The sequence below is a fragment of the Pollachius pollachius genome, assembly GCF_949987615.1.
Source record: "Pollachius pollachius genome assembly, chromosome: 1".
Classification (NCBI taxonomy): domain Eukaryota; kingdom Metazoa; phylum Chordata; class Actinopteri; order Gadiformes; family Gadidae; genus Pollachius; species Pollachius pollachius.
Window position 1 is genome coordinate 11226572 of NC_136934.1, and position 211470 is coordinate 11438041.

The window sequence follows — 211470 nt, forward strand, 5'->3', positions numbered from 1 at the left end:
GGGCTAAGGGTTTGGGCTAAGAGGTGAAATCGGATTGAGCCTTGGAGTGAATTCACACCCTGCTGGTGGACTCTACAATGAGCTTCCTCCCACAGAGAAAATAGTTGCTAACACTTTGAATTAACCACTGTGTCTAATGGTTTCAAAATAAATATAATAATGAATAATAAATGTGTTAAACAATAGGCACAGTTATTGTTTCATTTTTCTTCACTCTTGTTAGTGATCAAAGACTCGAACACAAATCATTCTGGGAAACAAAATCCAAATAGCCTCGGTGTGATTGGCTAGCCCAAGCAGAAGTGATGGAATTGGTGGGTGATCTAGGGATCTAGGATACTTGGGAATGAGCTTAAGACATAGGGTCTTTTTTTATATGAAAGATGGACTAAAGGACATACAAGTTTCTAAATTTTGGTTCTAGCCCAACCAGTAGTGATGTAATCCCTCCCTGAGAGGTCATACGGTGATGTGAAAAAAACACACCATCAATCGGGGCCTCAAATGACTTGTGAATAAGATAGAGACGTCTGGTCTATTTATATGAAACAGGGCATTAGGTTTCTGTTAGAATATAAATATAATATGCCATATAAAATATGCCATATAAAATTCTATTTCATGTAGGCTACACGTCTAGGCTTTGTCTTATGGGCTTGTCCCTTGAAAGAGCTCGCGCACACTGAAAGTTTCATATTTACCACGGCACCGTGTATGTAAGGCTGTGCACAACCCCATTCGCCCTCCGATTTCTTTCAGCCTTTGACTGATTAAGAACTAAACCTAGCATTATCACTACTTCAAGCAGTGGCAGCGGCATGGCTGAGTCAGCACAGAAACTGCCCTTTTCAGGCCCTCTCTTCTCTAATAGGAGAGAAAGGCCCTTTCAGGGCCTCTCTGTTCGACCTGCCCGGCTTCCCTAGCTCCAGGTGACGGGCACCCGGCGTGCTTCCACTGCCTCGGTGCGGAGCACGCTGCAGTAGCCCTGTCTACCTCCGCCTCTTGAACCACCTGCTGAGGATTGCCTCGAGAGGGGCTCCTTTCATTGCTTCTTCAACCCGTTGGTGGTTCACGAGGAGGCTATCAACGTCTTTGACGCCGTGGCGAAGCCAGACGACGACGAAGAAGACGACCACTTCATTGACGAAGAGGATGACCTCGACGACTCCACGTCTGGGGTCTCCCGCTCCGTGGCGCCCACGTCAGTGGTTGTGCCGCCGGAGAAGCCACGCCGTCTAGCCTACCTGTTCGGCGACATCATGGGTGAGGCGGCGGCCATCAAGGGCATCACCATTCTTGCCCCGCCTCCCGCTCCGGGGACGGACGACATGGAAGGGGAATTCTTTAGAACCTCGTCGTCCTCCCGGCGAGCCCCCCGGTGTCCCCGGTTCCCACCCGTCCAGCATCTCTTCACCGCTGCGGCTGGGTAACCCTTCCACGCTGAAGGCTCCGGTGAAGGCGTTCTGTAATTTCACCTATGTTGAGGGACGGGCTGGCACAGGGGGATACCTCGCCTGGCGACCCCCTGGCAGCGCTCCTCTGCTGTCCGGGCGTCTGATGGCGTCCTAACGAGAAGCTGCGGCCCCCCGACCACCTTCAGAAGCAGATCGTCGGCCTGACGGACAGTGTTCGTCTGTGCCTCTCAGTCTGCGGTGGCGGTCAACAACCTCGCCCTGCTCTCTTTTGCCCTGGTGACCATGTCTGCGGGCAGAGAGGCGTTCGGTCCGGAGGAAGCGGAGAGGTGGCTGAAGGACTCCGGATTCTCCAGCGCCATCCGTCAGCTGTGTCAGCCGATAGCTGTTATGGCCGCCCGACATATGGCGTTGCCGAATCTACTATGGTTCAGTAGGCCATGTGGCTCTCCCACATCGCCGTTCCCGACCGTGAACGTACGAGCCTCATGCAGGGCCCACTAGCCACGGATGGCCTTTTTGGGCATTGCTTGTTTGAGTTGCTCGCCCACCAGCGTCAGTCCGAGAATCGTTCCCGGTTCGGGGCGCTTCTAACGGGCTCCCCCCGCCAGCATGGCGGTCAGTCTGGAAGGAAGCGGGGTCGCGCATGATCCCAGCGAACCAGGGCGCCGCCTCCGACCCCGATGCCCCCGCAGCAGCAGCAGCGAGGGGCCACAAGTTCCGGAAGCTGGCTCCAAACTTTTCTTATCCCCTCAATAAAGATTATAAAGTCTGTTCGACCATAACACGTCGGTTTTGACGTCTCTGGTATTTCCACAACAAGACTGTAGTTGGGGTTATCTCAGCCATGGTTGAGAAGGAATTGGGGGAAAGGAACTTTGTCTTTGACTCCCTGAAGTACATGAACTGCGACATGGAGGAGAAAGGGATTGTTGCCCGCGGTTGTCTCCTTCCGGGGTCCTGGTGCCTGCCGCCCGCTGCCACGAGGCACAACCGCCGTGAGGCACCACCGCCCGGCAGCCAGCGGACAGCAGCGGGCAGACGGCCGCCGGCAGAAGGCAGCGGGCAGCGTGCGGTTCAGTCTACTTCAGATTGATGTAGAAGTGGAAGAACAAGAGACGTCGGAGAACGCGACGCAGTCGTTTGTGATTCATAATATCGTCTGGATGCGCACACAGCTTTTGGCCGTGATAATATGTATTATAAGATATCGATATATATGATATTATTTAGATAAAGAGCTCCAGGACTGTAAGGCAAGTGTTGTACACTTTTGTTATTTTGATAATTTTTCTGCTGCTGATGTTATGGCGCATAACACGTCAGACTCTCGTCTCTGGTTTTTCCACAACGAAACTGTAGTTGGGGTTATCTCAGCCATAAGATGGGGTTAGTTATGTCAGCCATGGTTGAGAAGGAATTAGGGGAAAGGAACTTTGGCTTTGACTCCCTGAAGTACATGAACCACGACAATGAGGAGAAAGTGATTGTTGCCCGCGAATGTCTCCAGCTTGAGCCCCGCTTCCCGCTGCCTGCTGCCCACTGCCGTGGGACCACCGCCTCTTCGCTTCCCGCTGCAGCAGCTTCAGCAGCTCGCGGATTTCACTTTATCTCCAGTTAGAACTGCTCATGATACCGGAACCGTCACATTTACATCAGACTGAAACCCAATGAGTGTAGGGTCCGGGAGGGTAAATTGGGCTCAAGCAGGCAATTTACCTCGGGCAGTGTAAACCGTGCAGCGAAAAAGGCGTGCATAAAACAGCATAAACCCTGCCAAATATGCCGACATGAAAGAAGGAGCGGCTCATATTTAGGGTTAGGACTAAGAATTATTGGGGGACGAGATCAGCAAATAGGCATTCAAATACCAACGGGATGTCCCCCGCTCGGCTACGTTATGAAATAACTTTTTTCTTTAATGCAATAATCACAATCGCGTTTGCTGTTTATAACGTGATCAGGGCATACACTTGTTTATGTACGTCTTTTAAGAGTCATCTATTGCTTGGTAGGTATATGACTAAGCCAGCTGACGGTCCTGCGTCGTAGTTCCAGATGCACTTTCATTAATCAATTCATTGAACTAGCCTTTGATAATTTTCTGGCCCGCAACCTACTGGCTGGAAAAAAAATTGGCCCGAGGCCAAACTTGGTTGCCGACCCCTGGACCGTCGCGATTCCCATTGAAACTAGGGCGCTGTGATTATTCTTCAAATCAAGAGCTGGTAAATTGTGAAAAATGAATTAAACTGTAATCAGACAACGTGTTTATATGCTATAGACCCTAGAGCAGGGGTTTTCAAAGTATGAGAGAGTGAGCCCCCCCTCAGAACAAAATTCAGCTGAGCCCCCCCCCCCCAAAAAAAGTTCTAAATCCGTTTTGAAAGATCTTTTAATTATTTTACACATTTTAAAACATCTCTGATCATATTTTACACATTTTAAATATCTGATCATATTTGAGACATTTTAAAGATATTTTTGAAACATTTTAAACATTTGAGACATTCTAATCATCTTTGTGCGTTTTTAAAACATATCTTAACACATTTTAACATCTTTATCTAAGCATGTTTTTGCTTAACTTTAAATACATTTGAACAGCTTAATCTGTAAACTGCCAGTTTAGCCTCCTTTTTAGCTTACCTCTACTTTAATAGGAGCAATGAGTTAGCGTCTTTAGCTGTGTTCGAAATCGTTCCCCATCATGGATATAGTGCACTATATAGGGTGCTCGCCATTTTGTTCTGGTGTTCGAATTCTCAGTGGTAAATTTCATTCACTATAAAGTGGACTTAAAATACCCAAAATTTGAGTGAACATACGATGTTCCCTACATGTTACTCCCGTATACCACAATGTAATGCAGTCGTGTTTTTCCGGAGAAGAAGCTGAATAACCGCGAAAAAGTATACATTTAATGATGGAGTCTCCAGCTTTCGTTTAGAAATGTCAACAATTTATTTGGGATATAACATAGAAAATGTTATTCAAAATTAATTTAAAAAAAAAAACTTGATCAAGGAAATGTTACACTCAACATCAATACAACCTCCAGCTTTCCTCGTGAGTGCCCGGTTTGTTTGTTTACATGATGTTGGCGCATCTGTCTGCGTCACACAAATACCCGGTGCATTTACTGACGCAAATTATGTTTAGAAATGTTCAGCGTAGTGTCCGAATTCTCGTTTGTTCGCTCCCTATATAGTGCACTATATCATAAACACTATATAGGGAATAGTGAGTGAGTGAATAGGGAACGATTTCGAACACCGCTTTTGACTTTGGGTCTTCAGGGTTTTTTTTCTGTTACTTTTCCTGGTTTATTTTGTCTCACGTCGCGCCCCCCCTGAATAACTCTGGCGCCCCCCAGGGGAAGCGCGCCTCACAGTTTGAAAACCACTGCCCTAGAGCAGGGGTTCTCAACTGGTCTCACTCTGGGACCCAAATTTTCCCATAGTCATTAAGTCGCAACCCACTTTTATAGTCCTTCAAACCAAGCAAATGTATTTTTTTAAAGGCTTTGAAAACTCAAGTCTTTAATATGTATACTCTTTTTTTATTGAGCAAAGTCTATTTCAGAGCACCAGAGAACCATGACAACTGCGTACAGAAGTGAATGAAATAAGTATCAAACATGAAGTAACAAAATGGAGACCAACAAAATGAGATATTTGACTTCTATCTCTGCATTCAAAGAACATTCAGAAGAACCTGAGGAGGACCGTGCAACAGCATGCAGACAAAAGTGAATATCAAATTGCACAAAATAAAGACCCACAAAATAAAACAAGGTCATTTCACTGCATCCAGGCCACATTAATAAGAAACTGAGGAGTACCATGACAAGTGAATGAAATAATCAAAAGTGTACAAAGTAATTATGGTCACAGAATTATATATTTCACTTCTATGTAGGCCTATTCAGAAATAATAAGGAACTTAGGAGGACCATTACCACTGCATGGACAAAAAGTATAATAAAATAAATAACAAAAACAATTAAAGATCTACAAAACAGATATGTTCACCTAACCTGTCATTTGGGGAAGTCAGTGAGACAGCTGGGCATGTGGTTTGTTCTTAATGAGAGTTTCAAAGTCTGGGAGGACAGTAGACAGAGTTACCCTCAGATCATGCTCAGTGTCCAGTCTGTTTCTCTGCTTTGACTTGAGCTGCAACAAGGTGGAAAAGCCACTTTCACACAGATAGGTTGTGCTGAATGGTAGGAGCGTTTTGACTGCAAGAGTCGCGAGGGATGGATACTCACTCATCACATCGCTGCACCAGAAGTGGGAAAGGGCTACCTCGCCAAATCTCTTTTTCATCGTCTGGTCACATGACAGCTCCACCAGCTGATGCTCTTCGTTGCTCGGCAACGTGATGCTTTCCATGTCAATGCGGAAGGGGTCGCGTATCCAAGCATCATTATCTCTGTATTTCTCAGGGAAGTAGTGGTCAAACCGAGCTTGAAGTTTAGTAAGATGCGCACTGAGGGTTTTTTTTAAATCACTTGTGGCCGCGGTTTCCAGCTGCTGTACTTCATGGCAAGCATTGGGAAACATGTCCAGTCTGTCTTTGGATAAATGATTTACCCACAGTGTGATTTTTTTCTTGAACGCAGCGATTTTGTCGGACTGTTCAAAAATAATGTGTCTTCTTCCTTGCATAGAGACGTTTAATGCGTTGAGGTGCTCAAACACATCAGCAAGATATGCAACTCGTGCCAGCCAGATTTCGTTGTCAAACAGTTCAGCATATGGGGAGTTATTCTCTGAGAGGAAGGTGGCGATTTCTGTTTTAAGTTCATAAAAACGTGACAACACCTTACCCCGCGATAGCCAGCGGACTTCTGAGTGATACAACACTTGCATGTGCTCGGAGCCCAAATCTTTACACAGCTTTGAGAAGCAGCGGCTGTTTTTTGCACTACGTTTTATGTGGTTCACCACTTTGATTACATCTTTCATGGCCTCGTCGAGCACCGGCACCTTATCCTTGGCCGCCAGCGCTTCACGGTGCAAAAAACAGTGGTTCCACGTCGCATCAGGTGCTCTCTCCAGAATTTGCTTCACCACACCGGAATGTTTCCCGGTCATGGCAGCAGCGCCATCAGTTGTGATTCCCACGCAGTATTCCCAGCTCAGGCCCACTGAGCTCAAATACAAATCCACAGTGTTGAAAATGTCCTCTGCCTTTGTAGTGGTAGGGAGATCTCTGCTGCAGAGAAACTGTTCCTGCACATCACCATCCCATACGTGTCTCACATAAACCAACAAAATAGCATGGCTAGCTATATCGGTGGATTCGTCCATCTGCAGGGCATAGTAGGGGCTTGCTTGGACGCAGGCTGTGGTCTGTTCTTTAATATTACAAGACATGTCCTGAATACGTCGAGCTACAGTATCATTGGACAGCGGTATGGTTTTCAACCTGTCTGCCGCTGATTGACCCAGCACCTCTCTCACCATATCCATGGCTGCAGGTAAAATAAGCTCTTCGGCTATTGTGTGGGGTTTCTTCGCCTTCGCAATACGGTGAGCTACGTGGTAAGAGGCACGGAGAGCTTCCTCTTGTTTGGAGCAAGACGCTGTCAGACACTTCTGTGAACTCTTCAGCTTCTGGAGGTGTCTTTGAAAAAACTCCACCGGCTTGTCTTTACATGCAGGATGTTTAGTATCCAAATGGCGCTTCAGTTTTGATGGTTTCATGCTCTCATTTGCAAGCACTTCATTACATATAACACACTGGGGTTTCTGTCCCTTATTAGCCTCAATGAACGAAAATCCGCATTTTAAATACGCCGGGTCATATTTACGCTTCGCCATCGCAACACAAATTTAAAGTGAGCGTCAATCAAATGGCAGTTACCATGGCTACCGCGCCTAAGCGGCTGCACGTGTCTGACGCGTGCCTTTCAAAATAAATAATTTTCCAAAATAAAAGACATGTCACATCAGATGCGCATTAAATATTATTTACTTTTTTTGACCAGCTGTCCGCGACCCATCCAGAACGGGTCTGCGACCCACTTTTGGGTCACGACCCACCAGTTGAGAACCACTGCCCTAGAGTATAGGTTGGTTGGTAAACGTTGGTTACGTATGTTTTATGGTAGCCCTGTAACCTTGTTATTTGGAAGTTCAATACGTTCTGAAAATGAAGGAAGACATTCAAAAATTTGCATGATTTTCAGTTAGTACAAAATTTTATTTCTTTAAAAAAACATTGATATCGGTAAATATCGGTTATCGACCATAACAGCAAAAATATCGGATATCGGTATCGGCCAAAATTTCCATATCGGTGCATCCCTAATTGGGTCTTTAAAAGGCTAATGTCACTACTCATTAACATAGAATACACATACATGACAGCACACAGCATTACTGGAACAGTCACCTTATTTCCTCTTTTTGCTCTTTAAGTACCTTAAATACTAAAGTAAAAACTAAAAGAATTAAAATATTTTGGTGTGGATGACACACTCCCAGTTACCATTCTTTTGGGCAATGACACTAGCCAACAACCCGTCACAAATAAAGTGCCATGACTTTGAATAACTTAAATCTAGTCTCATTATCTTACTTAAAGACAAATAAATATATGGTTGCGGTATAAAAGTTATTCCACAACAGTATAATTAAACACAAAACAAAACAGGTAGATAAAGAAACATACAATTAAACAGTGGTTCTAACCCCAAACATCTTGTCAGATAACACGGGCCACAACTTTTTTTTTTAGCTTTCCTGCTAGAATAACATTTTTATCAAACATAAATAAAAGATCACTGATCGTTGTCTGTTGGTTTAGGAGCCTGCCTCTTCGCAGCTATTCCGCGGTTTCTCACAAAGTCCCTTATATTCTGGAGTGTTCTGTGTGTCAATGCAGGACCTTCTACCTGCTTACAGTGACGGCACTCATTTATTGAAGCCGGTTTTCCTTTACGTATCGGATCTTTGAAATGCCGCATTACTGCAGCAACCTCAACCTTGGACCACACTTTCTTTTTAGCTCTTCTGGACCCATGTTCTTTGCCAGAATCTTTTCCTGGAAAATACGCAAAGTAGAAAATAAATCACACAAACTGGCCAACATATTTAGTTTTCGTTTTGAGTTCAACCACTGCCACAGAATGACAAGAAGAAATGGTCTACCAGTTTCTGTGATGACAATTATTTATAACATAATATTATTTTATATAAGGTTTTCAGTTGATTGCTCACTCAATTACACACTTTTACAAAATGGTTGACAACCTCTTTGCTGTCAGTCTGCAGTCAGTTTAAATGTCACTACATTTACATCCACATTAGATAAACAGGATAGCAACTGTGCATGAAAGGATCGTACAACCTTTTTTCTTCTATATATTTAGTTTATATTTACTCTTTTTTTAACACTGTATAGTCTATCTGTTGTGTTCTTTGTCTTTTCATCCTCCAACCCTAACCCTTCGGATCTGTTTGCTTGCATGCTGAACAACCAAACACCGTAAGCTGATAAACACTGCTTAAAAAGTGAGTAATTCACTGAGGATCATGTTTTAGACCCGCCAACCCAGCCTCTCCCTCCATCCTGGAGCCAGGAGGCCTGGGATGCTGCCTTGACTGGCAGAGGTGTCAGTGGACTTGGCACTATAAAAGCAATAATTGTGCTTTGTGTTCAAACTTGGCATACCTTCAGAGGGAGGGGCAGGCTCACTCACTGTGGAGGACAATAATGGCACTACTACTTATGCTCAACACATAAGAAAAATACACGATCATTTTTATCAACAGAACACAACCAGAAGTGAGATGACTCAGAGGTGAAGTTACCTACCAATATATCCAATGTCATGGAGCTGCTCTGTGATTGTAGAGCCCGATGCAGTCTCCACAGGCTCGCTAGTCACACACTCCGACGGCATGTCTGCGGTGTCACTGCTATCATATTCACTCCCACCGTCATTGGCCTCAGCATCACTTAAAACCATTTCATCTAGGTAAAATAATTAGAGAAACTCACTTGAATACTTTGACATTAAAAAAACAAGAACATATTGGCTATAAATAGTATTTTTTTTCTTAATATATTAGGAGCTTTATTTAAGTGGTATAGCTAGTGGAATGGATATCAGGACATCAGGGGCTCTGTTGTTTTTGATTAGTTTACTTGGACAGTCATTTTATTACACAATATAATATTATCACAATGAATTTCTACTGAAACTTGATTACCCACAATGCTACCTAGTACTACTTAGGGCTTTTGATTATTGTATTTCTGAACAGCAGACATGAAAATGAAATCTATAGGAAGTCTAGATGCCTTTGACATAATAAAAATAAACGCTACACGTCCCAAATTCTACATGTCCTAATTTCTGTACAAACCTTCAATTTCAATCTCATCCAGGGATTTCCCCTGCATGCCGGAAAGATGTCCTTTCTCCATTGACAGAAGCAGTTTGGAAATCTTGGCCAGTTGTGTTGTGGGAACTGGTAATCTGTAGAAATCGCCGTGAACACGGATGTCAAGACCCAAGAGATCTGCGACCTGATCACGTTCATTGTTTTTTAAGTTGAGGACTTGGGACAGTGTGGCGACATGTTTCCTGAGTTGTGTTGACCTGAGGTGCTCAGGGTGCTTTGCGCCACACTGGCTTGCATGAACACGCAAACAGTCCTGTCCTCTGTAGTGGCTCATTGCTTTGGGTCTTGCAAAAAGAAAGACGTTTGTTGCACAAACACCAGATTCAGTTCTGTTACTTGCAAGTAGTGATAGAGCATCCACTATGCTCGGTGTGAGCAGAACTGCAACCTTTCTGCCCCCTTTTCCCATAATTTCGACATGGCAGAAATAGTTGCAGAGCCTCTGTTCAGTCGTTGACAACCCCATGGCAACATCTTTATGAAGCTTTGTGTTGTCCCTTTCAAGAAAACTTTTGAGGCACATTTTTGAAACCTCCCCAGCACGTCTCCGATTCAACACAATGATTTGTGCAAGTGTAACTTTTGCAAGTTGAGCATAGTTCTGGGAGGTGGCCACCTCTTTCAAGTTGCGAAAGGCTTCTTCCGCAGATTTGTCAAGGTATCGATGAAGGATCTGGACATCTTCGGTGAAGGGTAATGTTGATGGCTTGTTGTACTTGGCATCACTCGGTGTGTTCAGGGCACTGTGTGATACCAACTCCGACCACTTGGAAGTGTACAACTTCTTGAAAAGGTCAGTGGACCTGATCCGATCTTCATCTTCTACCATGAGTGCTCTACAATGAATAATGTCACAGATTTTATGTAGCGAATGTCCCAGTTTCAGCGCAAGGCTTGGTGTTAGGAATGAATGTTTCTCTTCGTCAAAACCGGACACTTTCTTTACTGCTCGCATAACTCTCTGGAAGTTAGCAGGTTTAACAGCCTCCTCCATGTTATGTATGGAGAATTCTTTCTGCAGACACAACAACAAACGCCCCACTTCACGAAGCTTCTGACGAATGTAGTCATACTTTGTAGGGTCTTCTCCATGTTTGTTGTAGAGTGATTGGGCAAACTGAATAATCGAGAGGTCATTTCGCACAACTAAGGCAACCTCATCCTGCTTCATGACACCAAGGAGCTTCCACGCTCCACTTGAGATCTGCTGACAGGATGCAGACTCTCGTGCTGCAGCCAGACCAAGTACTTTGGTTCTACCAGGTTCTTTATCCAAACCTTCTGGTTTACAGGGGCATCTGCGGACATGTCTCCAAAGCTCCTTGCGAATGTACATACCTTGACAGTACATGCAGTGAATATACTTTCCTGCCATTATGTTAGTCTTCGGTTGTCGTTTCACTTTCAGTGGTCCTTCTCCAGCCTGTAAAACTGTCGTATTATGTTTAAAATTTCCCTTGTTCCTAATTTTTTCTAACAGGATCATGCGCTCGCTAGATTTTTTAGGGAGGGAAAACACATGAACTAGTTCAGCATGTGTCCTGTGCGATTTCAAGTGACGGGCGATTTTACTCTGTGGCTTACCACAAACGTAACAGTAATTTTTTATAGTCGTATTCTGAAATGTTACTTCTTGTTTGTGTCTTTCAGCTTCTGGCTTTTCCTCTGACGGGTTTGAATCTCCTGACTCAGATGCAACAGCAGCAGTGGGAACCATGGGCACATCTTGGACACTGGTGTCTGATCTAGATTCTCCAACATCAGGCATTACTGGTTTAACTTTCAACCGAGGCATGAAGTCTAAGCTTGCATCTGGATCTTCGCCATCATCCTCATCTGACTCTGAGTCAGGTATGTATTTCTCATCGGATATTTGTTTAATTTCAGATTCTGGATCATTGTCCTGGTCTGAAAGCAGGTTATCTCCAGAAAACTGCTCCTGAAATGGGGAGAAAGCAAATTATATTATGTGCTGGACACTTAGAGACAGTTTAAGAGTCCAACAAACCTTAAATGGATACTCACCTGGGATGGGCCTTTTGTATTTTGTCTGAGGCAGGATTTATGCCAGACCCTTAAACAAACTTTAAGGACACACAATTAGAAACATACAATTTTTTTTACTATTTAAAAGATACTTGATTAATGTTAATTCACATCAAAGTGGAATACAAAGATTGATTCAGATAATCCTCAACCTCATGACACCAACACAGATGTCCGTGTCAATGAGGCAAAATAAAATATCTTTAAGTAATTTGAACGATATGCCATACTCGGCAATCAATCTCCCACCGATAAAGTGAGGCATCAGTGTCCAATTAATCATCAGGTCACATTTTTGCTCAATGTTAAAAGCTGAAAATAGTTGGTGTAATAGCCATAGTCTTTATAAAGTTATTAATCAAACATTAGAACACAGCGCCTACTATATCCATCTACTGCCACTACTTTGAAACACAATGTACCAATTTAATAAATATCTCACCTGTGCATTGATAACCAATCCACTTGAAGGAGGTAATGGGTCCCACACACTGAACACACTTGTCCAAGGATGTCAAGGTAGTGCACACTAGGCGATGTTTTTGACACTGTTGGCAAAATTGTATAGTTAGATTTGTACCAGAGATTGAGCAGCTAGATATTTCACATTGACAGGTTTGTATCTACCAAGTCTGAAGAGGAAATCCATAAAATCCTATATCAACATGAGATTCGATTGACTTTTTCACTGTAGACACCTGGATCGATTTCACTTGGGTGGTTGAACTGATTCTGGGTATTCCCAGTAGCAATTTATAATAGATTATAAGAGCAAATGGGTTCAAAATTAGCAGAGTGTTATGCGTCTATTTGTTGGTTTTGTTTCAGATGTTTGAACTAGAAAGTTTCAAATGTGGCAAGTCAGCTTTCCAAGAATGAATGTTGTCATTTGACTAATAAGAAAAGTCCTAAAAACAGAAGACAGGATTAAACATACTATGCTGTACTTGTGTATGTACGCCTATGTTATTTGGCAAAATGTTGCAATGTTGCATTGTATAAAAAAATGAACACACAAACCACATGCATATCTAAGCTTTATGCACCAGGTCAAGATGACAAAAATACAAAAAGATCAAAACATGATTGAAACATCTTAAATATAAACGGCCTATACATGTCAAGTTGTGGAACGTTAGAAGACCTGAGATGGAATAATTTGCCATTGTGGTGCGTATTAAAAAAAATATATGGCTTATCCCATACATATATGGTAAAGACAATGCCAGACCAACCACTTGTAACCAGAGAAAAACTCAGAAAGCAGGTCAGTGTGTACCTTCTTGTCTACCTTCCGTCTTCTTGTGGCAGACACCTATATGTTTGCTACAAGATAGCCAGTCAACTAGCCAAAAAGGACCTCCATTACTCTGTTTACCTTAATTAAGCAACAGAAAATACAAATATTCTTTCAAAATAAAAAGTGGTCAAAACCTCGCCAAAAAGTCCAATACATGTTTCAACCTAATAGAGTGGGGCAAAAAAGTATTTAGTCAGCCACCAATTGTGCAAGTTCTCCCACTTAAAAAGATGAGAGAGGCCTGTAATTTTCATCATAGGTATACCTCAGCTATGAGACAAAATGAAAAAAAAAAAATCTAGAAAATCACATTGTCTGATTTTTAAAGAATTTATTTGCAAATTATGGTGGAAAATAAGTATTTGGTCAATAACAAAAGGTCATCTCAATACTTAGTTACATGCCCTTTGTTGGCAATGACAGAGGTCAAACGTTTTCTGTAAGTCTTTACAAGGTTTTCACACACTGCTGCTGGTATTTTGGCCCATTCCTCCATGCAGATCTCCTCTAGAGCAGTGATGTTTTTGGGCCTTCGCTGGGCAACACAGACTTTCAACTCCCTCCAAAGATTTTCTATGGGGTTGAGATCTGGAGACTGGCTAGGCCACTCCAGGACCTTGAAATGCTTCTTACGAAGCCACTCCTTCGTTGCCCGGGCAGTGTGTTTGGGGTCATTGTCATGCTGAAAGACCCAGCCACGTTTCATCTTCAGTGCCCTTGCTGATGGAAGGAGGTTTTCACTCAAAATCTCACGATACATGGCCCCATTCATTCTTTCCGTCACACGGATCAGACTTCCTGGTCCCTTGGCAGAAAAACAGCCCCAAAGCATGATGTTTCCGTCCCCATGCTTCACTGTAGGTATGGTGTTCTTTGGATGCAACTCAGCATTCTTTCTCCTCCAAACACGACGAGTTGAGTTTCTACCGAAAAGGTATGGTCATCTGACCATATGACATTCTCCCAATCCTGTTCTGGATCATCCAAATGCTCTCTAGCAAACTTCAAACGGGCCCGGACATGCACTGGCTTTAGCAGGGGGACACGTCTGGCACTGCAGGATTTGAGTCCCTGGCGGCGTAGTCTGTTAGTGATGGTAGCCTTTGTTACTTTGGTCCCAGCTCTCTGGAGGTCATTCACTAGGTCCCCCCGTGTGGTTCTGGGATTTTTGTTCACCGTTCTTGTGATCATTTTGACCCCACAGGATGAGATCTTGCGTGGAGCCCCAGATCGAGGGAGATTATCAGTGGTCTTTTATGTATTCCATTTCCTAATAATTGCTCCCACAGTTGATTTCTTCACACCAAGCTGCTTACCTATTGCAGATTCAGACTTCCCAGCCTGGTGCAGGTCTACAATTGTGTTTCTGGTGTCCTTTGACAGCTTTTTGGTCTTGGCCATAGTGGAGTTTGGAGTGTGACTGTTTGAGGTTGTGGACAGGTGTCTTTTATACTGATAAGGAGTTCAAACATGTGCCATTAATACAGGTAAACAGCCTCTTAAAGAAGAAGAAGTTACAGGTCTGTGACAGCCAGAAATCTTGCTGGTTTGTAGGTGACCAAATACTTATTTTCCACCATAATTTGCAAATAAATTCTTAAAGAAATCAGACAATGTGATTTTCTGGATTTTTTTCTTTCATTTTGTCTCTCATAGCTGAGGTTTACCTATGATGAAAAGTACAGGCCTCTCTCGTCTTTTTAAGTGGGAGAACTTGCACAATTGGTGGCTGACTAAATACTTTTTTGCCCCACTATACCTTTTCAACCTAGTGAAATGGAAACACTGGACTCGTCTTTATCGGGTCGTTCACAACATCAAGAGTCTGGTTATTCTCAGTCAATCTGTAGCAGCTAAACCAAAGGAACAATCAATACAAAGATACTGGGAAGGTACCACTAGAGGATATTTGACCCTTCAATAACTAAAAATAAACTATGGTAGATGAAGAGAAAGGGGAAACGTTGATTTGAACCTCACTGTATACTTTTGTAAGTTATTAAGTCAATGCAAAATTCTAATGAAAAGCATTCTTTAATGAAGACTTACCTCTTCAATATCTTCATTTAGGGATGAGGAATATGTGGCCTCAAAACCCTTCTGAGGCACTTCCTCATCAAGACCCTATAAAAAAAAAAGGAAAAACATAACCATCTTGAAGACAGGATGTTCGCTGTGTGACATCATGTGAAAGGCACCATGGCCGTGTTGTTGCCATTATGTTTTGTAAGAAACAAATCCACTCTGGAACTGCTCTACAGTCAATCTACAGGTCAAACAACTACAGTCTGTAGACAAAAACTATAATCTTCTAACTTATGGTTGACTTATGAGTTCAGTATTGATTATCCCATTGTTTATCTACTGCCAACCCACCTGCTAGAATGATCACATTCCACCGCAAGGCTTTTTCTCTAAGTGACATTGTGTCTTTATAGTTCTTAGATTTGCTGTGCTTCATTTTAAATGAGATCTTGTCTTGTATTCCACTTTGTAGTGACTTGGTCCCAATTTATCATGTGTAACTGAGCAACGTACTATATACATTAAACTAACAAACGGATCAAATGTGAAGGTGATCCAAGTATTGATGGTGTGGTCATTCTGCACTCCACCTAACGGCAGGACCCTGTAAACACTACGGTCCTCCCAAGTCACATCTGGGTGTGCTACACTGCTCAACACACATACACTCATAATATACTGAGCTGGATGCAGGACCCTGTAAACCCTATGGCCCTCCCAAGTCTCATCTGGGTGGGGTGCACTGCTGGACACACACAGACTCATAATAATATACTGACCTACGGTTTGAAAAGCATCTGATAAAAATTGTTCTTACATACCATTGTCCACATAAACCATAAAAAGGCAGGTGACTATACACATACACAGCACCCATGTTGGTAGATTTAATGTTTTGCCACAAGAAACTTCATTAAAAGCAACACTTTGGATTTGATTTACCTTTTCAACCATGGCGGGTGGACCAAGGACTAGATTCGTCGTCGAGTCTGCCATCAGGGTCTGGTCGCTCTCAGTCAACATCTGTAGCAGATAACCACAAAGGAAAGGAAGAATCAATACACAGGTACTGGGTATGTAGCAGTAGAGGATATTTGGCCCTCAATAAAAATTTAAATAGATAACGGTAGACAAAAAGAAAAAAGAGGCAAACGTTGATTTGAACCTCACTGTATACTTTTGTAAGTTATTAAGTCAATGCAAAATTCTAATGAAAAGCATTCTTTAATGAAGACTTACCTCTTCAATATCTTCATTTAGGGATGAGGAATATGTGGCCTCAAAACCCTTCTGAGGCACTTCCTCATCAAGACCCTATAAAAAAAAAGGAAAAACATAACCATCTTGAAGACAGGATGTTCCCTGTGTGACATCATGTGAAAGGCATCATGGCCGTGTTGTTGCCATTATGTTTTGTGAGAAACAAATCCACTCTGGAACTGCTCTACAGTCACTCTACAGGTCAAAAAACTACAGTCTGTAGACAAAAACTACATACCACTGTCCATATAAACCATAAAAAAAGTCAAGTGACTAAACACATACACAGCACCCATGTTGCACGTTGATAACTCAAACGTTAACTTGTGCACGAGCAACATTAAAAGATGACATTGACAATTTAGATTTCAGAAGAAGTTCAATACAGCAACACTTACCATCCATAGGTTGTTTCAAACCTATTCATACAAATGATGTAACACATTAACTCACCTTATCAAAGGTTTTGGGCAGAGCAGTTGATGCACCAGCAGACGCCTTTTTTTGCCACCGACTTGTTGACGCCTGTTGAGTTCTTGTAGTAGGCTCCACTTTGTCACTTCCAGCACCAACATAAAATTGTGCATCTTCCGTTGGATTAACACGTCTTCGCCTTTGCATTTGACCTAGCAGGAGTCGAAAGCATGAATTATCAAAGAGGATTGTCATTATTATGTTATTTGTAGGACAGGCATGATGAAAATATATACCTGTGATAACCAGTAATGTAGAAGCAACATTACATATAAAAAAGGCCTTTGCCATCCCGACATAACCAATTATTTTTGCCTTCAGGAAAACAAGTTTGCATTTGAGGAAAAGATAACATTTTGTTTGCTTGCATTGTGCATGTTTCTCTCACAGCCCGGCTCAAGGGAATGACAAAGAGGAGTCCACACATAGCTTTAAGTTTAATAATAGTGCTGTGTGTGGATGAGTGGAGAATGTGGTGTATGTGCAAAGCAAAGCTAACCCAAAAAACCTAAACAAACCATACGTCAAAGGAGAGAGAGCCCAAGTGGCTGATTCCTACAGTTTATATAGCTGAGCAGCTCAGCCCGCATGAGTGTTAGCCATTACACTGATCACTCATTTAGGAGGGGCCAGAGGGCTGTCACATAAAGTGTAGCAACACCTTTCTACCAGAGAAATAGGCTGGTAGGGGGAAATCAGATTCAGATCCGATTCTCTGCTACCTGTACCATCATTCTGAATCATCTAATCCATCTTCCCTCACCATCTCTCCTTTCACATCAGCCTATTTCAATACAAACTTTACACTAATAAAAGGATAAGCAGGTGTGACACGTAGTCACAAAAATCTTTTTAATTTCAATATATTGACCAACTGAAATATATTTATTAGCCGATTTATTTATTGCATAGCGTGTTTCCGCAGATAGGTAGCAATGTGTGGTGCCCCCCTGGCGCCGGTGGGGGAATCGACTGTCACGGTGCCGTGGCGGTCGGTGGAGTCGGTCATCGGGGTGTATGCAGAGTGTGTGCAGCGGGCGGCGTTCAAACACACACTTTCTGAAGCTGCCATGTTAAATATACACCTGTATGCTTATCTATTGTCACCTGATGAGGCAATTTTAAAGCTACAAGAAGCATTTTAAATTATTCAGATCTGTCTTAATTCTTTAAAGTAAGTTCTTTAAGAGAAGACAACTAAAAACATTTGACCAGAACCCTGCCTGGTTTCATTCCTTTCCCCAACTCCATACATTACAGGGCAGGTCAGTAGAATTAGTTTGCACATACAAAGACCTGGACTTTATGTTGGAGGAATACCTGTAAGTTAAGTTTCATGATGAGAATTATTTACCAAAATTGATGTTAAAGTTTAGTTTTTACCTAAATGTTTGCCTATTTTAGTGGTTTTTATTTGAAAAACTGAACTCAACACCTACTCAAACCTGTTCTTGTATTAAACTTTTTTGGCGAAACAAAATCAATAGTATAATGTAACAATACAAATATAATAATAAAAATAATAAACGGGCTGGGGGTACCCAGTCTAATACTGTAGCCTATCTCAACTATAACTGCATTTATATTAATCGCATCGTTTGCTGCGTTACCAACGTTATCTATGCTGACTTAGGGTGCGGGACGTTGAGTTCATAAGGGCTAACATTATCTTTTCTGAGTTAACAATAATTTTGGACAGGGGTGTTTGAGCACAATATATCATACTAAACTTTGGTGTGCCAAATAAACTAAACTTTTGTGCCAAATATCCCACTGCTTCGGGTTTTCCTTTGATAGGCGCGTTGAGAGGAGGAGCGGGCGAATCAGCTGTTTGAAAGTGTACCCGCGCACCACTGGCATGAATGCGCGTTCGTCTCTGTGTGTGTGTTCGTGTGGGTGTGTGAAAGAGAATGACAGGGAAAAAGAGTGCAACGAGAAGATGAATGAACGTAACGATATTCATATTTAAAAATCTCAAAAAAATAAAAAGAAGCGGAATCAATTTGTGGCGCCTGGTGTTGATTCTGTGGCGCTGCGCCACATATTGGTCTATGCATCTGAGAAACAATCATATTTATATCTTTATTTAATATACTTTCAACTAAAAAGTGAATACATGTTATTTGGACACTAACAAATGCAGCTACATTCATAGTCCTGGTAATACCCTTAGGTCTGGGGAGCGCATGAGAAGTGCAGCTGTCCGTCTATACCATATAAACACACACATACACACACACTTGGCATGCACATCGTAATACCCTTAGGTCCGGGAGCCCGGGTGAGAAGTACAGCTGTCCGTCTATACCATAAAAACGCACGCGCGCACACACACACACACACACCCCACTGCCCAAATATTATACTTTTTAATATTGACTGAATAGCATTAAATACAACTGCCCTTAAATTTAAATCATAAAACAAATACCCCACCCTTCTTTTTCTCCGATTGACAAACAGGAGATAACATTTAACAGACACTGGCGTAATTGAAGCGTCTGCCGCTACCAAATAACTGGTCACATCTGACCAGTGATATAGCACTATTCACAATTAATATACTCATATCCTCTTCTTCCAAACCAGTTCGCCATACCTCCCGATTTTACTCGGTTGCTACTTAATTAACTATGCAGAGAAAGTTAATTTGACTTTATTTTTCAAAAAAAAAAGATGTTTTATACATTACATTTTACACAAAAACACATTTATAAGTTACTATTACTTTCTCACGCAAAAAGCAGCTGTGTCTAGTTCACCATCATGCAGGTTGTGTTCAGTAAAATAAATAAATAGCAATCTGTTTTTGGCGCATGTACGCCTACATCTTCCTAATCCAACGTTGAACATTTTTCGATGTTGAATGTATGGTGGTATGGTGTGCTTTTTGCATTGGGAAATCACATCCGTCTTAAGACGCAATATCTGATAAAGGAATTGCCACGACATTACTCACCTACAGCAGGCATGCCACCACCAATATCCTTTTCAACCTCGATTGAAATGGTGTCTGGGGTCTGCTGCTTTCCACACAAAGAAGGAAACACACAAGACATATTCTTTCATTTGTACAGAATAATTGTCAATCCCCACTGACGACACATTAGGCAATTTTTCAATGCCAAGCCGTGCAATTTCACTGGCTTGCCTGTGTAAAACCGACGGGGTAAAATCCCCCTTCGTCACAGAGCCGGCTTTCTTGGTTCACTGGAGAAGGCGGGGCAACGCACGGAGATTACACCTTTTTACAATAATTTGCATACTCTGAATGTTTTCGTTTTTTTATGATTCAAGACACTCGCATGCAAGAATGATTTCACACTTCACTTCTGAGTGTAGCTACAAACGTGATTAAATATTTACAAGTGCAAAAACGCAACATATTCTTTATTTTGCTGACCACTTATTTTTTTATCCCGACAAAAGCATCGTATGGAAAGTTCTCCTGGTACTTTCTCCTAGATCGCACCATCTGTCCCTGTCTTCATTAAATGCGACTGCATCACCATCTCTCCCATGATGGTCAGTAGCTTGCGGATTTCACAGTCTCCCCAGTTAGAACAAATCATGTGGATATCGCTGCGTTGTCTCGGTTGTGGAGACAATGCAGCAACACCTCTACCGAAGTCCTTACCCTGGAACCGCATAGCTGTCTAATCAAATTTACATGAAAATGAAACCGTATGTGTAGGGTCCGAGAGGGTTGATTGGGGTGCGAAATCAAGCCGGTAAATTACCTCGGTGAGTGTAAATGTGCGGACCATGCAGGGAAAAAGGCGGGCATAAGACGGGCATATTTGGCATTGTAAAAAAGTTTACTGAATCATAAAGGTGTGGGCTTTCTAAGGGTGTGTTCTGGAGTTGTAACAGAGGAAGCCTCTCTTTTGGATGGTGAATGAGAAGATGATTTTTAACCTGCACACTCAGCTCCTCATGGCGGACCAATCTCTTGCTGCGCCGCAGGCCCGTGGCCACGCTGCGGTCCGCAGACAGCGAGCTCGGGGCCTCCACTTCGGACGCTGTGAAGAGGGTGTCATGGCCACCCACCGCCAGTGGGCCCTCCCCTTTTCCGTAGAAGCTCAGTATTCTCAGTTCCTCGCTGTGACTGGACATGTGGGAGGAGCCAGCGGCGTCCACACGCAGACTCTCCGAGGCGGCGCCGCGCAGCGTGCTATGGTCTCGAAAGGCTTCGCAGTCTTCTGCAGAGGGAGAAAAAAAAAGACAAAGTAATTGTTTTGATACATTATTTGCATGAAAGGAGGAAGTGTGTATTTGTACAGGTGAAAGAAACTAAATGTATGTGCATTGACACAGAGGGTTTAAAATGTGTACTGCAGACACAGATTCACAGTTTTGGAAAGGGATGTCTCCTCCAACCCCTCCTTCCTAGAATCAAAGCTCAAGCGGGTGACTGGACTCGTGTTTTAGAAGGGCGTTGGTCATGATGCTTTTCAAAAGAGGACCAGGCTTATTAGCGCAGTAAAAACAAGCACATTCTCAGTTGATCCAGGTTGTTTGCTTGCATAGATGCAATGTGTATTACTAACTTGCCTCCACCAATATCCTCTTCAACCTTGATTGAAATGGTGTCTGGGGTCTGCTGCTTTCCACATGAAGAAGGAAACACACACAAGACATATTCTTTCATTTGCACAGAACAGTTGTTAATCCCCACTAACGACACATTGAATCATAAAGGTGTGTGCTTTCTATGGGTGTGTGCTGGAGTTGCAACAGAGGAAGCCTCTCTTTTGGACCGGAATGAGAAGATGATTTCCAACCTGCACACTCAGCTCCACGCTGCAGACCAATCGCTCGCCGCGGTCCAGGCTCTTGGCCACGTAGTGGTCCGCATAGAGCGAGTTCAGGGCCTCCATTTCTGATGTGGTAAAGAGGGTGTCATGGCCGTCCACTGCCAGTGGGCCCTCCCCTTTTCCACAGACGCTCAGGATCTTCAGCTCCCTGTTGTGATTGGACATCTGGTAGGAGCCCGGGGCGTCCATACGCAGACTCTCCGAGATGGCGCCGCACTGCATGCAGCGATCTCCAAGGCCATCACTGTCTTCTGCAGAGGGAGAAAAAAATGACAGAAAGTAATTGTTTTGATACATTGTTTGCATACAAGGAGGAAGTGTGTATTTGTACACATGACAGAAACTATTTAAATGTATGTAACATTGACAAACAGGGTTTAAAATGTGTACTGCAGACACAGATTCACAGTTTGGAGAGGGATGTCTTCTCCAGCCCCCTCCTTCCTAGACTCAAAGCTCAGGTAGATGACTAGGAGGAGGACACTGAACGAACACTAGCGCAAAATGATCGTAGCACAACATGACATGCGAGGCAAGTGCAAATATTCAATGACAATAACAAGCGACAACGTGTCCTTTCCTATAAGCTGATCAGCTACGTTTTATACATTTTGAATTCATGATGCTCGAGAATGATGAACCAGCTCATGTGGCCTCCGTCTAGAAACCCTTCTGGGCTCTAGACTGATTCCATCTTTGAAATGCAACTCCCAAGTTTTACTTGTGTTTTATCAGGGCGCTGGTCATGATGCTTTTGAAAAGAGGGCCAGGCTTTTAAGGGCAGGTAGAATCTAGCATCAGCCTAGAATCTATGCTCCCTAGAATCAACTACATCAAAAGTAAAAGTACTCAAGGTGGAAAGTACATACCTTCACTTTTAAAGTGGGGCCGCGTAGTCTGTAAGGATAGCTGTGTGCCTACAGTATATGATTCCAGGTGGTCTGTCTGGCAGGCAATATCCCTTGAGATCAGCGGCTGAAAGTAATCACTTGATGTGGTGGTCTGTGTAGAGACAACAAGGTCAAATTAGTACTCAATTTATTACTTTGTATATATTCCAGGTGCAAAATGTAAGAAGATGGAAGTTAAGCATGTTTAGTGAATGACATTAGCCTAATACTTAAAATTAGATCTATGAAATTATAAAATGATATTACATTATTTATTTGTTTACATATTTTATATATCTTAAAAGTTCAACTAATCATCTCAATACAAGTACATCAAGCTCTGCAGAAATCTGCTAATAACCCATTGATTTGAATCTGGTTTGAAGAGGAAATGAGTATGTATTTAGGAAGAGTTAACAGGCCATAATCATCTCATCAGTAAAACGCTAGAACTACTGCGGTCACGTAGCTGGTCAAAGACAGTTGTATCCGTTTGTAGTATGGCGAGCCGACATTCGAATCGGGACATTTCCTTGGTATCCAAGTAGTAGAGATCAGTGCCTGTACCCCCATTGTTGAATTGTGCCCATTCTCGTGTGATCCCCCTAGTTTGCAGAGGTGCGCACTCAGTCAGAACGGTTAACCAAATAACAAGTGTACAACCTCGCGTTAGTGTGTGTATTCACACACATACCTGATGCTATCTACCTTTACATTAGAGACAGTAACTGGGCTATTAGCTGTAGAGCTAACGCTAAAGCCAAATTATAAGGGTAACAAAAGGTAACCATATACAGTAAAGCAACACAATGATATAGCGTTGGTTGACTTACTTGTCCGAGGTTTGTAGCTGAGCCAAGGAGGGTTGGTACTGATCTAGACTTAAGTTTCAGACGTTCAGCAAGCCCAGCTCTGTATTGGCCCAAGTTGAGGAAGCAGTCGTCGGTGAAATGTTTGGCGCAGACTGTCGCATTTCCAGAGAAAATAAAATTAACCCACTGGTTCTTCAGAGGCTCGGATGAAGGAACTAAAAATAGAGTTTTGTGTTCATTTGTACATCCAAACACAGAGCAACTGTCATGCTTCGCTCGCTTGCAAGCCATGATGTCTCTCCAGGAAAACACAATGTGGCGCTCACAGGGTCGTAGCTTAATTATATTCATTCCGGGCCAAATTCTCTAGGCGGGGCAAAGCAGAGAAAGGGGTGGTAACCTTTCCCAGTACTTTTTTTGTTTTTCTTCTTCATCTTCTTCTTGTAAGATTCCGGCAGTTTAGACGCTGTTTAGCATATTACTGCCCTCTACAGGTCCGACGTTGAACTAGATTTTAACATAGTGCTGTTTTGTGCAGGAATTGCAGAATTTATCAATTTGTGGTGTCCAAACAAAGAAAAAACGGAAAAAGCCTCAACTCAAAGTCCTAACAGTCTATCAAACAATATATATCTTTCTGTCCTATATTTTCTACCCTCGAGAAAAACATGTTTTACTGTTTCAGAACTCCCCCATTCACATAAACAAGACACATTTTTTTAACTTGAGATTTTAAAGAGAAATAGTGTGCCCAGCTTTATTTTTCCCAGCCTCTCTGCCATTCCTTCATTAAGCCCTCTTTAATGATTTCTCTCAGCTCCACTCTCCCCCAGGATATATGATTATCTACCTCTCTACTCAAACTCTGTTTTGCAATCTGATCCACCTGCTCATTCCCCCCAGCGTGTCCCCGAACCCAGCAAAAGATGATGTTAGATCTAAACCCGATTCTAAAAAAACACAGTTAGAATGTCAATAATAATATCAGGTCAAGCCTTAGATTTCCCCCCTCTTAAGGCTTCCAGAGCAGCTCAGAGTCAGAACAGATGATAACCTCTCTAGGTCTGGTTTTCTCATTCCACCTTAAAGCCCATAGGATTGCCATTAACTCAGATGTGAAAACAGAGCTCCCATTAGAGATGCGCCGGCCAATCTTTTGGATTGATTCAAACTGCATTTTCTAGTTTATATTGTTAATAGAAGTTGTGTCATATATTCTGTGTGTGTTTTTGTGTGTGTGTGTGTGTGTGTGTGTGTGTGTGTGTGTGTGTGTGTGTGTGTGTGTGTGTGTGTGTGTGTGTGTGTGTGTGTGTTTGTACAGTGTTTCATATAGTGTATAGCGTTGTCATCAGCATGGTACGTTCCTTCTTTCCTGACTGCAATCACCATGTAATAACTTTTATTATTTATTTAATACATGTGTACTCTAACTTTCTATTAATCCAAGGAAAATCCTGGTTACTGTGGTAAACAATCAAATTCAGTAGCACTAGCAGTCATCGATGACTTGAATTTCCAGGGGAGGGTAAAAGTTTCCATATAACAGCAAGCTCCATCAATCAAAGACATCATGTTACATTTTAGGATTATGGGTAGTGTAGTGGTTTCAAATGACATCGCGGATAAACCTCTTTTTTTTAACCTAGAAGCTCACGTCTTTAACTTGTGGCTTCTACAGGAGCCTATACCATCGTTTCACAATATAACAACGCACGGTAAATATATCTTGGATGGTTTCGACATTATGGATTTTAATCAAAGCCTCGGGAGAAAATTAATGGGATTTTTACTTCCAAAACCACACTGTTGCGCTCGATTGGGAATGTCCTACCCTGCGCGTGAACACGCAAAAGCAAGGGATAGGGCTAAGGGTTTGGGCTAAGAGGTGAAATCGGATTGAGCCTTGGAGTGAATTCACACCCTGCTGGTGGACTCTACAATGAGCTTCCTCCCACAGAGAACATAGTTGCTAACACTTTGAATTAACCACTGTGTCTAATGGTTTCAAAATAAATATAATAATGAATAATAAATGTGTTAAACAATAGGCACAGTTATTGTTTCATTTTTCTTCACTCTTGTTAGTGATCAAAGACTCGAACACAAATCATTCTGGGAAACAAAATCCAAATAGCCTCGGTGTGATTGGCTAGCCCAAGCAGAAGTGATGGAATTGGTGGGTGATCTAGGGATCTAGGATACTTGGGAATGAGCTTAAGACATAGGGTCTTTTTTTATATGAAAGATGGACTAAAGGACATACAAGATTCTAAATTTTGGTTCTAGCCCAACCAGTAGTGATGTAATCCCTCCCTAAGAGGTCATACGGTGATGTGAAAAAAACACACCATCAATCGGGGCCTCGAATGACTTGTGAATAAGATAGAGACGTCTGGTCTATTTATATGAAACAGGGCATTAGGGTCTGTTAGAATATAAATATAATATACCATATAAAATATAAAATATAAAATTCTATTTCATGTAGGCTACACGTCTAGGCTTTGTCTTATGGGCTTGTCCCTTGAAAGAGCTCGCGCACACTGAAAGTTTCATATTCACCACGGCACCGTGTATGTAAGGCTGTGCACAACCCCATTCGCCCTCCGATTTCTTTCAGCCTTTGACTGATTAAGAACTAAACCTAGAATTATCACTACTTCAAGCAGTGGCAGCGGCATGGCTGAGTCAGCACAGAAACTGCCCTTTTCAGGCCCTCTCTTCTCTAATAGGAGAGAAAGGCCCTTTCAGGGCCTCTCTGTTCGACCTGCCCGGCTTCCCTAGCGCCAGGTAAAGGGCACCTGGCGAGCTTCCACTGCCTCGGTGCGGAGCACGCTGCAGTAGCCCTGTCTACCTCCGCCTCTTGAACCACCTGCTGAGGATTGCCTCGAGAGGGGCTCCTTTCATTGCTTCTTCAACCCGTTGGTGGTTCACGCAGAGGCTATCAACGTCTTTGACGCCGTGGCGAAGCCAGACGACGACGAAGAAGACGACCACTTCATTGACGAAGAGGATGACCTCGACGACTCCACGTCTGGGGTCTCTCGCTCCGTGGCACCCACGTCAGCGGTTGTGCCGCCGGAGAAGCCACGCCGTCTAGCCTACCTGTTCGGCAACATCATGGGTGAGGCGGCGGCCATCAAGGGCATCACCATTCCTGCCCCGCCTCCCGGCCCGGGGACGGACAACATGGAAGGGGAATTCTTTAGAACCTCGTCGTCCTCCCGGCGAGCCCCCCGGTGTCCCCGGTTCCCACCCGTCCAGCATCTCTTCACCGCTGCGGCTGGGTAACCCTTCCACGCTGAAGGCTCCGGTGAAGGCGTTCTGTAATTTCACCTATGTTGAGGGACGGGCTGGCACAGGGGGATACCTCGCCTGGCGACCCCCTGGCAGCGCTCCTCTGCTGTCCGGGCGTCTGATGGCGTCCTAACGAGAAGCTGCGGCCCCCCGACCACCTTCAGAAGCAGATCGTCGGCCTGACGGACAGTGTTCGTCTGTGCCTCTCAGTCTGCGGTGGCGGTCAACAACCTCGCCCTGCTCTCTTTTGCCCTGGTGACCATGTCTGCGGGCAGAGAGGCGTTCGGTCCGGAGGAAGCGGAGAGGTGGCTGAAGGACTCCGGATTCTCCAGCGCCATCCGTCAGCTGTGTCAGCCGATAGCTGTTATGGCCGCCCGACATATGGCGTTGCCGAATCTACTATGGTTCAGTAGGCCATGTGGCTCTCCCACATCGCCGTTCCCGACCGTGAACGTGCGAGCCTCATGCAGGGCCCACTAGCCACGGATGGCCTTTTTGGGCATTGCTTGTTTGAGTTGCTCGCCCACCAGCGTCAGTCCGAGAATCGTTCCCGGTTCGGGGCGCTTCTAACGGGCTCCCCCCGTTAGAAGGCGGTCAGTCTGGAAGGAAGCGGGGTCGCGCATGATCCCAGCGAACCAGGGCGCCGCCTCCGACCCCGATGCCCCCGCAGCAGCAGCAGCGAGGGGCCACAAGTTCCGGAAGCTGGCTCCAAACTTTTCTTATCCCCGCAATAAAGATTATAAAGTCTGTTCGACCATAACACGTCGGTTTTGACGTCTCTGGTATTTCCACAACAAGACTGTAGTTGGGGTTATCTCAGCCATGGTTGAGAAGGAATTGGGGGAAAGGAACTTTGACTCCCTGAAGTACATGAACTGCGACATGGAGGAGAAAGGGATTGTTGCCCGCGGTTGTCTCCTTCCGGGGTCCTGGTGCCTGCCGCCCGCTGCCACGAGGCACAACCGCCGTGAGGCACCACCGCCCGGCAGCCAGCGGACAGCAGCGGGCAGACGGCCGCCGGCAGAAGGCAGCGGGCAGCGTGCGGTTCAGTCTACTTCAGATTGATGTAGAAGTGGAAGAACAAGAGACGTCGGAGAACGCGACGCAGTCGTTTGTGATTCATAATATCGTCTGGATGCGCACACAGCTTTTGGCCGTGATAATATGTATTATAAGATATCGATATATATGATATTATTTAGATAAAGAGCTCCAGGACTGTAAGGCAAGTGTTGTACACTTCTTTGTTATTTTGATAACTTTTCTGCTGCTGATGTTATGGCGCATAACACGTCAGACTCTCGTCTCTGGTTTTTCCACAACAAAACTGTAGTTGGGGTTATCTCAGCCATGAGATGGGGTTAGTTATGTCAGCCATGGTTGAGAAGGAATTAGGGGAAAGGAACTTTGGCTTTGACTCCCTGAAGTACATGAACCACGACAATGAGGAGAAAGTGATTGTTGCCCGCGAATGTCTCCAGCTTGAGCCCCACTTCCCGCTGCCTGCTGCCCACTGCCGTGGGACCACCGCCTCTGCGCTTCCCGCTGCCCGCTGTAGGAGGCTGCTGTGCCTAAGCGCTGCTCGCTGCCCGCTGCCGAGGCGGTGGTCCCTCGGCAGCGAGAAGAGGGCCTCAAGCGGGAAACAATCGCGGGCAACAATCCCTTTCTCAGGTTCATAATATCTTCTGGAGGCGCACACAGCTTTTCGCCGTGATAATATATATTATATGATATAGATATCTATGTATAATATGATATTATTTAGATATAGAGCTCCAGGACTCCCGCTGGAGCACCCGGAGTGTTCTAGAATATTACAGAACACGGCCAAAGGCTGTGTGCGCCTCGCCATTGCGATACATCCACTGTAAACAGAGCGCATGGTACCGAAGCCGCAAGCTCCTCAGGGCCACACCCCCACCCTCCTCCTTGACCCGCCTCTTTCCTCCTCATTTGCATTAAAGCTATAGACACCAAAACGGCGCGTTTGGGGAAAGCTCAATGTGCGACTGGCTCGTAGTGTCTGTAATTCTGCACCACGGCTAAATTTTGGGTACTTCTTCAAATACTGTGTTAGGGGCCCACTAATATCTATATTAAAGCATCCATAAAGTAGCATGCCATGGGACCTTTAAGTTTTCTTTGCCGAAATTTACATGACAGCTCAGTAGGCCTATTTCGGAAGTTGTAGAAGAAAACGCTATTCCATGTGTGAATTAGGCCGTATTATTTGGCCATAAACTGAGCCATTTGAAGTTTGAAATTCATGTGGTCATGCATCTGTGTCATCGGAGATTCCAAACGCGCTGTCAAATTATCAACTCGTCAGGTTAAAATGCGCTGATGGCTCTTAAAGGGGATGGGAGATGATACTCTCATTGGTTTATTGCACGTTATGCCATACCACACCTACGGGTAATTAGGCTACTTCAGGGCAACCCTTTTTAAATTTGCATCGGGCGCAAGAGTCATTTATCCGCCGGTATAATAGCAACAGCGGAAGGACCCGCCCACAAAGCTACTTCCGCTTTGCGCTTCTCACTTGCGGTTCAGACAGTTAAAATAGGGCCCATTGTATTTCTGTCCAACGCAGTGCAGCAAACAGAGCACAGTCCTATTCAAAGTGGGGAATGTTTGAGAACCACTGGTGTGGAGTGACTCGTTAAGCTCTTTTATTTGGACCTGGGGGATGCTGTTCTTTGTATAATGGGCCCTTTTTCTGTATTTCCTAGTGTCACAAGATGATTGCCAGCAAGAGACACCCTGCAATGAAGGGATGTGTTCTTCTGAATGTAAGCTAATCAACATGCAGACACAGAACACAGATCAGAGTCTGTAAAACTACTTTGTAAGTAATTAAAGCTCAGGGATGCATGGTGGCTTTAAGTTTAAAGACAATGTTTTAGGCTGAGATAGAGATTGCACTTGGTAGTCAAAAGAGGAGCTGGCTAGGTTTGCCCGATGGACAATATCATTGAGAGCCACTATCGTGACGCCACGCCCCCACCTGACATGGAATATCTGAAAGAATCATTCATCTTTGTTTTAACCTTTGTTAATCTTTGTGTTTCAAGTGACAGTGCCGAAGTGCCGCAACACAAACATGCCGCTCTATGAAACCCCTCTATCCCGCCCAGGGCTCCAAAAGAGGACTCCTCCAAGTAAAACATATTTTGGTGTATGATGTGTTTTATGTGTCTGCACTTCTTACTCAGTGTTATGGTAGGCCATAGGCTGAGGCACTTGGTAGTCAATAGAGGAGCTGGCTGCCTGGTTTTGGCTCAAAGTTGGGTAGGAAGAAAAGTCTCACTCATTCACTCACTCACACACTCAAATTTGACGCTGGAGAACTGCAGCTGAAAGTGCATTACATCATCAAACTTGTTCAAATAAATCATTCTGTGCCTCGTGATGATGTGAATTTGAACATGCTACCTCTCACTACGATCCAAGATCTGGAGAATTTTGGCAAGCAACCTCGGTCAGACAACACCTTTAAGAAAAATATGGTATGTCCAATCTGTGTCTATCTCTATAGCACAAAAGCCCTGATTTATCATCTGATAAGACACCTGCCCCCTTTCTTTGATTCAGTATGTTCCTTGAAAATGAAGGTCAAACTTTGATTTATTTACTCATATTCATTTTTAATAAGAGTCAAAGTGTTTCCATGGCAAACTATCACGAGAAACAAAGTTATCTTGTTTGTCACGTTAGCCAGCTACACTGTAAAGAAGAAGTAATTTCAAAGGCAATGTAATACGGCAGGTTGTGAAATGAGATTAGTCTAGTTTATCTTTTACTTTACTGTTAACTAAACTGTCGTCGTCTGGTGGCAAGAATATAAAATAAACAGTTTGGAGAACATGCACCAAATTGTTTGGTCAGCAGCTTTCAACCCGGCTGAACTGGTGCGGTACAGGGCAGAAGACCGGCCTAAAATCACAGCCTATTCACCAGGTACTCTTGAGTAAGTCCTACATTGTGTTGAAGCAACATTCTGTCACTATTCAACTCATATGTGGTGCAGGGGCGTAGCCATCATTTCAGAAGTGAGGGGGACAGAATGTTCAGGAGTAAGCCGACTTCTATTCAGTGATTTATCATCCTAACATTAAATTGTACCTCTCCTTAGTGGCTGAATAACCAAATAACCTCGAACAGCTACAGTACGGCATAGACTCAAGTAAAATGAGCAAAATCAAAAGTTTGAGCTGCCAAACTGTGGTTGAGTTGACACAGAACGACCCTCAGTTTATGTCATGTTTCTCAATAGTGCAAAAAATGGCATGGAAGTGACAAGGTAACTGGGTAATAAGCCACATAATTTATTGGCATGAAAACAAAAAGTGACATAACACTGAAAACACTGCAGCCCACTGCATTCTGCAGGTTCTCCTGATGAACTATATTACATTACAAAAATAATATTGTGACGAAGGGCGACCTCTGAGAACAGGAAAAGTGGCTGTCTCAGAAGCAGCCAATCAGAACCACCATTCCTTACCCTAGTAAGGAAGCCCCCCGTACATATAATACAAGCATGCACATCTAGCCTAAGTGAAGCACCAAAACGTGTTTCTGCGCCTTTCATTAGCCACAATGAATTGCTGAGCAATTTGTCTCCTTAGTGTCCAGTTTGTCTTTGTGGATATGAGTTTGACACACAGCAACGCTGCGTGTTATATCCAAAACCGTGCAATCCGAAGGCTCTACTTTACCACTCCCCTTACTCACTTCCACCAATGCAAAGCGAATAGAACTGACTAGGGGAGGCCGCAGCGTAACTAGCGTAACATGATTGAGGCTTTAATAAAATCCCGGACGATTTTGAAATTCCGCTCGGACACATTTTTAGGTCTCAAAAAGAGGGCACGTCCGGGCAACCTGTTCCACTGTTATAAAAAAAAAATAGCGGCGCAACTTGGTGGCCGTTATCCTGTGTGGCGTGTGAGCGTGTGAATGGGTTGAAATGCGTGTGTCTGCGTGACACTTGAGAGCCCTGCCTAGGTTTTAAAAAGTTCTGGGGACAGAGGGAACAGATAGGACGGTGCGGGGGACACGTCCCCCCGCGTCCGCGACGCGCCTTCTGTGGTGTCTCTATTTTGATGTTCTCGATATTTCGTCCCCTTAGAATTACAAGGTTCTATCTGACATTTTTGTCAAATTTGACTTAGGCCTACGATTCTTATTCTATGACAGCTTATTAAGGTCAAGTGAGATGTTTCTTGAAGTTGTGTTCACATTTGGACTTTATATGGAATGTAAAGGTATTCCAAGAACTTTCAAGGTCAATATCTCACAACTACTGAAAACGCAGATAGAAGCCTGTAATTCTAAGGGGACAATTTAGGCCTATATACTGTTCTCGCACTATTCTCAACCTTTTTAAAGTATATATATATATATTTTTTTTAAATGCCCTGACTTTTCTGAATGGTCTTAAACATCGCGGCAACGCATGTATGTCTGGCAGGCACACGCTGCCCCGACATCGGCAAGATGTTCATGTGCGGACTGGGTCTGTTATATTCTCATTTGAGTACAATTTTTGATCGGCCGAAGATTTGTTGGATGAAGTCATTCTGTTTTTTTCTCATGTTCTTCCAAATTACAATAAGAGTAGGTTTTGTATGCTAACGTTGAACAATCACCCCATATAGAGTTTTGTTTTCATAATATAAGTTTAACTCAACATAATATAAGACAACATGACACAACATAATATCTGTGTGTGTGTGTATAGTGTAGTAATATAATACACTATCATAATAAAATATTATATAACGATAAAATACAATATAATATAGGATAATATAATATCATAATATAAAATAAAATATAATTCTGAACAATATAATAATCATATATCTCACATCATGAAATATCATAGTATAATATTAGCCACCAGGGGTCGTCGTCGGCCCCTGCCTCTCGTGTGCCTCGGCAGAAACTCCACCTTTCCGGGAGTGACTCACAGGGAGGAGGGTGTGTTTCGCCCAGAAATCAAACTCAAAACAGCAGACAACTCAAGTTTGAAGCTCCTTCCCCAACTTTTATCCGCTCCTTACTTACTCACTCCGCCTCCTACGGACTTTATATCGCCACCGCCCGTTCCAAGTCGTCACTTGGCGTTATGTTCTAGGGCTAGGCTAGGTCAGGGTGAGAGGTACACCCGGAGGTCTGACAGCCAGAGAAAGGAACTGAGAAGAGTTCTCCTGGGTTCTCTCAGACTGCACCGCTTTTATTGGAATATTTTTTTTGGGGGGAACGAGGGTGTGTTTTTTCTTTCCTCACAATGGGAGACGTCATATCGAGCCACTTGGATGAGGGCAAGCGGGAGATCATCACAGGTGAGGGGGGGCATCACCTGTGCGACAGGCAGCTCACCTGGATAAATTGGTTGCCTACGAAATCAGTACCCTTTCGTTAAAAAAAACAACTATCATGGTTGCACACAATAAGGTAGCCTGTTAGAATGCCTTATTTTTAATGGGTTCATTGCACGTGAAGTATTTGTATTTTGCATTGCAAGGAAAAAAAATCATAACGTTTTAATGCTACACAACGTCATACAAAGCTGCAAGTATACCTTAATCCTCCCCACTAGATGGAACTAATTAGGTTTATTGATGAATTGTCATCTGGACTATCAACGTTTTAACAAGCACACACAACAGCCCTACTAGTGTCAATTGATCTATTTGATCATGGTTGGCATTAAGCAATGGAACCGATCCCCACTTCCCCGACATGGTCTATCGATCCTGTTGGTCTGTTTAGCTAACAGTGCTGTTTATGTATCGTGATAGGACATAGGATATATTGGTAAAAGCATTTTAAAACCTTAATAACCGCTATTGATAATACCGTTGCCAATTGCCACCATGCCTCTTTCCGACCCCTGAAACTCAACTGTGGGTACAATCTGATCCTGATGTTTACATCCCGCCTCACATTTCCACAAGTTGAGTTAAGAAGGCAATGGTCTGGGACTCTAGGTCATTGTGTTTTAAACCCCGCCAGACAGTGACCAGGGGGAGAGAGAGCGACGTGAGGCCAATAGATGATCGTAATTTATAAATTCCCCGAGCGGCCAGTTCGGAGTGAGACACATATCAAATGTGGAATCCGAGGAATGCATGGAAAAAGCACGCGTGGCCCTGGCCCCTGGTGAGAGAGTATCGCTGCAGGTTTCAGCTCAGTTAGAAAGTGGGTAGGAGCCTTAGCCCCGGGCCGTCTCCCCAGCTACCAGAGTGCAAGAGCCTGTCTTCTCCCTGGAGCAGCCTGGATTTAGAGCCAAGCCGAGCCCATTGACCCACAGCCCCCATACAGACTCACCCTTGGAGCCGATTCTCTACCGGGACTTGACAGGCGTGTTACTCCACACAATGACCAATCCGTAGAATAGACATGCTTTCGATATGTTATCTGAGATTAGACAATTGTGTAATTGAAGGTTTCTGTGATTTGAGTGCGCAGACTTTCATTTTTTGTTTATCTCCTGCCATGTGAAGTACTTTGCCTTGATAAGAACAATAGGTTAGGTGATGGTGGGGGAGTGGCTGAGGATGATGATGATGATGATGATGATAATGATGAATTAGCTTTTGTTCCCAGAGATGAGGTCACACGTTACACCGGCCTGCTGCTGCCTTCTTGCATGAGGTCATCAGGTGCAGCCGGTTACTTGCAATAAGTCTGTCAGGGCTATGCAACCACCACTATGAACCCAGCCAGGCAGCAGCCATGTCTAAATAAGTGGGTAACCTAATTTTAGTGTGGTTACACGCAGAAACACATACACACATACGCACACACACACACACACACACACACACACACACACACACACACACACACACACACACACACACACACACACACACACACACACACACACACACACACACACGCGCGCGCGCACACAAACACACACACACAGTCTGTTTATATAAGATGCTTGAGGAAGAACGGGTCATTGGCATTTCAGGCTTTCACATGAGAGGGTGATGGGAACATCTTCTGAACCTGTGTATCAACAAGCGGAACTTCCTTTCAGGGGTATGTTTTGGTAGGTTTCGCTGGGGGGGGGGGGGGTAGTAATCATTCTAATGTGGTATGACTAACTAGAAACCCCTCTCCCTCTCTGTCTGTCTCTCAGTACTCTAGCCATTAGAGGCGTAGGTTTAGTGTCTGTCTGCGGTCACCTGGGGGTGCTCCCTTGGCTGAAAACTCAGTCTGCTGCTTCCAACCCCGGCAGCCCATAATGAACGGTGGCGTCTGTCAGGTGACGCCGTTGCTGTGACGACGCAGGGCCACACGCCAGGGCATTCATTATAGCAGGGATAGAGATGGACTAAGCAGGGCTATACTCACACACGCACGCACCACGCATTCTTAATGATGCTTGGTTTAGGGCTGAACCTAAACCAAGAATAACCACATATATGAATATGCAATTGCACTTTGGTATTCACATGAATTCCTTTTTTGGGTGCTTCACATGCCATTGCTGAACAAGAAAGGCGAGTTAATGATAATGTCGTCTTAGTTCAGCTCTAGTTGAACTGAGGCACATTGAGAGTTTAAAACATGCTGACAGAGAAGATATGATAAGAACGATTAGTCCAATATGTATATCTGGAACTGTCAATTTAAGATAAAAGCATTCTTATTATTTAGTTATTCCGCCTTAAGTATTCACTTCATTCCAGATTTCTGGAACATTCCTAACCATTGCTGCCTCTGTTCTGATTGGATGTGCTTTTCTTTAATATACTCCACTATAAATCATCTCTGCTGTCTACCACACAGACCAGATAAGCTTGTTAATGGTACTAAATAAGGGTAGGTGTCCCTTGTGGTTGGTTGTAAAAAGCACATTTAAAATTAAAATTCCTTAAATTATCGGGACTTGTCTAAAAGGGCGTTGTCTATTGTTAAATAAGTTAAAACGTTTGAGGGGTCAGTGCTAGTCCTGACATAATCAGAGAGCTTGGAGCTTTTGGAGTTTGACAATTTTATTTGAATCTTATATCTATTTTAAAAAACTTGAATTTCTATTAAAGATCCGTCAGGGGTTCTTCTTTTTGTTTTAACTAACCCTCATCTCTTGATTACTGTCTTAAAACTGATGACAGACAAGCTCAAATCCGGGAGAATGGGACCATACACTTTCTATCGCTTCGTATTTGTTTTGACCAATCTGATGCTGGAGACTCGAGACAAACTTGGCCAGCAGTAGTAAACTTGAAGCAAATCCTCAAATCAATGTGTCACTATGTAGTCTGGTCGCTGTAGAAATGCAATTTCAATCCCCTTCTGAAAGCTTCACCATTTGAATGAAGGAGTTTTCCTCTGTACAATATCTCTGTACTGTAACAGGTAACAAGGTGCAACTCCTGTCGCCTGCAGTTTTTGGTTTCTGGCACAGGCTCGATGACATAGAATTGCTAAAAAAGACTGAACTAACCCTAACCCTCCTTAAAAACAAGAAGCTATGTTCATGATAATGACCTCATGATCAGGCCTTGAGTACAGTGTTTCAATCTTCCAAAGGCTTTGTATTAGATACATAGACGGAGCAAGTGTCAAAGACAAAATGTTTAAGTGTGTGAGTGCATCCTCTGTCTCTTCTCCCTGAGACGAACCGAAGGGATTAACCGCAGAGTCTTGTGGACCCTCCCCTTCTGGAAGTTACACTTCCTTCTGGAAGTTACACAATTTTTTACCACAATTGAAGTTACCACAATTGTGTTCCACAATTTGTGCAATTTTATATTCTGTGTGGTTTAACTTTCAGGCTAAAGGTCTGCCATTCTTTTTTAAATACATAGTGGGTGCAAAACGACTTGATCAATACACTTCTGCGCCCTCTGTAGGACGGTACTATTATTGACATAACTTTTTTCTTTTTTTTTTTTCATTATAAGTTTTTCTTTTATCAAATTTGAATCAATCAGTTATTGTGGTGTTGAGTGGTCAGGGTGCTGTGGGTGGGTGGGGGATGTTGGGGGTCATGGTGGTTGGGTGGTGTTGGGGGGTCATGGTGCTGTGGGTGGTGTTTGGGGTCATGGTGCTGTGGGGGATGTTGGGGGTCATGGTGGTTGGGTGGTGTTGGGGGGTCATGGTGCTGTGGGTGGTGTTTGGGGTCATGGTGCTGTGGGTGGTGTTGGGGGTCATGGTGGTTGGGTGGTGTTGGGGGTCATGGTGCTGTGGGTGGTGTTGGGGGTCATGGTGGTTGGGTGGTGTTGGGGGTCATGGTGCTGTGGGTGGTGTTGGGGGTCATGGTGGTTGGGTGGTGTTGGGGGTCATGGTGGTTGGGTGGTGTTGGGGGGTCATGGTTCTGTGGGTGGTGTTTGGGGTCATGGTGCTGTGGGTGGTGTTGGGGGTCATGGTGGTTGGGTGGTGTTGGGGGTCATGGTGGTTGGGTGGGGTTGGGGGGTCATGGTGCTGTGGGTGGTGTTGGGGGTCATGGTGGTTGGGTGGTGTTGGGGGTCATGGTGCTGTGGGTGGTGTTGGGGGTCATGGTGCTGTGGGTGGTGTTGGGGGTCATGGTGGTTGGGTGGTGTTGGGGGTCATGGTGCTGTGGGTGGTGTTGGGGGTCATGGTGGTTGGGTGGTGTTGGAGGTCATGGTGGTTGGGTGGTGTTGGGGGGTCATGGTGCTGTGGGTGGTGTTGGGGGTCATGGTGGTTGGGTGGTGTTGGGGGTCATGGTGCTGTGGGTGGTGTTGGGGGTCATGGTGCTGTGGGTGGTGTTGGGGGGTCATGGTGCTGTGGGTGGTGTTGGGGGTCATGGTGCTGTGGGTGGTGTTGTAGGTCATGGTGGTTGGGTGGTGTTGGGGGTCATGGTGGTTGGGTGGTGTTTGGGGTCATGGTGCTGTGGGTGGTGTTGGGGGTCATGGTGGTTGGGTGGTGTTGGGGGTCATGGTGGTTGGGTGGTGTTGGGGTCATGGTGCTGTGGGTGGTGTTGGGGGTCATGGTGGTTGGGTGGTGTAAAGGGGTCAGGGTGGTGTTGGGGTAAGGGTGCTGTGGGTTGGGTGTCAGGGTGCATGGGTGGTGTTGGTCGTCAGGATGGTGTTGTTGGTTGGGGGTCATGTTTGTAAGAAAGTGGGGGGACCATGTAGAGGTAGGGCTGCTCGATTATGCAAAAAATCATAATCACGATTATTTTGGTCAAGATTGAAATCATGGTTATTCAAACGATTATTTTTGAGTTTGAAAACATGATGTATTTATTCAGCATGTCTCTCCCAAAAACACTTTCTAACTGAGAACTTTGAAATTTCGTCTTAAGAAATTACACAAAATGGTCAAAAAAAATATGTTCAAATCAAATTAATGTACAGAAATGTATCCAGCTGTTTTTTATATATTTTTTATAAAATATATAAAAAAATATATATTAAAAAATATTGAAAAATCGATTACATTCGTCTTCAGGTCTCAAACAACAAGTTTTATTTCAGGTTATTTAACTTGGTTTCATCCCAGGAGAAGTAAAGAACTGCATAATGACGTCAAACACAGCCCATATTGTTATTTCATTTCCAATCATGAGATCTATCATGATGCAAGGCAAAGGTTAGATGTTTGGTGATATTATCATAACTTGACACACACATGCTCAGAACAAGAGTTAGTTCTCCAGTGTGTTCTCCACTGTGTTCTCTCGTGTGTTCTCCACTGTGTTCTCTCGGTGTGTTCTCCACTGTGTTCTCTCTATGTGTTCCTCACTGCGTTCTGTAGTGTTCTCCTCTGCATGTCTCCTCTGCATGTTCTCCCCTGCTTGTTCTCCGTGTGTTCTCCACTAGGGACGGGAATCTGCAATGACCTGCTGATAGGATTTTTATATCATTGACTTGAGCGCAGATTCTGTAAACCCTTCGATTCTGTTAGAAATCATTTTCTTCCCTGTTCTACCAAGTCCATCACAGCAGAAGCCATGGTCTTATGGTCAGGACTGACACGCAGGGGAACAAAAAACACAGCTAAACATCAAAAAATAATCACCCCATAGAAGTCATGCAAGACTGAGAGTTGTAGTGGGACTAATTGGTAGAATGGCCAAGGAAAGGGCTTGCCCAAATGAACGTCCCAACAGGGTCATTAGTTTGGACCTCTTGAAGACTTCAAGGATGGAGGTCGGGGCAGCCGGAGGGAACCCAGGTCTATCCGGGATGGATATGGTCAACAGTCAGCCTGTTGTCTAACGTTGATGCTGACCAATGAGACTTGCAGAAGCCCGTTGTTGTCAGAGGTCGTAGTCAGAGGCGATGAGGAGAGCCTGACGCTGTGTGACACACGTCTCGGTCACACAGATAGAGCATGTCATTGTCTGGTGGGGCTCGGAGACGCGTCACTTCTGGAACACAAAGTGGTTTACCTTCCCCTTAACCCGCAAACCTTTCTATTCTGGTCCTGTAGTACGGCTGGCCCTCAGAAGAACCCTGGTTGTCCTGTATAATGACTGTTGTGTTGCTAGAGTATGACAGTATCACTTGAGCATGACAGTATCACAGTATCAGTGTCACTTATAAGTGCCTTTAAAAAGTGCACTTATTATTCCTCTTAACAGGAGGAAGACTCCTTGTTAAGAGGAAAAAATAATTTATCGTTTTGAAGATTGTTTTTGTCCGTGTTGTTTTTATCTCGTCTATCCCATAATATCCCTCTGTGAGAACCTGCCTGCAGCGCATCTCCTAATTTCAGCGACCTGTTGCGGCGTGTTCTGATTTCCATGGTTCTCTCCCCGCTATCTAAAGAGAAATAACATGGAAGGGTTCAGTGATCCACGGTTACTAAAGTAAAGCAAACTAAGCTTAGTAATCAGGTGGTTTTATTCAAACCCAATTACCAGCCTAGATGCAGAAGTCTGCTCTATAAGCAGAGATGGAAAGCAATGAATCAATCCTCCCATGTATGAATGATTCTTAATTAAGGGAAGTAACAGGACATTTCTCATTTACAAGTTAAACAGCCTTGGTTAAAAAGACAATTGTAGAGGGATCATGTGATACTAAAGCATCAACTGTGTATTTGTTCTCAGGGAATTCAATGTCATCAGGCAATCCCAGGAGGACTAGGTTTCCCTTCAAAGTGGCCTTTTGGCAGTTGGTTGCGCAGCAATTTATTTCAGGGATCACTTGGCAGTCTTCTCTTAGTATTGTATTAAGTTGAAGTGGTTTATTGGATTATTTTATTAAAGATATAATTTTGTAAAATAGTATACATTAAAATGGTGTCTTCATTGAAAGGGTAGAAAAGTCTCTTAAGATAAACTCTCTTCATTGAAAAGTCTCTTAAGATAAAAATGTCTGCTAAATTACTGAACAGTATTGTCAATGGAAAGTATTGATTGTATTATGAACAGTTTTGTTGACCGTGTTTGTGTGACGGGTAAATGTGTAACCGGATAACTTGACTCAATTATGTTTAAACAACCCTCTTGCTCCATCCACCAAGAGTTGTATCTGGGGGTGAAACACTGTGCAAAGTTTCTCCTTAATTTTCTCTCTGACTCCCCATGCCCCGCCCCCAGTTCCAGCGCTAATGGTCGCATTCCTTAAGACTTCCTCTCCAAGGGGCCATCTGGCAAGAGAACACATTCCCCCTGGTTCTATAAGGACATGTAGCCTTACCTTCCACTGAAAGTAGCATGTAGCACCCGCTTCAATAAGGACTTGTCGCCTTACCTTACACTGAAAGTAGCATTTAGCAACAGGTGAAAGACATATAGCCGGGTGTACTTTTACAGAGAGTAGCAGTAGCATTTATACCCTGTATGCCTCCTAGGGGCTCTATTATCTAAATCTAGGGTTTCCCAATCTTCTCGGTCTCCTGTACCACCATAGCCCAATCCGTATGGTTCAAGTACTCCAAACCACAAAGGTTTTCCTTTTTACTAATATTATCATTAAGAATCATTATTATATTGGGAATTTAAAATGGAAGAGACATCTTTTTATTTCTGGTATTAATTTATCGGCAACAACTAATATCTAACATTTAGACTTCACAAATTCAATTTAATATTTCATGTTGTCATTTTATGGGGAATCACTGATCTAGAAAGTGCATTGTTAGGACAAGTCGAAGATCCAAAGAGCAGGGAAGAGGTCTGTTGTGGCCTTTCTGACGAGTTTACAGCAAAGCCATGTATGAAGCCCCTAATTTGCTGTTTGCTTTGACTCTGGTATTGTTTGGAAGAAACTCTTCTGAGGCCAAGATGTGTATTTGAGTATGCCAGAGGTTTGGTTTGTGTTGAACTTCAACCCCTTCAGTACGTGGGAGTGATTGGCTGACCCTCTCAACTGTGACTCGTTGGATCGGAATTTCACGGCGGACTAACGTGTCGTTGTGGTTTCCTCTGTGGATCAATTAATCATCGCTGTGAGGTCTGGTCTTTCATGCATTGCCCAGGGTCTGTCTCCTCAGCAAGCTCGTACTTCACGAGTAGTACTTTAGTACTAGCCTACACCTGGCTTCACTTAGCAACCTGTCACCAACTCAGTATCGCAGAACACGACTTGACCGAATCCTCTCCACCAGTCCCCAGAAAGTTGCTTGTTTGCGAGTCTCATTTTATGCACGCCTTCCTGACCCCCACTAAAAAAGGATGCCTCCATCTCCTTATGTGCTGTCCAAAGCTCACAAGCAATGTGTCTTTACCCATGATGCCGAGCAGATGGGATCAATGCGTCGCTCCTCCTTCCTCTCCCGCCAACTGAAATTACAAACACGTGTCCGCATATTTCCCACGGAAACCCCAGCTGGATATCAGCAGACACATTTGAGCTGTTACATAGTTTAATCATGTTTTATCACAAATTATTGTTTATAAATGATTCTGCTTGATTTGCGGTGACACCAGTGGGTGAGCAGATTTATTACAACATGCCAATTTGTTCTGGAACTCGAGGAGTCACTACACAGTACACACACAAATCGAACAACAACATTTTAGGTGAAAGTAGTATTTGTAGTAAGTAACTCTTTCTAATTGGCTTGCAATGGTGCCAAACAAACTCGTGGCATGTCGTAGCAACAATTTTATCAAGAAAGGAGCTTTGGTTGACCCTTGCTTTGTATATAATTCTTTTATATTTATGGACATACTTCTAAGCTGTTATATGATGAACTATCTTACATTCTCAACTGTTCTTTGGTGTGCTTGGGCAAGTTACTTTAAACTGAATCTATCCATCAATGTTTGACTTTAGTGTATCGTTCCATTTTTGGTGGGCTGTCATGTTGCAGTCGAGGTACTATTAGTGTAGTGCTGAAACCTCTGTTCCGACAGCTACTTAAACAAGAGAAATGTATGTCCCCTTTCATGAGGTGAGGGCATTTGTTCACTCTCTCCTGGCCGTGCCGTCAGCACCCATAATGAGCTGTAAAACGTGTCAGGGCGTCCGCTAGGGAGGGGTTTCTGTTGCGCAGGTTTTTAAAGGGTGTTCGATGAATAACGTCAGTTCTCACAAACAGGTGAGGGGGTGGGGGGGGGGGCAAAAAATGTTTGAACAGAAGCGTGTGAAATTCCTCATTCAATAAGGGTTATGTTTGACTTTCCACCAGGAAACATTTTCTCCACCCAACAAAACTCAACTCAATCTAAGCTCAATGGATGTTTCCTTCTATAATGGTTCCCATGTGCTCCAACAATAAAGGCTTTGTGTTGTTTTTGAGTCAAATCTGAAATGCTTGCGAAACAACACTTTTGTCAGTGCTCAAGACAATGACTCACTTTTCCTCCCAGTGTAGATGTATTTGCTCTGTTCATTTTGAGGACACTATAATCCAAATGGATCTGTGTGTCTCCGTAACTCATGTTGAGCCGGTTGGGCTTAGGGAATACTTCTCAAAGTTCCACCCCAGTACCTTTACCGCGTTAACTTGTCTATCCTAACCGCTAGACCACTGGTTCTCAAACTTTTTCTAATAGTGTATTCCCACTAAGATATTTTTCCAGATGAGTACCCCCTAAACAGGCAGAAAACATTTTTGGGAGAAAAATACAAATACAATACAAATAAATAATGAACATAAATAGAGAACTAGACTAGAGAACTGTGCTAGACTATCCCCACTCTAAGACCATGACTAAACTGCCGCCTTGTTGTGTATATGGACTAGCTCTCACTGGGATGTTGTGATGTGTGTGTTTCTGGGCCAGCCCGTACAGGGGAGGTGATGGGCCAGTTTGACGCTCTCTATGAACAGCAGTACGGGGTGGCGCTCTTCAACAAGGTGCGCTTCGACGTCGAGGGAGGGGGCGGTCCTCAGCCTCAGCTGCTCCACCGCAAGGTAAACCCTACACTGTCTTCTTCTGGTCTGTGTCATGTGATCCGAGAGAGTACGACGCCAGCCGTTTTTACATTCCTCCAGCAGTAAGATAAGATTCACTTTATCGTCCCGAAGGCTAAGTCGGTTTGGACCGTGTCCACGGAATCAAATGGTTGACATTCCAGATAGCACAAAACAACAGAAAGGAAAGTTTCAGTTTAATCCAAACTGACACTGTATTTTATCAACTTTTGGGTTCAAATGAATAGTTGGCTGTCATGACCTATGTTGACAGTTCCCTTGTAACCCTTAACCCTTGAAACCCTGGGAAAGCAATTGGACCATAGCTGAGTGGACGGTATTCACTCCAAAACTGTTCCATCCTCGACAAAAACTGACAATTTCCTGGCTTGATCTCTCCTAGATGGAGTAAAGCAGGATTCTTGCCAGCTACTGACATAATATTTATAATTATACTAATTATTATTATTATTAGGTTTATTATTATCATTGTAATTATAAACTGTAAGTTATTAAAGAGCACCTTTCATGCTGAATCTGCAGCCCAAAGTGCTTTAGGGAAGTAATAAAAGTAATTTGAAGGACCAAGTAATATCACAAACAGAAATATATATTACAGAATATCATATATAACAAAGAAAATAATTCCTGGAGATTCTTTTTTTCAGCTGAAGAACTTCTTTAGGGACAAACTTGTTTTATACTCTATGCAGTTTCGCTTTGGTCACTGAACGTTAGTCGGAGTCAGTGGGGTCTCCATAGAGATGGAAAATCAGAATACAGATCGCAGAAATTAAACTGAATAAATCACTCCCATCTTGAAGTTCGTTCCAAAATCTTTGAGATGCAAGACGTTCACAAAAATATGTTTGCTGAGGTATGCATGTCTTTCTTCTGCATTATGCTCCCAACATTCCCAATCGTATTTTCTGCAAAATATATGCTACCCACCTTTGCCATTCTAACCTAGCCTTTTGGGACAACATCCCTCTGTCTTCTCTAGAGCTGCTGCCTGCTGCCATGGTTACACATAACCCTAAAAAAGCACACCAGTTGAGGGGAGAAAAGGGGGGAATTACCTCTCTATTTACTTATTCTTCTATTGGGTGTGTTTATGTGGTTCCAGGTTTTCCCCAGTTGGTTTTAAATGTGAAAAGGTCCTGCTGGTATTCACAACCCCTCTCCCTGTGTCAGTGCAGAGGAGCAACGGGCTGTTTATAATGGTCATGTTTTAAGAGGGGTGTAGGAACACAGCCTGCCAGGTCACAGCTATGCTAGCAGGATATCATGTTAGCAGCTAGTGTTCTGGTGGGTCGGTTCAGATATTTGGTTTACCCACTGGTTGTGATTCCAGATTTTTGTTACTTCTCACTATACTATTTTCTAATTGTGAGTGTGTGTGTCTGTGCTTTTGCATGTGCAGGTTCCTCTGGAGAACCGGTGTATCTTCTCCGGGACGTTGTTCCAGTACCTGGAGGAGAACAGGAAGTGGAGGAACCGTTTTCTCTTCATCCCAGACTCCTACAGCATCAACTACTATGACAGCAAGGCGGTGAGCGAGCTCAACACCATGTGTTTTTAGTGTGTTCCTTATGGGATCAACACAATGCGGGTTGTTTGACCGCTTTTCGGCTGCCTGAGTGAAAAATTCCTGTTTGTGGTCAAATGTTTCCAAAGTCAGCCAATAAAGGAACCGCCATTTGCAAGCATACCCAACAGAGCCGTATGGTCTCAACAAAGTTTTAGTGATTTGACATGCATTGGCCCTTATGCACCTAGCGGGCATATCGGTTGGTTGGGTGGGTACACATTCTAGAATCTTTTGAAACCAGGTTGATGCTTTATTTTTAGTTCTGCATTCTGTTTTCTCAGCATTTAGAACACATTTCCATTGAGTTGTCATGGTGTTCTCAAAGATTCTAGAAGGTTTACCAACCCAGCTAAGCAATATGGTCGCTAGGTGACAAAACTCTGTTCTTATTGGCTGAACTCTCCCCTCATATCTCTCTGTTCTTATGGCTGACCTCTCCCCTCATCTCATTCTGATTGGTTCAGCTGTGTCTCTGTTCTCTCCCAGTCCCACGACCGAGGCCTGCAACCCAAGGGGACCCTCAGCTGTGCGGGATACAAAGTGCTGACCTCCATGGAGCAGTACCTGGAACTTGTGGCCAACAGCCTACCAGGTGAGACCTGGGGAGGGGTGGGCGGGAAACGGTCTACATGCTGAGACCTTTGAGAGTAGGTGGGTGAGATGGGTGTCCCTGGGATGGAGAGGGGATGGGTTGGGGGGGCACTTCAGGTGTGCTTGAGTACCGTAGCATGCCGGTCTACGAATAATGGAAGCAGTAATATTATAAGCAATATACGTTTTTCTTTCGTTTTCTTTTTTTTCACTTCTTGAGCGGACTTTTTAGAGAAGAGTGTACCGAAGAGATCACAAGTGAATCTATTGAGTACAAGGACACCAACTGCTCCAGTAGTTTCACGTACAGTACTACCTGCAGCCCATGGAAGTAATCAGGAAGCGAGAATGGAAGGAAGGTGGTTGGAAAGAGGTGATAGGGCTCAGAAGAAGCACAAGTTAAGAGAACGAAGAAGAGAAAAACAGGGCGACAACGGAGGGAGGATTACATAACAGGTCGATGAAGATGTTTCTTTAAGGTGTGTGTGTGTGTGTGTGTGTGTGTGTGTGTGTGTGTGTGTGTGTGTGTGTGTGTGTGTGTGTGTGTGTGTGTGTGTGTGTTCTCCACGGAACAAGGGAAGACAGGGAGGAGGAGGAACTGCGGGCCCCTCCTCTGGGTGACAGCCCTTCTAAATGTCACGTCTAATCCTCTGAACACCATTATGGAGTTCTCTCCGCCTGAGGCTATTTTGTTCACCCTGACTACGTGTGTGTGTGTGTGTGTGTGTGTGTTGCATGGTATACCGGTACTGTAACCGTATCACAATTCCCTGCCATTGTAAACTGTACAATACCCCATTTTTAAGCACTGGGACCTTAAGAATGAGTCTGTCTTAATCTCCTATGAGTGGCTTCGATGTGCGACCAGGACAGTGGTGTGTGCTGCGCTTTGTATCCACTCCCTGCAGGCATTGTCGGCTAACAATTGTCATTAGTTATGTTTTTTTCTCATATGCATGCTAGCTTTCTTGGGGGTTCAAGAGGCATTTCTGCGGGGGGGAATTAAAGTTGAAAGAAAGCATGTTCCACCATGACTTTATTTTACCCAATCAATGAAATCGAGATTCAAAAATCTCTTTTCAAAGAGTAAACCTGGCAGGAAAGCGGAATTACAGCAAAAACTAAAGATAAGCAGTAAACACCCAACGTTATGCGTTGTGAGTCTTTTCCTTGCCCCTCATTGTCAACAAGGTAAAAAGGCATTTATTGTGGCTTACACATGTTATAATATTTACAGATGCTACAGTACTTCATTCTTACTCTTTAATAGATCACCAATAGACACCAGTACAGATTGCGGCCAAAGCACAGAGAGCGCACATTTTGGTGCTCATATTTGTAGTGCGACCAAAGGAAGAAATGGAAGTGTATATTTTCAACATAGCAAAGCACACAGTGTGTTAACATAGTCAGCTGTATTATTTTTCTCTTACTCATGAATATTACCATAATACATTTTTTATGCAAAAGAAAAACACTATTTTGTGCCTGTGCCGACACGTCTGTGCTTTTGGCTCGACTCCGAGTCAGAGCACACTGTGCAGGTGTTCAATATGTTTGTATTGCTGTTTGTCTCCAGGCGTGAAGGCCAAAGTGGGGAGCGCTCCCTTCCTGAAGGTGGCGACTCAGTTCCCCCTCCCCCTGATCCTGTGGCATCCGTACGGACGCCACCTCTACTTCTGCGTGGCGACGGAGAAGGAACAGGATAAGTGGATCGCCGTCTTTCAGGACTGTGTACGACACGCCAACGATGGTGAGATCAAATGCAAATGCATTTGAATGTTTTCAAATTTATTTAAAGGTGCAGTGTTTAGGACTTAGTGGCATCTAGTGTTGAGGTTGCAGAATGCAACCAACTGAATACCCCCCCTGCCCCCCTTCCTCACCATCATCTCCCTTCACCTCACACATGAAGTAGAACAAGCTCGTTGGCCTGTAAGGTGTAGGTACTTCCAAAATGAGGTCATCGTCTATGATAGCGCAGTAAGCCAAGTGTCCAGTGATGAGGTTCCTTGATGGATTTATACACACATTTAGATATTCAGCCTGTAATACTGTTAGTCATGCTTTACAAGTAAGAAAGCATTCCTAAGATGCGATGAGATGGCATACTCTGTAGAGTCGTTTGTTCGTTCTTGGATATTTTAGAAAATTGCAACATGCAGCAGTGTAACATGCCATTTGAACAAAGGGAGAGGTACGGGTCGGCCAGCATGTGTATCAGTTATACGAGGTGCTTTTATTGATGACATTAGATAAATCACTATTGATCAGCATTTAGTACTCATATGTCCAGGTCAATTCTATGCTAGGAGGTAGTTGAAATGTTATGCATTGCAACTTTTATTTTGCTAAAAAAATAAGTGCATAACGACAAAATTTGGATTGTTGGTATACTGCTCTTGGGTCATAGTCAGATCCTACATCCGCTTTCCGATATTCCAAAAACAGTGACTTCATCTCTTTACACAAGTTCCGGTTTGTTCAGCATAACTAAAAAATGCCCATTGCGCAATTTCATGTTCTAAGATTAAAAATTTATGTTAGCATTGTAAGCCTACTGGGAATAAGTGGAGGGTGTGCAATTTTGTGAGGGCAAGAACCTACATGTCTGAAACATTTTAAAGTTCTGTGAGGTGGTTGGAGGAGAACGGGTAGAACTGTCTGTGTTTAACTTACTGACTGGCATTTTATTTTATTTGTTAGGATGTTAAATCCGAATTGCGGTTTCGCTACAAATCAAGGTGACATTTGTTGCAGTAATTCCACTGTGACGACCCGGCCCAAATATGTCAATGTGGCTTTATGCTTTCCTTGTGAGGTTTGCTCCTTGTAGTTCCTCTTTAGCTGTTTAGGTTTCCATCATACTCCCTCCCCTTCTCCCTCACCTCAATCCCGCACACATCTCGAGCTCCCTCCTATACATCACATGGATTAAAGTACACTGAGGGCTAGAGATGTAGATGTTTTTTTTAATGCAGCCCTATAGAGGGTTTCATTCATGCTTTCTCAATCTTCCTGGCTCTTAATCTGTATCTGTGTCTCTTTCGTTCTCTCTTTCTTCTCTTCTCATCTTCTTCTTTCTTTGCTGTGTGTGGTGTGTGTGTGTGTGTGTGTGTGTGTGTGTGGTGTGTGTGTGTGTGTGGTGTGTGTGTGTGTGTGTGTGTGCGTGGTGTGCGATGGCTTGACCAAAGATGGTGAGCAAGAGGGGATACCACCACCTCCCCCTCTCTCTTTGAATTGCTCCTACCTCCTCCTCCACCACCCCCAAAGTACCTTTAGCAGCAACACCACCAACTACTCAAATACCACCTCTCCCACCTCCGCCTACCCTGCCTCCTTCTCCTCCATTCCAACGTCACACTTCCCAATTAAATGGCTTCATTCCAAGTGTATCATAAGTCACCCAATCCGGGGGTTTGGACGAGGCAGCAGGGAGGTAAGACAGAAAAGGGAGGGCTACCTTTCAACACATCACTTTGTCTAGTCATTCCTGGTCAGCGATGGGCCCTGATTTCTCCTGCTCTTAAAAACGCACTGCAATTGTCTTCTGGTAGTTCTAAGCAGTCATTGTCTGCTTTTAAATACACTGAAGCAAGTAATGGAAAAAAAGCCCTGTAACTATGAGATAAAAATGACTCGTTTTAGTGGTACACGCTAACCTTCTGTCATGCTAAGTTGCTATCCGGTTAGCACACTCTCATCCCTGCTTTCCCTGAAGCTAAGCGCAATAACAATGTGCTACACACAGGACAGGTTTTGGTAGAAGCCATTGACACACACACACACACACACACACACACACACACACACACACACACACACACACACACACACACACACACACACACACACACAGGGTGGATTTCTGGTCCACCCTCTGGTGGCGTACTTTTCCCGTTGTTACAGTTGTTGAAAGATGTTTAAAGGACATTGAACTATGTTTGGGTGAATGCAGCAGAAGTACTTTTCCATAGTTTTGATAGTTGGTTTCCTCTGTACTGAAGTTGTTATACATGTAATCATGTTAAACAGAACTGTTAGAGAATGCAGAACAGTTAAAAGGTGTGCGAGAGAAGCGGAGCCACGTTGTGACCGACCTGACATAATCACCATCTTTGTTCCCCACGCGGAGCTGGAGCTCCTTGCTAGAACTGTTTACTCTGCAACAACAGAGGGCTTACTTAGTGGCTCTGGTGCCTCCTGAGAGTTTCCTTGCAGAACTGTACTCACGTCCTGCCTCCCTCCCAGCACGCAGTGGGACTTAAGGTTGAATCCCAGGGAGATGGTTTGTATTTCCCTTCACCAACTATGCTCACAGAACCATAAATGCAGGCAGCGGCAAGACCCACAGCGTTCTTCAACACTTGGCATGTGATGTACTGTAGACGTGTCTATTTTTATGCATCGTTATTTCATCTTTGCTTCTTTCAGAAAATAACTCTTACAGAACACATTACCTTTGTTGGCAGATATTCACTTGAAAAGGTTACAAATGCGACACTACAAAAGACTTTTTTTGCCAGGAATACAAACTCTGAATATCATTTTAGAATGTTAATGATGTAATGTATTAACATTTAAAATGATCTGTGTGTGTAAATACACATTATGTCCTCGTGTTCTAAATGGAATTACCAGTGTTTAGAAACCTCACTTTAGATTAATTAGTGAGTCTTTGGTGTGTAATGGAGCCCGCAGAAAGTTACTCTGGGGCTCGTATTAAAAGCCTTCAGACAGCTGTGGAGCAGTTGCTTCAGATATTTATAAACATCTGAGATGTAACATCTGGAATGACAATTGGCAACACATGATAAGAGGCAAAACCTTCTATATACAGTAGGTTTCTCGAGAATAATTGGTGTCTTATCGGGAGATCGGATAGTTGTATTGTTTGGGTTTCACTCGTAGCTCAAAGGTTGTGGGTTCGTACCCCAATCCACTGGGAGTCACTTTTACTAACTTTCTGCTGAGGTCGTAAACAAAATGGAATCATACAGAATGTAATAAAATTCTCTAGCATTGCTCAAAATACGTGTGATTGTGACACAGAGGGTGTGATTTCAAATGCCAGAGGTGTCTTTATGCCGGGAGTAGCTTATCACATATCCGGCCAATCATTTAGAAGATAGGCAGGGTGACTGGCAGGTAAAAATGAGGTCCCCATGAAGGCACTATGTGACTCATTATTCAAACACTTGCTAGCAAAGATCTCTGGCCAGAGTTCACTATTGAGAAACTATTTCACAAGTGATTTCCAATTTTTGTTAATCATCACACACACTTATTTTGAGCCTGTTTTTCGGGCCGAAAGGGTGAAAAGAGGAAGTGATCCTTTCATTAACCAACAACACAGCGTTTCATTGACCTTGATAAAGTGTTGGAGGACCAAACAGCCGGCGTTGCTTGGGACAACGGTTCCTGTGTTTTGCTGGTACTCACGATGCATGTTTGGTTATTTCAGCGTGTTATGATGTCGTGAGGTGTGCTTTGGGAGGGGCTGCTGGAAGTGTGAACAGTCTCGGACACTGAAAAACTCTGTGTGCTGTTTAAAGTTCAGGTACTAAAGTAAGAGTTGGTCACAATTGTATTGCTAGAGATCAAACCTAAAGAAAATTGCATTCTGATCCAGAATACTTTTTTAAAAGTACCAATCTCAAACACAAAGTACAGCAAGGCAAGAGAACATGTAAAAAAATATACAAACAGTACAATATATATAAAAATATATACATGTGTACAACATAATGTAATGGCTAGAAACGGAATGTTCTTATGAGTGGGTTAGTTGTAGAGAACTATAAAGCTTTCAATTTGGTAGGATGCATATAACATCTATTATCCGTATTTCCTCTTTGTCCTTAACTCCAATGCGCACGCACTCACACATATATGGAAGACCACACACACACACACACACACACACACACACACACATACACACACACACACACACACACACACACACACACACACACACACACACACACACACACACACACACAATCACACACGCAGTGCTATCTTAAGGGGCTACGATTTACTGTCTCTGGTCCATAACTGCCCTACTCAGAATGCACACAGGCTCATACACTTACTGGCTTTGTCATAGCTATCAGCTTTCAACCCTCTCTACCTAATGTAGAGTCTGTTTAGCTTTCTGAATCACAGTTGTCTATTTGGAACTCGAAAACACATTTGTACAAACATTATAATTGAAAAAGCACCACGGAACGAACTGTTGAAACATCCTCTTAAGTGTTTGACTTTGTTCTCTTTAACTAATCTTTACGTAAACGATGTGCCCAAAAACGTTAGCGTGTTTGTACAGCAGACGCAGAGCAAACATCACGCTAATTTCATATGACGTGGTTATCACTTATAATCTAATAATTTTAAGGAAGAACTTTTGAATCCACTTCCCCTTAAACCCACATTCATTGCTGTTTGTAGGCGTCTCCATGTTAACCCGCTAAAAAAATAAGTTTCCCTAAACCAGTGACTGTACGGAGCGGCACTGTATACTTATGATGGCTAGTTGTATTCTATGGCAACCTTCAACACAACAGGCGTTCACAGATTACATTTGCAGAAAAAAGCATGTTAATTTAAATTAAAAAAAAGAAAGTTTAACTTAAAGTAACAAAGGAGGGTAAATTCAAGAACAGAGTCGGTGGCAAAGTCGATTGATTAGTGATTATGTGCAGTCCCACAAGACGTGTCATATGGTGGCAGTGTTGGCAGTTTGAAAATGGTCAGATAAATCCGTAACCAGCCCAAATTAAGGCTATTAAAAAGTAATAAACGTCATCTGACGAGGTATTAAATTTCCAACAAGGCCTATGAGTTTTAAAATTAGTGTAATTTACGTGCAGGCCTATCTCCTAAAATTAATAAAACTTGCGTGGATTTATTATTATGTTGCGAGTAGGACCTGAGCGATATCAATGATGTCACGTGGTGCGTGCGCTGAAACAAACTGGATATTGGCAGGCTTGCTGCCAAACCACTTCGCGAGTTCGCTTCCGTTAGTTGAAAGACAATAATAGGGAAATGCAATTTTTCGGACCTCTGGCTGGAGGAATCAATATTTAAAGAATGAGACCAAAGGGGTTTCAAAAAATTGTTTGATCGATCGTAATTAAAGGGGACTGCTTTTTGAGGGAGATGACCTCAAACAGAGTATACATTTAATGAGCATGCAATACCAATGAGAAAAAGCATAATTATTAAAGTATTTGAATTGTTTTATTATGTTGGCAAGAAAGAAAGAGAATAAATGGGATAATCAGTCTTATTTAAACGGTTTGTGCACCAACCGCACAACAAAACTTGATTGCGGCTCCTGTAGCTCTCGTCTCTTTCTGCATATGACATGCTCTTAGAGCGGGGAGTGACTAGACTGATAATCCCTCTATAGAAAGTACACTGGTGTGAATTTGCGCTACGGTATGGATTTTGACGGTACCGTGAGACCGGTGTGACCGGTAGACAGCCGCGTTTACATGGACACTTCTGATCCGATTAGAAGTGGAAGAACAGCTTAATCGAAATAAAAAATGATCATATATACGGCTCAATCGGAATACAATTCTCTGATCGGAATATAATTCCATGCGGAATAGAAGAGGTGGTGTAGTCCGCTATAATCGACATGTATACACTTGTTCCGATTGGTTTGGGGTGGATGCGGCTACTTTCTAACTTGGAGTGATGGGATCAGCAGCTGCAGTATTTCGCAATTGGTCAGTCGGTACTTTTTTGCATACCGAACTTGACCGCTGTCAAGGAAAGTGAATTTTTTGCTTGATTCACATCTTTCTTCAACTCCTTAAGTAGTCCGGTAACTTATCAACCCCAGCGCGTCCGGTTTCTAAGCGACGTCAACGTCTTTGGCAGACTATTTCTCTGCTGTTTTGGCAAGGAGCCGTGTAATAATGTATAGAACGTCGCCGGTCATTATCGAAAATAATACCCTTCAGGGCGAAGCAAAACACCTCCGCTTCGCACCGCGGTCCGGTTCGCCCTGTCTGGGCTTATTTACACGATAATGACCGGCGTTCTGTAATACAACATTATCCTTTACATATATCAGATAAGTCCAGACCAAAATAACGGTTGTGCGCGAGAGACATACGAACGTAAACTTACCACTTTTGTAAATGCCATAGGCCTATATACAGTACATTCGGATTGCATGATAGGAATAGATCTATTCCGATTATAAATCTAATCGGATCAGAAGTGTCCATGTAAACGCGGCTAGTGTTGTGTGTAAGGCGTTACTACGAGGTACTTTTTCATGTAAAAACCTTTACACTGTAATAACAATATTAACGAGGTAATTATAACTTAACTTCAACACTGGACACAAAAACTCTCTCTCTGGCACTCTCTGTCTATGTCTACTTTGTGACATATTGATTACAAACTATGGACCAAGTCCCGTTGGGACATCTTGATTAATCCAACTCCTATGGTCTCTCTCTTGAAGTCGTGCTGGTATCAAAAAATATGGTGAAGGTATTAAAAGGTAGTAAATTCAACTTAAGAATCTCTGTATAAACCCTGGTAACAGAAAAAGCTTAATCTTTGCTCATGAAACCACAGTCCTGCTTCTCTTTTCTGCTGCTATCAATCATGTTGGCTGATGGAACTGCATGGTTGAGCAGTGCACCTTTTTTTTTTATTGTGGAGTAAAGCAACACATGTTGTTTTTTTTGTTTTTGTAGTTGTTAGCGGGGATCAATGGGTGAACCTGCTAGGGCGCTAAGCGCATAAGAGATACATCCTATAGTGACCATGTTTAACTCTGACCTGTGGTAATACCAGCTTTCCCCATCTGTTTCAACCCATTTTCCTCCGGTCATGTCCAAAAAGGCCAAAACATGTCTTTATACATATATAAAGATATATACATATACAAGTGTTTGAGCAGACAGAAAATGGGTCACATAATAGGGTTAGGGTGTAACTTTGTGTTTCTTCTCTCTCGTCAGGTTTGTCAGAGGAGAGCAGGGTTCAGACTCCAGCCTTCACTGACTCTGTGCGTCTCTACCGGCAGGCCAAGGGTCAGTACGGTACCTGGGATATGATGTGCGGCGGGCACCCGCAGGTGAGCAACTCGCCCACCTCCAACCGTAGGGTCGCCAGTTCGATTCCCCAGTTGTGTGTGTGTGTGTGTGTGTGTGTGTGTGTGTGTGTGTGTGTGTGTGTGTTCAAATATAAAAGAGACCAGGATATATGGTCATACATTTTACTAGATTCCATATTACCGTATTTCCCGCACTATAACGCGCACCGGATTATAAGGCGCACCTTCAATGAATGACCTATTTTAGAAAATTTTTCATAAATAGGGCGCACCGGATTATAAGGCGCATAGCATAGAAGATACTGCAGTCAAACGTTTGACTGGGGATGCGTTATGCATCCACTAGATGGAGCTGTGCTAATTGTATAGCTCGTCACGCGCAACGCAACTGTGAGGACGAGTTGCTGCATTTAGCAGATATAAAACTGGAACCTTTATGACAAAAAAGTAAAACACAATTACGCAGTTCCAAACCTTAGATTTTTTTAAATATCTTGCAAACGTGAATGATACAAAGTAGAGCATCGCACCCTCGAGTCTTGTAGTGTGGCCAGTCTTCCGCCCGATTTCCTGGCTCTGTGATCGTATAGTGTGACCTTCCTAATAGTGGAGGAATATCTGTCGTGTGGTCTGAACCAGCCATAAAGGGAATGTCAACAAAACAGTCAGACAAAGTCAAACTTTATTAAGCGTTCTGACAACTTTGTTCATTTGTAAACACGAAACAGAAAAAGAAACAGTCTTATACCGCTAATTCAAACGTTAGCATAACTCAAAATTGTTCAGTTACTTTTTCCAGTTCATTCCACAAATCCCTCGAATTCTTCCCCTTCAGTGTCCGAATTGAAGAGTTCGGACATACGTGACGTGGTGTGGGACTGTGAGTAAGCGCAGTAAAATGCTGTGTGCACTGACTACGATAGCCGTAATGCTGCAAGCGGTGTGGCTTTATCGTAGTCGTAGTGAAACATTTTATTATTATTATTAAATTGTTTTTATTGGTTTTTCATACTGAAACATTTTGACAGAGCGCCGTTTACAACCAGTATGGATCAACCAATTAACCAATTGATCCATATATAAGGCGCTCCGGATTATAAGGCGCACTGTCGTTTTTTGAGAAAATTACCGGCTTTTAAGTGCGCCTTATAGTGCGGAAAATACGGTAAATATAGAATCTGACCACATTACTGAGACGACTGATATGTTTCCAAGGTATCCACTGGTTTCACACCTTCACTTGTTTATGCCCTCTGCGTCCTGAAGGGCAAACAGGGATTCCTGAATAGTTTGGGATCAGTCAGGTAGAACCAGGTAGCACCGCAGCCAGGGTGAACAGGGATGCCTGAATAGAATGGCATCAGTCAGGTAGCACCACAGCCCCTAGGAACACACTGCTGCCTCTTCCCGACCGGTTCACCTCGCTCCTCAATCTCTTTAATCCATGGAAAAACAAATGTAAAGATTATTCCACCTGTTGTTGGCAACAGCCTGCGGTATCTCTATATTGTTGGAGCTTGATATGTTATCTACGACTTGTGTTTTCTACAAATGAAGGTGATGTTTAGGTGGTGTTTAGTTTACAGTCCTTGGGCCGTGAAATGGAATTACTTCACATGGCCGTCTTTGAGTGTGCTGTTCTAAATGACTTGAGTGAAGAGGTCAGCTTTTGAGAAGCATCCAGGGAGTGGACACTGATGGAGCTAATATATAAAGATTAAAGATAATTCTTCTCACATGTTAATATAACTTTTTCAATATATTTTTTGTGTAGAAGTTTATAGATGTGGATGTGCATAACTACACAGTCATGCAGGTGAGCACCCTTGCATTGGCATTGGTTTGGTCGGTTATATTGGTTTGATCTCTGTGAGGCGCCTTTTCCACAGGGAGCTGTCATGTGTGCAAACATACACACAAAGCCACACCTAGCTACACACACACATAACCACACCCACCCCCGTACACGCCTACGAACACACACCAAGCCACACCTTACTAACACAAACACTGTTCAAATCCCGACGTGTCTGTGTGTGATGTTCATTGCCAGTACTGTATATGTGTAAATGCATGTGTAAATGTTTGTTTAATACTACGGGATGTGTCCACTTGGCTTGTGGATCGTGTTGATTTGATCGACGTATGTGTGTTTGTATGTGTGTGTTTCTGAATCCCGTGACTGTCTGTGTCTGCAGATCCTGTCCAACCTGGTGATGGAGATCCTCCTCCCAGAGCTCAGGGACCTTATCTCCCCGCGCCTCAAAGGGAAGATGCACGAGAGGCAGCGCAACTGGATGTTGGTGAGGAAAGCCAGGGCCATAAAAACCTGCTTCATAGTCACACAATTAGGCCCTGTCCCGATTCTCCCCGTTCCCCTAGATTTGAGCCCTAACCCTAGATTTTGCAAAGTCCCACAAAGTGCTGTTTTTCCCTTAAAATCATCCCTTGAACGCTACCCAGCTCGGTAGCTGACTTGCAGCTTAGGGAACACAAAGCAAGTGTTCTTGTTAAGGGAAGAGAAATGGGACTGTGCCATAGTCTGTCTGTGGGTGTATGGGAATGTGCAGGTTCTGACAGAGGTGTGTGTGTGTGTGTCCAGATCAGTGACGCGGTGTACAGCCTGGTGCAGCGACAGTGTGAGGCACAGTTCCGTGCGCTGGAGCAGCGGTGCGAGGCGGGGCGCCCCCTGCTGGAGGCCTCCATCCGCACAGACATGGACCAGATCATCAGCTCAAAGGAACACGTCACCAACAAGATCAGAGGTAAACACCTGCAGATTATGTAGCGCTACAGCTAATGCAGCATTGCTAGCTAACTCAGTCCTGCAGCCAACGCAGCTAATTCAGCACGGTAGCAATCGCAGCTAACGCAGTGCTGTAGCTAATGTCTCAATGCATTGCTGTGCTGCAGCTAATGCAACGCAGTTTGGAACCAATTCCGCGCCCTGTCAATGTTATGCTTTCTTTAAGGCAGGGGCCTGCTCTGAGTGGATATCCTTCCCTTCGAATCTCAATGTGTCTCTGTGTGAATAACCAAATGTTACCTCATCTAACCCCAATGCCAGGTGTCAATCCTTTGTTCTGGTTGATTGGCAGATGAAACTGGCGTTGCACATTCCAGTATTAGTTCCTGTAACCAACTTTTAATACTTTTAATAGTAGCCAGACATTTTGTGAGCATGATCAGAATGTGATCCTTAAAAAACACAATACCGCACAGCACAAGCCCAGCTTTAGAAACGATGCTATATAAACAAAGTCGGCCTGACATACCTCGGTCATGCCGCATGGTGAGTCATAGACATTCGATTGGTTCGTCTTATTTTTGATGCGAGAGTCCGCCATACTGCAAGAACATCGTAAGGCTGGAAATGTCAGAATGCAGCAGAATCGGGAATGCGTTTTTATTGCAGTTCATATGCAAAATTGCAATTTGAGATTCATCCCGGTGCAGACGTGCAAGCATAAAAAGCAACTGTGCAGGATATGAAATCCATCGTCTTATGTTTCACAAAACCCACCGCCCAGAAGCGCCAGCAATGCCGGTGTTCATGTAGAGGTTCACATGGGAGAGCCAGACCCTGACCCCAGCTCCTCTCCCCCTGTCCCCCCCAGGCGTGGTGCTGTCCAAGGCGGACAAGCTGCTGAAGGTGAGCATCCAGCCCTACATCAGCTCCATCCTGGAGGCCCTGATGGAGCCTACCAGCAGGGGCTTCTCGGAGGTCCGGGACGTCTTCTTCCGGGAGCTGGTGGACATGAGCAAGAACGCCGTCAACGACGGCACCAAGGAGACGGTTGCAGAGGTGTGTGTGTGTGTGTGTGTGTGTGTGTGTGTGTGTGTGTGTGTGTGTGTGTGTGTGTGTGTGTGTGTGTGTGTGTGTGTGTGTGTGTGTGGTATTGACCAAGGATCAAGTGTTTCACAATACTGGGATATAAGGATCTGAAACCCAGCGAGCATCATGCTAATGTGCGTTGCTTCAGCATTGTCGTTATGGCTGGGAAACGTAAATGAATGGAGCACCCTTCACTGCCTGCGCTGCAAAAACTGTACCAAACTGAGAACCGCGAACGCAAGACTGTGATACATCCTTGTCACCAAGGAGAATAATTTCCATTCGTACTTTACCAATTGCGTACATGTGCATGACTCATGGAGGATTTATAACAGTTCCTGGTAACTAAGCTGGAGACATGAGTCACTTACGTATACAGCCTACTAATATCTTAGTCCACAGTCGTCAGTATTGTTATGTTTCACATGCTGGGAACTGGTGACCGAAAGCATAATTGGACACTAGGAAAGGTTTGCTTTAGCCAGGACGGCTTGGTACAGATGCCTTTTCAGTCAGCAGTTGTATCTAATGTCTAGATCCATCTCTAGGATGGAGGTCATGCATTAAGCATTTATTAAGTAACTGACCAGACATTTCTATCCAAAGCGACACAGAGCGAATCCCACATTTCTAGTCTGGGATAGACAAAGCACCATCTTATCTTATCTTCATTATCCACCTCTTCTCTCGGCCATCCAGCACATGGAGAAGATCTCCATGCTGGCGTTCCACCCGGTGAAGATGCAGAGCTGCTATGAGAAGGTGGAGCAGCTCAGTCTGGACGGCCTGCAGCAGCGCTTTGACGTCTCCAGCCCCTCCGTGTTCGTCCATAGAGCCCAGATCCTCATGAGAGAGGTGAGGAGATCCGGTGTCAACTTGAGGGCTTTTCAATGGGTGACATTTTACTTTGGAGCAGCCAAATATCCAATGCTATTAATATTAGGTGAACAGCGCCAACGCTGGTGAGCTACTACAATTACACAATGTGGTCACTGTTAACTACCTGGGGTAGTCGTTTCTGTTTGTTTGGACCGGTTTAGTGGGGTTTGGGGGTGATTTTAACATGCTCAGACACAGAGAAAAAAACTACAAGAACAGGTGTGTCTCTGTAACACAGTGTCATTGTGGCTTCTTTTTTAGACTCTATCCCTCTAAAATTTGTTTATTTAATTATTTATTATTTAATATGGCAAATTGTATCAAAGGAAACTTGACTTGCATGTTTGGAACTCATCCACGCTTTTCTGTTTCAATCTTTAGGCTTCCTCAGGGAAAGGCTTTCTCCCTAAAGTGCTACTTTGCATAATTGTCTGCTAAGTGCCAGACATTAGTTCTGAGCCGGACAGCGAAGAGCTTTAATGTGTTGCTAAAGCGCATTGCCACGACAACACTCCTTTTTATACTTTTCCAGATGTTTAGCACCAAGGGCTCAGGCATTCACTCACAGACACACACACACACACACACACACACACACACACACACACACACACACACACACACACACACACACACACACACACACACACACACACACACACACACACACACACACACACACAGAGGAGTGCAACCATGGCTGGCTCCTTTCTTTACAGAATGGAACTTGTCTGCGTGGATGGTCTAGATAGGGGGGTGGGTGTCCAAAGTCAGGGTCACTCAGAGTTCATAAACAATGCTTGAACAGGAAACCGTTCAAGGACGTTTACCACCACTTCCTGTCAGGAGAACGAACTGACAGAGACAAATTGTTTGATGCAGAACTAAATATTTTGCGCTGTGTTTCTCTATCAAGTGATAAATGTTCTTTTGAGGGGAAAAGTTTGTTTTCACTAGGAACTTTAAATTATTTCAGAAAATTTTCATGTGGTCTTATTGTGACATTGGACAACCAAGAATGGAAAACAATCAATCCAGATTTTTCGGGGGAAGTAATTAGATAGTTTGTTTTTAAAACCATGTGAAGAAAGAGTTTGGCAGCACAACAGATGGTTTAGCAGCGTCCTCTTGTGGCTAGGTGAATGTATAGCAGCCACATCATCTACATAAGTGCTGCTTCTGTTCTGGGAAGTCATGGACATATTGATTTGAAGGCATATCCAGAACTACTTCAATCCAAGTATAAAGAATAAAGTACACCTGCACCAAACAGAAGGATGCTTGAAAATGTATTATTTACAAAATGACTGACTCAAATTATCTCCAAATGAATATATAGGGACCAATATGTTGTGAATTTTAAGTGGTTGACACTGAATCAGAACATAATAATAATTGCAATTGTATAATTATAAATAATGTAAGTACATGTGTTCTGGCATGCCTGCATTTACTCCGAATAGTATTTTATCCATAAGATCTTCAATATTCCCAGTCGTGGAAAACAACACCTGAACAGGGACTTGAACCCTGGACCCTCAGATTAAAAGTCTGATGCTCTACCGACTGAGCTATCCAGGCTCTGGAGGCATGGGATTGTGTATGTGGCTATGTTTGATCTGGTTAATTAACAATGACTATCTCTCTCTGTACCCCTGTACCCCCACCCTCTCTGTGTCCGTCTTGTGTGTGTGTGTGTGTGCGTGTCGGTCTGTCTCCGTCTTTGTCTCCCCAGCAAATGGATGATGCTGTGTATACGTTTGAGCAGATTCTTCACCAGAGTCTGGAGTCCCAAGGTACAGAGGGTCTCTGTAAGACCATCCAGCGCTGCCAGGACCGCGTCATCAAGGTACTGAAGGAGCCCTCACATGACTAAGCCCTCAATCATTGCGCCATTCATTCATCACCTCATTCATTTGTTAAGTCATTGATTAATTCAGTCGTTAATCCGTCCATTCATTCATTGTTGTTTAATGAATGAATTATGAATTATTTCAGTCACCAATTACTTATGGGATTAATTAATTCCCTTATGACTCACTGTTCTCTGGATTCTTTCTTCTTAACCCAACTTCTTTCTAACATCTGTAATCTGTGTGTTCTATACCAAACTTCTTCCTTACATCTGTACAGCTCTGCTCTGTACACTAAACATCTGTGTATATGTTCTCTGTTCTATACTATTCAACATCTGGACATATTGTGTGTGTGTGTGTGTTGTCCTGCAGAAGTTTGACTATGACAGCAGCACGGTGAGGAAGAGGTTCTTCAGAGAAGCTCTGCTCCAGATCTTCATCCCCTACATGTTGAAGCAGCTCACACCATCCTGCTCCTCCGTAAGAACCCTCCTCCTCCTCTTCAGAGGAACCGGCCTAAGAACCACATTAATCTTTTTTTAATCTGTCTTTCCGTCCATTTGTTCATTCCTTTGTTAGTATCTTCATGCTTTCCTTCATGTGGTCAGCCTGTAGAGCTTTGGCACTGGTAGATCTAGACTAAGGGCCTCATCCTAAACACTACATGTCCTCACTATAGTGATTTCAAACCATGGCTATATATGGTTACAAAATGATAATAATAAATAAATTAAAGAATATAGACAGAAACTACACCCACTGGATCATTGTACGCTATTTTCATTGCCAACATCTCAGTATATATGAGCCATGAGTCTATTTTAATCCTCCATTATCGCGGCAGTTTATTTATAAAGCTCTTTTCTGTGTCAGAATGAGGTCAGTGACATCATCGCTGTGTAATGGATCTACGGGTGCTGTAGTGGGACACAATATGCTACTCAAGTAGAGGAGGCAAAGAACTGCTTTCCCTAGAGTTACCTGATTGTTTTTTTAATAAGGTATTACAGAGTTCTGGTACTCGGTAAATAACTTGGGTAAGAGGTGGTATAGTTCAGAAAGCTAAATTTAAACTCAAAACAACACTCTCTGGGTTATTTTGGGTTATTTTAAAACAAGCCAATATCATTAAAATTGCATTACAACATTTAAAGAAGCTGTAGCTATGATTTAAGAGCTGTACTTTGAGTGTAATTTGTTAGGAATGCCATAGTCATCCGTGAGCTATTGATGAGTGAAATGCACTGTAAGAATTTATTTTTGAGATGACTGTGGTTCTATCAGGACTGATTGGTTCTGGGAACCAATTGCCTTTCAATCAATAGTGTGCAAAATGCAACACTTGTCAATGGTGCAGAAACATAGGAAGGAAGGGAGCAGAGAGGGGGGGGGAATGTTTTTTTATTTTTTCTTCCAATCTTTTCTACTCTCTCTCTCTTGACAACTCTGCAAATTGGCAAGATTAGCCGTTTTAAAAGCACACAAATAAATACGAAATGGATGATGGTTCCTTCCAGGACCTGCCGCGCTTCCAGGAGCTGATTTTCGAGGACTTCACACGCTTCATCCTGGTGGACAGCATCTTCGAGGAGGTGGTGCTGCACTCCGTCATGAAGGACATCATGACCGGTGAGTTCAGTTTTACGTTTTTACATGACCTGGCCGGTAAAAAGACACGATGCGGTCTTCACAAAGCTGTGTGATGTCTGGAGGAGAACCCCTCGCATCAGGACTATAAGATCTACTGCTATGATGTCAACGGAATCAAAACAAAGAGAGGGAGAAAAATTAAGAAAAGAATGTCAATTTCCCCGTTTCTTTTTTGTTCTGTACACCAGACCTGTGATCTTCTAAATAATTCAGGCGGTTTACACCAAGTGACCTGCACATGTTTTATGTGCTAGTAAATGATCGGTGGTAGTTGACCGTTGGTTCAGTCAAAAGGTAAAAACAATGATTCTAGCTGTTTTTTGTGTAACTAACTATTCAAGCTAATACCGCTAAGGTGTACCCATGTAAACATTCTGACGGAGATCATGTCAAACTCCTTGTTCTCCGGTCTTCCCCTCCCACCCCAGCTGTGAAGGACGCGGCGGTCCAGCGCAGACACAACCTGTACCGGGACAGCATCGTGCTGACCAGCAGCGACCCCAACCTGCACCTGCTGGGGGACAACCCCTCCATCGACTGGGCGGAGGAGTACGGGGCCCACGAGGAGGAGCAAGAGGGGGAGGGGGAGGGGGAGGCGGGCGGAGCGGACGCTGCCGACGACGGAACGGAGGCCCCGAAGAAGAGGAGGAGGATGAAGCAGGTGGTCTCCATGATCCAGGTGGAGGGCTCCCCCACACTGGCCAACGCGTCCTGCCTGGACGTGCCGGGGGTGGACGGAATACCAGAGGAGGAGGAGGAGGAGGAGGGGGAGGAGGAGGAGGAGGAGGAAGAGGGAGATGACGTGGAACAGAAGGAGGAGGTGGTGGACGAGAAAAAGGATAAAGAGGGCGGGGTTCCTGCTGGGTCACCTAACAGCGGCTGCAACGGCACCGCCGGTGGTCCGGCAGATCCGGGCGCCCCCCCCTCCGAGGAGACCAGCAGCGAGGAGGTCATTCAGAAGGAGACCCCCCCCGCTGGGGGGGAGGAGCAGCCGCCTGCCACCCCGGCCCAGAGTGGGGCAGCACCCGCCCTCACAGCAGGGGGCCCGGTGGCGGCGGTGGAAGGGGAGGTGGCGCCCACCGCCGCCGCCGCCGACAACGCCGCACCGGAGTCGGCCGACGTCGAGATCGTCACGGAAACGGTCGAGACGGCCCCCGTCACCAAGGCGCCAGAGGAGAGTTCGGAGGAGCCGCCGCCGCCCCCGGCACCGATGACCGCCGCCCCAGAGTGTGTCCAGGACACGCCCCCCTCGAGCCCCAAGCCGACGCCCCCCGAGGCCGCCCCCCCGTCGACGGACCCCGAGCCTGCGACCACCGCCTCCCTCCCACCCCTGCCGGCGGCTGACGGCAAGGAGGCGGAGGAGGAGAAGGTTGCTCCTCCCCCCGAACAACCGGACACGACGACGACGACGGCGGCGGCGGCGGCAGCGGCTTCACCAGCCTCCCCGCCGCCGGCTGACTGCGAGGAGGAGAAGACGGCTCCTCCCCCGGAGCAACCGGACACGACGACGACGGCGGCGGCAGCATCACCGCAACCCCCGCTGCCGACCAGCGAGGAGGAGAAGGGGGCGGCGCCTGAGTCGCCAAGGCAACAGTCAGAGATGGAACCCACGCGGCCCAGTGACTCTCAGAGTGCAGAGGAAGACTCTTCCGGACCCTGCAGCCAGTGAGCAAGGCAGCGGCCCCCAGCCTGGGGAGGAGGAAGAGGAGCCGGAGATGATAAGATAAAGATAGATTTTTTTTTTTTTTTATAGCATTTTTCAGGGGGTAACAAACAACTCCTACATGCACAGCTTGGTTAATATGCACATGCACTTCACCCACACATCTGCACTACACCAGCGGCCTTACTGAGGAATGCCCAAGCCATTTATTTCTCCTTTTATTTTTTTATATACTACCACACACACACACACACACACACACACACACACACACACACACACACACACACACACACACACACACACACACACAAACATACATTCTACCCTATAGAGGCGTGAGCTATGCGATGCTGTTTTGATTGGCAGCGGAGGCTTATTATGAAGAAAATTACACAACAGAAGCGTTTACATGTTTCCACGTGGTGGGAGGACGGGCTGAGAGCGTGCACGTGGTCTTGGGTTCTTTAGGGTGTGCAGGAAAAACGTGCAAATAACCCTCCAATTTGTTATAGATATTCTAGTTAGTTTGACTAAATTTTCATTGAATTTCTTCTCTTGCCTCTCTTTCTGTTTTCCTGTCTCACCCCCCTTCTGTGGGAGAAATTAAATGGTGTTGGAACACACGCAAGTAATCAATGTACAATGCCTTTCTCCAAATCATTGTCTGCATCCTCGGTTTTACTGAACTCTTCATCGATGTCAGCACGACAAAGAAGACAAATAGGTCATTCAAAGCCTTGTTCCCGACATCAAACCATTTCCCCTCCACACGCATGAATGACACTATTTTACCTGAGTTGACCCCTTTATCGAAGAGATGTTGTATGATATGTTTAAATCCCTGGACTGGAACTACAAATCCTTTTTAAAGTCCCCCCCCCCCCACACACACACTCTCTCCCCTGCTCCTGCTTTATTTATTGTTTTCAAGTGTATTCGTCTCCCAATCCTTTTCGAAAAGCCTACTTTTTAGATTTGTTTTACGCTGAATTATGAATCACATGTTTATTGATAATAAATAATTATCGATTAAATATAACAGCATGACTGCATTTGTATTTGTTCTTCTTTTGGTTCTTTGCAGGCTGTACTGTAGTCAACGGATGATGAACCTTGTTCGAAACATCTTGTTGTTCTGTCGCTCCACAAGGAGTCAACTCAGTCTCCTTTGTATGTTACTTATCAAGGCTTCTTCCTTCCCCTCTGGGTTTAGGATACTTTTTTTATTCCTCCTAGTTTTTTTGGAGGACATGGGTTTAAGAGAGATCTGTGAAGCCAGTTGAGAGTGTAGTTGTCACAGAAGATGATAACAGACATTTGACTTTACCCCTGTCCTATGCAAAACAGACGGTTGATAGCAATATTACTATCAGAAGTCCAGAGTGTTCCAGTGTTGCAGGTAGTAGTCGGCTGTAAGCTACACATATAATAAAGTTAGGCCTATGTGTAGTTGCGGTATGGGATTAATGTTTCACGTTTTTGTATACATTTCGTAATCTTCATTAAGGCTATTGCTATATTTCTAATTTAGAAATGTGCTAAATTAATCTTGTTTCATGTTTTGTTGCATTCGATTCCATTGTTGGTGATTTTTTTTTGTAGCCGTAGTTTTTTTTGAGGTACCACATTGGTAATGATGACTTCGCGGATGGATGGACACGCCCACAGCTCTCCTCTCTGCGTGGTGGAGATAAGACGTCGTGACGACACAGTGACGTTTCTCCTCTCATCCAGCCGGGCAACAGCAAAAACACACACACACACACACACACACACCGTGTGATCAGAAGCACCTCATCCACAACCCAGCGTCCGAGCCCCATAACCCTCACCATGAATCCTCCAAGAGCCTGCGTGTCCGCGTTGATTTAAAGACTGCTAAACAGGTCTACACCAAGAGGCTTTTGTAAGGACGCTCTTATTTATTTTTTCTTCACGGGGGGTACGCGGCGGAGTAATGGTCCCTGGTGTCCGTGCGTCGCTGCCATGGTAGGAGAGCTCTGCAGGATGCGGTCCTCCGGAGCCGTCCGGCCCGCACTCCTCTCCCGCCTCGCCTTGCTGGCAACGCTGATCCTGGCCAGCGACTGTCTGACGGGTAAGGGAACATATGACATTAAATAAAAGAGAGTTTGGAAGGGGGTCTAGAGGGAGAGCAGTGGGAAAACTGGGAGAAGTGAACATGTGAGACTTGATTCAGGGGTTACTGTTGGAGACTATTTCTGTCGTCATTGTTTACAAAATGCGCACCAATAATGTGTCGGGCCTGAAACTGGCTTTTTGTCTTGAACATGCCACTCTTAAGTGTTGTTAATGTAAACATGGTGTCGTGGTGTCTTTATATAGCCCCCCCCCCCCCCCCCCACCCCCACCAAGACCATAACACCTGCCCTCCCGTGATATTTATGAATGGCCTCGTATAGTAGCCTGCCTTATTTGGCGCTGTTGCCAAGACATGTGATGTGTTATTGAAATGGGATACTGTGTTTATTTTTAATCTAAAACGTTGATGTTTGATTTGCCTTTTTCATTGGCCTTCACTTGAGTAGGAGGTTATTGATTTGGTTAGATGGGTTTGAAAAACACTTGTTCTGCGTCATCGGTGTTTGGTCTGTATCTGGTGGAGATGGTTTTTATTATGTTTGATGGCTAAATGAGATCACAAAACAGCTCAAATATCCTGGGCAAAATCCTGCATCATTATCGTGAAAAACACTCAGCTCAACAACAACAAAATGCATGAGTCTGTTTTTTATCCTGTTCCCTGAATGACTCATGATCAATAATTCATCCGTATATTTTGTCTATATACCAATAGTTCTGCATAGGGTATGATGGATTTAGAATGTATGGGTACATTGAACAGGGTGAATCTCCAGCCAAATCAACCCTGATCCTGCTCCAGTATTCTGTCACAGGACAGACTTCTGGTTGGGTCTCTGGGCTTCATCCCCAGTAGGTACAGACTACCTGTAGCCATCCTGGAACTGGATGCCTTAACCCCACCTGCTCCTTCAAGGACATTTATTAAAAAAATTTTAAGTCACTTTGGATGAAGGTGCTGCTAACTGATTAACCTCTTACCATACTAACAGAAAGGGATGGTATTCTCACCTAATTTTACTTGTTGCAACAACAACAACAACAACATCTCTGGAACACTGAAATACAGGGGGCAGAAACTTGTTACATGGCACTTAATGAACCAGAAATCTCCATTTGTTCAAGAATAATATTTCACCCGTAACATCTTCAAGATCTTGATTTTCAGATATTTATACCGAAATACAATAAGGATATGTGCCAATAGACTACTTATATTAAAGTTCTTGGAATTTTCATTGCAGAGGCAGATGGATGAAGTAGTGGTATTCCAGACGGCCCTCTGCTATTATCAGAGCTGGAGGACTGTAGTCTCGATGACCAGAACTTTCCGACACATTCCCCCTGTCAGCTCAAGAGCCCGCTCCCTCTCGTCCTCTCCCCTCCTCCCCCTCTCTTCCACGCCCCTCCTCCCTGCTCCTCTCCTCCTCCTCTCTTCCTCTTCTCCTCTCCCTCTCCTCCTCCCCCTCTCTTTTTCCCCCTTACCTCCACCCTCTCTCATCCTTCTCAACTTCCCACTTCCTCCCCCTCCCCTCTTCCCCCTCTCCTCCTTCCCCTCTCCTCCTCCCCCTCTCTTCCATCCCCCTCCTCCTCCCCCTTCTCCCAGCTCCTTCCCCTCTCTGCCTCTCCCCATCCCCCCTCACCTCCACCCCCTCTCCCACCCTTCTCATCTTCCTACTTCCTCCCCGTCTCTTCCTCCCCCCCTTCTCTTGCTCCTTGCTTCTCCCCCTCTCCATGTCACCCCTCCTCCCACCTCCTCCTCTCCCTGTCAACAAACTATTTTGGGAGGAGACCAAAGCCATTCAACCACTTTCATATTTAAAAACAATACTCATCTTTCTTTTCCTAGCGGGAAAAATTGATGGGAGGGAGGTGGAAACATTGTTATTGGGCTGTTGGTTACAATCTCTCTCTCTCTCTCTCTCTCTCTCTCTCTCTCTTATTTTTATATATATATATATATATATATATATATATATATATATATAAAAATAATCGGCTGGAGAGATGAAGCAGGTTCATTAACTAAAGCCCAGTCCCTCATAATAATATCATCTGGAAAATGTCTGCCCTGTTATATCTGTTCCAGCTGAATTCAATCCCCAGCTGTGTGTGTGTGTGTGTGTGTGTGTGTGTGTGTGTGTGTTTTCCTTAAGCACCTCTCTCTCATTCACTCCTTTCTTCTCTATGTCCTTCACTGATTACACTCCAGTGTGTGTGTGTGTCTTACAGAGAAGATAAACTTTGTGTGTGTGTGTTTTCCATAACACATATTGGTATCTCAAGGTGTGTGTGTGTGTTCTTGTGTGTGGATCTGTGGACCAAGGCAGATTGCAGATTTTTCTTCATATAAAACATTATCTTGTAGTGTCATAGCTTAACGTCTGCATTGAGAGATGGAACAGATTGTAGTTTATTGTCCCTGTTTGTGAAAGAAATTGGATCTTATAGTCTAGCCAAAAGATAAGATAAGAGAACGTTATTGTCCAATTAATATATTTAAAATCTACATTTGTCGTCAACAATCTGGCAAAACAGTAAAAAATGAACAGGCAGGTAGTACACCGTTTAAAGAGGTCCACACAAATCATACAAAAGAAAGTACCTTTTATAAAGCAGAAAGTAGCTTGTGTTTTTCCTTCCATTGTATGCTCTCCATGAGCTCTGGGTCCTTAAGTTTTAAATGTGTGCATGCCTTCTTGCATGTGTGTGCTGACGTGTGTGTGACAGGTGTGTGTGTGTGTTTGTCTTAGGTGTGTGCTTGCATACGTGTGTGCTTGCGTGTGCATGTTTTTCTTTTGCGTGTGTGCGCAGAATTTTGCCGTTTGTGTGAATGAGCTCCGTTCCAGGAGGCAGTAAAACAGGAGACCTGATTAAACTGCTGTTTGCGGGAAAGGGCCGCTGTTGCCACGGGTTACGCCGACTACCTATGCAAGAAGAGAAAAAAAACTCCCCAGGTGCTATGCTACGTTTAATCAATGCAATATTAATCATTACAGAGACTATGGAAGAATGTTTCCGCTGAAGCAGTCCATACACAATGACATTTCAGTTGCGGTGTTGCCAATGTATTCCTGGGGAATTTAACTTCAACCTAGCATTGACGCTAGCGGCTAGCCAGGGCCTAGCGGAAGGCTTGGAACCACCCCCTTAAAGCTTCTGTGCTCAATGTTCAAACTTAATATTTAACACAGACCCATGTTTACCCTGACTTCTTGGTGCGCGTGCGATCAGATCACAGCTTTATTGACAACCGCACCATTGTATGTCTACACTCAAATAGGATTTTATGAGTTAAAAGTGCTGAACTCGCGTCTACTGGACGGCGTTATGGAACGCCCTCGATAAAAGTATGCAGCACATGATGAGTGTCCAGTGTAACTCTGGACACTCATCATGTGCTGCATACTTTTAAAGGAAGGAGGAAGATGTGGGACGAGTCTCCTTCATTACACTAGTTCTTTGCTGCCCTGACACCATGGTAGTCCATCATGGTGTTATGGCGCCCTGGTGGTGTGTGACTACATCCCACACAGAATTGAGCGTGGACATATTCCACTGTGTTGTTTCATGTCAGGCATTTGTTATTTGAATCTCCTCCGCACAGTATTTTCAGGCCTAGGTTGTTTTGTTCCCGGCCCAAAGGTACTGGGTTCGATAGCAAGTGTCATCAAGTGCCATCAAACTTTTCATTAGCATCCTTGATCTCTCTCAGTGTCTCTGTCACTCTCTTTCTCTCTCTCTCTCTCTCTCTCTCTCTCTCTCTCTCTCTCTCTCTCTCTCCCTTTTGGTCTATGCCTCTCTCTCTCTATGGGATCAGTGTATCTGTGTGCCAGACGTGAGGTCAACTGTTAAGCCACAGTCAGACGGGATGAGAGATGGGGATAGAGAGGGCAAGAGAGAGAGCTGGATTAGGTTAGCGTGTGCTCTGTAAAGCTGCTGGTCTGGTGGTCTGCCATGTGTTGATGTAGCGGGGGAGTGTATGTTGCTGCCTGGTTCTGTTGGACCTGATGCCAAACTGAACCCGGGTAACATGAGGACTTCAGGACCCTGGGGCACGCCTCAGACAGCCGCATACTGCTCCCTGACATGAGAGATGAAAGAAGGGTGTCTCTCTCTCACACACACACACACACACACACACACACACATACACACACACACACACACACACACACACACACACACACACACACACACACACACACACACACACACACACACACACACACACACACACACGCGCAGTCCCCCTCTGTCTGTCTCGTGACGCACACCCCAGTCATGACCTTTCCGTCCTGACGGATGGAGACAGCACCAGCCACCTTCTACTCAGCAGGTGGTTTGATGTTGGAATAGGAAAGAACTGATCTGACATTTTGGACGACAGAAACAGTTGTTGTTTTTTGACAATGTCCGTTTGAGTTTGAACTTTTGTATGCTTTTCTTTCTGTGGTCTAGCAAGGCGATATGGTTTATTGTTATAGATGGTTATATATTAGTAATCCTGACATTCACTTCACATTGAGAAATGTTTGAATGATATAATGCCTGCAGTAGTAGCAACAACAACTATAGTTGGAAATTGAACAAAACAAATCACTATGGCAACTTTTAAGATAAGAGATAAGATGAAGGTAAGGAATATTGAGGTATTACGCCATCAATTTACACAAAATTACGGAGGAAGACTCTTTAAACACAGGCCTAGGACACTATTGAATTATAATATTATTTCATTGGAAATAGAAAAATAGTGGAAAACAAGGCAGCATAACAAGAACAATACAATACATGGGACACACCGGGTCTCGTAGAGATCTCTAGCAGTTCTTAACTTAGGTTAGATGGTTAGAGAATAAAAAATGGAGGAAACATCTTTAATGATAACTGATAGTATTCAGATAAAACAATGACGTAGCAGATAATAATAAGTGAACCTGGGTTCAGTCGAGGATGGAAAAACCAAATGTGCGCACACTGTTTTGTTTCTCAAGTGTTTGAGCTCCACCTTTTAAAGGGGAAGCTTCTCCTGATTGGCTCTGGTGGGCTGACGCTGGCAGACTTATCCAATGGGTGTTGGTGGGAGAACTCCTTCCATGGTTCAATTTGGTCTCCCTGGATACTGGTTTCCATGGGTACTATCTGCTCGTATGGACAGTGGTCTCAGTACCACGCCTGAGGCCTTTGGTATGTGTATGAGGTAGTTGTTTCAAGGAACCCTGAGTCTGTTCTATGTCCACCTGTCAACAAACCTCTGGTTTCACAAAACCATGTCCACATAGGGTTATACAAACAACTAGATATAATAGCCTGAGTTCTTAAACTTGCGATGGCATTATAAATATGGCACATAATAATAATAATAATAATAATAATAATATTAATAATATATACAGTGGGGCAAAAAAGTATTTAGTCAGCCACCAATTGTGCAAGTTCTCCCACTTAAAAAGACGAGAGAGGCCTGTAATTTTCATCATAGGTAAACCTCAGCTATGAGAGACAAAATGAAAAAAAAAATCCAGAAAATCACATTGTCTGATTTTTTAAGAATTTATTTGCAAATTATGGTGGAAAATAAGTATTTGGTCACCTACAAACCAGCAAGATTTCTGGCTGTCACAGACCTGTAACTTCTTCTTTAAGAGGCTCCTCTGTCCTCCACTTGCTACCTGTATTAATGGCACCTGTTTGAACTCCTTATCAGTATAAAAGACACCTGTCCACAACCTCAAACAGTCACACTCCAAACTCCACTATGGCCAAGACCAAAGAGCTGTCAAAGGACACCAGAAACACAATTGTAGACCTGCACCAGGCTGGGAAGTCTGAATCTGCAATAGGTAAGCAGCTTGGTGTGAAGAAATCAACTGTGGGAGCAATTATTAGGAAATGGAATACATACAAGACCACTGATAATCTCCCTCGATCTGGGGCTCCACGCAAGATCTCACCCTGTGGGGTCAAAATGATCACAAGAACGGTGAACAAAAATCCCAGAACCACACGGGGGGACCTAGTGAATGACCTCCAGAGAGCTGGGACCAAAGTAACAAAGGCTACCATCACTAACACACTACGCCGCCAGGGACTCAAATCCTGCAGTGCCAGACGTGTCCCCCTGCTAAAGCCATTGCATGTCCGGGCCCGTTTGAAGTTTGCTAGAGAGCATTTGGATGATCCAGAACAGGATTGGGAGAATGTCATATGGTCAGATGAAACCAAAATAGAACTTTTTGGTAAAAACTCAACTCGTCGTGTTTGGAGGAGAAAGAATGCTGAGTTGCATCCAAAGAACACCATACCTACAGTGAAGCATGGGGGTGGAAACATCATGCTTTGGGGCTGTTTTTCTGCCAAGGGACCAGGACGTCTGATCCGTGTGACGGAAAGAATGAATGGGGCCATGTATCGTGAGATTTTGAGTGAAAACCTCCTTCCATCAGCAAGGGCACTGAAGATGAAACGTGGCTGGGTCTTTCAGCATGACAATGACCCCAAACACACTGCCCGGGCAACGAAGGAGTGGCTTCGTAAGAAGCATTTCAAGGTCCTGGAGTGGCCTAGCCAGTCTCCAGATCTCAACCCCATAGAAAATCTTTGGAGGGAGTTGAAAGTCCGTGTGGCCCAAAAACATCACTGCTCTAGAGGAGATCTGCATGGAGAAATGGGCCAAAATACCAGCAGCAGTTTGAGAAAACCTTGTAAAGACTTACAGAAAACGTTTGACCTCTGTCATTGCCAACAAAGGGCATGTAACAAAGTATTGAGATGACCTTTTGTTATTGACCAAATACTTATTTTCCACCATAATTTGCAAATAAATTCTTTAAAAATCAGACAATGTGATTTTCTAGATTTTTTTTTTCATTTTGTCTCTCATAGCTGAGGTATACCTATGATGAAAATTACAGGCCTCTCTCTTCTTTTTAAGTGGGAGAACTTGCACAATTGGTGGCTGACTAAATACTTTTTTGCCCCACTGTATATATTCCATTCTAGACACAGCCACACCTCACTGGTCAGTTAGTCATCACAGAAGTGCAGATTCATCACTGTCATGGTTGCCATCTCACTGGTACGCATCAATTCCTGTCCTCTAGTAGTGTAGTACATCCCAGTGTCATATAACGGTAGAGAACACAGTGTACCTCAAACTAAGAGTGCAGTGTATTTTTTCCCGCATTTTTATGATTATATTTATCAGTGTTACTCTGTGGACGGCCTAATGAGAATTATATCGCCAATAAAGCATATATATTAAAGTTTATGCAGGGGGATGATTGGAAGTTCTGTTGGATGTTCTCTGCTCAGAGAGAGAGAGTGTGCGTGTGTGTGTGTGTGTGTGTGTGTGCTTGTGTGACATCTTGGCAACATTAGGAGCCATAATGTTGCGTTGTAACGGCAATGCGGAAGACATTTAGAGGAAATCTCCACAAAGTAGCTGCCGATGTGGCATCTGTGGCATCATTTATTGAGACCAAACATCCCTTGAGTTCGGAGAGATTTATTTAGACTTGCAGCAGAGATGGAGGTAATGAAATGTTTGTTGTTTTCAATGTTTCATGTTCTTGACTCTGTTGTCCATCTGATGGCTTCGCGTTTTGATGGCGCTGTCTCATCTTAGCTGAGACATTGAGGTTCTGATCAACAAACTCTCTTTAATTGTTTTCAGCTTTGCTGTTTAAGTGAAATCTGGAGTGGGAGCTAAAGAGTAATCTAAAAGCATTCTTAAAGCACAGATTTCTTATTCTTCATGTCATTGCCATCTGTGAGAACAGTCTTGGTAATCTCTCGCCAGTAAAGCCACCCAGACAATGTAGAGAGGGCTGGGTTAAAATATTCTACCAGTAAACTCATTCATTATTGATGAATCCATACATTTAATCAATGTCTCCCAATACGGACTGCTGGGTTGTGTTTACAAAAATGCTCCCTCAAAAGATAGCACAATGCACTCCCAAACTATCTTAAGTGTTGGTTGAGGGTGTGTCTTATAAGACAAGATACGATTGTAAGATGGGAATTTATTGATCCTAGACGGGAAATTCAGTCGGGTAAAAATCCATCCAATATTAATGGTACTATTCACATCTGCATGTTGTCATGTACAAGAGTTACTCTAGAAACGTAGAACCTTTGATAGAGGGAGGAGCTGGTCAGCCTTGAGAGAGAGAGGGAGAGAGAGAGAGTTTGTGGAAATGCAGAGCACACAGGTTGCTAGGAAACAGACCAAACCAGGGATAGGTGATGGTCTTTGTTGGAATGTCAGGGTTTCAGTTTCACTGTAAAATGGCAAACCGCAAATCTTTGGACAAATTTAATCTCTAACCCTTCTTTCTCTTGTCAACACAATACACAAACAATTTGGACATCTGCACTGCTGTTAGTTCCATTTTTTTAAAATTGTAATTGCCCTCGAGGTACTTATATACCAGGGGCCGGCAACTAAGTTTGACCTCGGGCCAATTTGTTTTCCAGCCAGTAGGTGGCGGGTCAGAACATTATCAAAGGCTAGTTCAAGGAATTGATTAATGAAAGTGCATCTGGAACTGCTACGCAGGCCCGTCCGCTGGCTTAGCCATATGCATACCAAGCTCTAGATGACTCTTAAAAGAATTACATATAAACAAGTGTATGCCCTAATCACTTAAATGTCATGCCTGACCACGTTATAAACAGCAAACGCGATTGTGATTATTGCATTAAAAAAGAAAAATAAGTTATTTCATAATATTGCCTAGCAGGTGGGACATCCAAATTCATTCATTCAAATTGGTATTTGAATGAATTTATTTGCTGATCTTGTCCCCAAATAACTATTAGTCTAACCCTAAATAAGAAGATAAAATGAAAAAGTTGTGCGGTTGTCAGCCTGGTTCTCCAGTGGAGTCTGGCAGGTAAAAGTGTACGTAGAAAGGGTCTCATTATATGCAAAGACCATGCGTAAAGCCGCTCCTCCTTTCCTGATGGCATATTTGGCAGTGTATATGCCGTCTTATGCACGCCTTTTTCGCTGCACGGTCAGTGCGTTTACACTGCCCGAGGTAAATTGCCTGCTTGAGCTAGCACCCCAATTTACCCTCCCGGACCCTACACATATTGGCGGTTTATTGGGTTTCATTCTGATGTAAATGCGACGGCTCCGCGGTTCTCTTCACAGAGACAACGCAGCGATATCATCATGAGGAGTTCTAACTGGAGAGAAAGTGAAATCCGCGAGCTACTGATCATGTGAGAGAAGGTGATGCAGTGTATTAAACAAAGACGTTGAAAGATTAAAAGCGATCTACGAGACAGACGCAGAGGAACTGTCCTTACGAGGCTTTTGTCAGGATAAAAAACAAGTGGTCAGCAAATTAAAGAATATGTTGGCGTTTTGCATTTGTAAATAGTTAATCGCGTTTGTGGCCTACACTTAGACGTGAACTCATTTTTGCATGTGGGTGAATTCGCCGGGCGTGCCAAGCCTCGACCGAACCGGCTTCTCATTGTAGAAAGGCCTTATGCTGTAGAGAGGGCAGTAGTGTGCACCTAAAAAAGCAGCCAACCACTCTTTAAACACTTCCCACAACACAACACACACACACACACACACACACACACACACACACACACACACACACACACACACACACACACACACACACACAGAAGGGGCTGCTGATTGACTGCCCACACGCACATATACGCACACCATGGCGGGTACTGACTGACTGCGCACACACAAACCTCCGTTCCTAGCCTACTCACCGTTAGAAGAGCTGTAGGTGAAGTAGCCTCATCAGAGACTCTACTTGCGTTAAACAGAAAAGTCTCAGAGCTTGGCGTCTTAAATCTTTTGTGGACTTTTGTCAACAGCTCCTGCCTTTCTCTATGTGCAGTATCACACAAAAATAAGTAATGTCGGGTCGCCATGGTTGTTGTATATAGGCCTATAGAGGGTGGTTCCATTTCATTTAATATTGCATAATTCCCAACAGGGGCGTAGGAATGAGTGACAGATCCGTTAATGGTTTGAACAGAAATATGTCATAAATTAACAACACTGAAAAAATTCACAAATATACTTTATTCTACTAAAAAGATACATTTGTAAATGTAAAGGAAAACACATTTTGAATGGCAGTAATGAACTGATAAATATCAAATCAATTATTTAATTGCACACTCAATCATCCAGTTTTTTAGAATAAGAAGCGGTGACAAGACGCTGTGTTGCGCTTTTAAAATAAAATAAAATATTTTTCTCCCCCCGGTATAATTTTTAGGTGGGACAAATGCGCCTGTCTCCAATATTGGAGGGGACACGTCCCCTCTGTCCCCCTTGGTTCCTACGCCCTTGGTTCCCAATAACTCCCGCTCAGCCCCTCGCAGCTTACGCGTGACCGTGATGAATGTGTCTCTAACCTTCCGGGAGTAGTAGCAGGATTTGTTACATTTAAATTAAAAAAGCGGTTGTGAAAGAAAAAAAAATACACGGCCCTTTACATTTACCGTATTTCCCGCACTATAACGCGCACCGGATTATAAGGCGCACCTTCAATGAATGACCTATTTTAGAACTTTTTTCATAAATAGGGCGCACCGGATTATAAAGCGCATAGCATAGAAGATACTGCAGTCAAACGTTTGACTGGGGATGCGTTATGCATCCACTAGATGGAGCTGTGCTAATTGTATAGCTCGTCACGCGCAACGCAACTGTGAGGACGAGTTGCTGCATTTAGCAGATATAAAACTGGAACCTTTATGACAAAAAAGTAAAACACAATTACGCAGTTCCAAACCTTCGATTTTTTAAATATCTTGCAAACGTGAATGATACAAAGTAGAGCATCGCACCCTCGAATCTTGTAGTGTGGCCAGTCTTCCGCCCGATTTCCTGGCTCTGTGATCGTATAGTGTGACCTTCCGTGAGTAAGCGCAGTAAAATGCTGTGTGCACTGACTACGATAGCCGTAATGCTGCAAGCGGTGTGGCTTTATCGTAGTCGTAGTGAAACATTTTATTATTATTATTAAATTGTTTTTATTGGTTTTTCATACTGAAACATTTTGACAGAGCGCCGTTTACAACCAGTATGGATCAACCAATTAACCAATTGATCCATATATAAGGCGCTCCAGATTATAAGGCGCACTGTCGTTTTTTGAGAAAATTACCGGCTTTTAAGTGCGCCTTATAGTGCGGAAAATACGGTAAGCTAACAGATATAGATATTTGATATTCAAAAATTAAAAAATTTAAAAAATCATATAACTTCAGAATAATCTGGCGCCTGTTGCCAACCCCTGTTGTTTACCTTGTTAGAGCTTGGTCAGGCCACCCTGACTCTTCAGGGAAGTTGTTGAGCTGCTGGATTTCCATACAGACTGTGTTCTTGAGTTTAACTCTCATTCCCCTGGTTGGAAACCAGCAGAGAGTCACTTGCTGCTCCTGCAATTTCCATTTCATGAAAGTCAAATTACCTGTCCAACCTTGTATTTATTCATTTATTTGTGCTTAACCTTCCACCTTCCAACCTTCAACCACAACCAACATTCCCTAACCCTATAACCCTTACCCTAACAAGTAAAATTCAAAACCACCAATATTCCAAACCAATAGTTTTCTAACATTCACTACCAGTAACTCAGTAACAGAGAGAGCAGTAATATTCGATACTTGTAAAATCCCAAACTATCAACTTCCCCTAACCCCTTCAAACATTTGGGGGCTCCACCTCTAAATAATTACTAGCCTCCAGCTGCTGCAACCCAATCTAAAGGCAGTATAAAAGAGCGATAGCCTTATTAAGCTAGACCCCCCCAACATCCGTTCCTGACGAGTAGTGAGGGAATCGGTAAACAACGATCCAACCACTCCAACGACAGCCAATTTGGTGTACAGAAAAGAAAAGCGGTTAGAATGGGATGTGCTAATCTAATGGTCATAACTCAATATAAGGGGGAGAAGAAAATAACATCTGAAACTAGTCCAGGGCCCTCTCACTCGCTGTTACTCTCTCTCTGTCTCTGCATCTCTGTCTTTCGCTATCCCTTTGTGTCTCTTTTTCTTGCGCTCTCTCTCTCTTTTTCTCTCTCTCTATCTCTATCTCTGACTCTTTGTGTCTTTTTTGTGTCCCTCTGTCTCTGCATCTCTCAGTCTTAGTCTGAAAAAATAATGTCAGGAACAAATGCAATGATTGACGTGTGAGCACATGATATTGTGGCCATGTGGTCAATCTGCTGTGTTGACATTGACGGATGTCATTGTCATTGACTTTGACCTGTCTTTGACCACAATCCGAGCAACTTCGGGTAACCGGGCTGACGCCCTTCCTCTCTCTCTCTCTCTCTATCTCTGTATGTTTGGTTAGACTCATCGTCCTAGGCTCTGCTCTAATTTCCTGTCACATTATAACCTTCCAACCCCCCCCCGTTCCACCTGATGCTTTAGTCCAGAAGCCTGAGGACCACCGCACCCCCCCAGCCCTGCCCCGCCCAACGTTGTTAATTTGTGCCACGATGACTCACCAACCCCCTGGTGACGTCACGCCGTCTCTGGTTGCCATGACGACGTGCACATAGCAACCCATTGTCTCACATAGTTGAGGTTAAGATGATGATGATGTTGATGGTGGTTCAAAGGAAAGGAACATGAGATTGCTGGCCAAACTGCAATAACTTGAATGTTGTTGTTTTTTAAATGCTTTGTGGCTTGCTGTAGGCTCTTGGTCTGCACAACTCTTCCTGTTTACCTTCTCATATCCCCTGTGACTTCATGTCCAGACCTGGACTATTTCCCTCCTCCGCCAGATGAGCAAGTACAATGTCAGACCATCACATAACCATGTCATAATCTCCCCCTTACCTAACTGTGTCACAACAAGAAGATAAATTCAGACTGGACTTTCCTCAATTTTCTAAGGTCATTCACGCCATTCAGCTACTCCGGTTTATATTTGATCAGTGAAAAAAGATTGTTAAAGATCATAATATATATAAAATATATATCATTAACCTGAAAACAGAAAAATGCTAAGATACTGCTTTTAATGATTCTTTTATCAGAAGTATGTTTGGTTGAATAATAAAGTATACAACGTACAAAGGTACGTGTAATTCATAAAAGCATGGTAGCAATGGTAGAGTTCCAAGTGTGGTCTAGTGTGTGTGTGTGGTTATCGGTGTGTGGGTCCCAGCTGCTCCTCTATCTAGGAGAGGGAGATGAGCGTCATCACCGCCTTGACTCCATCACTCCCCGGCAGAGCCTCTCTGGAGAGCCATGACTCTGCTGTCCATCCTCCTCTAGTCTACCAGCACCCAAACACATGGCTGGCTGAACTTAGCATCGTAATGACATAAACTCTGCATACTATAGTAGTGAATAGAACACTAACCATGTGTACATAAGCTCCATCTACAACTACTGCTACTACTACAACTTCTACTGCTACTATTGCTGTGACTGCAGCTGCTACTACTACTACAACTACTACCGCTTCTAGTACTGCTTCTACTACTATTACTACTGCTACTACTGCTACTACTAGTAGTCGACTACTACTAGTAGCCTACTACTACTACTACTACTATACTACCTTGACTACTGCTGATGCTGCTGCTAATACTGCTAGTACTACTACTACTACTAGTAGTAGCCAACTACTACTAATACTACTACTACTACAAGCACCTTTTAAAACGTGTACAATGATTGTTGTTATCATCGGATGTTTACCATACAGTATCTAAAGCAGGATCGGGCAGGATACGGAAGTGGCTAGGGTGTTGAGCGACCATCCAAAAGGTTCTGGGTTCGAGTCTCAATGTCTCAATGCAAGCCTGCTAACCCCTACCTGCTCCTTAGTGACACATGAACTTATCAAAATTCACTGTAAGTCACTCTGGATAAAGAGTCTGCTACACTCCTAAGAAGCAAATCATAGTAAATCCAGATCAAATATGGTTTGGGAAGTTTTCCATTCTTGTGCATAATGTAATTTATGTCACATTTTTTATGTAAAGTTATGTAAAGTTTAAACTCTGTGTCAAGGGATACCTTTGTGTCTTTGCGTGCGTGCCTGTGTGGGTGTGGGTGTGGGTGTGGGTGTGTGTGTGTGTGGGTGTGTGTATGCGTATGTGTGTGCGAAACTCATGTTAAGATAACAATGTGTTTTGCATCATGAGAGGTGGAAAGCTACGTTCTTTTTATTCTCTCCTCCAATGCTCCAAGTCTGCTGTTGACTTGTCACATACGACCACGTAATATGTAGAAGTGCATAGAAGAGACACTTTGGAACAGACCGTTAATCGTAGCATTAATAACTCCAACTTCTGCATTTGCTCAATTCACGTTTAACTAACCTTGCAGTCCTATGATATAGGCCACGGGAAGTGAAACACCCCATTGACCTATATTTGAGCTTGGCTGCCTTCAGACTTAAGACATAAATCTCTTTATCATTTGATTTTGAGATCTTTCAACCACAGTTAGGGCCTATTAGACTGTCCTTATGTTTCTTTGTTTCTCTGACATATGGTGCCTCTCTCCCCCAACCACCCCCAGGCTCATGTCCCAGGAGTCTGGACTGCGCAAGGGCTGGCCGTCACTTCTGTCCCCTGGGGGGAACGCAGTGTGGCCCCTGCCTTGGGCCCCTGGTGGAGGACCCCCACGGCCGCTGTATGGTCAGGGGACGTAGGGCACACCACAATGGTAAGCTGCGCTGGTTAGCTGTTGGTCTGAATATTTCCTGATTATGCTTACATCCAGGGCTAGGCTTTGGTGCCAGCAACACATGGCACTAAATAATTGTAATAATTTACAAATGCATTTAATTAATTTTTAATGTCACAATTACATTGTAAAGATATTGAAAACATGAGCCTACCTTGTTTTATATTATTAGACTTTTTTTCAAATCAAATGATTTATTAATAAACCATTTGATTAATGAATATTTGCTGTCAATTCATATATTTATGAACATATGTAGTCTATATATTAGTACATATATGATATGTATGCAGGTCAGAGGATACTACGCTCTGATAATCAAATGACCCACTAGCAGCACACACAGAAACACACACACACACACACACTGACAATCAAATGACCCTCTACCAGCCTCTGTCATCAGCATACCACACACACTCACTCACACAAACACACACATACTTTACCACATGCTCTGCAGATTATCTTAACACTCAAGCATACACTCTCTGGGCCCTATCTTAACAGTCTGAAACGCAAGTGAGAAGCGCCAAGCGCAAGTAGCTTTGTGGGCGGTTCAATGGGGATGTCGCTATTTTACCAGCACAAAAATGACTCTTGCAACCGGCGCAAATCTAAAAAGGGTTGGTCTGAAGTAGCCTAATTACCCGTAGGTGTGGTTTGGGCGTAACGTGCAATAAATCAATGAGAGTGCCAGCTCCCATCCCCTTTAACCCATTTGTGCCGGCTGCTGCGCGGCGCAACATTGTATCTAGTAGATACAATGTTGCGCCGCGCAGCAGCCGGCACAAATGGGTTAAGAGCCATGAGCACATTTGAATCTGACGAGTTGATATTTTGACAGCGCGTCTGCAGTCTCCGATGAGACAGATGCACATGAATTTCAAACTTCAAATGGCTCAGTTTATGGCCAAATAATATGGCCTAATACACACATAGAATAAGGATTTCTTCCACAACTTCAGAAATACTGAGTCCTCAAAAAAATTTGTTGGCAAAGAAAACTTAACACACATATGATATGCGGTAAATGTGGTTCTATTTAATGATATACGCAATACATTATAAACATCGTTTCTTATCAGTATTGTATGCATTATCGTTATCGACTTGTGTTCCTAATATGCATGTGTCCCCCCATTAATATACATTGCCATGGACTGTATTATGAGTTACGTGTTTAGTTTGCGTGTGTTTAAACAGATGGACGCATACACGCGCGCCCGCATTCATTAATTATTTTACAGATACACACACGCGCGCCCGCATTCATTCATTCTTTTTAACACTCACTCGCGGTAAAACAATGTTTTCTCACGATCAAATACTCATCAATCCTAAAAGTTATGGGCATGTACACGATGTCTGTGTCAAGAAAATATGTGTTTGCTGTACGGTGTTTGCAGATGCATTGATTTAAAAGTACAGCTTATTACCGCTGTATCAGCTGTTCTTTCCCAAATAATTTACCAAGAATGTGTGGCTAGGTAGATGAGAGAAGCAAAGTGTATGCGCGAGGTGCACAAGCAACATTATGCATGCGCCCTTAAAATAGCGTCTGAACAAAGCGCCACTGACTTTAAACCAGGTATTTCCTGGTTTGTGGCGCAAGTGATTTCTGAAACTCGCTCTCGCTCGCTCTCTCTCGCTCTCTCTCGCTGCCCTCCACCCACACAGTCAGAGCAGCCCAGTAACTCAGTAAAGCTTTTCCATATCCACCCACACACACACAACACACACATACACAAACACACACAGACACACATGGCAGCACATTCATTCACTCAAACTAATTTCATGAAACTCTCTCTCCATCTCTCATTCCCTCTCTCTCACACAGACATACACACTATAGACACACACTCATCCACCTACTCTAAATAATGAATATTACGTTTGGGTATGCACACACACACACACACACACACTCGCGCACACACAAACACTGCATCACTGTGTCAGCTCTTTCTCCTTGATGACATGTGACTACAACTCACTCCACCCACTAGAATCATGCTCTCATTACCTCATCCTATAATCCTACCATAGCCTCATGTGCACACCCTCTCATAATCTCATCCTCTCATAGCCTTCCTCATGCCATCATATCATCATGTTCTAATGTTCTCATTTCCCTCAGCCTCCCTGCACTCTGCATTGCACAACTTAACACACAGCCTACCGTGGTTGGTTTTTAGTGACTATTTCCTGATGACTGCACTTACCATCTCGAACCACTAGAGGGTAACAGCCTCAGCGGGGGGATGGTTTGTTTGAGGGTTAAAGCAGCTCGTAAAACTGTCTCAATTGAATAATGTATTATCTCAAAAATAACGGAGATGTCGAGATATGAATGTGCCACCCTATGAATACAAACAATTGTCATAAATCCAACTGGGGTTCAGCATATGACGTACTACTTGGACCAGCGGTTGAAGGATGTATGATTGTAGTACATAGGGCATGTCTTAAGTGTGTGTGTCTGCTTGTGTGTGTGTGTGTGTGTGTGTGTGTGTGTGTGTGTGTGTGTGTGGCTCACATGATGTGTGTTTATGTGTTTATCTACAGGTAAGAAGACTGCATACCCTGAGCTAGATGAGGAGATAGATTTCCTGTCCACCATCGTCACTGAACAGCGGGTAACCAAGTCCAGGAAGCCAGGTATCAACCAATCACAAGCCAGCCTGAAGTCGCATATTAATGCAATACAGACAAATACATCAGTTCATTGCTTTTCCCAATCTTGGAATATAGATGCACTTTTGTTATGTTGTGACTGCAGATGTGTTCTTGTAACATGACACAATATAAACAGTTGTGAATATTTATCTCTCTCTCTAGAAGTGTGTCATTCGGGTGTGTTTCACAAAATGTCTTTAACATTTGTTAATCCTTGTCCACATTGGAAGAAAATTATCAAAAAATATATAAATATGTATTGAATTATTTCTTGCACAGCGTCAACCCCGGTGCAGGAAGCTGCGGTCGTCAAGGAGACGCTGCCCCTGGTGGTACCCAGCGCCACCTACAAGCCAGTTGCTACTGCAGCACAGGCAGCCAATCAGAGCACTGCAGCCACCCCCTCGGCCCCACTCCTGGCGTCCAATCACACGGCAGGTCTCTCTGGGGCTCCTGTGATCACCCCCTACGTGCCCAATGACCACGTCTTCGTCGGTACGTCACTGTTCACCGACATTCACTGATATTCAAGAATATTCACCGTTTTTGTTTTGTATCAATTGTTTACTCCAAACTCCCATTTCCCAGAATTTGGGAAATTCCAGCTATAAACCCCTGCTCCTTCCTTTCCAAAAGGATTTATATTTAATTTTCTCTGAACCTCGAGACCGGCCTGCACAATTTGTGCTGGCAGGCAACACAAGCAGTCACTTATTGACAATTAGCTCTGCCACGCCATGTTAGTGCTCATCAATGCCATGGTATATGAGCCGCGAGCGGGTGCAGGGACTGATTGACTCCTGCTCTGGTGCAACCACAGCTCCACACAACCGGATCCCTCCAGACCACTCCTTTCCCTAGCTCCAGACACTGTAAGCTCTCTCTGAGACTCCTAGGCCAGTAAGTGAGGGCCAGATCTAGGATGTACCAGTTCTCTCTGAGACTATACCGGTGAGAGTGGGCCAGATCCAGGAGGTACCAGCTCTCTCTGAGACTCCTAGACCAGTGAGAGAGGGCCAGATCCCGGAGTGGCTGGTGTCTGGTGGTTCCCCTGTCCTCTCGGTGGGCGATGTCGACCTTCGGAGCGGTGCGGTTGGTCCGTCACTCCCTCCCAGTCACCCTGGTCCTGTCTCTGTTCTCAGTGCTCAGCAGCACCTTCATCGTGGCTGGGTCCCTGGCGCTGGTGGCCGCCGGAGTCTGCTGGGTCAGGTAGGAACCCTTTGTTTGTTTGTAAAGCTCTCTTTACTTCAGTTTTTTAATCCATGTACTGTATGAATGTCATGGTTATGTCTTGGTTATCATCATCATTATACATTATTATACCAATATTGTACTGAGTTAAATATGAAAGTAGGCCTATACTTGTATGTGTATATTTGTATGTATATAATGTTTATTTTCGCTCTTGATTTTCTATCTTAAGTAGGGCAGCTGTGACAATTTCCTACAGGTTTAATTAAAGGGGACATATTATACCACCAGGTGTGAGTGTGATTAGCCTTACAAGCCGTTTCGAAAAAATCTGCCCCATATGACATCACTAGTGGGCGTGTCCACCTAGATCTGTGCTGGATAGATACTAGCCTACTAGCTTAGCCTACCCAGTGGACTGAAGTAAACGTTGCTCATCCATGAACGGCTGGTAGTGAACGGCTTGTAAGGCTAATCACACTCACACCTGGTGGTATAATATGTCCCCTTTAAGCACTGTAAATGTGAATCAAGGTCAATCACGGCAATCAGCAGTAAACCGCTGCTATGGATAACAAACCATTGCTATGGATACTATCAACAGCAATGGATACTACTTCTAAGCGATAAATAATGTTTTAGTCAATACAACCTTTTTTGGACAAATGATTGATTTCTCTCGGAAGAAGCCATAAATAGCTGTGTAATACGCAGCCCTACGCCTCGTGACGGGGTCCTGCATCTCCCTGCCAGGGGCCTATTTTGCGAGGTTGACCAGCTCGCAGTACAATATCCTGACCTATTGTACTGTAACGTTGAGTTGGTGTGCATGCCTATGAGTATGATACCAATGAAAGTTTATGTTACGTTACCCTTGTTTATTGGGCACAAGATGAGAGACCTAGAGGCCAATGTTGTGTGTGTGTGTGTGTGTGTGTGTGTGTGTGTGTGTGTGTGTGTGTGTGTGTGTGTGTGTGTGTTTCAGGTTAAAGAGAGGTGTAGGTCTGTCCCAGAAGGTGGAATACCCCACCTACGGACTGATGAGAGGTCACTCCTACGACAGCTCTGTGGTGAGCACCATAAGTCTGCTTTATAGATGCACGTAACAGACACTTTTTGAAAAGAATGGTTTGTTAAATTATAGACTCTACAGTCAGTTACTCTCACAAAGCAAACTGTATTTTTCTGTGTCTGCGTATGACACAAATCATTCATGCACATGTAATGAGTTATCGCTTAGCTTGGAGCTAAGGAGCTAACATGGCTTGTTGTCTCGGAAACAGTCTAAAAGTTTCTGTTTCCATGACAACTAGCCACGGTACTCCTTAGCTCCTAACTGAACATCCTAATGACAACCTCTTATTATACATCCGTGATGGAAAAGCAGTGTGTGCAGACACAATGTTACAGTTTTGTTGTAAACGCAACCTACCCTTTTTTCCGAAATCAAATGGTCATTTTGCAGTTGTCTCCTTCAGATCCTCCTGTGATTGGTTTGCTGGTAAAAAAACAACTCTGAAATTATGAAGAAATGTCGCAAATGCTCTCTCCTTAAGTATATTGGGTTTCCTTTTATGACATTTTCTATTCATTTTGCTCCCCAGCCAGGGGATAAGAAGCTTGCCCACAGTGCCCAGATGTACCACTACCAGCACCAGAGACAACAGATGCTGTCCCTGGAGAAGTGAGTAGCAGCTTGGTGAAGTTGGATTAGCATCAATGCTGATGGTCAGGTATTGCCATATTACAGTATACCTGACCAGTGTTAATGTATCACATTGATGCTAATATATTATTTAATTCTTTATTAGTTAATTACTTTATTCTCTCTCTCTCTCTCTCTCTCTCTCTCTCTCTCTCTCTCTCTCTCTCCCCCCTCTCTCTCTCCCCTCTCTTCCTCTCTACAGACATCGAGGCGAGCCAAAGATACCCGACTACGCAGCAACGTCGGACGAGGAGACAGAAGACGGGGACTTCACTGTCTACGAGTGTCCTGGTTTGGCTCCGGTGAGTTAACAAGCATTACAACTGTGCACGCTTGTGTCACCCAACAACAGATCGGTTCACAAGTGAACAACCATTTTGTCCGCAGACCTAAGAGTAAAGTGAAGTAGCACTACTTATTAAACTTTTATTAACGGCTCTTGTTTTTAATAATGTGTTAGCACTAGGAAAGCTTTTCAATTCCGAAAAAACCTGTTTACTGGGCGTATAATGAATACAAAACCTAAAAAATTAAAGAAAATGTATTTTGGCCTTGCTTTGTTCAATAACAGATTAGTACAACTGGAAATGTGCTAGTGATTGCTATAAACAATTACTTTTACATACGTTTGCGTTGTTTTCATGGCAAAACAGTGGTTGAATTATTTCTAAGTGATCAAGTTAACTTAATGGAATTGCGTACAGAACTATGGTGTTCCAGAACGGTGTTTAGTCAGTAAAAGCTGACTAAACTTTATTTCCCTTCTCTCTTCAGACTGGGGAGATGGAGGTGAAGAACCCGCTGTTTGACGATTCCACCCTCTACCTGCAGAGGTTCCCCCAGTAGCCTGGACACACACACACACACACACACACACACACACACACACACACACACACACACACACACACACACACACACACACACACACACACACACACACACACGTGTGTCTTGGGGTGATGTACATGATGCAGGAACTTGAAGAAGCAGGAGGAAGTGTGTAATGGAAAGAGGAGAGCAGGGAAACAGGAAGTAGAAGAGTGTGATGGTTTAAGCGTCCTGCAGAAGAGACATGATTCGGTTTGCTTCTGACTTTCCAACTGTCCCTCCGGCTCTCATACGACCAACCCTGCCTATCAGTGGTTCCCTACCTCTCTTCTCTGTGTCCACTGCTTCTGCCGTGTGCTATTCTTTATTTCATATTGCTCTTTAATTCCCTCTATGAGTCATTCTGACAAATATCACCATCCTAGCCATTTACCAGGCGCTTTTATCAACAGCGGCCCTAAATTAATTCAGTTGCAGGTCATTATGGAGCAGGGAGAGCACTTCTGGGTGTCATAGCTCAGGAATGCCTACAGGTTATTCTGCGGACATCAGGGTTTGAACCTGGTACCTTTCGGCTGGGAGTGGAACGTCCTAGCCACTACACTATCCTACAAAACACTCCTTACCGTATAATCACACAGCTTTTATTTATTTTTGAGACTTTATCACTTTAAGGTAGCAGACATGTTTTTATTAGCATAAGTATAATCAGGGAGTCGCAACAAGACGCTGAACTCTGGGACAGAATGGGCTTTCATTTTGAGTTTTATTCTCTGCTTGGAGCATTGCTCCAAGACTGCTTGTGCTTTCGGCTGCAGACAAATATTCACATTAACTGAGATTAGAGACGTTTCTGGGTTAAATCCTTCTAGTCGCAATCCTTTTTTAAATCTCCAATGCGCCTTTGGTTCGTGTTTTGAACATTGAATGGAAATGTTACACGGCAACACACCCAAGCATCGTAACGTGTAACCGTACGTTGCAATCGTAAGTTTTAATCGTTCGTTTTTTGACACCGTATCGTCCTTTGCTCTTGTTCCTCTATGCATGATTTTGATGAAGCTGTGCTATGGCAAAAAAAATAAAAGTAAACAATGAATAAATATGCATTTCCTGTACAGTTCTCGGCAAGTTTACTGTGTGAACATGCTCACTATAAAACTCAATATAACTTGAATGATTTTGGAGTCCCTTTGAAACAGTTGTAACTAGCGCTCTGACCCGGTGCTGACCCGACCCTCCGCTCTCTCTCCTGGTGTGTGTTCCTCTGTATACCGCTGCTAACGTGGAAGAGGCTGATGTGTTGCTGGTCTAACTGTACCACACACCTTCCTCGTCTAGATGTTTATTTACTTGAGAGCCCGAGCAACTACTGAACTGTTGTACTTTGTTTACCTTTTTGTGTTGTTCCCGTTGAATACACAGGGCGCCTATAGGAACCAGCGTCGGCTAGGCTTCAGTTTGGTTTCTTACTCCTATCCATCTGACTGTATGCAATGTCCATGCTACACGCCTAGAAGCCTAGGTGGCTTTTCTGGGCTCCTCCATAACCAAGGATGCAGGGTTGTGATGTTGGAGACCGGTTTATTGTAGGGTTTGCAGACATTGATACATGACGATGGCGCTCCATGCAGGAGATCGCCCCGAGTGTGTGTGGGGATGGCTGGTTTGACCTATTGCCCATTGATGTCTCAGCGGGCAACATGTGTGCAGCCTCACCCAGCACCAGAGTCCAATCAGTCCGACTGAGGCCAGGTGACGCTGCTGAAACCAGCCATCATCCACACACACTTGAGTTGAATTGAACTGTAAATGTAGAATGACATCCAGATGTTATGGTTAGATCAGCTTACCAGCTGGTACAGTCCATCGGATAGGCTGGTAGGCTGATCTATCCCTCATACATCTGGTTGGACGCACCCACTAGTGTGGTGACAAATGGATTGCTTTTTAAATGGCTTGTAAGGCTGATAAACATCACAGCATTTTTGAAGGCCCCTAAATGTTACGCCAACCTTAACAAATCCTCAGATGTTTAAATGTTGTTATCTGGAGCAAATTGAACTTGTGAATATCTGCTATGGCTGGTGTATGGGAACCCTGTGTTGTATTAGAAAGTGGCCTGTTGTGGTTGACTCTCAGGAAAGCCACTTCCTGTGGCTCCTCTTAAAAAGTTGTGACACTCGACAGTTGTGATACTGGACCACATTTTGTGAGTTTGCAGTTATCTTAATGTTAAAAAAAAAACATTTAGTTTGCACCAATAACAGCCAAGCTCATTCTAAAGTTTTAAAAAAACACTAGCTCATCATAAATCATAAATCATCAGCAAGAATAAGTAATGAATTCATTTTTTATTAATTTATTTTAATTTATATGGCAGTCAACTCACAGAGATGATATCTGGTAGCTACTGTTATGCTCCCATTTAAAACCAGACTCTGACTGTATCACATTAGTTCCTTCACACTGAAGTTTTAAAACTACAGCTCGACAGTACTACTGGTCCAAACTACAGTTCCATGGTTAAAACTGGTTATACTGGTTACAACCACAGTACTACTGCTAAAAACTACTCATGACTATTAGTAGTTGGTTGGAACTACAATTTTGTGAAGAACTACAACACTTCTGGTTGAAACTACAGTTCTACTGGTTAAAGCTACAGTATACATGGATGAAACTATATATTTTACAGCTTAATGTTGGAGATTTTTTTAACCGATTTTTGTGGTACTGTTTGAAAATGGTTGAGCCTACCGAGCAAACACATATGTTTCGGTATCAATGATTTAATAAAACTTTTATGTTTTTATTCAGTGTTTTCTCAAAACCTCTGCTCTTTCCTTTCCTTCCAATAAGTAATTTTACCCGAAAACTGGCTTACTTTTGGCTCTATCTTTCTGTGTATCTTGTTGAAGAAAGCTTTATGTCGGCTAGACACCCTTGTTACATACTCATGTCTGTACAAGGGATGTACCACTCTTTAGAAGGTTTGGCATGCATGTGGATATGCTGACGCTGGGGAAAAAGTGAAATAAATCAATATTTATATTATGTGAACTGAAACCTTGTCCGTTGTTTTCGTCTGTTCACCAGTATAATAGATTTTATTGTTTTCCCGTCTGGGATCAATAAAATAGGACTTTGTCTTATCTAAGGTATACTGAAGTATTTGGCCTAGTAGGTAGCCTAGTACCCAGTTAGGTTTTATTATTTATATTTTATTTTAACACCCTGTTTTCCATTTTATTGGTTGGGGATTCATAGACCGTATTGGGCTAGTACATTGCTACATCACATCACATCCGGACGTATAGGAATGTTATTGCTAGTAATTGTGATTTGTTCAGTAATAAGTAATTCAGTAATTGGTTTAGTAATTAATCAAAAAATATTCTTGATTCTTGATTCTTGAATCTCAAATGTGTCATAATGGGGAGACATTGCTGTTTTTGAAACTGCCACAGCGTTTCCCATGCGAGACGTGGCAAAACTAATTTTGACTAGCCTAGATAATTCAGGATTTAACTTGAGTTGACCTGTCTTGAGAGAAAAGGCAAGGACCAGATTACCTGTTGATTTACGCTTTTACATTTACAATCAATCTAGAGCCAATCAGATTCAACCACCTAATGACAGTTAGGGAATCCCACGATATTGGCCATTTGGCCCTATGTAGGCCTATTTGTAACTTTTGCAAGAATAATTTGCCTGCTAACTTTATCACGGCTATGTACTGGATTTGAAAAGAATAATGATTCATATAAACTCTGAAAACAGTCAAGTAACTTTAATGTTTCACTGCAAAGATTGCCCAGTAACAAAATATGTGCATCATTTCCTGCTCCTACTACAAATGTAAAAACACGAAGCCGTTAAAATAATCATAAAAAACAGTTCTGTTTTGCCTTTTGGAAAGGTAGAGAAGAAAGCTTTATCAAGTTATCAAGTGTGAACGCAGTGTGACCACAAGTCGAATGCGTTCAGGGACTGATGCCAAGCAGTCTGTTTTCGTTGGATTTTGAAACTCTTCATCTCTTCTTCTCCTTTCATCGTTTAACTCCCTCCTTTTAAACACCAAGAGCCAGCGCATTGTTATTAATAGAAAAACCTCAAGCATGACCTGAAAGTGTGGTCAAGCATGACCCTAGTCTTATTACGTTCCCACTGCATCACAACCCAAGGCGCTACCACTGCTAGTATCTTTGACTCATAACTGGCATGTGGGTTGAATGAGTCAGGCTGAACATGTTCTCAGAAACCATTCGAGCGTGGCACGGGCCCCCCTAACGGCCCGCCCAGCCAGGCGTCCAGGTCGTGGTACACCTTGTGCCGGGGCAGTCCCGGGTAGCGCACGCAGATCTGACACAGCCGCTCTCGCCAGTCGCCGTACGTCTTCACCTCCTGCGTCCGCCGCCAGCCGAAGTACTTCCCGTACTCCTTGCCGTCGGCCGCCACTCTCCGCAGGTGATCCGCCAACGCCTCCACGCTGCCAAAGTCCTCCACGTGGATGAATGAACCGCGCGGTGCCAGAGCCTCGTAGGTGGCCCTGCTGGGGCCCAGCACCACGGGCACGGCCCCGGCCCCCAGCCCGTTCCTCCACAGCTTCTCGCTGATGTAGTCGGTGGCGTTGGAGTTCTCCAGCGCCAGGTAGAAGTAGCAGCGGGCGATGGTGGGCAGCAGTTGCTCCGCTGCCAGGGGCTTCTGCACCCACAGGCCGTACACCTCCACGGAGACGTGCCGCCTCAGACGCCGGAAGACCTCTGCCCTGGCTTGGTCGGGCTTGTACCGGCTGACCACCCAGCTGGCCAGGCAGGAGCGGTTCCGGGCGAGGGGGGGCACGGCAGCGTCGTCGTCGCCCCGGCGACCCTCCGCCAACCGGGGCACGGTCCGGCCGTAGGGGATGGGAACGTCAGCGTCGCGCCGGTAGCTCACGGTGAGGTTGAAGAGGCCGTTGAACGGGGTGAGGTCTCCGTTGTTGACCGGAGGTTCCAGCGACATCCAGGCCCACCGCTGGGAGGGCCGCCGGGGGAGGTGTAGGGGCAGGGAGCGGGAAGAGGAGGGAGGCGCCCAGCGGAGCTCATGATGGTGGAAGACCACCACATCGGCGGTGGAGAAGGCGGAGCGGTTGTCGCTGAGGAAGCAGCCGGTGATGTTGTACATCTGGCGGCAGGGGTCACCCTCCAGGGAGTAGGAGCGTCCGAAGGGCCAGGTCCAGAGCAGAATGCTGAGGTTCAGGGGTCTTGGGGGTGGGGCAGGCTGCAGCCAGGGGGAGGTGTGAAAGAGGAGGCCCAGGTGGAGCAGGTAGGTGGAGAGGCTGAGCAGGCAGAAGAGGGTCATCAGCTTGGAGATGGAGGTCTGCATTTGGAAGGGGTTGGAGGGCCGCTGGGCCAGAGATGCAGGGGAGAGGTAAGGAGTTTAGAGCCTGCAGGGAAATTCAGGATGGGTTAGAGGGGATTTAAGACTTCTCACATCACTGCAGCAAAAGAGGATGTGAAAATATGACGGGGTTTTTTATGTTACGCTCAAAGTGTTAAAGGAACAAAGGATATTGCAATTGTTGAGCAACTAAAGATGAATCAGCACTTATTTATAATAAGCTAAAAGCACAGTTCAAGTTGAGATTAAGATGAATTGGGAATGCTTTTCTTCCTCGATTCAATCTAGCTTGCAAACTGCATTTGCAGCCAATGATGCATGAGCAAAAGATGAAAAGAGACTGAGATGGAGGATTCATATAATCCAATATATAATTAAGCAAGCTACTCAATGAATATAAATATAAGGGAACCATTTTCTATTTAATACAGATGTTACTTCTTAACACAGTAATACAATATAAATTGGTCACCCCTGTCTTGTTTTATATTATATTTATATAATAATGCCTTTAGATTTAGAGCATGTACAAACTACAAATGTACAAGTATCAGCCAATATTTTAAAATGTCTTGAAATTGTTATTCATTATTAATATCATTATTAGTAGTTGCTTTCAGGCAGATGTAAAAATGTGTGCTTGACAAGTATAAGACTCACAGAAACTACATGCCATGCAAACTAGAAGATCCATCAATTTTCTCAAAATATTTTAGAGGTTCATCTTCATCCCTTGTTACAAGTTCAGGTCATAAAAACCTCCAATCTTACCTCTGTCCACAGGTGTTAATGTGGCTAGATCCACCGCGTATAGTTCTGAGAGCCTGTTTGCAAAAGGGTTCCATCTCTCTCTCTCTCTCTCTCTCTCTCTCTCTCTCTCTCTCTCTCTCTCTCTCTCTCTCTCTCTCTCTCTCTCTCTCTCTCTCTCTCTCTCTCTCTCCACACACACTTTGAAATATCATATTTGCCACACACTGCCCCACCCTTTTCGCCCATATACCCTGCTGGTTTCTTACACACACGCACGCACACAAACACACACACACACACACACACACACACACACACACACACACACACACACACACACACACACACACACACACACACTGCAACACTTCTACCTGTAGGTGGGGCAGAGTAACATGTTGGTTGAGGGTAGGAGGCTTCTGACTGTTTTCAGTGTAAACGTTTTATAAACCACAAGATGGTCTTCCTTCCTGTTGCGATGGCAGAGGAAGGAGCCCCGGCCCTGCCCAAGTGATGCCTACTAAAAACAACCACCCACGTTAACGGTTTGCTGTAAATCTCTTGCTTTTGCTTGATTTGTTGACGCAGAGTTCCTTGTAATGCTTGGATAGCTGCTGCGCATCAAGAGGTTTCCAAGAAATGTTTGCGTTTCTATTAGTGAAATGTTCTCATCTAACCAGCAATTTCCGGTTTCTTTTTTTAGATTACTAAAACAAAAACAACAAACAAGCAAAAACAATTTTATATTGCATAGAATTGTATATAGCCTTTATATTTTTGAACATTTAACATTATGTTATTATTAATAAAAATCATAATTATGTTGCTAACAACAATTATATAAACATATTTGCAGTCCAAACTGTAAGTGTGTAGTTTGAGTTTGTCAGTTTGTTTTTAATTGTAACTAATCAAATTTCAGCAGGCAGAACAGTAAACCCCATGTCCACTAGGTGGCAGCAGTAGCTTTCTCTCACTACACTTCATGTTGCATGTGCTAATGCAGTTCGCTTTGGAATACATAGGCTAGTGAGTTCATCGGTTTTGCAGTAAATTCGCCGTTGTAGGTCGTCATAGAGTCATAGGCCTGGACTGCGGTTCATCAAAGTAGGCTACATAATTGTATTTAATACATTATCAGATAAATGGCCCTGTGTCATCTATCCCATTTATCTTCCCCACGGTCAAATAAAATGTCTGTTGTCAACCATTTACAAAAAATGAAAATACATCCACACAGGAAGACGGAAGTATTCGGGATTCATTTATGGGTTATCTTTATTTATTTATTTTGGTGCCTAAAAAATGCATTTAAAAGCATTTAAGGATTTAGTTTTAAGGTACATTTATCATCCCAAAAAGTAGATCCAACACTCTATTATACTTTATTAAACCAAAGGCCAGCTTGCAGGAGCTGTGAGGTCAATAAGTGGGTCTCCTCCCACATTTCCAGCCCGACACTTGACATTCTCCTCCGTGGGCTCGAGTCTCACCGCGTCCTGCGTGGACCTGAACCGCTCCTGAGGATTATGCCTCGGTTCATCTCCAAGTAGGATGACAGAGCACACACACCGTGCGGACAGCTGGCGGCAGGGCTTGGCATTGAACCGGCGACGCTACCGCGAGTCAGTCGCAAAAAACACTCGTCATCCCTTCCCCCGAGTCCAGAATCCGGCAGAACCACAACAATAAAAAAAACTGAGACCTGCGAGACGGTCGACACGAGTGGGCGGGAGCTGCGATTTTATAACCTGACGTGACGCCGGGATGCCACCGGAGAGGATTTCTTACGTTTTATTTCAACTCGGGCGCAGGCCGTCGGTATCGTATCCATAAATAGGACGCCGAGACACCGAGTCACGAACATGGGGTTTCTCCACCAGCTCCATCTCCTCCTCTGGAAGAACATCTCCTTGAAACGGAGAGGTCCGGTAGGTGAAGAACCCCATGCATGTCCCGTGTGAAATTAGGGTTAGGATAGGGGGATAGGTGTGTGTGTGTGTGTGTGTGTGTGTGTGTGTGTGTGTGTGTGTGTGTGTGTGTGTGTGTGTGTGTGTGTGTGTGTGTGTGTGCGCGCGCGTGTGTGTGTGTGCGTGTTGTTTGGGGATGACTGCTCCCATGGTCGGGACACCAGCACACCAGCTGGCGGACGGGCGTGTTTTTTTGTTTTTTTTTTAAAGGTCCGTGTAACATTTGGGACTGCTGCATTGCCTACAGGTTGCAGTGCGTTATTTCACCAGATGCACATGTACTTAACAATGCACATGCTGTGCTGTTTGATTGAGATGACAGAGCTCAAATAACGTCCACAAATGGGGATTTTATAAGATGCTGGCGCGGGGACGCGGCTTTGTGCGCGCACCTCGTCAAACAGGTTGCTGGTGTGTGTGATCATCAGCAACTTCTGCAGCCGAACCATCCCTTGTTAAGGTCAACTTCATCTATCTATCTTGGACCAATATGAGCTCATAAATTGGCAAGCTGTGGCGGTCGCACAAATCCGTTGTGGGCTGTGCCCACAAGTGTCGGAGCTGATTCATTGTGATATGATATCCATTTTTGGAGCTGTCAATAGAAAGAACACGAACGACTTAAGAGGATTTCTGGAAGTCCAAAAGATATAGGTCTTCTCAGTCCTTGGTAAACGGAGATCTGAATGTCTTATGATTTACAATATCTTCAACCTTATCTGAAGGGCCAATGACCATAGGTGCACCAGTGTCAAGAAACCCCAACAGGTGTATGATTCATATATTTTCTTAGTGTCATATTTTGTCTTACTAACTTACGTTCATTGACAACAAGGCTGGTGTGAGTTTAAGATCTAGTCCCCAATGGAGAGAAGCCAGAACAAAACTTATTTTAGGTTACCATAATATGCATAAATGTCATTGTCCACATTGTCCATGCTCATTGCTGATAACTATGGTATCAGCAATTGGATGGTATGGGATTTACATTTGAATATTTGTGGTGGGAGAAGTTGTAATTTGCTGATCTCAAAAGTAAAACCGAGAAAACGGTATGGAAGTACGGAAGTACGTTCACAACTATTCGACTAAACTCTGTTGAGAATGTTCTTTCAGTTGTTAAGTAAATCTTATTTGGTATGCAGTGTAGTATCTCAATGTTTTCCCTTTGCTATTTAGGTCTATGCACTCAAGTCAAAACAGTTCTCTTGTACTTTTCATGCCAGAAGCTTGGGTCACTACCAGCTTAATGAACAGTTGCATGTGGTGCATGTGGTTTCTCGTCCAACATCAACATCCCAGTGTAGAATCCTAGCAAAGGGTCCAGATGTAGAGTCCCGACTTAGACGTAGTGTCCCGATCCAGGCGTTGAGTCCAGACTTATAGCAGCCAGGTAGAGACCCAGGGAGGTAGAGACCCAGGGAGGTAGAGACCCAGGGAGGTAGAGACCCAGGGAGGTAGAGACCCAGCCAGGTAGAGACCCAGGGAGGTAGAGACCCAGGGAGGTAGAGACCCAGGGAGGTAGAGACCCAGCCAGGTAGAGACCCAGGGAGGTAGAGACCCAGGGAGGTAGAGACCCAGGTAGAGACCCAGGTAGAGACCCAGCCAGGTAGAGACCCAGGGAGGTAGAGACCCAGCCAGGTAGAGACCCAGCCAGGTAGAGACCCAGCCAGGTAGAGACCCAGCCAGGTAGAGACCCAATGACGTCCAACAACATCTCTATATTCCTAAACTTAAACCCTTTAAATATTAAAACCTCCAGATGGTACGATCAAACCTGCCAACTAACAACATGGTTTGCCCAAACACACACACACACACACACACACACAGACACACACACACACACACACACACACACACACACACACACACACTCTTCATAAACATACACCCTTAGAACAAACAGTCGGTTATATTGGCTTAGCTTGTGTGCATCGTGTGATACCATAGCTCTTAACCCAGCTAGTACAAATCTAGTTTTAATACTAATGAATAACCGTTTTATGTATTATAAGATTCAATGTGAAAGAGTGTATGTGTGTGTGTGTGTGTGTGTGTAATAATAATAATAATAATAATACATTTTATTTGTAGAGGTTTTTAAAACATATAATACATATACAGTAAAAGAGAAATTAGCAAAAGGCTTTTTTAAAAAGATAAGTCTTAAGGTTTTGTTTAAAAACAGCTGTAGTCTGTGTGTGTGTGTGCGTGTGCGTGTGCGTGCGTGCGTGCGCGCGCGACTACCAAGAGTAGTGTGTGTTCTTCTTTCTTTAAGGTCCACTATAAGTGCTAGGATGGTATAAATAGCAACAGTCTGTATTCAGGTCCATCTCTGTTCGGGGGGGGGGGGTAAACTGCTGAGTCAGTCTGTGCCAGCCTCAGCACCTACCAGCCCCCACCTCGGATGAAGATGATCAGATGAAGACTTTTGAGTGAATATCTGATCTTGCTTATCTAATGAATTTATTGTGATTATTATTATGTACATCCCTGAGCGAGATGTACAAGCCATACCGGCTTCTGAATTCGCAGTACGTCGCTTTGGATAACAGCAGTAAATGTAAATGGTAAATTCCCACTTTGTAAATAGTATTACTCTTATTCAAAGCTCTTTATTTGGTTTTGTTGGGTTCTATGCAGGCTTGTTGTTTAGTCAGAGATACATTTGAATCTCTGTGGGCTGATCATTAATTTAACAGGTACGCCTTTGTTTCATACTTCCTGGAAGGAGGAGGCAGATATGGAAAGAGGGAGGGAGGGAGTGAAAGGAGAAAGGATTCTGGTTTGCATGTGTGGTTCAACTCCGACGCTGTTCTTGGCATAAATATCAAACTGTTGAGTATCCGTTGAAGATTATCTAATCAAAATCATGATGTCACTCAGTAGCCTTGTTTGGCTCCCTCCTCTGTCCACTCCCTCCTCTCTACCGCCCTCACCTGATGCCTGCTCTATTTTCAATTTGGCTGGTCACAGGAATCATTTGGCTGGTCATATTGTGTCCCAGGTGTCTGATTCCTCATCAATGGCAAACGGTTCACTGCTTTCACATGAAAAGAACAACAAGCAGCTGTTGAGTGCATGAGTGCAAACAAGTAACCTAGATACATGAAATAGTAAGGATGTAGGCCAAAACGACAAAAATGGAAAAAATAATCAATAAAGGTATTCAATCTATACAGTGCTGGCGGATATTTCACTGTTTATATGGGTCGGAAGATGCTATTTATGCCCTCATGCTTTAGTTTTAACATTTATTTTTAGATATTGTATTCTTGTGGGGTTTCCCTTCTTTGTTTTTCTTGGTGCTTTTTTGCACCAATAGTGCAGTATAAATAACATTGGATAGATTTATTGGTTGATAACTAAACAGTCCCATCACTTCTCTTTTTATAGGTTACCATCCCAAACCGCACAAGGCAGTGTTACATATACCTACATATCCTGCCGTGTTTGGCTGCTAGCACCTGAAGAAAGTGAACTGTCTCAATGTCACAAGACACTAGCCCTGCAAAGGCTACAGATCAGAGTGGCAGCAGAACAGCTGCTCGTCTAACCCAGATAGCTGTTACCTTCAGCCAGGCCTTGCCATTGGCTTACACTGGTAAAAAAAAACACTGCCTGGTATCTATGACGATGAGGGCTAGAAGAGGAGAGAGTTGAAGAGAAAGAGTGGGTGAGGGAGAACTGACAGGGTGGGGAGGGAGATGGGACGAGGGAGGGCAGGGAGGGCAAATGAGGAAAAGGCAGAATTAACAGGAGGGCCAAGAGGCATATATCCTATATGTTTTATCAGGGAGAGAAATGTGATGAATAAAAGATTTTCAGGAAGATTTGACAGGAGTAGAGAGGGAGCCAGGAATTGAAAGGGGTAAAGGGACTCAGTAGAATGTAAACGAGTAAGTAGCAGGGTTAAATGAAATGCAATAAATGCATCATCGAAACTTGTAAGGAGGAGGGTTGCAAAGGAATGGCTAGCTGAGAGGAGTAGCGGTCACGTACTTCAAAAGAAGTCCATCTTACTTCAGCTGGCCGAGACTGCAGAAGTCCGTTGCAGAAAAACTTGTTTTATAGTAAGTAGCAGGGTCAAATGAAATGCAATAAATGCATCATCGAAACTTGTAAGGAGGAGGGTTGCAAAGGAATGGCTAGCTGAGAGGAGTAGCGGTCAGCATACTTCAAAAGAAGTCCATCTTACTTCAGCTGGCCGAGACTGCAGAAGTCCGTTGCAGAAAAACTTGTTTTATAGTCAATGCGTTTTCGTATGGTCACTGAACTTTCCATTAGTTAAGATCACTGGGGTCTCCATAGAGTAGGGGAAATAAGATTAAAATAAATCCTGCCTGCCTTGTTTTTCTGACTAAGCACACACAGAATGTTCGCATTGCCATAATCTGTGGAGATTTCAAGAAGTAACAGAAGCTTGGTGGAGCAGGAAGTGGTGCAAAAAAAAGTTTGGCGAGGTATGCATTGTTGGTTCTCTCCACAATCACGTCATCGCCCCTTTTCTGTATTCTGAGTCGGTCAAAGGAGAGGTGACGGGGACAGCGAGTATAGTCCGAGAAGGATGACCCAGCACACACCAGGAGAGAGACAAAGACATGCATCTTGAGCAGAAGTTTAACTGACGGCTGAATGAATTATAAATGTCACCTGCGATGTCTAATAGAGTAGCCTGGCCAGTAGCGAGGTCTAAGCACTAAGACAGGGTGTTCGACAGCAGACCCGGCAGGGCATTTTGTATACGGATGTGGAAACCCGAGCCATTAGATGTTCAGTGGTGTCGAGGGCAGTGCTGCGCTTTACTAACCTTGAGATAACAGACGGCTAATTCACAATGTTGTGCAGGTTTAGGCTGACCCTGTCAGCAAAGAAGCTAATCACTGCTACAACATGAAGCAGACTCTGAACTAATCTATATGTTCATACCAAACAAATGTATATCATCCGTTGCAGTCTAAATTAATCATGAACATTTCAAAAATTTGATATGGTTCCCTTTTTGGGAAATAAATGTCAATATCAGAAGGGATGGTTTATGATGAGTTATTAATAATTTAAGGTGCTAATAATTCTGAACAGGAGTCTGAACAAGATTACTAGTTCGAACCCCGGCTCCTCCTAGCTAGTACATTGAGGTGTCCCTGAGCAAGACACCTAACCCTAACTGCTCCTGATGAGATAGATGTCACCTTGAATGGTTGACTCTGCCCTTGGTGTGTGAATGCTTTAGGTAAAAGCAAAATGTAAGTAATTATCGGGATTCTTTTCTTCCACAACTACAGTGTATTTGCGATAGTTGATTCGCATTAACAACGTCCTGTTCTGTCCCGTCATGGTCATCAATGGGAGAGATCGACGAACCGGTAGTAGAACCTTAACACTAGCTTTATATCCATACGTTAAACCAAGCAAATTATACATTCAATCAATATTCTAAGCAGCTGGTCTATGCCTTTCAATCCGTCCTGCTTATGACTTGAGAAGAAACCTATTCATCATCCATGTTAGATTTTGAGGAATACAAAATGTTTTCCTTTTTAAACACCAGTAATTACATTTGAAGTAATCCTTTTCCAAAATCACTTGAATGCACCATTTGGGATTCGGCCACAACATTTTAAACAATGTATTCCTGATCATCAGTTATATCAAGAACAGGTTTGAAAGTTACAAATCATAATGTTTCAGGTTAGCCTCGCATACACAGTGAACTACACTATAACTTTAAACTGGCTGAAAAGCCTTTTTTAGTAGTAATTATGACTTATGCACCTACACATTACCTTACTGTGTGCAAACTGTTGATCGCTGTTTGTAAACTGTTGAGTATTAAACGCTATTAATACCCAATTATTTGCTCTCCTGAACACTTGTGCGTGAATTCACGGCCCTAAACAACTACATTTTATTTTAAGCAAAAATAACATTTCAGGATTTACAATATTTAGCAAACCATATCAGACAGACAATTTCACCAATGAAAAGTTTAACCAATACCATTTGCAGACGCCCTCACGAGAAAGACTTTCTGAAACTTCCAGAGAGGGGGGATGGGAAGGACAGACAACAGTGAAATATTGAGACGCCCACATGCTGACTTGCAACATTTGGCATGAGGTAAATCATTTAAAATGAGCAACAAGCAAATTAAAGGTTAACTAATAACCCTGATATGAGATGTAGCACGATTTGTGGACCAATTCAGTTATTCTAGCAGGTTGGAGCAGTTTGGCTCCGTTGCTGTGTGTTCTTCCGATTAAATAATGATTGACAATGAAGTTCTGTAGGACTATCCTCTCTGCCTTAGGGTCTGGCTGGAGGGAACCTGAAGGCACTGTCTGCTGACCGCAAAACGTCATTAATCATAATGTGCTCCTCATTATCCTCTACATCCTCATCTCCTTTCTCATGAGTAGTAATCAACCCTATTCTACCCTGTATCGTCTTCTTCCTTTCCTCCTTATTTCTCCCTTTATCTTCTTCTCGTTTCCATATATTCTACTCTTAAACATTCTGATGAATCCACCCTGATAACAAAAGGCACATTATTAATGTGTGTGTGTGTGTGTGTGTGTGTGTGTGTGTGTGTGTGTGTGTGTGTGTGTGTGTGTGTGTGTGTGTGTGTGTGTGTGTGTGTGTTGAGGGACAAACAATATGCCATTCTCAATTTTGAGAGAGAGAGATAGGGGGAGAGAGAGAGAGAGGTCCTTGCTCTCCCTCATCCATCATTACCAGTGGCTACTTTGACGTGTCCATCTGCCCTAATGAAAACAATCGAAAGTGCGTGTGTGTGTGTGTGTGTGTGTGTGTGTGTGTGTGTAATATGCCGGTAATGCGTGGCCACGCACACATTTCAGAGTAGTTAATAGAAAAGTTGACGCTGTTATAAATATCCATCTGTGCAAGGACAGTCGTCCTCGACAATAATGGTTGCCTGGCAACAAGCACTAACAAAGCTTTGCCACTTCGGTCGAGCGTGTAACAGTGATGGTGAAATATTCTGGGGGTTTGTGTTGTTCCGTGCATATAAGCGGCGCGGAGGCCAGAAGCCGTAAGCGGTAGCATCAATCTGGACTCTCGGTCTTTTACAATGGAGTAGGTAGCGAGCTGCGCCTCAGATACTGTAGAGAGGGTACTATACAGCCGGCCGTCGCTAAAGGCTCTGCTATACCCCTGTACTCCTCTGCAACTGCATGAGCTGCATGAGAAATATATAAAGGCTTTCTTCCAAATAATAGGAATGTTGATTCAATTGACATTATTATTTATTACATGTTTCACTGTCATTTAGTAGACTTACAGTGAATCCTCACAAGATCCATGTCATTAAGGGGCATATAGAGATTAGGGAATGTTGCTCAGAGATGCCTACAGACTGTTGATAGGCTTTCAAACTCACAGCCTTTCGGCTTGGAGTCGAACACCTGTTTCTTTGTTGGTGTTTTACTGTTCTCTCTCTCTACCTCCTCTTGCATACCTTTTATCCCTCTTTCAGTCTACTTCGGCCATTCTCCCCCTTTCTCTCTCTAACTCCTGTCTCCATCTCAGACTTTATTTTTTTGTAGCTTTCTCTGTAACCCCTCTCTCCCTCTCCCTCTCTCTGCCACTCTCACCTTTTCATTCCAACGAGAGGGAAGTGACTGTACTCGGGGAGGTCAAGAAACTAAACTATTTAGCGATGGAGAGTGAAGGAGATAGGCGGTGAGCGAACCTGTCACATCATTTATATATTAAGGTGTTGCCCTAGATACAAGCGACAAAGTGGAACAGACTGCATTTTAGAGTGGTCATTGGGAGTTAAAAATAAAATAAAAAATGTACAAAGTCATGTTGTTTTTCATGCACATTGTCGAAACCCAATTAGTGGTAACGGACAGTTATGAAAGACTAGCTGTCAAGCTTAGACTTTCTTTGACTCACACTGTGTGTCTGTCTGTCTGTCTGTGTGTCTGTCTGTCTGTCTGTTAACACGCACGTGCGCCATTCCCGAATTGCCACGGTTACGTAGGTAGACAGCCGATGATGTCACCAATGTACCACAGAGTCAACAACAATAACAACAACACCTTGTTTCTCTGTGTGTGTGTGTGTGTGTGTGTATCCAAAAATACACAATGGCCTGTTTCCCACTGCCTCATGTGGGCTTCCATTGACAGGAAATGCTTACTGTCCAAAAAAAGCACGCTCATTAATTAAGTTATTTACAGTCTGACCCTTAAAATAGCATCTGTTCTCCTTTAGCACCCACATAGACATCCCCCCCCCCCCCCCCCCCCCCCCCCACACACACACACACACACACACACCCAGGTTTGTGTAGCACACATCTAGCCTACATTTACATACTGCAGCAGAAGCCTAATCTTGAGGCATGCAGGCTTGGATACTTCAAGGCCCCAACAGGTTGTTCTATAAATAGCCGCTCCTTTTCGCTGATGCGGGTATTAGCGGAAATCTGTCGGCTGTAAAATTAGGGCTCTGCCATAATACGAAAATATCTGTCGTAGCAATTCAGCTGGAAATTTTGAAAAGCAGTTCTGTTTTCTTATTTTACATTGCAGAGATTTTCAGTGGTTCGACCGTTCAACCGTTGATTCTGAAAACAAACATGACACGCATTAGATGCGTTATGGGTTGGCTTGCTTAATTTCGTAGTAAAGATAAGATGTATGTTGAGTCATCCAAATTTGGGAATTTAGTGATGTGATTGCACTAGGATGGTGGTAGCACTAGCACGACAATGGCACTAGCAGGCTATTAGCACTAGCATTGTGATAGGTCTAGCATGTTGGTATAACTAGAATCGTTTTTTAGCTATTGTGTGGAGGTAGTTTGAGCATGGTGTTAGCATTAGCACAACTGCAGTTGATGTCCCAGATTCAAAGTGTACCGCACACACACGCCCACGCCACACACACACACCAGCTAACCATAACGCGCTATGCGGCATGATGTCGACTCCGCATTAGGTACCAGGGGTGTGTGTGTGTGCATATGTGTCTATGTGTGTGTGTCTCTTTAATGACTCCTCCGGCAAGGTTTTATACACACACTTGCACACACAGACAGACACACACACACACACACACACACGCACACGCACACACACACATACACACACCCCTGTGTAAGTAAATGCATGTTTACAATATAATACAGGTCAGTATTCATATCTGCCCTATGTGTTATGTGGTTAGTTATTAATGTGGCATTTTACACATGTTATCATTGAATTGTTAGATTTACTCTCTTGCACTCTTTCTCTCTCAGTCCATGCACAGGTGATCTTTTCCTGAATCCTTTCTCTGGAGATGTTGTTAATAATTAAACTGCTAATGAGTAGCAAGTCAATCATCAATAATATATCAGCTTCACAGGTCGCTAGCTACAGGTCCTTTTTATTTCGCTTATGCCAAAGGAGCCTTTTTAATTATAAAAACGTCACAACAATACCAGAAAAATGACAGAAAATCACACACCATTTATTTCCATTTACACGACATTGGCAAGGTAAAAGCGAAACTAACAATATATTAATAAAATGGAATTCAAGTATTAATTTCTCAAAAGATATCAACATATCCTTTTAAAACCAGCAGTTTGCACTTTTCATGTGTTATTCTCTTATTTTATGATTTATCTTTGTGGCTATCTTAAATCTGTATATTGTATCTATATATTTGACTTATCAGAAACAACCTGTTAGCACACCTGTTGCAAAGGCCCAAGCAATCTGTCCCCATGGCAACGTCCTATACTACCAGGAAGCAAGGATTTTTGTGTCTCGTGTGAATGTGGTTTAAAGGCGTCGAAACGCCATCATTGTATTATAATCCAATTTGTTTTGCCAACGTCCAGTTCTGAAAACAACAGGAAATTCATGTTGCGTTTTCATTTTCTTTCTCTCCAAGCTTTGAAGCTATTCATGGTAATGATGATCATTATATTAATATAAACCAAAACAATGCTATATGATATATAATATATTATATATATATATATATATATATATATATAATATAAACCAAAACAATGCTATATGATATATAATCTATATATATATATATAATGCTAGTATTTATACTACAGCCTCTAGCAGAGAGCTTGGTATTCCAGGTATACTGTGGGCGCCTGAGGACTGAAGAATAAGTCACCATATCTCTCCCATCTTCACAGAGTAACTGCATTGTGTGGATACGTCCCTGGTCCGACTTCACTCCAGAGCACCCTGCCCCACATGTGGTTGCTAAGCAGCCTTATCGAGCTGTCCAAATGAAATTTAAAGCACTGCTGAAGCTAAACAATGCCCATCCCTGTGTTTGTCAACTTCACAACAGAATAGGTGTGCCAGCGTAGTTAATGATTAACATGCAGTGGTGGTGCTATGATGATTATCAGTAAACCATAGCTCCACCACAGGTGTGTGAATGTAATGCCAGAGAAACGTTGGGGAGGGAGCAGAGAGGGAAGCTCAGGGGTTTATTTTTTTGGTTGTTGATTATTTTCAAAATCTTTCCCTCTTCCGCTCTTTTCTGCTCTTTCTCTCTTTACAATTCTCATATCGTACCTCCAGCAGCAGCTTTGAGCACACAGTCCAGCGATGTGTCGGCTGCGTCGCTTTAATGATGACCAAGTGCTGACAGCACAGGCTAGCATCTGGTGAACGAGGTGGGTTTATGTAATACCAACACTGCTAGCCCACTAAACCACACTCCCTTAAAACGTCTGTTGGCTTGAGTCGTTGCCAGGTAATTCTCTCTGTACGGCTAAATTCAACAACATTTAGTCAAACACACCCCCGCCGTTTCCGCCCTCCTATATTTTTCTTTTTAGTTTTTTTATTTATTCAACCTTTTATTTATCCAGGTACAACACCGAATCAAAATAGAATTTTTTTTAAACCACAAGGCCCGTAGGCCTAATGAAGTGTCCTCAAGGATTCATAACCATGGTGGATGGCTGTGGAAATGATATTCCTTAATCAAAATTCACTTCACTACAGGAAGCTAGTCATGAGAGCTGGGAATAAACCACCTCCTATGATCATAATATCCACTCATCTAAGAAACAGGTTGACACCGGTGATTAGTACACATTGATAGACATTTGCAATGATTTCAGATTCCGATTACTTTGTTTATCCTGGGGGAAATTCAGTCTGTTTCCGTTGTTCAGCTCAAGATAATAGACAGGAGAATACATTGAAGTAAACAAATAGATAGAAAGTACAAGAGTCCTGTATGGCAATGAAACAACAACACAAACACTGTTGCTGTTCAGTGTATTTTATGCATCATCATTGGAGGTTTACAAGTAAATATAAAGCGTTGAATTCAATTTTGACATATGATGACTTTTAATTGGCACTTGTTGGTACACATTAATTCCTTATGCATGTCCTGAGTGACATGCTGTAGGTCTATTTAACAAATGTGTTTTGGTGTGGGTGAGGGGTGGTGTGGTGTTTGGAGGAGTGAGCGTAGCGCGGTAAACAAGCAGCCGTTGGTCTCGGATGTCGCAGTGATGAGTCATGATTGATGAATAACCATAAACTGACATTTTCCGACATCGTCGTGTCTTTAGGGAGTTTCTTGCTTTTTAAATTAGTGTGATGTGTCAAATAGAGAGTGTGTGTGTGTGTGTGTTTTGTTTGTCTCATGCAAGCACCATTCATGGGATGGATGGTCTCAAATGCTCCATTTGTCTGCTAAAATGTGTGTGTGTGTTTGTGTGCGAGTGTTGTTGTCAATTGGTACAACATAAAGTCATGGTTTCTGTATGGTGCTTCTGTCATCGAAGACAGGAGGCGGTGGGCGGGGGGGGGTCTTTGTGTATTGTCAGCGCTGTCAGTTTGAGAAAGGGTCTGTTTGTCTGTCAGACCTCATGCCCTTGGGTGAGGGGGGAAGGAGTGGGGGCAGAGACTCAGTTTACATCACTCTTTTTGTACTATCCTTCTGTCTCTTCTAACTCTTTATCTCCTATATGCCTCTCTCTCGTCTCCCTGTCCATGTGTATCTCTTTCTCTCTCATGTCTCTCTTTGCCATTGGTCTGTCCCTCTTTTCTCTGTGTATACGTATCTACTCTATTATTCTTACTTATTCTTTTGGAATAAAGTTTTTAAAAAGTTGCTTAAAGAGCCTGATGCTGATGAGTCCATTGTGAGGGATAATTAGTTTTTTATGCTGAAATGTTCACTTTTAAAAAAAAATCGGGCCATGATATTTAGCCACTAGTGGCTTGCTTTGTTTAAGTGCTAATTAAACTGTCAATAAAACGGTAGTCCATGAGGTTTTACACTTCTCTTCCCATTTATTATCTTTTCTTTGCCGTTCCTCTCCTCTTATCTCTCCTCTCTTCTAGCCTCTTCTGTTCTCTCTTAGCAATTTGCTGACCATCCATTTTATTGATTGGCTAATTGAGATTGGCTGAGAGTAAGTTTCATGGATTGTGTGCGCGGACATGTGTTGTGTATTAAGCTCATTTGATTATTTTACTTGCAAATCTTTACTGCAAAAAGGATCCGAGTGTGAGTGAATGAAGTGTGATGCTGGGTCGTTGGGCACCTGTGGTGTCTGAATGTTTGAATTCGTGAGAGTTCTTTATATCGATCCATATTGGATGGCGACCGATGGTTGAACCTGTAAACACAAGATTAGCATTTATTTATTCACTTTTGTTGGCAAGCAAAGCGTAAGGAAGATACTGCATGTTCAGCACAATGGACTGGTTTAACTGATCAATACATTTAACATATCAATACTTGACTCCTATGTTCTGTTGAACAGGCAGGGGTCTTGTACCGTGTTTACTATACCTTACTGTCTATACTGTATTCTGTCTATGTATATACACTTATATATCATATTGCTTTTTTCCATATGTCATACTGTTTACCACGTACCGTATATAAAGTACTTTATTTGCAAGTCAAATCAGTGCTAGCTTCATTGTCCACCATAAAGATCACATGATTGTAGTCGTTTATCCAAAGCGATGTAGAGCTTAACACATTTCAGGTACATTATCATTACATCATCATTAAGGAGTAGTGTATCTTGATCAAGAAGGCCTACAGGCAGACTGTGACAACGTGGGATCGTGGGATGGAACCCAGGCCCCTCCAAGTTGAGCTCCAGTACAGGCTTAGTAAATGGGCAGGTTGACTCAACTGGACAACGCAGACTAACTATGGTCTCATTTTGTTTTTCCCATCTTTCTCACCTGGCAAACCTCCCTCCCTCCCTCCCTTCACCCTGCCTTTCTCATTTACTTTCACATTTACACCCTTCTTTCATCCACCCTTACCTCCTTTCCTCCTTTCCTCCCTCCCTCCCTCCCTCCCTCCCTCCCTCTCTCACTCCAGTGGGTGCTGGCATTTGAGATCTTCATCCCATTGGTCCTCTTCTTCATCCTGCTGGGCCTGAGGCAGAAGAAACCCGCCATCCCCGTCAAGGAAGGTAGGTGGTCCTGACAGAAAATAAATCACCACACCCACAGAATTAAAATGTCCTCCAGCAAAGACCCTCCTCTCAGTGTCCCCACTGGGCCAGCCCCTCAGCTCCACCGGAGATGTCAGCGTCGTGTTTTATGAGCAGTCCTTCAGCTTTCCATTCGCCGGGGAATGGCCTGGATAATATTCAACTGATGCTTCTCAAAGAGACCGGCTTCGTCCAAACTAAAGAAAGCTTAAATTCTCGATCGCAAAAGCTACAGCGTCAACACACAGCATATTCTCATCAAACGATTGATTTTCTGACGTTGTGGAATCAAATGTAATTAAATCAAATATAAATTAGTTTAAATGCAAGTTGAAGCAACTTGTTGAGAAATTTTCTACGGAGTGGTGGTGCTTGTTTTCTTTTTGATTATGCTAAACCGAATGCTACAGCGCTCGAGCCTATATTGGCCTTCCAGTACTGGGAGAGATCAGCTCCTCGCGCTCAGCTGCCACGGTATACAGATATGTGGCTTTGCTAATCCACAGCCGTAGCTTTTTTCATTTGTGGTTATTTTTCTATTTCTTTTTTTTCCTTGTGGTCTGGGCTATGGTGTGTCCTTAGTTGCCTTTATTTGTCATGAGTTGTCCTGAGCTGATGTCTGTATTGAACCATTGTATTATTGTTGCTGCCTGCTCCTAATGTTCTTTCATTTTTGCATTGAATTGCATCCAATTTATTTTAAAACATTTTTTCTCTGAATTTGTTCTCTCCCAAACTCTTTGTCTTTCTTCCTGCTGATGTCCTTCTCATGTCTCCACTCTCGGCCTCCTTTGGTCTGTGCATGATGCATGTTTCTCTGTGTCTTGGATACAACAGTGTGTAAGTTTGCCACATTACTTTCGTTTTTTTGTCCTTGCTTTTCTTATGACATCCCTTCTGACTAACATATTACAAACATGAAATTATTGGTTTACCTCAATGGGGATGTCTTGATCAAATTTTCAAGGTGTGTGTTTGTGTGTGTGTGGCTGTGGATGTGGATGTGTTTGTGTGTGTGTGTGTGTGTGTGTTCCACTCTCCCAAAGTGCTGAAGGTCCCATACTGATCATTGGGTTTCGCTTTTTGTTTGGCAGGGGGAAATCAAAACCTGCTAACGCCTGGTAGATCCATGTAGTGTACACTTTCTTAGCTAGAAGGGCCCGGCGATAATCCTACACAGCACATTGGTTGGGTGAAAGGCACTGGAGACAATCTGGGAGCGGTTGGTTTAGAAAAACGTTAATCCTCCCCTTTTCCCTCATCTTTCATGAGTAATCACAGTGTATAACCCAGCACACAGCTATGGAGCAGCCCAACATAGACAGTTGCGAATGTTTATGGGGCCTTTCTCATTATTTAAATGGCAATCCTAAAGTTTGTGTTAAAATAACATTCATCATGAAACTGAATCACAGTAAGATCTGTGCATGAGCGAAACACTAAGCTTCTTAAATTATAACAAAATAAATACATAATTATGTGCCCTCCTAACCTGTGTGTGCATGTATCTCTGGTGTTAATCTTTTTTTTTTTTAAACTAAAGCCCTTTCTCAAGGTTTCTGATCGATCACAACGCCATGCATTCATCATTCCCATATTATGTTTCGCAATACACTCCTATGCTTCTTGATGGAAAAAAACTCTAGATCCCCTAAGCATATTGGCAAAACAGAGTGGTCACGTGACAGTCACAGTCACATGGGTGTTCTGCTTGAAGGGTGCTCTGGGAAGCGGGTGATAAGGAAATTAGACAGGGACGCAACCTTTAACAAGACAAGCACACTCAACCAAGACAAGCACATTACTTTAGAGACCCTTATTACCCATAAGCCTGTCTGCCTGCCTAGAGCAACGCCCAATGCACCAGACGACACTCAGGGAAAATGTATTCGGGCAGAATGAGATGAGGTTACATTCGAGCAAAGTAGTGCAGATATTGGTTGGCTGCCAAGACAGGTATTTAGTTAAAGGGCCAGGATTATAATGCACTGTTCACATGAATTCAGACCGAAGGTAGATGGCAGACAGACAACACCTTCTGGGCTAAACGGGGAAAAACAAACAAATGTCAGGCGGAATGGCAGGAGAGCTAATCGAAAAACAAAAGCCGATAAGTTGCTATGGTGATTGTTTACAAAGAATATACTGTCGCAGATGACAGCAAAAAGTCAAAATATTGTAGCTTTGGAAAGCAATGCTGTCTACCGTTATTGCTGCAAGGATTTAATGCCAGCCTAACCTAATTTTATCATCCTGTTATTGTCCAATAAAACAATATCCAGTTTGCCGTCTCCCGTACGCCTGAATCCATGTGAAAGCAGTATTAATCTTGGACTGAGGAAAATGGACAGACTTTTATTTTTATATGATAAACATTAAGAGGCATCAATTTACATCTGGAGCATCGTGAATGCTGGGCCAGGGAAGAACCGAGGGCCCGGCCGTTATTAAACACATATTGTTAGGGGCTTCTCGCATTTATGGACAGGGGAGTGCAGTGAGACACTAAAGTCACTAAAGTAAAGATTGCGGAACAGGGGAAATGACGTGGAGCATAGGGCAGCAGGTTGGTAATGTGCTGTCTACATGGTGAGCGATTCAGTGCCGGTTCCCTTGTCTTATAGGGAATGTAAGACGATGTGCTAAACTCAGGATATGATAGACGGGGACAGCTAGAGTCAGCATTTCAATCCCAGATCCGGTTTCAGCATACAATCTATTTAAGGTACGGGATGGCAGTTTGTTTTATCCTAAATATCCTGTGGAAAATCTGTTTTTTATTGTCCGAGCAGAGAGAAAGTATCCACACAGCTGAGCAATAAATGGACAAGTTAGGCTGCAGTTGGTTGTATGTATGGTAGTATGTACATTTATACGTAAATAAATTAAAGTCTGCGCTAGTTGTGATGGAGTACAGATCGGTGGATTGAGTTACCTAGAACACGGTGAACAAGTTTGTTCACCATGGTCATGCGAAACATGTGGTCACATTAAGCACACATGCACCGGCACATCCTTTATCACACCTCCTCCCCTACTGAACAGCTCAAAGTGTTTCAGGGTCTTTACCTCAACCATTTAGTGAGAAATTACAGAAGGATAAGAGAGAACACTAGATCTCTCCCCATTCTCTGGATGGATAGATCCACTGTCCACATCCCATAACCAAACCACTCTGGATGGCTGATGGGCTTTTCAAAGAGGCTTGGTGGCCAGGGGAATTTTGGTCATTAAGCAGCCCAAACTGGCAAACTGTACTTCCCGTTTACCTTCCATTTGTCGACAGCTGAGGAAAATATGAGGCCATTTTGTGCAACAGAAAGATGAAAGCAGGTCGTTATTACTGACATCTGGCCATCCGCTCTGACTATTAGCTGATTCACCCGCCCTCTCACTCTCTCTCGTTCTCCCTCTCTCACTCGCTGGCTTCCACTCTCTTTCGCTCTCTCTATAGCTCTCTCTCTTGATATTGCACTCTTTCTCTTTAATGGTTCTTCACTTCCAACTCCCCCTTTTCAATTTGTCATCCTTTTCATCCATCCACTGTTGCGTGTGTGTGTGTGTTTGTGACGGAGTTACTATCATCAATGACTAATGATTCCTGTTTTCTCTGGCGAGCACTTCTATATCATATCATATCTCTCTGTTCATCACCTAGAACCTAGCCATTTTATTTCTTATTTCTCTTTCTTGTTGACAACTTCTACTGTCACTGACCATCAAAATGGCCACCGTCCTTTCCAACTCCTCTCAAACCATCTCTGACAACTTTCTACTTCCATGTCGGTTGGATGGGCCTTTTTTTCAATCCCCTCTCTTCTTCCTAACCTTTAACCTTCAACCTTTAACCCCGTCCCGCGACCATGGGCAGCCTTCTACAGCGCGGCGCCCCTTACCTCGGCGGGCATCATCCCCATCATGCAATCTCTGTGTCCTGACGGACAGAGAGATGCCTTCGGCTTCCTCCAGTACAGCAACTCTACGTGAGTTAACCACACACTGAGTTAGTTAGTTAGTTAGTGTACCTGCATAACAACTACTACACGGCTTAGTTAGGTTGTTAGTTTGTTAGTGTTCCTCCGGTACAACAACTCCACGTGAGTTAACCACATAGGTTGGTTAGGTAGTTAACATGTATGTTCATGTAAACAGACAAGTATTAATTTGTTTGTAACTGACATGTTTCGACTACTTCCTGCAGTCTTCTTCAAAAGCGTCAGCTGATGCTATAGACATATGACGCTTTTGAAGAAGACTGCAGGAAGTAGTCGAAACATGTCAGGTGCAAACGAATGAATACTAGTCTGTTTACATGAACATACAAGTTAATATATCAAGTTAGACTAAATGAACTTTTTGGAGTTATTAGGTGGTTTGTTTGTTAGTGTACCTGCATAACAATAACTGAGTTAAAACCACAGGTTGGTTGGTTAGTTAGTTACAGGGACAGTAAGTGTCCCTGTAGTACAACAACTCTGCTTGATTTAACCCCACGGGTTAGTTTGTAATCCTGTAACTCCACGGGGACTAGTTCACTGAGAGACTGTGTGTGAAAGACAAATGAAGTATGTGAGAAAGCAAGTGGGCTGAGTAAGTAAGTGACCGCCTGTTGCAAAGTCACCCAGCCGTTGAGGGAGGTGAGTTAGTTTGTAAGTGTAGCTCTATATGAATATCAAACTGACCGCCTGTTGCAGAGTCACCCAGCTGTTGAGGGAGGTGAGTTAGTTTGTAAGTGTAGCTCTATATGAACATCAAACTGACCGCCTGTTGCAGAGTCACCCAGCTGTTGAGGGAGGCGAGTTAGTTTGTAAGTGTAGCTCTATATGAACATCAAACTGACCGCCTGTTGCAGAGTCACCCAGCTGTTGAGGGAGGTGAGTTAGTTTGTAAGTGTAGCTCTATATGAATATCAAACTGACCGCCTGTTGCAGAGTCACCCAGCTGTTGGAGCGGATCAACGAGGTGGTTGAGCAGAACCAGCTGTTTAGCTCCCAGCGCCCCGGTCTGGTCCAGGAGATGGAGGCTCTGCAGCAACACCTGGACAGCTTGAGGACCTCCCCCCCCGACCAGGACCGCAACCACACCCAAGGTCAGCTATCACCATGGTTACAACATGTTACTGTTAAACCACAGCCAAACCCAAGGTAATCTCCTTCGGGGTCGTAGCCGTTGTTACATCTTAGCCCCCCCCCGCTGTTGTGTGTTTTGCCTCAAACTTTCGAGCCAAACCCTCTGACCCCGCCTGTAAAAACCAGCGCCCCTTCCATTCAGTTCAATAGGTTTCATTAGTAACAGGTGTGTTGCATCAATGCCTAATCAGCAGGTGATAGGCTAACCAAATCAGCCAATAGGTTATGCACACAGTAGCATGCGTTTAGAGAGTCCCCTAATGTAAACCAATGTACAAGTGGTGTTGGGGTGTGGCTCTCCTTTTAAGACAACATCTTCTGTTCGGCTGTGGCTGTTTAGGTTTTTTGCCTGTTGCCCCTAGCAACTGGCCCGCCTAGATCTGTCTGGCACTGTCACTTCTGTGATTCGGTTTAGCTCAATTGTTTTTTTTTATTTCATTTTAAGGCCCGTTCATGAGCGTCTGGGTTTGAGTCCAGCTCCATAAATCTGATTCGTGCAATATCGATGTGTACTCTGTACAGCGATGTTGTGTTGTAGAAAGTGAGGGAGGGAGGGATGGAGAAATTGAGGGAGAAAGAGAGAGAGCGAGACAATCAGATGGATTAGAGTGAAGTGGAGAGGGTGAGAGAGAAGAGATCAATTTGTTGGTTAAACAATGAACAATTTACAGTCAATCCATGCATTTAGGATCAACGTATTATAACTGTGTGTGTGTGTGTGTGCGCGTGTTCCAGGCTTCACTCTGTCCAGTGTTTTGCGGAACCAGTCGGTGTTCCAGAGATTCCTGGTGAGGAACCTTTCTCTGCCAGAGGACGCCGCCCACCTGCTGCTGACCACGCCCATCAGCCTCCAGGAGGTCAGCTGACGCACGCCTCATTCACTCTCCTCACCATCACTCACTCTCTACCTCCACCTCAACACTCCCTCCTCATTCACTCCCCTCACCCTCATTCAGTCTACCTCAACCTCAGCACACAGTCCTCATTCAATCCCATCACACACTTTCTCTCTCCAAGATAAGATGTACTCAATTGATCCTAGGCAGGAGATTTGGGTTCAACAGCAGCTAGTGCAGTACCGACAAATTAATTAAAAACATACATCTGACTACCTTCACTTCTAGCTCTCTATTTTGCTCGCTCTCTCTCTCACTCACTTACTCACTCACACACTTTCTTCCTGCAATCCAACACAGACTCTCAGAGAATCAGAGACATTCCTCACTGTTATCCACACCATACTGTAGACCAAACCCTACTGTAGTCCAAACCCTACTGTAGACCAAACCCTACTGTAGACCAAACCCTACTGTATACCAGCTCACTACTGTAGACCAAACCCTACTATAGACCAAACCCTACTGTAGACCAACTCACTACTGTAGACCAAACCCTACTGTAGACCAAACCCTACTGTAGACCAACTCACTACTGTAGACCAAACCCTACTGTAGACCGAACCCTACTGTAGACCAAACCCTACTGTAGTCCAAACCCTACTGTAGTCCCAACCCTACTGTAGACCAAACCCTACTGTAGTCCAAACCCTACTGTAGACCAAACCCTACGGTAGACCAACTCACTACTGTAGTCCAAAACCCTACTGTAGTGCAAACCTTACCGTAGACCAAACCCTACTGTTATCCACATCCTACTATAGACCAAACCCTACTGTAGTCCAAACCCTACTGTAGTCCAAACCCTACTGTAGACCAAACCCTACGGTAGACCAACTCACTACTGTAGACCAAACTCTACTGTAGACCAAACCCTACTGTAGTCCAAACCCTACTGTAGTCCAAACCCTACTGTAGTCCGAACCCTACTGTAGACCAAACCCTACTGTAGTCCCAACCCTACTGTAGACCAAACCCTACTGTAGACCAAACCCTACTGTAGTCCAAACCCTACTGTAGTCCAAACCCTACTTTAGACCAAACCCTACGGTAGACCAACTCACTACTGTAGTCCAAAACCCTACTGTAGTGCAAACCTTACTCTAGACCAAACCCTACTGTTATCCACATTCTACTATAGACCAAACCCTACTGTAGTCCAAACCCTACTGTAGACCAAACCCTACTGTAGACCAACTCACTACTGTAGACGAAACCCTACTGTAGTCCAAACCCTACTAAAGTCCCAACCCTACTGTAGACCAAACCCTACGGTAGACCAACTCACTTCTGTAGTCCAAAACCTTACTGTAGTGCAAAACCCTTCTGTAGTCAACTCACTACTGTAGTCCAACCCACAACTGTAGACCAAACCCTACTGTAGTTCAACTCACTACTGTAGTCCTACACCCTACTGTAGACCAAACCCTACTGTAGTTCAACTCACTACTGTAGTCCAACACCCTACTGTAGTCGAACGTCCTACTGTAGTCCAACTCACTACTGTAGTCCAACTCACTACTGTAGTCCAACATTCTACTGTAGTCCAACTCACTACTGTAGTTTAACTCACTACTGTAGTCCAGCTCACTACTGTAGTCCAACGTCCTTCTGTAGTACAACACACTTCTGTAGTCCATTATGTTGAAATAAGATGAAATTTATGGCCTGCCTTCCTCAGATGGCCATATAGTTGTTGGTGCTGGCAAGGAACTCAGGGTTACACGCACACACGCGCACAGGCACACATTTTAAATTAGGATAATAGATCTTTAAGCTCATTCAGCTTTAATTCTTTATTATTACTTGGCTCTGGGCCCCATATAATATCCCTTCACACACACACACGAGTATAAGAGATAGTGTGTTTGTGTGTGTGTGTGTGTGTGTGTGTGTGTGTGTGTGTGTGTGTGTGTGTGTGTGTGTGTGTGTGTGTGTGGACAAAAATGCAGAAGCAGCCAAGCACTCTATATCTCTCTGTCCCTGTGCACTCGACAGGTCTACAGTCTTGTCTTTGGCTCACATCCCAGAGACACTCGCACCCAGCCCCCGGATCAGCCCCAGACCCAGGATCAGGCCCAGACCCAGACCCAGGGCTCCAAACACAGTGGAAGCAAGGCCGGGGAGGGGGTCCTACACCTGGAGGTACTCTAAATGCACTCACTCAATCCAAGGAACCGACAGATTTTCCCTCTCATAAATGAAAAGCACACATAATTGTGCAGCTCAATCATGGCTGCCAACCTATAATTGATTGACATCAAAGCACCACCGATTTTGCACAGACAAATTGTGATCCCATCTCCCTCTCTCTATCCCCCTCTCCCTCGCTCTATCCCTCTCTCTACCTTATTCTCTCTCCCTTCCGCTCCATCTATAACTCGCTCTATCTGTCTCTGTCTCTCTCTTTGTTCCTCTACCACAGCAGAGGTTGCTGGGGGGTCTGCGGGGTCTAGACGGGGGTCTGCTCCACAAGGCCCTTAGGGACCCGTCAGGAGGGCCCCGCGATCGGCAGGCTCTGGTCAGGCTGCTGTCCCAGACGCTGGGCCTGGTGGGCGGGGAGGCCCAGCGCTACGCCCCCCAGGAGCTCCAGCGGGTGGAGGTAGGGGCAGGACCATCTCAGGTCCAGCGGTCTTACGCGGGGGCACACCTTCCGGGGAGAGCCGGGAACCGAGGGCTGCGAGGGGTGGGGCTGGGTCTTGTTTCTGTTTTGTAACGGACATGTTGTACCAAAGAGAAGCATTGGAGCAGTGGAGGAAGCTCTCCAAAGGGGATTTTAGGGTGTGTATTTCTTGCACACGCTGATTGATTTGAATCTTTTACAGAGACTCTTTCCTCTGCTGGCTACGCTGTTTGTCAAACGCGTGCTTAGAGATCCTCGCTACGAGCCACAGCAACGCCTCGTTCAACCAGATTTTAGATTCTATCCGATCAGGTATTAGTCGTCTGACTTGTGAGTCTACGGGCAGTATTGTGTCTACCTCTGCATGAGACAATTTGATATCGGAATGCTCCCCGCTCATCTATAATCAGGAAGTCCCTTCCCTGATTGGTTCGGGGAATCCGTCTTGCGTGTCAATCTCATGCCTGTCCTGAGAATCATACAGCGGGAGGGGGTGTTACTTTGGTTGCTAAGTTTTGGTTGCTGTCCCTGTAACTAAAATCATACACTCTCTCTCGCTCTCTGCAGCTCTCAAATCCTAATGACTCTAACTTCCCCAGGGTGTGATTCTCACCGGAGCCATTCTGGAAGTCCTGACCTGCGGGGAAGGGGGAGGAGGCGGGAGCAGTGAGCTAGCCAGGCTCCTATTGGTCCCTGAGAAGCAGCAGTCGCTGCTGGCAGACTATCGCAGCATCCTCTGCACCGGAGGGCCGGGGCAGCGGAAAGAGCGGTTTGGAGCACTTAGCCAGGTCCTGCGGGAGCAGCTGAAGACTCAGAGCGTGATTGACAAGGTAATGTTTGTGTGTGTGTGTGTGTGTGTGTGTGTGTGTGTGTGTGTGTGTGTGTGTGTGTGTGTGTGTGTTTGTGCTTTTGTGTGCATGTTCATTGCAATTTGGTTTTCAATTGCAACTATCAACTCTCACTTAATGTAACTCTTCCAATAGTCTTATTTAACCAACTATACAAGAGGTTCATGATTGATGAAGTATACTAGTAATGAATGATTATAATACTTCAATGTTGTATGAGTCTCAGGACATTGAAGTATACTTCCATTGCATAAAACGAGGCAGAAACGAGGGTTGAAGTAACAGTCCAGTGACCCTCCACCCAGCTCCACCTCTTCAACTCCTCCTCGTCGCTTCCCTACACGCGGCTGGCCTCGCTCCTCAAAGACCTGGCCTATGTGGAGCAGCTCCTCAAGGACGTGGCCCTCCTCTCCGGCCTCGCCCGCCTCCTGCCTCAAGGTGCCTGTGCGGGCCGCGCCCCTCCACCAGGCCACGCCCCTGCCTCCAACGTCACCACCTGGCCGCCCAACTCCACCGCCTGGGGAGGCGGGATCGGTCCTAACGCCACAGACACGCCCCGAGGCGACGGCGGAGAGGCGGAGGGAGAGGGGAAGGAAGGGGACAGCAAGGGATCAGAAGGTGGGCCAGAGAAAGGGAAGGAGAAGGAGGAGCCCCAGGAAAACCCCAGGTCTCAGTTCTCGGCCTTCGTGCAGCTGTGGGCGGGGCTGCAGCCCATCCTGTGTGGGAACAACAGGTGAGGAATGACAAGGTTGCACATTTTTTAATCAACATGAAGTCTGTGATACATCATTTCTGATCCCTATGGCTACTTTGACCTGTTTTATTTTTTTAGATTGCGCAGCATTGGAAATTATTTGTAGCTACTCGCTTTTTCGGTTCCCAGCCTCCCTTGTAGGTCGCTATCAATTAAAGTCTACTTCATGACATTTAAGTAAAACAATTTGGGCTGTTTACTATTTAGGCAATTATTTGAAGCCACCTACAATGAATTAGAAACATGTCCCTAAGGAGCAGGTAGGAGAATCTTGCTCTAGGATGCCTACAGGTAAACTGTGTTGCTGTAGAAATATAAACCAGTCCATTTCGGCTGGAAGTCAAACACCAGAGCCATGACACTTTCCTGGGCCACGGTCCAAATATCAATCATGCCCCTCTCTGATAAGCAGTTTATGTGCAGATCTGCTGAGACACATCTCAGAGGACAAAGAGGATCAAGTTTCAACGCAGAGTGCGCTGAAAGATTACTCCTGGCAACTCCAGGTTCAAGATGAAAGCCACACAGTGTTTTACCTCCATTGATGAGTGATTTCTTTTGCTTCTGGATTGCGTTCATTAGCAACATGGTTGTTTTGGAATACTGGGGCTGGGGTTTCTGGACCCATTCTCTGTGTGTATTTCATCCCTGCTTTAACGAGGATCCATAAAGACGGGGAATAAAAGGGAGAGAAATTGAGCCAATTGGACCATTAACATCCTCTCCTTCTCTATCCACCAGGATCATCGAGCCCGAGGCGCTGAAGCAGGGGAACATGAGTTCTCTTGGCTTCACCAGCAAGGAACAGAGGAATCTAGGCTTACTGGTGCATCTGATGACTACAAATCCCAAGATCCTCTATTCCCCCATCGGTTCTCAGGTGGATAAAGTCATTCAGAAGGCAAGTACGGGCAGTGTTGTGGGTGCTCCGGCAGAGCTCTTTGCTTATAAAGCCTCTATCACACATAGTTCCAGGTCAAATACTGGGATAACCTTTCAGGCACCACTACTATGTTTTTTTAGCATTCACACATGCAGTTACGTTCTGGAAAATGTCTGTCAAGCCCCTTTCACACATGGCACAGCAGTGCCGGATTGGATAGGAAAAGGGAAAGTCCAGCAGATGGGGGTAATGCAACACTTGTTGATGCCAGCCACCATTCAAATCTCAGAATGAGAGAAGCGCCCTCTTTTCTAAATCTGCTTGTTCACTTGTGAGCAAACAAAATAAACTGTGTTGATGAATCACTCGAAAATCATTGACACGTTAAGATTAGGATCAGGATTCCAATACATAATCAGAGTCTTGGAATTGGTTTGTTTGCTCCACTTACGTCAGACAGACCGAACACTTTAAGTGCCTCTCCTTGCAATCTGACTGCTTTCATTCACCACTCAGCTGTACCAGCAGTGATCCCAAAATGTCAGAAGAATCTCTGATTTCCTCCATCTGATTTCAGTCCCTTTTCTCATTCACACATGAGCCCATGCAGGAAAAGTTCTGGAACATTCCCGGGATAGACATTCCCGGGATGCATGTGTGTTTGTTTACACCTACAGTACATTTAAGCTGTACTGTCTAATCAGACCTTATGGTATGTACCATTGCATCATCATTACACCACATGGAGACCTAAATCCTCTGTACGTTTGTAACCCATGCCAGGCCAATGAGACGTTTGCGTTCGTGGGGAACGTGACGCACTATGCTCGGGTCTGGCTCAACATCTCTGCCCAGCTCAGGACATTCCTGGAGGACGGACGTATGCACGACCACCTGGCCTGGCTACAACAGGTGAACACTCCAACCCAGTTCAGATCCAATGTATTTATAGAGCACATTCAGAATCAACCAGCAGTGACCAAAGTGCTGGACAAATTCATGAGGTAGCTAACTGCAAAAATAAGCTAACTCCTCCCCCATGGTAACATCTCAGACATGGCAATTACTCCGCCCACATGGTAACTCCTCCCACACGGTAACTCCTCCCACATTATAACTCCTCCCACATGGTAACATCTCAGCCATGGAAATTACTGCTTCCACATGATAACTCCGCCCACATGGTAACATCTCAGACATAGCAATTACTCCTCCAACATGGTAACTCCTCCCACACGGTCACATCTCAGACATGGTAATTACCTCTTCCACATGATAACTCCTCCCACATGGTCACTCCTCCCACACGGTAACATCTCAGACATTGCGTTGTAGATGGATGATGATGTACTGGAAATGTACTGCGTTTAACTCAATTTGCTTCACTACCAACCCACCTTAACCCTCTAACCACCTCCCTTCTCCCCCCAGCTGACCCAGGAGTTGCAGGGCAACCCAGGGTTGCTGAACTCGACGGACAGTGAGCTGATCCAGGGTCTGCTGGAGGGAAACTACACCCTCCCGAACACCACCACCCTCGTGGAGCAGCTGGACACTATCGACAACGCCGCCTGTGGCTGGACGCGCTTCATGTCAAAGGTCAGTCCCATCCATGGCCAGTACACCGACTTTGTTTGTATAGCTCTGAATGGTGGTCTAGGTGACAGTCCTGGGCCATAAAGAGAGAGAAGAAGAGTGAGCATTTTTTAAACTAACCAAGCTAACAAAAACGTCCCATCCATAGTAACAGTCTCAAACCTCCTTTACCAGACAAATTTATACTATTGTAATATACTGTACTGTATATACTTTATTATTCATCTTTTAATATATCGTACAGAATTTATATTGATATTACAGTGTTGAAACTATAGCGCTTGTCATCTCAACCCCCAAATGCTTGTCTCAGTCTGTACTCTTTAATAACTTACTATTCCCTCTGAGGTCAACGTGGTAATGAAGCAATAATGCTAAAGACCGCCCCTTAATGACCTGTACTGTGATCACTATACGGCTGGAGCCCACTCAACTTGACATTATCATTATTATAATAGAGAATCAGGTCATTATGTGTAGAGAAGTTGGAATTTTAATCAACAAAGTGTAGTTGAACATTTAAAATGGCGTTGTTTAAGGTCAGCAATGCTAACAGGTTGAGTAAGTAGGCTAATGCTAATGCTAATGCCGACCACAAGCCTATCAGTGCTGCGGGTGGCGAGGGTGGACGCTGACAGCCCCCAGACATTCAAGGTCATCTCTCCCACTCCTGCTCACTGTGTTGGGACTGACGCCAGTTAACTCTGTGGCCAGGGTGGGACTGAGCAGAGGAAAAGTGTCCTATTAATCCAGGGGAGAACGGCTAGCCGCGTGCTACGACAATACCCACTCTGAAGAGTCTCAGGCAGCAGCTCAGCGTTGAGCTAAAAATAGCTGCTCTGGTCTTCAGGAGTCAATGTGTGTACCTCCCATTTCCAATACACATACGCACGCTCATTTTCACATATGTATTAACGTATGCATACGTACACACATACACATACATAAACACACACATATATACGCCTACACAAAAACACACATACACAAAAAAAATATACATCCAAACACACACATAAACACATGCACACATGCACACATAAACATACACACACATGCCTGCAGGTGAGCGTGGACATCTTCAAAGGTTTCCCTGACGAGGACAGCATTGTGAACTACACCCTGAACCAGGCCTACCAGGACAACGTCTCCGTCTTTGCCAGTAAGTCTCATGACCTCCCACTCTCTGGTCTTGTGGTCATCCTTTTGAATTTAGCCTCCCCATTCCAATGAGATTTGAACCCCTTCACCTCCCTTGCCGCTAGGTGTGATCTTCCAGACCAACATTGACGGTTCCCTGCCCCCCCACGTTCTCTACAAGATCCGCCAGAACTCCAGCTTCACGGAGAAGACCAACGAGATCCGACGTGCCTACTGGCGGCCCGGACCCAACACCGGCGGGAAGTTCTACTTCCTGTACGGCTTCGTCTGGATACAAGGTGGGTGGTGACCGCCCTCAGATGTTGAATAGGGTTCAATAAGATACGACTTTAGTGGTTTGTTCCTAGAGTGGAAAGACTTACACGTCACAGGGGTATTGCGCCATCAAAGGAGACCCAAAAGTGACTTATGAAACTGCTAAATAGTAAACGGGTGTTTCCAAAGCAGCTTGCCGTGTGTTTTAAATGCATATAATAAAGAGGAAGGGATTAGGTTGAATTGCTTTTTCACCTTTAGAGGTATTGGCGTTAGGGGCGGTCATATCATGTGGAGCTGTGAAGCCCTTTAACACTATAGTCATGTAATAAACAAACAGACCCAGATGGAAAGTGTTTTTGATTTATATGTGGTAACAGATCTCATGAAACCCACCTGCTCTGCTGATAAAAATAAATGCTGTGCGGTTGAACGTGAGTTATTTTTTCAAGTCGACTGGCTGTTGTTTTAGATGCTCTCTGCAGGTGTTTTCAGGCCCGGGCCAATGAATCAAACGCCAACAATAATAACTCTGGCACACTAAGAAATCCTTTATGGCAAAGCTAAAACAACCATCGTCACAAAGGCGTTGCTTAAGAGCTTCCATAAAGGATTTCACTGTTGGCAAACTGCTTAGCATCGTTCTTCCTCAAGTTTCCAGCACCTGTGAAGAGAGTGATGCAGCTGCAGAGATGGCACTTTCTCGTCCGTGAAAGTCATCTTTTATTCAGGAAGGGAGGGGAGGGTAGGGTAAGATGGAGGGAGGGAGGGAGGGAGGTAGGGAGGGGAGGAGGGAGTGGACAAATACTATTATGTCAATTTGCAGTATGACGTTCTTTCTAACGGGAAAGTATGACTAGTTAGAGCGGAGGCTTGCTGAGAAAAAGTGATTTTTTTTTTAAACTTTTTTTTCCTTCCGCGTCTAGAGATCAGGGTGCAGGTTTTATCGCTCTCCAACAGTGATTGAGGAGGAGGGAGGAAGAGAAACGCCTTTTTGTGCAGCATTTTGCTTGCTGGGTGATGACAGCTTACCTGAGTCTGATGGAGACGTCAGGCTCTCTGTTGGGACGGGTGTTTTATCTTAGTGGTTTGGAGAATAAAAATATGTTTCTGCTGCTGCACGCATCCTGTCACTGGACATATCAATATGACAACAGTAATAGATTGTGAATGTTCTCTGTCCATCTCACTCTCTTTTTTTCTCTCACTACCCCGTCTCCCTCTCTCTGGCTGCCTCCATCCCTTCAGCCCAGAGATAACGGAGAGAGCCGTATTAACCTTTGACCCCCTCTCAATTCGATCGCTTCCCCTATCGATATCACAAAAGTAATAGATTGTGAATGTAAGCATGTTGTTTTCTCTCTCGCCTCTCACCATCCCTCCATCTTAAACATGATGGATGGAGCCATATAACCTTTGACTTTGGGGTTATATATCTTTCGCTCCCCCTATCGATCATAAAAGTAACAGATTGTAAATGTCGCCTCTCTCTCTCTCTCTCTTAGACATGATGGAGAGAGCGATCATCAACACATTTGTGGGTCATGACGTGGTGGAGCCGGGGAACTATGTCCAGATGTTCCCATACCCATGCTACACCCGCGACGAGTAAGAACCTCCATCCATTACACCTGCCGTACTGAGTAGAGTGAATGTATTGTGAGTTTGGAGGTAGTTTTATCAGAGAAGAGTGAATGTATTGTAAGTTTAGTTGTAGTTTGTGAGTGAAGTTTATTTGATACATGCTTCACGATCACTGTGACTTCTATTTATTGTCACTGTATTGAACCATGCGGCCACTCTCTGTCTATCATGTATTGTCTTATATTTCATATTTTTTCATCTGTATTTCATCTATATATTTCATCTTATCTTTCTTTTTTTTTAATGGACTTGGATTGATTTGAAAGGTTTATTAGTTGTAGGTTGTAGCATTTTAAGAGTAGGGTGAAGGTATCGAGAGAAGCAGTGTGTATCAATCCCGCTGTCGAGGTTGGGATGGACAAGGTCATGTCCTGACTCTGATGTTTGCGTGTACTTGTTTGTGTGTGTCTTGCAGTTTTCTGTTTGTCATCGAGCACATGATGCCTCTGTGCATGGTGATCTCCTGGGTGTACTCCGTAGCAATGATGATCCAACACATCGTCGCCGAGAAGGAGCACCGCCTCAAAGAGGTCAGTTAAACAGGGTCAAATGTCTGTCTGTCTGTCTGTCTGTCTGTCTGTCTGTCTGTCTGCCTCCTCAAAGAGGTCAGATACACAGGCTCCACTGTCTGTCTGTCTGTCTGCCTCCTCAAAGAGGTCAGATACACAGGCTCCACTGTCTGTCTGTCTGTCTGCCTCCTCAAAGAGGTCAGATACACAGGCTCCACTGTCTGTCTGTCTGTCTGTCTGTCTGCCTCCTCAAAGAGGTCAGATACACAGGGTCCACTGTCCGTCTGTTTGCCCCCTCGAAGAGGTCAGATATACTGGCTCCTCGTGTGTGTGTCTGTCCGTCTATCTGTCTGCCTCCTGAAAGAGGTCACATATACAGGTTCCTCTGTATGCCTGTGTGCCTGGCTGAGTGCTGCTTGTTCTACCTGCCTATCTGTCTGTGTGCGTGTCATTCTGTCCTGTGGTCGGTCAACGAGAGTTTAGAGACGCAGGGTCACCGGTACCCATCTGTCAGCATCCCCTGTTATCCTATCTGTCTGACTGGCACTAACATGACAGCTTCCTGTGATCTGAGAATTCAACCTGTAGCAGAGAAATGTCTCACTCCACTGCCCTCTCACCCACCTGGTGGCCACATATCAGAACTACAGTTTAGTTTAGTTTTTTCCCTGTGTAAAATTTGTTATTTACATAGTTATTTGATATTTCCTCTAATTAAAGCCTTTTGGTGTTTGCCATTGAATATTCCTTCTTTACCATTCTCATGGAGCAATTTGGCATATATGGATATATCCCTAAAAAAATATTTGCGCCTTTTAGGTTTTAGTAACTTTACTGATTTACAGTAGTTTAAAAGTCGTCAAATCTTCCTGAAGGTGATGAAGATCTAACGGTAGTTTAAAGTTCTTTATATCTCCCTGAAGGTTGATGAAGATAGAACGGTAGTTTAAAGGTCTTCATTTCTCCCTGAAGGTGATGAAGATGTAACAGTAGTTTTAGGCCTTCATATCTCCCTGAGGGGGATGAAGATGTTGAAGATGTAGCAGTAGTTTAGAGGTCTTCATATCTCCCTGAAGGTGATGAAGATGTAAAAGTAGTTTTAGGCCTTCATATCTACCTGAAAGTGATGAAGATGGAACGGTAGTTTAAAATTCCTCATATCTCCCTGAAGGTAATGAGGATCTTATAGTAGTTTAAAGGTCTTCATATCTCCCTGGAGGTGATGAAGATGGAACGGTAGTTTAAAGGTCTTCATATCTCCCTGAAGGTGATGAGGATCTAACAGTAGTTTAAAAGTATTCATATCTCCCTGAAGATGATGAAGATGTAACAGTAGTTTGAAGGTCTTCATATCTCCCTGAAGATGATGAATATGTAACACAAGTTAAAGGTCTTCATATCTCCCTGAAGGTGATGAAGATGTAGCAGTAGTTTAAAGGTCTTCCTATCTCCCTGAAGGTGATGAAGATAATGAATATGTATCACAAGTTAAAGGTCTTCATATCTCCCTGAAGGTGATGAAGATGTAGCAGTAGTTTAAAGGTCTTCCTATCTCCCTGAAGGTGATGAAGGGGATGACGATTAAACAGTGGTTTAAAGGTCTCCATATGTCCCTGAATGTGATGAAGATGTAACAGTGGTTTAAAGGTCTCCATATGTCCCTGAATGTGATGAAGATGTAACAGTGATTTAAAGCTCTTCATATCTCCCTGAAGGTGATGAAGATGTTACATTAGTTTAAAGGTCTTCATATCTTCCTGAAGCTGATGAAGATGTAAGAGTAGTTTAAAGGTCTTCATATCTCCCTGAAGGTGATGAAGATGCTGAAGGTGTAACAGTAGTTTAAAGGTCTTCATATCTCCCTGAAGGTGATGAAGATGATGGGTCTGAACAACGCAGTGCACTGGGTGGCCTGGTTCATCACCGGCTTTGTCCAGCTGTCCATCTCTGTGACAGCGCTGACCGCCATCCTGAAGTACGGCCGCGTGCTCCTGCACAGCGACCCCTTCATCATCTGGCTCTTCCTCACCATCTACGCCGTGGCAACCATCATGTTCTGGTGAGCGCTTAGCCCCATCCCCCCTGTTTATCTGTACAACATCAACACAAAACTACCAATAGCTTGCTGAACATCAAAAAAAAAGTAATAATTAAAAAACCTTTTAAACCTTAATTTATCATGGATGATTAACATGCACAGTTTAACGTGAAGAATTTCATCTCAAGAGTAGTGGAGGATATAGTAGTGGTGAGGTGACTCCTAGCCCATTCCGGGTTAGAGCCCCAATACCCTCAGTCTACCTGTAGGCATCCTAGAGCAGGCTGCCCTAACCCCTGCCCCCTACATACCTTCTCTCACAACAGAATCAAACCTAATAAAGTTGTGCCTTCAAAAAGAGGGCAGTTGAAAGTAGCTCCTCTGCAGAAGGTCCTTGTGATTGGAAGAGAAGTTGTTCACTTGTTAACTCTAGCGTGTGTGGGCTGAAACAGTTTGAATTTAGTTGCTAAGCGACTGAAGCGGCCCCCGTTTTGTCTGTCGCGAAGTCACAGCGGGCCACAGGAGAGCTCACACTGGTTGAAAAGATGTTGACTCCAGGAGTTTAGAGTTTACAGCTTTGTACGGTGTACTGTATCTGGCAGCCACTCTGGTGTGAGGCATGCACAAAGAGGGTTGTTTTGGTTTGTATAATAATATATACAGTATATATGTATGTATGTAAGTATATGTGTATATATATATATATATATATATATATATATATATATATATATATATATATAATAGTAAGTGATTATGTTTTTGGATGATATACTCAATATCGTCTGACAGTGTAACTACATAAGTTTAGATACATTGTTTAGATACCGTTTTTTTGTTTTTTTGTTTGTCTGTTGCGTATTGATCAATTTGTTGCTCTTCATTATCGGTCTCCCTGCCTGTCTCTGTCTCCCTGCCTGTCTCTGTCTCCCTGCCTATCTGTCCGCCTGTAGTTTCCTGGTGTCGGTGATCTACTCCAAGGCTAAGCTGGCGTCTGCGTGTGGAGGCATCGTCTACTTCCTGAGCTACGTGCCCTACATGTATGTGGCCATCAGGGAGGAGGTGGCCCACGACAAGATCACCGCTTTTGAGAAGTGCATCGCAGTAAGGACGCCTTCAACCACACGGCCCTAATCACCTCCTCCTTTACCTCTGCTGGCTAGTTCTGCCCAATAATAATGAGAAACTTTCTGTCTAAAGCACTTTTCTAAACCTTTTCTAACTATCAAGTGTTTCACATGATAAAAGAATAACCCAACCAATATAAACATTATATGATAGTTATTAAAAATGTAAGTTAGATTGTTATTAAAGATACATAACTTAAAAATGCCAAAAGAAAAGATCAAAATTAATAATTCAACAATGGACCTGTGTGCACCTTTAGTCATTTGTGTCCGTCATGGTTTGGGTATATATCAGTTAAAATGAATGATAAACTGGGAACTTCAGAACGTTTGTACGCTTTTTCATGTTGGTATAAGGTGCTATTATTCAGCATTATTACGTATTGATCAGAACCACCATAGCATTACACTATTGAGATATTGGGGGAAGATTGATTGATCAACATAGTTGCACCACTGAATCAGAAGTTCTGCTATAACATGGTAGGACTGCTGGATCAGAAGTCCTGCTATAACATGGTAGGACTGCTGGATCAGAAGTCCTGCTATAACAGGGGGGCCCAAATTCTTCCCAGTGGAGGGCCAAAATGTAATCGTGGGGAGGCTCTTGGGCCAAAATTTAAAATTTTCAGTATATTTAGTCAAATATGTGGGAGCCAGCTGAACAGGATAGGAGCTCAACAGCGCCACCCTACCATCAATGTATCACAATGTTATTCTAGGGTCAGGAATGGAAGTGCACCAATAAATAATATTCATCGAGAGCGAGCGCAGATTCCGAGCGCTGATGGCGAAAAACAATAATATATACAGTGGGTAAGGCGCCAAATAAAATCGGTCGCGGGCCAAGTTTGGCCCAAATTGGGCAGCCCTGTGCTATAACATAGTAGGACTGCTGGATCCCAGCAAAAAATCATGACTAACCTGATGAGGCCTTCTTCCGCTCCACCCCTCCCCAGTCCCTGATGTCCACCACTGCGTTCGGCCTGGGCTCCAAGTACTTTGCCCTGTACGAGGTGTCCGGGGTGGGCATCCAGTGGAAGACCATCCGCCAGTCCCCGGTGGAGGGGGACGACTTCAACCTGGGGCTGTCCATGATGATGCTCATCGTGGACGCCTGCCTGTACGGAGTGCTCACCTGGTACATTGAGGCTGTGCATCCAGGTATAGATATATATATATATATATTATACATAATATATATTAAAAAAAAGATATGTATATATATTAATATTAAAACACACTAAGTAACACTAAATAACAGCATTTATTTTAATATCACCAAGTATATTGCAGACAAATTAGCTACTACTTATCCTGGTTCCAACAGAATTAGCGTCAGCGTCTGAGCCCACTCGATTTAGGAAAAGGTGGTCAATTCCGCCTAACCTTGTTTAGAATAGTTATAATCTTGTATTACTTTGATTCCATCATAACAGTAAAGGGTTACGTGGCTGTCTAAACTGCATATATATTCATATAGAATAAATCTATGTTGTGTTCATTCTTTCTGTAGGGATGTACGGACTGCCTCGCCCGTGGTACTTCCCCCTGCAGAAGTCCTATTGGCTGGGCAGCGGGCGCGTGGAGACCTGGGATTGGCCGTGGTGTGGGGGCGGGGCCTCCAGGCTGAGTATAATGGAAGAGGACCAGGCGTGCGCCATGGAGCACAGGAGGTCCGGTAAGAAGGCCGCTGACCAGAGCACACACTCCGCCGGAGCTACGGCTGTGTTCCAATCATCATTCTAAAGCGATTCTGCTCGCTCTCCCACTTGGCCAAAATCTACAGATGTCCTTCCAGAAATGCTATACAATGACAGTTCTCTATAGAATATTGCTTTTTTTTCTGAGAATGAGACTATATCGATTCTGCTGACCCTTGTCTCAAAAATATCCAGTATTAATTAGTGTTCTAATACACATCAAGCCAGAGACGCTTCTTAAAGCAAGCGTGGATATACATCAGTGTATCCTGCACAGAAGCTCTTTAAAAACGCTTCCACTACATTGTTTAAAAGATGTGTTTTAAAGTTTAAGTTCCCGTCCTTACCACTGTTTTGTAAGTAAAGCACGCTGGGCTTAAATGGGTTTTGCATTTACCACCAAAGGTCTAATAATTAATAATAATACATTTTGTTTTCACTTTAAGGTCGCCTCACAGTTAATGCAAGCAAATACAATTTAAAACAAATATAGTTAAAACAAGCACAATTTTGGATTTAACAAAGGTTGATCTCTTTTGATTGACCCTTTAACCTTCCCCCGTAATTCGCTCCCCTGTAACCTGTTGACCTGTGAGCTCTGACCTGTCCCCCTAGAGGAGCAGCGGGGCATCGAGGAGGAGCCCAGCCACCTGCCCGTGGTGGTGTGCATCGACAAGCTGACCAAGGTGTACAAGATGGGCAGCAAGCTGGCCCTGGATAAGCTGAGCCTCAACCTCCACGAGAACCACGTCATGTCCTTCCTGGGCCACAATGGGGCCGGCAAGACCACCACCATGTGAGGGGAAGAGACCCTGTGTGTGTGTGCGTGCGTGCGTGCGTGCGTGACGTGTGCGTGGGCACTTATGTTTTGTATGTGCCCTTCCCACACACCCACTGGCACCACACCACCGCCAACACACTGTTCCTCTGTGATACCCAGATAACCGATATCCTGCTTTTGATAGGTCCATCCTGACTGGCCTGTTCCCGCCCACCTCCGGCTCTGCCACCATATATGGTCACGACATCCGCACGGAGATGGAGCTTATTCGGCAGAACCTGGGCATGTGCCCGCAGCACAACGTCCTGTTCGACAAGCTGAGCGTAGAGGAGCACCTCTGGTTCTACTCCCGCCTCAAGGGCATGAAGGAGGAGGACATACGCAAGGAGATGGACAAGTAGGAGTTAACACACACACGCACGCACGCACGCATGCACGCACAGTGGGCATGCATGTAGACGGGCGGCAATGGACCAGCTCTCTATTGCGTCAAATGAATCTAAGAAAACAAACAAAACCCTGCTGGCAGGGTAGCAGCCATCTTAGATAGGGGAGGAGGAGCCTGATGGGAATTGAGCTCAAGTGTGGCAGCTTTTTGCAGACACGCCCCCTCAATCACCTGCACAGACATTAGTTAGGAAGAAACAAGAGCTAGGGTCATCACACAGGCACACATATGAACAAATATGCATACACACTCAATATGTATGTGTGTGTGTGTGTGTGTGTGTGTGTGTGTGTGTGTGTGTGTGTGTCCAGGATGATCCTGGACCTGGAGTTGTCCAACAAGCGCCACAGCCTGGTGCAGACCCTCTCCGGGGGGATGAAGAGGAAGCTGTCCGTGGCCATCGCCTTTGTGGGCGGGTCCCGCGCCGTCATCCTGGACGAGCCCACCGCCGGCGTCGACCCCTACGCCCGCCGCGCCATCTGGGACCTCATCCTCAAGTACAAACAGGGTGTGTAGTCTCATACCTGGTCCTAAACTACAAACAGGGTGTGTAGTCTCATACCTGGTCCTAAACTACAAACAGGGTGTGTAGTCTCATACCTGGTCCTAAACTACAGACAGGGTTTGTAGTCTCATACCTGGTCCTAAACTACAAACAGGGTGTGTAGTCTCATACCTGGTCCTAAACTACAAACAGGGTGTGTAGTCTCATACCTGGTCCTAAACTACAAACAGGGTGTGTAGTCTCATACCAGGTCCTAAACTACAGACAGGGTGTGTAGTCTGGGACCTGGTCCTAAACTACAAGCAGGGTGCCTGTCTGGGACCTGGTCTGGTACCTTGTCCTCAAGTACAAACAAGGCGTGTAGTCTGGGACCTGGTCCTCCAGTACAGACAGTGTGTGTGTAGTCTTGGACCTGGTCCTCCAGTACAGACAGTGTGTGTAGTCTTGGACCTGGTCCTCCAGTACAGACAGTGTGTGTAGTCTGGGACCTGGTCCTCCAGTACAGACAGTGTGTGTAGTCTGGGACCTGGTCCTCCAGTACAGACAGTGTGTGTAGTCTGGGGCCGGGTCCTCCAGTACAGACAGTGTGTGTAGTCTGGGACCTGGTCTTCCAGTACAGACAGTGTGTGTAGTCTTGGACCTGGTCCTCCAGTACAGACAGTGTATGTAGTCTAAGACCTGGTCCTCCAGTACAGACAGTGTGTGTATTCTGGGGCCGGGTCCTCCAGTACAGACAGTGTTCGTAGTCTGGGACCTGGCCCTCCAGTACAGACAGTATGTGTAGTCTGGGACCTGGTCCTCCAGTACAGACAGTGTGTGTAGTCTGGGACCTGGTCCTCCAGTACAGACAGTGTGTGTAGTCTGGGACCTGGTCCTCCAGTACAGACAGTGTGTGTAGTCTGGGACCTGGTCCTCCAGTACAGACAGTGTGTGTAGTCTTGGACCTGGTCCTCCAGTACAGACAGTGTGTGTAGTCTAGGACCTGGTCCTCCAGTACAGACAGTGTGTGTAGTCTGGGGCCGGGTCCTCCAGTACAGACAGTGTGTGTAGTCTGGGACCTGGTCCTCCAGTACAGACAGTGTGTGTAGTCTGGGACCTGGTCCTCCAGTACAGACAGTGTGTGTAGTCTGGGGCCGGGTCCTCCAGTACAGACAGGGCGTGTAGTCTGGGACCGGGTCCTAAACCTGGGTCAACCTGATGTCCCAAAAGGAGCATCCTAGAGAATCCTCAGGTGGAACCAGGAAAAATATTTCAGTTTAATTATTCAGAAGGCAGGTTTCTTATCCAAAGTATTTTATCTTAGATACAGGTCATTAGGGAGCAGGTGTTAGGGGCCATCGTTTTCTAGGATACCACTGGTAAGACTTTGGACTTTGGGGTTTGAATCCCCTTATCCCTGATGATCTTTATGTGTTTACGGCCGCCAGGTCGAACCATCCTGCTGTCCACGCACCACATGGACGAGGCGGACCTCCTCGGAGACCGCATCGCCATCATCTCCCACGGGAAGCTCAAGTGCTGCGGCTCGCCGCTCTTCCTCAAGAGCACGTACGGAGACGGCTACAAGCTCACGCTGGTCAAGAAGCAGAGCGAGGGAACAGGTGTGTGGGTGTGTGTGGGGGTGTGTGTTTGTGTGGGTGGTTGGGTGGGTGTGTGGGTGGTTGGGTGGGAGTTACGGACATACATTTATTTTTTCATTTTACATTTATGATCCATTTTTTTTATGAAGAGAACAGCTGTTGTAGTTACCAATATTGATTAAGGTGTTTGACGAGCTAAGCCATGTGTGAAACATATGTTTCCCAGTGAAGCTAGTTGTACAGCTTGGACTGTCCCACCTGTTCTCCCATACTCATCTTCGTCCTCATTCCACCGCTTTTCCCCTTTTCTCTTTCTTTTTTCATTCGTCATTGTCTTCCTCTTCATCTTCTTCATCTTGTTCTCCTACTTCTTTGTCTTCGTCGTCTTGTTCTTCTTCTCCTCTTCTTCTCCCCCTCCTCCTCTTTCATCAATCACTGTGTCGTCCCGACCTCACTCCCCCCCCCGCCTCCTCCACCTCCCAGACCAGGGGGCTCCTCTCCAGCCGCCCTCCCCTCTGTCTCCGTGCTCCGAGGCCCGGGTCACCCAGTTCATCCGCCAGTTCGTGGCGTCCTGCCAGCTGATGTCCAACTCCAACACGGAGCTGTCCTACGTGCTGCCGTCCGACGCCGTCAAGAAAGGCTGCTTCGAACGTCTGTTCCAGGTACTGGGACGGACGGCACAACCCCTGCACACCACCTTCACACATGTTCTGTCAAACTCACAAAAGCGGCGTGGAGCTGCTCTTTAAAAGCATGACAAGGAAAACAAATATACTGGGTACTTGTGGTAAAATACTAAATGAGAAGGTAACGGAAGTCTGAATATCGACCCCTTTGGTTCCAAGGTTTTAGGCCCAATGGGCGAGAATGTTATCGCCTCAGTCAGCACAAATATATATCATCATGTCAGTTAGCTCAGCTTGAAATGCAGATGTTCTGTCCTGAATGTACTAGATTGAAAGTACTACAACAGTTCTCCCCAAAACAAACAACCTTTTTGTAGATATATATATTTCATAGATACATACAGCTGATATGTAAGGGATATTGAACAGCAAGCTGGTCATTATCGCAAAATAAACCCTGACATGGGGATGCATGAATAACCCTAAAGGTTTTTATATCACGATAATGACAGGCTTGCAGTACATTATCCCACTTAATACACGTTAATATTTATTTATTTTGTTGCTTATGCTAAAAAATCATAGCAGCTGTCAGAAATGAAAGACCACTGATTCCCATAATCGACCAATCAGAAACAAGGATTCAACAAAGCCGTGTCATAAACGCGCGTATTTGTACCCCTCCGGCAGGGGGGAATCAAACGTCTTAGAACATATATAATATAATAACAATCAAGTATCATCAATATGTCACCTGATAATGCTAGTTCTACACCTTGAACATTGGTCTGAGCTCTTGACTGGATGATAACCAGGAGTCCCTCAGCGAGGGGTAATGGGCAGTAAGAACCACCCAGGTTGTGGTGGCAACCTGGGTGGTCCGGTCCCCTCCTGCAGGCGCTGGAGCAGAGCCTGGACAGCCTGGCTCTGACCAGCTTCGGGGTGATGGACACCACCCTGGAGGAGGTGTTCCTCAAGGTGTCTGAGGAGGACCAGTCCCTGGAGAACAGCGACGCTGGTGAGACCACCCACCCCAAGCTGTAGCAGACCACCCCCTCATTATGTAGCAGACCACCACCTCACTATGTAGCAGACCACCTCACTATGTAGCAGACCACCCCCTCACTATGTAGCAGACCACCACCTCACTATGTAGCAGACCACCACCTCACTATGTAGCAGACCACCACCTCACTATATAGCAGACCACCTCCTCAAATATGTAGCAGACCACCTCACTATGTAGCAGACCACCTCACTATGTAGCAGACCACCTCACTATGTAGCAGACCACCACCTCACTATGTAGCAGACCACCACCTCACTATGTAGCAGACCACCTCACTATGTAGCAGACCACCACCTCAAATATGTAGCAGACCACCTCACTATGTAGCAGACCACCACCTCACTATGTAGCAGACCACCTCACTATGTAGCAGACCACCTCACTATGTAGCAGACCACCTCACTATATAGCAGACCACCACCTCACTATGTAGCAGATCACCACCTCACTATGTAGCAGACCACCACCTCACTATGTAGCAGATCACCACCTCACTATGTAGCAGACCACAACCTCACTATGTAGCAGACCACCACCTCACTATATAGCAGACCACCTCACTATGTAGCAGACCACCTCACTATGTAGCAGACCACCACCTCACTATGTAGCAGACCACCTCACTATATAGCAGACCACCTCCCTATGTAGCAGATCACCACCTCACTATGTAGCAGACCACCTCACTATGTAGCAGACCACCACCTCACTATGTAGCAGATTCACATGCAGTCCAACTGTTACACTGTGTCATTAATAACCCATGTGTCTTTTAAAATATTGTGAAATAATAATACATTAATAATTGTATGAATTTGATTCACCACTAAAGAACCAAGACAAGCCTATTTTATTTGTATATGATTTGCCACTGAAGTTTCAACCTGACTTTACTTTTAGGACACCGATCAATTTCAAGTCAACAGTCTGAAAGGGCTTCACAGGCCCCACATTATAATCAATGGGCAGACCTATAACGATGGCACAAAACAAACCACTAGAAGAGTTTCTGTACTTTATTCAGAATAATTGGTGCAGAACCATTAAAAGTCTAAATGAAACGTATTCATAAGAGTCAACCTTCGAAAGGGTTTCATTTAAGCTGGAGTCTTCAAGTACCCTGCGTTGCTCAAAGATGAAATCTGTTTCTCTTGGTTTGTTTTCCGCGCCTGAAGACATTAAAGACTCCCCCGGGGGCGGCTCCACGGGGAAGCCGGCGGTGGTCTCGGTAGAGGGGCCCGGGGGGCCAACGTCGCCCCCGCCAGGCGGTGAGACGGGCCCCCCGGCGTCAGCAGACGAGAGGCGGGAGGTGGAGCTGACCGACCTGGTGAACGGCTCCCGGATGAGCCCCAGCCAGGCCTCCCTTAGGTCCTCGTCCTCGTCAGTGGGCTCGGTGCGGGGGGACGAGGGGGGTCTGTACACGGACTTCTACGGAGACTACTGCCCCCTGTTCGACGAGCCGCGGGAAGGAGAGTCAGCCGGCCTGAGAGGTGAGGGAGTGGGCGCCGGGCGAGGCGATAGCGAGGGACGTTGGGGACGGCGGGGACATATAAAACCGCCAGGTGTGAGTGCGATAAGCCGTCACAAGCCGCTTTGAAAACCGGCCTCTTTCGACGTCACGAGTGTCCACCTAGGTGTGTGCTGTATAGATCAGTCTACCGGCCTGACCCATGGGCTGTAGCAAACGTCGCTCATCTATCCGTCAGACATCCAGGCTGACACGCCCTATTGTGATCCGCCTCAGAAGAGGCCGGTTTTCTAAACGGCTTGTTAGGGCTAATCCCACTCACACATGGTTGTATAATATGTCACCGTTAACGGAGTGAGAGAGTGAGGGGGGGGGGGGGGGAGAGCGGTGAGGGATGGAGGGAGTGAGAGAGTGAGGGGGGGAGGGGGGGGAGTGAGAGAGTGAGGGGGGGGAGGGTGACGAGAGAGGGACGGACGGAAATTGAGAGAGGGAGAGAGGGAGACTAACTGTGATCACCGACTGTTGCTTTCAGATTCAGATGACTTTATTGATCCTGTGGGAAATTGTTAAAATAATTGCTTCTGCTCAAGATATTAGAGAACAGAAATATGTAATATTTAAGTAGAAACACAAATGTATGGAAAACGCAATTCAAAAATAAATAAAACTGCAACGGTTAAACATTTATATGTAAAATAAAAAAAACAGGCTCACTCACTGTTTTACACACACACGCACACACACACACACACACACGCACACATACACACACACACACACACACACACACACACACACACACACTCACAGTGATTAAAATAAAAGCTCATGAATGCAGACCAAGGGGCATTTGTTCACAGTGTTCTCCCCTGACCCTGTTTCCACCCTCCAGGGGATGCCAAGAGCCTGCTGTCCATGGAGGAGGAGCTCTCTGAGGGGCAGGGCGGTGTGAAGCTGGAGGGCTGGTGGCTCCGGCTCCGCCAGTTCCACGGCCTCATCGTCAAGCGGTTTCACTGCGCCAAGAGGAACACCAAGGGCCTCTTCTCACAGATCCTCCTGCCCGCCTTCTTCGTCTGCGTGGCCATGACTGTGGCGCTCTCCGTCCCCGCCATCGGTGGGTCCTCCAGCGACCGACTGCTTCTGGCATCAGCCATTGGTTGTGTTGATCATTATGTTTTAAATGCGCAAGGGAAAGCCGACTGTAATCTGGTTACTGAGATAATCAGGTTCCCCGACGGCCGTGTAAACACTGAAATGTGGTTATGTAACCTCATTTCCCAGAGTTTATGGCAGCTAGGGGAGGGTGAATAAATACCGTGCATGCACGCCTGTCGGTTTTATCTAGCTATCATAGACCCTTAACCTCAGTGTGTCATGTAAACGCGATTGATAATATCACACCTGTATGTCCTTGTGTTTTCCAGGGGACCTGCCCCCTCTGATCCTCTCTCCGTCTCAGTATCATAACTACACCCAGCCCCGAGGGAACTTTATCCCCTATGCCAATGAGGACAGACCCCAGCACAGGTCTGAGTTGATTTTAGTTGTGTGTAGTGTATTTAGCAGGCAAGTTTATCCAAAGAGATTTACAGTGAATTTGAGACACGATAGTCATTAGGTTGGATTTCATTATCCGGTGCAAGGATGTCCACTGGTAAAGTTTTTGGGGATCAAACCCAGAACCTTTCACCTCAGAGTCAAACCCTAACCACCATCTTATCATGGCCACTTTACTTCTGTCTCTTTATGACACATTAGCATTCGTTAACCAGTACTTTAACAGAATTAGGCATGTCTTGAGAGATGAAGTAAAGCAGATGGAAAAAATCTGGCTCCATTTAATTTTGTATCTTTATAGAGACTTATCTTAGTAGTCAAAAAGCCATCCTCAAATAGAAGGCACTAGCAGGGACAGTTATGGGTGGGTAAGGGGATAAGTCTGAGGTTAAGAGGTGAAGATATATGTTATATTTTTTGATTATATATAATTATAAATATTCACAAATATTCTTGTTATTATATTTGCATTCATTCAGTTAAATGCTTATCGTGTTGTATACATGTCTTTACAAAAACCTTTATATATGGTTATTCTTGATACAAATATGAATCACACACATTTGTTGTTGAATGGGGGGGGCGGTTGGGTGTCTTTTGTCCTATCAGGAGCAAGCTCTCCTCCGACGCCCCGCCCCAGAAGATCATCAACACGCTGCGGCTGCTGTCGGGCGTGGGCGCCACCTGCGTCCTCAAGACGCCCCACAACAGCAGCCTGGACAGCACCCTGGACCAGCTGGCCCAGACCCTCAACCCCAGCGCCAACGAGTCCAAGACCCTGGCCGCTCGCTACTTCGACTCCATGTGTCTGGACTCCTTCACGCAGGGGGTCCCGCTGTCCAACTTCGTCCCCCCGCCGCCGTCGCCGGCGCCCTCCGACGACCCGGACCCCCGCTTCGACGAGGACGGAGTGTGGAACTTCACCACCCCGCCGACGCCCACCGCCGCCCGCGGTAGGACCCGGCCAGACGGGGTCCCTAGTAGGGCTGTGGGATTAATCCAACATTGATCAGGATTCTGATTTTTTTTGTCAAACAAACTTTTTTATTATATTTTTTATAAGCTATATTTATTGAATGTTTTATATTTTCGATTTGAACATTTTCTATTCTAACATTTTGTGTGTTTTTTTAAGGGGAAATCTTAAAGATCACAGTTACAAAGTGTTTTATTGGAGAGAAATGCTGAATAAATGCAGCATATTTTCAGAAAATCGTTGTAATAACCTGGATTTTAATATTAGCCAAAATAATCGTGAGTATGATTTTTTTCCATAATCGAGCAGCCCTAGTACCCAGATAGATTTTCCACAATCAACCTTCGGTGCTCACGGTACACATCGCTGCTCGGATGTCATTCGAGTGAATTGTATTTGTATAGCCATTAATCCCAGGGACAGCCTCAAAGGGCTTAAAGGCCTTATTGTATGACACCGCCTGACCCCAAGGAAAACTCACTTAATTATCAAGCAGAACACCTTGAGATGGGACGCAGAGTGGGGGATCCTTCCTTCTAAGAAAAACGCCCATTTAGATTGCGTTAATGCACAAATAACCAATAGGATTCAAGTCAGAAAAGTGATAAAAAAGTGAGCAATAATTGATAGTATTCTGTTGATATTGGCTCAAGCAACAGTTGGTTGAAATACGTTGAACATTTGATTACCACAACAATTTATTTAAATGTATTAAAAAAAGCAAGCCTTTTCGATTTAGCGACCTGTGAGTCATGTGTGGTTATACTGGGGGGAAATATGTTATATATATATGTAACAATTACTTGTCAAACCTTGCCCATAGTCTATAACCATGCATTGGATTACACAGCACAAGAAAACTGAATCAGATCATCGGCTGCTATGACTCATCTAAAGCTGAGAACACTGGAAGGCTTTTACAATGCTTTACAATCCACCGACTGTGGAACACTGGCCATAACACATTTAACCACAAGCACTTCATTTCGACTGTTCTCGTTAACCAGCCCAAACTGATCACATTCAAATGCATCCAGATTCTATCGCTTGCATATCAAATTTAAGACTGGAACCGGGAAGGCGAACAGAAGGCTCCTGAACCCCTGCTCAGTAAGGAATAAACCATGACGGGGTGTGCTGGTATTGGATGATAACGTTAGACCGGGGGGGGTGATGCGACTGAGGTGAGGCAGAGGTTGCTTCCCACCGACAAAGTACATTATTTTCCAATTACAGGACTCCTGTTGTGGTATATTCCACTTATACTGTAACCAAAAATCATCAGATATTAGATACTTTCATCTAAAACTTTGACGGTTTTGACTTAATCAGCTGCAATTAGAAAGTGTTTTTTTGGGGCGCATTCAGCATATTATTTTTGCATTGGCAACATCTTGGCTTGTAGTTAATGAGTCGCTCCCTATTGCTAATAGGAACTGCGCGTACAAAGTCACATTTAACTAAAAGCACTAAATGCTCAGAATAGGACCTTGGAGTGAGTTACCGAGGTTGTCCTTGGTAAATGTCCTTTACCAAGGACATTCTTGCATTTTTCTTAGCAAGAAAACATAAATTTGGCCTCTCTGAAAGACCTTGATAAAAGTGTTAAACCTGACCTCCATATCCCTCATCCAGAGCCGGTGACGTCTCCCCCCACGCTGCCGCTCTCCATCCACGAGCCGGTGCGCTGCACCTGCTCCATGCAGGGCACGGGCTTCTCCTGCCCCAGTGGGGTGGGGGGACGCCCCCCGCTCATGAAGGTGGTGACCGGGGACATCCTGGTGGACATCACGGGACGCAATGTGTCCGAGTACCTCCTCTTCACGTCGGACCGAGTGCGCCTTCACAGGTTGGCCCTCCACCTGGAATGGATCTCTTGTGCTCGTATAGTTACGTGTACAGAGTTTGTTGTTGTTGTTAGATTGTAAATGTATGTGTTGTATATGTATGATGTCATCATCCACAGATATGGCGGGTTAACGGTGGGCAACATACAGAAATCCATCCCAGCATCCTTTGGTAGGAGGACGCCGCCCATGGTCCGGAAGATAGCAGTACGCAGATCAGCTCAGGTGAGAGGGTTAACGAGCAGCTCAGCCCAGGTGAGAGTGATAATGAGCAGCTCAGCTCAGGTGAGAGGGTTAACGAGCAGCTCAGCTAAGGTGAGAGTGATAACGAGCAGACCAGCTCAGGGGAGAGGGTTAACGAGCAGACCAGCTCAGGGGAGAGGGTTAACGAGCAGACCAGCTCAGGTGAGAGGGTAAACGAGCAGACCAGCTCAGGTGAGAGGGTTAACGAGCAGACCAGCTCAGGTGAGAGGGTTAACGAGCAGACCAGCTCAGGGGAGAGGGTTAACGAGCAGACCAGCTCAGGTGAGAGGGTTAACGAGCAGACCAGCTCAGGTGAGAGAGTTAACGAGCAGACCAGTTCAGGTGAGAGGGTTAACGAGCAGCTCAGGTGAGAGGGTTAACAAGCAGCTCAGCTCTGGTGAGAGGGTTAACGAGCAGCTCAGCTCTTGTGAGAGGGTTAAGGAGCAGCTCAGGTGAGAGGGTTAATGGGCAGATCAGATCAGGTGAGACAGCTACACACAGATCAGCTCAGGTGAGACAGCTACAGACAGCTCAGCTCAGGTGAGAGGGTTAGCGAGCAGACGAAATCCACATCAACGTTCCTCTCCCTCTTACCACCCTTTTGTGTCCCCGTCTCCAGGTGTTGTACAACAATAAAGGCTACCACAGCATGCCCACGTTCCTCAACGTCCTCAACAACGCCATCCTACGGGCCAACCTACCGCTGTCCAAAGGAAACCCTGCAGCCTACGGTAAGAATATAGGCTTCACTGACAACATTACACTTTGCATTTGATGCAACCGTCCATAACACTGACTGTGTGTGTCTGTGTGTGTGTGTGTGTGTGTGTGTTTGTGTGTTTGTGTGTTTGTCTCTTCAGGAATAACACTGACCAACCATCCTATGAATCGTACCAGTGCCAGCCTCTCTCTGGACTACCTGTAGGTTACACTGCTATAAACAGTGGCTCTATTTAGTTATCATAAAGTTGCACAGCCAGTTAGAGTTGAAGAACACAGTTTTGTAATCCTGAAAGTCTCCCCTCTACTAAGTGGGAGGGGCTAATTCCTATACGTGTTATACAATATCTTGTTAATAACGATCAGGCTGACATGAGTGCTTCCGTTAGGATCTGTTTTTGATAATATGAGTACAGGTAGATGATAAGGAAAAAAGGAAAAATAAATATATATCTCTCCCATTCTGTTCCCCTCATCTTAATCATCGTCGCCATGACGACCAGTCTGCAGGGCACTGACGTGGTGATTGCCATCTTCATCATCGTCGCGATGTCCTTCGTGCCTGCCAGCTTTGTAGTCTTCCTCGTGGCCGAGAAGTCCACCAAAGCCAAACACCTGCAGTTCGTCAGTGGCTGCAACCCCATCATCTACTGGCTGGCCAACTACATCTGGGACATGGTGAGGGGGGAGGGAGGGAGAGGAGGGGGGGGGGGGGGGAGTCGAAGGGGTGGGTGGGGGGTTGGAGAGAGGTACACCTACTGGCGGGCCAACTACATCTGGGACATGTTGATGGGGGAGGGAGGGAGGGAAGGAGAGAGGTATACCTACCGGCGGGCCAACTTTATCCGAGAGAGAATTTTTCTAGGGAAATGAAATATAATAGAAATAATATAAAGAATCTTTCTCTCCGTCTCTCTTTCTTTCTTTCTCTCTCTTTCTCTCTGCTTTCTTTCCATCTCTGTCTGGCTGCCAGATGAACTACCTGGTTCCGGCCACCTGCTGTGTGCTCATCCTGTTTGTGTTCGACCTGCCGGCCTACACCTCCCCCACCAACTTCCCTGCTGTCCTCGCTCTCTTCCTGCTCTACGGGTGAGTGACGTTTGCACATGTCGGAACCACCAGGAGATGGTGATAACCGTGTGGGGTATCTGAGCCGAAGGGGTAGAGCTGACTGTCCAACTGTGACCCGGGGATTGGGCGGGTTCTGCTAAAGAGGTCTGCCAGCTAACAGAGGACTCTGGGATAACACTTCAGTCAAATACAGAAGTACTCAGCTTAGTTGATCCAAGTCAAAATGTATAATGGATGAATTACTAAAAAATATAAATAATATTGCTAAACTAAATAAGAGGTTTAACAAATGGAGTGAACAAAACAAGAATTTGCCATGATTTTAGATTCAGGAAGGTATATACAAATATTTCTACAATATTGATAGGGTGGAAGATGGCAAAAACAAGAACAAATAGAAGAAGAAAAATATTGATTGTTGATTCAAATGAAGTATTGAACTGGATCAATTAAAAATGTTTGTGAAAGAGTGAACTCCTCTGACTGCCCCGTGTTGGACTGATCCAGGTGGTCCATCACACCCATCATGTACCCGGCCTCCTTCTGGTTTGAGGTTCCCAGCACGGCCTACGTCTTCCTCATTGTCATCAACCTCTTCATCGGCATCACTGCCACCGTCGCCACCTTCCTCCTGCAGCTCTTTGAACACGACAAGGTCAGTGTCTTCATATTCCAATCATATTTGTTATTATATTGTGTCCTATGTTGGCACTGTTTGTACCATATCACAGAAGCTTTGGTCCCAAAGGCCTCGCAGTGAATCCAGACACAGGTCAGGGTAGTAGTTTGTTCTCTGATCCTTGAGCAAGATGCCCTAACTGCCTGCCGGCTCCTTAATGACATATTTCTGAATTCAGTTTTCACATAAAGTTTCACATAAAAGCGCAAAAAACAACTAAGAAGCAGGTAGGGTTGAGGGCATCTGGGTCAAGGATTCTGGATGTTGAGGATTGAACCCAGTTCCTTTCGGCTGGTTGTCAGATAGCCTTGTTGCTGACTATCCATTCATAATTCCCATTTATTTCTAACTCAAAATGCTGTAGAGATGATCAGCATTTTGAGTTGTTTCTGACTCTAAGGACCTGAATAGAGTCAACAGCTAAATGAAGTCATTTTTCCTCATCTGTTGTTGTTGTCTGCCAGGACCTGAATTGAGTCTACTGCTGCCTAAAGTCACGTTTCGTCATCTGTTGTTGTTGTCTGCCAGGATTTGAATAGAATCAACAGATACATTAAGTCATGTTTCCTCATTTGTTGTTGTTGTCTGCCAGGACCTGAAGAGGGTCAACAGCTACCTAAAGTCATGTTTCCTCATCTGTTGTTGTTGTCTGCCAGGACCTAAAGTCATGTTATCTCATCTGTTGTTGTTGTCTGCCAGGACATAAAATCATGTTTTCTCATCTGTTGAAGTTGTCTGCCAGGACCTAAAGTCATGTTTCCTCATCTGTTGTTGTTCTCTGCCAGGACCTGAAGAGGGTCAACAGCTACTTAAAGTCCTGTTTCCTCATCTTCCCCAACTACAACCTGGGTCACGGCCTCATGGAGATGGCTTACAATGAGTATATCAACGAGTACTATGCCAAGATAGGTAAACGGGGATTAGAAACAATTGATTATAGTTTAGGGTAACATACAGTATGACCTATTGACGGTAACACGGAGGAAATAGGATTACCTGATAATAGTCTGTTTAAGGCAATTAGGAGATGTTCGAAGCTGATGTGAAGTTAGATTTAACCACAGACTTAATTTTACCTAATGCAATATAAAATGTTGTATATTACAACAAGGTTGAATATGTTTGCATATCAGTTTCTATTTCCTATCACAATATTATTCGTAATGTTTTTTTTATATAAATTGATAAAGTTAACTTTCAAACAAATATAAGAGGCTTATCCCGGTTGGGTGATGAGCCCTTCCCAGTGTAATTGCTTCTCGTCTAATCCGAGTCTCGTTATGCATCTCGTTAAACAAGTTGTTTAAAACCCCCCTTGTTCCGTTCTATCTTCAGGTCAGTTTGACAAGATGAAGTCTCCGTTCGAGTGGGACATCGTGACACGGGGGCTGGTCGCCATGACGATCGAAGGCTTTGTGGGCTTCCTCATCACAATACTGTGCCAGTACAACTTCCTGCGTAAACCTCCGTAAGTGTGCCGTTGAGACATTTTCACCAGGCGGCCTTTTTGGTTCAAATATTTTTGGTCACAATTGCTTTTAAAGTATTCTTTGAGATCATCTCCTCAATTTCAAAATAGTTAATAGTAACTCCATAGCAAGTTGTGTACAACGCATTGATTGACCAGTAAAGTGTCTGTTAAAGCAATTGAAACATGATATTGATTAATTTCCTCACCTTTTTTACCAACATTGAAGTAATAATATTAATTCACCATTCGCTAAGTTCTGCCCCCCTTGGTTGCTGAACGCCTTACATTATCAGTAAGAGATAGTCCAAAGGAAATCATTTCTGGATTAGGTAGACAGAAATACGCCTACCTAATGCCTAACTCAATATGCACTTGAGAGCTACATGCACAATATTATTTGTCGGCGTAGTATTAAGTTAGTTAAGTTCAAGTACGTCTTGAAATTTACGTGCAGAACAAACTTATGCAGGAACAAAAATTCTTCTTGCACAGCAGGGTTAGTGGTTAAGCAAACGTTATGACTCCCGCACATTGTGGGCCTGATCCATACACTGGTTCTCAAAAAGAGGAAAGGCAACAACAATTTGTTTTCCACAACAATGGCACAAACCCAGGGATCTATGGAATGAGTGGATTCAGCTGTGAGTGAGGTCTTCCACACTGTTTTATTCATATCTGAAAACTGTCATTTTTGGCTTTGGAAAAGCCTGAAATATACGACGACTCCCTCCCTCTTAAATTTGAGGATATTTGTGTACAGACCGGCAGGTTCCATATGCACACCTTTTCCGCATTTCCAATTATTCTGAAAGCTTGACAGGCCTCCTAGTTACTGTTGCTGATTTTGGATTGGATAGGGGCCACTATGGAGAGGTTTAGCGAAGGGTAAATTAGTGTGTCTACTTCCTGGTATAGGAGGGTGCCAGTTAGCTGTCAGCCAATCGATGATGACGATGTAGACGTAGCATGTGAGAGGAGGCGGGTTCTGCGCGGAGATGCTGACAGCGACATGTTGAAAATTGAAAACCTCACGAAGGTGAGTTTTTCAGAACATTTTCAGCAGAAACCTAACCTAAATATGTTTCTTAGCGCAACGCTAGACTGTTATGTATACGTTTTTTACGTTTTTATTATTGAGAATAGATGTAGTGTTTTTCAATTAAATATAATTGTAAAGCTCCATTCATTGTGCTTTGACGAGGGCAGTAACAAACCTTCTATAGCTCTACTGCTATCATACTGCAATTTAAAATACAGTATGTTTAGTGACATACTATTCAACATAGAATATGCCTACTTGAAGCCACGTCATTTAGCCACCTCATCGAAAGAACAGCCTCCCCTTCTCTAGGTGTACAAGTCCCGGAAGATGGGTCGCATCCTGGCGGTGGACCGGCTGTGTCTGGGGGTGCGGCCGGGGGAGTGCTTCGGTCTGCTGGGGGTCAACGGAGCGGGGAAAACCAGCACATTCAAGATGCTGACTGGAGACGAGAGCACCACGGGAGGGGAGGCCTTCGTCAGCGGGAACAGGTGGGTGGGGAGAACGCAAGCTCCAGCATGTCACTGTGGAACCTAGAACAGGTGGGGGGGGGGGGGGGGGGGAAACTAGCTCCAGCATGTCACACTGGTGTATATATTAATTTGACCGTTAGAAGTAGGACAGAGGTTATTTATTTGTGTAAAGTTGTATAGTTGTATCATTTTAGTTGTATTATTTTTTTGTTGTTGTTGTATGCATCCCTTTTAGTTTTGGTTAACTTTAATTTCACTGTTTACATCCCGGTCAAGTCTGTCATGACTTGAATGTGTGTGTGTGTGTGTGTGTGTGTGTGTGTGTGTGCGTGTGCGTGTGCGTGCGTGCGTGTAGTATCCTGAAGGAGCTGCTCCGGGTGCAGCAGACCATCGGGTATTGCCCCCAGTTCGACGCCCTGTTTGAGGACCTGACGGCCCGGGAGCACCTGGAGCTCTACACACGCCTCCGCGGCATCTCCTGGAAGGACCAGGACCGGGTCCGACTCACTCACTCCCTCATGCCAACAACCACTCAGTCACACATTGATTCAACTGCTCTCAGTTGCCTCTCATTAACACCCTCGCTTTCGAACACGTTCATTCCGTCATTCACTGAGGTGCTCTTAGTAGAAGTCACTCGTAGAGTATTTACTCATTCACCCAAATACTCAACCACCCATTTTGTTCTCTCACTAATGCATGTGTGCACACTCTCACACACACTCACTCACTCAATCATTTTGTCATCATTCTCTGACTCACTTACAAAGCATGATATGCACATTAATTAGTGATGTGTGTGTGTGTGTGTGTGTGTGTGTGTGTCTGTCTGTCTGTCTCTCCACAGGTGGTTCAGTGGGCGCTAGATAAACTAGAACTCTCTCATTACGCAGACAAGCCGGCCGGAACCTACAGTGGTGGTAACAAACGCAAGCTGTCCACCGCCATCGCTCTGATTGGTTACCCCTCCCTCATCTTCCTGGTAGGGACCACAGCCACTGTTCTCTGATTGGTCACCCTCCTGGAAGGGACCAAGCCCACTTTAATCCGAAATCATTGAAGGCTAACGTCAAACTAGAAACTATGTAGAAACCCCAAAGTATTTATATATCGCTTTTACTGCCAATACTCTGCAAACAAACTATAAAACAAAATTTATAAATGTATATAAACTATACTCTACTTACTATATATTAAAATAGTTAATATAATATACTGTATATATAATATTGCATTTTTTGGAGGCTTCCGACATAGGTCGTACATATGACTGTGTGATAACACGTTTAGCAGACAGAAAGCCAACACATAGCTCTATATCTCAGCATCACTACTAGCGTGTCTGTTCCCGTGTGTCCTGCAGGATGAGCCCACCACTGGCATGGACCCCAAGGCTCGCCGCTTCCTCTGGAACCTCATCCTCGACATCATCAAGACGGGACGCTCAGTGGTGCTGACATCACACAGGTGAGACCGGCGTTTGGGGCAGGTGACGGACATGCGTGCTCACAACATTTAGTGGCTGAGACATTTCTTTAAATACCTGATCTCTGATTCGGACAAACCAACACATGTCGGTTCACCCATTGAAAACATAATTTTTTTTTTTGTCAAGCCATTTAATGAGCAACAGCAGTAACTCCTTGGTAGTGCACTTCATACAAGTAAGTACTCAAAAGGTGTGTCTCTCTCTCGCTCTCTCCCATCCAGCATGGAGGAGTGTGAGGCTCTGTGCACCAGACTGGGCATCATGGTGAATGGCAGGTTCAAGTGTCTGGGCAGCATCCAGCACCTGAAGAACAGGTGAGACCACGTGGGGGCGGGGCGTTTGTGGGGGGTGCCAGAGAAGGAGAGGCTGGTGTGGGCGGAGCCAACCTACCATATCTGTTACACAATGAGCCAAGGCTGGATGTTTATTCACAATACTATCAGACCTGTGGTGTTGTATCTTGTGTAGTAAAGTATATAAAATGTTAGTTGAGCACATAATCGATACCTTGAGGTTAAATATGAAACAATATCAAATCAGTTATATATCAGTAAGTAATATCAAGTACAGACCAATCCATACCTCATGAGTGGAATGAGTTTGAGACTCTTTGCTACTATATGCTGTTTTCTATTATATGTTGACTGTGTGTGTGTGTGTGTGTGTGTGTGTGTGTGTGTGTGTGTGTGTGTGTGTGTGTGTGTGTGTGTGTGCGTGTCAGGTTCGGGGACGGCTACATGATCACCGTGAGGACAAAGAGCAGCTCCAGTGTGAAGGAGGTGGTCCGCTTCTTCAACAGAAACTTCCCAGAGGCCGTCCTCAAGGTGAGGGGGTACACACATGTTGACATGTGTCCATATTGTCAAATGATGCACAATTGAGTTTGTTTGTGTCTTCAGCTACACTCAGTAAAAATCACCTGGCCCAAATGCATGCTACCACTGGACTTTTATGTCTTCATTTCCAATCTGGGGTCACTAAAGTACCTCATATCCGATCTCACCCCAGGAGCGCCATCACACTAAGGTGCAGTTCCAGCTGCAGTCGGATCGCCTGTCCCTCGCGCAGGTGTTCAGCAAGATGGAGCAGGTGGTGGAGGTGCTGGGGATAGAGGACTACTCCGTCAGCCAGACCACCCTGGACAACGTGAGTCCTTCGCCAGCAAGCACACGCACATTTAGCTTACTTAGCGTCCTGTCCTCAGCTGCACTGTGCATCTCTAAATCAGAGTTCAGCCGATAAATGTTGGGTTTGATGGAGAATGCCGATACTGTTTACTGATCAGTGGCGCCCCTAAGGGGGGGCCGAGGGGAGACCATTGCCCCCCTTGTGGGATTATATGGATAATATGCTTGGTATGCATAATTGTTTATAATTTTCAGAATAGTGCATGTGAAAGAAAAAAAAAAATGCATAGCCATTCAGCCCCAGTAAATGTAATGTAAAAGTACATCAACGTACTTCAAATGAATGAAAGCTGTATGTGTTAATTTTTAAGGAAAGGGGCAATTAGGTATTTGAGACCAATGAGTCGCCTAAAACATGTGTACAGGTACATAACAATGTTAAACAGGGTTGTTAGGGGTTGTTAACTCAAACTCAAATCAGGGTTGTTAACTCAAAATGGTAGCATTAAATACAGTTAAGTTCACTTTTACCATTTCGCCCCAATTTGATGGGACTTTTTCTTCATTAAAAAGAAGAAAAGGGAACTCACTTTCTTTCTGTTGCTTGTTAGGTGTTTGTGAACTTCGCCAAGAAGCAGAGCGACAACCTGGATCAGCAGGAGAGCTCGCCCTCTGGTGGCGGCCGGTCGCCACTGCAGTGCATCCTGAGCCTGCTGAGGTCCAGGCCAGCCACCACGGAGCTCAGCGCTCTGGTCAGTGAGGAGCCGGAGGAGATGGAGTCAGACGATGATGAGGGACTCATCAGCTTTGAGGAGGAGAGGGTGAGAAAAAACTCCCACAGATATGGGGCCTTTGGTTCATCCTTCGGGCTATTTTCCCCTATGGCCCCCATATACTTCTGATGCAGGCTTAGATAGAACAGAGGGGGAGAACTGGAGGGCGACTGCACAGAGCCTGGGCCGGATACACAAAACTGCATTGTTTCCCGTTTCGTTACAGTTAATATCTACCAAAAAAAGAAAATTGTGCGAGTGAATGTAGCATTCAAGTGTTTTCACTGTAAATAGCAAGTAACACACTTACAGATCCCATCCTCAAGCAACAAAATCAAAGTCTGATTGGGGAGACTACCGTTGTTCTACACCCTATAATATGTGTTTGTCTGTGTGTGCGTGTACAGGTGCAGCTGTCCTTTAACACAGACACGCTCTGTTGAAAACAAGAAACGCCAGCCAGACAACGTAGAACTGTTAAAGACGGACCAAGGCAAGTATATCGACTACCACAACCCAGAAGAAGGAGCATAATAATAATAACACGCGCTCCTACGTGAAGAGGACCAAGAGGACCAAATGGATGTGTACCGTGCCAGCAATCCTGCTAACGGTACCGCATCACCGCGCTCAGTTGTGTGCTGGGATGAGGAAGTGTATTGAGATCTTGATGAGGCTTCCCAAAGACACGCAGAGATACAGCGGTTGTGTGGGAAACACAGCAACCACCCTCCACCAAGAGTGGAGGCTGGGTTGGATAAATCAAACAGACCCGGTTTCATAACATTGGAGACGGAGAGAGAAGAAGAGAGAGAGAGAAGAAGAGAGAGAGAAAGAGAGAGAGAGAGAGAGAGAGAGAGAGAGAGAGAGAGAGAGAGAAACCTTTAAGACACACTGTGTCAATGCTCGACCATGGAATGAAGATTGTTGTTGCGGAATGTTCCCAGATTTATTTTTTTAAGAATGTACAGTTAAAAAACGAAATTCAAAGTAACAAAATGTTGGTTTGATTGGTAGGCTTGACACACACACGCACACGCACACACACACACACACACACACACACACACACACACACACACACACACACACACACACACACACACAGTGTGGTGGCTTAACTTCTGACAGTAAATGTAATCGTGTTGCCCAACCCTACCCCGGCTAAATGGGACTCCTCTTCCTCCTCCTCCTACTAGGAGGCCCCTGCCTTGAGAGCATGCTGAGATGATAAAAGAGGTCGTCGTGTCGTGATACAGTATATTTTTATGTGGCTAGAGGAATGATTTATTTTGGAATATTGAAATGATAATCAGAAATACTGCCTGTGGACCTGACCTGCGAATGGTTTTATTTGGCAGTTATCTAGAAGTTATGGCAGCAGCGTGCAAACAGGGAGTCAGGATCGCTTGGAGAGCCAGTCCGTTTTGTTTTATTGTTTTATTGATGTTAAAATGCCCGAGGAAAATACGGGGATGCTTGGCTGCTTCCTGTCGGTTGAGGAAGTGAGATGACAGGCCTGTTGGGAAGAGTACCTCCATCGATGCATCTGTTGTAAAGGATCATTTAAACACGCCATTTTGAACATCTTAACCAAATGCTCTTTTTCCCTTTTGATTTGTATTATTTTTTACTTGTTGAGAGTGAACAGGTAATTTCACCTTTATGTCTACATTGAATCCTGCTAAAATGTAACAAGCGCTTTATTCTTAAGATGATCACTATCACCACTGTGATACAGAGAACTGGGATCACCCACAATGCTTTAACCCAAACATCTATAAAAGGTAAAACGTGTGTACTATACTTCACGAGAGGAATTTCAGTTCCAAAAGGGACATCTGTAATAATCACACCTTTGTATTTAACAAGCTGACTGTTTTCTTGGCATGTGGTTAAACTTTGGTGCGAGTGGCACCTTTGGTTGCATTGCGTCTTATCTGCTGTTGCACACCTTGTTTCACTACAAATTGCAGTCGATTTCTTGGTGATTATGGGATGTGTGTGTGCTTTTATTCTGAAATCGTCTCGTCTTCACACTGAGAAACTATTGACTGTTGTGCTTCATTTATTTCCGTCGATTGCAACAGTCAAAGGGATGCTCCTGCTGAGCTGTTGGGTTTGGTTTTAATGTCTACAATGGAAAACTTAAATCTTCAATTGTGTTATTTTCTATAGGGGATTTACATCTGATCTGATTTGCATTTCGGTCAATCCAACCATCAATGTAAGTTGTTTACATTTTGCCATTTTTTATTGGCTTTTATCTGAAATATGTCAACATCACCAACCTTCAACTTGCTCTTGTAAAACAGGAAAGATCGGAAACTGTTAGTTGAGTGGAGCACCATAAGTGAGTGCGAGAGCCGTTATGGAGTGAAGCATTTCAGAGACAGCCTACAACACCAGCAACTCATGGAGTAAGATGCCATCAGTGAAAAAAAATGATCCTCATGATATTGAGGCGTTACTTAACTTTGTGATAATATAAATATATACAGTATGAATTCCTGAATGTCTGTAAACGTGATTTTTTTTTTCCTGCAGTAATGTATTATTTACTTTTAATTAAAAAGTGAAAATCAAAGACAACATTTGAGCCTGTGTCTGATTAAACTGTGGTTTCTGAGCACTTCATGAAGCTGAAACGTGGCAATTGAAGATTGACTATTTCAATATTTTCTTCTATCATTTGGAAATAAAATACAATTATGATATGTATTGGAGTATGAATTGTATTCTGGGGTGTGACTTCCTCCATCTCCTTCACTTGGGCTGGATTATACGTTTTTTATACTTGGGAAGGTTCCTAACTCGCACCATTCGTCCGTTCACGAAAACAAACCATCATTATGACAGACAATTATTTTCATTCAATCATACTAATTCGGATCCATGTCCATAAATATGAGTGGAAAGGAGTTTGAGCGTGAGCAATCATTATCAACGTGAAAGCTATTTTGTTTCCCTTTTGTGACTAGCATATATATACTTTTATTTAATTTACCATAGTAATTCTTTTTTTCCATTTTCCACATATATGTATAGCTGGCGTGAAACAGCACTGTTATCCTTTCCTAAGTCCTCATGAATTCTCCTTCACGTTTTCCTCGAGGTCAAGGAAAAGAGGTTAGAAAAGGTCTTCATTTTTCTTGGTCTCCTTTCCTTTGCTCACAACAGGCCCTGCTTTCCTCTGTGTAATTCTTCTTAGAAACAAACAGACTGAAACTGTTTACATCTAAATGGCTTCGATGTATATGCTGAACACATTGGATAAGGTAAAAATAGCATTTATTACATTTATTTCATAAAAAAAAACATTTCAAAGCTATTCCATGATTGAAGCGATGAATATTGGTTACATTAAAAAACAAAGATTTCATGACGTAGGCAGTAAGGTTAAAAATTGTATCAGCCACGTTCAAACTACATAATATATGTACGGTGTTGAGCAGAATAACAAACTCCTTGTTCTCTTCAGAAACATATTCTTAAAAACATTAAATTCAATCTTCTTCGGTATCATCAAAGGCCACACCTGTTGCTTGGCACTTCCTAGAAAACAAAGAAAAGTCATTCATTTTTACTAGTTTAAAGATCAATCTTTGATAATTTTTTAAAGGCTCCCTATTTACCACCAGGTGTGATTGATTGACCAGCCACTACAAGCCCTTTTAAAAGGTTGTTCTATCTGTCATCATACATCTGGGTGGACACTGGACACGCTCCCGTGTGATTTCACTAGGGAAGATTTATCACTGGCTTGTTTCATGACACCTAGTGGTGAAATAGTGGCCTTTTCATTCAACTTCAGGGTTACTTCTTGGTTCCCGGGTTGATTAGGGAGTCCCCCGCCACACGCTTTGACAGCGGCACCGTTGGGCCCGCCTTCCTCTGCGCCCGCGGCCCGAACTCTGGCAACATGAACAGAGAGAGTACTGAAAAATCATCTCAAGGAGAGGAACTGTTACTTTGATGAAATTGTACTTAAGTAGAAGCAAAAGTGCTGGTACAAAAAAAAACTCCTATTTTTTTTTTACCGCCTTCAAAATGTGTATTTTAACGATTGCCTTCCTTAGCATGTAGCATAGTATATTATTTAACTAAATAATGTACAATTATCAAATGTTAAAAACATGTAAAAAAGGAGAATTAGACAAAAAGAGCTACTCAATTATGCTAGCTTGAGGAGTTGTTATTTTTAACACCCCTGAACACGAACACAGCAACCTTTACACTACAGTACCACATGTTTTGGCCAGGATCATGATTTAGAACGTCTGCTGCCTCACCTGTATTATGCCTCTTGTAGTGGGTCTTCCCAGGACTAACCGACTGGGCCACAGCTGGAGGGGGGACAGTGAAGACACACAGAGAGAAGTCACCCAACAAGAATACCAGGGGTCACGAGGGGGTCCAGTAGGAAGAGGTGAACAACACGTGTGATCGCTACCATTCTGGAGAAGAATTTCAGGGTGTTCACACAGACTTCGAGCTTCCACCATGAATACTGCACCTATGGCCCTCACCGTGATAAACATCCATCCATTTAGTCATTTACTTTATACTAATTGATACCTTTTTTTGAAAGTGACTTGTGAATACAGATTCATGCCATTAAAGAGCAGGTAGGAGTCAGGGCATCTGTCTCGCTCAGGGTACTGAGAAGTACCGAGAGGTCGGTAGGCTGACCTGAGAGATCAGGTAGACTGCTGAGGGAAAAAACCCAAATATCTATAGCTAAGAGTCTAACCGCTATGCTAAATTTTTTGTTTACCTGTGAGTAACGTAGTATTGCAAACAATATTTAGGATCCACTGAAGCACACGCATTATATTAAAATACTATTCATTAGTGGTTTTGGCTGAACAGGAGACAGTTCTGAATAGTTTTTTATAGTTGCTGTAAAATTAGAAAATATTATATTTAAAATGTATTCAAATATCTCATATATTGAGCAGAGCCATTTTATATGGAAATGCATGACCTATCTGTGCTATTATTTCGCTTTACGTTATGTTTGTTCAACTAAGGTCATGTACTTCTGCCTTTCTCGGCCAGGTCTCTCTTGTAACAGAGATTTTAAACACATCATCATCACCACCACCACCACCACCACCACCACCACCACCACCACCACGGTGTTCCTTATGATGAGCAGAGACCTTGTTGTCTGCCAGACTGGGAGAGGTGGGCGGCCATCCCAAACAGCAGCTCCTTGATCTCTGCCTGCGCCGGCAGGCGGTCCAGATGGGCCAGAGGGAGGCTGAGGTCTGTCGGGCTGGAGTCCACCCGCAACACTGCCCCTCCGCTGGGCTGCAGCAGCACCGCGGAGCAGCCTGTACCCAGAGCAGACCTGGGGAGGAGGATTGGTTAGTGAGCTGCTGACGTACTCTCTCATATACCTACAGCTTCTCAGGATCTGAGAGACTGTGATAAAACTGACACGCTACAAAGTAGTATTCAACTGTAAGCCAAATTAAATCAAATCTATTCTTTAGCTTCAAATGTAGAACTCTAGAGTATTTGGCCTCGAAAAAAGCTAGCGGTGAAATGGTTAAATATAACAGTAAAATAACCAAATCTAAGTCAGGATAAGTGAAAAAGCCAGGGGCAACCAAATAGACACACAGCCCTTATCTAAGTACACTAAACACACATCTAAAACGGCACAACACCCAGCCTAATAACCCCTCAACACTAACCAGTACATAGACTTAACCAACCTTCGCCATTTCAGACTGCATACATAAACTCACTACCAATACCTACAACTGCTGGATCCGAGAATGCCTGTACCAAACCTCCAGGTTCATCAGGGGTTCCCATCATTTGCCTTGCCAAATCACAGGGAGCTCAGGACCTGGCTTTAAGAGGACAAGGAAATGTTAAAAGGCTTACCTGATTTTCCTCATGTACTCTTCTGTAGACTTCAGTAAAACCTTCTTCCTCTAAAATAAATAGATTGCACATTATAAGTAGGAACATTCAACATCTTGAAGCAGTCAAAAACTGCCCTCACTTCCACAGAGAAAACGTACAAACTGGCTTAATAAGTCTTCAGATACATCGATGCTCCATACATCTGTGGCATCTGTTACACTTGGAAACAAAACAATACAAGGTTAGACGTAAACCAGTCCATCGACCCCTTGGGTTATCCTACATGGTTGATTACACACAGCAAAAATAAGTGAAAGTGAAAACACTCACTAGATATTATGCGTTTCGTTTTGTTTTTTTATATAGCACAGGAATTTATCTTTGGTAATGTCTTCAAGCACCATGTAGTATGACAATTGGTTTCCTTCCATATTGTCTTTATGTCAACGATCTGAATGAAGTCCCAGCGTCGGAGCAGGAAGTGACGTAGGGTAAACACGCCGAATATCTAATCAAATGCAAGAAAAAACAAGTCGAATATCAATGAATATGCCTTTTAAATCAGACTGAAATAACTCAAAAATGTCAATTAAAGGAAAAAGATTTAAGAAATGTAATAATAGAATAATCCAACGAGAGATCGTCACGGTTTGCGGAAGTGGTAGCTGATCAACTCTGAGTGGATCAACACGTGACTGCTATTTCCATTTTCAGCCGGAGGATCCGAGTAGGTAAACAATCTGCGTATTTGCTGTACTTTAGGTAGACTGATGCACCGTTAAACGCTGGGCCTAAAACGTATTGGGGGAAAAAATGTTTTATTGTGGTTGACAGTTATTGCATAATAATACATACAGTAAAACTAAATAACCAACACCACATGGGTATGATGTACATATTGCAGTGGCAGCGGACAACATGTGGAGATGGCTTGCAAGTCGAAGACTCGCAACTTGCAGGTGTTCGACACCGAACTGAGCGCTGACGCAGTAGAATGGTGTCCCGTCCCGCTGTCCCACAACATTCTGGCCTGCGGCACCTATCAGCTCCAGAAGGGAGCAGAGCAGGTACGTTCAAATATTTTTATTTTGATTGTATACATAAATTGTATTGTATCAGGTTACTCTCATTCATGAAACAGGAGTTATTATTAATCACAAACGCTGAAGACTTTATAAAAATAATAAAACTACAAAAAAGACACTGAGAGATATATACAAGAGACACCAACGTACCTTAAAGCACAATGAAATATTAAACGGCCCAAATCTCCACAGTGGAAAATATTATTTTACACAGTGAATCAAACAGTGATGAAGAAAGACAGACCATTGTCCTAAGATTGTTCCAATCCAAGCTTTAAGCATTGATTTATATTGTGACCGAGTAATAAGCGCCCTCAGTCCCATCTTGTTTTAAAGCTCATTCCATGATTGGCCTGACGACTGGATTACTTTCTGAGCAAGCTCTGTCCTGACTTCGGGGACAATGAAAACAATATGATCATTATTGGTAGACCATACTCCATAAGTGCCGTTACACTGTTGTCTAAAAAGTGCATGCAATGTAATGAGGGAGAATGGTCTCGTAAATAACAATGTGCCAGTGAGCGGACTTCACTCACAGGTCCTAATGTAGGCCAGCCCCCACACTTATATAGAGTACAGTGAGGAGACTGTTTGCATCCTCAGTTCACAAAATAGTCAAAGTCGCTCTATGTATGCTATCTTTTTTTAACAAAAAGTATTTCATAAAGCATTTGCTTGTTTTGCAATGTTGTGGAAGCCTGAAAGTAAAGCATGTTATTCCCATTAGTGACTATCTGCTCCATGTTCTATTAATCCACCCATGAGGATAAACCTGAAACAGATCAATGCTTGCAGTTGTTTCTCAATGTTTAATGAGTTGTTTTGTGATCCCAGGCGGGAGCTGAGGACGTCCCTCACCAGAGGATCGGTCGCTTGTACCTGTTTGAATATCAACAGGAGGGGGCACTGACACCGCCTCTCAGCGAACTGCAGCGCATCGACACACCCGCCATTTTAGATCTAAAATGGTAAAACAGAAAACCAATAGACAAAAAAAGTTTTGGCTGATGCTTTTGTGTCTTTTGCTGTATATGATCGTGTAAATATTAAGATACAAGGTTCTTTATTCATCACAGATGGGAAATGTGTCACAGCCAAACAACAGGACATAATTAAAAAGAGATACATAAGGGAGGAAAAAAGTAGGCCAAAAAAAACTAAGGGAAACTACTTTGGTCCCAATTGCTCTGGTCAAAATGGAAAAATCTGTTATAGGCTATCTATATAAATTGTACAATCTAATCTATCTCTATACCAATGAGCAGATGTAATGTAAAAACGGGGTATGTCCCATACATGTTCCTAGGTGCCATGTTGCAGTGTCAGATGCTCCTGTGCTGGGGATGGCTACAGCTAGCGGAGAGGTCCGGCTGTACACACTGACCGACGGGCCGGTGAGAGATACCATCCTGTTCAACATTAGCATCATTAGCATTATCATAATGGAAAGAACCGCTGTCTACCTGCGGATTTGGATAATAGCCTTTGCTGTCTTAACACCAATAATAAAGGTTTTAAAAGTCGAGCAGTGCGCATTGAGGTTGCTCAAATAATGTATTTTACCCTTTTGATATCTTAGGAAATCCTATTTTTGTATTGGGGAAACTTAATCATTTCATTATTCCACTCTGCTTTATATATTGAGAAAAATTAAAAGTTTATAATTCTGCTTAATTGAATGTCTTGACTATTCATTTTGTGTGTGTGTGTGTGTGTGTGTGTGTGTGTGTGTGTGTGTGTGTGTGTGTGTGTTGCCCACGGACAGCAGGCTAGGCGGTGTCTGAAGGAGAAGACCAGTCAGTCAGTGGGAACAGAGTGCCTGGCTCTGTCTCTAGACTGGTCCACCGGGAGAGGAGAGAGGTAGAACACTCAAAACCTTATCTGGTATAACTGGTGTGTGTGTGTGTGATGGCGTCCTTACTGGTCTGTCCCCCCCCCCCCCACTCCACAGCAGTGACATGCGTGTGGCGTGCAGTGACTCCAACGGTTGTGTCAGCGTTCTCTCGCTGATGGGGGCGGGGCTAGAGACCAGCGCCCAATGGAAGGCTCATGACTTTGAGGCCTGGATCACAGCCTTCTCCTACTGGGACACCCAGCTGCTCTACTCCGGTAACCCTCCACTCACACCTGTTTTACTCACTTTTAGAAGTGGGGTAGGGTAGGCTAAGCTCCTATGGTCAGCTAACTGTAATTTTGATGTACATTCTGCATATGGTATATTTTATTTTGTTATGTAAAATTGTCAATTACTTCGTTTTTTATTATTGTGTTTTTTTTCTGTGAGCTTCTATAATGTTGTATAATGTTTTCCCATGGTGATGAATAAAGTACATATCTATCTATCTATTTATCTAGTGGTTAGAGCTTAGGTACTGGATTCCAGCACCGATGGAGAGGGAGGCCGAGAAAGGGCCATCAAGGCCTCAATTCAGGAAAAACTACAAGATATGGATGATGCCTGTGTGTCCGTGTCTGTTTTCCAGGTGGGGACGACAGCAAGCTGAAAGGCTGGGACCTCAGAACGGACTGCTCCTCTCCCACCTTCACCAGCAGGAGGTGAATAACTACCACTAGCTAGTTCGCCAACTAGAGTTAGCCCCATGGAGAAAACACCAAGTTCTGACTTTTCAAAACTATGTTGGGTCATCTGCTATCTCTCCTCTGTTTCAGTTTAGAAGTCATAGATTAGGAATAAAGATACTTGAGATTTTTATAGTGTATATGCTAAAGCGATGGACACAGGATCTAAAAACGTAGCATCACCTTAATTTCTGATCCTTTTCTTTACTGCACCACGATATCTGAAGGAAGTCCTTGTATGTGCAAACTTACCTGTCGACAAAGCTCTTTCTGATTCTGACTTGTGTTGAAGGCACTCAATGGGTGTGTGCAGCATTCAAAGTAACCCACACCAGGAACACATCCTGGCCACCGGAAGGTACGTATGCCAGTGGGTTAACTGATAGCCACCAACGAGCTAGGCTAAAGCTCCACATATCCGATAAGTCTTCACTTCGAAAGCATAGCTGTTAGACATACTCAGTCATATTGAGGCAATGTAGTTAGAAAATTAGTACCACTGCACATTGACCTCTTTCCCCTCCTCACCCTCAACTCCTCCTCTTCTTCCCCCTCAACCTCCTCCAACTTGTGCTGCTCTTCCTCCTCCTCCTCAGCTACGATGAGCAAGTGCTGCTATGGGACGGCAGGAGCATGCGTCAGCCCCTCAGTGAGACGCCGCTGGGTGGGGGCGTGTGGCGTCTGAAGTGGCACCCCACCCAGCCCCACCTGCTGCTGGCCGCCTGCATGCACAACGACTTCCACATCCTAGACTGCCACAAGTCCCTCGGTACGTCCACGGTGCTCAACACCTGCTGTGTTTTAACTTGTTTACGTTAAATCTTCCCTTTAGCTGTTGCCTACTGCTTGCTAGTGAACCCATAATCGTGTTTTTATTGTTTTAAACGTAGTGTAAATCCACCGTATCTTAGAGAGATTAAACCTCCCCCTCGTTTGAACGTGAGGGTAGGAGGCAGCATGACGACTTCACACAAGAATCCTCGGTTTCAATTCCCGTGTGATGTAATTCTCCTTCCTGACCCCCAGGGGGCGGCAGCGAAGCAGAGTGTCCTACTCTCTCCTCCTACATCCTGCACAACTCCCTGGCGTACGGAGCCGACTGGTCCCGCCTGACCCCCGACCAGCCCCCTCCGGGCTCCCCCGAGGGAAGCCCTCGTCCGCCGGAGACCTACCTAGCGGAAGGGGTGGGGCATCTGAGGATCCAGTATGAGTCGCCCACCGCCAGCTTCGATACCTCACTGGAGGACGACGCCGGACACTACATTCCGGAGGGCCTGGCTCCGGCGGCTCCACCCCCACCCCCTCCAACGGACTCGGGGACCACCACCCTTCCCGCCTCTGCTCTGCTAGCCAGCTGCTCCTTCTACGACCACATGCTGCACCTCTGGCGATGGGACTACTCGACTGCTTGAGGGTCGCCCAGCTTTCGTTGTGAAAACCAAATGTTTACATCACAACTAAAGCTACCACGGTACCCCACGAACCAAATATGTAGTTTAAAATTTAAAATGTCATGTTCTTGTTGGTATTTAGGCGAGAGAGAAGCAAAAGAGAGGAGGAACTGGATTGTGAGGGATTTTGTCCTAAAGTTGTAGCAACCTCACTAAGAATGCGTAAACTATTTTTCTTATAAAGAAACATTTTAAAACCCTTTTACAATAATTAGCTGATGTGTATATCCTGGTTTAAAGTACATTCTGGATGGGTTTTCATTACACACACTTCCTGAACCAAACTCTTTCCATCACGTATCCCAGAATATTTCTACTTTTTCTCCACTAAAGTAGTTTTTATACCCAAGTACTTCATTCAATTGTTGCAATAAAGGTTTTTTATGGTAATTCCTTTTGTATACTTAGTGTTTGTATGTTAACAAACATTTTTAAAGGCAACATGCAATACTCAAATTAGTTTAAAAAAACAAAAACAGCTGAATAACAGGAATTTAAAACTCCTTTAGATCAACAGGAGACAACAGGTTAGTTTAAAAATTGTAAATGTTAAGAAAAGCAGCATTATGCTTCTTCACCTGACAAAACAAGTGTGTCTCGATGTCAGGCTCTAACATACGTTATTATATCGTACTAGCTCACGCTCCGGTATCAAATGCTTCCATAGTCTAATATAAAAACACATTCAACAAACTAGTTCATGGACTTCTTCTTTTGAGATCATTGATTTACAATCACAGGTTAAGAGTGCTGCTTGCTGCTGGCATGTTTACATAACAAATAATTTGACGTTCTGTGACTTTTGCACTCAATTTATTTGGGTACAAAAATAATGATATTAGATGGTGTACAACTTGAGGAAAAAAAAGATCCTTAATACTGAACAAAATGGACGCACAACTTAACGTACAGAGTTTTTAGGGAACAGCTTGAATAGCTTTGAATCCTGTGAGGGTTCGAACCCATACTTCTCCAACTGGTCCATGCTGAAGCTGCCCTTCTCAAAGTCATTTTTAATCTGCGGCGCGACAACCTCTGCAAAGAGGCTCTCTGCCGTCGGGGGAGGCTCGGTTCCCCCGGGGGTGCGGTACGACACGTAGGGCTTCAGCTTGAACCCTTCCAGGTTGGGCACCACGAACTCCGGGATCATGGCCTTCACAGCGACGAACTTGGAGCTGGACAGCCGGAGGCCGGTGGGCCGGGCGGTCCGGCCCTTGTTGTGTGTCCTGGCGCCCTTCTTGCTGGTGAATTCAGCCATCCGGTCAGCGCCTCTGAACAGCCCTCTTGCCAGGGTCGATAGGACACCCATCTCGCCTAAGAGTGGGTCACCTTGTTATACAAGCGGGCCCTGTCGAAGACAGTTGGTTAGTTGAGTTGAAATACCATTAAAAAAAAAGCACAATAAGGGGGAAATTTCCCATGTGTAGCTTAGTAGTTATAAACATAGTTTTAACAACCTACAAATGATGGCCACATGTGGTAAAACAAAAAAAACAAAATCTTTCTACAAGGAGTAGTAGGCTAGATTAATTCCGCTCCAACTATATTCTGATTCCTCTCAATGGAAAGATATATGAAATGGAAAAAACTGAATGAAAGAACAAATCCTGCAAATGTAAATTGAGGCATTAACAAAAAGTGCACATACATAAAACAAGCCAATCCCCACATGATGCTTTCAAATATACTCAGCGAAAGACAATAGCACTGCAAACAAAGACAGTGTGTTGTCGAAGTCTTGGTATTTGATAAGTCATGTGGAACAGATACAGCATAATAGATAGCAGCCACCACTGCTTCATTCATTCTACTGTATTGCTTACTGCGTAATCCTGGCATACTGTTTCACTTCTATTCGTTGAACATCAAATTAAAGTTTGAAAGAGTGTTGAATTCAGAACATTTGTAGAGCCAATACCTAACAGTTAAAGTAAAACAAATACAGCATGTTAGCCAATGCTACATCGATTCTGCTCACATTGGACACTTATACGAAGCCCAGCAGGCCTATTCTACTTCTATGTTTATTTACATAGACAAAGATTACACCTACGACTCAACATTTGAACAACATACAATATATTTTGTTTGAGAGAAAACAGCAAAATAAGACGCACTCACCTTGAGCACGACTTGACAGCAGCTATCCCCGGAACAACACACACAATGATTGGCTGAAATGTGCCCTTCTGAACCAATAGGATTGTTGCTTACTTATTGTAAACCATAGAGGGGGTTGTTCTGCAACAAAGCGTGTGTACTACACAACAACTTGGAGGCGCTTTTGTGCGTGGTGACACTATATCCCAAATGAATGGTTAAAATTACGACAGGGTGTCTTTTTTTAAAATACATACTGATTGTTTATCAATGCAACCAAGGCGTCGGACAAATCCGCCCACTTATTTCTGGCTGTCACTCGTTTCCAAGGACCTCTGCAGCGGACACGCAGTGACAGAGTGAAGTGTTATTTACGGTAACTTACAATTTATAAGATATTAGTGTGTCAGTTAAAGCGGATTCAACTGTTATCGGGCATTGTGCTATGGATTGCGTTTATATAAGTAACTTTATTGCCGATTAGGTTTGTTGTACCCAGTTTTCAAAAGAAAGATCCGATTCAGGGCGAGAGAATGTGTCCCTCGCCCCTCTATTCTGTATGCGGGCGATGCCAATTGCTTAACAATTCTGCTGTTCAAAGCAAACGCAACGCTGAGAACAACGGCACTGTTTCTCATGAATGGAGGTTGTAGCCCGTTGGCATGTCTCTGGCTCCTTGGGGAGCGCAGTGGAGTATTAGTGGAGTATTGTGGGGGGTCAACTAAACGGGGGTATCCCGTTACACACGGACTAAATGGGTTTATGCACGTCCAGTAGTCGCAAGCGGTTTGTTTTCAAACAGTGTCTACTTGGCGGTGCGGCCTTGTTATAATGTTAAGAAACATTTGCCGTAACTTCTCATTAACTTAACTTCGCTTCAAGTTGTCTTTATTTCATGTGTTTTAATGAATACTCTTCTGTATTGATAATGAAACGTCATAATAAATGTGAGTCATTTTTAATTCAAGCCGCATTAAGCGTGGATTGAGTCGTGTTTAGACCTACATCCTCGTCTCCAGGCATGGAGGACAAGGATGAAGAGACCTGCAGTATATACCCGGTACGTTTGGTTATCAAACTGTCAACAAAATGACCAGTGACCTGGTCCTTTAAATAGAAAGTAATGTGGTTGAGCAAAGTTTTTGACATGGTTATTATGTCCAAGTTAAACTTCAGTCATTTCATTGTAATCTTCTCTATTACTTAAAATGATCGTTCAGTTATTTTAGTTATTTTAAACTTAAGTTAAAAAAAGTGTCGTTTATTAAATGGGCCTAAATAGATTTGAAGGAAAATAAACAGCTCAAAGCTCCCTTGTGTGGTTTTGTATGTATTGTCCAGAGGAATCCCTCTTTTCCTTGTGTATTCTACTGTATACTTTGTTGATGTTTCAGAGTCTTGTTCCCCTCGGGAATAAGATCAAGGCCCGGGTGCAGCAGTTTGCCGAAGACCAATCAGAGACCTCGATGGTAAAGTGTCAGGTTTCCGTGGTGATTTAAAGTGGTCCACTGTGTTTACCATAACCCAAACCCTCTGACAGCAGCATACCAAAGCTTTTCACCTCATACTGTTTATCTAAGTGGTTCATAAAGGTCCCATATTATACCACCAGGTGTGAATGTGATTAGTCATTACAAGCAAAATCTGTCTACTAGCCTACCCAGTAGACTGTAGCAAACGTAACTTATCTATCCGTCATACATCTAGGTGGGCACTTGGGATGTCATTGTAGATTTCCAAAACGGCTTGTAATGGCTAATCACACTCACACCTGATGGTATAATATGGGACCTTTAACATTCTTAGCCCTGCGACCAAATTTTTAGATCCAACAATTCTTGCCTACCCCCACCGTGCATCTGACCATTTGACCAATCAACATCAACATCCCTCCACGCTAAATGATTAGTAGTTGTTTGCTTGTTGGGATGAATCATTGGGACATAAGTTGTTTTTTTGTATTTGCCTTTTCCTGTGACCCAATATGCAAATCAGGCTACCCTAAAAGGGGTCCCGAAGCACAGGTCCAGAAATACTGCAGTAAGAACTTGTAACATACTTAGTTTAATGTTTTCTATATATTTCTTTTTTTATCCAGTTGACAGTGTTAATAATCGGAGCAGTGATGTTGATCTCCCTCATCGTTGTGGTCGTGTTTCTTCTCTATAAGCGGTACAAGTTATCTAGTAAGTGCATCCTGTTCTGGGTTTCCCCTCTAGTTTTTCCGTTGGAAGACTTCCGGTTGGTCACCAAACCTGTAACACAGAAATTAGTGGGAAAGAAGATATGGGCTGCATCAATGATTCAGCATGTTTAAACAATGTGCTGCTCAACCATAATTTGAATACTTCAGGAATTAGTGTTTTATGTATCACAATACTCACTCACTCACTCACTCACACTCTCTTTTTCAGAAGAGCAGGCCGGTCCACAGTACCGGTTCAGGAAGAGAGACAAGGTGTTGTTCTACGGCAGGAAGATCATGAGGAAGGTGTGTACAATCCTGTGTTGTTTAGTGACTTTTAGTGTGAGGGTTGTGCTGAGTATAGGCTTTGTAGCTGGATATTATATCAATTTGCTGAATATTTCTCTGTAGTAAAGAAAATCTCCCACTCCTAGGTCCAGACGCTGTCCTCCACCTCCACCTCCAACCCCGCCTCCAACGCTGCGTCCCGCCAGCGGGTCAGGAAGCGGACCAAAGTCATGTCTATCGCACGCAAGTGAGTGTCCATAGGAGAATGTACAGAAACACACCATGCAAAGCTGGTAGTGATAGGAAGAGATGAAGAAAGGAAGGAACAAAGAAAACCATAGACTATTCCAAAACCACTTTCCACTTTTTTCGGTGATGCCTTTTGTATACTTCATCATTCATCATGTTTATATATGTTAACACAAATGTCTGTAGCCCGCAAGACATTTTTAAAGGCAAACGTGTTTAAAAAACAAACACAAACGTGTAAACATACTCCCCTACTCAGTGACAACCGTAAGGGTAGCTTTCTCCTGGTTAATTGTGTGAAATTTCTTAGTTGCTGTACACACTATTCATTGTTTGTATTGTATTGTTTCTGGGATTGTAGTACTTTGTGTATCCTACCTCTGCACCGCACAAATCAGCACAGATACCTTGTGTGTGCAAACGTACCTCGCTATAACGGTGAACCCTTTCTAAGTCTGGGTCTGCATCTGTGTGTCACCCCCCCCCCCCATCCCGTCAGGATTCTGCGGATCCGGAAAGAGCCCCCAACGCTGCAGCCCAAGGAGCTGCCCCCCTCCCTACTGGAGGCGGACCTGAACCAGTACGACGTTGAGACGTCCAACCTCCCCTCCGAGGTCCTCTACATGCTGAAGAACGTCCGGTGGGGTCACAGTACATCCTCTGATCCATAAATATCATTTAGTAGCAGACTCTGTTATCCAGGTCAACAAGTACAATCAAAGCCAAGCAATCAATAAAGGTATTACAAAAAAAACTGGGCAGAGCGCATAGTTGCGATATGAATCAGAAACACAATGTTAGGAAAATAACACCAACATAATGGGTCGTCCAGGGAGCCCACGACACAAGAGCCGGTGTGTGTGTGTGTCTGTGTGTGTTTGTGTGTCTGTGTGTGTATCTGGGTTCTTGGGTTTCTATGTATTTATGTGTTTCTGGGTTCCTGTGTCTCTATGTATTAGTGTGTTTCTGGTTTCCTGTGTGTCAATGTGTGTGTGTGTCTATGTTCCCAGGGTGCTGGGTCACTTCGAGAAGCCCCTCTTCCTGGAGTTGTGTCGTCACATGGTGGTGGTCCCGCTGCAGCAGGGGGAGGCCCTGTTCCGCCCGGGAGACCTGGACGACAGCATCTACGTGGTCCAAGACGGACACCTGGAGCTCTGCATCTACGAGAGTGTAAGATACAACCAAAACATATACATTATAGTTAGAATAATAACAACTGTTTGCTTGGTTACTGTATCGAGATTTTGATCAAGAAGTTCCAAGATGGCGGCTTTAAGTGTGCTTTTGGAACTTCATATCACATGGTTGAAACCCTCCTGTTCCGTTGTGATAAACCATTTATGTCTCAAACTGTTAGAAATTGAGTTGTCAGAACCCAGTTCAAAGGTTTATTTAAGCTCAATAAGCAAATAATAATGCCAGTATGAGATGTGGCAGTCTGTGATGATGGGAATGAATAGAAAGTAATATGGATGGATGTTTGAAATGTAACTAAGGCAAATCAAATCATCAAAGTAGAAAATCGTAGAGTTCAAGCTCCAGAAACAGAGTCAGCGGCTTGCTTAACCTAACTAGCTGAGAAGCCACCAGCCAGCTGAAGCTCCAGTCACTTGGGCCCTTAAAGCCATCATAATCTTTGTTGGGTTATGGGTTAAAGGATGACTTAATAATCTGTTATTTTGGTGCCACTTTAGTGCACTTAACATCAAGGTGATAATGTTCTTGTAGCAGCTGCAGGTCCCATCCTGACCTGTGGTCCTAATGCTACATAGTTCCCTCTCTCTTTCAACATACTCTCTGGTCTGTCTTCACTCTCTTATCTGTATTACGCCATAAAATATGTATACACACACACACACACACACACACACACACACACACACACACACACACACACACACACACACACACACACACACACACACACACACACATTTTTATACTTTATTTGATTCCACATTACAAGTCAAAATTTCATTAGGAATCCATTTTTTGGATCCAATACATTCAAACAGATCAGCACATTGTTATGTATCATATAATTTCAGGAAGAGTCTCATTTTCCAAGTACACATGTTTCCTTTAATTTCTGAAATTGAGAAGTACTTTACTAACTGTTTGGCTCTTGTTTTTGAAAGTCCCCCAATTAAAAGTCCATGGGTCGCCAGCCTATCTACATGCCCTAGACTACCCAACACTAGCACATAAGTTGGCATTTGTAACCAAGGTTTTCAATGGTTGTTATCAATGATTGATATGTATATGTATCACACACGCACACGCACAGGCTCAGGCACACGCACTTTCCAGGACACATTTTACACACTTATTTTGAACTTTTTATGTCGGTATATCAACTTGCCACTGTATTCTATTCAATTTCCCTTTAGTGTGACTCTTGTGTTATGTGTCCTTTTATTTATTGCATTTTTAACAATAGTTTTTGAAATCATTATTTTTTTATTTTATTTTTATTAAAAAAAAAGAAGGCATTAATAATTGTTTCTTTTAATGGCATATATGGAGGGAGCTAGCTAGTCAAAACATCCGTAATGGACACCAGTGGGAATTTTATATCTTTGGCACCAGTACTGTTTATGGGCTTGTCTGCCTTTTTCTCTGTTTGTCAACCACGGAAAGCTGATCTGAAGTCAGCAGAGATCGCTGAAGTCTCGTGTTAAATGGCAGGTGCATTCTGTCACCTGACACCCACCACTAGCTCTGGATTCAAATCCCTTTCTAGTAACTGTATTACTGGGTAACTGTTGTTTGAAAGTGCATACCAAATATAGAGGGACAGGTGCTATATTTTTAAATAAAAAGTAGTTGTAGTTGTAGTGTGCAGTGTGTTTCAAATCGTTGTTTTTATCTGAAAAGTTCAGGTAAACAGCATGCATGTTTAGCTCAAAGTCATAACTCCAGCAATTTATTACAATATTCCTGCCCATGCACGTTGTGTTTTATGTCTCGATGTTTAAATGTCAAATGTGTTTTGACCCTCCTCTGTTTCCATAGGATGGGACGGAGGCGGTGGTCAAGGACGTGTTGCCAGGCGACAGCGTGCATAGCTTGTTGAGCATGCTGGACATTATCACTGTACGTGTGCATGTCCCCCTCCTCTTTCTCTTCAAAATATCTGTTATCTGTTTAAAGGGTAAAGCAATATAGGCTTCAGGCATCTATAGGCGTCTATTAGTCTGCACATCATGGCTTTGATACAATATGAATTAGACACAACATTGGTGTAAGGCATTTCTAGTGCTGCACCAGCAAGCTAAAACCAAAAACAACTGGAACGAGTAGCCAAGTTTAATCAGAAAGCAGTCTTAGTAGATTTATTGATGTATTCATTTATGTAACAGTGGAAGTCAAGTGCATAATAGGAAACGCAACAAAACAAAATAATATACAATAATATAATAACACAATAACATCGTTCCACTAATGCTCTATCACACATGAGATGAGTATCTGGGTCGTTGGTCAGTCCCACACAGGGGAGGCGGTGCCACATGCCAGATGTTGCCGTCATTGATATCAGTGTCATGGATTTCTCATGTCCTCCATGTTGAAACATCCGTATTCATCCATCCATGTTGTCGTTGATGCCGTCTCCTCCTGTGGTTGCCAGGGTTACCCGGCCCCCTATAAGACGGTGTCGGCGCGAGCGGCGGCGTCCTCCACCGTCCTGCGGCTCCCCGCGACCGCGTTCCAGTCCGTGTTCGAGAAGTACCCCGAGACCCTGGTCCGGGTCATCCAGGTAACCATGGTGACTGAAATTGTTTGCTGTTAAGCGCTAAACAAATGTTTTGATTTTTCTATAGCAGGTTTCAATAATGTGAAAGTGTGTGTTAGTTTGTGAAAGTGTGTGTTAGTTTGTGAAAGTGTGTGAGTTTGTGGCAGGTCAGGTGTAAATGTTCGGACCTGTCTCCGTATCGTCTGTAGATCATCATGGTGCGACTGCAGAGGGTCACCTTCCTGGCTCTCCATAACTACCTGGGCCTCACCACGGAGCTCTTCAACACGGTACCAGTCACCCTGAAACATATCTCTACACGGACTCATCCCTCCACATCTCTAATATGTCTACATGTCAATCACAGTCTCCCCCTGGCTCTTGTCTTTACATTTCTAATATCTCTACATTTCAAATGCTGTTTTCCCTTGGCTGGATCTGTTTTGTCAAAAAAGTTTATGTATTCAAACTCAGATCTGTCTAAATATTTGAAGTCATAATGTAACTGCTATTCAGGATGCACCGATATTTAATGTATTGGTTGATATTAATATTCATTAGCGGCATTGGCTTAAGGACAGAGACCGCGATAAAAAACTGAATATTTATTACATGTTATTTTTAAATGCACATAGAACTTTTACTCAAACAATAATATGAATATTTTCATGCCGTCTTCCAATATTATACATATTGAGCCTGTGTGTGGCTCATTGTGTGTTTCTGTGCGTGTGTGACACTGTGTGTGTTTGTGTTACAGGAGAGCCAGGCTATCCCCCTGGTATCGGTGTCCCAGATCCTCGGTGAAGCCCACCCCAGAAGGCTCAGTCGCCAGGCCTCGCAGACCGAAGACCCAGCCGCCGAAAAGACAGACGCAGGTGCACACACACCCTGGTTTATTATTTACTTTTTATTCATGCACCGGGCATTCAACAGGCATGGATTGTATTGTAACACCATTCTTCATTATGTATTCATTGTTTACTCAACTTTCGGCATGCATGTCTTACTATTTTCTATCAAGGTATTACAAATATGCTTTTATCTAAAGTGAATTAAAGTGAACAGATACATGTCATAAAGGAGCAGGTAGGGCATTTAGCTTGAGAAATCCTACAGGTTACACTCTGGACATTTGGCATCAAACCCACTGAACCAATACATTTTGGCTGGGACAGAATGTCCTAAGCCAAGAATAATAAAGTGTTGTTTTTTTAACTGCTTCTGACTTGTGTAATACTAACATTATGTATGTTAGTATTAAAGATAGGGTACGCAATTAATTTTAGAACCATTTTTTTGTCATATTTGTTGAAATTCAGTTGACATCCCAGCAGCAATCAATAAATTGAATGCTCTGAAAAAGGAATGGAGGCCTAAACAGAGGAGCGGGATTTCTTCAGTTGGATTCCCTCCAAAATCAAGCTCACTATAGCTGGTTTCTCGAAAATGCCTTTCATACCTTTAACAACTGTAACTTTGACTTATGCTCTGTAGGAGAAGCAAAGAGGGCCACCTTTGAGGCAAAATGCAGGAAGTCCAGATCTCTCTCCACACCAATGGCAGTTACAGGTAACAGAACCCTTTTACATTTACATAGTTTTACAATTCACAGAGTATTTAACATTATATTTTAACTTCAGTGCACTCACAAGCCAACCCATTTTAGTGACAGTTGAGTGAGTGAGTGTCGAGTTATTGAAATGTAGATATATCAACATGAAGTTAAGTTGGCAGATATATAAATATATTGAAATGTAGATAACTAATTATCTCAGTGGGTAATCTCAAAGTCAGGCGATAGTAACACCAGTGGATGACCAGACGTCTCCAACTCAAACTTGAACAAACAGGAAGCATTGACAAATTATTATTAAATTATTGATTTGCTCTCAGATTGGCAGAGGCTGATAATTTTTCAGGAAGTTTTTTTTGTTCCAGTATTGCCTTAAAGATCACATTGCAAATGACATTTTTTGAGATTAACTGACATTCATTCAGTTCTTATTAGCAATTAGCCTTAGATTTGCCTTTGGGGTGAATACATTTTGTGGGACCCCAAATAATGTTCTACAGAAACAAAACCCTTTTCATTGTATTCCCCTAACAGAATCAATGGTACCATCGGTTCTTTGTGGAAGAACCCTGCTTAGTGCTAATGGATTTCTGGTTTCTTCTCCTCCTTCATGTCCTTGCAGTGGACATGACTACGGACCTGAACAAGGCGTTTGAGCGAGCACATGTCCGAAAGGAGGAGGGGCCATCGGTATCATCATCACCCCCGGCCCAGAAGGTGTGTGACCGAGGAGTCTTTTTTGGGGGGATGGGGGGAGGGGGGGTCCTCAAACTGGTTACGTGTAAAAATTCTCTCGTGCTGCTCTCTCGCGCTCCACTCGCTCTCTCTCTATCTTTCTCCCTCTCTCTCTCTCCCCTCTCCCACTTTAAACCTCCCTCCTCCCTGTCTTTTTCCTTCTCTCTTTCTCTATTTATCTCTCTCTCTCTCTCTCTCCTCTCTCTCTTTCTTTCTCTCTCTCTATCACTCTTTCTCATTCTCTTTCTCTTTCCCCATCTCCCACCCGCTCGCTCTATCTCTCTCTTTCTCCCACTCCAACCCTCTCTCTCAATCTCTCTCTCTCTCACTCTCCTTTGCTCACTCTCTCACTCTCTGTTTACACTTAACCCCCCCCTCCTCCCTCTCTTGTTCCTTGTCTCTTTCTCTATCACTCTCTCTCCCCTCTCTCTCCAGTCTATCCTGAAGAAGAGTGTCACCATGCTTCACACTCCCTCAGCGGTGTACCACTACAGCGAGAGTGGAAGAAGTCCCTCCTCCACCTTCACCTCCACCTCTACCCCCTTCAACCCCTCCACCAGCTCCAACACCTCCCCCGCTCCCGGCCAGGTCCACCACAACAGGATCAATGCCATCTTCCAGGCTGCCAAGAAAGATCTGCTGAAGGCTATCCAGCTGCAGGTACCATGGCAACCCCCCACTAAACTTCCCAGCTACACTTTTTCTTTTGTTAACCTGAGAAGTAGATTTTTCAGGTTTATGTATATTATCCTACCTGCTGCATAATCCTATATGTGCTTTTTAATTTTTTTAATATTCTTGATGCTTTTGTGTATAAAAAGTAAAAACATAAAATATACGTCCACATTTGTTTTTATAAATGGATCAGGCCTCTATCTTGCATTTCGTCAATACTGATATCCTACTGATGATCCTATTATCGATATACATCTCTCTTATGAGTCCTATTAGGTTAAGAACGTTTTGTCTCATCAGTGGCCATGCGTTAGCTGTGGAGGGTTATGTGTGTGTTCCACAGGAAAAGCATGAAGTGATGTTCTATGTAGCAGGTCTGCATGGTCAGGTAAATCCTCTCTCCTGTCCCAGGACCCCAGTTTGCTGGAGGGCAGGGTGACCTTTCGCCAGGTGAAGGCTGGGTGTTTGGTGGCCAGCCAGGGAGACCAGGTTAGCCCCCCAACCCTCTCTTAACTACCATACATGCATTTATAACATTCATGTGTTAATAACAGATGGTTTGTTAGAGTTAATAATGCACACGTCTGAAGTTAATAGACATTGAGACATGAAGACAGCAGCTAGCCAGTTCATGTGATGTCGTTGTAGAAAAATGTGTCTTGAATTGAAAGATCCTGTCTGGTTCAACCGGAAGTGCAAGGCACTAACACTGCCAGGGTTAGGGGTTTGATTCCCACTGGGGCCCTAAGAACAGCTGAGCAAAGCTCGTGTTATCGTGGGAGGCTTTGGATAAAAGCACCCATCAAATGCCATATATTCTAAATCAAAGTATCTTCCTTAAATTATAACCTTTTGATTTAATCAAATATTTCATGCATATATTAAAACTGCTGGTGCACCTGAGTCTTGTTGCATAAGCTATGCTCATATTTAAATAATTGTTACCTGATTTTGACTGATTATATGTCTCTCCCCCCCCCATCCCCACCCACTCTCCTCTCTCCCCCCTCTCCCCTCTCCCCCCTCTCCCTCTCTCCAGGACGTGAGCGTGGCGTTTGTGGTCTCAGGTGTCCTCCACGTGTACCAGCGGATGATCGACCGGGAGGAGGACAGCCTGCTGTTCGTCACGCACCCCGGGGAGATGGTGGGCCACCTGGCCGTGCTCACCGGGGAACCCCTCATCTTCACCGTGCGCGCCCACCGGGACTGCACCTTCCTCTCCATCTCCAAGGCCCACTTCTACGAGTAGGCGTCACAATGACTCATGCGCATCATGAACGTGTGTGTGCATGAACACAACTGAGTGAGCTACATGGTATTGAAAAGCTGGATCCAAATATAATTCCATTCCAATAAACGGGTGTAATCTGAAAGTGACGCGTGCACAGACAGTAAGAACCCTAGATTTACTTAATGTTAAACCAAGCGAAGCACAGAATTCCGAGGAATCAAAAAAACAGCCTCCCTCTCTATTTGTGTAATGCCAGCGCGTTAGTTAGCAGGGACTCGAACCGGCACCCCTGGAAGACGGGGACTGTGCCTGTTGCTTTACCCTAAAGCGCTGATCTTCATCTTGTCCTCCCTCCCCAGGATCATGCGGGAGGACCCCCGGATGGTCCTGAACGTGGCCCACACGGTGGTGAAGAGGGTCTCTCCCTTCGTCCGCCAGATCGACTTTGCCCTCGACTGGATGGCCCTGGAGGCCGGCCGTGCCGTCTACAGGTGGGAGTGTCAACACCTGGCAGTGTTGACCCTGATTTAGACAGGGAACTAAACCCCTAACTGTTGCAGTGTTTATGCCATGCTCCACCAGTACAGCTAAACAGGGAATCAACCCCCTAACCCTGGGAGTGTTGATGCCTTGCTAGACAGGGAATCAAACCCCTAACCCTGGCACTGTTGATGCCTCGCTCTACCAGTTGAGCTAGACAGGGAATCAAACCCCTAACCCTGGCAGTGTTGACGCCATGCTCTACAGTTGATCTACACAGGTAATCAAACCCCAACCCGGGCAGTGTTGATGCCTTGCTCTACCAGTAGTGCCAGACAGGGAATCAAACCCATAACCCTGGCACTGTTGATGCCTTGCTCCACCGTTTGAGTTGGACAGGGAATCCTATCCCTAAACCTGGCAGTGTGGATGCCTTGCTATACCAGTAGAGCTACACAGGGAAATCAAACCCCTAGCCCTGGCAGTACTGATGCCTTGCTCTACCAGTTGAGCAGATCTTTTCCTTTGTCCATTGTATCAAAATGCACACTTGGCACATACTCAACAAATCAAACAGACTAAATCCGTGCCTCCCCCCTGCAGACAGAACGACCGGTCCGACAGCACCTTCATCGTGCTGAGCGGGCGTCTGCGCTCCGTCATCGCCAAGGACGACGGGAAGAAGGAGCTGGCGGGAGAGTACGGCCGCGGTGACCTCATTGGCGTGGTGGGCGCTCCCTCAGGCGCATGCCTTATTAACTAATAAAAATAGTCTTATCAATAATATGCAAGAAAACAGGTATCAGTCAGCTCTGTACAGAGTTGGTTGGTTGTCATCACTCCCAACTGAAACATTGTGACAGGGGACGTTTGAATCTATAAACACAGACATTGTTGACAGGTAAACATGACAGACTGTTGAGGTAGACCTCTTCAACCGTTTGCTGCTTGATTGCTACTCTAGCACAAATGTATTGACACTATGTATTATTGACCATTGGTGTACTGTGTGTGTGGCGGCCCCAGGTGGAGGCTCTGACCCATATGAACCGGGCCACCACGGTGCACGCGGTGCGGGACTCGGAGCTGGCCAAGCTGCCCGAGGGGGCGCTGAACTCCATCAAGCGGCGCTACCCCCAGGTCGTCACGCGTCTCATCCACCTGCTGGGCCAGAAGATCCTGGGGAACATGCAGCAGGTCAACGCTCCCCTGGCAGGTGTGCGTGTGCGTGTGCGTGTGCGTGTGCGTGTGCGTGTGTGATAAATAGGGCTAGTAGCAATACGAGTAAATAGTACTATACGTACTACTAGTTCATATTTAGTACTCCTGCTAATAGGGCGAAGAAGCAGCACGTACCAATCATTGAGAACCAATCAAAAGGATTCCTTCTGTTCTCCCAGCACGTGGTCTGGGTCTCCACACCCCCACCAATAAGTGGGACTCTGGGAACCCGGCCTCCAACCTCTCCACCGTCTCCATCCTGCCCGTCTCTGATGACGTCCCCCTGACTGCCTTCACCCTGGAGCTGAAGCACGCCCTCAGCGGCATTGGTACGCACACACACGTACACACACACACACACGCACACGCACACGCACACACAAACAGACTAGCACACACACACACACACACTAGCACACACACACAGGTAAATGCACACACACATGTAAATGCACACACACACACACTACTACACACTTAGACACACTAACACACACATGAACGCTTATCTGTTAAATGCTGTTTACTTACAATGAGACCTTCTTAAAAGAAAGACAATGTTTGGGTTCCAAGACTGTTTCCTACGTCCTTTTTCACTAGACTCTTGAGGAGACGAGTGGTAGCAATGAGTAGTAAGCAGTATCTAGAACGATTTTTGAAATTCACCACTTTTATTGTTGTTTCTGTGTGTTTTTGGGGAACAGGTCCCACTTTGCTGCTGACCAGTGATTCGATCAAACAGTGCCTGGGCTCTGCTGCTCTGGACAGGTCAGACATGCGATGAAGTGATCAAATAGTAACCAAGTTCAGATCGGTTTAGCAGAATGTATGTATTATGTATGCCGAAGCAAAAACCAACCCGTCAAATGTGGAGTAGCCACTGGACAGAGTGCAGAGTAGCTCTAGGAATAGCAAAGCACATGTCATAAAATCATTTGTTAAGTTGTTTGGATAATAATATCTGTTAACTTTATCTCCCCCACCACCTACAACGATTTACAACCAATCACATCACAGGAAAGCCACACGTCCATAACTGATTGGTTAAGCAGTTTGGACATGTCCCACCCCCAAAACATTAACCATCCAACCAAACACCTCACAGCACACAGTGTCACACGTCCTCCAGCTGCTCTGATTGGTCTCCTCAGCGTGCATGAGTACCGGCTGTCCAGCTGGCTGGGGCAGCAGGAGGACATCCACCGCATCGTGTTGTACCAGTCGGACGCGCGCCTCACCCCCTGGACCCAGCGCTGCATCCGCCAGGCCGACTGCATCCTGATGGTGGGCCTAGGGGAGCAGGAGCCTGCCGTGGGCGAGGTGAGCAGTGGGGGGCTCACATGCGCCCCTTGTTTCAGGGGCTATGGGGCTGCAGGTACGACTATGGGGCTGCAGGTACGATCTGGCTGGCTGTTCCCCCAGTTGGGGTGTATGTTGTTCTGATTGGCAGGTTGTTCCTCCAGTTGGCCTGTATGTGGTTCTGATTGGCTGCTTGTTCCTCCAGTGGGCCTGTATGTGGTCCTGATTGGCAGGTTGTTCCTCCTGTGGAGTGTCTTTGGTTCTGATTGGCTAGTTGTTCCTCCAGCTCGAGCTTAGGTTGTTCTGATCAGCTGTTCCTCCAGTTAGACAGAATGTTGTTCTGATTGGCTGGTTGTTCCTCCAGTTGGCCTGTATGTGGTTCTGATTGGCTGGTTGTTCCTCCAGTTGGCCTGTATGTGGTTCTGATTGGCTGGTTGTTCCTCCAGTTGGCCTGTATGTGGTTCTGATTGGCTGGTTGTTCCTCCAGTTGGCCTGTATGTGGTTCTTATTGGCTGGTTGTTCCTCCAGTTGGCCTGTATGTGGTCCTGATTGGCTGGTTGTTCCTTCAGTTGGCCTGTATGTGGTTCTGATTGGCTGGTTGTGTCTCCAGTTGGCCTGTATGTTGTTCTGATTGGCTGGTTGTTCCTCCAGTTTGCCTGTATGTGGTTCTGATTGGCGGTCAGGGAATATGTTGCTCTAATTGACTGGTATTTCCTCCAGCTTGAGTGTGTGCTGCTCTGATTGGCTCCATGTTCCCCCAGTTGGAGCGTATGTTGGAGGGCAGTGCGGTGCGGGCCCAGAAGCAACTGGTTCTGCTCCACCGGGATGACGGCCCGCCCCCACGGGGCACCGCTGAGTGGCTCAACATGAGGAGCTGGATCTGCAGACACCACCACCTGTCCTGCCCTCGCAGGGTCTTCAGCAAGAGGAGCCTGCCCAAACTGGTACACACACACACACACACACACACAGACACACACAGACAGACAGACAGACAGACAGACAGACAGACAGACAGACAGACAGACAGACAGACAGACAGACACTGCAGTATCTTCTATCTTGAGCCTCAAATGATTCTGAAACTGATAAGAAAAGACTTTAATATGAATTATCGTTCGAAGCACAAGTGAGTCTAATTCTGTGTGCATGTGTGGGTGTGTGTTTCAGAGGGAGATGTACCAGCGTGTGTTTGACAAGCCGCCCGACCGTCACTCCGATTTCTCCCGCCTGGCTCGCGGTCTGACGGGGAACAGCATCGCCGTCGTGCTGGGAGGGGGAGGGGCCAGGTACGACCGCTCTGTCATCATCTCGACTACGTCATCTCGTCATGAATGACTCAATAATAATATTGATATTACCCATCTTTATGGGGATATGAACTCTGCGTAAATATAGTGAGGCTAAGAACAAAGATCAACATCAAAGCAGGCAGTAAACATTTAAGTAGCTACAAAATAAAGTTCTTCACAACATAGTTGAAAAAAGCAATTGCAGAGCCATAGAAATCAGATATACAATCAATATATTTCCCATTTGTCTTTATTGCAATTGGTGGTGGTGCAAACCATTACAATAGATTTCAGAGTGCCTTTCAATTTCCACAACCTTTTCAAATGTGTTAAAGTGCCATAGCAATAAAACAGCTCAACAAAGTATGTTATAGACTTCTAAAGCTAGTATAGATAATCACAAATCAGCCAAAGTACACAAGTCAAAAATATATCACAATGTATCGCTTATATAGCCCTACATCATCAAGTTCAGCAATCTCCCATTCAGAGTTCAGCAGAGCTTAATTTTCAATATCGATGAATCAAACTTCTTCTAACAATTTCAATTATGAGTCTATAAAATGTCATAAATAATGGCAGTTGGCCAGCAAAAGTTAATGGAGACCAAGGTGATGGCTCGACTTTCCCTACTTCTTCTTACAAGCAGCCAAGAAAAATACTGTTTTGATAATGAATTAGCATTTCTCAAGGTTACTGACCAGAATGATGAGTGAATTGATTGATTAACCGTGTCAGCTCTGGACTCGACTCCTCAGTTTCTGTACAACAAGGACATGTAGTTCACTTTTAGGACTTTTTATGGTGGTGTGTTTACTTGATAAGGATCTTACTTCCTGCCAGTCCCTGTTGACTTCCTGTCTGTATCCTTTGCTCTCCTTCTTCTCCTCATTGCTCCAGCGACACCTGGAGGTTTAGTCAGGTGGGTACCTTTCTCAAAGCCACTAGCCCCCCACCCCGTGAGAGCTTTGATAGCCGTACTAGCCCCCACCCAGAGCACCTATCACCCATGCCCTACCCGTCTTCTTATTCCTTACTCACATTAGACAATTTGACATTTATCCCAATCTACCTACCGATAGATAAGATAAATGTTCCTTTTGGTAGTTTAGTGTGTGAAGGGCAACGATAAAGCACACCACTGACCGATTCCATTCCCGAACAACCCAGTACTGATCCTCAAAATGAGAAATCTGGCAAATCGCAAATAAATCGTAGCTTAGTAATGCTTTGCCAGCTTTTGCGTTTGTGTTTTTCACAATCTTAAAGCAAACCAAAGAACAATGGGAGGCCTTAATTGCAGTGGTGGAAGTAAAAAACGATCTTCTCATATCAAACACCACTGGTTAATCGGGGACAAACAATGTAAGAACCATCAAAAAAAAAATTGGCCAGGCACAGTCAGAAGGGGGAAATCAGGCGAATTATCCTGTAATGTGAACCCAGCATTAGTATTGTCTTAAGGGGTAGCCTAGGGCCATAGAAAGCCGATGGTACTAGTTTCCTGTAACATTTGGTCCTATTCAGTGTTTTCCTGCCTATCGAAAGCACTCTGAATAGCTTCTAATTGTAAGGTGTTAATAATCTGGCTCTACGATGCTGAACCATTCAGATTTAGAGAGAGCTTCCCCATTCCCAACCCATCTCCTTAATGCTTCCTTATTATAGTAAATAACGTTGAGTATCATTGAAGGTTCATGCTAGTGTAGCATCAGGGACTCCAGTACTCTCCTAGCAGGAACACATATATGTTTCTCCTTGCTATACATATACTTCTGTTTTACATTTCTCTTTCAAGTAGTTGTCTTTTAAAGTCCTTTTAAATGCCTTTATAATTAGTTACCTGCAAGACCACCAAACAAAAGTAACATTTTTGATTTTGCGGTCTACGGCCCTGAGAGAAGGCCCTTCTTCTGACCCCGGGCTGTGGTTGTTCCAGGGGCTGCTCCCAGGTGGGCATCCTGCGGGCACTGACGGAGGCCGGCATCCCCATCGACCTGGTGGGCGGGACCTCCATCGGCTCCTTCATCGCTGCGCTGTACGCCGAGGAGAAGAGCTGCAGGCGCATGTGTGCCCGTGCACGAGAGTTTGCCGTGGTGGGTTGAAATGTACAAGGGCCCCTATTTCACCACAAAACGTGATGATTAGTAGTACAGCCATTACTGACCATTTCAGGGCTACACGCTAATGACATCACAGGTAGTAGTCAGAGTGACCACACAAATGTATGTCCAATGTGTAGGCTGGTAGGTTGATCTATCTATCACGCCACTGTCACTATAGGATAGGTTTGGACTTGTAGTCACTCCTGGTGGAACAATAGTTTGGGAGAAAGATACACTGTCTTGAAATTTTGATCAAGGATTGAGGCTTGGGTGTTGTCTATTGATTTGATAAATGTTAGGTACTTTAAATTATCCTCTTTGTGACTTTTTGAGACATTTAAAAATGTATTTTAATTGAACTGTATATAAATATATACTGTATACTGTGTGTGTGTTTCTGCGTGACCACCAGGTGTTGCCATTTAAGGACGGTGTTCAAAGGATAGACCTGTTAATGTTGTTGTTGTTTGTTTCCAGGATATGACCTCTATCTTCAAGAAGGTCCTGGACCTGACCTACCCGGTGACCTCCATGTTCTCTGGAGCCTCCTTTAACTCTAGCATCAGCTCCGTCTTCAAGGGGAAACAGATCGAGGTAGGCTCCGAATCGCACATAGAATTAAGGTCCGAATCTGAGCTCGATTTAGGATTTATATACATCAAATACATTGCAATTCAACTGCTCAGGGTGTGCTTCAAATGTCTGGACTTGGTCTTGTATCTCAGGACCTTTGGATCCCCTACTTCAACATCACAACAGACATCACAGCGTCTTCCATGAGGGTGCACACTGACGGTCAGTGTCACCATATCACAGTATCTATAATGATTGAGTTATTACTTCCTGTTACATGTTTCGCTGCTGAGTGTATTTTAGAAATACAGGTTAGAGGGACGAGGAGAATTATATTAGTTTGGTCTCTTTAACTTGCCAGCTGTTTTTTTTTATCAGTTTAATCATTTGTTTTAAAGTTGAATGATTAGGGCTAAGGGCTAAATAAAAAGTTATTTAGCTAGCTCAGCTCCCACCCAACGACCAGGTCTTAACGGGTCTTCCCTAAGAGGTTATCGTCGTTGCGATTCCCTTGCAGGTTGGCTTTGGAGGTACGTGAGGGCCAGTATGTCTCTGTCCGGCTACCTCCCCCCACTCTGCGACCCCAAAGACGGACATCTGCTGATGGACGGCGGATACATCAACAACCTGCCAGGTGAGTCCAGAGTTTAATTCTGTGTGCCCCGTCTTTTTGAAGATCCACGTCGGGACTCAGAGACACCTCACAGTTCTTTGCAGTGCTGTCTGTATTTAAACTTACACGTCACGTTACATGTACAAAAGGGGGCAGTATAGCGTATCTTACTGCAAATGTACATGAACAAACGAGTGGATCCTGTGTAGCTCAAATTGATGGAATCTACAGCGTACTTCAGGAAGTGAAGGAGCTGAGAGTTATAGATTGTTAACGAGAAAAGTGTCAAAGTGTAGTCAAAGTTATGCGTATATTAAGACCATTAGTGTGTGTGTGTGTGTGTGTGTGTGTGTGTGTGTGTGTGTGTGTGTGTGTGTGTGTGTGTGTTCTGGGTTTTGTGTCCCAAGCCGACGTTGCGCGGACCCTGGGTGCAAAGATTGTGATCGCCGTCGACGTGGGCAGCCAGGATGAGGACGACCTCACCAACTACGGGGACAGCCTCAACGGCTGGTGGTTGCTATGGAAACGCTTCAACCCACTGAGCGAGAAGGTCAAGGTGATTGGTCAAACCTGGAAATGTACATTTCTCAAACCCCAGATTGATGGTGGGCTTAATGTTATGTTTAAAATAATAGATCTATAATTGTATGTATATCTAAGGAATATATTCAAATGATCTTAGTCATACATTGTTTCCATTCACAAAGTTTTAACATCACTTTAAATGTTTCTATTAAAATAAAAAAGTGTATTTTTAATGAATCCCTTACTCACATTTTCTTGCCATTAACAATCGGCACAACTATGTGAATATCGATATTGACAAGATCAACTTTATTAAATCCCCAAGCGTATTTGACGGTGTCTCACCGTAGTGTACATCAGTGAATGTCTGTGCCGCCAGGTACTGAACATGGCGGAGATCCAGACGCGACTGGCGTACGTGTGCTGCGTGCGGCAGCTGGAGCTGGTGAAGGACAGCGAGTACTGCGAGTACATACGGCCGCCCATCGACCGCTACGGCACGCTGGACTTCGGCAAGTTCGACGAGATCGCGGTGAGCTCATCATTCCCATCTTTGGCCTTCTACTCAAGGAAAGAACACCGCTAGCTATCGCTGGCAGCGGCAACTTCTATCAAAGTTGTTTTTATTGTGTTTTTTTTTTTTTATTAGATTTGGGAAAGAGCTTGTAATTTGAGTGGATCCTGAAGTTCATGATACATAGTTAATACAACATATAAGGTATTTGGCAAGTGACTCATGGTCTAGAAGGTTTATAAAGCTGCTATATGATCTGCATTTTATATAGCGCTTTTATCCAAAGCGCTTACAATATTGCATGACATTCACCCATTAATTTACACATTCACACAACGACAGCGGAGTCAACCATGTGAGGCAACACCCAGCTCGTCAGGAGCAGTTTATGGCTAGGTGCCTTGGTCAGGGACACCTCAACACTCACCGGGGATCGAACTAGCAACCTCGCGGTTACCAGCCAACCCGCTCTTCCTCCTGAGCTACTGCCGCACTTATTTAACGCCTAACATCACTTTAGCTAGTTATAAACATCTCACGCTTACATACCAGCACCCCATCATGTTGTTGAATCGGCAAACAATCCGATCTCCAACCCGCTCCCCAGGACGTGGGCTACCAGCACGGCAAGACGGTGTTTGAGGTGTGGCAGCGTGGCGGGGTCGTGGACAGCATGCTGAAGGACCGCCACCAGGAGGAGTTCCACAAGACCAAGAGCGGCAACGTGAGTCAAAACCAGACAACATTAAGCATGCATTAAGTCCCCACAGCAGGGTTTATTCTATGCACGTGCGGATCAAAATACTTAATTTTAACATGACGCTTGATCATAACCATTGAGCAAGAGTGAATGTCAAGTAGAGTGGCCATGTGGAGAGTGTTGATCCTAGAGACTGATTAAAAATATATTCATCCGGGTGCCCCGGTGGTTCACCTGGTAGAGTGCCTACCATATAGGATCAGTCCTGGACACAGCGACCCGGGTTCGAATCCTGCCCGTAATCATTTGCTGCAAGTCCTCCCCTCTATCTCCCGTGCCTTCCTCTCGATCTCACTCTATAATATAGCATAAAAAAAAGCAACATTCATTTGATGCATGTGCGGACCAAAATACAGATTTTAGGGGCTTGATCATAACCATAGAGCAAGAGTGAATGTCAATTAGAGTGGCCATGTGGAGAGTGTTGATCATAGAGACTGATTAAGAATTTATTCATCCATTATTTCCATGGCACACTTACACACATTCCCGCTCCCTTACACATCTAGCCAGCTCTCCGTGATAAAGCCGCGGCAAGTCCTTTCAGCTAGCAGGAGGGTTTCCCACCTGATCCGTCACGATACTCTCCACATTTTGATTCTACTTTATTCACTCCAGCACCAGCTTTGTCTTACCATAAGGTGTGTTCAGTTTAGTTTCTAAATCTTACAGAATGAAAATCCTTTGAAAATGGATTTGTGTCATACTTTCGCCCACACATGAATGAATGGGGACTGCCGCCCTGCACGGTGCTATTTGAGGAGCTACAGGTGCTTTTCAAAGACTGATCTGTCATGCTGCCGTCCCTCAGATGGTCACGTGTCCCAACGCCTCCTTCACCGACCTGGCAGAGATCGTGTCCAGAATCGAACCGGTCAAGAGCACGCCGATAGAGGGTGGGTTGTCCAGAGAAATCCATTTACGTTGCTCTTCTACGCCATTTATTTATTAGGTTGTACATGTACACTTCTATGTACTTTTGTGGATCACAAGGCAAATTTTACTCGTTTATATTCGTTAATGTTTACGTTAATGTTTAAGGGTATTAATGAGAAAACATGAAAAAATATATTGGTGGAATTATTAAATATCAGTGATCTACAATATGGTCAGTAATATTAATCCCTACTTTGATATTTTCCTTCTACATTGAAATTGAATATCCACTTTAACTAAATAACTCATTGTGCACATAGATGTATTCATAACATTTTCAACTTTCCTGCATCCAAATTTCCTCCATAACTAGTAAGTATATTTTCTTACTAAATTAGCTCCTATTTGCTCTGGTTTGTATCTCCTCAGAGGAGTATTCAGACGACGGCCAGACGGACTACGAGGAGGAGGACGCAGCAGGAAGTGCCCTGTCGGACTACGAGATGTCCTACCTGACCAGCGAGCTGACGGAGGAGGAGGAGACGGCCGACACCGCAGAGACAGTACGTCTTCATCCAATCAGGCGACAGAGTCACTCTAAAACACAACTTCAGCCCCCTCCCCGCTAGCCTAGCTATTGCCAGACCAAGCTCAATCGTAGACTCACGTTGGTCTGTTGAGGCTGCTGTTATTCTCTTCAGCACAAGAGGTGGGATCAACGGGCCTAGTTCGAATGACTCTACACGCAATTGGCTGCTTGCCGTCGCTTCTCTGTCGCCATTGTGTTAAACCAGCCAATAGCGCGCCAGGGGGAAAAGTTGGCTTGGTGATTGGCTCCCGCAAAAGCGTACCAGAAGCAGAATTTAAATCACCGGCAGAAGGGGTCGGGGGTACCCAGTCTACCCCCCCCTTGTTTCCCTTTTTCCTTTGGATAAAGCGAAGTACTAAATTGTTAAAGGTCCCATGTCATGCCACCAGGTGTGGGCTGATTAGCCGTCACAAGCCGTTTTGGAAATCTGTCCCTTATGACATCACAGGTGGGCGTGTCCACCTAGATGTGTGCTGGGTAGATCAGTCTACCAGCCTACCCAGTGGACTGTAGCAAACGTTGCTCATCTATCCGTCACACATCTAGGTGGACACGCCCTCCTGTGATGTCATAAGGGACAGATTTCCAAAACGACTTGAAACGGCTAATCAACCCACACCTGGTGGCATGACATGGGACCTTTAATGTTAAAACTACTTTAAACATGTGTTTCATTTTTTCAGGATGAGGAAATCCAGATCAGACATCGACACCGACAGAAGGGCGAGGAGCGCGATAGTCATTGACCTTCATCGTCATCATCATCAACAAGGCTATGACCCGTAGACCAACACCTGTTCAGACAGCACACCTGTCCAGACAGTCATGGGTTTCTACCAGTGCACTTTGTAGAAGGTACTTATGCACTAGCAATCATGAAGAACGCCCATTTGCACCATTTTGGCTCGGCTCAAGTATAGGAAGAATAGGACAATAAGACAATAAGAATGTCGTTGGTGGTAATGGAGTTTTGGTCATGTTTATTAGTTAATCTTGAAATGATTTGTCATTATTGGTTGACATTGTTGTGTGTGACTGCCACAGCGTCTTTCATGCGAGATTTGGAAAAAACTCAATTTTGATTAGCCTAGGTTACAGTATGATTTTATTTAGAGTTGTACACTACTACAACCCTCGATTCATCACAAAAGGCAGAGTATCGCCACAAACAACTCCCAGGATGGATTCTGATTTACAAGCCCTATTAGGGAAGATCCAAAATGGCTGCTCACCCATGGCAGTTACTCCCTGTGTGATCGACGAAGCTGTAAAATGTCACTAAGTATAGGTTATATTAGCATAAACACACTAATGGTATGTGTGAAACACTGTGACTAAATGGCCCGAACACGGTCTTGCCAAGTTAACAAATGATCTACCGTAGCCATATCCTAATGCAATAATCGAGTACAGTATTACCTCATTAACAACAGAGCGTGTGTGTTTGTGTGTGTGCGTGTGTTTGTGTGTGTGTGTGTGCGTGTGCGTGCGCGAAAGAGCTGAATGTAATCGGCTAACTCGTGTAATTTCTACCTAGGATAATGCCGGGCGACAGCCAATCAGTGCAATATCAGGCTAATGTATTGCGAAGGTGACTTAATATTAGTATATGTGACTGCGGGACATTTTGAGGTCTCTAATAAGCTAATAGTGCCTTTATTTACTTTGATTGTATTTAGGCCTTCGGTTTTAACTAACATTTTAAATCGTTTCAAATCCTTTTTAGCTATGATCAATTCTAATACTGATTTATAATGAAGATATCTGAAGTAGATTTTCATTGTTGAAGAAATGGAATTTAATTTGAGGCTATTTGAATATTCTTGTGTTTTTAATAAGCCATAATGAAACAAAGGGAGTATAAAGGGGAAAACAAAAGGCCTATTAGGCCGCCTACTTAATGAGACTTAATGAGACGGTTGTATTGTACGTTAAGTTGCACATCAAATAAAAACCTGCAAACAGGATATTTGGTCTTCGTCGTTTTTGGAAAGATCACTTGTTCTAGAACGCGTCAACACACACACAGAACTTCGAATAACACAGGCCAACGGTGGAGAAAATAATTTTACGTATTCAAAGCAGACAACATTGAGGAAGCAGCGCATTCGCCTCCAACATTTAGGTCATTAAAATGTACAGCTTGTTCAACTTTAAACTTAGCGCATATCCAACACTTAATAGAGAACCAGACACGTTATTTGATTTCAAGTGAAACTAGAGACTTTAGAGTTCGAGGCAACAGAGATCTCTGACAACTGAATGAAAAGCGCAAAGCATTGCTTAAAATGCAGAAATGTCAAATTTATTTCAGTGACGAATCGGTAAGGTCAAATATAATGCACTGCACTGCTGAACAATCTGAAAGGTCAAATATATTGCACTGTACTGGATTGAAATCTGAAAGGTCAAATTTATTGCACTGCAAGCTGTGAACTCTGCCATCGGGACCAAGAAGAAGGCGAAGAAGGTGAGCCACAAAGTGGACCCTGCTATGCATTACTACAGTATACTACCATTCAGTTAGAGTAGGCATAATGGTCATCATTATATTATCATTGTATTTTGTATATACTTCGCCAATAATCGCAGAAATTGTGGTTGATGTTTTTGGATGAGTGAGACGTCTGTTTGTGAGACTGTGTGTGTGTGTGTGTCTGCACGTGGTATATATATGTGTGTGTGTGTGTGTGTGTGTGTGGCCGTTCCATTATCAAAGTGGAATAATTACAATATCCCTCCAGAGTTTGTGTTATTACTGTATTCTATTGACTGTAGAATGCTGGCGGAGGGGTGACAGTGTAATTAAATCCACTTTTTTATCGACCTGCTTTAATACTTTGTTTATTTTAATACAACCATGAAGACTCGATAGTTCCAGGGAGGCTGACTGATACTGAACATCTCACTAAGACAAAGCGTTCGGCATCATTCATGAGGAAGGTTAACTCTGGGTTAACTGTAACAAGCTCTTCACTCTACGTCACCCTGTCCTGACTTTCAGATTTTCAATTGCCGGAAGTCCCAGAATGCACAGCGGCAGCCAAAAAAAGAAAATGGTTGAATCTCTGCAAAGATTTGTGATAATGAAGTTTCATAAACACACACACACACACACACACACACACACACACACACACACACACACACACCAGGAGCTGCTGGTTCGACTGGAGTGTGAGACAGCTGAGTTGGAGGATAAGATAAAGGAGGAGTTTGAGGGGATACAGAAGTCCGGAGGTGAGAGAGGTTGAATCGAGGCAGAGGGAGGTGGATCCCCAACACACTTTCATTAGTGCACTCAGGGTGGAAGACCATGTGAGGAGAGAAATTTTACTTTCAAACCTATATTTACCATTTAGTTCTTAAGCAGCAGTTTTCAATTGATATCCAATAATAATTGATTTCATTTTCAATTTATTTTCCTTTTAGATACACTGCAAACAATAAGGAGAAGGTAGGGCAGACATCTTGCACAGGGATGCCTACCGGTAGACAGGTGATGCTAGGCTTCGAACCCAGATCCTTTTGGCTAACTCACTCACAACCACACCGACTTCTGTTTGTATGTTTTTGATTGGGGAACATTCAGAATCAGTGTTGGCCACCTTTGGCAAAAATGTTAGCGTTGGATCTATCTATTCTATGCAAATATTGCAAATGTGCAAACAGTGAGAAGGAAATCTCATGAGCAGCAATACCATCAGGAATTCATTAGAATTTAAATGAAACATTAATCCCAATTTAGCCACCACCCGTTTTCAGAGTTGTTTGTTTCTTGCAATGAGCAGAAAGACTGCAGAATAGCCAATGTTTTAATACAATTGGCGCCAGGTGTATTGGGATACACCAGATAACTTTTCGGCCATTAGCTGCATGAACAATCCCATTTATAACTTTTCCCAGGACGTTGTTATGAAGTCACACCGTTTTCGCGTAGAGCAGGCGATAGCAGAGGACCAACATCCATTTATTACTTTAATTGCCTGGTGCCTGTTGTGCAGCCTCCCCGCAAGTCTAAGGTTTATGGAAAACGACTGCATTCAGTGTTCACGCAGAGATGTTCTTCTCTCTTCTTCTACCTATTCATCCTCCTCCTCCTTCTGTTATTATTATGTTTTAAGTATAAAGTCTATAAATCTATGTCAATATCCCACAAACAAAAGAGGTGTATGACCTGGATCTCTCATCTTCCCTCCTGTCCTCTCTCCCTGCTCTCTCCGCCCCTCTATCCCCCTTTTTCTCTTCACCCCTTCTCTCTCCGCTCCCTCTACCCCTCACCCTCCTCCCTCGCTCCTTCTCTCCCCTCTCCCCCCTCCCCTCTCTCGCCCACTCTTAAACCTCTTTCGCCCCTCTCGCCCTCCTCTCTCTCTCTCCCCTCGGCCCGACGCCGGAGACGACGCCGGTCTCCCAGCAGACCACTAGGGGGCGACTCCTTCAGCATTCAGCCCAGAGTGATGAGCTGTTGGCGGGGAGAGAAGAAGCTCTGGGCCACCTGGAGCTGCGTGATGCACAGCTCAAGTTCAGACCGGATGGGATCAGGTACAGCAGCACCCTTACCCATGGCATCTGACAACCACCTCCCCCATGACACAATTTCCCCAGCTCAACACCCTAAACCCACCGATACCCTCCGCGACCCTAGTCTCACCGTGATCCTCCCACAGACGGTAGACAGGTGGACTAGCTTAAAACTAACCCTAGTTTTGGTTTTCCTGCCCAGGCTCTGTGCCGTCTATGGATCCCCGATTATCTTGACACCAACACCCCTACCCAACCTCACGAGGCCACCACTATCCCCACATCACAGCCATCATCAGCACCAGATGCTCCACTATCCTAACACCACCTCCACTTCAGCACCACGCACCATCATCACCATCACCACCACCACCACATTCACCACCACCATCATCAAGACCACCACCACCCCCACCATCACCACCATCATCATCACCGCCACCATGATCACCACCACCCCTTCCCCACCCTAGGTTAGGGGGTGGAGGAGGGAGATCTCGATCTATATTGGTATGTGTCATCTGTCAGCTTCCGGAAGCTGAGAGGTCAGATGGAAGGCAAGTGTGTCAGCCAATGGAAGGACAAGCTGAGGGGGGTGGAGCTTGAGCTCAGCAGCCTGGACCAGGGGGTCACCCACCTGTTTGAAAGGACCAGCTGTGTGTATGCACAGGTCACACACACATGCATACTCTGCTATGTTCACAATGATTTATGCTCTTCTTTTTAAGTGCTGTTTAAATTTTTTTATTTATTCCATCCCACCCTCCATCCTCCACTTCAGTCCCCCAAGGACATCCCTGCGAATGGATTGGACAAACTGAGCCTTATCCACACCTGGATCTCTGAGCTGCAGGGTGGCACTATCTCGGCAGAGAGATTGCCTGTTTCCCTGCCCTGTTTGCCTGATGGTGTGATGTTTAGCTGTGGTCCCTAATGGAGCAGACCTCCGCCGGGAGGCGGAAGTCCTACCAACCCAGCGACAGCCCTGTTCAGTATGGCTCCTCTGATGGTAGGAGAAGATCCGCCTTTCCCCTCCCACTGGCTTGTCACAATGAAATTAATGGTAGAAAATAGGGATGGTTAATATGAGTAAGTGGTATGGTAAAATATGAGTGAGTATGTTTATTACATGCACATCGAAATGACATTATCAGTTTATTGCATTCTTCCATTAAGTGATTAACTATTAAAGGGATAACATGGCCATTAATGGATAAGTGTTGGTTATGAAATTCGGGTCAGTTGAAGAAGTGAAGTGGCAAAATCCACTTAATGAGAGTGATACGTGAAAGATAGAAAGTGCATGTCTGTTGATTTACAGCAATGGACGGCGATAATGAAAGTTCCCCTTTAGGACACCTTAGCCAGTCAGGGTTCAAGTTTTTAGATATCTTTGAGATCTAACATGAAATAAGTCTCCTCCTGATCATCATAGGACTATCCTGTGTTAACACAGAATGTGTTTTTGTAGAGGAGGCTTAACAAGAGACTGTCTTTCATTTTCTGTAAGCATGTGCACAGATATCAACGCAACATGATGGCATCTGACAGAGTTATTTTGTTGTTCTGTTTACAGTTCAGTCTGTAGGTCTGGTATCAGATGATGTGTTTCTTTCATGGTCCCCCTTCACATCTTCCTCTCTCATCCTCCTCCTCCCTTTCTCCTCCTCCTCCCTCTCTCTCTCCTCCTCCGACCAGACGTCTCCCCATCCCCAAGTCACGAGGACGCATGCTTTCCGTCGCAACCAGTGAGCCCAAGAGGAAGGATCAGTTGATACTCAACACACCCCAGCACAGAATAAAGACTCAAGCTGACCACGGTACTGAGTTCTGTTTCCCCCACCTCGGTTCAGGAGGATTACACATAATGTCACGCACATGCCAAGCCACCATCCATCTTGATACCTGTTCACCATTAGAAGAACAACCGCTGGCTCGGTTATCCTAGACATATTTTATCAAGAAGAGGGGAGAGAGGGGAGCTAGATTGATTGATGGAGTGAAGGGGAGTGGCCATCCATTACCCCAAATGTGTATCAATAGTCCCTGTCCTTCACGGCCAATACATTAAACATTACTTCGCTCCTTCGTTGTTTTGGCAATTAAACTAAGAGCTTCTTATTGGAGGATTAATCGACACAGCTCAAGCTGTTTTCCCAAAAAACAAACATTTGTTTAGTCTTTATTAGATGTTTTTTATTATTGAATATAAATGACCATAAGTCTATTGGGCTTATAATAAGCTTTAATATAAATGACTATTTGTCTATTGGGCCTATAATAATCTTTAAGACTACCTTTTAGAAGACAATCACTTAATTGCACTGCACACAATGGTCTAATTATTGTCAAGAATGGTCAAAGTAGTACATAGTAAAATAGCAGAAACTGTTTTGTGGCTAAACAATAGATCCTGTTCTAACATGGGCTAAACAGTAGATACTGTACTAACCTGGGCTAAACAGTAGATACTGTACTAACTTGGGCTAATGTGACGCAGGTGTTGTGTTCAACCATTGGGTGGGAGCATTGTGCAGCCTACTGTGATTACAGGACAATACAATGCACTACAGAACAATTCACTACAATCAATTACAGTACAGTTCAATACTACAGCACAGTATAATATACTACAAGACATTACAAAACAGTATACAGCACAATACATTAAACAGAAACACTACACTACACAAGTAGTGTGGCTTTTGGCTGTAGCATTTTGATTGTGAAATAAGTGGGATACCGCTCTGTTTTTTATTTCTATATCTCATACATCTTTTCCCTTCTTTCTTTCTTGTTTCCTTCCCTCCGTCCTTTCTCTCTTACACTCTCTCTCTCTCTCTCTCTCTCTCTCTCTCTCTCTCTCTCTCTCTCTCTCTCTCTCTCTCTTCTCTATCTCTCTGTCTCTTTGAGGCTCTCTCTCTCTCTCTCTCTTTCTCTATCGCTGTGTCTCTTTGAGGGTGTCTCTCTCTCTCGCCCCTGTGACTCTATAAACCTACCAGCATCATCTCTAAGAGGCATGTAGCGTTTCGCACCAGAGAAGCGTGTGCGCTTATGTGTGTGTGTGTGTGTGTTAATGCATCCTTGTTGGCTGATTAAAGAGCAGCTCATTAAAGAAGAGGAGACATGGCTCTAGTGAGGGTGATGTATTCCCCCAGTCTAGGAACTAAGGGAGGGGGTGGGCGGGTTGTTGGACCCAGCTCAGTGATGTGGCTTGACGTCAGCATCCATATACAACTGCCCCTCTGCAGGAATACCAGCCCGAAAAACTGGGTCAGTCACGCATGGTTATACATGAATCCATACATCCTATGTGTCCATATCCCTGCCCTTTGCTTGATTGACAATACAGAATGTGTGCTTGCTTGATTATGAAGTCCCTCCAGGGAACTGACTCTGAAATTAAACATGTCTTCAGGCTCCAGTTTGCCAAGAAAATGGTATTAGACATTTGGATGATCTTTAGGATTGTCAAAGGAAGAGGTTGTACTTATATACTGTACATGTAGAAGGGTGAATGAGAAGGTTGTTATTGCTGGAATATCTGTACAAGTCTCTAATACACAATTTCATGAATATTGTATTTATTTAGTTTTATTTCGTTTTTTGATTACAAACTTAATGCAAGCACCACAAACAAACAGAAAAAAATCAGGTTTCAGGATTAACAAAGCAAGAAGAAGAAGAAGAAGACTTCTAAATATTTATCTGTCTCTCTCTATTTTTCTGTGCGTCTGAATCTTCCGATCTTTGTGTCCTTCCCTCGGGCTGAATGTGCAGCTGGATGGTGGTGATGAAGTGTTGCAGGTGAACTTGTGGCAGCAGTGATCTGCTAAGAAGCCAAGAGCATTTTATTTTCCTTCGGTAGTTCTGGAAGCTTAAACCTGAATCAGCTCCCTTCAGACCATCGCTTGTAGTTTGAGTGTGTGTATGTCTTTGCAGGTGTGTGTGTGTGTGTGTGTGTGTGTGTGTGTGTGTGTGTGTGTGTATGTGTGTGTCCAACTCTATATTGTAATATTTATAGTGGTGTACAGTCAAAAGCATACAGAGTGTAATGTATGTAATGTAGCAGGGCTGTATTTCCACTCACTTCGCATAGGACTCAAGTATATTTTGGCCATGAAAAGTCTTAAAATATCTGTCCCAACACGGCTGTATGCTTTGGGCTTAACAAATCCAAACTAAATTCTTTAAAAAGTTTACACAGCTGCCGTACCCCCAGTTTGGAAGGGGAATGCTATGGTATAGTGGGAGGGAGGAGGAACGGATGGGAGCTGTTTATCTGTTTCTTATTAAAAGCAGCAGCACACTCAACCCACAACCTGTATAGAAACAGTATCATGAACACAGTCAGTAAACTGAGAAAACAAAGCTTCATGTCCCCACTGCAGCCAGACCCTTAGAACGACGGGACCGATGGTGAGTGTGTTATGAAGAGGAGTGATGATCATGAGAGTGGAGTTGGTAAAAGCTCCACACATGCACGCATACACATACCAGCCATGCATACACAGACACGTACACAGTGGAGCGTGTGTGAGTCATGTGATTCATTAGATGTGTAAGAGCCAGACTCAATAAATCTACCAGCAGAATACTAATGAGAGAGAGAGAGGAGAATGAGAGAGAGAGATTTATATCCAGAGCGATAGGTGTGGGTGTTTGTGTACGCATGTGTGTTTGTACTATCAGTAAATATAGTTGTGATGATCATGATTGGGGGTTGTTGTCATTTGATCTGTTGACGCTGATTGGGAAAACTCTGGAATTATGAACAAAATAAGCTCCGTTAGAGTCGCTGTAAACCAAACAGTGAACTCATATTCATTATGTTTTGCTGTTCCTAATGATCTTTTTTAAACGTTTTACTCACGCATTTTGAGCATGCTCCTTAGTGTTATGTATCTAAAAAATATGTTCCCTATGAGTCACTTTGAATAAAGCATCTGCTAAATGTAAATGGTTTATTTTATGCATTCATTACACTGATTAGATTTAAATATTCACATCCAGTGTTATATTATATCCAGTGTGTCAGACAGATCTCCTGTCATATTTAGTTCGTCAAACCTGGTGCCATAACTTCAATTGGTCCACTAACTCATATTATGCTCATTTTACCAAATTATTTCTGCATTCAATAAACCAGAACGATAACATTTACGCTTGCACTCCATTTCTTATTTATTTTTAATCTTTTGTACTTGCTCTACTGGAATTGGCCCGGCAGTACTCATAAAGAATGTAATGACCTGGTTGTCTGTCCTGCGCCAACTCCTACTGTCCTGGTTGGACCTTCTTCTGGGGTTATAGATGGAATACCTTATCAATAGATAGAGAGACTCTAGATAGACTCACTAGATTGGAATGGGTTCTAGATGGAATGGATCAGTGGTCTAGAATGCACCGGATGGGTTTCCAGATGGAATGACAAATATAACCACTACATTTGCACTCTTTGTGCTTTAGCAAAAAGATCAACAGATGTTTCCACTTGAAATCTCATGAGGATTTTTAATAAAACTTGTGTATTTTTATCTACCGATGGAATACGTGTCCAACAGTATGATGATCAGTTCAGACCTCTAGTCTGGACAGGAGCGGCTAAATAAAGACCAACCCAAGTTATTTATTCAACGATATCATTAAGCTGGTATTGAGGGACAGTAAATGCAAATGGAGGCAGATAAAGGTTATCTTGACATTAAGGTGACATAAGACCAGGTGAGTGTGATTAGCCATTACAAGCCTTTTGGAAAATCTGCCTCTTCTGGACATCATAAGTGGGTGTGTCCACCTAGATGTACGTCTTGTAATGGCTAATCACACTGACACCTGGTATAATATGAAACCTTTATTGTTTTAATGAAGACTCGGAGGAGCCTAGTTGAGTCGCCAAGAGTTCAAATATCACCGTGGCAGGCTGCCAGGCTTACTTCAGCGTTGTTTCAGAGAAGTCCGTCGGAAACAAATGTACCATCAGAAGGTTCCGCCAACCCTAGTCCTCACGATGTTGTCAAAAGAGCACAAATTGACATAAGTACAAACAGCCTATTATTTTCTATTTTTTGGCGCTGTGGTGCAGGTGGCCCGAGTTCACGTCCTGAGCATGTCATAGACTTCTTGTTATTGGCTTATTTTTGTAATTCCCTTTACGTCAGAGAAAGTAGGCCTAACCATTGACTTTTTATATAATAAATACATCTTACATTTCCCCAGGATCACAAATAAATACATTTGTTTTCATTAAATGCAATTTTAATTATTAACCTTCCCGGAGCTGTGGGAAGAAAATCAACTCAATTAAAGACATTCCTACATATGAAGCTGTGCGCTGTTAGCATTTGTACTTCCTTTTCCAGGTTCTTGATTTCCAGCTGAAGTTTGCTAATTTTCAGTTTTTTGCATTTGATCTTAAGCAAGAGGTGCCTTTTGTAAATGGCCTTGATATCCTTTGAGACAAATAGGTCAGAATAGCTTGCACTAATCTACCAATGTGAATAGTTACTAACTTCATTTTGCCCTGCTGCTCGGCCCAGGGTTGTTCTACAGAAGGTTGTTCTTATTAAAGACTTTTGAGAATGTAAAAATGCCAAGAAGCCCAAAGACTATACATTTCCCCACTTGCATCTGGTATGTGGTGACAGCAGACAGGGTCTCCTCCTCTGGTTCATCCAATATGATTTATTCAACCTGCAAGCACAACAATTGGTAAACCTGAAGGGAAAACATGTGCATGTTCAGAAACAAACTTGATACTCACTTCTTCTTGGCGAAGTACATCCTCCTCCATAATAGCACACTCAAGATTAACCAAAATTGTAACAATTTCCATTATTCCAATGTAGGATAGGCTATTTTCCACTCTGCAATATGTTTTTATGGTTCTTTAAGGTTCTTCTGTCATTGCCGAGACCACTTCTGTTGAGATAAATACTATGGTAAGTCAATTTAGAATATCTTCTTCCTGATGCATTTACTTGGCCTATCTTTTCAAAGAAAAGGAAAATATATGGTTTGAAAAGTTATTTTATTTATCTCCAGTAATCCTTCCTAAATTACTAATTGATTGGGGATTCAACCCCGGATGACCAGGTACAAATCCAACACATTACCGCAACACCATCTCCCTGATTACAAAACTATGGTCACTATTCCATTAAATTATGTTACGCTTAATACTATTTTCTCATTCAACCTATCTGCGATTTTTTGCCTCCCTGTTTTTTTAACAGTAACAGTGTTCTGTTTTTTTGTTATCATGTGCTTGTATTCCTCATACACATACCTCCACTGTTCTCCGCTGCAAAATAATCCCGCTCTTGCCTTTAGGGCCATTTTATTGATGATTCGACATTCAAGGTTCTGGACTGGTTATATAGCTCGTGAGTGCGCCTAATACAGGACAACGTTAGCCTGTTTTGCATGGATCGCAGCAACAGCCAGAATACCCTAAAGAAAAGCACTGGACTGAGGGAGAACACAGACTTAAATTCAGGGCTGATGAGCAAATGAGAAACGCCTGAGGGTAATGGGGAGCTAATTGGGCAGACAGTGAGCAGAGCTAGTGCAGAGTCAGCAGACACTGACACGACACATGGACTGACATGAAAATCTAATGCTAACAAGCTAACGCTAACAAGCTGCATGGGTTAGCGCTGCTGAAGCATTGAAAGATCGGGCTGTCAAGAAATCTTTATTTTTGTATTTCATAGTGTCCACCTGCTTTTTTCGGTGCAAAGTAAAGTCAGTAAAGTGTGTTTGCAACCATGGGGAATATAGCATGCTCTTAATTTACTTACCCTACTACTTCCACTGTTTGTCAATAATCAGTTGTACTGATAAATGCTGTAATGTAGGTCTTCTAAGCATGAGAATATAAATAAGATAAATAATTTGCAGCACTTTTTGGTGCCCAGAAATCGCATTGTTAGCGCTCATTCAAGCATATCAGCGATAATAATTTTCTTGCTTATATTTGTAAAGTTGTTCACACTTTAACATTTGACTTTATATTAATTTAGCTTTGCACACATTGTCAGAGATATGAGGCAAACATTATAAATTAGGCCATGTCAGATTGAATGATCTCAGTGATCCTTCTCTTGCTCCATAATCTCTGGTTTTCCACCAGACTGAGGAAGGGGGGGAACCAAGACCCCCAGGTAAATGGGTCAGTGTACAGCTTGGAAGTGATGCAGGCCCCTGTGGATCTAGCGTATGTCTTAACACACACACACACACACACACACACACACACACCACACATGCAGACAGATACACACACATAATATTTCATGTGCTCAAAAAAAAAAAAATATATATATATAGCCGTACCTGAGCAGAAGTGGTAGTTGTGAGGTCAGTGAGTCGCCCCTCTGGCCTGGTAGTGAATGGGAGTTAACACTGGAGCTAAATCAATTAGCCTTGACCGGCTGCTTCACAGACCTGCCACATCGATTGGAACAGCTCCATTCCTCAGCACGTCACACAGATGGACGTACACAGTGTGTGTGCATGCATGTGTGCGAGAGGGAGTTTGTGACTGCGAGTCTGAATGTTTGTGTGTATGTTTGTGTCTGTGTATGTATCTGTGTGTGTGTGTGTGTGTGTGTGTGTGCGTGGAAGTGTCTTGAGGTAAATGTGACTGTGTGTGTGTGTATGTGTGGATTTGTCTGAAGGTTTGTTGTGTGTGTGAAGTGTGTTACTTTGTCTGAATGTTTGTGTGAATGAAGATTAGTAGATTTTTCTGGATGTTCCTGTGTGTTTATGTGTGTGCGTGTGTCTGTAAATAACAGACCAGCATTTTTCACAGCATGTGGTAATTTAATTGCGGATGTGCTTTGAGACACAAACAGCAAGAAACCTACCAAGGACACAACCCAGCCAACCTCAATCCCAGACCCTTACCTGAGTGTGTGTGTATGTGTGATTGTGTGTGTGTGTTTATGTGTGGTATGTCTGTGCATAAGCAACGAGCAAGTGCTTGAATATCCAAAGCCACAGATTCAAGTGTTAATGAGCAGATCTTGTCTCCAGACATGTGGGAGGTAAAAGAAAGAAACACACCAGCATTGAGCCTTCTACTTGTGGACACTATTAGCGGACCCCCCCCCCCCCCCCCCCCCCCCCCCCCCCCCCCCCCCCCCCAACACACACACACACACACACACACACACCCTCACACCCAATGACGCACAGATGTGACATCAGATGTGGGATGTGAGTGAAAATGAGAAGCTAAATTGAGTTTTCTCGGTGTCCCTCTCTCTCTCCCTGGTGGGCAGTCTGAAGCGGTCCGCACACAAGACAGTAGCCTGAGATACCACACACAAAAACACAAGCACATACACACACACGCATATATTGTCGTCGGTTTGTCCGAGCGCGTTGGCGATCAAGAGACCTGAAATCCCGAAGGAGAGGTGGAGGAGGATTCACAGAGGACGTAGCTCCGGAGCGAAACGACAGTTTCAGGATAATATGAGCTGTATCGGCCTCCGGGACAGGGTTACGTACGTGGGAAGGTGGTGAGTGTGAGGTCGCTGGCTATCATGATGGCCACACCAGCGGTCCTGGCAAAGAGTCAGAGGGAGTATCGTGAGAGCAGTATGTCGGAGTAAGGAACTGAAGGGAGAGTAGCAAATCACTGAACATTTCAATGGAACAATATACATTACCTGTACTTCAGATTGACTCTGTCCATACATAGCTATTTGCCACTCATTCATCTCTGTGACCATAATTGTTAACCTGTGGTATTTTGATGTTAGATATAGGGATATAAACCTCACCATTTAATCATTTTGTTCGGCCCTTACTGTTAACTGCTACTTGTGGAATTGTGTATTTTGCTATTGCACTGGTAACTAGTGTACATTTTTATTGATTTTCTTTTCTTAATGTGAATATTTTGCAATATAAATATTTGCAAAATATAATACAACTGCTCGAAAATTATATCCCTTGGGATAAATTACACAATATCTACACACACACACACACACACGCTTTACTATAAGTACCACCACCACTGCGGCTCAAGAACCTATACAAACGTTACTGGCCAAGCTGACCCAGTTAGCCAGCTTACAAACACGGTGAGCGAGGAGGTGGAGGAGGAGGTGGTGGAGGATAAGAGAGGAGGAGGAGGAGGTAGAGTAGAGAGAAAGAGGAGGAGGAGGAGGAGGAGGTTGAGGAGTAGAGAGCAAGAGGAGGAGGAGGAGGTTCGAGGAGTAGAGAGGAGGAGTAGGAGGGAGAGGAGCAGTCCCTGTGGAGCTCTCAGGTCTCTTTAACATTGAGTGAATAGATCAACATTAAGTGCTCCACCACCATGGTGAATTATTTAGAAAGAAGGGAGAGAGACGGATCAAATGAGACGGGGAATAAATGATAATAAAAGACCACAAACAGTGTCAAGGATTGCTTTTACGGCACGTCCCAAGGTGATTCTGTCTGGGACAATATGAGGAAGATTTACATACAAATACACCAACCCTTCTAGACAGAGTGACCGGGAATGGTTCATTCACATTATCATGCAAGGGACAGATTCATACGTTATGCAGAGGAGAAATGATGGTGTTAAGCGTATTAGCTGGGTATGGTTAGTCTCATGAGACCATCCTGATACTTGCGTTACACAATATCAGCCTGGCCTTGGCTGGGCAGTGATTCATTTCCAAATTTGGGAGCGCCCTTTGATGTCAATCAACTGAAAGTGCTAAATTCTGTAAATCTTTATGTCGTTATCCCGTCTATCTGGGAAAAAACGTATTTGATTGCTCCATAGATTGCTACACTTTTTTTTAAATTTGTATAATTCAGCAGACTGCGACGCTCAGTGTTTGTCATGAACCGGAACTCCCTCACCCTATCGCTGATTGGTTCTGGCATTTCAATTGTTGTTGGGCGAAGCCAGACTGATCTGGAGAGAAGACAGAATGTGATCTCAGAGATCGAGATGGTCTCTTGAGGCTAAGGTATGGAAGCCCAACAAAGACATGAGAGCTACTTTTGGAACACAAACCTTTGGGAAATATTGGCCCGATTTCACAGAAAATGAGAGAGATACAATTGGCTGCTTCTGATGTAGCTGCCAATTTTTGCAAATTCAACATTTGGATTCTCAATAAAGTTAGTTAATTGTTGACCTAAATGTGGTAAAGAGGTAAAGAGTAGAGCCTGACCAATACTGGATTTTAGGAGCCGATGCCGATACCGATTAAAAATTAGGGATAATAATATATTGGCCGCTTTCGATTTATATATATATGTATCCTTAAAACGGCATCATATCATATCAGCCCATATCTGCCAACATATACGCCGATATATCTGTGTCGGTCGGGCTCTAGCAAAGAGAGACATCCAAAAAACATCCCCTCCCTCGCTGCTGCCTTTGTTGCTTTGAGCCATCAAGAAGTGTTGAATTTCACACACTTGTGATTGACAAATTGGCAAAATGTACGGTCGTATATATAAATCAGCTCATACAGGGGCAGTCAACCAGAACAGATATCCTCACAGCGCATTTCATTCACTACTGAGTGAATGGCCATGCCATTTCTGACAAATGACACTCACTTACTTAACCCCTTTAAATGTATGCACTTAGACCCAATCAGGCCCATATCTCGTTCCATAAACAAGTGTTTTCTTCTTTGCTCTAGAAGTACATCTAGGGGTGTCTCGCTTTTTAGCGTAGAATTTAAAGCTTCTGCCTGCGTACTCCATATTAAGATGATGTCACACATTTTGATTGGCTCTAGTTTTCCAAAGTCCAATCACTGCAGGACAGATGTTTTTCTTAAATCTGGCAGCGGGCTGTGTTTGATGTTAATCATATGCGCACACGTGGGTCAAGTGCAGGTAAACCTATCACTGAATTTGCTGCCTGCTACACTAGAGGAACAGGGAAAATTGCTGGTCACCACAAACAAGATGGAGACTACTGCAAAGGAAAGGAAATCCAGCTACAACCAAGAATGGGAAACACATCATAACTGGGGGAAAACCTGCAGGGCAATGCTGAGAGAGGTCAAACCACATGGGTGCCATAAACATGCACTTTGTCCCACATGTGGATTGCTGGGATCTGGTCACCTTAGGTACATCAGAATGACATGGTTCTGTCAGTACAGGCTAGCGTCAACCTGGGGAGAGCAGACGACATGAACAGAGTACCTCTTATAAAGGACATGTTTTTGTAAATTTACTCCACTGGATCTGAGTTTGTTGTTATAACTCTGAACGTTTGATTCTTTCATTGGACAGGGGTTACAGTACGGAACGTCACGAATCCATCTGATTGGTTGGGATTTACCAAATACGCGACAGCTGGAGCTCTAAGGTTGGAGCTCCTCTTGGCAATGAGTGGGGAGCAGTAGATAACCACAGACCACAGCTGGAGGATGAAGAGGAGGATGACGAGGCGGCGATAACATCACGGTAACCTAGACTCCACACTGGATATCTAAATAGTTGAACCCTTTTTGTCTCCCTGGCTTTATATTGTTATTCTCTCTCCTTCGGCCCTAAATCCACCTCTTTCTCGTTCGCTCTCTCTTTCTTCGCTCTCTCCAGGCCTAAACACAGCCAAACTCAAGCGTTAGAGCTGTTATGGAAGCTGAACTTTCCTGTGTCCTTGTCTTCACACCGTATCCCACGCGGACTCACTCATCTAGGCCATTTATATTGATAAGCTGAAAAAAGCAAAAAGCAAGACAAAATGCCAGGCGGAGGAGGAATAAATAAACCCCTCACCGGAGAAAATGTGCTCCTCTCCGCCATGCTGTTCAGCCCCAGATGTGGTCCGGAAGTGCTCATTGATGACATGGGAGGGGATTGAAAACTCCCTCTCCCTCTCCCTCTCTCTCTCCCTCTCTCTCTCTCTCTCTCTCTCTCTCCCTCTCCCTCTCCCTCTCCCTCTCTCTCTCTCTCTCTCTCTCCCTCTCCCTCTCTCCCTCTCTCTCTCTCTCTCTATCCCTCTCTCTCTCCCTCTCCCTCTCTCTATCCCTTTCTCTCTCCCTCTCCCTCTCTCTCTCTCTGGCAGTCAGCCAGTGTGAGCGTTCTGCTTCTGATTCCCCGGCCATGAAAGGGGGCCACCACCCGTGGGAAGGACCCCTGACCTGAGCCCAGCATGCTCCAGGTGAACCAGGGTTAAGGCCGGTGAGGAGGTGGAGGGAGGGGGGGCAGGGCTTAGCGCTTCCCAGAGTGCATCTCACCACCAGCGCCACGCCATCTGTCCCATGGACTGATGATAGATGGTGTTGCCCTGGTGGTGCGGTACAGTTTGGATGGGGGTTCATCCCGTGGTGGCCGGCTTCTCGTGTGTGCTGTATGGAAAGGTTCCCAGAGAGACAACGGGAAAGAGTGTTGGCAAGAGAAGAGGGGGGTGGTTGTGGTAGGAAGAGGGATGTTGTTTGTTAAGGGTTGGGTAAACCTTGGTGGTTGGATGTTAAATGTCGCCTGTTAGATGTTTGATTTATGAATGTTGGGTGTTAAATGTCTGATTAATGAATGTTGGGTGTATGATGTTTGATTGATGAATGTTGGTCCTTAGATGTTGATTTTTTCGAACGTTTGACGTCTGTTCGTTGGATGTATGATGTTCGATTTGTTGGGTGTTTGATAGTGGTTGGATGCTTGGTGTTGATTGTTTGATGTTAGACTTGTTGAGTGAATGTTGGTCGTAGGAAACTGCGCGGTGGGTGTTGCTATGATCCACAGTAAAAGCACTGTATGGGGCACTCTGTTAACTTAGCACTGTTTATTTACAACAGAATATACATTCAGCTTGAGGCTGCGTTGAATCCATCAACCTCTCATGGTGGCCTCAAGGCCGCCATGTTTTAATCTTCTTGGATCGTTTCCTAAAACCCATGTGACATCATTATTCCAGGCTGTGGCGCAAACTTCACGCTGTGGTAATGGTTTTGTGTCTGAAACGGTGAAGAAATGACTATGTGTTTATGTCCCAAACTGTAATTCATGTACCATCTTACCACCTCATTCCCCCCCACACACACACACCTAGACACCTACAAACCGCCACACATGCAATGCCCAACTGTCACACTTTGGTCATGCTTGCGACTCATGCTTTAATTAGTGTCGCTCTCTCTCGCTCTCACTTCATCTACGGCTGTCTTCCGTAATGTACCAATGTTGTAACAGTATTATATTGTGGAATGGAGGAGGAGGAGGAGATGCTCTAACCCAGGGGTGTCAAATTCAAACTTACTGAGGGCCATGTGGAGGGCTGTGAATAAAATCAGGGGCCAGACCGTTTTTCATGTGTGTGGGTAATTCTTATCAGCATAACTGATTAATAAAGCAAAATAGTATTTATCAAGTGCTGAACAATGTTTTTGTATTGATAACTGCACAATTAAACAAACCAGATTTGCATCACAGTACTTTTGTCTTTAACAAAACAACAAAAAAGATCTTTTTTACCAGCAAAACTGATTAAAAAAGCAAAACAGTATTTATCAAATGCTGAACTATTTTTTTGCATAAATAACTTCTCAATTAAACAAAACACAGTACTTTTGTCTTTAACAAAACAAAAAATATCTTTGTTGCCAGCAAAACTGATTAATAAAGCAAAATAGTCAATGCAACAGGTCGTATCTCAAATTGTATGGCTTACTTTGGAAACTTGAAAGGGCAACAATAGGGCCTATAATGCCAAACCTAAGCAAAATAGGCACAGTGCTTGCTATTTAGTTAAACTCTTACCAGACACTCTGCACCTTTTCTTAGAAATGATCTCGTCTATTCTAAGCTTAATGTCATTTGCTATGGCCACTTTCAATATCGAGACCAGATGCTGGTCTATGAGGCGGGATCTGTGGGATGTCTTGTTCAGTTTCATTACGGAGAACATCTGTTCGCACGAGTAGGTGCTTCCAAACAGACATGATGCGTGCAGCCTGAAGGCGACCAGTGGCATTGATTCAGGGAGTAGAGGTGCAAACTCAGCAGCCCCAACTGACTGGTACTGGGTCTTCGGAGCACCGTTACATTGCAATTCAATGAGTTCCAACTGCAAGTGCTCAGGTGCAGTGTCAACATCAATTGCAAATGGATTTGCGAACAGATCAAGGTTGAATTTCTGTGATTCAAAATCAGCAAATCTCCTGCTGAATTCCGCTTTGAGTGTGTTCAGTTTGTCAGCATACACTTTGGTCGGGAATGGGATGGTGACTGTGTCACTGACTGACTGGAAAGTAGGAAAGTGAGCCAAGTTGCCTTGGCGCATCTGGCCCTCCCATAGACCCAGTTTAATTTGAAACACCTTTACTGAGTCTCGCATTTCAGCGATCAGCTGCTTTCGACCCTGGAGTTTTACATTCAGGGCATTAAGGTGCTCCGTTACGTCACACATAAACGCCAAGTCGCTCAGCCACTTTTCATCCTCAAGCTCGGGGATGACCTTTTGTTTGCTTTCCATGAAACGAGCGATCTCAACGCGGGTATCATAAAATCACAACACTTTCCCCCGACTCAACCAGCGCACCTCCGTGTGGTATAGCACATCCTCGTAGTTTTCCTCCTCTAAAAGTTCCCTTAAATGCCGGTGATTCAAGCCCCGTGAACGAATAAAGTTCACTGTTTTGGTTACAACTGTCATTACATGTCCCATGCCCAACACCTTTCCACAGGGGGCATCCTGGTGGATGATGCAGCGGTAGGCTGTCAAGTTTCCTCCCGTGTGCCCGCTTCCGAAGGTTATACTCTTTGAAAACTGCCAATGCCTCTTGACATACGGACACATTGGCTTTTTTTTTAATTCACAAAATAAATATTCTGTTTCCCATCTTTCTTGAAATTGTCGATATTCATTGTCAACTTTTCTTTTTTGGGCCATTGATAATGCTAGCTAGTTACCTTTGGAAAGGCAGATAGCATTTACGTTGTTTGTATTGTCTCTGCGTGAGTGTGAGAGTGGAGCGCGGGAGTGGAGCATGGCAGCGGAGCGCTGCAGCGCCTCCTGTGTTTCAATGTTGTATTGTCATGGACGTAAATGTAAACATCAGCGCACGGGCCACATTAGATTGATTGTCAGAATTTATTGGCGGGCCTGATTAAAAGTCGCGGAGGGCCATGTCTGGCCCGCGGGCCTTGATATTGAGATATGTGCTCTAGTCTGCAGATGCAGAAGGTATGCACATCAAACTGAAACCAAGGTCAGTGCTCTCCTGCAGTCAAGTCAAGTCAAACGCCTAAGAAATGTATGGCAGACACTGGCATTTACGTCAACAGAAATGGCTTTTTTTATTTTATTTGCTCTGGTTTTTAACCTCATCTTCATACTTCTACTTCATGCTACTATTTCAATACAAGATGACTGTGTCCAGCAAACCAAAATCATTAGTTCCTCAATTTCACATCAAATCAAATAAACTTGGCACAGGGTAACCTGTCCCGAGTTCATTTACATTGTATACATACATTGTTAGCTCCTTGTTGGTGATAGCTTGTTCCAAGTTTTGTGCCAGCAAAAGCGGTTTGAATTTGAGGTCAGGAATGAACCATGACGCGGTGTCCCTTTATTGGATTAATAATATACAATGCTATATGCATATAATGCACCACAGCCCCCCGTTTCCTCATCTCTGCCATATATTTGGTGGATGTCCAACCACATGGTGGGCGGCCTGGTACAGGGACAAGGGGTAGCGAATCCCCTCTGGTTATGTCCTCCTCTTCCAGATGTAGGGCATGATGATCTAGTGCTCCCCACTTGTTGCCAAGAGGGGCTCAAAGAGCTTTAACCTTGACTAATGGAAGAGCAGCCTAATTTACTTGGCAGGAGTTTAATGGGCCGCAGCGTGCTCGACAGGGGCTTTGAAACGGTGCAGAAGCTGTTGTTCTTTTGAATAATTTGGGTATTGCAGGTATTTATTAGATGGGCAGCAGGCGTATCGATAGATGGTAAACAGATGGGGACCCAATGGATCTGTTTGTGATGGGAGACGGTTGCCCGGGGGGACAGATACAGAGAAGCTGTCTGGATGACAGCTGCGTATCTCAAAGACATGGTGTGAAAAACAGATGATCTGCATCTGTGTACAGTGGGTACTGCATATGCCTACTTGTGTCAGTCTATTTGTCTGTTTGTGTGAGTGTGTGTGTGTGTGTGTGTGTGTGTGTGTGTGTGTGTGTGTGTGTGTGTGTGTGCTTGTGTGTGTGTGTTAACATCTATGAGAGAAAGTCTAACTAGAAATACATAGCACACACCACAGAGAGAGTGTGTTTGTTGGGGTGTGTGTGTTGGGTGTGTGTGTGTGCTCCTCACCCTCCTCATCGTCTTCTCTTCCTCCACATCTCCTCCTATACCTATTCTCCCTATTTCCTCCCCCCTCCTCCCTTTCCACGTCCCCCAGTCCGTCATCCTCCTCACTCCTCCTCCCTCTCCTCTTCCCCCAGTCCCTCCTCCTCCTCTCTCCTCCTCTCCCCACTCCCCTTAACATTCATCCACAGTTCTCCTCCACGCTTCTTTACATTCCAACATGCAGCCAATGGCCTATTACTGATCTCATCTGGCTCCTCGCCTTCAAGTCATCTGCAGGGATCCATCCATCAGTGGATGCCAACAGCCCTGCCAACAGGAGATGGGGATGGCGTTGGTGGTGTGAGGATCTGTTTGTATGTGCATGTTTGTGTAATGGTCACTTGTAACCTGTCGTCATCCCCCCCCCCCTCAAAAGAAGAGTGGGAGGGCATCCTTGAATAAGAGCTGTAGTGTAAAGAGCATTGCAAAGCACTGCAATATCCTTCTCCTACCTCTCCTCTCTCTCCCATCAGCCACTCTACCCGCTGACACGCCATCCGTTTTGAGCATGCAGTTTTTGGCATGCAATTCCGGATAGTACTACATACTGTCCTAACCTACTGTTTAGTATGCTAGTGTGCAGTTCTGGACACAACACTTGATAGTAGTTCCTCCTCTTAAACTGCCTTTCCCTTTCCCTTTCCCTGAGTTAAACGAACAGAAGGAGATAAAACATGTCCAGAGCACTTATTCTGTAAATCCCCACTCTATTGACTACTGCTGCTAAAACAAAAAGAACAATCACCCCAGCCCATGGATTTGGAGCCTTTTTCTTTTTTTTTATCACTGGCCTCCGTTGGAGCGTTTGCTTTTTTACTTCCTAGCTAGTGTACCCTCCCTAGGTTTATACGTGTCCGGCCCTAACTATCACTTTATCTGCACTCCCTGGACACCAGCTGAGAACAGAACCTGGAAGGCCCCAGCGTCTCCACCTGCTATTGACTCTCCCCCTGGTTGGCTGCACCTGTTCAGTGTAAAATCCTCCTCCTCCCCTCGCATGGCACATCACTCAACGTTAATGTCATTAATACCAATTCATCTAAACGACCTTGAAGAGTCTTGCATCGAAACACGTTGCGTCGGTTCCTACCATAATGCGGTGTGATGGGAAACCGCGGTCATTTCTTGCAGTCATCTCAATGATAAAATGAGAAATTATAGGTTTTCTCCTTTCTATATGATACTTAGAAATGAACTTGGGAGTTTATTGGCTGTGAATTCAACACAGACTGCACACTCTGTTCAGTAGCACTGGGAATATATGTCAGCAGCAGCTTTAATAGAATCCAACTTCACTTGCTGCTATCGCAAGCTCTCTGTACACTATACAGTCCTTGAAAATCTGAAATCACAGCACAGGCAATAACAAACAAAGGTTCCTAGGTTCAAATAGGGGCTGTGAAAGTGGGGAAATTCAATCATTGTGTAATCATTGCCAACGTGCCATAACAACAGGAGTCACAAGCAACTAGCAACACAAACCACATGTTACAAAACAGCTGGGGACATGTATAGACACGTCACAACACATGTTGATGTTATGCATTAAGTGCAGTGGCACATTGTTCGGAAAGGTAGCTGGAATCACGAATGTGTAGCGGGTTGTTGACTTAACCGTTGGAGTGTTCAAGTAGGTTGTGTACGTTGATATGAGATCTGCAGAGCTCCTGGAGGTGGTTGCTACTTTTTTAGTGTGTCGTGTTAACAATGACTTGGGTTTTTATAGTTCTGTCTCATCGTCCGTCTGTCCGGTGCAGACCAGCAGCTGTGCATGTGAAGAACATGAAACACATACACACACACACACACACACACACCCAAACACACACACACACACACACACACACACACACACACACACACACACACACACACACACACACACACACACACACACACACATGCACACGCACATACACACACAGACACACACACACCTGAAGCCGGCAGCTTCCATCTGCTTTCCAGCAGCAGATCTGCTTGTCGAGTCAGCACAGACTGTGTTGGCTGAGAAAGTGCATGTGTAATACACGTGCACACTCAAAGAATCCTCCCGTCTGCGCTACTGAGCTCTATGTGCTGTCTGGCAGACCCACCCAGGGTTTGTATGCGTGTGTATCTGTTTGTGTGTATGTGTGTGTGTGTGTGTGTGTGTGTGTGTGTGTGCGTGTGTGTGTGCGTGTGTGTGTGTGTGTGTGTGTGTTTAATGGACACAGGCGCATGGTAACGAAGATGCAATGCGTATACAACATGCAACGGGCACACGTGTAAAGTGTAGGCGAGCAGTCACACTCACTGAAAACTGAACACAGATGGCTGATTAAATATTCATACAGCCAATTTGTTGGCACGTTTGTTCTGCTCCTTGCCACCCGGTGGGCGTCACGTGCAGTAGAAGAGGGGGATGGAGATAAGAGAGAGGGTTAGGCAAAGGTGACGGATAGAGGTGTTCAAAGGAATGCTAGTAGTAGGCTACCAATTAAAGGCCATCTGTTTATATGATGTGTTTTAATACAATGGTCAACAAGATTTGTAGTGCTAATGACCAATTCTACTCAATTCGTCATGCGTGACGTTGTGAAGAATTGTGGGTAAAATGTGCAAAAGCTCCTTTCAGAGGTCAGGATTGGTTGAGCTCTGGTTGAGAAGCTCCTCTCCGAGGGCTAGCATTTCTGCTAGCCCTCTGCCAGCCACGTACCTCTTCTAGCATCATACCTCAATGTGCCTTGCACCTGTTTATCCGCACACCTCTACTGGCCACATAACTCTGTTAGCCTCACACCTGTGCAAGCGGTTGGCGTGTTCTATCCGCATACCTTTAGCTGCCCATTTCAGTTAGCCCCATACCACCAATAAGCTACTAGCCTAGTTTGGGGTCATCCCTATGTTCCCCAGGTCCTATGTTCCCCGGGTGCAAAGAATTAGGGTCAGGTTAAGGGTTATGGTTAGGGTTAGGGTTAAGGTTAGGGTTAGGGTTAGGGTGAGGGTTAACCCTAAACCTAACCCTAACCATAACCAATCGGAGGGGAGACATTCTAACCAATCACAGGCAAATCAGAGGCAAAAAAGGCGGTACTTGCCCCTACCATCCTTCGAAAAAAAGACGGGGAACATAGGACCCGGGGAACATAGGACCCGGGGAACATAGATACGATCCCCCTAGTTTGCTGTGTATCTTTGCTAAACTGCGTTCCTCATTAGTTAGCATCGATGAGGTCATAACCTGGTACTTTTCCCTGGGCATTGGGCAATTTTACACCAAAGAGCTATCTATATTTCTCCTCATTAGTTTCTGCATTATTTATAGAGGTCTGGCTATCGTCCCTTTGACAGACTTTTGGACAATCTCTCTCTGAGGTCAGGCCTCGGTATCTGGTCCATCATCTCGCTTCCGGAGAAGCTTGCTTAGAGCGGTTTGCGTTGAGGCCCCTCAGCTGGAACTGGGGATATCAAGACTGAGGTGGATTCTGTTTCTGTTTCCACCGAGGAATAGATACAGAGACAGTAGATCAAAAAGCAAGTTAATTCGGTAGCAGGTCAACCTTTGATTCATTGTTTTCATTCACCACACTTCATAAAATTAGTGGAAATGACTCACATCCCTCTCACGTAGGATTTCCCTGACCAGCCAGTGTTTATATTTGTTTGAAAGGTTAAAAATATCTATTATTAACGCATACAACTGCCAGAGCTAGTATTGCAGCCTCCATTGTGCACTGGTTCTCACCCCAGTAGGCCTACTATTTCTAGCCATGGTGAGTGAGTCATCTGTCTATTTTACATCCCGACTGCTGTTCGCTGGAAACATGAAGAAAGAAGAAAACCACAAGAAATGCTCTCTAAAAATACACCTCAAGTTCCGCCTTCCAGGTCTGTACATAAGGCTGGCGCTCCAACCAACAGGAACCCTGCACCGCCAACCCAGCACCACCCACCATGCCCCCCCCCACTCAGCCCATCTCCATACACATCCCATCCCCCTCACTCTATATCAGGCTTTTTCTGTTTTAATAAGGCAGGTGTGAGGCCTGTGATGTTGGAGTTCGAGGTACGATGATCGTCATAGCGTGCTATTTTTACCCGCTGGATGCTATAGCTGGCTGGTGTATTTCGGGGGGGTTGCTTGCTCATGTCTATGGGGTCCCAAGGCGACGGCGCTAACGAGGCAGCAGTTGCTACGTGTGGCACGCTACATGGCACCAGATGCTGTTGTGATGATGATCACCGTTTCTGTTATTAAAGTTGTGTGTGAATCATCGGCCTGCTTCGCCCAAGGCCATGGGTATTGTCGCTGTGTCGTTCCTCTTCCCTTTTTGTTTCTCTCAGCGTCTTAGTATTACCCTTAATTCAATATATGCTCATCTCCACAGAGAAATATGTGTTTTTTTGGTGGATTTGCAAAGAGAATCATATTTTGCCTTAAAACGGATGGATGGAAAATAGTGGATGGAAAACATAGCACAATATTGACACCTTGTACCAGGTCCTTTCCTACTGACTCGCCTTCCTATTCATTAAGCGATAATACATCAAAAATATTTATTAAAATAACTTACCCTCACGGCCCTCCCACCTTTTCATCTTTTGAATTTGTCAAGTGGTTGTTTTCACTCTGTGTCATCTCGCCTCAGGTTTTTTTAATCAGGTTAATTTTCGGTTTCCTCGCTTGATCTCTCCCTGGCCTGTCATCATTCAGATCAGTGACCGTACTGTCTATAGAAATATGATACTCACACAGGAGCCTAGGTAGAAGAGTTTGACATGTTACGCATGGTATCACTTGGCACTCAAAACAAACCAGAATATCCAGTGAGTTTCTCCGTCTGT

General features: G+C 44.3%; 9 protein-coding genes across 12 annotated transcripts; 5 read left to right on the forward strand and 4 right to left on the reverse strand.

Annotated features, from left to right (window-relative positions):
• Window positions 1–7694: 7694 nt before the first annotated feature.
• Window positions 7695–23771, reverse strand: LOC307083155 (uncharacterized protein). Its single transcript, XM_079746964.1, has 15 exons — window positions 23481–23771; window positions 22627–22759; window positions 21725–22008; window positions 21495–21543; window positions 20859–21142; window positions 19900–19963; window positions 16920–17092; window positions 16446–16520; window positions 16149–16229; window positions 15231–15305; window positions 12324–12429; window positions 11861–11919; window positions 9797–11774; window positions 9243–9401; window positions 7695–8468 (listed from the first exon to the last, which is right to left on the reverse strand). The coding sequence occupies exons 1-15, from the start codon at window positions 23748–23750 to the stop codon at window positions 8206–8208; spliced, it is 4053 nt and encodes a 1350-aa protein (XP_079603090.1). The 5' UTR covers window positions 23751–23771; the 3' UTR covers window positions 7695–8205.
• Window positions 23772–32796: 9025 nt separating this feature from the next.
• Window positions 32797–64229, forward strand: niban2b (niban apoptosis regulator 2b; the record flags this gene model as incomplete). Its single annotated transcript, XM_079752991.1, has 15 exons — window positions 32797–33109; window positions 42934–43064; window positions 44488–44616; window positions 45142–45247; window positions 46826–46999; window positions 54246–54361; window positions 56539–56643; window positions 56943–57105; window positions 57958–58145; window positions 58875–59030; window positions 60790–60903; window positions 61283–61390; window positions 62428–62539; window positions 62989–63629; window positions 63726–64229. The coding sequence occupies exons 1-15, from the start codon at window positions 33055–33057 to the stop codon at window positions 64227–64229; spliced, it is 2802 nt and encodes a 933-aa protein (XP_079609117.1). The 5' UTR covers window positions 32797–33054.
• A 1983-nt stretch (window positions 64230–66212) lies between these two features.
• npdc1b (neural proliferation, differentiation and control, 1b) lies at window positions 66213–87474 on the forward strand (the record flags this gene model as incomplete). Its single annotated transcript, XM_079753031.1, has 8 exons — window positions 66213–66321; window positions 80883–81029; window positions 83622–83692; window positions 84029–84227; window positions 84875–84936; window positions 86528–86607; window positions 86831–86930; window positions 87403–87474. The coding sequence occupies 8 exons, from the start codon at window positions 66213–66215 to the stop codon at window positions 87472–87474; spliced, it is 840 nt and encodes a 279-aa protein (XP_079609157.1).
• A 3899-nt stretch (window positions 87475–91373) lies between these two features.
• On the reverse strand, window positions 91374–93715 carry LOC307087955 (alpha-(1,3)-fucosyltransferase 7). Its single transcript, XM_079753656.1, has 2 exons — window positions 93613–93715; window positions 91374–92887 (listed from the first exon to the last, which is right to left on the reverse strand). Exon 2 carries the CDS (start codon window positions 92824–92826, stop codon window positions 91717–91719), a length of 1110 nt encoding a protein of 369 aa, XP_079609782.1. The 5' UTR covers window positions 92827–92887; window positions 93613–93715; the 3' UTR covers window positions 91374–91716.
• A 1457-nt stretch (window positions 93716–95172) lies between these two features.
• abca2 (ATP-binding cassette, sub-family A (ABC1), member 2) lies at window positions 95173–152746 on the forward strand. 3 transcript variants are annotated; one of them, XM_079740465.1, is made up of 49 exons: window positions 95173–95522; window positions 108932–109025; window positions 112918–113029; window positions 113978–114135; window positions 114911–115032; window positions 117070–117216; window positions 117497–117673; window positions 118294–118524; window positions 118848–119275; window positions 120038–120197; window positions 120963–121091; window positions 121611–121778; window positions 122841–122937; window positions 123041–123214; window positions 124697–124799; window positions 125251–125365; window positions 127213–127403; window positions 128336–128486; window positions 129469–129673; window positions 130026–130190; window positions 130828–131008; window positions 131178–131390; window positions 131753–131949; window positions 133374–133547; window positions 134010–134188; window positions 135050–135170; window positions 136397–136711; window positions 137582–137803; window positions 138114–138216; window positions 138856–139199; window positions 140858–141071; window positions 141189–141294; window positions 141932–142043; window positions 142173–142233; window positions 142536–142710; window positions 143006–143121; window positions 143611–143758; window positions 144568–144691; window positions 145118–145250; window positions 146169–146289; window positions 146605–146783; window positions 147121–147262; window positions 147613–147747; window positions 148129–148232; window positions 148476–148568; window positions 148976–149078; window positions 149263–149400; window positions 149993–150202; window positions 150562–152746. In XM_079740465.1, the coding sequence occupies exons 1-49, from the start codon at window positions 95457–95459 to the stop codon at window positions 150595–150597; spliced, it is 7692 nt and encodes a 2563-aa protein (XP_079596591.1). In that variant the 5' UTR covers window positions 95173–95456; the 3' UTR covers window positions 150598–152746. The 3 variants fall into 3 exon arrangements, 2 of the variants coding, with proteins under 2 accessions (XP_079596591.1, XP_079596590.1); XR_013811993.1 differs by lacking the exons at window positions 95173–95522; window positions 108932–109025 and having other exon boundaries at window positions 112924–113029; window positions 150562–152381; window positions 152470–152746; XM_079740464.1 differs by lacking the exons at window positions 95173–95522; window positions 108932–109025; window positions 147613–147747; ... (4 more) ...; window positions 149993–150202; window positions 150562–152746 and having other exon boundaries at window positions 112924–113029; window positions 147042–147124.
• Window positions 152747–153486: 740 nt separating this feature from the next.
• On the reverse strand, window positions 153487–156505 carry paxx (PAXX non-homologous end joining factor). The gene is made up of 7 exons (XM_079752483.1): window positions 156368–156505; window positions 156196–156256; window positions 156056–156105; window positions 155320–155510; window positions 154447–154500; window positions 153975–154068; window positions 153487–153709 (listed from the first exon to the last, which is right to left on the reverse strand). Exons 1-7 carry the CDS (start codon window positions 156466–156468, stop codon window positions 153661–153663), a joined length of 600 nt encoding a protein of 199 aa, XP_079608609.1. The 5' UTR covers window positions 156469–156505; the 3' UTR covers window positions 153487–153660.
• Window positions 156506–156728: 223 nt separating this feature from the next.
• On the forward strand, window positions 156729–161546 carry dph7 (diphthamide biosynthesis 7). Of its 2 annotated transcripts, none has more exons than XM_079730413.1 (10): window positions 156729–156768; window positions 156942–157104; window positions 157960–158093; window positions 158432–158519; window positions 158891–158985; window positions 159077–159234; window positions 159609–159681; window positions 159998–160063; window positions 160302–160474; window positions 160732–161546. In XM_079730413.1, the coding sequence occupies exons 2-10, from the start codon at window positions 156964–156966 to the stop codon at window positions 161115–161117; spliced, it is 1314 nt and encodes a 437-aa protein (XP_079586539.1). In that variant the 5' UTR covers window positions 156729–156768; window positions 156942–156963; the 3' UTR covers window positions 161118–161546. The 2 variants fall into 2 exon arrangements, with proteins under 2 accessions (XP_079586539.1, XP_079586540.1); XM_079730414.1 differs by having other exon boundaries at window positions 158894–158985.
• A 401-nt stretch (window positions 161547–161947) lies between these two features.
• Window positions 161948–163315, reverse strand: mrpl41 (mitochondrial ribosomal protein L41). Its single transcript, XM_079730434.1, has 2 exons — window positions 163278–163315; window positions 161948–162504 (listed from the first exon to the last, which is right to left on the reverse strand). Exon 2 carries the CDS (start codon window positions 162463–162465, stop codon window positions 162058–162060), a length of 408 nt encoding a protein of 135 aa, XP_079586560.1. The 5' UTR covers window positions 162466–162504; window positions 163278–163315; the 3' UTR covers window positions 161948–162057.
• Window positions 163316–163507: 192 nt separating this feature from the next.
• pnpla7b (patatin-like phospholipase domain containing 7b) lies at window positions 163508–186649 on the forward strand. The gene is made up of 35 exons (XM_079756103.1): window positions 163508–163632; window positions 164225–164316; window positions 164651–164725; window positions 165355–165442; window positions 165671–165747; window positions 165876–165976; window positions 166478–166618; window positions 166989–167148; window positions 168994–169074; window positions 169610–169738; window positions 169924–170004; window positions 170475–170592; window positions 171212–171286; window positions 171913–172007; window positions 172461–172685; window positions 173112–173189; window positions 173740–173945; window positions 174291–174422; window positions 175015–175138; window positions 175438–175627; window positions 175812–175961; window positions 176337–176400; window positions 176784–176952; window positions 177693–177875; window positions 178102–178220; window positions 180163–180319; window positions 180806–180922; window positions 181054–181123; window positions 181419–181535; window positions 181922–182070; window positions 182419–182571; window positions 183161–183277; window positions 184125–184209; window positions 184619–184752; window positions 185462–186649. Exons 2-35 carry the CDS (start codon window positions 164278–164280, stop codon window positions 185522–185524), a joined length of 4062 nt encoding a protein of 1353 aa, XP_079612229.1. The 5' UTR covers window positions 163508–163632; window positions 164225–164277; the 3' UTR covers window positions 185525–186649.
• The last annotated feature ends 24821 nt before the right edge of the window (window positions 186650–211470 follow it).

Coding starts and splice junctions, on each gene's coding strand:
- LOC307083155 (XM_079746964.1), bottom strand. CDS start 23,750: ATGGCTTGCAAGCGAGCGAAGCATGACAGTTGCTCTGTGTTTGGATGT. Junction 21,143..21,494: donor TGAAGAGGATATTGGTGGAG/GCAAGTTAGTAA, acceptor CTCCCTCTGCAG/AAGACTGCGAAGCCTTTCGA. Junction 9,402..9,796: donor GGATGAGATTGAAATTGAAG/GTTTGTACAGAA, acceptor TATTTTACCTAG/ATGAAATGGTTTTAAGTGAT.
- LOC307087955 (XM_079753656.1), bottom strand. CDS start 92,826: ATGCAGACCTCCATCTCCAAGCTGATGACCCTCTTCTGCCTGCTCAGC.
- abca2 (XM_079740465.1), top strand. CDS start 95,457: ATGGGGTTTCTCCACCAGCTCCATCTCCTCCTCTGGAAGAACATCTCC. Junction 128,487..129,468: donor CTTTTGAGAAGTGCATCGCA/GTAAGGACGCCT, acceptor ACCCCTCCCCAG/TCCCTGATGTCCACCACTGC. Junction 147,263..147,612: donor CCTGGAAGGACCAGGACCGG/GTCCGACTCACT, acceptor GTCTCTCCACAG/GTGGTTCAGTGGGCGCTAGA.
- paxx (XM_079752483.1), bottom strand. CDS start 156,468: ATGGAAGGAAACCAATTGTCATACTACATGGTGCTTGAAGACATTACC. Junction 155,511..156,055: donor GAGTACATGAGGAAAATCAG/GTAAGCCTTTTA, acceptor CCTCCTCCCCAG/GTCTGCTCTGGGTACAGGCT. Junction 154,501..155,319: donor CCAGTCTGGCAGACAACAAG/GTCTCTGCTCAT, acceptor TCCCCCCTCCAG/CTGTGGCCCAGTCGGTTAGT.
- dph7 (XM_079730413.1), top strand. CDS start 156,964: ATGGCTTGCAAGTCGAAGACTCGCAACTTGCAGGTGTTCGACACCGAA. Junction 158,520..158,890: donor ACACACTGACCGACGGGCCG/GTGAGAGATACC, acceptor GCCCACGGACAG/CAGGCTAGGCGGTGTCTGAA. Junction 160,475..160,731: donor AGACTGCCACAAGTCCCTCG/GTACGTCCACGG, acceptor CCTGACCCCCAG/GGGGCGGCAGCGAAGCAGAG.
- mrpl41 (XM_079730434.1), bottom strand. CDS start 162,465: ATGGGTGTCCTATCGACCCTGGCAAGAGGGCTGTTCAGAGGCGCTGAC.
- pnpla7b (XM_079756103.1), top strand. CDS start 164,278: ATGGAGGACAAGGATGAAGAGACCTGCAGTATATACCCG. Junction 167,149..168,993: donor AGCTCTGCATCTACGAGAGT/GTAAGATACAAC, acceptor CTGTTTCCATAG/GATGGGACGGAGGCGGTGGT. Junction 176,953..177,692: donor AGGAGCCTGCCGTGGGCGAG/GTGAGCAGTGGG, acceptor ATGTTCCCCCAG/TTGGAGCGTATGTTGGAGGG.